At 41.5% G+C, this 288,358-nt stretch overlaps 12 protein-coding genes across 25 annotated transcripts; 10 read left to right on the top strand and 2 right to left on the bottom strand.

Moving 5' to 3' along the window:
* Positions 1–7,709: 7,709 nt before the first annotated feature.
* LOC307217451 (scavenger receptor cysteine-rich domain-containing protein DMBT1-like) lies at positions 7,710–31,780 on the top strand (the record flags this gene model as incomplete). Its single annotated transcript, XM_079978624.1, has 15 exons — positions 7,710–7,713; positions 8,563–8,713; positions 9,080–9,282; positions 10,203–10,514; positions 15,384–15,534; positions 15,791–15,984; positions 17,610–17,918; positions 18,857–18,874; positions 20,788–20,820; positions 22,743–22,902; positions 23,851–24,071; positions 25,453–25,625; positions 26,554–26,942; positions 29,266–29,543; positions 30,702–31,780. The coding sequence occupies 15 exons, from the start codon at positions 7,710–7,712 to the stop codon at positions 30,857–30,859; spliced, it is 2,754 nt and encodes a 917-aa protein (XP_079834750.1). The 3' UTR covers positions 30,860–31,780.
* Positions 31,781–35,523: 3,743 nt separating this feature from the next.
* On the top strand, positions 35,524–68,055 carry LOC307216411 (scavenger receptor cysteine-rich domain-containing protein DMBT1-like). Of its 4 annotated transcripts, XM_079976642.1 has the most exons (22): positions 35,524–35,606; positions 43,269–43,298; positions 44,519–44,666; positions 46,110–46,294; positions 47,379–47,414; positions 48,823–48,852; positions 49,448–49,474; positions 50,446–50,472; positions 51,140–51,296; positions 52,434–52,624; positions 54,995–55,075; positions 55,189–55,233; positions 57,136–57,177; positions 57,485–57,502; positions 59,157–59,295; positions 60,730–60,926; positions 61,758–61,802; positions 62,569–62,604; positions 62,889–63,067; positions 64,261–64,652; positions 65,504–65,787; positions 66,789–68,055. In XM_079976642.1, exons 1-22 carry the CDS (start codon positions 35,561–35,563, stop codon positions 66,935–66,937), a joined length of 2,484 nt encoding a protein of 827 aa, XP_079832768.1. In that variant the 5' UTR covers positions 35,524–35,560; the 3' UTR covers positions 66,938–68,055. The 4 variants fall into 4 exon arrangements, with proteins under 4 accessions (XP_079832768.1, XP_079832769.1, XP_079832770.1 ...); XM_079976643.1 differs by lacking the exon at positions 50,446–50,472; XM_079976644.1 differs by lacking the exons at positions 51,140–51,296; positions 52,434–52,624.
* A 5,097-nt stretch (positions 68,056–73,152) lies between these two features.
* On the top strand, positions 73,153–100,107 carry LOC307216409 (scavenger receptor cysteine-rich domain-containing group B protein-like). The gene is made up of 28 exons (XM_079976633.1): positions 73,153–73,242; positions 74,140–74,169; positions 74,886–74,906; positions 75,023–75,052; positions 77,866–78,177; positions 79,096–79,401; positions 80,681–80,710; positions 80,869–80,898; positions 83,531–83,560; positions 83,725–83,754; positions 83,915–83,953; positions 84,883–85,194; positions 85,721–85,744; positions 86,001–86,036; positions 87,383–87,406; positions 87,687–87,725; positions 88,292–88,603; positions 89,184–89,207; positions 89,465–89,500; positions 90,847–90,870; positions 91,151–91,189; positions 91,756–92,067; positions 92,594–92,617; positions 92,890–92,925; positions 93,629–93,807; positions 96,072–96,463; positions 97,729–98,000; positions 99,480–100,107. Exons 1-28 carry the CDS (start codon positions 73,179–73,181, stop codon positions 99,488–99,490), a joined length of 3,018 nt encoding a protein of 1,005 aa, XP_079832759.1. The 5' UTR covers positions 73,153–73,178; the 3' UTR covers positions 99,491–100,107.
* A 5,758-nt stretch (positions 100,108–105,865) lies between these two features.
* On the top strand, positions 105,866–159,343 carry DMBT1 (deleted in malignant brain tumors 1; the record flags this gene model as incomplete). Its single annotated transcript, XM_079978623.1, has 27 exons — positions 105,866–105,929; positions 107,875–108,186; positions 108,560–108,583; positions 115,878–116,189; positions 117,133–117,444; positions 118,226–118,537; positions 119,157–119,468; positions 122,037–122,345; positions 123,216–123,527; positions 135,890–135,955; positions 136,986–137,300; positions 138,548–138,568; positions 139,706–140,020; positions 141,236–141,361; positions 142,673–143,014; positions 145,777–145,812; positions 145,918–145,953; positions 147,351–147,392; positions 147,502–147,843; positions 148,756–148,791; positions 149,861–149,902; positions 150,006–150,347; positions 151,496–151,531; positions 151,750–151,791; positions 153,747–154,088; positions 158,703–158,738; positions 159,273–159,343. The coding sequence occupies 27 exons, from the start codon at positions 105,866–105,868 to the stop codon at positions 159,341–159,343; spliced, it is 4,857 nt and encodes a 1,618-aa protein (XP_079834749.1).
* Positions 159,344–160,307: 964 nt separating this feature from the next.
* LOC307217449 (scavenger receptor cysteine-rich domain-containing group B protein-like) lies at positions 160,308–165,630 on the top strand (the record flags this gene model as incomplete). Its single annotated transcript, XM_079978622.1, has 7 exons — positions 160,308–160,383; positions 160,614–160,634; positions 161,064–161,375; positions 162,772–162,798; positions 163,093–163,128; positions 164,253–164,564; positions 165,569–165,630. The coding sequence occupies exons 3-7, from the start codon at positions 161,072–161,074 to the stop codon at positions 165,628–165,630; spliced, it is 741 nt and encodes a 246-aa protein (XP_079834748.1). The 5' UTR covers positions 160,308–160,383; positions 160,614–160,634; positions 161,064–161,071.
* LOC307216445 (scavenger receptor cysteine-rich domain-containing protein DMBT1) lies at positions 165,255–170,177 on the top strand. The gene is made up of 7 exons (XM_079976767.1): positions 165,255–165,598; positions 165,767–166,078; positions 167,106–167,138; positions 167,562–167,591; positions 168,342–168,517; positions 168,902–169,278; positions 169,671–170,177. Exons 2-7 carry the CDS (start codon positions 165,868–165,870, stop codon positions 169,897–169,899), a joined length of 1,056 nt encoding a protein of 351 aa, XP_079832893.1. The 5' UTR covers positions 165,255–165,598; positions 165,767–165,867; the 3' UTR covers positions 169,900–170,177.
* Positions 170,178–171,758: 1,581 nt separating this feature from the next.
* CUZD1 (CUB and zona pellucida like domains 1) lies at positions 171,759–181,419 on the top strand. Of its 2 annotated transcripts, XM_079977219.1 has the most exons (10): positions 171,778–171,816; positions 172,213–172,436; positions 173,147–173,300; positions 174,538–174,752; positions 175,209–175,362; positions 175,917–176,137; positions 176,787–176,959; positions 178,433–178,815; positions 179,991–180,259; positions 180,902–181,419. In XM_079977219.1, exons 2-10 carry the CDS (start codon positions 172,355–172,357, stop codon positions 181,072–181,074), a joined length of 1,824 nt encoding a protein of 607 aa, XP_079833345.1. In that variant the 5' UTR covers positions 171,778–171,816; positions 172,213–172,354; the 3' UTR covers positions 181,075–181,419. The 2 variants fall into 2 exon arrangements, with proteins under 2 accessions (XP_079833346.1, XP_079833345.1); XM_079977220.1 differs by lacking the exon at positions 172,213–172,436 and having other exon boundaries at positions 171,759–171,816.
* An 867-nt stretch (positions 181,420–182,286) lies between these two features.
* LOC307216433 (ATPase PAAT) lies at positions 182,287–192,103 on the bottom strand. Its single transcript, XM_079976728.1, has 6 exons — positions 191,782–192,103; positions 188,849–189,052; positions 187,108–187,180; positions 186,260–186,466; positions 184,342–184,817; positions 182,287–182,860 (listed from the first exon to the last, which is right to left on the bottom strand). The coding sequence occupies exons 1-6, from the start codon at positions 191,973–191,975 to the stop codon at positions 182,644–182,646; spliced, it is 1,371 nt and encodes a 456-aa protein (XP_079832854.1). The 5' UTR covers positions 191,976–192,103; the 3' UTR covers positions 182,287–182,643.
* A 215-nt stretch (positions 192,104–192,318) lies between these two features.
* Positions 192,319–228,520, top strand: LOC307216413 (disintegrin and metalloproteinase domain-containing protein 9-like). Of its 3 annotated transcripts, none has more exons than XM_079976650.1 (23): positions 192,319–192,463; positions 196,921–197,055; positions 200,218–200,315; positions 201,967–202,043; positions 203,877–203,955; positions 206,090–206,166; positions 208,071–208,281; positions 209,483–209,548; positions 209,633–209,704; positions 213,732–213,904; positions 214,571–214,655; positions 216,774–216,895; positions 217,342–217,513; positions 219,151–219,240; positions 220,166–220,361; positions 220,484–220,589; positions 221,361–221,535; positions 222,842–222,922; positions 224,798–224,903; positions 225,184–225,316; positions 225,566–225,638; positions 225,906–225,958; positions 226,556–228,520. In XM_079976650.1, the coding sequence occupies exons 2-23, from the start codon at positions 196,983–196,985 to the stop codon at positions 226,647–226,649; spliced, it is 2,412 nt and encodes an 803-aa protein (XP_079832776.1). In that variant the 5' UTR covers positions 192,319–192,463; positions 196,921–196,982; the 3' UTR covers positions 226,650–228,520. The 3 variants fall into 3 exon arrangements, with proteins under 3 accessions (XP_079832776.1, XP_079832777.1, XP_079832775.1); XM_079976651.1 differs by having other exon boundaries at positions 192,338–192,426; XM_079976649.1 differs by lacking the exon at positions 192,319–192,463 and adding an exon at positions 196,464–196,779.
* A 970-nt stretch (positions 228,521–229,490) lies between these two features.
* Positions 229,491–236,889, top strand: PSTK (phosphoseryl-tRNA kinase; the record flags this gene model as incomplete). Its single annotated transcript, XM_079976763.1, has 6 exons — positions 229,491–229,712; positions 231,240–231,537; positions 233,520–233,718; positions 234,563–234,638; positions 235,568–235,661; positions 236,600–236,889. The coding sequence occupies 6 exons, from the start codon at positions 229,491–229,493 to the stop codon at positions 236,782–236,784; spliced, it is 1,074 nt and encodes a 357-aa protein (XP_079832889.1). The 3' UTR covers positions 236,785–236,889.
* Positions 236,890–239,295: 2,406 nt separating this feature from the next.
* On the bottom strand, positions 239,296–249,952 carry IKZF5 (IKAROS family zinc finger 5). Of its 8 annotated transcripts, none has more exons than XM_079976737.1 (7): positions 249,803–249,952; positions 247,284–247,346; positions 246,308–246,419; positions 245,167–245,253; positions 243,568–243,731; positions 243,218–243,400; positions 239,296–242,441 (listed from the first exon to the last, which is right to left on the bottom strand). In XM_079976737.1, exons 5-7 carry the CDS (start codon positions 243,704–243,706, stop codon positions 241,498–241,500), a joined length of 1,266 nt encoding a protein of 421 aa, XP_079832863.1. In that variant the 5' UTR covers positions 243,707–243,731; positions 245,167–245,253; positions 246,308–246,419; positions 247,284–247,346; positions 249,803–249,952; the 3' UTR covers positions 239,296–241,497. The 8 variants fall into 8 exon arrangements, with proteins under 8 accessions (XP_079832863.1, XP_079832864.1, XP_079832866.1 ...); XM_079976738.1 differs by lacking the exon at positions 249,803–249,952 and adding an exon at positions 249,566–249,786; XM_079976740.1 differs by lacking the exon at positions 249,803–249,952 and adding an exon at positions 248,271–248,794.
* Positions 249,953–250,250: 298 nt separating this feature from the next.
* ACADSB (acyl-CoA dehydrogenase short/branched chain) lies at positions 250,251–264,838 on the top strand. The gene is made up of 11 exons (XM_079977062.1): positions 250,251–250,410; positions 253,428–253,587; positions 253,999–254,099; positions 254,910–255,116; positions 256,169–256,339; positions 257,607–257,732; positions 258,229–258,321; positions 259,809–259,898; positions 260,531–260,668; positions 261,177–261,276; positions 263,249–264,838. Exons 1-11 carry the CDS (start codon positions 250,366–250,368, stop codon positions 263,317–263,319), a joined length of 1,302 nt encoding a protein of 433 aa, XP_079833188.1. The 5' UTR covers positions 250,251–250,365; the 3' UTR covers positions 263,320–264,838.
* The last annotated feature ends 23,520 nt before the right edge of the window (positions 264,839–288,358 follow it).

The raw sequence follows: 288,358 nt of genomic DNA, 5'->3' as shown, positions 1-288,358 counted from the left end.
GCCAATGGCCCATCTTGTCCAGCTTCCTGTTCTTACTTTTATTATTTATTATTTATTAACATATTAGTCGTTTGTCACCCAAAGGTATCCAAGGGACTTAAAGTAAAGAAAAATATAAAATACATAATGCCATAGGGTAAAAAGGGGGGGATAATACATTACTATTTAATACAATATAGTAGTACCTCGGGTTAAGTACTTAATTCATTCCGGAGATCTGTTCTTAACCTGAAACTGTTCTTAACCTGAGGTACCACTTTAGCTAATGGGGCCTCCTGCTGCCACCGTGCTGCTGGAGCACGATTTCTGTTCTCATCCTGAAGCAAAGTTCTTAACCTGAGGTACTATTTCTGGGTTAGTGGAGTCTGTAACCTGAAGCATATGTAACCTGAAGCGTATGTAACCTGAGGTACCACTGTATAACATTTATGGAAAAACAGCAGAACATAACAGCTGTATCAAATGGTAGCAAACAACATTAACAATACTCAAATAATAAACAAAGCCATACTTTGACCCACTAATTAGCGAATAAACAAAACCTCAACCTCCCCCTAGCCCAAAACTCATTCACATAGAACCAACAAATTTTCCCCTTTAACCTCCCCACCCAGATGTCTGGTGTCAAGGCCAGCTGTTGTAAATCAGTGGTGGGTTGGTCCAGTGTTCTCTAGGGGTGGTCCAGCACCTCTCCTCTCCCTTTAGGGGAAACAGACATGTCCCAGCTTGGGTTGGGCCTTGCCTTGTCTAAACCCATCTTCTGGTTGCCCCATAGGTTCCTGGATGCTTGGGTTACCCCATACCAGGATCCAACACTGGTCAAATTCAAAGTACATTAGGTACTTCCCAGAAGACTATTCCAACAGCAATGTCTGATTGGAATGATGATCCAATTCTTACCCATTGCCTTGCTACTCCTTACCTGTTGTATAAAGCTGTGGCCTAATTTCACTGAGCACTAGTGTGTATCATTCCTGCTGCACCCATGGGCCATAAATCTATGTTGAATACCCCTCCACTCATTGCTAAAAATTCATGGTAGTGCTTTGCCCTTTGCCCTCCTTTACTCTGGTGTGCAAATGAAGAGCTTTGCCCCACTTCAGCAAATGGTTTCCAGTCAAAGAAAATTATCCTCTCATCCATGAAGTCATTTCCTTGCCTCATATACACAAATAGGGGCTTCCATGTGTCAATGGAGTCTTCTTCTGCAGCCAACATTATGACCCAAATGCTTCACCTTTGGGTAGATAAGGAAATGTTAAAAGTAAGATATGGGATGAACAAATAAAACACGTCATAAGATTTATGGCAGAGACAGAAAAGTACATATACACAACAGTGCTGTTTACCACAAGCATTTGAGTTGGGGAGCTTTTTGTACCTGGACAGAAGTCTTGACAAGATGGATTCCACAGTGATGGTTGCTTGGGTGATGCTGTTCAGTACATTGGCTTTGCCAGGTGTCTCAGGTAATTGCTGGGCTTAATCTCAGAGTACATTAGATGTAGAAAGTTTGTTTACCTAAGTTCCACTTACAGATTTTGACAACAATTTGGGGACATATTTGCAAAGATACGAAGCATGACTATAACAGGATGATTTTGTATATGATGCCTCTTCAGTTATCCAGAAATGATCACGGTTAGAAATGAACTGATGGTCAGAGAGGCCATTGATCTGACTCCTTAAATCAGTTTTTATGAAAGAGCCAGAATAGGCTTTGAACTTTAGATGAAAGTAAAGCATGAATTATTTTTATAGCTTAAAAAAGAGAGAGCAAATGCCAGAACTCAACAAAATGTTCACTTGAGCTCATGGGAAACTAACTGTGTCAATATAGCACTTCTTAAAAAATCTTTAATAAGGTACATCTTAAATTAGTCCACCACAATATTTTAGGATTGCATTCTAAGTAATCTTTAGATACTTTACATACTGATTATTTTCATTTTTCCAAAATGTCTCTTGTATGGGCAGGTGTGGGGAACTGTGCTGGATGGTTAGGGAAGTGGCCACAGCCCCAGGCTGCTTCTCTTGAACACTCTGGCTGTACACTGTTATTGAAGGGTAGCTGCATGTGCCATGTGGCCTGTTCTGATGCCTGCATCTAGCCTGCTGCATTCAGAAGTGGTGGAGGACATTGTCCCATAGCCAGCATTGTAATAAGATTGAACTGCCAGTCTAGTCAGCTACTGTGCATGGAATAGTGGGGCCAGCATCTTGATGCCTAAGTAAGGAAAATGTCTTGTTCTGATCCTGACTCTCTTCCATCCACCCCTCCTTCACAGATGCTCCAGATGTCCTTTTTACTGAGCAGTTATGATTTGTGCTCATGAGCTTATTGAGTAGGGCCATGCAACGGGTTACTATGTTGTTTGGAGATGTACATAGCAACAACCAAGTTATCCCAGTATGCTTGGGGGCATGGGTTAATGGTGTGGACTGGAAGACTCAGGATTCGCCCCTCTAAGGAGATGTCACAGTTAAATACATATACCTGCAATGCTGTTTTCCAATTCCTTCTACTACAGGTTACACAGTCATTCCTGATACCACAACCACAACTACGACCACACCAGAAACTGCCGGTAAGAACTCACTTTGTTTTGCTTTTTCCAAGTATCATGGGATTTAAAATTTTATGTGTTTCAGGTCTAGAAAGCAGGTTGTAGCCAGTGATAATCCTGCTAAGAGTAAACTCATTGAAATAGGCCTACAGTGGTCATGTCCATTAATTGTAATGTGTTTCACTCTGAGTAGGACTAACATTGGAAACTTGACTGCCAAAATGATGGACTTTAAGTTCTGTGAGAACACAGTAAAGAGAAAACGCACACTCAGATAGGATTTGAGAGATATTCTGCCCTTAGCTTCGTTGTTCTGCATTGGGACCCTTTGGGAGGAACAGCAGGGTATAAATTTAAAATAAATACATTATTATGAAGACAGAAGCCATACAGCCAGAAGCAGCTTGAAGGACAGGGTGGATTTGCTACATGAACTTCCCTGCTGGTGGGGAACTCCTGCCAATGTGTTTTCACTGAACTGACTTCCCTACAACCTTGGACCTTCCATGGTACATCCCAGTAAGCAGTGACCCACCTGCTAAGATGCTAGTGTAGCAGCTCCATCTCACCAGGTGAGTGGTTTCTGCACACATCTGGATATTAAAACACTCCATTCTTTGTACAGAACCCAGTGTAGTGAAAGGAGAGGTTGATTTCGAGTGAAAAACTGTGATCAGGGAATGCTTTCAGCATGCCTTTCATCTCCCAACCCTTTCACACTGAGTTTTCATTTTTGAAAATGATGCTGATTGCTAATTCCCAGATATTTACAGGAAACTTAAAAAGACCCTGAAACCCAACATAAACTTTGGCCTGTATCCTATATCTTCATGACTGAAGGACTGACCCCTGGGACATCTACAATGATTTTCTCCAATCAATATTGTCATGTTTGAGGAACAGTCCTAAATGTGTGATTGCCCCAGATGAAAATAACAAATAAGAAATCTCACAATTAGCTTTGTGCCACTGCAAATCGTACACTCACACAATTAGGAGAGCGTTCTCTATGAGATTACACTGAATCATTCTTGGCCTATTGCTTTTCTTCATTTTGGTGCAGGATATCAAAGGCATGTATCCACTCTACAAATAGCTAAAATAGGTGTGTGGCGGGGAGGGAAATAAGGAACTAGGGTGTAAGTAAGCTTTTGGCCACCATTTGACCTTTTGAGTTCTGGAAAGAAAAAGAATTGGATGGAGTGTTTCCTATCTCCCAGCTTCACAGAAATGTGCATAAACAAAGGAGGTTCTTGATTTCATTAGATTAATTCCAGATGATTTTATAAAGTCCGTTTCACATGATGTTTTCTTCTGAATGCCCATGGTAAGAGCTGATGTCAATCACATCTGAAAACCTGTTAGTTTTCATGCCTTTTTCCTGGGAGAGTGAAACTGCCACCTGTTGATGCTTGCAAGTACATTCCTAAGAAATATTCTTCATACAAAATGGACACTCTAACTTAAAGATGGAATATGTGAGCAGCCTCTGAAAGAGAAGGAAGAAACAGGAACATGTGAATTTCTCTTTAAAAAGGAGTAATATTTTGATTCCTGAAAAGTTCATCTGAAAATGATAATGGAAAACTATCTAGGGGTGACATTTCCATTTCAAACAGTAACATAGTGCGGACAGAACAGGAGGCTAATAATATTTAATACCACCCAGAATGGCTGGGGCAACCCAGAATAATAATAATAATAATAATAATAATAATAATAATAATAATAATATGTATGAAAAAGTTTCCATTGCCCTTCTTGGGTTCCATGAGCACTTTATGGTCCATGGGGTCATGAAGAGTCGGACATGACTAAACAACTAAACAACAACCCTCATAAAAGGATCTTCATAACTCTAGTTTAATAATTCAAATAAAAAATCAACCTTATTTAATTCCCTGTGGGTATTGCATAAAAGAGGATGTTTTTCTGTATAGGCTGCTAAATGCCAATATATTTGTTTTTTCCCAGCATGGGCAGATGGTGAGTCTACTGTTCATATTTTTTGCAATATGGTGTTCATGTTTGTCCTAGATTTCCAATTAGATGTATTCTGTTAGCTCAGTGGTAAGAAACATGCCCTTTAGGGCAATCTTCTGGGGTTACATGCTAGTGGTGGTTTGGGCCAGAGGCAAAAGACAAGCAATATAAATTTTATCTTTGTACAGTAGGCTTTTTTTTTTACACAAACTAGAGGCAAGGTATTACGACTTATATTCGCAAAAGTTCTAGTCATATTTTTTCAATTTGTCATTAAAAATTGGTAACCAAAATGGGAACTACTCCATATCTCCTAGGGTTATATATTTTAAAACCACAGCTAATATCTATGGTAGAAAACAAAAACAAAAGAAAATTAGCACAATTTTAGTAGTGTATAATTAAAATTATTTCTTTCTTTCCCAAACAGTTAATTAAAATATGGCTTAAAATACAGTTTAAAATGCAGCCTCATTTTAGTAGCAGCCCATAAATCAAGACCACAAAGGAAGGAAACATAAGATATTCACCCGAGCCAGCTATCCATGCTGGTCCTACAGAGGCCAGCAAAAAAGCCAAGGGAAAATTTATATACCAAATCCCATATAAGGGGTCAGAGTGAGTCTAAGCCGAAGGCCAGGCGGAACAGCTCCTTTCAGGCCCTGCGGAAAGATGTCAAATCTGGCAGGGCCCTAGTCTCTTGTGGCAGAGCATTCCACCACGTCAGGGCCAGTGCTGAAAAGGCCCCAGCCCTAGTTGAAACCAGTCTAACCTCCTTGAGGCTCGGGACCTCCAAAGTGTTGTTATTTATGGACCTTAAGGTCCTCCACGGGGCATACCAAGAGAGCGGTCCCATAGGTATGAAGCCAACAACGTTATTGAGTTCTGGAAAGAACCACAGTTACCTTTGATTCCACTGTTTATATAATATGCCAGTACTAAAAGTCAAGCAACTTCTGCTCTGCTATCTCTGTCACTGTCTTCTATCTAATACTTTATGTTTGTTCTGCAACTGTATCCTCTCCTGTACCACCAACCAAACTCAAGTTTTTCAGCGCATATTATTTATGGGCATGATAAGGTTTGGAAATCTTATCAGTCCTTCTGCATTTAGTTGGCAGTCCTTGTTTACAGTGTTCAAAAAGTGTCTAGCGTAGGAAGATTAAATGGACAGTTGATATGAAAACACATTTCCTAGCCAAGAACATTGGGGCCATTACTATTTATCATGACTTTAGATTTTATTGACCTTATGTTGCCCCTCTCCCTTTTACATGGTTTGGAAACTGATAAATAAATATTTGAGAGCATAAAAGACATTGGGGAAAATCAAATCCACAATACAGGTGTAGCTTCTTTGAGAACTATGAATGGCTCTGATCCCTTTAAAGCAGCTTTGGTTATATTTTTGCCTTGTTAATACTGAAATTATATGAAATAACTTAGTGGTTACACTGTAGCTGTACAGAACTATTTAAAAACACACATGCCTAAAATGCTTACACTTATACTGTTTTGAAGAAGCTGAGTTCCGGGGTTATGAAAAATGTACACATGCACCATGGTTGGGGATATTGTACACCAGTGAGGTGTCTAGAATCTCTTTCCACGATCCTAGTAGAGTATTAGCTAAACAGCCTTTCCTCCATCAACATCTCCCAAATGGGATAAGTAGTAGGCACTGCATAGAAAAAGGGGCCCTCTTGGGCACAAAACCCCAAATGCAGGTTCTGTTGTGGTATTTCTCCAAACTAACTCCTTCATTTCTGGTCTATGCAGCTGAGTCCACATGATGCTGAGAAGGGGAACATCATGAACTGGGCCTTTTTGAAAGTCTCATGATATGTGTTTTACATGTGTATGATAGTATACTTCATGATATACTCTATGATGTGGAGTATGGGGCGTGTTTTAGCTTAGCTTCTTTTTTGCCCCTTTATGGCTGTTCAGTCATCATTTCCTTTCACTGTCTGCAGAGATCCCTGGAGCATATCAGCTACTAGGCTTCGGCTGGCTGCACCACAGTTATGTGTATAAAATACTATGTATACTGCCTTTTGCTCCTTAGAAGAAAGGCAGGATATAACTGAGAGTGAGATCCTAAGTGGGGTACATATATGAGCAGAGTAGCAGACCAATCTCCACTTATGAGCTCTCACATGCTGGCCAGGAGAAGAGGTTTCCGTTTTCCTTCCCCATGTACAGTGGTGCCTCGCAAGACGAATGCCTCGCTAGACGAAAAATGCGCAAGACGAAAGGGTTTTTCGTTCCTTGAGTTGCTTCGCAAGATGAATTTCCCTATGGGCTTGCTTCGCAAGACAAAAACGTCTTGCGGGTTTGCTTCCTTTTTCTTAAAGCCGTTAATACCCGGGGAATCCGCGCTCTGCAAGACGAAAAAAATCGCAAGACGAAGCAACTCGGGGAACGAATTAATTTGTCTTGCGAGGCACCACTGTAGATATTTGATGTTCATCTCCTTGTCCAGTTCTAATAGTGATGAAATTAGTTGTGTCAGGTCCAGGCTTGTGTGAAGGCAGCCTCTGGCCTCTGAAATGAAAGAGGGGGCCTGAATTCCAATACATCCAAGACCACCTCCAGCCTACCTCTGTGCTACTGCAGCTGAAAGAACCACAGGTGGCATCTCTACCTGTTCCTTTGCTGGCAGAGTTCTTCTCAACTAATGGGAAGCATCTCCACCCCATCCTAACTCTCTCCAGTCAGTGAATCAGGGGGTTGGGAATGGCCTGTGAATAGGTAAAACAAACAAACAAAGGTACTGTGGCATATTTGTATTTACCAGGCTGTGTACTGTTGTAGGTAGAATGGCAAAGGGGACTTTTGCCATGTTGAGGGTAGGCAAAGGGGCACGTCACATTCTACTTCCTCCTATGCTTGATTGGGTGGCAGTGGTGTAGCCCTGGAGGCTAGAGAAATGTATGTTGGTGTTATACTATATTAATTGTAGTAGTACCATTATTTTGGTTGGGTGGGTTGTAGAAATCTTTATTATGCTAACATTTCATTGATGTTAGTGGTTGCTGGCATCGGTGGTCCCACCAGATTGGTCTAGCAGTCCTCTCACTTTGAACAGATCTTCAGTAGGGCTTGTTGCGGCAATCCTCAAATCTATAACAGAGTTGACCCACTGGTGTGGGTTTCATGAGTAAGCTATCTGAAGGCTGGGAGTTCATTTATATCTTTTGAAATAAATATGATAAAAAGCAATATCACTGAGAGCCAGTGTGGTGTAGTAGTTAAGAGCAGTAGTCTCGTAATCTGGGGAACCGGGTTTGCGTCTCCGCTCCTCCACATGCAGCTGCTGGGTGACCTTGGTCCAGTCACACTTCTTTGAAGTCTCTCAGCCTCACTCACCTCACAGAGTGTTTGTTGTGGGGGAGGAAGGGAAAGGAGAATGTTAGCCGCTTTGAGACTCCTTAAAGGGAGTGAAAGGCGGGATATCAAATCCAAACGCTTCTTCTTCTTCTTCTTGTTCTGGCTCAATTAGCTTATTTATTTGTAAGAGAACTTAGCTTCTGTTCCTTCAATGTGACTTTTAAAAGTCATTGAAATGTATCTAATAACTCATTCTGAGAGTAGACCCCAGTAGTTGTTGACGGGTTAGCCGTGTTCACTTGACCCCTTGTCACTATGGCTTACCAGGAGTGGTGAGATGGCAGTGGGATGGATGTGGTGCAAGCACAGTGGCAGAGCTAATCGAGCACTACTGCCGTTGTGTTTTCTCTTCATCAACTTTGCCGTGGCCTCACTCCTTCCATCACCACAGTGATGTGAATCAATGATTCCTGACAGGAAGTCAGGAAAGCCAGGCCACTCCACCCTGCTGACCACTATTGGTAGACCCACTGAAATCAATGGACTAAAGGTATGACCCAGTTGTTCTGTTTTGAGTTCTATGTCTTAGTTGGACATAACCCAAACCCAGTGAGAAGCATCTGTAACTATATGGCAGTCTGTTCAGAAATATGATTTCACTTTTTTGTTGCACTCTTAGTGGCCTCTGTTTGTGGTGGTCATCTCTATGCGCCATCTGGGAAAATCACTAGTCCAAATTATCCTGTTGTATACCCAAATAATGCACACTGTGTTTGGGAAATCCATGCTGAAGGTTATTCCTACATAAATCTCATCTTTGAGTATCTTAAGTAAGTGGCAGTATTTTTAGGATTGTGTTGCCCTGTGTGATCTTTAAAAATGATTTTGTCTGCATGCCTGCCTTTCTGTTTGCTGTCAAATTGGCTTTGCATGTTAACAATAATCTATATGCTATTTCTGAGCTTGCCAAGTTGTGTGTGGACCCAATATTAAATCATTTACTTGTATTCTAAAGACTTGGCTCAGACCTTAAAAAAAGGCTCACTCCATAAGTGTGAATACATAACAAATAGTGTGCCAAAATTTGCTGACCTGGGTCTACAAGTCCCAATTTCATGTGGATTTTAACTTTTTGTGTTTTATAGTTACAAGTGAAATATCACCCTACTCAGTGGTTTCTAACTTTATATCCACAGACTGGAGCCACGTAATCACTGCTCTTATGATTATGTTGAAATCTATGATGGGCCAGCGTATGTAGCTCCTTTGCTAGGAAGAATTTGCATTTGGGAGCACCAATCATATATTTCTAAGTCAAATACATTGTCTGTTGTGTTTTCAAGTGACACTAGTTCTCAAAGCACTGGATTTTTGGCTATTTATTTTTCTATTCCACAAGGTAAGATCTCACCAAAGAGAACATAATTCAGGACTATGCTGCTTTACTTTAGTGCAATTTTTCAAGTCCATACCTGCAACTGAATTAAATAGGCTATGCTTGCATTGTTGTATCCCAAATTGTAATTCAGGGCCATCCTAAAAAATATTGATGTGTGCATGGGAACTCCATTATTTAATTTTCTCTCTCCCATGGTTAAACAGGGAAGAAGCAATTTAAACTACTCAATGGTTTATCTATTTGGCAGTTGACTCTTCTGCAGAGAAAGGTAGAAACAAACTTGTGGCAAGATACACAGTTCTCTCTCATGTGTTCTGTGTATATAAATTACTTGAGTCTCAGTCCAGATTTTGTACAACATTTATTAGTGGCTGCTTCTGCTTTTGTTTGTTCATTTAAGTACTTTATCTGAAGAACTTTCAATTGCCAAAGAGCAATACATTGACCAAAAATTTAATTTACCCCCCCCCCATTTTGAACTTAGCCACTAATTCTCATTTGCATATGCTGTCTTCTTCCAGAGTTACCAGAGATCAAGTTTGTTCCAAATGTTGTACAATATATATTGCAAATCTTGTTACTATGCTTTTTCTTGTATAGAAATAAACTGTTGTACACCCACATGTTATTGAATATATTATGTATAAAACTCTGGAAGAGACAAGTTCTCTCATGTGGCTACATATATTTATTTATAGGCACATGGTACATTAAAAGCACATGTTTTGCCCCAAAGAATCCTGGGAGCTCTGTAAGGAGTAAACTACATTCTCAGGATTCTCTGAGAGAAACCACATGCTTTAAATGTAAGGTATGAACACAGCCATAGAGAGGTATCTATAGGTATGTAAACTGGCTGCTGTTTAAGAAACAGGAAACAGGCTGCTCTTTACCAAGTTGTTTCCTGTTGTCTTTCGAAGACGTGTCCTTAAGACTGGTGAATGGATCATACAGCTGTGAGGGACGCGTTGAACTCTATTACAAAGGAGAATGGGGAACAGTTTGTGGTGATTACTGGGACATAGCCGATGCCCAGGTTGTGTGCTGGCAGCTTGGATGTGGAGAAGCCATTTCAGCCCCAAGAAAAGCCTATTTTGGCCAAGGCTCGGGACCTATTCTCCTTGATGATGTGAACTGTAGAGGAAATGAGTCTAACCTGTGGGACTGCCGTAGCCTAGGGTGGCATGTTCATAACTGTGGCCACAGTGAAGATGCAAGTGTCACCTGTGCAGGTATTTTCTGATCTTGTTTCTTGCATGTAGCACAAAAGCAGGATAATTGAATCATGCATGGCATGCCTCCTCTTCCCTCCTGAAATGCAACAAGCTTAAGTCCTATTTGCATCAATTGCCTATGTTGCTGAAGTGCAGAACTGCTTGCTTTGGAATTTATCCTGTTCATAATGTCGGTTCGAATTAATTGTACATAATTGTTCCAAATTTGGAATCCATCAGCGTGCCCCCAGCCTTTCTTTCAAGTCCATAATATCCAGCCACATAATCTTGCACTTAGAGAATATCATATGTTGCTAAAGCCCTGTACAACAGCACAGATATAGCACACATGAAATCCCAGATTCAAACAATGGATGTGGATCCCAGTAGATACAGGAGTCGCATCACATGGCCTCATATCACACAGCGCATTGGCCTAACCAATCAGAGGATGTGGAGCATGAAGCTATAATTTCATTTAGGAAAGTGTTTGGCTCTCACATATGTCGAGATTCATGTAATTTTGTCCAATCCCTTCATCCCACCAAGGCTTGCTATACGTCAGGAAAATTCCTGACATATCCTGGTTTGGGGGTTTAAAAATGGCGTCTGGGGGGAATTTTGCCGAATTGGAAAAATGTTTCTGTTCCCAAAAGAAGCTCAATAATTTTGGTGGTTTCCTTAAAAAAAAAAAAAATGTTCAACAATTTTAGGGTCTTCAACAACTTTGGGGGGGGGGGAATGTGTGTCAGGAATTTTACTTTTTGAAATATGGCAACCCTATCCCACATAACTTCTGGCTGCATGCTCATTTCTGGTTCTGGTTATTTCTGTATAAGACATTCCACTGTTCATTCCTGCACTTCCAATGCTTGATTTATTATCATACTAGCAGTAATGAGGAGAAGTAGGACAGTTGTGAGCTGTTGAGGCCACCTTATTGTCCTCTCCAGTTCTCTGATGGCAAGGCTCAAGCCATGCGGGGTGGAAAATCCCAGCTTCTCTGCCAATGTGTATGACTCTTGAAGCAGCTGAGGTGAGTAAAAGAGAGCTGAGGGTTTCTGCTAACTATCACAACTGGAGTAACAGCTTTGTGCATAGCCTCCAAAGTGGTGGGAATTCTGACAGCTTTATAAAGACAGGGGCTGCCAAGCTTCCATCTTGTACAAGATCTCATAACAGACCCAGCTCTCCCTCTTGTTGCATCTGAAAGGTGAGCACTGTTGTAGTTCAGTCTGTCATGCCCTCTTGCAAGCTGCAGATGTATGGGGAAGGGAATTTCGGGCAACCCCACAGTGGAAGAGCTGGATTCTCACTGGCCACCGCTGGTCTAGCAGCAAGTCTTACTTGTCATCCACCTTGAAATGGGAGTTGGCATATCTTAGCCTGTGCATTTGCTGGATTATTGCTTGGTTGTCTTTGAAGAGATAGAGGGGACAGTAATCCATAATGGACACCCTCTGTGAAAGATCATTTCTGTGCCAAATGCTGAGTAGTTACAATTGAAAGCAAGAGACAGTTGCAAGCTTAATGCTCTTTCAATCATCGTGTCTGAAACGCCCCCCTCCCAATTAATGGTTCCTCTAATGTCTTTGTTGCAGTACTATAGATAATGTTGATGATAGTCAATGCAATCAGGAAGACAATACTTACCAATATACACACCCCTTATAGAGCCATGACTAGGGGGGACTAGCCAGGTTTTTTGCCCTGGGTGAAGCCTCCGGAGGGCTGTCATTGAGGCTGTGTGTGCGTGCGCATGCATGTGTGTGTGTAAATGTGCATGGGGTGCGTGTGCCAAACTGGGTCTTTGATCCGGATGAAATAAAGCCTAGTTTCACTCCTGCTCCTTATGTGGAAAAGAACTGGAAACAGTTATTATATGACTTGTTTCTTGCCCAGACTGAGATATCATTACCGGGGGGGGGGGGAGACCTGAGTGTTTGGTGAGTGGGAATGGAGTATCTAGGGATTACCCGCTAAGCTGGGTATGTTTTCTATTGCCTTTGCATGGGTAGAGTGGTTTAGTCATGCTGGCCACATGACCCGGAAAGCTGTTTGAAAAGCGAGATGAGTGCCACAACTCCATAGTTGCCTTTGACTGGACGTTACCATCTAGGGGTCCTTTACATTTACCTTTTTTACTCAGGTGGTGCTGTGGTCTAAACCACTGAGCCTCTTGGGCTTGCCGATCAGAAGGTTGGTGGTTCGAATCCCCGCAATGAAGTGAGCTCCCGTTGCTCGGTCCCAGCTCCTCCCAACCTAGCAGTTCAAAAGCACACCAGTGCAAGTAGATAAATAGGTACCGCTGTGGCAGGAAGGTAAACAATGCGCTCTGGTTTCTGTCATGGTGTTCCGTTGTGCCAGAAGCGGCTTAGTCATGATGGCCACATGACCCAGAAGGCTGTCTGTGGACAAACACCGGCTCCCTCGGCCTGAAAGTGGAGATGAGCACCACTACCCCAAAGTCGCCTTTGACTGGACTTAACCGTCCAGGATTCCTTTGCCTTTTACCTACCTTTTTTTACTGTCTGCACAGTGTTCATTTTGGTGTGTCTTTGTGCAAAGTGCCCTTTCACCAGAGTGATCCAATCACCAAAATTCCCCCAGTGTGTTTTAAATTATCCAGGCAGGCAATGTAGTCCAAACACTGTTTTCAGTAATGGTAGGGAGGAGTGTGAAGCATTGCCATAGCCAGCAGCAGAAGTTATGCGACTGCAGAAGTCTGCAAAACACAACCCTTCTGATTGTTTTGCTATATTGTATATATCATTCTCCCGAACTCTATTCCCCCCCCCAATCTGTTTTTCTCTGATATTTGCCTCCCCCGAACAGTTTCTCTGTTCTCAACAACTCCCTCCCTCTTTCTTTCTCTGCTGAATATTATTAAATGTACATATTAGTATTAGAAAAAGATATCTTTAACTTATATGTTGTGTTTGCAAATGGATAGCATAAACTTTATACTCCAGCAGAAGGTAATTTGCAGTAAGTGCAAATTATGCTCTTTCTGTCTCTTTCTAAATGTTACCTCAGTAGTTCTCAAACTTTTTTCTCTACACCACAACTTTCAGAATAAAAATTTGCTCGGGCCACACCATTTTTTTTTATTAATAAGAAATACATTGGAAAACAAAAAGAAACAACTCCTAGCATTGCTAGGAGAACAAAGCAACTTTATAATATGATCTTCAGAAATCCAGAGAGTCTAGTCTCCTCACCAATACATAGAAACCTTTCTCTTTCCTGAGCTTTCATATTTGTTAGAGTTGAAAATCACTGTTTACAGCACTATGTCATGGAGAACTGTGAGTGCAGTTCTCCAGCATGCTGAATGGTGATCCTGGATCACAATTAGGATGGTTGTCCGTATCACTTTATGCTCTTGCTCTCATTTTGAAAAGATACTGTATTTTTCCACGTATAAGGCACCCCCATGTATAAGGCTCCACAACAGAAAAAGTAATAGCCAGTAATTAATTTTTCATTTTCATTTAAAACATAAATAAATCTGCTACAATTCCAAATAAACCAGAGATTTATTCACCAGCTCCATCTAAAAAATCAGTCCATATTGTTGTTTCAGAGATTCAGATGTTGCATCTATCATTCAAACATATGCAACCATGAACTCTTAAATCCGAGATGGGGAACTTTTGATATTCCAGATGTTATTGGACTGTGACTCCAAACACTCCTGGCCATTTGCATGCTGGCTGGTGCTGATGGGACCTGTAGTGCAGCAACATCTGGAGCTCTGCATGCTCTGGCTTGGAGTGCCCTCTTGAGGTTGCTAAGTCAGTTTAGCAAAAAAATATGGAAAGGCATTACAGTGGTACCTCAGTTTAAGAACAGTCCTGTTTATGAACGATTCGGTTTACGAACTCCACAAAACCGAAAGTAGTGTCCCGGTTTGCGAACTTTACCAGAAGTCGAACAGTGGAAGGGCACCAGCGTTGGGAGGCCTTATTAGGGAAAGCGCTCCTCGGTTTAAGAACGGTTTCAGTTTAAGAACAGACTTCCAGAACAGATTAAGTTTGTAAACCTAGGTACCACTGTATTGGGCTCTGTCAATCAGTTATGTCTTTTCTTCTCAAGCCTTTCAAAAGCCCAAGTCTCAACACAATAATTCCTCCCACCCCTAAATCTGTTGTTTTACACATCTGAGATGCATCGGGCTATGAGTTCAATTTAAAAAAAAAAAAAAAATAGGCTGATGGATGGACAAAGGTGATTTCTTAGAAATGTGAACACCTTCTGATATCTCAATCAGTTCTAATATTTTTCATGTGTGTGTGCGCGCGTGCTCATATATGTCTCTGTGTAGTTCTTTTACCTTATTACAAAGTGGCTTTTAGCAGGAGGGAAGTCTTTCTGCTACTTAAAGTAGTGACTTGGGGTTCTCTGAACATTCTGATTGCATTGCTTTGGACAGAACAGCATCATTCCTGGGAGAATTCTTGGGGGGAAAGATCACTGTTTCTATGGTCAGTCTGTGGAGACAGCAATCTTTTTGCCCAAATAATGTCCCTGAGAGTGCCACTACACTGTGACATCGTATCATTCTCAAGGGACGTTCTATCACAGAAAGGCCACATACGATCCCTTTAAATAATCCTGGGAACTGTAGTTTGTTAAGTTTGCTAGGAATTATAGCTCTGAGGGAGAGAAATGATAGTTCATATGATTCTTGGGGGATGCTTTAAATGTGCTTTAAAAGAGTGGTGTGTATACAGCTGCACAGGTAACAAGGTTTCCATGCCTCTGTAAAAGAGAGAAACCGATATCATTTACAAATGGGTTCAGGGCAGGCAGAGGCAGTTTGATTATTATGTGTGTAGCATAGATACCTTCACACTTGTGATTACATTGTCTTTTATTTCACAGGAAATTATAGTTGTGGTTCTTACCTTCCATATGGATCAGGATCATTCAGTAGTCCCTTTTATCCAGCACTTTATCCGAACAATGCAAACTGTATATGGAGAATAAATACTTGGAATGGCTCACGTATAAACCTCAGAATTGCAAGTATTGAGTAAGTACGAGGAGAACTAAATAGTGCTATAAAACTGCAGCTCATTTAAATGTGGACTTTCTGGGCTCACTTCATCATATATGTTTACTATTATAATTGGGAAGCATGACGATGAACATATCTGTATTCATGTCTGAAGACACTGAATTAATCTTGTATGGTTTGGTGGCATACTGAATCTCTGCCATAGTTAATTGATATACTAAGTTTATATGTTGAGTTGTATGTTCATGCAGGTTTCTTGTTTTTATTCCAGGGCAGAATGCCCCTTTGATTATATTGAGATCTATGATGGATATATCTACTCACGTTCCCTAGGAAGATTTTGTAATGGTTCCCAACGAACATTTTTTTCTACATCAAATGTTCTCACAGTGGTGTTTCGCAGTGACAGTATGGTAACAAATCATGGTTTTATTGCTAACTACTCTTCTGTTTATGCGGCATACGGTGAGTGTGTGTGTGTGTGTATTAAATTGAACTCAAGTTGAATGACTGGAGTAATAGCTTGTCATGCATAATGTACATATAATCCTTCCAAGAAGAGGGGATTGTGCACATTTCCTGACCAATATACATAATCCCAACAAGACTTTGAGAATGTGCAAATCTTGGCTAAATTTTGTACATTCTCTGGTCATCTACATATCTCAACGGTAGTTTGCACTTTATTTGAGCTATATGCACATTTTTCAGTCAGTATGCATTGTCCCATTTTTTTCCTCTATCTCTTGTTCAGAAGCATGTAATCTGCTCTCTTTGGGCTGCTTCTGATCCACTACCTAGTCTTCTATGCCCACAACATACCCCCCCCCACTGCTCAGCTAAACACCCAGCTGAAGAGGGGGCTTCAGATAAAGATGATTTATTATTACTCTTTATTAAATATATATCCCACCCTTCTTCCAAAGGAGCTCTTTCCCCCTTTGAAGTCCAGCCTCCTTTTAACCAGCTAAGCAGCACATGGGAGAATGCATGTAGTGAAAAATTCTACATCTTTGCTCACCCCAGAGGTGTAGCAAGGATTGTCATTGCCCTGGGCACAGTTTTTCCCAGGGTGCATTTTGCTCCTCATACCACCCTGCCAGTCCCATGCTGCTTTGCCATTGTGGGGCTGGCAAGACATCAGGAGGATGCAACAGGCATGTGCCCTTCCAATCAGACCAATTAGGCTGATTGGAAGGGTGCATGCCTGCCCTGGTGTGTCCTCCTCTCATCACCCTCCATGCTCTGCTCCCTGTTGGTGCGTCCAGATACTTCTGCCTCATCCTCCCACAATTCTGATGGAAATTCTCCCCCCTCTGGTGCCACTATTAAGCTGAAGAAAAGCCTTAATAGCAGAACTTCTACCGTTATTTAAAACCGCTACTTTCCCTCTACCTCTCTGTGTGTGTCTCTTCTTGCTTCCATACCACACCGCTGCTGTTGTGCAACCTGCCTTTACCTCACTGGAATTCCTCCAACCCTTACAGCTTCTTATTCAGCTATTTTCCTAACTATATCATTTTTTCTGCTTTTTCTTTCAAAATGCTGGCAAATTTTCTTTGAAAGGCTGGTGTCAGTTAGTGAAGCAGAACTCATTCACGACACCCACCCAACATATATTTTTCATAGCCCTTTAGCACATTCATTCTCCAGTACCTTCTTTCCAGTTGTGGTGAATGACTTGAAAGAGATGAAAATGTACAGAAAATACTAGACATACAGTCAAACCTCCGTTGTTGAACATAATCCATCCCGGAAGCCTGTTCAGCTTCTGAAATGTTCAACAACTGAGGTGCGGCTTCTGATTGGTTGCAAGAGCTTCCTGCACTCAAGCAGAAGCCGCATCGGATGTTCGGCCTCTGAAAAATGTTCAAAAACTGGAGCATTTACTTCTGGGTTTTCAGCATTTGGGAGCCAAAACGTTCCAAAATGGAGCCGTTTGGGAACTGAGGTTTGACTGTATTAGGGAATTTTATAAATCCCAGACTTTAGCAGGCTCTTGCTGAGACTCAAATTCTGCAGTATCTGTTACCAAAAATGACTGTGAATGCTCATGAATGATTCACATGCTTTTGGTGTCCCCATCCCAGATCTCCGACTTGTGAATGGACGTCATGGCTGCGAGGGCCGTGTCGAAATTGGTTCTTACAATGGAATGTGGGGAACTGTTTGCGATGATTCATGGAACCTGGTGGGCGCAGGTGTGGTGTGCAGACAACTTGGATGTGGACAGGCTGTGTTAGCCCCAGTAGCGGCATATTTCGGTGAAGGCTCTGGACCCATTCTTCTGGATGATGTTTATTGTAATGGAAATGAACGCCACCTTTGGGAATGCTCTAACAGAGGCTGGGGGTCCCACAACTGTCGTCACAATGAGGATGCTGGTGTCATCTGTTCAGGTGACTTCTGATTTTGTCATACATATTGTTTTATATTAGCATATTTTAATCAGTCTGAGCATCTAGGTTAGGCAGTATATACACTTAAAAAAAATTTTTGGATTCTCCCTAACTATAACTAATAGTAACATTGATTATTCAGGAGGAAGCCAAACTGTTGATCTCCCAAGGTGCTATCAATGAAAACAAAAGTATTGGGCTTCTACAGCAGGAAAAATAGCTGCAAACTATGATCTGCAATCTTTAATGAAACACTATTCTGACTTTTGATGTAATTCTGGTCTACTATTTCCAATGAATTACTGAGTCTTTAAAAGAGAATATAACTCTCATTTACCACTTCCAAGGAACTGGAAGTATATGTCAGGAGCCCAGGGTGCCATCCTGATAACACAGCACGCAAGTTGTAATTAGCTTGAAGATTTATTGCAACACAATTAGCTAAGCGTCCTAGTCTTACAGTTCAATTGACTCTTCTGGGGAATGCTTCCGGCTTCTGCAGAATATTCTGAACCTATGACCCTTACGTTTCTGGTTTTGTTTTCTGTCTAATACCTTTCCCATTCGTTTATTCCTGGGGCTCATGGGGTTAACTGCCTCCTCTTCCAGTGAGGAAATGCTTCCCCTTCTGCCATCCCTAGCTGAACGGAGAATTTCATGCCACATCTCTTGCCTAATCCAAGAATTGTAGGCACGTAACTCGATTTTGTTTTTTGGCTTGTTTTTAAAAGGTGAATTCTTGTTGAGCTGTTGGCAGGCAGAGGAGAAGTGACTTGATTTAGCTCTCTTCTTTTCCTTTCCCCAATGACGACTGATCAGAAATATATTTAATTATACATTTGTTCCAATGAATACTGATATCGCAAATAATTATACTGATCAAATCATTAACACATTTGGGAAACATTCTAAGGTCTCTCTACCTTTTTATTTTTCAGGTGGTCACCTTACAACAGGTAAATGATTCATTTAATAAAAATTTCCTTGTAGTGAATAACTGCAGCAAAAATTTCCTAGTAGTGAATAACTGCAGCAATATTACAAGATTAAGGGAAAAGGTAGCAGTGTTGTTGTTTAGTCGTTTAGTTGTGTCCGACTCTTTGTGACCCTATGGACCAGAGCACACCAGGCACTCCTGTCTTCCACTGCCTCCCGCAGTTTGGTCAAACTCATGTTCGTAGCTTCGAGAACACTGTCCAGCCATCTCGTCCTCTGTCGTCCCCTTCTTCTTGTGCCCTCAATCTTTCCCAACATCAGGGTCTTTTCCAGGGAGTCTTCTCTTCTCATGAGGTGGCCAAAGTATTGGAGCCTCAGCTTCACAATCTGTCCTTCCAGTGAGCACTCAGGGCTGATTTCCTGTTAGTGTATTAAAATATTTTAAAATCTTTAGTTGTCCTCAATTCACCTGGCAGAAAATCAAACAAGTACTTACAAAACTTTCAGAGGAGGGCATGGGCAGAGGGGAATTGCTCTCCTTAGCTTCTGTGTCTGACCACCATGGCTACTCCTTGATGGGAAGTGGGATTTGATGGTCAGGGGGTGGGGCTTGTCGATTTCAAAGGTGCCCCCTACCTCCCCACCCTTATCCGAGCAATGAGATCCAGCATAGGAAAGGCATTTTCCTTTCTTTTAAAATAATAATTCTTAGGCAGAGTCTGTTGTGATGTGTAGCCATCATGTATTAAAAAAGCAGGTCCCCCCCCTAGAAACTACTGTTTATTCATCATTTGAAATGTATGCTGATGGAATGAATTAATTCACAATGATTGAATTCACATATGTAATATGATAGAATGAGATGATATATCAGAGGGGGAGGCAGCATAAAGCCTATATGCCATATCTAGACAGCCAAAGGGAAAAGTATTTTTCTTCTATAGGCAAAATACATCTACATCTGCTAAATTAGCAGGTGTGGAAAATGCTTCTTCTGCCTTTTCTCACATGGGCTGCTAATAATAATTAATTTCCAATCTCTCTTTCACAGCACATAAAGATGCAGGTAGACACCAGAAAGTAGTTAGAACTGTTTGACAGTTTTGATGAATGGTGTCATGAAGTGTATCATTTATACAGTGTTATGAGCTGCTTGGTAATGTGAGGCGGGGAGATCCCTGTTCAAATTCTGCATTTCCTTTCCATTTTCTAAACAATTCATTCCATTGTCCAACCTTAGACCGAGCATTGTACTGACTTCCTTATACAGTAGCTAATTTATATTTGCCTTTCTGAAACTTAGACCCATTAGTCTCCACATCATTAATGGCATTGGCAGTGGGGGAGAAAATATTTAGACATTTCTTAATAGAACAGGTCTTTCAGTGGCAATGGATTCTAATCCTTATGAATGAGGTACTTTAGGCAGATCCCGCCACTGCTTCCAATAATGGAAAGAATGACGTTGAAGGTAAACATTCTTCCTATTTGCAAAAGCTTGAAGAGGTTTATATCTGGTCACTTTAAACAAATACAGGAGATGGAGCAATAAATTCAGGCTTCTTCTTGTGTTTTGTAAGCTGCATTTCAAATTAATTTTTAAAGCTGCAAAATGTACCCACAAGATCAGGGAGTATTAACATGAGGAGCATAAATGTAACTCAGCCTTGGCTATTTTTCTGGGACTTACTTTATGTATTTATTTATAGTTATAAAAGTATTCCTGTACTACCATATCAAGGTGGTGTTCACTGTTAAAACGTATTTTTCAAAAAATACCAAAAATGCAAATAATCATTAAACTTACAGATCAATGTAAAACCAAACAACTGCAAAGGCCTGTTGGCAGAAAACAAGAGATGCCTGAAAGTCAAAAGCTTGAGTCAATTGTTTAAATTGTTCTCTCTCTCTCCTCTTCCCTCTTGATCTTCAGAGAGACCAACTCCTCCATGGTGGCCAAGAACAAGTAAGCTCTAGATTTCTTTACTTCATTTTTTTTTTTTTACATTGCCTTTTTATGATCACTTTTACTTCAGCTTCATTAGCGGTATCTGCATTATCACATGGTCTAACACAGGCATAGGCAAACTCGGCCCTCTAGATGTTTTGGGACTACAACACCCATGATTCCTAGCTAACAGGACCAGTGGTCAGGGATGATGGGAGTTGTAGTCCCAAAACACCTGGAGGGCCAAGTTTGCCTGTGCCTGATCTAACAAAACAGGACTTGCAGAATACTCTCATGCTGTTCACTTTCAAAACAGCTATATAAAGTCATGTGGTACGGTGGCTGTTGTTTATTGCTTTGAGGAGGAGTAAAAATGAGTTAACTCAGCCTCTCTTTCAGGGTTTCTTAGCTACAAGGCTAACATAACAGTGAACTTGAAACATAAAATGAAACATATATAGGGAGAGAATAAAACCTAGTAGCCACAAATTTTAACACCTGATACAAGGTCATGTACAAAAGATCTCCCTATTTCCTTTGCACAGAGGCGGACATTTCTGCAATAATATTCCTTTGCGCATGTGGATGTCACCAGCAACAGACAGTGGGGTGGACAAGTACTGCTCAACTTACCACCAGCTGGTTGTGTTGGTGCTGCTTACTGTCAGGAGCTCATCCTACACTTGAGTAGGACCCTGGTAGAGACACATGCCTGACTGGCATGTTCCCTCCCTCCTGGTCGATCGTTCGGGAGCTTCAAAAGCTTTCTTCTGCCCAAACATCACAGCAACTGATGCCAACAGACACTGGCACACTTAGGGATTCGCAGAGTCTTGCGTGACAGACCTCAGCAACTCAGCATTTTGGCTAATCTACTTTATTTACATATAAACACACATAGAGCACTGCAACATGTCGCCCTCTCTCTCTACCATCAGACAGCAAAGAGAAAAATAACAAAGGACAATAGTCCCACTTCACAGAACACAGTAACACAAACATCCTGTCTCCGTCACTTCCCACTATGTCAAAACATACACCGTCATGTGATAGACAAAAATCCCATGACTGCAATCATGGAGCAGGAATGCTAACACTTACTGGGATGTTAGAGGAGAAGGAATGAGGTAGTGACAAGGTTGATGCAAATCCAATACAGTTTTAGTGCCAGTGAGTTTGCAGTGTGCGGACCTTGCCTCTCCCCTTCCACCTTCTAGTAAGCAGTAGTGATACAAACAACTGGAGGTCAAGTGAGTGGCACTAAGCCATCCTGCTGTCCATTACTGGGTGTATCCCTTTCACTGGATTGAGCATCCTAGTGGCCATGTGGCCATTCAGAGAGTCCGCCCTTCTCTCTTTAAGATGGCACTGCTAGATAAGTCAAAGTATAGGGTGTCTAAGTCTTCATCTTTAACACTAGGACTGAATCCACAATAAAATGCTCTACTGAACCTAAACTCAGGTTTGTGCTTTGTTTCTCTCCAAACAAACCATGAGCAGCAAGTAAGTTTTGCTCCTGGCTTACTACTCAAGGTTTTGAAGGAGGTGGTAGGTGGGAAACCATGAATCCAGGTCTGAACACAATACTAAGGTAGATCACGGCTTAGCTCCTACCAGTGCAGTTGCATCAGAAGCAGGGGAGGAGTGAAGTGGCCATGATTTTAGGAGTGTGCACAAGTGACTGCACATTCACTAATAAACCATAGCTAAGCTTTACTATGGGTTAAAGTGATGCAGTAACCAAGCAACTACTTCCGAATATTAAGCAGGGTTGAAATAAAAGTCAACTCTGATTGCAACATGTGGCTTTCTCAGTAAGGAACCTTGGGTTCTGGGTATAACAAGCAATTGATCATAGCAAGTTTATAATATTTTCTAGAATTTAACTACTTATATCCCATATGTCTGTAACAAAATGTGTTCTGTGTTTTATTTCTTAGCTCCCTCAACAGATTATTCTTGTGGTGGTTTCCTCGCACATTCATCTGGGTCATTTCAAAGTCCGTTTTTTCCATCCAACTACCCAAACAATGCCGACTGTGTATGGGAAATCCAAGTAGGAAGCAATTCTCGTGTATCACTTACTTTCCAAACACTTCAGTAAGTAAAGCTCTAACATTGCCCATAAGTCAAGGTCTCAAAATGAAACTTATTATTATTATTAATAGCAGCTTTACTAGATAAAACATTACATATAAATTCAAAAAGAGGGTGAGATTATAGCTGGGAGGCAAACAGTAGATGTCGTTGTTAGGACTATCCAGTGAGTCCATGACTGAACACCAAACCTTAGATTCTAGGCAAAAGAGCCCACAATGCATTTGCCATTTAAAGCACATGGCTTCATCCAAAGAATTCAAGAAACTGTAGTTTACCCTACACAAAGCTACAGTTTCCAGTACCCTTAACAAACTACAGTTCCCATGATCCTTTGGGGGACGCCATGTGCCTTATATGTGTCATTTAAATGTATATTGTGAATGTGATTGCTAGCATTTCTAGATCCTTCTATAGTCTAGAATCTATTATCACCCAAAACTGGCTGTCAGTTTCTTTGGTTCCCTATAAGAGTACTGTAAGAGCTTTTATACCACGACTGCAGCATATCGTATTTTAGAAAACTGAGGACAAGCTTATTTGATGAAAAAGAAAGGGGGGCAAAGATGTAAGGGTTGAACCCTGCTTGTGACGTAGCATGCTTACAGCCCTACCTTGTAAATCCAGGTGTGTTGTAGGAAAGCTCTTGTTACTTTGTGGTAACATAATAGCACCCAAATGTACTCAGATGCACTCTTTTCTTCCTACTTAACATATTCAAGGGCGTTGTGTTCCACGTCTAACTGTGATGTGCCATGGCTTAACAAATAAAATCCTGTTTGGTTTTCTATTTCTTTTGTCTGATACCTTTTGTCTAGTATCTGAGCAACTTAACACACCAAAATAAAGTCTGCTATGTGATAGTAGCTTAAAGGAATTGCAAGTGTAGAGACTAATTCATCATGATCAGTGAACATTGCTGTAAAAATCACATTCTTGTTTGCTTTCTAGACTACAATCATGTAATACACAGAGCTGCCCCTGTGATTATATCGAAATCTATGATGGAACGCTTCATAACTCTCCTTTGCTTGGGAAGATTTGCTCTGGCTATTACCAAACCTTTACATCAACCTTCAACATGTTGACGGTTAGATTTCATAGTGATCATAGTATCACAAACAGAGGGTTTTCTGCAAACTATTACACCATCCCAGCAAATCATAATACGAGTAAGTGCAATTTTGCAATACATTTTTCTTATACCAGATTGTTGTCATTCAATTTAGTTAAAAAATCACAAATTTTCTTGGTATTGTATTGGTTTTTTCTGTTGTCAGTAAAAAAACAACTCCATCTTTTTATGTTTGGAATCCATAACTTGCATTTGGCTTATATGTGTACCTAGGCACTGCTTAAGTCAGACTCTTCTTAGCTTCAGGAGCAGCAGAGGCAGATTTAGGGGAGCATGACCAGCTCACCTGCATAGGGCACCAACTTGAGAGGTTGCCACAGGAGGTGGCATAACCATGACTTAGAATGGAAGGCAAGAAGCGGTGGTGGGGGTGGGCCCACCACCAGAGTCCACCACTGGAAACACTCTTCAGGCCATTGTTATATAGCTTACAATGAACAACCACACACCAAATACTTCAACCCTCAGGCTACTTTGCTTACTTAAAAAGAAAATGTATTGATTGCATTGGGAATTAGTTCAAAGTAAATATGTTTAGGGTACAGAGTGAGAGGGGGTGAGGTTGGCACAGTGCGAATGCACTGGCAGAGCCATTCCAGTGCTACTGGAAGTTTAGGGAAGCTCTTAATGTTTAACAGACTATTGTATTTCAATATTTTGTTGGAAGCTGCCCAGAGTGGCTGGGGAAACCCAGCCAGATGGGCGGGGTATAAGTAATAAATTATTCTTATTCTTATTCCTCCTATTGGTGTATTTGCATCGTGCTGACCTTGCTGCCCCTTCAATACCTCTCTAACTCCCAATAGGCAGCAGTGATGAGATGTCTGGAGGTCAGGTGATCAGCAGAGCCCTATCGTGCTATCTGCTACTGCTGAGCAATACATGGGTAGCTTTTTGGATGAGAAAAGGGAGATCATGCTCATTTGCCAAGGAAGCCTAGGCTTCTCTCACAGCCCACAGAAGCCCAAGTACACAAAAACATTTATGGCAGTGTGTGTGTGTGTGTGTGTGTGTGTGTGTGTGTCACAATATTGATATTATGACATCACTGTGACTCCCCTCAGGATCCTTCCCCCCCCATGACATTACAGTCTGCATACACTTACTCACATTCTAAAAAATTTAGTTTTAACTGTTTTAACTGTTTTGTTACAGTCATAAGAATAAAGTGGGCACTAAAATATATATCTCTCAGATGCCAAAGGCCATGGAAAAGAGGTGTGTCTTCAGCAATATGATAGAAACTACATAATAAAAGTGGCAAATAGGAAAAATGTAAGGACGTATAGGTCAGGGAACTTTGTGTTACTCTGTACAGTGCAATAAAGATGGATGGCATTGCCTTCATAAAAGGATAATAATGTATTGTCTTGTTTTATTATAGTGCACTAATACCACACCCTTTCTCTCCTTGCTAGCTCTTCTTTGTGGACCAGAATATATGCAAGCTATAATAAGTAGAAGTTTCCTGACCTCTGCAGGCTATTCTCCATTTGATGTCCGCTTGATTGAGCCATCCTGCCCACCTATTATCACACCATATTATGTTATTTTCAACATACGGTACAATGGCTGTCAGACCAGAAGAGACGTATGGAGATTTATATTTGATTTCTATATGCATGCCTTTCTTTTCATTTCATTTCTTTTCTTTTCTTTTCTTTTCTTTTCTTTTCTTTTCTTTTCTTTTCTTTTCTTTTCTTTTTCTTGTTTAGAAAAAGCAGGGCTTCAGGAGTTCAACTGGGGCAATGCTAACAAACTGAAACATGTGGCCCAATTCATCTGTATACACAGAAACGGATTTAGGGGAGCATAACAGGTTTATTTGCACTGGGCTCCAAGCCAAGAAGGCTGTGCAGAAGGTTGCAACAATAATTTAGAATGGAAGGAGAGAGGTGTGGGGAGCACTGACTTTTGGCTGCTGAAATTTGAAAGCCCAGAGTCCATCACTTAGATCTTTGTACAACAAATAGTCACATAAGGAAATATTTTTAGTTTGATTTTTAGCATCTGAATAGCCTGGGCTATTCATGTTACATTGGCAGCATGGAAAGGAGCCAGATCACAAGATCCCTTGCTGCAAATGTAATATGAGTATGGGATGTTCAGGCACCATCAGAAACCCCAATTTGTTCTGTGTTGGGGGTTGCATGGGTCAAGGTAAAAACAGCAATATGGCATATGAGTTAGCTGTGTGTTCAGAGCAGTAAGACTTAGCAGACACACTTCAAGCTCTCACTGTGGGATAACTAAGTTGGCATTTTGAAACAACTTAATTCTGAACAACAGTTTATACAAATAATATTTGTATAGAGAATTCAGTAGCATCCCCAGTGATACCATTGGCTTAGACAAGTATTCCTACAACTTGAAGAGGCAACTTGGTGGTGGGGCTGCTTTGCGCAAAGGTAGCATTAAGACTGGCTGCAGCAAATTCTACAGTGCTATGGCAACATCCTTACCTCAGAAATGAATGTTAACCGCTGTCCCCACCCCCACCCCCCGGATGTTTCAAACAGGCAGATGCTGATACTATTATTTATTCAAACCTGATCACGGCAGCTGCTTCAGGATACATAATTAAAAGGGACAAGGATCTTCACTTCCATGTCAGCTGTAAGATGCTGAAAAACTCTTGGATAGAAACAATGTATGTCGCTGATGGTGTAGAAGAGATCAATGAAACTCGGTATGGACAATACGAAGTCAACATCACATTTTATACCTCCGACTCCTTCTTATATCCAGTCTATGACTCACCTTATGAAGTTAAGCTGAATCAGGAATTATATCTGCAAGTTACTCTTCATAACTCTGACCCAAATCTGGTGCTGTTTCTGGATACATGTAAAGCATCACCCAACTTTAATGATTTTACAACTTTGACTTATGATATCATCAAGAATGGGTAAGGATTTTTACCTTATATATTGTCTGTCTGATTAACTGTGTTAATCTTTATTGCTTTTCATTTCTAAACATATATGTGGTATAAATATTAGATCTCGTTAGGCATGCCATTTTAACCATGTTGTCACTCCAGCCAGAGGCTGCAAAGTAGTATAACAGTCAAATCATCATTGGGACCATTCAAAGGTGATATGCATCCTAATTCATGATCCATTCTGCTGGGAAGGATGGAGCAGTTAGGAGGCAGCAGAGGCATTCCTCTATGTCAGGCACCCCCCAAACACGGCCCTCTAGATGTTTTCGGACTACAGTTCCCATCATCCCTGACCACTGGTCCTGTTAGCTAGGAATGATGGGAGTTGTAGTCCCAAAACATCTGGAGGGACGAGTTTGGGGATGCCTGCTCTATGCAGAACTGCTGAGATCCACAGGCAGGGGAGCTATCCTAATGTGCTCACCAGTGACACATGGTATTGACAGCCTATTGCTGGTGTTGTTCCTGCCTGTGGTAGCAATGTAAGTCCTCAAAACAGGACAGACTGGTGGCAGGAGGTTGTGGAGCTGCTGGATCCTAATCTGGTCCAACAATTGGAGAGGGGTCTGATCTGGGCCTCTCTGCTACACCAGTCTGCAGCTGGCACAGCAAAATAAAGAACAATATCGTACCTCCCACTATCTTCCACTCTGCCCAGCTTGAATGACGGGTCTTCCAATGGCTCCACATTTAATGCATTGCAGTAATCCAACCTAGAGGTTGCCAGAACAGAGAAAACAGTAGTTAGGCTGTCCCTGTCCAGATAGGAGTGCAGCTGAGGCCACCTGAGCCTCAAGCAACAGCAAAGGATCCAGGAGTACCCACAAGTTGTGTACCCATTCCTTCTGAGGGAGTGTAATACTATGAAGAACAGGCAACATCCCATCCACCTAGTCTAGTGAACTGACCATGAACAGCACCTCCGTCTTATCTGTATTGAGCTTCAGTTTGTTGGTTCACATACAGTCCATTACCAGGGCAAGACCAGCACATCCACTGTCTCACCTGCAGATGTAAAGGAGAAGAAGAGATGTGTGTCATCAGCACATTGCTAACAACCTACTCCAAACCCACTCAGCAGTTTCATGTAGATGTTAAACAGCATAGGGGATAAAATTGAACTCTGAGGAAATTGAACCCTGCTCCAGAGGGCTGAAGATCACTCCCCAAGCATCACCCTCTGGAAACATCCATTCAAGTAGGACTGGAACCACAGCAAACCAGTGCCATTGACAGCCGCTCCAAAAGGATACTAAACTAGTATACTGATTACAGATAGGTAGCCGTGTTGGTCTGCCATAGTCAAGACAAAATAAAAAAAATTCCTTCCAGTAGCACCTTAAAGACCAACTAAGTTAGTTCTAGGTATGAGCTTTCGTGTGCATGCACACTTCTTCAGATAGTATACTATCTGAAGATGTATCAGATGTATCAACAGTTTTATAGCAAATTATTGACTAACTGAAGCTTGCATTCTTCACAAAGCCTCACTCAGGTTTGATTTGACACCTTCAAGCTTCTAAAACAGCTACATTTAAATTATATTACTATAATAATTTCCTCGAGATTAAAATGAGAAGCTCAGAATACTCTAATGCATGTGACATTTTGTGCATTAGTTCAAAATAGTACCTCTGCATGAACCAAGATGTTCCTTGTTCCTTTTAGTATCTTTTGACTCAATATATATTCAGATAATTTGGCACGTGCTGCGTATGGTTACTTTCAGGAAAGTGAAACTTAGAGCTGGTCACCTGTTTTGAAGAGCTGTTATGCAATTGACATAATAAAGGTTACAATTACAGAAGTTTTTGCTTTCCTTGGGAAAGCAAAGCCATGCAGATTAAAAGGATGGTAAAGAACAGAAAAGTGAGTTCACCATATATATTCAATACCACCTCAACAGATCATTTACTTATGTATTTTCATAGGGTTGCCATATTTCAAATTTTAAATATTTGAGCTTCTTCTCTGCTTAGCGTACTAATGAAGAACAAGTGGGGGGAAAGTTACCAGTTATGGTGAATGTTTCTGTCAATATGCTTTGTGCAGTTTCAATTCAGAGTGAGAAATCACTGACAGCTACTTCAGTTTAAGCATGGCAGTCATGCCCTTGAAATCAAGCTTATTCATATTATTGATATTATATTCAAGTGACACTTGTATGCTTTATTTCAGAACTGTTCAAAGTGCTACTTTTATTTCTTCATTGTTCTACATTAACTATATGATGCAAACTGAATACTAATTAGTGTAAACTAATTTTATTCTTTTTCTATTTGTGCAGGTGTGTTAATGATCCTACATATCAGACCTATTATTCCCCAAACAATTATGTTGTTCGGTTTTCCTTCAAAGCCTTTAGCTTCATGTATAAACATCCATCGGTTTACCTGCAGTGCAAACTGGTGGTTTGCAGAGCCTATGACTATTCTTCCCGATGTTCTCAGGGTTGTCTGAATCTGCTTAGATCTAAGAGAGATACAAGCTCCTACGAGGAAAAAATGGATGTTATCATTGGGCCAATTGAACTACAGAAGAATGGCATTAAGAATAGAAATTCTGGTAATTTTGCTTCTTTTAGAGTTCTTTAATCTGTTTTAAATACAAATCAATGCCATCCTAGAGTAGGGATAAGGAGGAATGTATTTTAAATGGATTTATGCACAGAATTTGGCAGATCCAACCTGATTTGAACACTGCATTAAGCACCCACTTATATCTGAATCACTTGTTTCTGTTTTTTAAAAGCCCAATTTATATGCATAATTATATTGAAAACTCATATATATGAATTAATATATAGTATAATGCATTCAAAAGTATCAAGTTTTATGTTGTATTATATTTCTGCAGTATCAATTCATATTAGTACATACCTATTTTATGCAGTTGTACACATAGTTGTGTGCATCTCTTAATGCGCTAGATACCTTAGGAGACGTCCTAGAGTGCATATGCATATAACAATGCACATCATATTGTGCATTATGCTGCTTATGAGATTAAGGAGTGAGACGGGAATTAGAAAATTATATATGGATAAGCATGTCATTGAGATTTTCAGAAAATCCCATCCCTCTTTTAGATCTGTTTCAGGTTGTTGAGGTTAAGGCAGAGCAATTAGTGTATCCTGTGGCTTTGAGAAAGGCAGAGCTATAGGGGTGCAGGGTATAAGCTGAAATCATCATTATTACCATCATCCTGGCTAGCTAGTATCAAAGCCCTAAAAATGCTTATAATGCATTTTAGCACTCTCCTCATCTAATAGTACTTCCTCACCTAACCTTGTTACATTAAATGCCTTCTTAATGTGGCCTCGTCCGTCAGATGCAGCATTATCATAGCTGTGCCATATGTACCCCGTACCCTCCAGCGTATGATCTACCCTCCACAGTGGACTCATAGGGTTCAGCTCCCAACAGTCATCCATGTTTCTTCTTTGGCAATCACTCAAAGCCGAGTAAGATTGTCTTCCATGAACACAGTTTTAACACTGAGTCCATAAGTGCCTGTGGAGGCCAATTCAGGATCCACATGTCCTTCCACAGTGGAGGAGAACAATAGTGTGGTCAGGAAAGTTACTGTGCATTTTTTTATTTTTTATTAAAAAATAGTGCTATGGAAGTCAATGGTCCATTGTCTTCTAGGAAACTAGAATGATGCAATTCCATGACAGTTCAAGCAGATAATGCACCACATCTTTTCTTTTTAATTTTGCAGAGGCAAAACAAGAGCTGCAAGAAAATGCGGACCCTCATCATGATTCGCATGCACCATACATTGTTGCCGCAGTCGTCTTGGCAGTCGTTGTCATGACCGTCGCAGGATTCATTTTGAAAAATAAATTGAGAAGACCAATTCCATATGAGATAATGTGAGCGCTTAAAACCTTGGGACTCAATCCAACACCAAGTCAAGCAAGCTTAAACTCATTCATTTCCATGAGTTTAGGTGCAGCTATTTGTTGATGGGATTGTGGCCTTGATGGTTGGAAAGAAGAATCTGTATTGAATGTGCATCACTTGGAAGATGCATCCTTATGAAGGGGGTCTCAATAGTCTTGTGATTTTATCTTGATTTTTGCTTTTACATGAAAATACAGAAGCAGGAAAATGTATTGGACACAATCCAGCCATATTAAACTATTGAAGGACCCACTGGTTGCACAGGAGGGGGCTTAAAAAATATGCTTAATTCTTCCATTGGTCTTTTTACTTTTTTACTAGATTTTACACATTGTTATGTATGTATGTAGATGGATTCAGGTTAGACAAGGATCTGAACTGCAACACAAAATACAAATAAAAATTAATCCCACCAAGAGTCTCATATTCAGAACTCGAGCTATTTTTATGAAATTTCTGCCAAGTTCCTTGAAGCAATATCCAATATTAGTAGTTCAGTGCTGCATTTAGTTAAGAATACCTTTTGTAAATGACATACCACATAAAGTTTTCATTCTGTCAATTTGTATAACTATCTAAAATGGCAATATTTGTTGGTAAACAAGGGCATCTCAACAGTTTCTGGTAAAGTGGATAAACCTTCTTAGGATCGTATTCAATTGTGCCCCTCCACTCCTTGAGGGCTCTTCCATCCAGCCGAGGATTCCATGAATAGAACAGCGGGTGGCAATTTTCTAACACACACACACACACACACACACACACACACACACACACACACTTTCTCATCCTGCCTGGACCACCTCTCATCCTGATCTCCTGATCCTCTGGAGTTTTGTAATATTTGAGTTTATTTACAAATGTGCAGGTTAATCATAGATGGAAGCGAAGGGAAAACACAAAGTCCACTGCCTCACACCAGGACTCTAAGAGAGAGAAACCGATATCCCATAATGTTGCTAGATTAGAGGGGTCAAACACAGCTCTACTTTTCTGTGCCTTCTTTGTATGTTTCAAAGCTGCAGTTGATTGTACTTTCCACACACAGGCACCTAGATGGCAAGATCCTTAGTGGTGGGAGCAGCAGGATATCTCCCCCCACCCACCCACCCACCCACCCACTCACCACCTTTCTAACCACTCAGAAAACTTAATGAGAAATAGTTGAACAATTCGTTCCATGGGAAACACATCATTAGACTTTTGTCACTGCTACCAGATCCAAGGTTCTGGTCCAGTAATACCTCAAGAGAACCCACAGGATAGTCCTTTTCACAGAACCCTGGCACGAAACTGGCCATCCCTCTGAAAAGTTTAACAGTATATTTGTCAACTGTGGACTTGTACTTTAGATTACGAAGATCATGTACTTTATAAAGAAATGTTAGAAAAGTAGTTCTGCTTACTATGTGTTTACCATTTGGGGAACAGAAGAGATACCTGCCACATGTTAAGGGGTGACGCAAAATGGAAGGAGAAGGAACTACCACATAACTAAGCTTGCTGATTGCTGCTAATTGCTTCCCTGGTGATCAGACTGGTTTCCCAGTGGTTCTCTACTTTGACTAGAGGTTTGTTGTTTGTAAACAGACTGAATTCCTGACACCCACCAGGTGCCAAGTTTAGGATTTGCGGTGAGCTAAAGTCTTGTACATCCTTCTTCCTCAAAGGATTACACAGCTTAAAATATGACCAGTGAAGAACTGACAAGGGGGAACATGGGGGGGAGGGAGAGAATAATGAACCATTGAAGTATTACGTACTTTAGCTTAAGCCTTTGATCAAGGGCAGAAGAGGGAAGTCCTAAATATGGTTTGGGAAAGATGCTTATAAGAAAAGAACTAAAAGCTGGGAGTGAAACGGGGCAGCATGAAGCTACTACGGTAAGTAGGGAATTATTTGATTGGTTTATTTATTATCACCGTGTGAGGATGCCATCGGACATTTCAGCCACAAGGATCAAAATGTCTTAGGCTCTCCCTAATTGCTCATCGTCTAACATTGCGTATGCCATCAAATGCCAACAGTGTCCTTCAGCTCTCTATATTGGACAAACAGGCCAAACCTTACGCCAAAGAATAAACGGACATAAATCTGACATCAGGAATCACAAGACAGAGAAACCAGTAGGAGAACACTTCAATCTCCCAGGACATTCTATACAAGATCTCAAAGTAGCTGTTCTATTACAAAGGAATTTCAGAAATAGACTGGAAAGAGAAGCTGCTGAATTGCAACTTATTACCAAACTTAAAACCATGGAGAGACCTGGTCTGAACAAAGACATTGGATTCTTATCTCATTATACATGACAAAGCCATTTTTCACCTTCTCACCCCTTGCTTTTTCCTGTAAGACCTATTGCAGTCGTTAAGAGTCGTCAACAGGCTCATCACAGCTATCTGCCAATCACCCAATCCCACCACCCTTCTGAGTAATACCCCTCCCCACCTTCTCACTATATAGAAGGGTCTGGTGACTTCTGTTTCAGTGTATCTGAAGAAGTGTGCATGCACACGAAAGCTCATACCAAGAACTAACTTAGTTGGTCTTTAAGGTGCTACTGGAAGGAATTTTTTTATTTTGTTTTGACTATGGCAGACCAACACGGCTACCTATCTGTAATTGAAACATGTAAAATGGTTGTTGCCTGTATTTGCTCCCACAACAGGCATTAATGGCAAACAAAATAGGAAGGACTTAAAAGAGGATTAAACCAATTTATGGAGGACAAGGCTATCAACAGCTACCAGTCATCTTGGCTGTGTTCTATTTCTACTGGGAATTCAAGGTGTGTGTGGGGGGGGGGGGAGAACAACTTAAATTCTGCTTGTGGAAATTTAAGGCATCTGGTTGGCTTTTGTGAGAACACAGTGCTGGATTAGACAATCCTTTGGCCTGATCCAGCAGGCTCTTTTAAGGCTCTTTTGCTTTTAAAACTGTCACAAGACTACCATTCATGTGAATCAGGAATAAAATAGTTGTTAAATTGTTCTTTGTCTGGCCCTCCCCCTCCCTAAACACTCATTAATGGAATTTTCTTGTAAACTTCCCATGTTTAGAAATGTCATGCTTCTTTGCAGAAATTGTTGTTAATAAATATCAGATAGTTTGGTTTGAGGTTTGCTTGAGTAGTTTCCCATCTCCTTCTTGCCATCTGAATTGGCAAAGCCTTGAAATGTCCTTGACCTGTTTGCAACCCCTTTTTTTCTTAACTCACCATCTGATTTTCCATTCTTGGCTGTCTCTGCTACTTTATCTTTCACAATGCCTGTTTAAATATGTACTATTGTCTTTGTAGTGCTCAGTACTTGGCTCCAGATACATTATCTTCACACCTTACCTGTTCGTTCATTTTCAGCATTCACCAGTCTTGACTTTCTTCTAGCTTGATCAAATACCCAGAGAATATGTGCAAAAATTCAAAGGCATGGCCTTGAAAATAATTAATGTGGCACAAACAAATTTACAAAAACCGTTTATATATATATAAAGTCCCCATGAATGTTCTGGCTTTAAAAAGGAGGCAGTCATAAGGAGAAACATCTTCTTGTTGAATTACCCTGCTACAGAGCTTCCCAAGCCCTGGTCCACAGACTAGCAGTGTTCTGCAAACCTTTTCCATGTTATCTGTGGCATGTCTTCAGATTTGTGGTTGAAGATGGGAGGTGGCATATCTACTGTATTAAGCATCTATATTTATTTTAATAGTGTTTTAATTGCTTTTTATTTATTGTATTGTATTATCATTTGAATTCTATTGAGTGTGATATATAATAAATAAAAGAAGCTATAAAAATGCAATTAACACTCATACAGAATCTAGCACAGCACAGTACGCATTCTACAATAGGGAGAAAAAGAACCACAGTAGTTTTAAAATGGTCCGGGGGTGGGAGGTTGGAACCACTGCCCTAGTCAGCGGCAAGAAGAAATCTGAAAAATATGTAATGAGAAAACAAATGGTTCAACTTATTTTATTCATTTATTAGATTTGTATCTTACTCTTCCTCCCAAAGGAGCTCAGGGCAGCAAACAACCAAGTAGCAGAACAACTAAAAATAGAATTATTAAAAAACAACCCAGAACTTCTGAAAGCAATTAACATCATTTTAAAACCAGCCACATTCTCTCACAGCTAATAACTGATATGAATGACTTCAAGAAACAGAAGCCCAAAGCTCAAGTTCAGCACCCAGAAGTAGCTGTGTGTTTCTCTAGATCCTGGCTGCATTTGGGCACAAATATTTCTTGTGCAACACTCTCCTTAAGAGAATCTTGCCTGCTGACATTCCCCCAAATGAAGTGACATGTAGGTGCACTCAATGGTATCTAATTCACACTCATTTTCTTCTGGAAAATACCCCCCCCCCCCTTTTTAAAAAAGGAAGAAGGAGAATGACAAGCACTAGCACTGGGCTTCATATTGAGGACTGTTTACACAACAAGTATAAAAAATGAAAGATAAGGGAAGTGGCATTGATATGCACTCGTATTGTTGGCATAGTTTAACAAACATTGTTTGGCATCGCGAAAGTCCTTCTAGAGAACTTCCTTTTCCTAGGAGCTGACGAAAAAGGGCAGATCAAATTTCAGACCCACCACACTATATATGTTCAGGTGTCTTCATCCTGAAGGTTACTACTCCTAATTCTCCTGGAATCTTAGCCCAAGATGGATCAAACTGTGATCTTCCTTTGGGTGCTACTCTCAGCATCAGGTAATGTGCTGTGTGTGTGTGTGTGTGTGTGTGTGTGTGTGTGTGTAAGAGATCTTTGCTTCACCTTTTTTTTCTGTCTTGCATATATAAAGTCGAACAGCAATGTCAATAAATAAATGCTTAAATCAGAATTGAGAAATAAAGGACAAAGTCTGTAGCTCAGTGGTAGGGAAGGCTCCAAGTTCCAACCCTGGTATCGCCATGTAGGGTTGGGAAAGTCTCTTGACTGAAACACTGGAGAGTTGCTGCCAATCAGTGTAGACAGTACTGATGTAGATGGACCAATGAATTTAACTCCGTATAAGGCAGCTTCATATACTCCTATGAAGAAACGAATTTTGACTGTTTTCATATCTGAACTGCTTCAACCTTTTAGAGCATAGTCATAGGTATCAACTTTGCTGTAGAAAATTGACTTTCATTTGCTTTGTCTTCAGATTATGGTCTGTGCATCCATCTAGAGTTAGCCACGCTTATGCACACTTTCAGGTTAGCCACACTTATGCACACTTTCAGGGAAGTAAGTGCCACTGACTTGTTTCTCAGGAAACAGGAACAGACCGCAAATCTTGTCGGGAGCAATGAGATAAGTTTGTCAAAACCAATTTATTCTACTAGTTTCAGTGGGGTGAACTTTGGCTGGATCAGTATGTTAGTGTTCGTTAGAAAATAAATTAAAAACCATTACTCTATTCATTTCACAACCTTGCCTTTGTTTGGAGGAAATTGTTGAATGATTTATTACTTTGATTACATTTGACATTCAATTCAGGGAAGTTAGATTTCAGAGAATAGTTTTGAGATGTAGACTAGGTAGATTTTCTAGGGAACTTTTTCTAACCCTCTCCACTGGAGGCTTGGAAGAAAAACAGTTTTCAAAAAGTTCCAGTTACAGATAGGTAGCCGTGTTGGTCTGCCATAGTCAAAACAAAATAAAAAAATTCCTTCCAGTAGCACCTTAAAGACCAACTAAGTTAGTTCTTGGTATGAGCTTTCGTGTGCATGCACACTTCTTCAGATACACTGAAACAGAAGTCACCAGACCCTTCTATATAGTGAGAAGGTGGGGAGGGGTATTACTCAGAATACTTCTGACATCAGGAATCACAAGACAGAGAAACCAGTAGGAGAACACTTCAATCTCCCAGGACATTCTATACAAGATCTCAAAGTAGCTGTTCTATTACAAAGGAATTTCAGAAATAGACTGGAAAGAGAAGCTGCTGAATTGCAACTTATTACCAAACTTAAAACCATGGAGAGACCTGGTCTGAACAAAGACATTGGATTCTTATCTCATTATACATGACAAAGCCATTTTTCACCTTCTCACCCCTTGCTTTTTCCTGTAAGACCTATTGCAGTCGTTAAGAGTCGTCAACAGGCTCATCACAGCTATCTGCCAATCACCCAATCCCACCACCCTTCTGAGTAATACCCCTCCCCACCTTCTCACTATATAGAAGGGTCTGGTGACTTCTGTTTCAGTGTATCTGAAGAAGTGTGCATGCACACGAAAGCTCATACCAAGAACTAACTTAGTTGGTCTTTAAGGTGCTACTGGAAGGAATTTTTTTATTTAGTTTTCAAAAAGGTCATTAAGAAGTTAAATCAACATTTTTTTTTGTTAGGAATCTTCCCAAACATATTGGGTGGTATTCAACTAAGTTTTACATATAGTAAACACACTGAAATTAATGAGCATGACTAAGTTAGGTCCATTAATTTTAAAGGATCTGCTCTGGGCAGAGGTGACAGCTTCTCCAGACTATTTAGGGGTCCTGTCATGACATCCCAACATCATGCACATGATATCGTGCAATGTTCTGATGTCACGCGTGTGGCACTGCATAGCATTCTGATGTTGTGCGACTTTATGTCACGTGCGTCCCCTCAATTGTCCAGAGAAGTTGGCCCATCCTTCTCTAAAATAAGATGGGGGAGAAAGCTAAAGTGCTTTGGCCCCAGACACTGGCACCCTTGGCTCTAGGTAAACACCACCTGGAGTCCAGAACCTCTGAGCATCAAATTTGTGCCCCTACTTATACTACCTATAGAACACTCAAGCTTGAAAGGCAGTTTTTACCTCAATGTAAAATGGATTAGATGTATTTTAGAGCGTAGCAGCTTCTTCAGCATGTGCCCAGTTGAAGTTCATGTTTTTGATGTGCTATGGGATCTCCCCTCCCGCCAATTGCCCCCAGAAGGTCGCAGCCATAGGCGCCAACTCCCTGGGGCCCTGGATGCCTAAGCACTCACAAAATTCACCATGAAGGGGCTGGGCACCCACAAAATTTGGTGCCAAGGCCATGCACGCTACATGGCACCCATGGTCCTGGGGCCAAGTTGGCACTCCTGGTCCCAGCAGATGTTGCCACAGGTTTCCTGCATGCACAGATTCAGGGTCTCCCTAATCATGGGCAATAGGATGGAAGATTCACTTCTAAAACCAGTTTAGAAGGATTGTGGAAAGTAAGCCCCTCCCACAATCAATCGAACTGATCATTAATCACATACACTATTCCCAATCCTAAGGGGGAAAGCCTCATATCTTACAGAGCCAAAATGGCACTCCAAAAATGAAAATGAAGGCTATCAATAGGTTTAAGGGAAACCGTAGATTTGCATGGAATTTACAGAAGAAAAGTGGACCAAGCATTCCACACAAGGGACGGTGTCCTCAGGGGCCAATAAATATTGACTGTTGGGGGCAGGTACAGAAAATCAAGGGATAGAGGGGAGCAATTTGATTCAGTTCACATTTAAAGGTGAACCTACCTACCATGCACTTTCTGAAACAATACACAAACTAAAACACAGCCATCCTTTGAGATCTTATTCTGTGGATAAATAATGCTTACACAAATGCATAGACTAGGATAAAGGGTGCCTAAGTAAGTGAAAATATGTAAGTGAAAATAACAGATGAAATGCATTATATTAGGGAAAACAGCTTTGCAAAAAAATGTGTACAAAGGGGCAAATGTGCATGTGTATATTAGGAGAAATTTGCACCAAAATGCCGATAAATTTTATGAGGACTTTAAAAATTACAAACTGAATTGGAAATGTGAAAAACTGAAAGGATTGGAAACATGAGGAATGGGGAGAAACCAAGATGCACAGATCTGCCCATTCCTAGGTAGGGGGAGCTGAATTAGAGTAGGGAATCTTGAACTGAGGCCACTGCACACGCCAAGATTTTTGTTGTAGGTCTCACTTATTTAAAACTCATTTTTAAGTAGTTGTTCCACTCCAGCTGGTTTGGACTATAAATTCCCTGGCTCAATAATGTTTTGTATAGTGATTAGCTGTGCTGAAATATATTTTGATGTGAGTTGCGACTATTGTTTTGTAGGCTCTCCTGGGCATCAGTCTTAAACAAGAACCACTGTGTGCCAGATCCTGCCACCCACACAAAGGGGGAAAGTTCGGAAGCCAGGAGGGAAGGTGTGGCTGGGGATGGGAAGAGAAGGTTGGCAAGGGTTGGTCAGTGCCAGAAATTTCCTCTCTCTCCCTGCCAGAAACAGCGTAGGTTGTTGCGTGACCATGACGTCTGTGGTGTGTGATGGTGTACTCAAACTGGTTTAGAGAGGAGGAATTCAATGACTTGGAAATGCTTTTCCTTTCCTACACATCACTCTTTCCTGTGTTTTTTTGTGCATTACCTATGTCATCACCCCCAGCATGGGTTGCATCCAATTTGAAAAACTTCCATTTTTTTAAAATGAACCAACCACAACTTACACATTTTATTAATTAACTAATTGGAAATGCATCATTTTTTAATATTAAGTGTCCAAGGTACTATGCTGTGTAACATTTTTGCTTGAATTGTATTTTACTCAACTCTGCCTTAAATAACTCTAGTTACTGAGTGTTGCTGTTACATTCAGGTCCTGCTTTCAGGCTTCCCACAGACAGAACAGGATACTGGACTAGCTTCATCTAGTTTCTGACTTCTGTAGTTATAGAGGTTGTCATAACTGCATTTGCATGGAAGCAAATATCTATGTCAATGCAAGGAAATCCCCCCCCCCCATTTGCCCAAATATTTCCTATTATGGAGAATATCCATTCCATGCAGCTATTTATGGCTGAGAAGGCATCAAGGGACTCTCCACCACCCCAGTTGGTTGTATTCCAGAAGCATTACTTTTGAATTCTTGAAAACCCTTGAGAGGTTTCTCTGAGCCTTCAGCCATAATTCTCAAGAGCAGTCTTCTTCAACCTGGTGCCTTCCAGACGTCATTAGCCTATAACTCCCGTCCCAAACAACATGAATAGGGCTGATGGGAGTAGGCTTCCAAAAACATCCAAAGAGCACCAGGTTGGTGAAGGCTTCTCCAAAGGGTTCAATGATGGAGGCTTGAAGATCAGCCCACCACCATTCACAGTGGGAAGAGATGCTCAGAACATCATTTCCTGCTGAAGCAGAAATCTATTGGGTCTTAGCCTTTTCAAGAGCACTCTGCCCTCTCTTACCTACTCCCTGTCCTCAAGGTGAAGTATTTTTGTGTGTTTGTTGGGGAAGAGGGAAGAGGCAACAGGCTGTGATCATCAGCATGGATGTAAGAAAAATCGAGGTGGAGGAACCAGTCCACTTCAGTCCTGCTCACTGTAATTCCACAGACCTAGGTGCGCAAATAGAGCACTGAAAGCATAAGCTGTGGGTCAGTTAAAGCACAACAGTTGAGGTCCAATTCCTTCTTCTGCACTCATCCCCCAGTTTTGAACACCCAATCCCAGACATCAGATATAGCTCTTCAATTCTGGTAATGTCTGGGTGAAAAAAAACACATATGGGACATCTCTTAATTTAATATCTATAATATCTATATTCACACACACGAGAGAGAGAAAGAGAGAGAGAGAGAGCGCACTTTATCGTGGTCCTTCGACCCAAAATACACAGTGCAACAATAGTACATATTAACAGTTATTAAGGTGTAGGATCAGCCTTGCTGGCCAACAGAGGAGCTTTAGCTGGTACATACTGATTTCTTATTTTTATTGCCTTTAAGAAGTGTAACAGTATCAAACTTATCCTCAAGGAGAACCTTGACATGAAATGGGTCAGTATTTCTAGGTTGTTCCGATAGTATTGGATTGATTAGATGCTGTGGAACCTGTTTATACAAACTACAGTTTATTAAAATATGTTCCATATATTCAGCATCCTGGGAACATGGGCACAGCCAATCTCGGTATGGGACACCAGTCAATATTCCCATCAGCACTTCAGATGGGAAAACATTTAATCTGACTTTAGAAAACAGATGGCGATAGTTAGATACAGTCAAATTCTTAAGCTTGGGAGATAACAAAAAACCCCGTAGGTATTGGAATCCTGACACAGATGGACCATGGGGCACATGTGAGCAAGATCGCAAATCACTAAAGGTGATATTCACAGTTTTGAGGGCAGTATCATACCCCAGGTGGGTAAGAAAAAGGTGGAAAGACCTATCAAAGAGGCCTTACATGCCGTGGTTTTTGACCAGGAGCCGATGTACTCCTCATTTACCAAATGAAGGAGTAGCCCGCTTCCAAAGCCATACATGAAGATTCTTAGCCAATATTTCAAAGCACTCCACCAGTGGGTAGGGAGAGAGAGGAATTACATGCTGCCAGGCTATAAACATTGTAAAAATTAGTTTAATAGCAAGGCTCAATACACTCATTGTTCTTCCCCCTGGATATTATTTACACATCTCCCAACTATTGCAGAAATAGCCTTTCATTGCTAATCATTATTTTTCATTATACTTTCCCGCAGTCATACAGAAGAAGCTTAGCCTTCTTTAATAACCTTTAAATGTATTTATATAAAACAATAAACTTCTCTATTAACCTTAACCTTTTTTAAGCTCAGCAGTAGTAGCTTTAGTAAATTCACTTATTAAATATTTCTATTTTGGTGTTCTTTAGCTTGTAGGACAAGTCTCCCCTTGTCCTACCTGGAGATGCTGGGAACTGAACCTGGGAACTTTTGCGTGGAAAGCAGATGCTCTGGCCCCAAGCTGTAGCTTAGCTGAGAAGGAATGGAGCTAGGGTTCTCATTGCCTTACATGAGGAGGGCCCCCTTAAGGGGTGCCAGGGGTGTAGGTGTGGATCAGTCTACCTGACATGATGGTTGCATTGCTATGCCACTGGGATGCTGAGCAACAGTCATAGTCATGTTTGCACATAGTCAAGACCCATGTTTATCCAAAGCCTGTGTCCCGTGTGTTCCTCTTTGACCTCTATGAAAGATACTCCCAATGGCAGGTGCAAAAGATTTGCTGTGGTGCAATTACTGTCTTCTGCAAATTATGCCTTCTACAGAGGTTTCGCTGGGGTTCTATGGAAGCATTTTGAGATTATACTAGCACCACTTCAGAACAAAAGGATTATGAAAAGGAGCTACTCTCTGTGTGGTTAAGTGGCAGTAATCGTAAATTAAATGCTATCAGATTTCCAGAAGCCAGTAAGGTTATAAAGATGATCAGAAGAATGATTCATGTTGTTTGAATTTAAGTACTAACATTCATTTCCTTAATACTAGTCAAACATTGTGAAATGCTGCTCTTAAAACAGAACTGAGTTTTGTTGAATAACGTCCCATTTCAAGAGTCTAAAAAGTAATTGTTCAAACTCCGTTCTTACACACACACACACACACACACACACACACACACACACACACCCCATTTGCAGTTTATACAGTAACATAAAAATTTGATCTGGCTGTGAGAGAAATCCTTTCCCAGCCCCAGTAGTGTAGCTAAGGGGGGGCAGGGAGGGTGGTCCACACTGGGTGGCAGGCTTACCCAAAGGGTGTCCCGGGTGTCGCACAGCCTGCAGAGTGCCCCAGCCACCACCTCCTGCTTGGCTGTGGATGGCCTGGAAAATCAGCATGGCCTGGAGCTCAGCTTATTTGCCCCACCCCATGGGCGGCTTGCCCTGCCCCTGTGGGCAGTGCATGCACCAGCCCTGGGCACCCAAGCGGCTTGCTACACCACTGCCCAGCCCTGTCAACTAGTGGCTAGCCTCTGTCTATAGCAATGTCAACCAGCAATCAAGGAAGGAGGGGGAGGGATGCAAGTTGGCAATGGTTCTTCTTTACTACTGCCAGCCGCAACAGTGCTGTGGCCTAATCCTGGAATTACAATCCAGGAGTATACTAGAAAGAGCAGGTTCCCCTCATGTATGTCACTCTGGCCCTGCCTCCAGAAGTGAGCTAGTGTTGCAGATTGGCCTCCAATGTACAACTTCCAACTTGTACAGCTACTGCTTTGAGCTCAGATGAAATGAAACTTTTAGCATACAGTGCTCTTATTCATTTGGGGTTTCTTTTTGTTTGTAAGAACACAACTTGATTGCATTTAAGACTGAAGCCCTACATATGAGACCCCTAAGATTTGTAACTGTATTCCACTATAATGGTTGCAGAAATTGGATTTGCTAGAGGAGTGTCCTTGTTCTTCTTCTTCTTCCTAGCAAAAGTGGCATATTTTTTGTCTTTGCAAGCATGGCATTCAATGAAGTCATTTTTTTCTTCTTGATGAAGAACATTTCCTGCTACATATTAAACCACATCAATTCAATGAACAATTTTGAAATTGTATTCTTGCAATGTTTTCTTGATTCTCTTTCCTCTCTCCCTTTTCTTTTAAATAGGAGTGAAATCTGCCACAACAGTAGCTAAAGGTAAGCAGCATCTCTTCTGCTACATAATATAATGTTGAATTCCAGTTCCCGGCATGCTGACAATATAGCATCACTTTCTCATGCAGAAATTTGCTAGTGGGTAGCCTGCAAACCCCTTCAGATGCTGTTGGAGGAGCCTAATTGCTGGGGCTGTGCATGCCCTATCTAGGGCCCTATCTGGCACACTGGAACCCAATCTGACCCAAGCTGATCTGGGTCCAACCCAGCCTGACCCAATATCTTGTGAATTGCCCTGTGATCTTTGGATGAAAGGCAGTATACAAATTTAAGAAATAATAATAAATAATAATGGGACGCAGGTGGCGCTGTGGGTTAAAGCCTCAGCGCCTAGGGCTTGCCGATCGAAAGGTCGGCGGTTCGAATCCCTGCGGCGGGGTGCGCTCCCGCTGCTCGGTCCCAGCACCTGCCAACCTAGCAGTTCGAAAGCACCTCCGGGTGCAAGTAGATAAATAGGGACCGCTTACCAGCGGGAAGGTAAACTGCCAGAGCAGCTTCGTCACGCTGGCCACGTGACCCGGAAGTGTCTCCGGACAGCGCTGGCCCCTGGCCTCTTAAGTGAGATGGGCGCACAACCCCAGAGTCTGTCAAGACTGGCCCGTACGGGCAGGGGTACCTTTACCTTTACCTTTACCTAATAAATAATAATAAGCTTGAAATCTTTTTTTTTGGGGGGGAGGGGACAGTTCTAACTCAAGTTAAATATTTGGCCAGAAGGGGAGAAGGAGAAGGAGAAACTGCCTCCCCCCCCCAACAGCATATTTTATTAGGGTACTAAATCAAACACATTAGATCCCCCCCCCAAATACCCATACCAAAGCATTCAGAAAAACCCTTGAATTCTTTGCATTCTGGCTTCTTGTTCTTATAAGAATGCCTACCATGAGCTGAACCGATCTATAGGCCTGTGCTGCAAAGAAAAGCTGGATTCACTGGGCTCGTAGCAGATCTAGTATTTATTCTTCTGACAATGGCAGCTCTCTGCTTAATGGTGCAAAGATCACCTGGCTTCATGACACACAACAGATGTGATGCTGAAGATGGCTGAAGAAAACAGAAGGACCACATGGAATTCAGTCCTTGTGATTCTGTCCTCAGGGTCTTGGTCAAGCTGGAAAGTTGTTACTGGGATCTGCTTTTGGAGGGGTGGGGGGAAGCAATGCTTTGACACAATACTCAGCGTTTATTTTTGTATTTGTTAGGTAGCTACAGTTGTGGCAAGACTTTCACAGATCCAACGGGGTCATTTTATCCCACATATTACACTGGTGGTGGAAACGTCGTAGAGTGTCTCTGGACAATTGTTTCATATTATAAGATTCCTATAGTGCTAACCCTTGATTATTTCAAGTAAGTCCTCCGTTGCTGAAAGCTAGTGTTTTGTACTGTCAGCATCTCGCTTGTACTTTGGCAATAGGTACCACTGAAGAGGAAATTATTTCGTCATGCTTCCTTTCCTCCTTAATCTTTTTCTTCACTTTCTGCTTCTCTTTTTCCACACTTACCCCTTTTCATGTTCTCCTGGTTCTTTCATCTTTTCTTTTTCTTTATATGTTTGCTTGTTTTGAATAACTAGAGCAAAAGCATGCAGAATTGATATAATACATAAACTGATTGATTTGACATTTTTTAAAAAATACCTTGTGTAAATCATGTATAAGGGCTTTTCACCTGAGCAGCTTGTTGATGGATTGGGTTCATCTGCAAGGTGTGAGGGAGCTGACACCACCACCCTGTTGTGGGTTACAGGTGTGCCAGTTTAATTTATTTTTCAAAAATTTTCATCATTACTAAAATCACAAAGGAATAAAAGCATGCATATCCTTAAAGCATATATGTGAAAGATTGTCTCATCCCTTATATACTCTATCACTTTGCTCTGCCAAGAAAGAAAGAAAGAAAGAAAGAAAGAAAGAAAGAAAGAAAGAACATTTTCCAGTTTCAGAGTCCATTCCAGTTGTTCTGTTATTTGCAAAGTTAGTAAAAAATGGCTGGCAATTCCATAAGTGCCAGGGAATCTGGGTCAACTATGGCCTGCATATCTCACTTGGGCTGTTGAAGCTTCTGAGTCTTCATTCACAAATTTAATAAAACCAAAGTGAGCTGAATGCAATGTGCCAGATGTTGATTGCCTTGGGAAAGGGTGAGAAATGGAAGTCTTTAAGGTGACCATGTCCTGTGGGCTCATGCATATTATATACTAAATAAATAAATGAAGTTTCCAAAATTCCCTACAAAACAGTGCTCATGACTTCTGTGGGAAAATCAATATTATGGCCACACTAGGAAGTCTAGCTGTCCAGAGCCAGCACTCATCCTAGAGTTCTGCTGCATATATTTAAAGTAGGAGAGGAATGATGTGCTGGCTCCAGGTCTGTCTCCCATTGAGACATTGTGAGATGCATTCCAAAATCTTTCCTCCAGAGCCTATTTCTTACCAACCAATGAGACATTACATTAATCAAAATGCTACAATATTTAGTGCTACAAGGCCTTTATATGTCCTACTTATCTGGGAGCAGGTCTCAAGGAACTCAAGAGTACTTGCTTCCAATTAGCCATGAATAGGATTTTGCTGTTGATGTGTTACAACAAAAAATTAACTGAACTCAAGGGGTCACAAACCGCAGGTGGGAGAGGAGACAGAGTTTTTAAAGTTAAGAATGTGAGGAGAAAATGAAATCATCAAAATCATATAAATAATAAAATCATTGACATCGTCATCTGATACTTTTGAATGCAGGAATTTCTTTGCCTTGTACAGTATGACTAATGACACTTTTTCCTCCACAGTTTGGATTGTACTAGTGAATACATTCAAATCTATGATGGAATGGTAAATCATTCAGCACTACTTGGGCAAACATGCGATGGCCCAAGTCAGGTATTCGTTTCACGTTCAGGCCTCATGAAAGTTTTACTCCACAGAGAGTCCTATCGTGCAGGCTCTGGCTTTTTTGCCTATTACGATATAACAGGTAACCCTGGAACTCATACATTTACTTTCCATGCAGCTGAATATTTTTGCTTTTCGTATGCAGGAATAGAATTTTGTAGATTGGATTAGAATTTGACATTGTGGGCGTTTGCTTCAGGATTACAATAGAGGGGCTTTAACGCAGTAAACAATAGGGTTGTGCAACAGTTCACTAGATTGGCTTGTATCTGTACTTGTAATGGGAAACAATCTACTCTGCTTCAGAGCCACTCCGTCTTTCCAGTTTGACTTCTTGTTCCGAGTCTGAATTAGACCTTTCTCCCCATTGATTATGATGGGGAATTTAAACATGGCTGAACGTTTTCCCCTTTTCCCCAGGAATGGATGACAGAGAAAACAATGCCTCTCCAGAGAGCATTAAGCCTGCCAAATTGCAGGCAGTGCAAGGCCTGGTTTTATCCCTACTACAAAGCATATGCAGGTTGGATGGGGAGCTGATCTGCGGTCTTACCCTCCACACATATGTTCAGTGTCACTGTTTTGATTATCTGGAGAAGGCCCGACTCATTCACAAACTATTTCTGCTCAACCTTTTCAGTGAAATTTTGCCTTTTTTAGTCTTCTCAGATCCAGAACTATGCTACTCGTAAAAGCTGCCCAAACCCCTATTTGTTTCCATGGTTTTTCATTTTGTTTCCTCCAGTCTTCCTTCAAATGTTCATTTTTTCTTCATAGGGAAAGCAAAAGTGCTAAATTCGCAAATAATTTTTTATTAAAAAATTCAACATTTTCACTGTATATTTTGGAAAGTTGTTTGTTTCACTATCCATTTGGATACTTCTTACAATATTATAATGGTTGTTCTGGACATCAAGAGACAAGTTGGGATACAATTGGATGCCATTTGGAATCAAGATGGTTGCCACACCATGCAAATGTATACTTATTTCAACCACTCATTTTACAATTGCTCCGATACAAGTTTAAAATATAAATGTGGTTTTGATTTTAAAAGAGCAAATATTTTTAAAATCTAGGTTGAATCTTGACATCTGCGGGACATTATAGCATTAACAATTGCTAGAATGTTGACTGTTTTATAAAATGATGTTTTTTATTTATAGATCTGGCAACCTCACCAGCTCCTGAATTAACAACAGGTAATGAAATCTGCTCACCTTTTTTTTTAATGTAGGGAATATGAAGGTCCCTGGGCATAACAGTAGGCTTGGCAGAGTAATGGTCATAGGTAGTAGTCAACTAAATTTTACTGAGAGCATATCCATTTAAATTAAGAGTCCTAACTTAGTTATGTTCATTAATTTCAGTGGGTCTACTCTGACCAAAATGTAATTAAATGATACCTCATAAATGCTCTAGCACTTGATAATGTTGAGGTAATGAGGTTTTAGCATGGAAGAGAAAATAAAGACACAAACCAAATAAGGAACTATTGGAAATTTAACATTAAGTTATTGAGAATCCTGAAATCCAAACAAGGAGAGATAATCTGTTGTAGAAAATATCAGTAATAGCAAGGGAGAGAAAATGAATTTGAGCTGGAATCAAGAAGTGAAAGAGAATTCAAAAGGTACATATTTTTTTTCAGACTTTGCTTTGCAAAGCTCTATATTGATTTGTTTTGTAATGCTTTGTTCTGCTATTTCCCTAAGTTGTGGAACTAACTGAGTACAGAACTGAGATATACCATTCCCATTTTAAATCAACACAGACTTTATTTGGTATTAGGTAAAAAGTCATTGAATATACATTATCTGAACATCACTTACCTGTCCAAACTTGGGGTGGTAAATGGGAGCATAGATAAAAACAGCATACTTTCTTGGCATGCATTTTAAAAACTAAAGGGGATGAACGTTAATGGAAATGAGTAAGTGAATGAAAGAATGAAAGTTTGTTGGAAACAGATGTATTTATTCTTGCTTTGTTGTTGTTGTAAATATTCTTTCATCATGAGGTGAAATCTAATGTTGAATCAGTGCTTTTTTCTTAAAAAAATGTTTAGGGGTACTCTCATTTTCCTACTCATATTGAAATATCGCCCCTCAATGAGGCCAAACTTAGATTCACAAAATGTTTAGGGGTATGTGTACCCCTGCGTACCCCCCCCCCCGAAAAAAACAGGGTAGGTTCATTTATTTCAGTGGAACTACTCTGAATATGACTAATGTTGGATTTCTTATCACCTTCTGATAAGAAAATGAGAGTAAACAGGAACAAAATTAGGACAAAACTTGAAAAATTGTGATATCCTGGTTTATTTTAGTATGTGTAGAGCCAAAACACTGGATCCTAAGGGCCACATATCCTCTGTTTCATTTAAGGATATTTACAGTTTTCTTCAGGACAGCAGCTAACCTTGGTCAAAAGCCCTCCTATGTTTCTCTTCAGTGTTCTAAGGTTGTTAAGGTCTAAACACACTTAAGTCTCTGTTGCTTGTCCATTTATGACAACATGCTGGGGTGGTAAAATGCTTGTTATTCAACTGAACTTTACTCCACAAATATTGATCAAGGTTGCTTTTCTTATCAAATTCTTCTCTCACAGCTCCAGGGTTGACAACCGAACCCGTGTATAGTAAGTTTCCAATCTAAATCTTTATTGTTATACTTTGTCCAAAAAGGGTATGACTTAGAGAGAAGCAAGTCTTCAACTGAATAATCAAACATTCAGTTGCAAATCTGTTGCCTTTTCTCTGTGTTCATGCAGTTAAGAATAATGAATACCCAGTGAAGAGGGCCCTCTTGAAATAGAAAACATACTTGTTATGGTGTAAAAACACTGCAATCTCTGTTAACTGAAGGGCTTTACAGGCATTTGGACTTATGTCCACCGCCTTTCTCTTCTTCAAGGGAAGGCAGAGGCAGCAGGGGTGATTTGAGAATAGCCCTCCCCTCAGGCTGTAGCAGGAGCAATGCAAAACAGGGCACCTCAGTCCTAATCTCTCTAGGCCAGCGATGGGACACCTTTGGTTCTTCACTTAAAAGTCCTTGACTTATAAATAAATTAATTACTTTTCTGTTCTTCTGTATCTCTTCACTACATTTGCATGCAAAATTCAAGTATAAGATATAATTTTAACTCTTCTGTGTAACAAGTAGTTCATTTTTAAAAATGAACATAGTAGAATGTGGATATTTAAATTTGCTGACCAATGTTCATCTTTCTTTAGCAACAACTCTTCCTCCAGAAACCACTAGTGAGTACCAACCTTTCTGCATGTAATTTTGCCACAGTGAACAGCCAAGGGAATAATGTAGTTTCGGGCAGAAGATACAGCATGGAATTAAAACGCAGTGCCTTCTTACATCCCTTATAATAATGGCATCTCAGGACCATCTGAGTACAATCGTGGTTGATGCTCTTTGGTGCTGAAAGAATGTAAAGCAGGAAGACCAACAGCAGATGGAGCCAGAGCACAGTCAGCTAGGCAGCTTCCTAGTTGTCCCCATTCTTCTCCTTGCTCAGCTGTACAAAGCTAACACTGAGACTAAGAAGGAGGAAACTGACCAGCAGTACCACCTCCTGGACTTGCACATAGGATGGTGGGCAGGCAGGCAGGGGGTGCGGCTGACAGCAGAATGAGGTTGGTGGGGCAGTGCCCCATTTGCTTTCACAAATCAGCCTCCACCACAGGAGCCTGTATGAGTGTTAGTGAGAAATGACCCAAAGGTAGATTAATATTTGTTTTGACACAAAGTAGAAACAGAATAGGCTTTAAGCCTTTCAAAAATTGCATATGCAAACACACACACAACTGAAAGCATGGTCATCTTGCACTGGGATGTAAAGTTAACATTTTTGTTCCTTGCTTTCTGATCATCGCCTTCTGAGAAATCCTATATTTCCAGCCCCCTGAAATGGGTGTTCCCAATGTGCCTAGGTGAAATTTTAGTCCTAGATGCCCGGGGTCTGAGGGAAGATCTAAAATGCAGTGCTAATGTTGCTGTAGAGGAGATTATCTCTACCATACCGTGTGCATAATGACAATTGAGCCTGGCTCTACAAAATGTTTTGTCTGTGTTCTTCAGTGCCCTTTCAGTGTGGTGGCATCCTCTTGGAACCATTTGGATATATTTTTTTTAAAATGAAAATAGTATAATGTATCATTTTTTTAAAATGAACTTAGTAGATATTTAAATTTGCTGACCAATGTTCATCTTTCTTTAGCAACAACTTTTCCTCCAGAAACCACTAGTGAGTACCTACCTTTTTCCATGTACCGGTAATTTTGCCACAGTGAACAGCAAAAGGAATAATGTAGTTTTGGGCAGAAGATGCAGCATGGAATTAAAATGCAGTGCCTTCTTACATCCTTTATAATAATGGCATCTCAGGACCATCTGAGTCAGTGTGGTGTAGTGGTTAAGAGCGGTGGACTCGTAATCTGGTGAACTGGGTTCGCATCTCCACTCCTCCGCATGCAGCTGCTGGGTGACCTTGGGCTAGTCACACTTCTCTGAAGTCTCTCAGCCCCACTCACCTCACAGTTTGTTGTGGGAGAGGAAGGGAAAGGAGAATGTTAGCAGCAGAATGAGGTTGGTGGGGCAGTGCCCCATTTGCTTTCACAAATCAGCCTCCACCGCAGGAGCCTGTATGAGTGTTAGTGAGAAATTTTTGTTCCTTGCTTTCTTTGTTCTCTGAACAAATGATCATCGCCTTCTGAGAAATCCTATATTTCCAGCCCCCTGAAATGGGTGTTCCCAATGTGCCTAGGTGAAATTTTAGTCCTAGATGCCTGGGGTTTGAGGGAAGATCTAAAATGCAGTGCTAATGTTGCTATAGAGGAGATTATCTCTACAATACCTTGCGCATAATGACAACTGAGCCTGGCTCTACAAAATGTTCTGTCTGTGTTCTTCAGCGCCCTTTCAGTGTGGTGGCATCCTCTCGGAACCATATGGATATATCTATGGCCCTGATTATCCTGGATATGGCAGGCTGATGCAGTGTGCCTGGGAAATTAAAGCTCCAATGTTTTACAATAGAATTGTTTTACAGTTTAAAACAGTTGGTTGGAAGTAAGTATTTGCATTATCGTAGTCCTTTCTGTACATTTGACTGATTAATTTCTAAATCTGTTTTTGCAACCAGTAAAATGCTCCCAAACAACATGGAGTTTTTGTGCCATCTTAAAGACTGACACATTTAAAGACAAACAGCATTTAATATTCTTTAGTCCTTAACGGCCTTTGGGCAAGACCTTTTACACAGAACCTTCATTGTTTTTTGCTGCAACAGCCTTACATGGCTTCCCCTGTGGATATGGTTAAAAATGTTTGAGTCCAAGATAATTTTTGATGTCTAGAACAATCAAGTGAGGTAGCCAGAATCACCCAGGACCAGATACGGTCGTACCTTGGAAGTCGAACGGAATCCATTCCAGAAGTCTGTTTCACTTCCAAAACATTCAAAAACCAAAGCGTGGCTTCTGATTGGAATTCATGGAAGCCCCATCGGACATTTGGCTTCCAAAAATAGTTCACAAACTGGAATAGTCACTTCTGGGTTTGCGACTAATGGGAGACAAAACATTCGGGAACTTCTAAGGTATGATTGTACATAAGAAGGCAATGGGCAAGATACAATTCAGAGTTTTTCAATCCAGTCCCATATATGTATATACGTGATATAGTTCACACAAATGCCTACAATGAGCCCCAATGAATAAGGGAATATTGAATGGAGAATAGAGGGGGAGAATGGAATGCCTCTCTCACACACATCCAGGGCTTTTAATTACTGTGAAGAATATGTATTACTTAGTATTTTTGTTTTTATAATACTTATTCTGTGACATATTATATACATTGCATTACATGTACTCAGCAACTTGAATCTAATTAGATAGTATTCATCACAGCTTGGTAACTTAAAGCTTTCTCCCAATGCCTGTCTACATCCATATAACTTAGAAAACATTGCTAAAATCTGACTGTAAATGTGAGGCTGACTCCATATTTTTTCAAATACTCAGATTTATGGAGGATGATTGAGTGTATTTCCAATATTTGGTAATCAAGTTTTTGCCAGTCTCTCAGCATAATCTAACATGCCATGTCTTGAGGAATTGCTAGTTGCGAGGAATAAAAATAGAGTTTTTACGTGGCTCCATTAATATGAATAATAAATAATAACTTCTAAATTTGCATCTACAGTATGAACTGCCGCACAGACTATATTGCTGTCTATGATGGTGGCCTGGGCACATCAAGACAACTTGGAAGAATTTGCTTGGCTACCCGTCATGTATTTATATCCGCTTCAGACACAATGACTGTTGTGTTGTACAGAAATTCCTTTAACGCAGGACCATCATTTACTGCTTATTACTATACTACGCCACAAGGTAAAATGTGATTTTTAAAGTCACCTATTAATCAACAAATATATTCAATCTGCTGCTTTCATGAAGGGATCCTTTTGCTTCTTTAAAAATTGCATAAGAATATGCAGAACCAGTGAAGGCGGTGAAGGTCCTGTGTGAGTGTCTGGAAGCGGTTGGAGGATGGATGGCGGCGAACAGATTGAGGTTGAATCCTGACAAGACAGAAGTACTGTTTTTGGGGGACAGGAGGCGGGCAGGTGTGGAGGATTCCCTGGTCCTGAATGGGGTAACTGTGCCCCTGAAGGACCAGGTGCGCAGCCTGGGAGTCATTTTGGACTCACAGCTGTCCATGGAGGCACAGGTCAAATCTGTATCCAGGGCAGCTGTTTACCAGCTCCATCTGGTACGTAGGCTGAGACCCTATCTGCCTGCAGACTGTCTCGCCAGAGTGGTACATGCTCTGGTTATCTCCCGCTTGGACTACTGCAATGCGCTCTACGTGGGGCTACCTTTGAAGGTGACCCGGAAACTACAACTAATCCAGAATGCGGCAGCTAGACTGGTGACTGGGAGCGGCCGCCGAGACCATATAACACCGGTCTTGAAAGACCTACATTGGCTCCCAGTACGTTTCCGAGCACAATTCAAAGTGTTGGTGCTGACCTTTAAAGCCCTAAATGGCCTCGGTCCAGTATACCTGAAGGAGCGTCTCCTCCCCCATCGTCCTGCCCGGACACTGAGGTCCAGCTCCGAGGGCCTTCTGGCGGTTCCCTCACTGCGAGAGGTCAAGTTACAGGGAACCAGGCAGAGGGCCTTCTCGGTGGTGGTGCCCACCCTGTGGAATGCCCTCCCATCAGATGTCAAAGCAATAAACAACTACCTGACATTCAGAAGACATCTGAAGGCAGCCCTGTTCAGGGAAGTTTTTAATATGTGACATTTTAGTGTATTTTTCATCCTTGTTGGAAGCCGCCCAGAGCCCAGAGTGGCTGGGGAAACCCAGCCAGATGGGCGGGGTACAAATAATAAATTATTATTATTATTATTATTATTATTATTATTATTATATAAAAAGAGTCCTGGCTAATAAGACTGAATATCCTCATAGCCCATCATTTTGGGAAGTCCAGAAACAGGACTTCAAACCTGTTGCCTTTACTGGGTCTGTTCACACGACGGTTTATTGTGGACCTGTGCTCACGCATGCATGTTTTGCACAGCATCTACATGGCACAGTCCTCGTCAAAATTCAGTCCCATATTATTTTCCTAATTAATCCAGATTGGGTGGGTGTGGAACTGGTAAATGGTAAATGTGATAACGCTAAATGAGTACTAAATGGTAAAAAAATATGAAACGGCATGTTGATAAGGACATCAGGGCTGGTTTGGCAGGTGACTAGGATGGCACTGGATTCTTATGGTTGGGAAGGAGCTGAATTTTCCCTAGTGTGGGTAAATGTTGCTTGAGTAAAGAAGCTTCTGCACCCTGGTCTGCCACTTTTTCAGCCCTTTTGATTTCATTTGGGCAAGTACTGGGGACACTTCTGTGGCAGTGAAGTAGAGGGATTCATCACCTGATCTCTCTCTCCAACCCCTCTTTCCACCCTTGGAGGGGGAGATCCAATGCAATTATTATTATTATTATTATTATTATTATTATTATTATTATTATTATTTATAATTCTTTATTATTATTTATACTTCGCCCATCTGGCTGGGTTTCCCCAGCCACTCTGGGCAGTTTCCAAAAAAAGATTAAAAATACATTAAACTTCCCTAACCAGGGCTGCCTTCAGATGTCTTCTAAACATCAGATAGTTGTTTATTTCCTTGACATCTGATGGGAGGGCGTTCCACAGGGTGGGCGCCACTACCAAGAAGACTCTCTGCCTGGTTCCCTGTAACTTGGCTTCTCGCAGTGAGGGAACTGCTAGAAGGCCCTCGGTGCTGGACCCCAGTGTTCGGGCCGAACGATGGGGGTGGAGACGCTCCTTCAAATATACTGGACCGATGCTGTTTAGGGCTTTAAAGGTCAACACCAACACTTTGAATTGTGCTCGGAAACGTACTGAGAGCCAATGTAGGTCTTTCAAGACCGGTGTTATGTGGTCTCGGCGGCCACTCCCAGTCACCAGTCTAGCCTTACTCCCTTACTACCAGAGGGCCTTACTGCCCCAGGGGACTATAGGCTTGAAGGACAAGAGTACATATTAGATTTATATTCCCTTCTTTTATTTGTCTTCTCATTCCCCAACAATTCACCTTTCATTCATTCCTAAGTAAATACTATATGTTAGATCATCTAATGGTCAAACAAAATTCACTACCACAAAAATGGGGTTTCAGTGTAATATAGTTCTTAATAATTTTTATTCCTTTCTTTTGCAAGAAACAACCACAGAACACATCTTGCAAGAAACAACTACAGAACACATTTTGCAAGAAACAACCACAGAACACATTGATCCTAGTAAGAAGAATCTGCTAGCTATTTAAAAGCATTAGTACAATATACAGTTTTGATTTCATTTTACTGCACCATTTTCCTCTTACTCTGTTACTTTCTTTCTCTTCATGAACTAGCTTCTGTCACCCCGGAAGCAACTACAGAAGCAACTACTACTGCTGGTAAGAGTCCTCTGACTCCCATACTAAAGTACTAAATCCTAATCCTGAGTATGTACACACAAATATCATAGAACAGGTTTCTCATGCAGAGCATCAGCTAACGAGTAACCTGAAAATTAGGTGGTGTGTATATTTTAAAGAGGGACGCAGGTGGCGCTGTGGGTTAAAGCCTCAGCGCCTAGGGCTTGCCGATCGAAAGGTCGGCGGTTCGAATCCCTGCGGCGGGGTGCGCTCCCGCTGCTCGGTCCCAGCGCCTGCCAACCTAGCAGTTCGAAAGCACCCCCGGGTGCAAGTAGATAAATAGGGACCGCTTACCAGCGGGAAGGTAAACGGCGTTTCCGTGTGCGGCTCTGGCTCTGGCCAGAGCAGCGATGTCACGCTGGCCACGTGACCCGGAAGTGTCTCCGGACAGCGCTGGCCCCCGGCCTCTTAAGTGAGATGGGCGCACAACCCCAGAGTCTGTCAAGACTGGCCCGTACGGGCAGGGGTACCTTTACCTTTACCTTTTATATTTTAAAGAGCCTGATCTGTTGATGGCAATCACAGACTGTCTGGAGAAGCAAGCACAAATCTCTTCCAGAGATTTCCTTGACTTCTATTTCATTTGTATCCCATTGTCTATGTGTTCCTCAAGTCTGGTCTTGAAACAAGCATAGTCACATCCACCTTGCTGAAACATCCTCCTTGAATATTTGCTGAAATATTCTCCTTGAATATGGGGCTAAGGTGTCATGCGAATAATTTATGTTAATGTGGTAGATGTTGGAGTCGCCTCTGCAGAGGTTATTCAGTTCCTCTTAGTACCTGACTTCTAATCATTAGATTGTGGTGACTGTTGTTGCTATGACACACTCATAGCTTAGGAACTGAAGTCTCTGCATAAGACTCAGCTGGCATGTAAGTGTAATTAGTGGAGCAACTTTTCCAACCAGAAACCACAGAACCTCTGCCAATGACAAGACTGAATCTTTCTCTCAATAGGCAGGAAGTATGAAAGATACCTAGTAGAAATTCCATTCAGAATTGGGGGAAAGAGCTCTTAGGTGTGGTTGCTAGTACATATTTGAAAGTCTGAAAGTATTAGTGATACATGTTCCATAGGTAACTGAGTCAATATTTCAAAACAAGGAAGAAACTGAACCAACTTTTGAAAAAGAGTTTGGAAAATTGAATGGAAATTTTGTGTGTGTGTGTGTGTGTGTAACTGGAAGCAATAGGTATCTTGTACTGAGCTGTATTTGAAAGCATGTCCAGTGCAAGTAGATAAATAGGTACCGCTCCGGCGGGAAGGTAAACGACGTTTCCAAGCGCTGCTCTGGTTCACCAGAAGCGGCTTAATCATGCTGGCCACATGACCCAGAAGCTGTCTGCAGACAAACACCAGCTCTTTTAGAATACAGAGTGAGATGAACGCACAAACCAGGAGTCGTCCACGACTGGACCTAATGGTCAGGGGTACCTTTGCCTTTTACTGAGCTGTATTAGGCATGGCATAGCAACCTGGATTTGGATTACATCTTTATTCCCCATTTCCTTTCTTCGAGGGACAAACTATGACCAGCTTTTTATAAATCTTCCATTTCTAGCCTGATGCAGTAGTGCTGAGGCTAGATGCTTCTTGGGTTTGGTGGTCCACTGAAAAATATCCAGTGTTAGTTACACTGAGTAGTAAACCTTCAGGCCCTTACTACAAGGATTGCCACTTGTGCCACAGATACTTTTCCCAAAGATTCTTGGAAATTTTAGCTTGTTTAGGGTGCTGAGAACTGTTAGGAGGCCCCCATTCCCCTCTCAGAGCTACAATTGTCAGAGTTTCATGGAGAGAAGGTCTGGTTGTTCAATGTTTGGCTTAATATGAACACATTCTACCACAATCTGATTGATTCTGTTCTTTCTTACTAGTTCTATCCACAACTGGAGAACCGACCACTATAGTCACACAGTGTAAGTCTGCATGTAGAAACTTCTTTTGTTACCACACCGGGAAATAAGACACACAGATTGGGTGAACTGGGCCACATTTAATTTAACACTACAAATCTGCAGAAGGGAACCAAGGTCAACCTCAGACATCTCCCTCTGCTCTCACGGAGGGAGATCTGATTATTTCTGTGGCCCACAGGACAGTTCCCCCAAGGGGAACAGGGTTGCTGGCTTCATTGGGTAAAAATACTGATGAATATTAATAGATAATAGTGACATGCCTATTTCTTACCAATGCATATCAATGTTTCTCTTTCTTTGTGAACAGCTTCTTCTACTCCTCCTGGTGAGTCCTACTTTTTTTATTCCAAGTCTGAATCTTTCTCAATAGGCATGAAGTATGAAAGATACGTAGTGGGAAATCGATTAAGAATTGGGGGGGGGGGCTCTTAGGTGTGGTTGCTTGTACATATTTGAAAGTCTGAAAGTATTAGTGATATATGTTCCAAAGGTAACTGAGTCATTATTTCAAAACAAAGAAGAAATTGAACCAACTTTTGAAAAAGAGTTTGGAAAATTGAATGGAAATTTGTGTGTGTGTGTGTGTGTGTGTGTGTGTGTGTAAGTAAGTAACTGGAAGCAATAGATATCCTTTAGTGAGCTGTATTAGGCATGGCATAGCAACCTGGCTTTTGGTTACAACTTTGTTCCCCATTTCTTTTCTTCTAGGAACAAACTACCATCAGCTTTTTAGAAATCTTCCATTTCTAGCCTGATGCAGTAGTGTTGAGGCTAGATGCTTCTTGGGATTGGTGGTCCGCTAAAATATATCCAGTGTTAGTTACACTGAGTAGTAAACCTTCAGGCCCTTACTACAAGGATTGCCACTTGTGCCACAGATACTTTCCCCAAAGATTCTTGGGAATTTTAGCTTGTTAAGGGTGTGGAGAATTGTTAGGAGGCCCTCATCGCCCTCTCAGAGCTACAGTTGTCTGAGTTTCATGGAGAGAAGGTCTGGTTGTTCAATGTTTGGCTTAATATGAACACATTCTACCACAATCTGATTGATTCTGTTCTTTCTTACTAGTTCTATCCACAACTGGAGAACCGACCACTATAGTCATAGAGCGTAAGTCGGCATGTAGAAAGTTCTTTTGTGACCACACCGGGTTGCTTGTACATATTTGAAAGTCTGAAAGTATTAGTGATATATGTTCCAAAGGTAACTGAGTCATTATTTCAAAACAAAGAAGAAATTGAACAGACTTTGAATAAAGATTTTGGAAAATTGAATGGAATGTAAGTAGAATGTAAGCCCTGCATGCTTACATGCTAAGTCTGCATGCTTGAAACATCTTTTGTAACCACATAGGGAAATAAGATACACAGACTGGGCGGAATGAGCCACATTTAATTTAACACAACAGAACTGCCGACGGGAACCAAAGTGCACAATACTATCTTCAAATAGAAAACAGGGTGAACTGACTCTGACAAGAAGAAGGGGCATCATTTCACCTTAAGGCCCATAACTTAGATGGGGTTTTACAGGTTGGCCTCAAAGGTACTTCTTATTCTATCAGTGGGTCTCACAACTCAGAAGGCAAGGCTCAGAAAAGTGCCTAAGGGTGCTCACCATACCTTAACTACCCGATAACTAATTAATTACCCTATTTAACAACAAAGTGATTTACAACCAACCAAACAGACAAGCAACTCTCACCCATGAGATGAAGTAAAACCAAGAGGAAAAAGAAATGCATTAAAAACATCCTGCCCACAAATATATTAGTAATTTAATAGGGGCAAGGATATTGGAGGCCTCCAACTTCAACCTAAAAGGGCCAATTATTTGCTTCCTAATAACAGAAGGAGAGAGTTAATGCAATCATTTTGGGGGAGGAAGGGAGGAAGAGTTTAAATTAAGCTGGATTTCATTTCAGATTTCTCTATACAAAATTCTATTTTGGCTTACATGCACAAAATATTGTGTTTTCTAGTATGTGGTGGCTCTCTTTACCTTCCAAATGGATCTATCTCTGGACCATATTATCCTGGAAACGGTGCCATTATACAGTGTATCTGGGAAATTCAAGTGAGCCCTGATAGAGAAATAGTTCTCCAGTTTTCTTATATTAGGTAAGTGTAAGGAACTGAATGTTTTTCCATTTCCTACAGGCACCTACACATGATGTTAATTCGTGGTTTTGTCATTACCTGAAGACTTTAATAGGTTATGGGTGGCTGTTCTTCTCTGTGCTTGAAAAGATAGATGTGCTGAGGTGTTTGCCTGAATTTGTAAGTACCAAACTTTGTAGGGAGGTCAGAATGTTTATGCAAGCCCTGCCCTTAACCGGGCTGTCTGCTTTGCTCCTTCCCTCTCAGCCTCCAACCTTCTCTGTGTCGTACAGGGAGGGTCTGCATAGAATTTCTACTTGCATTCACTTGAACACAAGCAGAACTCTCTGCATGAGGGACCCTGATTCTATCCAGCAAACTTAGCATGTGATAGCCATCAGATTAAATCCTGCTAACTGATCATGCGGTTCTGCCCTACACGACATGAAATCCCATACAAATTAAAAACCTTCCAAAGAAAATACATCATAAACACATTTTTATTACAAACTCTACAAGTGGTAGATATTGGCCCTTTCCTGAAAACAAAAGGGTCCACTTTTTAATGCTTTCTTAGGAAATATGAAGGACAGGCCCTTTCACTGAGGCATTGAAAGATGAGTAAAAAAGACAAGTATTTTGTGAATCTTGTCTTTAAAGCAAATTATGCTGTTCCAGCCAGAGGAGACATCATTCAATAGCAAAGTGGTTAAATTGTATGCATATATATTTGAATTCTTTGAATAAATTTGTAAATTTGAATATTTGAATTCTGGGCATTTTCAGGAGCAAGGCTGGGAAAGACCTATAGCTGTGACACTGGAAAGCCATTGCCAGGTGGAGCAGACTGTACTGGACGTAATGGGCCAGATAGGTACATAGGCATGCCACTCTTTTAGGTTGAGCTAATCTGGGATACATCTGAGAGCCTCATCAGCCACCTAGCTTATCACTCAGCTGACAATTACTGAACCATCTCCATAGTATCATAGATGTAGGGTGGGGTTCTCACAGGCAGAACCAATCATAACATTACTTTAATATGTTTGGAATTCAGGTCAGCTCCACTGAATCTATGTATTTACCTTTATATTTTGGCATATGTGTCACCAAAGAGAGAATCAAAGGGTGCTTGAATGTTCACTTGAATGTTCAATGTGGCATCTTTGCTCCTCATATGTACATGTGATTTGCAGTGTCCAAACATTGTCATTGTCATCAAAATGCCAGCTCATATCTGCCCCCTCCTGGATTTATTATTTCCAGGGAAAACCTGATAAAGAACGACAACGCTATTGTCAGTGAATCATTTGTGATAGTGACCCATTATGAAATTGAACCCCCATATATAAGCAACCTATGTAACTTTTCTTTACTTAATGTGAAAATCTGATGTATGAAATGATGGCATAATTTTATACACAAAGAGTGACTTGCTGACCTACCTTTATACAGTCTGGACTGCAATAAAGAATATATTGAGATCTTCGATGGGTACCGGTATACCTCCACTATGCTTGGAAGAATTTGCTCTGGCATCTATCTCAACTATACCTACATATCAACTTCCAACACAATGACTATTCTGCTGCACAGAGATTCATATTACTCAGGAAATGGCTTTTATGCTTCTTACTATTCTATTCCATCAAGTAAGAGTTCTCTATTTATCTAGTTCTAGGACATTTCTAGTATCTGTTGTGTTAGATTAATGTTGTTCTGGTTTGAAGATGCAATGTAAGCTGAAAATCAGCATATGTCTTGGGCAGAGATGGGGAACTTGTGGTTCTCCAGATGGTCTTAGACTCCAACTCCCATCAATCCCTGCCAGCATAGGCAAAGATCAGGGATGATGTGAGTTGTGATCTAGCAACATTGGGAGGGCCACAGGCTCCCCACCCTTTGTCTAGGATCATACCAACCCATAGGCTGATCAGATTATGGCACAGTTTCTGTGACTTATCCAGAGATGAATATGATATTTACTTTGCTTAACTTTCCTGTTTGCATGAATGATATCAGTTTGCAGTTGGATAGATCAAAGGTATTTTTCCTGTGAGGGACCAAAGTAAGATCTGAATGCACAATTTTCTGCCATGGTAAAATTTCTAGCCCCTTGACATGCACACTTTGAATAATAAGGCAATGCTTCACTGTAGCAACAACTGAAGCAGCATCTCCCCACTGATACCTTTTTTTGTTAATGCTGTAGGAGAGTATTTTATTCCACCAGGCTTTTTGTATGTTTTAAGCATCCTGATGTACTTGCATTTCACTTTAAATGCTCTCCCTTTAATTGTATGGAGATTTTTTTGCTGTATAAATAATGCGCGCGCGCGCACACACACACACACACACACACTGGTGACTTTTGTCAATGAAGAATAGCTGCCATATGTTCCTAGGTTATTGGATATATTACTGCTAGGATCTTAACATCAGTGTAATAGTACTTTTATTGTACTATTTATTTACCTAAATAGGAATAGAAACAACTACTGAACCACCTCTCAATGAATCAACAGCTGGTAAGACCTTGTTCTTTTTCTTTTATGTCATTCATTTTAAATGCTCTCCCTTTAATTGTATTCTTGTATTTCATGTGTGTGTGTGTGTGTGTGTGTGTGTGTATGCGCGCGCACACACTGGTGACCAGTCAATGAAAAATATCTGCAATATATTACTAGGTTACTGGATAGATGACTGCTCGGATCTCGATATATTCAGTGGAATATCTGTACTATTTATCTTGGTTCCTTTAATAGACTTAACATTTGAATCAAGTGCTAGTGAAGCAACAACTGATAAGATGATTTTCCTTTCCTTCTGTGTCATTTGTTAGGTAATAAGGCAAATGGTTAAACATGACACTCAAAGAAACTAGATGCTTCTTTTCACAGTTGTGTGATTTAGGCATCTCTGAGCTTGCAGAGGATTGCAAGCTCAAGATCCAGGGAAGCTGTTCTTCACCACAGATATATCTGAAACCACTTGGTTTCTGCTATTTTCTCTCTGTTGTGGAAAAGAAGCAGTAGATTTTACTCTTCAGGGAATGGCATTAGATTACACAGTAGAGGCACTCTGAAAAGAACATCTTTCATATACTTAAATCCCAACAAAACGGAGTACAAGCAACACTGTTTGTTTGTGTAATGGTCTTTGTCATGGTGGAAGGGTGTAGCAGGTGAGGGCACAGAACTCAATGTTGTGACTACAGTTTCCCAACTTTTTACCATTTAAATGCTAATTAGACACAAATTGATCTCCCTTTTGTTTTGTTTTTCATTTGTACAGCTCTTCCTACAAGTTTAGCACCAGTTCCTGCAAGAAGTAAGTTCCGATTTCTCCCTAAAACATGCATGTGAAAATTGCAGATTTTGCTGATTTGGGTTGCCTAGCTGAAAAGTCTGTGTGTTCAAAGGAAACATTGAAACTGAGTATTCCAAATACTTCAAATTTCTGAAAACGTGGTAAAGCTGTTCTATGGCAGCTTCTTTATGAACTCAAACAAGCCCCCGCTTGACTGACATATCATTCACCAAGGTTGCTCCTACTCATAAGTAAAATGTAAAAAAATTACACTATTTAATATGGTTTCTATGTGCCCCATTCAGCGCTCTCGTGTTCTGGAGAATACATGCTTGCACGCATCAGCAGGGACTATCTTGGGTTGCTGGGCTACAATGCAAGCGACGTATCTCTGAATACTTCAGACCCTTTCTGCACACCTCAGATTACTCAAGACTATGTGGTCTTCGAGATACCGTATAGTGGGTGTGGCACAGTAAGAAAGGTAAGACAATGAGTTCTTAAAAATATTGTCAGTATCCAATGCACTTGTTCTGTTTGTGCAAGGATTTTTGCATGTGCTATGGAACTTCTCCTCTATCCTCTCCCTGCACATCTCACACCGTCCTCAAATCTATTTCAGGGTTGTTGGAAACCCCAGAAGAGATTTAAGGGGTTGTGGTCAAAGGAGGGGATAAAGTTCTGCTGCACAAGCTTAAATCCTTGCAATGATGGAACTAGTTACTCAGTACCACGTTGGGTACTGCACATTATCTGTTATCTGGTTCTTATCTTTGTAACATTACCCTGCTGAAAGTATTTCACCCACCTTTTGGCTATAACATCTGAATGATCTGGCTTAGAGAGAGCCTTGGGAAATCCATGCTGCCTCTTCTCCACTCTGCCATGGAGCTAGTTTCCTCTTCTTCTTTCAACTATATTTCTAGGAAATGTCAGCGCTGCCCTTCATAGACTTTGACATCATTGAACGATGTGTTTAATTCAGACGTGAAACTACCAATTTCAGAACTTGGGTTAAATAGCAAGTATCAGCAATATGCCACACCATTTAAAGCAGACCGTATTGTGGGTAATTCCTGACATATCTGTTAATCATAGGAAATACAGGAGTGGGGAAATTGCTCCAGAAAGAGTAAGTTGTATAAGGCCGGGGGGGGGGGGGGGGTGGAGCAGGAGCATTATGTTCCTGAGATTGTCCTCTACTTTTACAAAGCCAGTAAATTAGAGGTAGCATTATGATCACGCTGGCTGGCCCTTTGAATGCTTTGCATTATGCTCAGCTTTTTCAATTCTGAGGACAAAACCCATCATGTTAATACACACACACAAACAAATAAACTCAGTTATTCTTAAAGAAACCCATAGCATTTTAAAGGTAAATGTCATAAAAGTCAGATATTCATTGGTATATTAATTTCAATAAAAAGATGTAGCAATTTTTCTGCACATTTCTGTGTTTCTCTTCTCAACTACTGAATGCATTATATACTTTTATCTTTCTTAACTTTTTCAATGAGAATACAGTAAAATTCCAGATTATATAAGGTGGTTTTTTAATGGTAATAAGTCTGAAATATCAGCACATTCTAAAGTGGTTAAGTATACTGGGTGTGTTTTATATGACAGGTCCTAATTTACACATATTATTGACATAGATCTTTCTCCCCTGTCTTTTAGCAGTCAAATAATGACACCATCACCTATTCCAACATAATCAAGACATTAGCCGCTGGTTATGTCATTACAAGAAGGAAAAACTTCCAATTTCATATTATGTGTGAAATGAACGCAATGACTGTTGTAGAGACGATGTTTGTTGCCCAAAATTCCATTGACATCACTGAAAGAAAACTTGGTAACTACAGTGTGGTGCTTTCATTCTATGAATCATCATCCTTCACCGTTTCAGTTCACAGTTTTCCATACTTCGTGTACCTCAACCAGGTTCTCTATCTCCAAGCTACTCTCAACAGTTCTGATCCGAACTTAGTACTATTTCTAGACACATGTGTAGCATCTCCATACCCTGGTGACTTCAGAACTCTGACCTACGACTTAATCAAGAATGGGTGAGTATATTTTAGATAAACATGTTTAGATATCCACTTACAAGAAGGGCTTTCCTTTTGGCTTATATGACAGCAGAGTTAATACTAACCATGCAATGCCATTCACACTCACCTGGAATAAACCATACTGAGCTCAATTGGATTTCTGCATAGGCACATATAGGATTGTACTTAAAGGTTTCTTTGTGGTATGAACAAGTGGAGTTGCTTTACTCTCAAACTGACTCTGAAATTCACTTTTTAATTCTGACATCATATTTCTTAAGAAAATCTATAAAGAGTTGCAGAGCCTACTTGCTATTACTTGTTCCTGAATATAATAATAAAAATGGTTGTTTGCTACTAACTCATTGTGTCATCAGTCAAAGAGTCTTAGACAAAAGCAGGGAAGGCAAATACTTGTTATTGCAATGGCCAGCCTGCATGCAGGACCTCTCCCCAATTGCTTCCCAGTAACTCGTATTCAGAAGCATAATGTCTTTGACAATGGAGGCAAAGCAGAGCCATCATCACTAGTACCTTGATAGTTGAATCCTCCACAAACATCTTATGGGAGTGAATACCAAAGTTTAACAATGTGCTGTGCTGTGTGAAGTACTTTCCTTTGCTCAGAATTTTCTAACTTGAAGCTTCGCCAGATGGGCCCAAGTTCTGGTATTTTGAGTGACTGCTTTCACATACACTGAGTCTATCTTCCATTTTATTCTCTGAAATCCACCATCCACTTATTGATATTTCTTCTCATCCTTCTCCAGCATGGACTTTAGTCACCAAAGATAACATACTTCAGAACTCCATAAAGGATTCATCTAAAGCAATTATGTAAACAAACTTGGTTCTTTTATTTTCAGATGTGTGCGAGACCCAACCTTCTTAAATCTGAGTGAACTCAGATTTAACTCAAGCAACAATCAAGTTCGTTTCAAGTTCAACTCTTTTAATTTTCTTTATGAACACAATCAAATTTATCTGCAATGCAAACTAGTAGTGTGTGAGGCATATGATTACTCATCCCGATGCTACCAGGGATGTTTAGCTAGAAGGAAGAGGGGCACAGATGAACTTCAGGATAAAGTGGATGTGGTTGTGGGACCAGTCAAACTGCAGAAAGAAACCACTGAAGACAAAGGACAGGGTAACTTTTATTTTTGATTCCTTTTTTTGCTGCTTTTTTCTGATGATTGCAGACCAGGATTGAAATAAATGCATGGACACATTTGCTGTGCTGGATAACTACCATTTTATTGAACATTAAACCAAATTTGCAGAGGGAAACTATAGGTGTGGGAATGAACAAATCAGGAAATCACGTAGGTATAAGACAAATCAATCCCTTGCTGGGTCAAAGGTAAACCATTTTGTTTACTCCTTACCCCAGCCACACCCTGACGGTTGGGAGGCCTGCATTCACCACCACCCCTTTGGGCCCCCAAACTCCAGGTGGATGAAGCTAGTTGACTTCAGAAGAAGTCTCTCTCCTATCTCCAAGCCCTGCAGGCCTCAGAAACAAACAGTCACCCCAAATGAAGTGTTGTTAAAATATTCTACTACTTTGTTCAAATAATATTAAAACTAATATTTATTCCCATTTTGCCTGGCAAAAGCATAGTAACATCATACAATGAAATCTCATTCTGTGTTGCTTCCACTCTTCGGGTAACATTTCCCTAATGGGCAACTTTTTGAGACTCACATGCCACTGATGCATGGAAAGATAATGTAAAGATTGGCAGAATAAAGAATTTGACTCTTACATTTGGAGCATAGGATGCTGCCTTAGACAAAGCCAGGCAATTGTCAATCTAACTCAGAGTTCTTTAGATGGACTCACAGTGACTCTCCAGGGTTTCAGACAGAGGTCTTCTCCAGCCCTACCTGAAGATGCCAGGAATTTGACCTGAGCCTTCTGCCTTCAAAGCAGTTGTTGCCATTCAAAGACGAACTTGCCCTCTAACAAAACTAATATATATACATTTAGATAAAGGTACAAAGTGTTTTCCTTGTATGTTTATATTGCTGTAACTTGCCCAGGGATCTTATGAGGAAGAACAGGTAAGAAATCTCATACATACATACATACATACATACATTATCTGAAAAATTGTTCCAAACTGTGTTTTTTTATTCTACTTACAGAACTGGCTAAGAGTGTGAATCTAGAAAAGAAAGAAGCTCCCACCCCATTTGCTGTTACTACTGTACTTTTGGCAGCCATGGTCTTTGTTCTGTCTGGCTTACTTATAAGCAGCAAACTGAGAAGGAAAAACTATCACCAAATCTACTGATACCAATGCATCAGCAAGATATACATTCAGCACTTCCTACACAAAAACAAAAACTGCATCTTTAGCATGTATTTCAGAAACTTAAATCCATAGACAGGCACATCTATAGTTGGGCACATTTACTGGTAGATTAAAACACAGCCCAGTTCAATCAAAGTACCAGGATCAAATATGTATTCTGATCAAAATCATTGCCTATATCCAGCTATTTTGACTTAATGGCATTGTGGAATTGCTCTCATTCTCCTTTCAAACATTCCCCACTATCTTCTATGGATATAGTTAAGTTCCATTGTACTTCCAAAAACCATTCTACATATAAATATTATACATGCCAACTTCATATGTCAGAGATGCATCAGGACTATATTTCAAAGGAGGATTTGTTGCGACTTCAGTTAATATTTAGGAGCTGAAAGGCAAATTGCTTAAGTTTATTGGAATCATTGGAAACAGACATAGGAAATGTGCTTCATAATACATAGCTGAAAATGCTCCAGCTATGTTGATTTTGAAATGTTAAGTTTGCGGAATCTCTGTCACAAATGTACACAAGCAGTTTGGCTTATGGCCTGATTCACTGGCCAGTTCAGTCAGAGAATTTCATGTTCAGTTCCATTTATCTTACAATTAGTTTAAATCCTAGGATGTTTTTGTTAATTACTTAAGCAAAGGATCTCACAATCCAACTTTGTCACTATTTCTGCTTCTTTTGAAAAGCAAACTACTGCTTTGACCCATTGTGCTTTGGGAGAAATTTCAGATGACCACGTTACCCTTTTATGTGGCAATTCATGCTGTCAGATTGATGCAAATAACAAGCCCATCATTTGTAGGAAGCATAAAACAGATTCAGGGTTTGTTGTTGCATTTTGCTAACTGAAGGTAAAGAGGCATTCAGAGTCCACATGGTGACTGACAGAATAATAAGAACAGAATTATAATCTCAAGCAACTCCCAAGGAAAGGGTGGCCCATAATACTGGACAGATAGTTATAGGGTTTTATGATGTATTCAGGAGTAGAAAAATCTGTTTCATCAATGTAATGCCAAATTATATAAAGTTGCATTTTGCTGCCAACTACTTTGCAATAAAATTACTACATCTTTGCAAGTTACCCATGTTCACTGTTTATTGTCTCATTAGCAACTTGGAATGGTCAAAGGAAATACATGGTTGGCACAAGGTGCCTGGGGACAGTTCACTTTTAAAGGCAAGCTCACTAATTTGCACTTTCTGATATGACACTGCCATTCTTCCAAATATGCATTTCTCTGAATTTTGCAATGCAGTTCTCCGGCTAAATAATGCATACAGAACACATATTCTAGCATGAAGTGCATACAAATGCATGTGCTATTGAAAATTTTAAAAATGTAATGTATTAGGGAAAATTCCATTGGAGAAAGTGGGTATTAGGCAAAATTTCATCCACCAATCTATAGATTTGGAGGAATTTGTGCTTAAATGCTGGTGAATTTTCAAGAGGGCATTCTTTTAAAAAAATACACCCTGACGTGGAAATGTAGAGGACTGAATTTAAGACTGGAAAAATGAGAAACTGAAACTGACAGGCTCACCCATCTCTATGTAGCTGCCTGTACTCTGTGCATTGTTCTACTCTGCCTTATGCTACATATTCTGTATTCAGCTACAAAGCATAGTATGGAATACCCCTAGAGTATGTTTCCTTTCTAAGGATTTTCACATATTTTCTCTCTCCATGATTAGTTAGATCCAGAAATGAATTCCCAACAGAACACTTTATTACCAAAGCTGAACCTGCAGCCTGTTTTCTTTTTCTTCTAATTGGTTAAGCAACAAAGACATAATAGAGGAGGAAAAACCCTTATGAAGTTAGCAAAACATAGCCACTATGGAGGCCATGTGAAACGGAAGATGCATATACAAAGACAAGCTAGTGAGTGGTAAGTCACAGAAGTATAAGAATGCAAAAACTGAAGACATTAAGTGCCCTGGCACAAAGGAGGAGTCAGAGAGTCAAGTACTGCAAACAAGAATTAGAAGTATATCCAAATAAAGTCATATTTTACAGGAATAAGGAGTCTCACATGTTGCTTGTTCATGTGTGTAACAAAGGTCCACCAGATGGCAGCAAAGTCCTCTATCTTAGCATCACTTCTCAGTACCTTGAGTAAACTTTTCTGAAACAGCTGTGTACAAGGCTTTTCTATACCAACTTCCAGTGTAATGGATGTGACTTCCTTCCAGCCCTGAGGGATGGCCAATCTAGCAGAAACCAAGAGGAATCTAATAAGGTTCCCACAGATACGAAGACAAGGCAGAGTTTCGGATTTGGATCTAGAGCATGACCAATAACCACTCCGATTTCTGCCAAAACTCACATTCAGAATGCACTAATGCGAAGGCAAGACCACCAGAGATGCCAGTAGGTTCTGGCAGTTCCACAATTCTGCCAACAAAGCCAGTTGTTCATTTGGATGTGCATAGTACTATCTATGCACTGTTTCAATGAGTTTTCTCTAATACTTGCGTGCTGAGGTCCCCAAAACACCCCTACCCCAATAACGCATACATCAAACATAATTTTTGTTTAAGGTTTTTGGCATAATTTTGGCCACAACTTTATTAAACATACACATTGTGAGTGGTTGCTTAGGCATTGGTTATGACTATCTGTCCCCCCCGCCTTGGGGGAAAGCACTGACTCCTGGATTCCAGCGAAAGCCAGTGTGGAGGAACAAGATCAGGGATAACTGGAGCTGCGACACAGACCCTCATGCTCCCAGGAGCTTACGCGGCCCGCACCCGATTCCAGGGGTTTGGACGAGAGGATGGTAAGCCCCTGAATTCCTTTAATGGAATTCCCGTGCAGCAGCAGCATTGGAGGGGCAGGCACAGCCAATCCATACCCCTCCATACCCCTCCACCAACCAATTTAACCAATGCCTAACCGCCAACCTTACAAGTTGTGACAATTTGCTACGCAGTAGGCAAAAACCAAATGGCACACACTAACCAGCCAAATAGAAAAATTCCTACCAGGCCCCCGCACCAATGCGGACGACCCCATGACACGCATAGCAAGGTCAAAGCACAAGCCCAATCAAGGGAGGGTGGGCGGGTGATCCGGTGCCCACAGCGAAAGAGAAAGAAGCTTGCTGTGGACCTTGTCTAAATAACCTCTGTTCCCACCCCCAAATTGGCAACATCAAATTTACCCCAGTAACACCAACCGCCAATCCAATCCAAGCCCCTTCAATCTATCCTGCCTGTCAACCAATGGCAACCATGGGGTGCTTTGTTCGGCCCCATCCGCAACACATGCTCTCCTTTAATGAGAACACGCTTTGCTGGAACCAAAGAAAATATTTAAGTAGACCATATGTTGTTCCAGAAGTCCTTCTCAAATTCTTCATTCAAATCTGCCCCCAAACAGCACTTAACTAGCAAAAGAGGCAACATCACATTCAACAATATAATCAATATAGGAGAAACTATCCTCCTATGCACTAGGGCATATAGGAATATATGTCTGGCAATAAATACCAAAGTGTGGGTATACTGTGATTGCATGTCTTTGTGTGGCACTGCCATGTTTTCTGAAGTCTTTCATTACTTTAGCTAACGTTTCATATTCTGTGCCTCAAAATATCTGCTGCAGAATCAAACAGAGCTGCCTTTCTGTTGCCCTTCGCAGGGCCATCTGTCCTGTGTACAATGGCACTTTGAGCTTTATTGGCAGCACAACACCAAGCCCTGCAAATAAACACCAACGTTTGAGCATATTGGGGACGACTGGGAATTTATGGTGCAATTATTCTGAAGCTAAATACTTTCCCCCTTTTTTTACTTATTTAACAGTTCATAGGGTGTGCCTTTTAACTTTACTTCACATAATGCCGCAGGCCACTATACACAAATTCACGGAAGTTTATTAGCAGGAGTTTCAATTTATAGCACTAACAATAAGCATTAAGGTCTTTGTATACAGTGATGAACTATTTATCAGAGCAAGTGCAATGTAGTCCACTTTAATAAGCTTACTATGTTCTGAAATTTAAGAACCTTGGTACATTGTGCAACCATTTGGATTCTGTGCAGCAGCAGTAACAAGATTTGCTTTGTCTTACTTTCCCTGCTGCATTCCCTACTGTGTCCTCTGCATTTTTTTGGTGCTAAGCACTGGAAAAGAGAAACAACAAAAAAAGAATATTTTCTATCAGTATGCTTCATTGTATTTTGTAAAAGAAAGCTTTTCAGAAGTATCATTTGTGCCTGACACATACCTGTAGTCTCTGAAGTGGAAAGAGTGTAGTTGTACTGCAATTTCATCTGAAAGCTGGCCATTTTTATTTATTATTAATTTTTTTTAGTTGCTCTTGCCAGGAGCAAACATCATCTTTGTATTTGGTGCTGGCCCTGGACAAAATCTAGATGGAACATACTGTAAACTGTACAAAACACCAAGGCAAAAATATTATGTCTTCTTCATCTGGATGATATTGAATCCTATTGTAAAAGATGCCACCTTGCTTTATGTATTTAACTTTCAAGTCAGGCATTTCAATGTTGAATATAGCAAAGCCCTAGGCTTCTTACAGAGTACAGAAAAGATTATAAATGCCGGTGGCTGTTTTCATTCAGGAGGGTGTCATAAACTTTGAAGGAAGTATATAATCTATTACAGAATACACATAAAATGATAAAAGTCAGATGTAATCCATTACAAAATACTGATAAGGATTATAAAAGCCAGCTGTGTGGGTGTTTAGGAGGATGTTAAAGACTTTGAAGGAAGGACGTAATCGATTACAGAATACAGAATACAAATAACACTATCAAAGCCAGGTGTAATCTATTAAATAAAGTCCTAGAGCTGTACCAGCACCTCTAGCCACTATTGGTGCCATATTCTGACCTTCTGTGATGAAAAGAAGGACTGTAGTAAAGACAGATAAGATTTGTGATGGCAGGATAGCTAGTTGTCCTTTTTAAAATGAAGGTTTTGGAGTTTTTGACAGCGATGGTCACTGTAGCTAGACTAGTCATACCAATAAATTTGAAATGTAGGGGATATAATGTAGATGACAAAACCTACTCATTATAAAAGAGATATTGAAGAATGTGTACCAGATTGATTGAAACATGGAGTCTGTTTGTCATTGAATTCTAGAAAGGTAAAGGTAAAGGGACCCCTGACCATTAGGTCCAGTCGTGGCCGACTCTGGGGTTATTGGCCGAGGGAGCCAGCGTACAGCTTCCGGGTCATGGGCCAGCATGACTAAGCCACTTCTGGTGAACCAGAGCAGCGCACGGAAACACCATTTACCTTCCCGCCAGAGGGGTACCTATTTATCTACTTGCACTTTGACATGCTTTCAAACTGCTAGGTTGGCAGGAGCTGGAACGGAGCAACAGGAGCTTACCCCGTTGTGGGGATTTGAACCGCCGACCTTCTGATCGGCAAGCCCTAGGCTCTGTGGTTTAGAACCACAGTGCCATCCGCGTCCAAATCAGAGTATACCTACCAGCAAATTAAACTCTCCACCTACTGTTATCAAATAATAATAATAATAATAATAATAATAATAATAATAATAATTTATACCCCGCCCTTCCCAGTTCGAAAACCGGGCTGAGGATGGCTAACAACAAATTCAAAACACTTAATTGCAAAAGCAGCATAAAATACAATATAAAAACATGAATAACAATAAAAATCAAAAAGCAATTTAGGGGAAATAAGCATTAGATAATCCCCAGGGCTAGCTGGCTGAATTGGTCACACTTGGGCCAGCGGGGAGGCCAGAGGAGAATTAGCTGTGGGGTCTCAGAGCGGGTAATCTTCATAAAAAGGGGAGGGGGAGGGAAGAGAAGGGAAATAAAAGATCAGACTGAATTCAAATTAAAGGCCAGGTGGAATAGCTCTGTCTTACAGGCCCAACGGAAGGAGGTTAGATATGGAATAATAAATAATAATGTATAAACAGTAGGTTCTTCCATATTAAGTCCAATTGCATTGCGACGTACAAGAACTTTCACCACATCAAAGGCCTTTTTTCATATCTCATGCCAAGGTCAATAATTTAGCTAATATTTGCATTGCATATGAGTTGACAGAAGTGATATCTTTTTGTTAAAACACTGACTGTCCTGCTATAACAAGATAAAGTATAAAATTCCATAGCACACCCTTTCACTTCTTAATCCTATATATACTGATGTTTAATCATCATAGAAGGCAATCTGGCAAAAATGAGTTCCTTCCTGATCTTTACTTGGCTGTTCCTGTTTAATGAAATATGTTTAAGTGCATCAGGTAATATGGCTTAAATTCTAAACATTCTTGCTTTTGCTCTTTCTTGTTCCTCTTCTCTATGCTGACCTTACAAATTGCTAGTTGATTATAGGAAGAATTTGGTGCAAAGGAACACATGAAGCTGACTTGAGTATTTATGACTCCTTCAAAACACATGATATTCTCAACAGAGGCATTGTCAGGGTTATCCTAAATTGGGCAAAATCCTGCCTGCTTCTGACATGATAATATCTTGATTATGTGCAGAAGATACTTGGGAGAGTATCCATGTGGACATATTTCTGATGATGAGGGACTATTAGATATAATGGTAGGGGGCACAGTCCCATACATGTCTACTATGACAAATAATGTATCACTTCCACATAAGGGTATATGTGAGGACAGTTGTATATATAAGAGCTCCTTTGAGCACACCATTGGGGATTTTGTTTTTTCAAATGCAGTATATTTTTTTGGTGGTGGGGGGATTTAATCCAGCTCACATTTAAAGTCGAACCTACTCAATTTGTCCTTATGTACTTCAATCCAGATTGTTGGGGGTTTTTTTGTGTAATATTGAACGAATTTTGTGTTTGGCATATTGTTGATTTTTGTCATTTTTAAATTTACTGCCATGCTGTGTTTCTTATATTTTTTGATGTTTTGAATGCTTGCTGTAACTTGTTTTAGGCACAGCTCATTATGGAGAAGCGGCATATAAACTCAAGCTTGTAAACTCAGTCAAGCAATATTCTAGGGCCAATTGTGCAAGGAAAATGCATATATTAGTGAAAGAGAATAAACATTAAAATGAGATGAATTTTCATGATTTTTTAAAAAAGAATAATAATTGCAAAATGATATGGTATTGTTGCTCTTAATTTTTGTTATTCCTGTATTCTTATCTTTTCATAGTATTAACCACAGAATTCCCGCAAACTACTGGTAAGGGACGCAGGTGGCGCTGTGGGTTAAAGCCTCAGCGCCTAGGGCTTGCCGATCGAAAGGTCGGCAGTTCGAATCCCTGCGGCGGGGTGCGCTCCCGCTGCTCGGTCCCAGTGCCTGCCAACCTAGCAGTTCGAAAGCATCTCCGGGTGCAAGTAGATAAATAGGGACCGCTTACCAGCGGGAAGGTAAACGGCGTTTCCGTGTGCGGCTCTGGCTCGCCAGAGCAGCGATGTCACGCTGGCCACGTGACCCGGAAGTGTCTCCGGACAGCGCTGGCCCCTGGCCTCTTAAGTGAGATGGGCGCACAACCCCAGAGTCTGTCAAGACTGGCCCGTACGGGCAGGGGTACCTTTACCTTTACCTTTACTGGTAAGGAAAATATGCTACTTATTTAAAATTCTGCTACATAATACATACTATGTATTAGATGACTTAGTATTAAAACAAAATTCACTGCTACAAAAGCTGGGATTTACAGTAATGTTGCTCTTAATTCTTGTTTTTCCTATATTCCTATCTTTTCATAATATTAACCACAGAATTCCCGCAAACTACTGGTAAGGAAAATCTGCTACTTCTTTAAAAATCTGCTACATAATACATACTATGTATTAGATGACTTAGTATTAAAACAAAATTCATTGCTACAAAAGCTGGGATTTTCAGTAATGTTGCTCTTAATTCTTGTTTTTCCTATCTTTTGCAATAAACAGCCCCAGAAGTGCAAACAACTGGTAAGGAAAATCTGCTACATATTTAAAAGCATCACTTCAAAACACCATTTTTATTTTAGTGACATTTTAATTTACTTCGCAATTTCTCTTACTCTGTTATTTTGTTCCCCTTCAAGAACTAACTTCAGAAGAGCCTACTCCAGCTGGTAAGGGGGCTTCTAATCTTCTTCATAATAAAGTGCTAAATCCTAGTCCTGAGTATGTACATGCAAATATCAAATAATAGGTTTCTCCTGGAGAGCATCTGAAAATGAGAAACCTGGAAATTAGGTGGTGTGTATGTTTTAAAGAACATGATCTGTTTGTGGCAGTCACAGTCACACTGCTTTATAGGCTATGCGCTGTACAGTTTTGATTAGCATTGATACCTCTGCATTGGTTAGTGCAGAGTCCTTTTCTGACCTAGACAAACAGGTTAAGTGTTCAAATTTGTAAAACAATTGAGGCACTTTGCTGGCATTAATTTGAAGCTGTTAACATGCTGAGGAAATTTTCCAGTTACTGTTAACATCCACAGTTCAATAAATGTCAAACCAACAGAGGTATGTCCTTGCTATAAACATTTATAAACACACTCTGTAAGAAGACTTGAGAGACAAGAGTAATGCTGAAAAGGTCATATTTATTCAAAATCTGCCAAACAATAACCAAATTATGTAACTGTGGGCAGATGGGTTGGAATTAATTTATATAAGGAAAGCATTACTCCACTCCACAGGGGCATGCAAACAACTGCATTCTGTGACTCTCTGGCCAGGAATTGGAATAAAATTCTTCCTCCTTGCTATGTGAGTCTTGGCACTGACTACTCAACATGCATACCTGGGGCCCACGGTCCAGTATTCACCAAGATTCACAGGCCAGGCCTAAAGGGCAGCCCAAGGGACTCTTGAAGTTGAAAGCTGCTGAGGAGACTCAAAATGCCCCTTCTCCCCATAATGCCTTAGAGTGCCTGCCAATGGAGTTTTAAAATTCCTTCTTACCTGCCCACACTAAATTCCAAACAGACCAAATAAGTACATACATTAGCAGCAAATCAAATAACCCTACAGGGTGGGTGAAAAAGGAGAGTTTCAAGGAGAAATCAGGTACTTACCCCCAAAATTATATTTAGCTCCCAGAAAGAGAGACTAGCAAAAAACACAACCCCACCCACACTGTAGATGGAGGGAGGGTGAGCACTGCAAAAGAGAAGAAGGAAGTGGAGGGGATGGCACAGGCTTAAATAGCAGCCTGATTATTCTGCTCCTATTGGGAACTCCTGCCTATATGATCCCCTAAATCTCATGTCTATGGGAGAGACCAATGTGTGTTTTCTTCTGAGAAGGAATGTGTGGCAAATTCATTCCCACTAAACAGCAAGGGGTGGCAATCTTTGACAAGCAAAGTTCACAGCACAAATACAAAAAGATACGATAGCATATTCCTTTGCCTTTCTTTCCGGTAACAAGAGTTCAAATCCCACAACATAGCTCTATAACCATAGTATCACATGAAATCAGACAGAATGAAAATTTGTTCCAAAGTTATTTATTTATTTATTAAATTTCTATATTGCCCTTCATCCGAGGTACACATGGAGGATTACAATATAAACCCACAAAAATACATAACATAGTAACAAACAACACAATACCTACACACACACACATTTTAAAGGCTATTGATTATTTAATTAGCCAAGGCCTGGGAAAAGAATAATATTTTGCCTGGCATCTAAAGATAGGTAATGAAGGTGCCAGGCAAGCACCTCTGGGGAGAGAATTTGACAAATGGGGAGCCATCACAGAAAAAGCCTGTTCTCATGTTGCCACTCTCCAGACCTCTTGTGGAGGAGCCACATGAAGAAGGGCCTTAGATGATGATCACAGACAAAAGTAAATGGATCTGGATAATTGTCTTGGTAGGTACTGAAATAATAGGTCCATTTGCATTGTGCTGTACAAGAACTTCCATCACAACCTATCAAAGGCCTTTTTCATGTCTCATGCCAAGGTAAATGAAGGACCACAGCAGTGTTTAATGACAACAATACTTCCTGCCAATATGTGCATTGCATTTGAATTGGCACAAGTGATTATTATCTTTTCATTACAAGAATTGAACAATACTCCATGTCTCGGTACCAGGAAATGGATTTTTAAAAAATTAGAATAACAAAGTGTACCATTACTATAAGCAATGCCTTGACAGCATAAATACCATTAGACAGTAGCCCTCTGTCCAACTATAATGAGATAAACTAAAAATATCAAATTGCATGGCACGCCCTGTCAAATTTCATTCCTATATATTCTGGTGCATGCTTAATCAACTTAGAAGGCAATCTGGCAAAAATGAGTTCCTTCCTGATCTTTACTTGGCTGTTCCTGTTTAATGAAATATGTTTAAGTGCATCAGGTAATATGGCTTAAATTCTGAACATTCTTGCTCTTGCTCTTTCTTGTTCCTCTTCTCTATGCTGACCTTACAAGTTGCTAGTTAATGATGGGAAGAATTTGGTGCAAAAGAACACATGAAGCTGACTTGAGTATTTAAGACTCCATCAAAACATAAAAACTATTCTCAATATAGATGTTGTTAGTTTCATCCTAAATTTGGGAAAATCTTACCTGCTTTTTAAAATTCTAATATATTGATGATGTGCAAGAATGAGCACACTCGTGGGTGCCTCCCTCTTTTTCTCATCCCAAGTGTGGCATTTTTGCTTATTACAATACAGCAGGTAACCTTGGAAGTCATACATTTCTTTTCCCTACAGCCAAATATCTTTGCTTTTTGATGGACTAGAATCTCAAAATCTTTGGGATTAAAATATAGGGGCCTAATGCAGTCAAATCTGTCTTATGGAATGAAATTTCCATGCAGTATTACTGAGTGCTCATTGTGTTGACCAGTTTTCCAATGTAGTGTTTCATTGTCTTGTTTATATAATATTTATTTTTTGCATATTCCAAAGAACATTCCTTGCGATTAGTTAATGGAAGAAACAGATGTGAAGGTCGCCTTGAAGTATATCATAATGGCAACTGGGGAACAGTCTGTGATGATATTTGGAACCTGAATCATGCACGTGTGGTCTGCAGAGAGCTTGGATGTGGACCAGCTCTGTCAGCACCAGGAAGTGCCCGTTTTGGTCCAGGCTCAGGCAACATCCTACTGGACGATGTACAGTGCACAGGAAGTGAATCTTCCCTACTTCAGTGTTCTCACAGAGGTTGGGGGACACACAACTGTGGTCATTCTGAAGATGCCAGTGTCATTTGCTCAGGTATTACTTAATAACTCTAGCTGTCCTTATGAAAGGAATTCAGTTTTGGAATCTGTCTGGATTTCTGTAAGGAAATGGGTGTTGCAAAACAACCCCCCCCCCCATCAAAATAGTACCTTTGAATTATTTAAAACAATCCAAAATGCAAAAATAGTCCCTAGTCTGCTGCATTGGCAAGATTCTCCCCATTCCAAGACATTTAATGCAATAGAAAAGCTCTTGGTAGCTGCCTTCACAAAGTCCAAAAAGTTATTGCACCCTGTCTTCTGCCTTGCCCTGGAATCTTCTGTGAATTGCGCTTGCCAAAGGGAGTTGAAACCCTCTGGGGTTCCAGTGGCACACTGCTGGCAGCACTAAGTGGTTTTTTAAAGAGTGTGTATGCTCTGTTTGTTGCTTTAACTTCCCACAAAGTTTCAGTGAGAACCAAGGCTTCTTGCACTCAAGTTCCAGGAATCAAAAAGCCTCTGCTCAGTTGGTCAGTAGAAGGAATGGGAAACAGAGAATTGCAGGTGTAGGATATTACCAGGCTACGTCCCTCAACTTCCTGGCTTTCCCGAAAAATTTGGGCGGGGGGAGGAAGTATTTAAAGCAGGGGTAGCTAAAATACAGCCTTCTAGGTGTTGTTAAACTACAGTTCCCATCATCCCTGGCTACTGACCATGCTGGCTGGGGCTCATAGGGGTTGGAGTCCAACAGTGTCGAGAGCTGCCAGTAAGTCATCTCTAATTCAAAGCAACTATCCCCAGTGCCATCTAACAGAACAATGTACAATATGCACTGTTAATGTCTATTGAGTCTTTATTTTCTTTCACTGTGCAATTGGGTTGATCTTAATGGTGGGAAAAGGAAATAATCAACATATTTTTGATTTGTTTGACAATAAGAAATACCTTTCTAAATATTTAAATATTTCCATAGCCTTGAGATTGGTTAATGGAGGCAACAGATGTGAAGGTCGCCTTGAGGTATATCATAATGGCAACTGGGGAACAGTCTGTGATGACATTTGGAATCTCAACCATGCACACGTCGTCTGCAGAGAGCTTGGATGTGGACCAGCTCAGTCAGCACCAGGAAATGCCCATTTTGGTCCAGGCTCAGGCAACATCCTCCTGGACAATGTGCAGTGCACAGGAAGCGAATCTTCCCTGCTTCAGTGTTCTCACAGAGGTTGGGGAACACATGACTGTGGTCATCATGAAGATGCCAGTGTCATTTGCTCAGGTACTCCTAGGCTGGGATAATATAGCTCACTAATACAACCAAGGGAATCGGGTGGGTCCTGAGAATACAAATCTCAGTCTGTGATTACAGCCACCTTGTAATGTGAAGTCAGTTGAGGGGGGTGCTTGCTTTGGCCTCTGCTTGTCTTCAAAGTGACATGTTCACTGTGAGAAGGCTATGGCTGAGTGGCACACCACATGTTTGCATGCAAAGGTCCCATGTTTGGTGCACAGCATCTCCAGGTGGTGCTGGGAGGGATTACATCTGAAGAACCAGGGAGCTGCTGCAGAAAGTGGCATTGGGTCTTTTCGCAAGGCTTTTTACTGTGGACTTGGTACTGCTCATGCATTCGAGTTTTGCACAGCATCCGCATGGCATAGTCTACATCAAAATGCAGCCACTCCCATATTATCTTCTCATTTAATCTGGATTGACTGGATCTTGGAGTGTTTAAATGTAGAAATAGGAAAAGTGTATTAAATGGGGGGAGGGAATGGAATGACATTTTGATGAGGAGATTGGAACTGATATAGTTGCCTCCCCAGTTTGGGGGCATGTTAGTGACTGGAAATGCATTGAATCCTTCAGGATGGAAACGCGTTGGATCCTCCCTAACATGGGTAAATGTTACAGATAGGTAGCCGTGTTGGTCTGCCATAGTCAAGACAAAATAAAAAAATTCCTTCCAGTAGCACCTTAAAGACCAACTAAGTTAGTTCTAGGTATGAGCTTTCGTGTGCATGCACACTTCTTCAGATACACTGAAGAAGTGTGTATCTGAAGAAGTGTGCATGCACACGAAAGCTCATACCTAGAACTAACTTAGTTGGTCTTTAAGGTGCTACTGGAAGGAATTTTTTTATTTTGTCATAGGTAAATGTGGTATAGATGGGAACTTTTTTCATCTTCGTCTGAAACCCTTTGCTCCATATTGATAGGACAAGATGCTTGGCACTGAGGAGGAGGCACTGATTGTCCTCTTCAAGGCTGGACAGCTCTTTCCACCCTTGGTGAGAAAGATCCAGTGCTTCCTATGGCCCCGGGGACACCATCCCAGGGACCATAGATACGATTGAAGGACATATTGTTTTTATATTCACTTAGTTTATTCCCTCCCCCCCTCATTTTCAACAATTCACCATTCATTTACAAGTAAATGCTGTATACTTGTAAGATCATTTGGTATTAAAACAAAATTCACTGCCAGTGCTACCTCCCCCCCCCCATGGGTTTAATTGTAATGCTGCTCTGAATCCTTTTTGTTTCTTTCTTTTCAAAGCATTAACCACAGAATTCCCGCAAACCAGCGGTAAGGAAAATCTGCTACTTCTTTAAAAATCTGCTACATAATACATACTATGTATTAGATGACTTAGTATTAAAACAAAATTCACTGCTACAAAAGCTGGGATTTACAGTAATGTTGCTCTTAATTCTTGTTTTTCCTATATTCCTATCTTTTCATAGTATTAACCACAGAATTCCCGCAAACTACCGGTAAGGAAAATCTGCTACTTCTTTAAAAATCTGCTACATAATACATACTATGTATTAGATGACTTAGTATTAAAACAAAATTCATTGCTACAAAAGCTGGGATTTTCAGTAATGTTGCTCTTAATTCTTGTTTTTCCTATCTTTTGCAATAAACAGCTCCAGAAGTGCAAACAACTGGTAAGGAAAATCTGCTACATATTTAAAAGCATCACTTCAAAACACCATTTTTATTTTAGTGACATTTTAATTTACTTCGCAATTTCTCTTACTCTGTTATTTTGTTCCCCTTCAAGAACTAACTTCAGAAGAGCCTACTCCAGCTGGTAAGGGGGCTTCTAATCTTCTTCATAATAAAGTGCTAAATCCTAGTCCTGAGTATGTACAACTGGTAAGGAAAATCTGCTACATATTTAAAAGCATCACTTCAAAACACTATTTTTATTTTAGTGACATTTTAATTTACTTCGCAATTTCTCTTACTCTGTTATTTTGTTCCCCTTCAAGAACTAACTTCAGAAGAGCCTACTCCAGCTGGTAAGGGGGCTTCTAATCTTCTTCATAATAAAGTGCTAAATCCTAGTCCTGAGTATGTACATGCAAATATCAAAGAATAGGTTTCTCCTGGAGAGAATCTGAAAATGAGAAACCTGGAAATTAGGTGGTATGTATGTTTTAAAGAACATGATCTGTTTGTGGCAGTCATTGACTGCCTCCATCAGGAGAATTATGCACAAATCTCCTCCAGAGATTTCCTTGACTTCCATTTTATTTTTATCCCATTGTTTATAACTCTGTTCCTCAAGTCTTGTCTTGAGACTAGCGTGGTTGCTTGTTGGTAGACAAGGAGATAATTATGGCTATAATCTTTACCTTGGTAGCTTTACCAAGGTAACCTGGATTCACTGGGCTTATGGGTCTAGTCCTTATTCCTCTACTGATGGCAGCTCATTGCTTGTGGTACATGGATCATTTGGCTGAAATGACTGTTTCGCAAGACAAGCAAACCTGATATTTCTGGTGGCTGAAGGAAAAAGAAGGACCACAAGAAACTCAGTCCTTATAAGCACCCGGGTCAAGGTGAAGATAGAGAATTGTTACCAGGACTGCTTTTTTTTGGGGGGGGGGGACTGAGATAATCAGTGTTTAATTGTATATTTACTAGGAATCCATGGATGCGGCAATACTTTCTCAAATCCATCTCAGTCATTTTCTGGCCCGTATTACAATGGTGATGGAAGCATCAGACAGTGTCTCTGGACAATCCATTCCTATGATTCTAGCCCTATAGTGCTAACTCTTGACTATTTGAAGTAAGTACTGATACTGCAAACTTTGGGATGGGATGGGACCCAGGAGCTCTTGCTTGAAATAAGATGGTTTTGTCCTCTTTTATCTTCACAGTTTAGACTGTACTCATGAATATGTTCATGTCTATGATGGAAATATTTATCAATCAGCACTACTTGGGAATATATGCAGTGGCTGGAGCTGGGTATTCACTTCCTATACAGGCACTATGACAGTTCTGCTCCACAGACAGTCCTATCGTGCAGGCTCTGGCTTTTTTGCCTATTACAGTACAGCAGGTAATCTTGGAACTCATACATTTCTTTTCCCTACAGCCAAATATCTTTGATTTTTGTTGGACACTTTTGGCATCTGAGATTTTGTTTTGGGAATAAAATATAGGGGCCTAATGCAGCCAAAGTCCTCCTAATGGAGCAAAATTTCGGAAGAGTTAGATCATTCACCCAACTCTCATGGGCCAGTGTGGGTTGGGAAAAGAGCTATTTATTAAAATAAAATAAAATAAAAGTACTGCCCATAAGATTTATGTTGTATATGCATCTGTATCACTAGGATCAAGTCAGTCTGTTGTGGACCCATTTTGTGTCTTTCCCATAAGATTTGTTATTTGGGCCCAAATCAGCTCTGTTAAATCAGAATTTCTGTTTTCCCCACATTGGCTATACTGCCCCACCCCTTCACAGAATTGCTTGGCGTTTGTAGGCTAATGAGCCCCTCAAGAGTGTTGTAAGCCTGCCAAATTGCAGGCAGATCCCTCCAGAGGGTTTTGTGCATTACAGCCACCTTGTAATGTGAAGTCAGTTGAGGGGGGTGCCTGCTGTGACCTCTGCTTGTCTTCAGAGTGCCATGTTCACTGTGGGAAGGCCATGGTTGAGTGGCACAGCACATGTTTGCATGCAAAGGTCTCAAGTTTTGTGCACAGCATCTCCTGGTGGTGCTGGGAGCGATTACATCTGAAGAACCAGGGAGCTGCTGCAGAAAGTGGCATTGGGTCTTTTCGCAAGGCTGTTTACTGTGGACTTGGTACTGCTCATGCATTCGAGTTTTGCACAGCATCCGCATGGCATAGTCTACATCAAAATGCAGCCACTCCCATATTATCTTCTCATTTAATCTGGATTGACTGGATCTTGGAGTGTTTAAATGTAGAAATAGGAAAAGTGTATTAAATGGGGGGGTGGGGAATACGGAATGACATTTTGATGAGGAAATTGGAACTGATATAGTTACCTCCCCAGTTTGGGGGCATGTTAAGTGACTGGAAACGCAAATGGGTTTAATTGTAATGCTGATCTGAATCCTTTTTGTTTGTTTCTTTTCAAAGCATTAACCACAGAATTCCCGCAAACTACCGGTAAGGAAACTCTGCTACATATTTCCTAATCTGCTACATAATACATAATATGTATTAGATGATTTAGTATTAAAACAAAATTCACAGCTACCAAGCTGGGATTTTCAGTAATGTTGCTCTTAATTCTTGTTTTTCCTATCTTTTGCAATAAACAGCTCCAGAAGCATTAACCACAGAATTCCCGCAATCTACTGGTAAGGAAAATCTGCTACTTCTTTAAAAATCTGCTACATAATACATACTATGTATTAGATGACTTAGTATCTAAGATGTCAACCTCATGCCTTCACTTTTAGATGGCCCAGAACTTAAATGCCAAAAGATCTAACTTTTGTCATGTGTTTGTTTCTGCAGAAGAAGCTCCTACAAGTGAAACAGCAGTTTCACCCAGAGGTAATTTCAGTGTTCGCCGTAAGATAGGCCTGTGAAAATTGGGGAGAATGAGCAAGAAAATTGGAGTCAAATCAAATGTTTAAAAGTTCCTTTAAGAAAGGAACCAGCTTAAGTTTAAGTTCAGCATGACCCAAAAGGAACTCGTTCCGGTTCACGTTGCTTCCTTTACAAAACACACGTCTTCGGTCCACTGCAGTTCACAGCTCCATTCAAGGTCATGGAAAGTATGCTTGGCAAGTTCAAGCAGAGAACTTTTTGTTTTGCCAGGAATAATGTAACATTAACTTTTCTTTTTGGGAGGGGAGTATATTTTGCAGAATTGCAAGGAATCCCCTAACATACAATGCATTTGTTTTTTCAAGGCAATATAGAACTGGGGAGATATGTTAAGTTTCATTAGTTATGAATGCAAAAGGCCTCCACAGCAACTACTCTCCTGAAGGAGTGTCTCCACCCCCATCGTTCTGCCCGGATGCTGAGGTCCAGCGCCGAGGGCCTTCTGGCGGTTCCCTCATTGCGAGAAGCAAAGCTACAGGGAACCAGGCAGAGGGCCTTCTCGGTAGTGGTGCCTGCCCTGTGGAACGCCCTCCCATCAGATGTCAAAGTGATAAATAACTACCTGACATTCAGAAGACATCTTAAGGCAGCCCTGTTCAGGGAAGTTTTTAATCTGTGATATTTTAGTGTATTTTTGGTTTCTATGGAAGCCGCCCAGAGTGGCTGGGGAAACCCAGCCAGATGGGCGGGGTACAAATAATAAATTATTATTATTATTATTATTATTATTATTATTATTATTATTGATGAGCTGCACAAAGTCAACATGTTGAAATCCTGATGCCAGTAGAGTCTGATGCTTAGGTTAGGGATGGGGAGAACCTGAGTTTACAAGTCTTGCCTATGTAAGAATGATATTTTATCGTTCTAAGATGCTCCCATGAGACTGGTCGGGGGGAACAACATGTGTGAAGGACGCGTGGAACTCTACTACAGAGGAAGCTGGGGGACAGTCTGTGATGATGGCTGGGACTTAAATGACGCACAGGTTGTCTGCAGAAAGCTTGGATGTGGATTGGCTTTGTCAGCACGAGGAAGTGCCCATTTTGGCCATGGCTCTGGCCAGATTCTCCTGGATGATGTAAACTGCAGAGGGAATGAACCTTCTCTGGAGCTGTGCTCCCATCGGGGCTGGGGAAGCCACGATTGTGGTCATCATGAAGACGCTGGTGTCATCTGCTCAGGTAACTTTCCGATCCTTTGTATTTAGTCTTCTAATATATTTCTAACAGTGGAGATCTCATTGCAGGAAGCCGAATGAATGGTGAAATGGTATAAAGTCTATTGGGTAAATTCCGTGGCCACACTTCTGCTTCCTATTGGCATTATTACCTATTTTTTTTATTAAAAAGCCTTAAAGGGGCATCTGTGCAATATTCTCCACTCCTCCCAAGATGGAGGTGCATTCTGTAGAAAGAGGCAAATAACTTGTTGTGGTGACATCCCTTCAGTTTCAACAGGAAAGAAGGCATGAGTGTCAGTTGCTCTGGTCAAGGAAAGATCCTATGTTGCCATGCGGATGGAAGGAGGCAGGATTCATTGCAGTGCCTTTATTCTTACAGAGAATCAGCACTGGAAATCTGTTCTGCTGGACTGTAACAAAATAGATGCAGAATATCTACCAGCAGATGTCACTATTTTATGTACATCAAGGGTCTTTTTCTTAATATTTATGCTGGCTGAATATTTTTATTATTTGTTTATCCACAGCTTCTGGACGACCTAATACAACAGGTACATTTTATTTCTTATTTGTCTGATTCTCTCAGCATTTGAGGGCACCTTTTTATTGATGCTCCTTCTTCCAAATCATGGCTTCCATTTTTATCTTTGTTTATAACCAAACCTAATGTTAAGCTTACCATGTATGATGAAAATATTGCCCTTCTCAGAATTGGTGGGGCAAATTCAACCTCATGCCTACACTTTTAGATTATGCAGAATTCAAATGTGTATATATCTCACTTTAGTCATGCTTTTGTTTCTGCAGCTCTTCCTACAAGTCCCACAGAAGTTATATCCAGAAGTAAGTTCAAAGTTCTCCATAAGATATACTTCTGAAAATCAGGGAGAATGAGTAAGAAACTTGGAATCAAATCAAAGCCTTGAAAGTTTGTTTTAAAAGGAACTAGTTCAGTTCAAGTTTACCTCTTTTAGCCGTTTAGTTCATGTTCAGTTCACGGTTCAGTTCTAGTACATCCCAAATATCCTTTCCAGTTTGTTATCAGCATTCAGAATGTTATAACTTGTTCCTGTATAATATCTACATAAGAAGACTTCAGTATAATCCTTATGTTTGGAAGCCAAAAGAATATATAGAATTAAAAAAAGACAAATAAAAGAATTAACCTAAAGATGAACTAAAAATCGCTGAATGTTCTACCCCAAAAATGAACTTAATCACATTCAGTTCAGCCTGCAATTATAGGAACTGCTTTCAGGTGTAGTTCAAAGATTTTTGAATTCTGTGAATTTCGTGAACTAGATCATTCCAAACACTGGGTCAAATGCAGTCTACCTAACTAGTCTGAATAAAATGTCTGACGCTTACGGAGTTGTAATTGTGTTTAAGATAAACCTTCTTTCACAGGTACAGCATGGACACAGGTAAGGAACTCACAGGCAACCCTTCTTCTGTACAAAGTGCCTCAGGAGGAGGGGATGTGCAAAGAGGAAGGGGTGGAAGGGAAAGGAAGGGAACACTTCAGCCTTCACAGCCCAATTGCTTTTCTTCTGAAATTTTCCACTCCTTTACGGTGTTCGAGACTCAGGGATACCTTTCAACAGTTGCTGTAAAACCAAGTGGATGGAAAAATCATCTAAAGGAGGGGAACAACTGGCAGAGGATAGTTTGAGCATTCTGCTCAGTTCTGTCCCTTCTCTGATGCAATTAAACACTCCTGAGAGCACTTTCTAAGAGAGATTGAGTCAGCAGGGGCTTTGGATGCAGCTTCTGCTTCCTATTGGCATTATTACATATATATTTTTTATTTAAAAGCCTTAAAGGAGAATCTGTGCAATATTCTCCACTCCTCCCAAGATGGAGGTGCATTCTATAGAAAGAGGCAAATAACTTGTTGTGGTGCCATCCCTCCAGTTTCAAGAGGAAAGCAAGGCATGGGCGTCAGTTGCTCTGGTCAAGGAAAGATCCTATGTTGCCATGCGGATGGAAGGAGGCAGGATTAATTACAGTGCCTTTATTCTTACAGAGAACCAGCACTGCGTGCGGTTATTCTAGGTATCTGTTCTGTTGGATTGTAACAAAATAGATGCAGAATATCAACCAGTAGATGTCACTATTTTATGTACATCAAGGGACTTTTTCTTAATATTTATGCTAGCTGAATATTTTTATTATTTGTTTATCCACAGCTTCCGTAGGACCTCATACACCAGGTACCTTTTATTTCTTATTTGCCTAATTCCTTCAACATTTAAGGAAAAGTTTTTTTAAGATGTAGATTCTTCCAGATCACAGCTTCCATTTTTATCTTTGGAAATGAACAACCTGCTGTGCTAAACAGGCTCATTGGACCATGTATGGTTTTAATACTGACCTGCTCGTCATTGGTTTGGCCCAAGTGACGGTACAGAAGTCAACCTCATGCCTACAGTTTTAGATGGTGCAGAATTTAAATGCCAAAAGATCTCACTTTTGTCATGTTTGTTTCTGCAGAAGACGTTCCTACAAATGAACCAACAGTTTCACCAAGAGGTAATTTCAGTGTTCGCCACAAGATAGGCCTGTGAAAATTGGGGAGAATGAGCAAGAACATTGGAGTCAAATCAAAGGCTTGAAAGTTCCTTTAAGAAAGGAACCAGCTTAAGTTTAAGTTCAGCATGACCCAAAAGGAACTCGTTCCAGTTCACGTTGCTTCCTTTACAAAACACACGTCTTCGGTCCACTGCAGTTCACAGCTCCATTCAAGGTCATGGAAAGTATGCTTGGCAAGTTCAAGCAGAGAACTTTTTGTTCTGACAGGAATAATGTAACATTAACATTTCTTTTTGGGAGGGGAGTATACTTTGCGCAATTGCAAGGAATCCCCTAACATACAACACATTTGTTTTTTTCAAGGCAATATAGAAGTGGGGAGATATGTTAAGTTTTATTAGTTATGAATGCAAAAGGCCTCCACAGCAACTACTCTCTTGATGAGCTGCACAAAGTCAACATGTTGAAATCCTGATGGCAGTAGAGTCTGATGCTTAGGTTAGGGATGGGGAGAACCTGAGTTTACAAGTCTTGCCTATGTAAGAATGATATTTTATCGTTCTAAGATGCTCCCATGAGACTGGTCGGGGGGAACAACATGTGTGAAGGACGCGTGGAACTCTACTACAGAGGAAGCTGGGGGACAGTCTGTGATGATGGCTGGGACTTAAATGACGCACAGGTTGTCTGCAGAAAGCTTGGATGTGGATTGGCTTTGTCAGCACCAGGAAGTGCCCATTTTGGCCATGGCTCTGGCCAGATTCTCCTGGATGATGTAAACTGCAGAGGGAATGAACCTTCTCTGGAGCTGTGCTCCCATCGGGGCTGGGGAAGCCACGATTGTGGTCATCATGAAGACGCTGGTGTCATCTGCTCAGGTAACTTTCCGATCCTTTGTATTTAGTCTTCTAATATATTTCTAACAGTGGAGATCTCATTGCAGGAAGCCGAATGAATGGTGAAATGGTATAAAGTCTATTGGGTAAATTCCGTGGCCACTCCTGAGAGCACTTTCTAAGAGAGATTGAATCAGCAGGGGCTTTGGATGCAGCTTCTGCTTCCTATTGGCATTATTACATATATATTTTTTATTTAAAAGCCTTAAAGGAGAATCTGTGCAATATTCTCCACTCCTCCCAAGATGGAGGTGCATTCTATAGAAAGAGGCAAATAACTTGTTGTGGTGACATCCCTCCAGTTTCAACAGGAAAGCAAGGCATGAGTGTCAGTTGCTCTGGTCAAGGAAAGATCCTATGTTGCCATGCGGATGGAAGGAGGCAGGATTCATTGCAGTGCCTTTATTCTTACAGAGAATCAGCACTGGAAATCTGTTCTGCTGCATTGTTACAAAATAGATGCAGAATATCTATCAGCAGATGTCACTATTTTATGTACATCAAGGGTCTTTTTCTTAATATTTATGCTGGCTGAATATTTTTATTATTTGTTTATCCACAGCTTCCGGACGACCTAATACAACAGGTACATTTTATTTCTTATTTGTTTGATTCTTTCAGCATTGGAGGGCACCTTTTTATTGATGCTCCTTCTTCTAAATCATGGCTTCCATTTTTATCTTTGTTTATAACCAAAGCCTAATGTTAAACTTACCATGTATGATGAAAATATTGCCCTTCTCAGAATTGGTGGGGCAAATTCAACCTCATGCCTACACTTTTAGATTATGCAGAATTCAAATGTGTATATATCTCACTTTAGTCATGCTTTTGTTTCTGCAGCTCTTCCTACAAGTCCCACAGAAGTTATATCCAGAAGTAAGTTCAAAGTTCTCCATAAGATATACTTCTGAAAATCAGGGAGAATGAGTAAGAAACTTGGAATCAAATCAAAGCCTTGAAAGTTTGTTTTAAAAGGAACTAGTTCAGTTCAAGTTTACCTCTTTTAGCCGTTTAGTTCATGTTCAGTTCACGGTTCAGTTCTAGTACATCCCAAATATCCTTTCCAGTTTGTTATCAGCATTCAGAATGTTATAACTTGTTCCTGTATAATATCTACATAAGAAGACTTCAGTATAATCCTTATGTTTGGAAGCCAAAAGAATATATAGAATTAAAAAAAGACAAATAAAAGAATTAACCTAAAGATGAACTTAAAATCGCTGAATGTTCTTCCCCAAAAATGAACTTAATCACATTCAGTTCAGCCTGCAATTATAGGAACTGCTTTCAGGTGTAGTTCAAAGATTTTTGAATTCTGTGAATTTCATGAACTAGATCATTCCAAACACTGGGTCAAATGCAGTCTACCTAACTAGTCTGAATAAAATGTCTGACGCTTACGGAGTTGTAATTGTGTTTAAGATAAACCTTCTTTCACAGGTACAGCATGGACACAGGTAAGGAACTCACAGGCAACCCTTCTTCTGTACAAAGTGCCTCAGGAGGAGGGGATGTGCAAAGAGGAAGGGGTGGAAGGGAAAGGAAGGGAACACTTCAGCCTTCACAGCCCAATTGCTTTTCTTCTGAAATTTTCCACTCCTTTACGGTGTTCGAGACTCAGGGATACCTTTCAACAGTTGCTGTAAAACCAAGTGGATGGAAAAATCATCTAAAGGAGGGGAACAACTGGCAGAGGATAGTTTGAGCATTCTGCTCAGTTCTGTCCCTTCTCTGATGCAATTAAACACTCCTGAGAGCACTTTCTAAGAGAGATTGAGTCAGCAGGGGCTTTGGATGCAGCTTCTGCTTCCTATTGGCATTATTACATATATATTTTTTATTTAAAAGCCTTAAAGGAGAATCTGTGCAATATTCTCCACTCCTCCCAAGATGGAGGTGCATTCTATAGAAAGAGGCAAATAACTTGTTGTGGTGCCATCCCTCCAGTTTCAAGAGGAAAGCAAGGCATGGGCGTCAGTTGCTCTGGTCAAGGAAAGATCCTATGTTGCCATGCGGATGGAAGGAGGCAGGATTAATTACAGTGCCTTTATTCTTACAGAGAACCAGCACTGCGTGCGGTTATTCTGGGTATCTGTTCTGTTGGATTGTAACAAAATAGATGCAGAATATCAACCAGTAGATGTCACCATTTTATGTACATCAAGGGACTTTTTCTTAATATTTATGCTAGCTGAATATTTTTATTATTTGTTTATCCACAGCTTCCGTAGGACCTCATACACCAGGTACCTTTTATTTCTTATTTGCCTAATTCCTTCAACATTTAAGGAAAAGTTTTTTTAAGATGTAGATTCTTCCAGATCACAGCTTCCATTTTTATCTTTGGAAATGAACAACCTGCTGTGCTAAACAGGCTCATTGGACCATGTATGGTTTTAATACTGACCTGCTCGTCATTGGTTTGGCCCAGGTGACGGTACAGAAGTCAACCTCATGCCTACAGTTTTAGATGGTGCAGAATTTAAATGCCAAAATATCTCACTTTTGTCATGTTTGTTTCTGCAGAAGACGTTCCTACAAATGAACCAACAGTTTCACCAAGAGGTAATTTCAGTGTTCGCCACAAGATAGGCCTGTGAAAATTGGGGAGAATGAGCAAGAACATTGGAGTCAAATCAAAGGCTTGAAAGTTCCTTTAAGAAAGGAACCAGCTTAAGTTTAAGTTCAGCATGACCCAAAAGGAACTCGTTCCAGTTCACGTTGCTTCCTTTACAAAACACACGTCTTCGGAACACTGCAGTTCACAGCTCCATTCAAGGTCATGGAAAGTATGCTTGGCAAGTTCAAGCAGAGAACTTTTTGTTCTGACAGGAATAATGTAACATTAACATTTCTTTTTGGGAGGGGAGTATACTTTGCGCAATTGCAAGGAATCCCCTAACATACAACACATTTGTTTTTTTCAAGGCAATATAGAAGTGGGGAGATATGTTAAGTTTTATTAGTTATGAATGCAAAAGGCCTCCACAGCAACTACTCTCTTGATGAGCTGCACAAAGTCAACATGTTGAAATCCTGATGGCAGTAGAGTCTGATGCTTAGGTTAGGGATGGGGAGAACCTGAGTTTACAAGTCTTGCCTATGTAAGAATGATATTTTATCGTTCTAAGATGCTCCCATGAGACTGGTCGGGGGGAACAACATGTGTGAAGGACGCGTGGAACTCTACTACAGAGGAAGCTGGGGGACAGTCTGTGATGATGGCTGGGACTTAAATGACGCACAGGTTGTCTGCAGAAAGCTTGGATGTGGATTGGCATTGTCAGCACCAGGAAGTGCCCATTTTGGCCATGGCTCTGGCCAGATTCTCCTGGATGATGTAAACTGCAGAGGGAATGAACCTTCTCTGGAGCTGTGCTCCCATCGGGGCGGGGGAAGCCACGATTGTGGTCATCATGAAGACGCTGGTGTCATCTGCTCAGGTAACTTTCCGATCCTTTGTATTTAGTCTTCTAATATATTTCTAACAGTGGAGATCTCATTGCAGGAAGCCGAATGAATGGTGAAATGGTATAAAGTCTATTGGGTAAATTCCGTGGCCACACTTCTGCTTCCTATTGGCATTATTACCTATTTTTTTATTAAAAAGCCTTAAAGGGGCATCTGTGCAATATTCTCCACTCCTCCCAAGATGGAGGTGCATTCTGTAGAAAGAGGCAAATAACTTGTTGTGGTGACATCCCTCCAGTTTCAACAGGAAAGCAAGGCATGAGTGTCAGTTGCTCTGGTCAAGGAAAGATCCTATGTTGCCATGCGGATGGAAGGAGGCAGGATTCATTGCAGTGCCTTTATTCTTACAGAGAATCAGCACTGGAAATCTGTTCTGCTGGAATGTAACAAAATAGATGCAGAATATCTACCAGCAGATGTCACTATTTTATGTACATCAAGGGTCTTTTTCTTAATATTTATGCTGGCTGAATATTTTTATTATTTGTTTATCCACAGGTTCCGGAGGACATCATACAACAGGTACATTTTATTTCTTATTTGTTTGATTCTTTCAGCATTGGAGGGCACCTTTTTATTGATGCTCCTTCTTCCAAATCATGGCTTCCATTTTTATCTTTGTTTATAAACAAAACCTAATGTTAAACTGACCATGTATAATGAAAATATTGCCCTTCTCAGAATTGGTGGGGCAAACGTGATGGCACAGAAGTCAACCTCATGCCTACACTTTTCGATTGTGCAGAATTTAAATGCGTATAGATTTCACTTTAGTCATGCTTTTGTTTCTGCAGCTCTTCCTACAAGTCCCACAGAAGTTAAAGCCAGAAGTAAGTTCAAAGTTCTCCATAAGATATACTCATTCGGGGAGAATGAGTAAGAACCTTGGAATAATAAAAAAAAGCCTTAAAACTTAATCACATTCAGTTCAGCCTGCAATTATAGGAACTGCTTTCAGCTGTAGTGCAAAGATTTTGATTTCTTTGAATTTCGTAAACTAGTTCATTCCAAGCACTGAGTCAAATGCAGTCTAGCTAACTAGTCTGAATAAAATGTCTGACGCTTACAGAGATGTAATTGTGTTTAAGATAAATCTTCTGTCACAGGTACAGTGTGGGCATAGGTAAGGAAGTCACAGGCAACTCTTCTTCTTTGCAAAGTGCCTCAGGAGGAGGTGATGTGCAAAGAGGATGGGGTGGAAGGGAAGGGAACCTTTCAACAGTGGCTGTGAAACCAAGTAGATGGGGAAATTATCTAAAGGAGAAGGAACAAGTGACAGAGGAAAGTTTGAGCATTCTGCTCAGTTTTGTCCCCTCTCTGATGCAATTAAACACTCCTGAGAGCACTTTCAAAGGGAGATTAAGTGCAGCTGCAAAATGGCATATTGGGGTTGGGGGGTTGGATTGAACTGGAACTCCATGCAAGACACTTGTGAGAAGAGGCTGGCCCCATGCAAAATTGAGCAATTACATTTAACAAAAGTGTGTTTGTGTTTTACACAATTCACTGCTGTTTCTATGTGCTATCGTTTAGCCCTTTCATGTTCTGGAGAATACATGGTTGCACGCATCAGCAAAGCGTATCTCCGGTTGCTGGGTTATAATGAATGGAGCCTGTACCTGAATTCTTCAGACTCTTTCTGCGCACCTCAGATTACACAGTACTATGTGGTCTTCAATATACCATTCAGTGGGTGTGGCACAATAAGACAGGTAAGAAAAAAAGCTTTAAAAACCAAATCTACACTCTGCCATTATCTGTTTTTTTTTAAATTCTTTTTTATTGAATTTCCTTTACAACCAACAAGAATATCAAAACCCATACATAGAGAGCGAAAAAATTAAAAAGGCACCAAAGATAAAGAAAAGACAAAACAAAAAAGACAGAAAAACAAAAACACATGACAAAAACCATTTCGAACATACAAGCTGACTTCCTTCCCTGCTGGATTCGGTTTTCTTAATTAAAAAACTCCGTTTTCTGCAGCTGGTATTGTTACTGGATTGTACATCGTAAGTTTTATAACAGACCTGCTATAGTTGTTAAGTTTCTATGATTTCCTTCTATATATGCCATAAATTTATTCCAGTCGCCAATAAACTTTGTATTTTTTTGGTTTCTAATTTTTTGTGTCATTTTTGCTAATTCAACATTTTTGCTAATTCAAATAATTTAGATTGCCACTCCCTCACCGTTGGAATATTTGTACTTTTCCAATTTTGTGCAATTAGTATTCTGGCCGCTGCTGTCGAATATTGAAACAAGGTTTTGTCTTCTTTTCTGATTTCATCCCCAATAATTCCTAATAGAAAGGCTTCTGGTCTTTTAGGAAAGGTGTATTTAAATATTTTTTTTAACTCATTATAAATTAAGTCCCAAAATTTCTTCACTTCCTCACACGTCCACCACATATGAAGGAAGTTACCCTCTTTTATTCTACATTTCCAGCAGGCCTTGTTTCCTGTTTTGTACATCTTTCCTAATTTTACTGGCGTTATATACCACCTATATATCATCTTTTCTAAATTTTCTCTAATTGCAACACTCGCCATAAATTTTATCCCATTATTCCATAATTTTGACCATTTTTCATATTCTATATTATATCCCAGGTCCATCGCCCATTTTATCATAACATCCTTAACTTCCTCATCTTTAGTGTCCCATTCCAATAATATGTCATACATTTTAGATAGTAACTTAATTTTGCTTTCAATTATTTCTATTTGAAATTTGGATTTCTTTTCATTTATTCCTACTTTTTTATCTTCCGTCCATCTTGCATTTATTTGATGATATTGTAGCCAGCCTGTTAGTTTTCCTTTCAGATCTTCATATGGTCTTAATATCCAGCCGCCTTCAGATCTTATCAGTAGGTCCTCGTAAGTCAATCTTTGCCCTTCCATATTTGTTTTTTTAATTATTAGGATATCTGTTGGTGACAACCACCACGGTGTTTTCCATTCTAGAATTTTTTTGTTTTTCTCCCAAACTTCATATAATGGTCCTCTAATAATATGGCTTGAAAACCCTTTGTGTACCTTTTCTTTGTTTGACCGTAAGTATCTATGTAAGCTTTGTAAACTTGCTGTTTTAAAGATGGGGAAAGTATTCTATCTTTTGGTCCAGCAAACACTAACATTAAGGGAACCTTTAGGAAATCCACACTGCTTCTTTTCTACCCTGCCATGAATCCAGATTCCTCCTCTTTCTTTTACTATGTTTAGAAGAAATATCAGAATTGACCTTGAGCCATGTGATCACTACTTAATGTTAGTCTTAACTGGGATTTGAGACTAGAATTCCAGATTAGTTTCGGAGCCTAGGATAAAGAGAAAATGCCAGCAATTTGCAATGCCATTTAAAGCAGACGGTATTGCAGGTAAATTCTGACATTTCTCTTAATCATAGAAAAAGCAGGAGTGGGGAATTTGCTCCAGAAAGAGAAAGTGATGTGAGGAGGAAAGAAGCATATGTTCCTGAAATTGTCTCCCAAATTTAGTAAGCCAGCTAATTCTGGCCCTTTGAATATTTTGCATTTTAAAAAGTATATATGTATAGTCCATTTTTTTTGTGTCTCCAATTTCTTCTCTTTTGAGCACAAAACTCATAGTTTAAAAGAAAGAAAAAAGAATTTAAAAACTCTTAAAGAAATCCAACACGTTGAAAGTCAGGTGTCATCTCAACATGAATTACCTTTAAAAAAAAGAAAAGAAGAAATGTTGTAATATTTTTGCCTGTTTCTACATATGTGTTTCTAGTCTCAGCTTCTTAAAGTATCTTACATTTCTTATTTTTCTCCTACCTTTTCCAAAAAAATTAAAATAAAATTTCTGAACATACAAGGTGACTTTCATAATTGTATGTCTGGAATGTCAGGACATTTTAAAGTGATTAAGTACAGAGGGTGTTTTATATATGGTGGTTACTGATTTATGCGTACTGTTGACATATCTCGTTTCCCCCTGTCCTTTAGCAGGCAAATAATGACACCATCATCTATTCCAACATAATCAAGACATCAGCTTCTGGTTATATCATTACAAGAAATAGTAACTTTCAGTTTCACGTCATGTGTGAAATGAACAAGACTGCTATTGTAGAGACAATTTTTGTTGCTCGTAATTCGACTGACATTACTGAACTAGGACATGGCAGTTACAATGTGACACTTGCCTTCTTTGATTCATGGTCTTTCAACTATCAAGTTCGCTCTTCTCCATACTTTGTGTCACTCAATCAAGCGCTCTACCTCCAAGCTACTCTCCACAGTTCTGATCCAAACTTAGTACTATTTCTAGATACGTGTGAAGCATCTCCAAACTCTGGTGACTTCACAACTCTGACCTATGACTTATGGAGGAGTGGGTGAGTATGTTTTAGATAAAAATGTTTAGATACAAACTTAGAAGAAACACTTGCCTTTTGGCTTATAAAGCAGCAGATTTAAGGCTAAACATGCACTCTTATTCACATTATGTAGAGTAAACCATACAGAGCTCAAATGGATCTTTGAGTAGGCACACATAGGAATGCACTTAAATGCTTATTTTTGTTATGGGCAAGAGGAGTTGCTATTCTCTCAAACTTGAACATTAGCACACATTTTAATTCTGACATAATACTTCTTAAGAAAATCTAGAAAGAACCCACTATGCTACCTACAAATATTTGCTACTGAATGGAATAATAAAGATGGATGTTTGCTGCTATTTTGTGTCATCATCCAAATTTTCTCATACAAATGCAAGGCAAAAGTATACTTTGAACTGGACTGAGCAAAGTGTTTTTTGTTGTTGTTGTTTTTTGCATACACATGATGTCCCTGCTAGATGTCTTTTTTGGTTGAGACTAACTTCCTAATTCTATGAAAGAAAATTAAACTATATCCATTTAGAACATTCAAAAATCTGTTCTGACTGACAGCCATAATCCCACTGTGGTCCTCCAGACACTGTACCACTTCCACTGCATTCTCCAACTGGGCTTGTGGAGTTGCCCCTACCCATTTAGAACATAAGAATATATGATAAGCCCTGCTGGATCAGACCAAAGGTCCATCTAGTCTAGTATCTTTTTCTCCAGTGGTCAACCAGATGCCTTTGAGAAGAGTGCACACAGGGCCTGATTGTCACAGCACTCTCTCCACGTGAGATTCCCTGCAACTCTCATTCAGAAACTTCACTGCCTTTAACAGTGGAGGTCAAAGGACAGCCATCAGTGCTCATAGTTACTGATAGCCCAAACCTCCATGAATTCGTTTAATCCCCATCCAAGTTGGTGGTCATCATCAGCATCTTGTGGGAGTGACTTCCAAAGTTTAACTATTAGCTGTGCTGTGTGAAGAAGCACTTTCCCTTGTCTTGATTTCCCCCCAACATTCATCTTCATTGGGTGGTCCTGAGTTCTAGTATCTTGAGAGACTGCTTTCATATACACTGAATTTGTCTTCTATTTTGCTTTCTGAAATCCACCTCCCACTTACTGAAGTTTCTTCCCATTCTTCCCCAACATGGTTCTTCATCTCCAGAGATAACATGCTTCAGAACTCCAGAAATGACTCCTATTAGTATTCTAAGTAAAGGATTCCTCTAAAGTCATTATCTAAACAAACCTGGTTCTTTTATTTTCAGATGTCCACGAGACTCTACCTTCAGATATCTGGGAAATCCAAGGAAAAATGAAGTTCGTTTCATGTTCAGCTCCTTTAAGTTTCTTAACTATCACAATGAAGTTTATTTGCGGTGCAAACTAGTAGTGTGTAAGGCATATGATTACTCATCCCGATGCTACCAAGGATGTTTAACTAGAAAGAAGAGGGATGCAGATGAACTTCAGGAGAAGGTTGATGTGGTTGTAGGACCAATCAAGCTTCAAAAAGAAGCTAAGGAAGACAAAAAGCAGGGTAACTTTTACTTATGATTCCTTTTCTTGTTACAGTGGTGATTCTAAAAATATATTCTGAAGTAGCACAAATTATACAATTTTTTGCTATTTTGCTAAACTGTATTTAAACCAATATTCCGATTTTGCTTGGCAAAAGCATAGTAACATCACACAATAAAACCTCATTCTACATGGCTTCCCCTGTTAAGGTCACGTTCCCTAATGGGCAACTTTCTTGGAGTTCTATGCCAGGAGTGACTAGAGAGTCAGATGCAAAAGTGGACAGTGAAGAATTTGACTCTTATATTTATGCAGTATGTTACATTACAGCCCCATAAAAGTCAGATGTTTCTATACAGATGCACAGACAGTAGTGGCCCATGTGACAACATAGGTTGCGCATCGCTGCTCTCCAGGTTCCAAATCCAGCATGCTGCTGGCACTTACCGGGGGGAGGGGGAGAGAAGGGGTGCGACAAGGTGCGAGGACCTTGGAGCTGTGACACTGTGCAGTGCAGCAGAGCCAATTTGACACTCTTGCTATTGTGTGCCTGCCCAGCACTGGAATCCCCATACCTTGCACTTCCAGGCAATCAATATGTATTGTTGCAGTTCAAGGACACAATACAGCCAGGCATCAACAGCAGAGAAGCATGCAGAGTAGAGTCCATGAAAGTTGTGACCTGGGAAGGCCCTAGATCTTTAAGAGGGCTGAAATTGGAAGTCTAAATCCTTTGGAAGAAGCTATAACATACTGGTCTATACAACTCTGGACTTTATTGATCTTCTGGATCCTTAGATTAATGTTTGTATGTGGTCCAAGATTTCATTTTAACTATTACCTCAGATGCAAATACAATGGGTGTGGGAAATATGTCTCCCAGTGTTATATTGTCCCTTAAATAATGGGGTCTAAATTCAGTTCAATTGAAGTAAACTAGATATTGCAAATTACAGCTCTTAAACATTCAGATAAGTTACATGCACCTTCATCAACTGATGACTTGCAGATTAGTAGTTGAAATGTATTGTTTTGAGAAAAATTATGTCTGAGATAATAGGTACAATGAGAACTCCATAGTTCCCTCTGAGAGAAGTGAATCACACCTGAGCAAGATCATTTTATCTTAAGGACATAGGAAGTTGTCATATTTAAAGTCAGTCAGTTGGTCAGTCTAGCTCAGAGTTCCTTAGAGCGACAGGCAGTCACATTTCAGGGTTTTAGATAGAGCTCTTCTCTAGCCCTACTGGGAGAAAGCAGAAACTGAACCTGGTACCTTCTTGCCTTCAAAGCAGTTGTTGTCATCCCATGATGAACATGCAGGGGCAAAGTTGTCCTTAAACTAGGTCTTTGAAGGACATTCCTTACAAAAATAACAGACATATATGTTGATAATTGTATAGAATGTTTTACTGGGATCATTTGGTGAAGGGCAGATCAGAAATCTGATGAATAATTGGATTAACAAGTTGTTCTAAACTATGTTTCTCATTTACAGAACTGGCTTAGAGTGCAAGTCTAGAAAAGGATAAAGATGGCATCCTACTTACTGTTACTACTGTACTTTTGGCAGCCATGTTCTCCATCTGGCTTTCTTATAAGCAGCAAACTGAAACCAACTGATTCCAATGCATCACCAATGTAAAAATTAAGCACACAAAAATGCTCTGTTTCTAGCCTGTATTTCTAAAAGTAATGTTTCTTCTAAGAAAGTGGTTTGTAATCCAACAAACCTACAGACAGACACATTTACATTTTAGCACAAGCAAGAACTCAGTTAAGTCCAAATATTGGGATTTAATATTCATACTGATCAAGAACATTAGTTATACCCAGCTGCTTTTACTTAATGTCATTGCGGAAAGGATCTCATTCTCCTGTTAATTCCCTCCCCTTCTATTGTCTATGGTTATATCATTTAAATCAAAGTCCCAGACCCTATGTATACCAGTTATGATAATAACCTTTCTACGCATAAACATTACAGTTGGAAACTTTATGTGTCAGATGTGAATAGTGACTATATTTTATGAAGGATTTGTCAGAGTCTTTAATGAAAATTTATGCCAAATTATATGAAATTTATTGTGCTTCCAACTACTTTCCAATAAAATCCCTGCAAGTTGCCAGTGTGCATTTTTCTTCATTGCCTCACAAGCAAACATAAATTTATTTGTATGGTTCAAAGGAAATACATGATTGGCATGTATTTTGCAATGCAGAATTTTGCAATGCAGTTCTCCAGTCCAGTAATGTGTGCACTAGCGTGAAGTTGGAAATGGCCTTGGGAAAATGTCCATATCAGGCAAAATTTCATCCACAAATGTGTACAGTAGGAGCAATTTGCACTAAAATGTTGGTGACTTTGTTGTTTTAAAAATTGCAAACTGGTATAGAAATGTAGTAAACTGAACTGAAGACTTGAAAAAAATAGGAAATTGTTATTATTATTAGTAGTAATAAAGCTCCCAACAGAATAACAGAATATAAAAACACGATAAAACTTCAAACATTACAAACTTCCCTAAACAGATGTCTTCTAAAGTCACCTAGTTGTTTATTTCCTTGACATCTGATGGGAGGGCATTCCACAGAGTGGGCGCCACTACCGAGAAGGCCCTCTGCCTGGTTCCCTGTAGCTTCACTTCTCACAGTGAGGGAACCACCAGAAGGCCCTCGGAGCTGGACCTCAGTGTCCAGGCAGAACGATGGGGGTGGAGACGCTTCTTCAGGTATACTGGACCAAGGCCGTTTAGGGCTTTAAAGGTCAGCACCAACACTTTGAATTGTGCTCAGAAACGTACTGGGAGCCAATGTAGGTCTTTCAGGACCGGTGTTATATGGTCTCAGGGTCCACTTCCCCACTACCACTAAACAGGTGCCTGTTCTCAATGCATTGCTCCAGTATCCTCCCTTGTGCTATGTTTGTCTTACTCAGTTCCAAACCACACATACTTCTATACTTCCTCCAGCTAATTCCATACCAGTAGAAAACATGAATTCATGTTCTTCGAGGTATGTCATTACTACAGAAAAGTGTGGCCAATAATTTCCTGATAGTTCACCCTTGCATTACCATACTTTCATACACATCCAATGCACTTTTCAAGCACATGACATTTTCATGCATGCACACATTGTTCACTGCTACACTGCATCATAGGATGCGTTGTAGTGCACATATTGATACTCACAACCTAATTGCACGACGAGGCCCAGGTGCACCTCCCAGGAATAATAAAAACACATTGACACAGAATTTTAGTTGAAAGGTTAATGGGCAAAATTTAGGCCACAACTTTATTGATTACAGAAATGTAAGTGGTATTGGCTTAGGCATTGGCAATAACTATAACTGACTCCTGCCCACCTTTCAGGAAGTCAGAAAAGGTAAACGACCAACAGAGGGAGGTCTGTCGATGGCGACCAACTGAAGCTCACCCCGGGGTTCCTGTTGGGTCCTGGCATGGCCCTAGCCCCTCAAGCGGAGTTTGGACAAGATCCAGACCCACGGATTCCTCTAACGGAATACCCTTCTACCTGGAGGGGCAGGTGATGGCCTCCCCTCCCCCACATCATAATAAGCCAATGCCCAACTGCCACACAAGCCCCACGAAGAAGCGTGTCTCTGGTGCACTGTTTGGCGGCACAAAGCCAGATGAAGCCCTGACAAAGGCCCCCACAATCATGCCACCACTCTCTAATAGGCCAACAGGCCGGTGGCGTGATCGCAGGGCCAGTGCGGGCTTGGGATCATCCCCCTCTTCTCTCCATGGCTGTAGGGGAGGTGCCCTGGGCCTATACGCAGTGGCAGAGCTTCATACTCCGGCACTGGGGGGCAGAGAGCAGGTGGGGGCGGGGCTGGCACGTGTACTGGGGGCGGGGCGCCCGGCGCGGGTGGGGGAACAGCTGCGATGGCTCCCTAATGGGATTGCGCTGTCGACGGTGGTGCGCTCCGCCCGCACTCCTCTTCCTCCATCAGTGCCTGCGTGCAACACAGACCCTCGAATAGGAGGATCCGATTTGGGATGCGGGTGGTGCTGTGGGTTAAGCTACAGAGCCTAGGACTTGCCGATCAGAAGGTTGGCAGTTCGAATCCCCGTGATGGGGTGAGCTCCCATTGCTCGGTCCCTGCTCCTGCCAACCTAGCAGTTCAAAAGCACGTCAAAGTGCAAGTAGATAAATAGGTACCACTCCAGCGGGAAGGTAAACGGTGTTTCCGTGTGCTGCTCTGGTTCACCAGAAATGGCTTAGTCATGCTGGCCACATGACCTGGAAACTGTACGCTGGCTCCCTCGGCCAATAAAGTGAGATGAGTGCCACAACCCCAGAGTCGGTCACAACTGGACCTAATGGTCAGGGGTCCCTTTACCTTTACTATTGAATGTGATTACATGATCAGAATAAGAATACAAGTTGTTGTTGTTGTTTCCTTTGACCACACCAGAGCTCCAACACTAGCCATTTACAAACTTCTTGGAAGCTGAATAGAGGTAGCCAGCCCCTGTTGTCCATCACCAGCCACTTGTGATCAGAAATATAGTACATCTGGCTAGATATACTTCATTCTTAACTATTATGGTTTAGAGAGATTATCCAATCATCTTTTTGTCTAACTTTTTTTCTGTCATTCTGGGACTGTCATTTTGGGAAGTGCAGAAACAAATGGAGTTTTTAGATCAGATGTTTATAAGCCCAAAGCCAAACACTGCTTTAGATTCGCATTAATAGCTAGCATCTCCAGGTAAGCCTAAAAAGGACTCCTGCGTGAAACTGTCGAAAACCACTGCCAGTCAAGAGTACACAACTACAGAGCTGGGTGAACCAGTGGACTTGGTCTAAAGCAGCTTTGGCTGTTTCTAATAAGCCATATTATGAGTATGATCATCTCCCTTGCTCTATAGAATCTGTCCCATTTGATTACTAGTGATCTGACCATCTAAGCTGCCATGCACCATGAAAATGTATACAAATGTGCCTAGAAAAGATGTTTGACAACATCTTAGGAGAATGCAAGGTTATTGCACTAGTACTGCATCAATCACACGCTTGCCTAGACTGACTGCAGCATTTGAGGAAAACTGGCGGGGGAGCCTTATGGCATCTCTTCTTCCCACACGTCCCTACGAATCTGGAAAAGTAGAACTGATACCTCGTTTTCTTATGTTTTGCTCCTTTTATTGTGATATTTTGTAAGATTTTTACTGAGCTCTTTTCACAGAGATTCTCAGGACGATATGGTGCATTTTGTGCTTTTAAAAAATTCTTTTTAAATCAGAATGCATCCACATTTTCCAGTGTGGCTAAATATTGTGTTGCTGCATGTAAAGCTCATCAGGGACTGATTTTGGCAGAGTTATAATTTTGTTTTCTATGCCTGGTGTTTTATGATACAATACAGTCCCTACTAATTTTTTTAAAAAAAGCTCTGCATCACTTAGTACTGAGTCCTTTCCTGCCCTAGATAAATGGGTTCAGCGTTCAAATTTGTAAAAGAACAATTGAGGCACTTTGTTGGCATGAATTTGAACTCTGTAACCACACTGAAGACAATTTCCAAATATTGTTATTGTCCCCAGTTCAATAGCTGTCAAAGCAACTCAGATATGTCCTTACTATTAACATAATTTTGACAAGCAAAGTTCACAACGCAAACACAAGAAAATACTCCAGTACATTCTTTTGACTTTTCTTCCTGGGAACAGAAGTTCAAATTCCACAGCATAGCTTTATGCTTCTATATGCAACACAAAATTTTGTTACACATAATTCTGGTGGGAACAAATAATTTCAATGTGATCCTTTTCAACATGAAAATGTCAATCAATCCATTTTAAATTCCTTTCAAGTTTTGGAAATTGATATAATCTGCGGCCTGAAGCAACTTTGACAATGACAGAAACAAACCTAAGCATCCTTTCTCTTCCACACACCTTGTTTTCTTCAGTACCTATAGGGTGGTATTCTACGAACTCATCCTGTCAGTGTGAGTGCAATGGGATTTTCCCTGAGCCTTCCCCAAATCTGTTCCAGAGGACTGGAGGAACCCCTAGAATAGATTTCAGGAACACATGGGGAAAGAAGAAGGGGGCTAATTGTGCTAACAGCAATCCTTATGTTGATGGAACCCTGTCTTAGGGCTGAATTGGATACAACCCTTTATATTCATCAATGGCAAGTGATCAACTCATAGAATAGTCTTGACCATTTTTTATTATTAGTTGATTCCATTCATTCTGATGTGTTACCCAATTTCACTGTATTTTCAGGATCTTCTACTGCACTGTTTAGAAGTCCCCGACCATGTGTACATATGCAGTAGTACCTTGGTTTAAGAACATCTTAGTTTATGAACAACTTGGATTAAGAACGCTGCAAACTAGGAAGTAGGTGTTTTGGTTTGTGAATTTTGCCTTGGTTTAAGAACATGTTCTGCTTCCTGTTGAGTGCGTTCCATTTGTAAATTGAGTCCCCCATTGCTATGGGAAAGTACGCCTTGGTTTAAAAATGCTTTGGTTTAAGAATGGACTTCCGGAACAGATTAAGTTCGTAAACCAAGGTACCACTGTACCTGCAATTTGGACTAACACTTCATGTACCTGATGATAATATATTAGTCTTGAAGCTGCCACAAGACTCTTTGTTTGTTTTGGGAACTGAATTATATAGTAATTCTACTCATTCCACTTTACTTTATATATATCCCTCTGAATTTTGCTTATTTTTTCTTATGTAATTATCCAGATTCCCTGTGTGCCTTTTATGCCTTGTTCTGTCCCCAGTAAGCACAAGACACTTTTGCCCAGTGGCTCTGTGTTCCATAGATTGCAGCAAAGTATTGGGCAAGATTTTGCCCAATATATTGTTTGTGTGGTGGGCTCATGGGGGAAAAACTGCCCCATGAGCTCTTGCAAAGGGGAAGGAAAAGCCTGTATAAGGCTGCTTCTCCTGGAGCTCAGGGCCATTTTGGCTTGAGAAAAGACACCTGCTTCTTGGGAGAAAAGCAATGACAAACCTAGACAGCATCTTAAAAAGCAGAGACATCACCTTGCCAACAAAGGTCCGTATAGTTAAATCCATGGTTTTCCCAGTAGTGATGTATGGAAGTGAGAGCTGGACCATGGCTAAAGAAATGATGTTTTTGAATTATGGTGCTGGAGGAGACTCTTGAGAGTCCCATGGACTGCAAGAAGATCAAACCTATCCATTCTTAAGGAAATCAGCCCTGAATGCGAAGGCAGGAGTGCCTGGCGTGCTCTGGTCCATGGGGTCACGAAGAGTCGGACACGACTAAACGACTAAACAACAATAACAAAATGGGTTACATAATGTGCCTGCCTGGGCAAGTCCTTTCATGTATATAGCAACAGTAATTAGAGTGTGTTTAAGAGCAAATTAAACTCTCCACTAACCAATACCAATGAACCAAAGGATATGGAATTCTACACAATAATGTATGAACCATAGGTATTGTAATAGTAGATGCAGTTGCACTGTGCTGTACAATAACTCCCATCAGTCTATCAAAGGCATTTTTCGTGTCTCGTGCCAACATCAATAAGGGACCACAGCAAGGTTTCATGAAAGCAATACATTCTGCCAATATTCGCATTGCATTTGACCCAAGTGATTATTATATTTTTGTTATCAGAATTGAACAAAGCATTCTACATCTCTGGACCAGGAAACTAATTTTTAAAAACTTAGAACAACAAAGTGTACCATTACTGTAAGCAATCCCTTACCAGCATAAAACCACCTAAACTACTTCCTCTAACAAGAGATAAAGTAAATATATCAAATTGCATGGCACACCCCCTTTCAGATCTTATTTCTATATATTCTGGTGCATGTCTAATCAGCTTAGAAACCAATTTGGCGAAAATGGATTCCTTGGTGCTCTTTACTTTGTTGTTACTGTTGCCTGGAAGATGTCTAAGTGCATCAGGTAATATGTCTTAAATTATCAACATTCTTTCTCTTTTCTTTTTCTTGTTCTCCCTCTCTGTAAGACCTTACAAACTGCCAGTGAATGATGGGAAGAGCTTGTTGCAAGGGAACACATAAAGATGACATGGGTATTTATGGCTCCATCAAAACGCATAAGATGCTTTCAATTTTGGCATTGTGGGGGTCATTCTGGATTTGTCAAAATCCTGCCTGTTTCTGAAATATTAATAAGTTGGGGAGATACTTAGGAAATCCAACAAGGAAAGGTGGAATTAGGAATTGAAAACAAACAAGTGCAGGATATTTCTTATGATATAATGGCTGGCAACATTATTCCTTGCATGTTTACTATGATCAAAGGTAAACGGCATTTCCATGCACTCTGGTTTCTGTCACGGTGTTCCATTGTGCCAGAAGCGGTTTAGTCATGCTGGTCGCATGACCTGGAAAGCTGCCTGTGGACAAACACCGGCTCCCTCAGCCTGAAGCGAGATGAGTGCCACGCCCAATAGTTGCCTTTGACTGGACTTAACCATCCAGGGATCCTTTACCTTTACCTTTTACTATGATCAAAGAAGTCTAATTTCCAGATAAGTGTATATACAAATGCAGCTGTATATACAAGCGCTACTTTTAGTACACCATTGGAAATATTGGCTTTAGGGGCGCAATGGGGAATAAACTCAATTCAGTTCATATTTTATGGTGAACCTACCTAATTTGGGCTTTCTGAAATGATATGCAAACTAAAACACAGCTTTCCTTCAAAATGTGTACTTTTCTAAAAAAATCAATGAAGAAATGTTTATGAAAATGCATATACTAAGGTAAATTAAGCACAAAATGCATATATTAGTGGGAATAACATAGATAAATGCATTCTAGTAAGAAAAATGCAGATAGAGGAATCTATTTGAATACTCATGCTAGATAAACATTCTTTCTTGTTGTCATTTTTCATCACCGGCTTCCACAGGATCTGATATGCCAGGTACAATTTATTTTTTATTTATCAAATCCACACAGACATTTCAAACAAACTTATGGGGCAACCCATGATTAACATTTCACTTTGGTTATTTAGAATATATATATTGAAATACAATAAGGATGTCTTAGGAAAGATACTTGAGGAAAACTATTGATTTTTATTGACAGATTTTTCCATATTGTATAATTTTGTAAGCGGTTTAGAGTAAAAGAAATTTTTGCTTCCAGAGGACCTGGTATTCCTGGTACATTTTATTTTTTATTTCCACAATTCTTTTAATGTTTAAAGAAGGCATTATTAAAAGTCATATTCTTTTATTAATCATGGCTTCTTATTGCATTTTTGAGCATGTACAGAGCCAGTTTTAAACATATTGGATACTGTATAATATTTTTTATTATTTGTTATATACCGTGTGTATGTCTTTGGGCACAATCACAATGATAATGATCTCTTTTGAAAGACAATATGGATTTCTTAGGTTTGCCTTCTTTAATGTAGAAATTAATAGAGAAACATTGGGAAACGGAATAAATTGCATTGTGAATATGTATGTCTATGTATTTATGGACATAACTCTGTGTTTGTATAATTTATAACTAAATAACTGGGTGTTTTTAAATCATCCACACCTTCTATAGGATCAGATATGTATACCAGGTACATTTTATTTCTTATTTACCAAATTATTTGAATAATTTTTCTGTTATATGCTTGGATATGTACAAAACACTGTGCTCAGCAGAATGCTCTGAAATTCTAAATATTTAAAATGTATCTTCCCAGAAATTATCATGATTTATTCAATTTGGTTTCTGACCATGAAACATACCTTAAGAAACTAATGTTTGTTTTAATGTGTGTACTTTGATGCCTTTACAACTGGGAGGGGGACCGAGTGTTGAGAGCAGAAAATATTGCTTCTAGAAGGATGTTGTTGTATTGTTCAAAGATGCTTTCTTGAGACTGGTCAATGGAACCAACAGATGTGAAGGCCGGCTTGAAGTCTACCACCAAGGAAACTGGGGGACAGTCTGTGATGATGATTGGGACATAAATGATGCACACGTTGTCTGCAGACAGCTTGGATGTGGATTGGCTCTATCGGCAAGAGGAAGTGCCTATTTTGGCCAAGGCACTGGCAATGTTCTCCTGGATGATGTGAGGTGCAGAGGGAATGAAACTTCTCTTGAGCAGTGCTCCCACAGAGGATGGAAAATCCATAACTGTGTCCATGTAGAAGATGCTGGCGTGATCTGCTCAGGTACTCCTTTATTGTGTGTGCTTCATTAGACGTTTCTGTTCTTTCTAATCCTGCAAGTCTACTTAATTTCTGAACAACTGATAGTCAAAGTTAGTTACTGTTTCCTGATAGCATATTACAGGTAGTCTAGATTAAAAGGTTGTGTCAGTCTGTGAAATTCTCTTTACTTATATCTGACTGAAATATGCTCAGGTTAAATAGAGAGAGATCAGATACATGTTATTCATTTTATTTTTGGTAGGTTAGTCCAGGAAGAATGTCCTTTTTTCATTCCAGGCAGGGGCCTCCTTGCTACATGCATGAAAACTTCAATCAGAGTTCTATTTTGTTTTAAATGAAACAATGTAAAATGTATCATATTTATTATTTACAGGTGATAGAGAACCGGAAAAACTTGGTAAGTTTAATTGTTTATTAATTCATTAGAACTACATGGAAACTACACTTCAGATGAAATGCCAATAGCAAGCTTGTTGAAATCCTAATATTAGTAGAGTTGAACACTTACACCAGGAACCTGTGGCCTTCCACATATTGCCGGACTTCAGTGCTCAACAGCCCCTGCCAGCAAAGCCAATGGTCAGGGATGATGGGAGATGTAGTCCAACAACATCTGGAGGGCTACAGGTTCCCTATCCATGACTAACAGCAACCTTGGTTTCAGCCATCTGGTGAATGCAAATATCAACACAACACACATTTAAATGAATCTGTTTCCTGAATTCTCATTTATTGACTGTCCATATCCACACCATGCCTTTAAATTCCTTCCAACCTTCATAGGATTTCCTAGGAAATCATGACTGTTAAAGTTCCATAAATGTGCTTTAAATGTTTGGTGTGGATGTAGCCTAGAGAGCCAAATTCTTGTTCATGAACTTGGTTTTGTGAAGCATCACAAGATCTGCTTCTTGGATATAAATGTGTTTTACCTGCGAAAGTTCATTACAGCAATGTGACACTGTGTCAAGCTGTAGCACTGTGTGCAGACAAGGTATGGCAGTGCATGAGAAGAGCAGCAATTGGACTAATTTATGTCACCCTAAAACATCCATGAAGACAATGAAATTTAATCCAACACAGTTCATCACTGAGAATTCTCATTCTCATTCTGTGCTTCCAATTCATTTAAATTGGTTATGAAGATCAATCTGAGATCCAGCATGATTATTCTGAGCTACAACAGTGAGGTTATATGATGCTTGTGATTTGAGGACCCAATCCCTGCTTGGTGGAATAAAGACACATGGACACAGTGTATAAGGTTAATGGGCAAGAAAAGGCCATTATTGATTACAGCATGTGAGAAGGTATTGGCTTAGGCATTGGACCACAGAAGATTTGACTCCACCCACTCAGAGAGGGGTGAGTCTAATGAGGGGTTAACCACCAGTCAGTGGAGGCTGTTGATGCTAATACAACTATAAGCTCTCCCCTGATGGCCACACCTTGCCCTTCCACACACCAACAACACATTCCAATGCCTAACCGCAAAATACCAGGGAAGTTGTGACGATTGCTACGAGGTAGGCGAAAAAAACCAAAAGGCCGGTGCCAATTTGCCAGTTGGAAAAAATCCCTACCAGGCCCCCTGGGCAACTTGGGCGACCGACCATAGGTCCATAGCAAGGTCAAGAGAAAGCTAAGCCCTAAAGGGAGTGGTGGGTGGGTGACTCGAGGCGAAAAAGTGAGCGCAATGGGCAGAATGACTGGCACAGCTGCATTTGAGCAGCAAACCACGCCCCCACCAAGCCCCCCGGTTGGGTGCTCAACAGGGGGCGTGACGCCCCAGCCATGTGAGTGGGGCAGGGGGCAGAACGCCCCCTGCATGACACGGGAATCATCTCCCGCTCACAACACCTCCCCTCCGGAAGGAGGAGAGGCCTTTCATAATCCACTCTAATAAATCCATGAACTTCCATTCCTGATGCAATACAATAAATATATTTTGGAGACAGTATGAACCTGGAGGGTAGACACTTGCATTCTCAAATCAGCTCTTTTGGTCCTCCAGGTGCTATCTACTTGAATAGACTAAGATTCAATCTTTCTCTCTCCTAAAATGCGTATCAGTCGATCTCCTTTTTGACACTGTGCAAAATATTGAAGTAGGTCTTTTCAGGGCAGGATGCAGTCCATGGACCATGACTTAACCACCACTGCTTTAGTTTATATCTTCCTAGAGATAGGAAGGGCCTTGTTTATTAGAGTCTTATTATGCAATCTAATCTCTTTTCTCCTCGTGAAATTCTTGAGAACAGAAACTGATTTCTAAGTGGATACTCTTTTTATTGTTCAAAGACGGGTCCTTGAGACTGGTCAATGGAACCAACAGATGTGAAGGTTGCCTTGAAGTATACCACAGAGGAAACTGGGGGACAGTCTGTGATTATGGTTGGGACATAAATGATGCACACGTTGTTTGCAGACAAATTGGATGTGGATGGGCTCTGTCAGCTACAAAAGGCACCCATTTTGGCCAAGGCTCTGGCAATATTCTCTTCGGTGGTGTGCAGTGTGGAGGATACGAAACTTCTTTTGGGTATTGCCCCCATCACAATTTGGAAATTCATAATTGTGGCCATCAGGATATTGCTGGAGTCATTTGCACAGGTGCACTTTTCTTCTTTCCTTTTTTAATTTGGATCATTTTATTCCTAAATGACTGTTTAATTGCTGAATGACTGGTGATCAGTTGTAAAGGAATAAGTGTTTCTCACATCCACATTGTTTAGCATGTGAGGTTTAGATTAGTGTATCAATTGGCCATTTAATGTTTCTTACATACATCTAAGTGTAGTCTCTTTTATTCTGTCTATCAAAACATTATCAGTTGCTTAGCATCCCAAGTTTGGATAGGTTATTTTTTATTATTTTAGAAATGTGGAGCCAACTGACAATTCCCAGGTAAGATCCACCCTCTGTTGTGTGGGCAGGGTGGTCCCTCCCCCTACCTGGCCAATCCCCAGGTAACGCCCCCCCCCAAGCGGGATTGGGCAATTGGCTGAGGTAGGCGGAGACCTCCAGGTATCCAGCCTGGGGAGGGCGAAGCCAACCGGTACTGCCAGGATCACATGGGATCCAGGGGGCTGTGCGCAACCACGCAAAAGGCACCCCCCATATGATGTGAGGAGCATTCATTATAAAATAATAATGAATTCCATAACCACCACTCTTCTCATAAACTGCCCCATTGCATTGTGTTGAAATCTTACTCCTGAACACTCAGTTGTTATGAGGAACATACTTTGAAGGGGGCTGGAAAAAAATCCACTGTTACACTAATCACCAGTTGGGTTGTTCTGGAACTTAGTATGTCTCTTTTTATTTCAAAGATACAAGCTTGCAATCAGCTAGTCAATTTGTCTGACACCTCAAGATATAGCACCCATTCAATGAGTATAAGCAGAAGCAGAATTATAGGATATACTCTATTTCCATGTGCAAACTGAGTTGAGACAAGATATTCACCTATCTAAAACAATTTGATAGCTAGGGTGTATGATGCGTTTGACCAAACTGCGGGGGGCAGTGGAAGACAGGAGTGCCTGGCTTGCTCTGGTCCATGGGGTCACGAAGAGTCGGACACGACTAAACAACAACAACAGGGTTATGATATTTCATAGTATCCACAGAATATATATCTGTATATCTATTCTCTCCAACACCTAACTTCTTCAAAATTAAGTAGGATGTTAATTCTGAAAATTTAACAATGATCGCTAATACGAGTTGTCTGCAAATTTAGGAGCTGTACAAAAGAGACGGTTTTAACCAATTCAAATCAATAGGAACTAATCTAACTATGACTAATTTAAGTTCTCTTCATTTTGCATTCCAAGTAAGATAGGTAAGTCTGGAATCCAACCCACTATGTGCAACACACCCTTCTGAAAATGTAAATTAATATAGTACCTGTAAGTTAACTGTAAATTAATAGTTTAGTTTATATCTATATTTTCCCAGAGAGTTTTATGATTCTTTAGGGCCAGGATAAGAAATATTTTTCTCCTTGAGATCAGAAAGCATAGCATCTAAAACAAAGTTAATTTATTGTTCAAAGATGCTGTATTGAGACTGGTCAATGGAACCAACAGATGTGAAGGCCGTCTTGAAGTATACCACAGAGGAAGTTGGGGGACAGTCTGTGATGATGGTTGGGACATAAATGATGCACACGTGGTCTGCGGACAAGCTCTGTGTGGCAGGGCTCTATTAGCTACAACAAACGCCCGTTATGGCCAAGGCTCTGGCAATATTCTCCTGGATGATGTGCAGTGCAGAGGAAATGAAACTTCTCTTGATCAGTGCTCCCACAGAGGATGGAAAATCCATAACTGTGTCCATGTAGAAGATGCTGGTGTCATCTGCACAGGTGTACTCTTCTTTTTTCCTTTTTAAAAAGATGGTTTTATGCATATATGTATGTTTAATGTCTGAATGACTGGAGATCAGTTGTAAAGGAATCAATGCTTCTTTCTAATTTTAGCATTTATGATTCAGATGAGAGCAATATTTTCATTTTTTTTTCTTGCTTATATCTAAATGAAATATCCTCAGGTTAAGTGACAGGTGTCCATAGGAACATAGGAAGCTGCCTTATACCAAGTCAGACCATTGGTCCACCTAGCTCATTATGGTCTATGCTGACTTGCAGTGGCAACCCAAGGTTTCTGACAGTGGACTTGCCCTGACCTACCTGGAGATGCTGGATATTGAAATAGATTTTTCTGCAAGCAAGGCAGATGCTCTACCACTGAACTGCAGCCATTCCCCACACAGCGATGTCATGGATGAAATCCATGTATCAGCAAATTTGCAGTTTCTTCTAATGTCCCAGAACTAAGTTATTTTTCTGTTGGGAGCATGTCCATATCTGAAAGGTTTCCTGCACTGATCATCAGGGAGGGAAGGGTGATGAGAACTAAATACACTCCACTTTCCCCTCCCCTTCAGTTTACTTGCAGAGGACTATGTGCTTAAAGCTAAGGTTGTGATTCGAGAACCCGATCCCAGCTTGGGGGAATAAAGACACGTGGACACAGTGTATATAAGATTAATGGGCAAGAAAAGGCCACAACTTTACTGATTACAGCATGTGAGAAGGTATTGGCTTAGGCATTGGACCAGGAAGATTTGACTCCACCCACTTGGAGAGGGGTGAGTCTGCAGAGGGGTTAACCACCAGTCGGGGGAGCCTGTTGATGCTAATACAACTATAAGCTCTCCCCTGATGTCACCGAGGGTCGTGCCATAGCCCCCCACCACACAGGCATTGGACAGGATCCACGACCGCCGGATTCCTTTAATGGAATACCCAAAATTGAAGGGGTAGGCGATGGCCACACCTTGCCCTTCCACACAGCAACAACACATTCCAATGCCTAACCGCCAAATACCAAGAAAGTTGTGACGATTGCTACGAGGTAGGCGAAAAAAACCAAAAGGCCGGTGCCAATTTGCCAGTTGGAAAAAATTCCTACCAGGCCCCCTGGGCAACCTGGGCAACCAACCATAGGTCCATAGCCAGGTCATGAGAAGAGCTAAGCCTAAAAGGGAGTGGTGGGCGGGTGACACGAGGCGAAAGGTGACCAAATGGGCAGGATGGCTGGTGCGGCTGCATTTCAGCAGCAAACCACGCCCCCACCAAGCCCCCTGGTTGGATGCCCGGCCGGGGGCGTGGCGCGCTAGCCATGTGAATGGGGCAGGGGGCAAAACGCCCCCTGCGTGACGCGGGAATCGTCTCCCGCTCACAACATCTCTCCTCCAGAAGGCCTTGTTGGTTAGAGATGAAGAATCATGTGTTTTGACTGATCTGGATTAGGGCATTTAATATCTATATCATCTATATCTCTATCTCTATCTCTATCTCTGTCTATGTCTATATCTATATCTATATCTATATCTATATCTATATCTATATCTATATCTATATCTATATCTATATATAACAGTGTATCATGTTTGTTATTTGCAGGCAATAAAGAACCAAGAAGACCATGTAAGTTCACATTCTTGATAACTTTATTAGTTCAACATACCTTGATCCAGCAAAGGAAATAATTATCAATCCTCATGTTGTGATTAAGTCTGCACCAGTTTGATTTTCTCATAGGGTAGGAGATTCAATGTCTTTGTTCTATTGATTTGTGCTTTTATCTTGTATTTTTATCTTGTGCACCGGCCTGAGATGTTTGTATGAAGGGTGGTATATAAATTTAATAAATAATAATAATTCAATCTAACCTTAAAGGCCAATTTAGAATAATAGAATTGTAGAGTTGGAAGGGGTCTTTAGGATCATCAGATCCAACCCCCTGCAGTGCAGAATTATGCAGCTGTCCCATATGGGGATCAAACCCACAGCCTTGGCATTATCAGCACCAAGTGCCAACCAACTAAGCTATCCAGGCTGACTTAATTAATTTGTACTTTTCAAAACACTACACAAACCAAAACAACCATCCTTTTATATTCAAGCTTCTCCAAATCGTGGAGTGCAATTTTCCAACCAAGTACTTTGTACAAAAATGCATATACTTAGATAAGTGTGTGCATAGAAATGCCTATATTAGCAATCACACACACAGCATATAGAAATGTGTTATTTTAGGGGAAGTTGCTTTGCAACAATGTGTGCATTAGGAAAGGTTTAATACAAGCATGCATATTAGAAATTTGCAGTAAAATAGTGAATTTTCCTAAGAACTTTCCTTTTTTTCCATTGCAAACTGATGTGGAAATGTGGAGAACGATAAATATTAGGAAAATATTGGTGGATGGGGAAGTGAATATGGTAAAGATGGCACATGAAAATGGATTTGTGGGCATCTACCACATCACCCACATATTCCACCTGTTTGTGGAGGGTGCCCTGGGTTTAGGTGACATGTTTCCTCCTTCCTTCGCTACCCATGATCTCCTCAAAACCTGCAGAAGGGTTGCTGGGCATTTTTACCACAATGTGAAGGGCAATAGGCCATTATGGAAGAAGCAAGCAGGGTTGGGGATGTGGACATTGCCTCCCAGATTGTGGTTGTCCTCAAGCTGTTCCTGGAGGCCAATGAGACCAAATCAGATTGCAGGGAAGATTTCATTGAACTGATATGGATCATGCATATTCTAATAGTATCCTCAGCAACCAAAGTAATGTAGCAAATCCTTAAATAACAACAGCTGTAAAAATTACTTAATTATTGGTTGTGTGTGTGTGTGTATAAAATCAATGCTAAAAGGAAATGACTTTTTATCATTTTTCACAGCTACCAGACGTCTTCAACTGAGTAGTAAGTTTTATTTCTTGTTCGTAGGGATCAGCAAGAAATTCATTTAATGTTGGGATCCATGTATTTTCTCCAAACAGTTTGAAATATATAGAAATAAAACATCTCATAATTTTGAATGTTAGTATAAAATTATATTAGGGTGATGGACATAATCCCTTAGATACCTCATGCAGTTTGTGTAATTCATGATTCCTCCAGCAACTTTGTTTGGAAATGGTTTTATAAAATCCTTTTGAAATTTGAGGTTAAGTCCAAGTAACAGCAATGCGGGAAGGAGCTGGGTCACAAAGTAATTTCATACTATCAGATTCCAAAAGGAATATGTGTTTAATGTCCATGGCTTTGAACAGTTTCGCAACGCAAAATTTAGTCTTCAGATTGAAAAATTTTCTCTCTCCCCCAAAGGACCTCTCTTACGATTGGTTAATGGAAGCAACAGGTGTGAAGGTCGCCTTGAAGTATATCACGATAGAACCTGGGGGACTGTCTGTGATGATCTTTGGAGCATGAATGATGCACATGTGGTCTGCAGAGATCTTGGATGTGGACCAGCTCTGTCAGCACCAGGAAGTGCCCGTTTTGGTCCAGGCTCGGGCAGCATCCTCCTGGACAATGTGGAGTGCTCAGGAAGCGAAGCTTCCCTGCTTCAGTGTTCTCATGCAGGTTGGGGCACACATAACTGTGGTCATGGTGAAGATGCCAGTGTCATCTGCTCAGGTATTCCTAGGCTGGGCTAATCTAGCTTCCCAATAGATCAAATGCAGTTTTCCAATCTTTGTAGACTCCTTTGGGAAACATATAGTAGAATTATTAAAGAAAATATCCACCACAATCTCCAGTTTTAATTAAAATTTGAATTAGGTGGTCTATTATTAATAAAAGTTTATTTCCTTCAAAGTGCATGTTTGGTGAGGTATACAAAGTTTCAGATGTTGGACCAATCTGAACAGCGCATTTAAAGTAGTATCATATCACTTTGAGCATTCAAAAGTGCGCCCCCATTTTGGGCCCCCTTACAAAGCTATAATTCCCTGAGTTACCTGAGAAAGGGAGATTGACTTTTGAACCAGCATAGAATTGTAGTTCTGTTAATATATATATATATATATATATATATATATATATATATATATATAGATGAATGATTTCATACTGCCCAAGGTTTTCACACCAAAAACCAGGGTGTGCTTCTTCCAGGAAGTGCTCCCAGGTGAGTCATGTGACCCACACCTTACTCTCACCCTGGGGGAAAATTGTTTTTTCTGGGCGGGAGCACAGTGCAAGAGCGCAGAGCCCAAAATGGCTACCGCAATCTTGTGTGGAAAAAATGAGATGTCCCTTTTGGCTGCGGCACTTAACAGGTATTTGATTGCCTAACATTGAAGTTTAAGACCAGAGTATACTTGGCCCTGGGACATAGTATTTGTGTAATTTATGTAATTTATGATTCCTCCAGCAACATTGTTCAAAAATGGACTTAAGAAATTCACCTTGAAATTTAAAGGAAAGTCCAGGTAATGGAATTGCTAGAAGAAGCCGAGTCACCAAGCATTTTAATATCATCAAAACCAGTTGTGTTTAGTGTCCATTGGATTGACCAGTTTTCCGACGCAGAGTTTGTCTTGTTTATATAACATTTATTTTTTTGTATGTCCCAAAGAACATTCCTTGAGGTTAGTTAATGGAAGCAACAGGTGTGAAGGTCGCCTTGAAGTATATCATGACAGAAGCTGGGGGACTGTCTGTGATGATATTTGGAGCCTGAATCATGCACACGTTGTCTGCAGTGAAATTGGTTGTGGACCAGCTCTTTCGGCATACTTTGGTGCACACTTTGGTGAAGGCTCAGGCCACATCCACCTGGACAATGTGGAGTGCACAGGAAGGGAATCTTCCTTGCTTCGTTGTTCTCATACAGGTTGGGGAACACATAACTGTAACCATCGTGAAGATGCCAGTGTCATCTGCTCAGGTATTCTAGACTGGGCTAGTCTAGCCAATAGATCAAAAGCAGTTTTTCAATCTTTGTAAACTTATTTTGGAAACATATAATGGAATTATTAAAGAAAATATCCACCACAATTTCCAGTTTTAATTAATCATGAATTAGTCTGTCTTTAATAAAATTTAATTTCCTTCATAGTTTGTGTTTGGTACGGTATAAAACATTTAAGATGTAGGGTCCATCTGCACTGTACATTTAAAGCACTATAATACCACCACTTGTTGCATTCCTGGCTCATATATATATATATATATATATATATATATATATATATATATCCTGGGAACTGTAGTGCTGAGACCACTAGTGTCCTCAGAAAGTGATGATTCCCTGAGTTACCTGAGAAGGTAGAGTGATTATTAAACCAGCATGGAATTGTAGCTTTGTTAATATACATAGAAATGAATGATTTCTGAACATTGAAGTTTAATATAAGAATGTGCTTGGTCATGGGACATAACCACTTAGATACCTAATGCATTTTAATATCATCAAAACCCAAGATGCAATTGTGTCTAATTCATGATTCCTCCAGCAACATTGTTCAGAAATGGACCTATGAAATTCACTTAGAAATTTAAGGGAAGTACAGAAAACAGAATTGCTAAAGCAGCTGAGTCACCAAGCATTTTCATATCACTAGATCTCAAGATGCAGTTGTGCTAAGTGCCCATTGTGTTGACCAGTTTTCCAATGCAGTGTTTCATTGTCTTGTTTATATAATATTTATTTTTTGCATATTCCAAAGAACATCCCTTGCGATTAGTTAATGGAAGAAACAGGTGTGAAGGTCGCCTTGAAGTATATCATGATAGAGCCTGGGGGACTGTCTGCGATGATATTTGGAGCATGAATGATGCACATGTGGTCTGCAGAGAGCTTGGATGTGGACCAGCTCTGTCAGCACCAGGAAATGCTCGCTTTGGTCAAGGCTCAGGCAACATCCTCCTGGACAATGTGGAGTGCACAGGAAATGAATCTTCCCTGCTTCACTGTTCTCACAGAGGTTGGGGAACACATGACTGTGGTCATCAGGAAGATGCCAGTGTCATCTGCTCAGGTACTCCTAGGCTAGGCTAATCTATCTTGCTAATGCAATCAAGGGAGTAGGGTGGGTCCTGAGAATACAAATCAAGGTAAAGAGGCACACATTCACCACTTGCTGAAACCTGAATATTGACGGTGACAGGCACACCTCTGTAAGGAAGGAATTCCCCAACACAGAGGCTACTAGAGGCAGTGGCCTCTTTTGAGCAACCAGCACCCCAAGATTTTGAGGGTAGTGGAACTACCAAGAGGCTCCATCTGGCAATCTTAACACCTGGTTGAGTCTGTAGGGAAGGAGGTGTTGTCTCAGGTTTTGTGGCCAGACTCTTTTAGGATTTTAAAAATTAATGTGAACACCTTCAGTTGGGCCTGGAAACAAACTGGAAGCCAATGCAGCTTTTTAGAACAGAGTTCTAAAGGTAACCCCAAAAAAGGAACCTGGATGGTGCAATTGATTGACATTTCTGAGTGCTCTTCACGGGCTTCCTCATGGAGAATACATTGTAATATTCTAATCTGGAAGCTACCAAAGGATAGAGTGCAGTCATCAAATCATCCCTGTCTCTTGACCGGTTTTGCAATGTCGAGTTTTAATTTCTTGTTTTAAAAAGGGTTTTTTATATTTCCCAAAGAAACGCCCTTGCGATTGGTTGATGGAAGTACCAAGTGTGAAGGTCGTCTTGAAGTATATCACAACAGAACCTGGGGGACTGTCTGTGATGATATTTGGAACCTGAATCATGCACATGTGGTCTGCAGAGAGCTTGGATGTGGACCAGCTCAGTCAGCACCAGGAAGTGCCCGTTTTGGTCAAGGCTCAGGCAACATCCTCTTGGACAATGTACAGTGCAAAGGAAATGAAACTTCCCTGCTTCATTGTTCTCACGCAGGCTGGGGCACACATAACTGTGGTCATCATGAAGATGCCAGTGTCATTTGCTCAGGTATTACTTAAGAATTCTAGCCGTCATTATTAAAGAAATTCAGTCTCTAAATCTGTATAGATTTCTCTGGGAAAATGGGTGTTGCAAAGCAAAAAACCCATCGAAATAGTACCTTTGAAATATTTAAAACAATCCAAAATGGAAAAATACTCCTTAGCCTGCTGCATTAGCAAAATTCTACCCGTTCCAAGACATTTAATCCAAAAGAAAAGCTCTTGGTAGCTGCCTTCACAAAGATCAAAAAGTTGTCACACTCAGTCTTCTGCCTGGGCCTGGAATCTTCTGTGAAGTGGGCTTGCCAAAGGTAGTTGAAACCCTCTGGGGTTCCAGTGGCACACTGCTGGCAGCACACTAAGTGGTTTTTAAAGAGTGTGTGTGCTCTCTGTGTTGCTTTCACTTCCCACGAAGTTTCAGTGGGAAGGTCGGCCCTCTTCCCAGAGGGGAGGGGTTGCAAGCAGGCTTCGCCTTCCCGCGCTCGGTATGGGGCTTGTCTAGCCCCCCTGCGTCACAGGGAGTCCCCAGCCTCTGTCATGCCCACAGTCAGCCAATTCGGCTGGCTGGGGGGGGGGGCGTGGTTTGCTGCATTTAAGTGGCTGTGGGACTGTGGCTCCTTCTGTTTGCTTCCTGCTTGCACGGATCAGTTTGGCAGTTAAACATTGGAAAATGCGTTGTGTGTTGGAGGGGAGGTTGTAGTGATCACCTAACCCCCCCCCCTTTGAAGTGTATTCCATTAAAGGAATCTGGGGGTTGTGGTTCCTGTCCGAAGCCCAGGTGGTGGCTAGGGCCATGAGTAGACCGTCCAGTGACTCTAGGGGGAGCTTCCAGGTGATTTGCATCAACAGGCTCCCCCTACAGGTTGTTAAGCTTGTGAGACTCCCTGCAGGGCAGGCAGGAGTCAAATATAGTTGATTCGGATCCAGTACCTAAGCCAGTACCACTCACATTCTGTAACCAATAAAGCTGTGGCCTTTTTTATTTTTTTATATTTTTTTTATAATACTTTTTATTAGTTTTCCAATTTTAAAATAAAACAATAACAACAACATAAAAACATCCACCAAAACAAACAAACACACAAATATAAATTCTTAACCTCAATTTCATAAGCCTCCTTTCTCGGACTTCCCCATACCTCTTCCATAAGCCTCTTTTCTCGGACTTCCCCATACCTTCCCCTTTTTGCATCTTTTTTTTTTTTTTTTACAATTATTCAACAACCCTTTTAGCCAATTAAATATAAATTCATTCTCCTTTTCAATTTCACCCTAAATCAAACAAAATGTACCGCTGTAATTCTACATCTTCCTCTCCCTTAGCATTTTAGCACTCCTCAATTTTATAATAACTCTTAAGATATATTTTAAACTTCTTCCAATCTTCTTCCACAGTCTCTTTCTCTTGGTCGCGGATTCTGCCAGTCATTTCTGCCAGTCCCATAAAGTCATTCACTTTCGCCTGCCATTCCTCCAGCGTGGGTAGCTCTTGTGTCTTCCAATACTTTGCTAGGAGAATCCTTGCTGCCGTAGTAGCGTACAAAAAGAAATTCTTATCTTTCTTCGACACCAGCTGGCCGACCATACCCAAGAGAAATGCCTCTGGTTTCTTGTGAAAGGTGCACTTAAGCACTTTCTTAATCTCATTATAAATCATTTCCCAGAAGGCCTTAATCTTTGGGCAGGTCCACCAAAGGTGGAAGAAGGTACCTTCAGTCTCTTTACATTTCCAACATTTGTTATTGGGCAAATGATAAATCTTCGCAAGCTTGACTGGGGTCATGTACCACCTGTAAATCATTTTCATAATGTTTTCTCGTAGGGCATTACATGCCGTGAATTTAATACCTGTGGTCCATAACTGCTCCCAGTCAGCAAACATAAGGTCATGACCTATGTCCTGTGCCCATCTAACCATAGCTGGCTCCACTGTCTCATCTATTGTATTCCACTTCAACAGCAAGTTATACATTCTTAAGCTGTGGCCTTTTTTAGCCCATTAACCTAAAATACTGGTTTCCACGTGTCTTCTTTCTTCAATAATGCGGGGAGCGGGGCCTCGACTTGCAACCAAGGCTTCTTGCACTCCAGTTCCAGGAATCAAAAAGCCTCTGCTCAGTTGGTCAGTAGAAGGAATGGGAAACAGAGAATTAAAGGTGTGGGATATTACCAGGCTATGCCCCTCAACTTTCCTGGCTTTCCTGAAAAATTCATGAAAAAAGAAGTAAGTATTTAAAGCAGGGGTGGCTAAAATATAGCCTTCTAGGTGTTGTTAAACTACAGTTCCCATCATCCCTGGCTACTGACCATGCTGGCTGGGGCTCATAGGGGTTGGAGTCCAACAGTGTCGAGAGCCGCCAGTAAGTCATCTCTAATTCAAAGTATCGTAACTATCACCGATGCCATCTAATAGAACAATGTACAATATTCACTGTTAATGCTCATTGAGTCTTTATTTACTTTCACTGTACAATTGGGTTAATCTTATTGGTGGGAAAAGGAAATAATCAACATATTTTTGACTTGTTTGACAATAATAAATACCTTTTTAAATATTTAAATATTTCCAATTTAGCTACCTTGAGATTAGTTAATGGAGGCAACAGATGTGAAGGTCGCCTTGAGGTATATCATAATGGCAGCTGGGGAACAGTCTGTGATGATCTTTGGAGCATGAATGATGCACATGTGGTCTGCAGAGAGCTTGGATGTGGACCAGCTCAGTCAGCACCAGGAAGTGCCCGTTTTGGTCCAGGCTCAGGCAACATCCTCCTGGACGATGTGGAGTGCACAGGAAGCGAATCTTCCCTGCTACAGTGTTCTCACAGAGGTTGGGGAACGCATAACTGTGGTCATCATGAAGATGCCAGTGTCATTTGCTCAGGTACTCCTAGGCTGGGTTATCTAGCCAATAGATCAAAAGCAGTTTTGTAAACTCCTTTGGGAAACATATACAGTGGTACCTTGGGTTACATACGCTTCAGGTTACATACGCTTCAGGTTAAGGATTCCGCTAACCCAGAAATTGTACCTCGGGTTAAGAACTTTGCTTCAGGATAAGAACAGAAATTGTGCTCCGGTGGTGTGGGGGCAGCAGGAGGCCCCATTAGCTAAAGTGGTGCTTCAGGTTAAGAACAGTTTCAGGTTAAGAACAGACCTCCGGAACGAATTAAGTACTTAACCCGAGGTACCACTGTAGTAGAATTTTTAAAGAAAATATCCACCATAATCTCCAGTTTTAATTGCAAATGAATTAGTCTATTACTAACAAATATTAATTTCCTTCATTCTTTGCATTTAGTATGATATGCAAAGTTTGAAAGATAGGCCCCATCTGCACTGTACATTTAAAGCAATATAATGCCACTTTGAACATCCATGGCTCCCCCCCCCCCCCGGCGAAGTGTAGTTTTCATGGGTGCTGAGAGTTATTAGGAGACCCCTATTCTCCTTACAGAGGTACAGAGTGCCCTGGGAAGGGAAGTGAGTTTTAAACCACTCTCAAATTGCAGCTCTGTGGAGTCATCTATCCATGACAATGGACTCACAATAAACTCCCAATCAACCAAATATTACCAATTCAGTCTTTGGCAAATACCAGGTCAAGTATATGCCTAGCAACATGTTCCACAGTTTAATGTTTCACACCAATAATATCAGGTTAAATAAACGTTTTATGTGTCCTGATTGGTTAATGATTCATGGTATCGTTTTTAAAACAAACAAACAAATCTGTATTTTGTATCTCCCAAAGAACATTCCTTGCGATTAGTTAATGGAAGAAACAGATGTGAAGGTCGTCTTGAAGTTTATCATAATGGCAACTGGGGGACTGTCTGTGATGATCTTTGGAGCATGAATGATGCACATGTGGTCTGCAGAGAGCTTGGATGTGGACCAGCTCAGTCAGCACCAGGAAGTGCCCGTTTTGGTCCAGGCTCGGGCAACATCCTCCTGGACAATGTGGAGTGCACAGGAGGTGAATCTTCCCTGCTTCACTGTTCTCACAGAGGTTGGGGAACCCATGACTGTGGTCACCAGGAAGATGCCAGTGTCATCTGCTCAGGTATTTTTACTACTACAACTATTACTATTATTATTATTATTATTATTATTATTATTATTATTATTACTATACCGCCCTATACCCGGTGGTCTCAGGGCAAGTCCCAGAATAAAACTAAAATATAAAACCACAAAATACACAATCAAAATAAAAACAACCCCCCAGAAAAAAAACATTTTTAAAGGGTATAGGATTTCAATCAAATCAACCAAAGGCCTGGTTAAAAAGGAACATTTTTGCCAGGCGCCTAAAGCCATATAATGAAAGTGTATTCCTTGAGTACTTTGTCCTTGTAAAGGTGATTTAATTTTTTAATCTTTGTAGATTGCTATGGGAAAGTTAATACAAACATTTAAAATCAACTAGCTACTGCAAATTTTTCTTTTAATTAAGAGACTTTGATTGGACCAATGATAGTAGAGGAATGAGCATGTCACCAATTTCCCTGTCCTGTTCCTTGATCTAAATCACCTATCGTAAAACTGCTGTTAGCCTGCAAGGGGCGGGAGAATACATGTACTGGGTGGTATTTGTATATATGTGTGTAAATGTGTGTACATGCGCATTCTCTCTCTCTCTCTCTCTCTTTTTTTCTCACACAAACATACGTGTGTGTGTGTGTGTGTGTGTGTGTGTGTGTCTTATGAGTGCCAGCATGTCCCCTTGGCTTGGTTTCCTTGGACTTCAGGTCACTGGAGGTAGATTATGTTTTCCGTGAACATGAGGTCCTCAGGATTAATTCACTCACATATTGACTCCTCTGTTGGGTTTCCAGAGGAGAGGGGCTTCCTAACACCATAGAACTTGATCCAGTGCAGAAAGTAAAAATAGGCTTCTGTGTCCCTTTTTCAGTTCCAGTCTCCAAGACTGACTGCCCTTTGTTTGCTTTCACACTGACAAACCTTGCTTATGCTGCCTCCAGGCATAATTTCCTCTTGAATGCATATCAGGAAAATGGGGAGGACTTGGAGTCCAAAGCCTACCTCGCTCTATTCCTGACTCTCCCAAAAACACCCTCTTTTTGCATTCTCCAACACCAGAGCACCACCAGCAGACCTTTCTGCCACTGCTCTAGAGAGTCAGTCATAGGAGGATCTCCCTGTCCAAAGGTCAACCTCTCCACCAGTAGAAAGTGAGTCAGACAAAATCCTATGGCCCCTGGGATACTGTCCTCAGTGCAGCAGCCTCAATATTTTAACATTATAAATTTAAACTGTTAAGATAGTTTATGTGAAAATCCTGAGATTTTCACATCCTTTGTCTAAACAAAATCTGTCTAGACAAAATCTTCTGAATTTGTCCAGAAAATCTGCTGTTTCACACCTGTTTTAGTCATTCATGGCATTATTTGTTTATTCTTTTCTTCAGGACGGACTTCATAATTCCCATTTGAAAATTAAGATGTGAGCACACTGGTACTTTTGATACACCTATTGCCTCTGGTTGATCTTGCAGACCGCCACTTCAGAATGCCAAAATTAATTGATTCATGGGCGACTTTAATCAGGTTTCTATCAGCTCTGAGCATACTGATTGTGCAATTATTAGCCTTTAAATAAAAGCATTTCATAAATATATGTTTCAGTTCTCTGTAGTATTGGGAGACTCTCCATTTCATATTCACAACTGGTGTGCAACAAGAACGTACTGCTATAGGTCCTGCTGGGTGTTGTTGTTTCTGTCACACTTTTCACTGTGCACACTGGTTTGCAATGTTCATCTCACAACAACCACTTGAGATGAGCTAGACTGAGAGACTGATTTGGCCAAAAATTGCTACTGAGCCTTTTTAGCTGGGCAGGAACCATTGCCCTCAAACCATAGGACCCTACACAAGTTCAGTGTAATGGGAAGGGCTCCAGCCAGAACACTTAAACATTGCTCTGTCCAAGGTGCTGATATGACTCTGCCTTACCTGATTGAGACCATAAGTGGCTCAGTCACAGACCACTTACCCCATGAGCCTCTAACTTGGCCTTTTATACAATGCAACTCTTTTAAAATGATTTCATCCTTCATGTGCCTGGATATTCTCCCTTTTATTTTTACTGCATTGTGTCCAATATGAGGCATGCAGGAAAAGGGGGAATCAGCCATTGGTGTCCATTCTGCTGAGACACAGACACTGCTGGGTTGCAATGTTTATAGTAGTAGTAGTAGTAGTAGTAGTAGTAATTTATTGTTATTTATACCCCACCCATCTGGCTGGGTTTCCGCAGCCACTCTGGGCAGCTTCCAACAAAATAATAAAATTACAATAATCCGTCAAACATTAAAAGCTTCCCTAAACAGGGCTGCCTTCAGATGTCTTCTAAAAGTCTGGTAGTTGTTGTTCTCTCTGGCATTTGGTGGGAGGGCGTTCCACAGGACAGGCGCCACTACTGAGAAGGCCGTCTGCCTGGTTCCCTGTAACTTGGCTTCTCGCAGTGAGGGAACCACCAGAAGGCCCTCGGCGCTGGACCTCAGTGTCCGGGCAGAATGATGGGGGTGGAGATGCTCCTTCAGGTATACTGAACCAAGGCCGTTTAGGGCTTTAAAGGTCAGCACCAACACTTTGAATTGTGCTCAGAAACATACTGGGAGTCAATGTAGGTCTTTTAAGACCAGTGTTATGTGGTCTCACAGTGTTATGAAGCACTCACCCTTCTGTTTTTCTACTGAATCATGGGTAGCTAACATGGCCCCCTCCAGATGTTGTGGACTGCAATTCCCATCAGCCCCTACCAGCATGGCCAAGGAGCAGAGCCAATGATACTGAATCAGTGAAGACCATGCATTCTTATCTATGACCTAAAATAAATTATTGGTGCACTGGGAGTTAACATAGATGACCTTAAGATTTCAGCCCTATATTCACTTACATGGGAGTAAGTTCCATTGAACTCAGTGAGTCTTACTTCTCTTCTGGGTATACATATATAGGATTGTGGAGATTTTCTAATAGGAACAAACTGTGTAGCAACCTACTGCTCTTCCAGCTAACAAAGCATCATCCCTATGTACTCAGTAGCTCACATTTATACATTTGTTGTTGTTGTTTAGTCGTTTAGTCGTGTCCGACTCTTCGTGACCCCATGGACCAGAGCATGCCAGGCACTCCTGTCTTCCACTGCCTCCCGCAGTTTGGTCAAACTCATGCTGGTAGCTTCAAGAACACTGTCCAACCATCTCGTCGTCTGTCGTCCCCTTCTCCTTGTGCCCTCAATCTTTCCCAGCATCAGGGTCTTTTCCAGGGAGTCTTCTCTTCTCATGAGGTGGCCAAAGTATTGGAGCCTCAGCTTCAGGATCTGTCCTTCCAGTCTGCACTCAGGGCTGATTTCCCCAAGAATGGATAGGTTTGATCTTCTTGCAATCCATGGGACTCTCAAGAGTCTCCTCCAGCACCATAATTCAAAAGCATCAATTCTTCGGCGATCAGCCTTCTTTATGGTCTACACATTTATACATAGCACTAGAAAATTACTAAGTGCTTTGGAAAAGAAATCAAATTCTTCATACAACATGGCTTACAGATAAGATACCCCTAATTTCATTTCCACACACTGATGGCCCAGCACTAAGCCATTCTTAAAATATGAATAAGGGGAGGAAAAGGAAATAAGATTTCTAATTTTCTGGATTTCTTAGGGCCCCTGTGTAAATAGTTTTTCTATAGCTGAACAATGCCACCTTGTGGACATTTAAACAAATGAGAGCAACAGGAGACAAGACTAGTCTTGTATTAAAGGTAAAGGTACCCCTGCCCGTACGGGCCAGTCTTGACAGACTCTGGGGTTGTGCGCCCATCTCACTTAAGAGGCCAGGGGCCAGCGCTGTCCGGAGACACTTCCGGGTCACATGGCCAGCGTGACATCGCTGCTCTGGCCAGAGCCAGAGCCGCACACGGAAACGCCGTTTACCTTCCCGCTGGTAAGCGGTCCCTATTTATCTACATGCACCCGGAGGTGCTTTCGAACTGCTAGGTTGGCAGGCGCTGGGACCGAGCAGCGGGAGCACACCCCGCCGCAGGGATTCGAACTGCCGACCTTTCGATCGGCAAGCCCTAGGCGCTGAGGCTTTAACCCACAGCGCCACATCTTAACTCTTGTTGTCAAGCCCCTGTACTGGTGCTTGTATGGTGGGAAAAGGGATCCATACACACACTATCTTACAGGTAAAACAAAAGAAACAACTAACACTCTACATATCCAGGAAGAATCTAATCAATACAGTTCCATCTTCCATTTTCTAGATTTAAAAAAAACCCCTAACTCTGTGTTGACTTGTTTCCTCTCATGCCTGGTTATGCTCCCAAACCAGAATATATTGAAGATCAAGATATGTTTCAAGCATCAATTTGCATGCACCAGCTGTGGAAGTGTGAATGTTTCATGGTTATGTTTACTTGGAAAGTGGCCCCAGCAAGGCGGGTAGGAGAGAGTGAGAGAGACAGACAGACAGATAGAGAGAAAGAGAGACAGGAAGACAGAGAGACTGGGGAGACCAGGACGACAGGGGACGGATAGGGACAGTTTGAACCTTTCCTCCCTGCTGTGGTCCCAAGGACAATCACCCCTCACCAAGCTGCTGTTGGCATTGGGATGGAAGCTTCCATTTGGCCTACAGTCCTAATGCTTCACAAGCTCCTCCAGGACCGCTTTTTACAGAACATCTGGTTTGGTCTTTCAAGTAACAATTGTAATGACAATGTGCATAGCTCACTGGATTTTCCATAAGCGAGACTATTGTGTTTTACTTCAACATATGACTTCCTTTCTGTGAGGAATCAGATGCTTGTACTTTAAAAAGATGTAGCTGCTGTATCATAATCTTCCCTTCTATCAATATTCCCCAGCCAGTTCACATAGCAGAAATATAGAATACAAATAATACAACTGAGCAATGCAGCCAAGCAATTAAATTAACCTATGTTCTAGCTCTTAAGGGACCACTGAATTTGAATCAGCAATACCAGAGGAGAACTCATATTTGCACTGTACTTTCTTCTGGAAGACTTACCTTTGAGCTATTTAAGTGTGAATGGTTTTCTTTAAACAAACAAACATACAAATACTAATAATAAAACAGATGGAATAAAACATAAATGCCAACCACCACCACCCTCACTTGGACTGGCAACTCTTGAATTCAACAGTTATGGTATTTGGGGAAAACATGGAGTCCTTTGGTAGCTGGGCAATGCCTTGGGCCAGGTTCTGGATGAGAAGTCACTCCGTGACTTTAGAAATTCCTCTAAAATGGGATAGGCAACCTCTAGTCTCAGGCCAATCTTGTCTTGTCAGCAGATCCATTTTGAGTCAGCAGGCATTTTCCCTAAGCCACCGGCACCTGCCAATCAGCTGATATCACTGGGTGATTAAAGTGGGTGAGGTTCAGTCATGCTGAGTGCTGCTTTACCATCACATTCCTTGTGGGGAATACACTGGCAAATGTGATTCCTGTATAGAGCAGGCCTAAAACCACTACTCATTATCTTGTGAAACTTACAGCACAGACCTATCTATACATGTCTACTCAAAAATAAGTCCCACTGAGTAGCTACAGGGTCAGAGCCTTAATCTCTTGGGGTGAAAGAGAGATGTGTGGTGTCTTATCTTTTGAAGCTGAATTGAGCCTTAATCTGCTAAATAAAATAAGGCAACAAACTACCCAGTTAAGACAGATAATCAGAAGTTATCTCTCACTTGGGTAGATCAGCTTCCTTCTACGCATGGGAAAATAAATATATTGTGTAACACGTTTCATACACAATAAACTAGAATGCTCAGCAGAATTGAGTACAGCAAACAAATTATAGCCTAAAGATTAAATTACCCACATTGGGTAACATCACTGCAAGGAAACCTCTCCATAGCTATGCATGCTTGAACTTTTCTAGCCTAGGTGCTCAGAGATAAAGGCAAAAAACATAATACTTTAATGTTTCAACCACACACGGTGGCTTACACTTCAAGATCTTACTATTAAAGGTAAAGGGACCCCTAACCATTAGGTCCAGTCATGGCCGACTCTGGGGTTGCGGTGCTCATCTCGCTTTATTGGCCAAGGGAGCCGGCATACAGCTTCTGGGTCATGTGGCCAGCATGACTAAGCCGCTTCTGGTGAACCAGAGCAGCACACGGAAATGCCGTTTACCTTCCCGCCGGAGGTACCTATTTATCTACTTGCACTTCACGCTTTCGAACTGCTAGGTTGGCAGGAGCAGGGACCTCACCCCATCATGGGGATTCGAACTACCGACCTTCTGATCAGCAAGCCCGAGGCTCTGTGGTTTAACCCACAGCACCACCCGCGTCCCATCTTACTATTACTCAGTGTGAAATAGCAGCATGTGACACATTCAGTTTCTCTCATCTTTTACCCTAAGATCTGTTCTTACAGAAGCGAGGGCTGCTGCTTAACATTGCTTCTCCATGGTGGCTGCTTCACGCGGGGCCTGCAACTGTGAGGAAGGGCTTCCCAAGTGGACTAGATGCTATTTTTAAGTGTATCTTCCCATAAAAATCAATGGAGAATTTCAGGATTCCAATGCAGGTGGGACTGGGTGCTCCTCTTCCTAACTCCAATGATCCCAAGGAGGAGAAAGCATGCTTAGTGGGGACAAAATGCTGAGTGATTGCTGTGGAACTCAGGATTCAGAGGGTTAGTGGATCCACATTCCACATTTCAACAGTTTGTTGCAGGGTCTCAGAGAGATTGTGTGTGATACTGACACAGTCGTATCTTAGATCCCGAATGCCTTGTGAGTCGAACGTTTTGGCCCCCAAAAACCGCAACCCCAGAAGTGAGTGTTCCGGTTTGCGAATGTTCTCTGGAACCCAAATGTCCGGTGAGGCTTTCGCAACTTTCAATTGGCTGTAGGAGCTTTCTGCAGCCAATCGGAAGCCACGCCTTGGTTTCTGAATATTTTGGAAGTCAAACAAACTTCCAAAATGGATTCCGTCCAACTTCCAAGGTACCGCTGTACTTTTAGACCTGCAAAAACCAGGCTACTTTGCCATTACTTGCTACAAAAGGGAGAAAAAGCCATTCATGCAATTGCTCATGGTGTGTCTGATGTCTGGCCCTACTTTGGCCCTGAAACAAAAAGAGCTCACCCTCCATTGTGTACAGTTAAATACCCAGGGAATAAATTCTTGATGACCTTCCAGGATTTTCTTCCTGCTTCCTTATGCAAGGTCTATGGGGACATTTCCTGATCCTTCCTAGCCCAACAGAGCAGGGTTAACAATAAAGGCCAAACCTCTTCACCTCTTCTTGAAGTGCTGGAAAAACCTCAGTGTGGGGCAGGGTTTCCTCCTCATGCTCTTTTGAGTGGGAACTTTGCCAGCAGATTTTTTTTTTTTTAATAATTTTTATTAACTGGCCAATCACATCAAATTAAATCACATCATACAAATTCCGAATTACAAAGCCAATTTTTTAAATTTTGTTGGGGGAACCCATACTTCAAGATCCAAAGGGGAATTCAGATCATCTTCTTATTACTGCGTTAATGTCCAAATCAGTCCCAATCAGTCCAAACAAAGTTCATAATTCTATCCAGTCTTATCTTGGTGTTGCCACATCATATCTTGTTCGTATAATTTCTCTTTTTCCTTTACGATCTCTTCTGTTAGTCTCCTTAAGCCGATAGCAAGTGTAATAATCCTGTGTGGATTTCCCGTTCCTTCACTAAGTCCAGATGGTTTCCATATATCTCCTTCGTAGATAACATCACTTTATCCATCGTAAATTTTGGCATTTGTCGCTCTTAAGTCTCACCGAGGAGTTGATTCACGATATGTAAACAACTCTATTTCTCTCTTTCTCCTCCCAGACCCAAGAGCTCCCACAATGCCTCACAAAATGGCGAACGGCATTTTTTCCTGACTGCGTCACTCCAAAACTCTTAGCTTTCCAGCTTCATCTTGAAACATTGCTTTGGATCGAAAGTTTATCTCCACACAGCCTTAAATCCACAGCTTAAGTCCTTAATTTCTGACTCATTAGGGGAGGGGGATTCTTGTTAAATCACATAAAAAGGTAGAGGCAGGTTTTTCCCCCCCTCCCCCCTCAGTCAGTACCTATCTTGACGTTCTTCTCGTATTTTATTGTTGTCTTGTTATCAGAGATCTCTTCTGTCAGCAGTATTTACTCCCCTTTTTCCTTGATGTATGTGCAATTAATCATGTCCAAATTATTTCTTTTAAAGATCATTGCAACCAGCGGCGCGAATCGGGGACGGCGTCGAGGAGTGCCGAAAATCCCACAGGAGGGCTTTGTGCCTAGTGCCCCCACCCCCACAAATTCGGGGGTGGTATAGGGCACAGCAGGCAAGGGCCGTCCCCCCCATAATCCTGGGGGGGTTAAGGAGGCTAATTACCCCCATCATAGCCTCCAAATTACCTCGTGTGGGTCGGAGAGATGTTATTGTCAGCCATCTTCCGATGCGCCACCTAGTGGCCCCCCCTATTGTATCACTTTTAAACATTCATCAGAATTATGCACTTCTTTAAATTTGACTGGAAATTCATAGAAACTCAGCATCATAAATGGGAGACTTTTTACCACATTCCTTTCTCAGAAAAAGAGGGAGAAAGAGCTCAGTTGCACAGCTGATCCAGATATGTCTGGTACCTGCAGATGGACATGGTTTGGGAAAAACACCCCAGATTATAGGGTAGGATAATACTTCAGGTTGTCCTATTCTTACCAGGTGAAGTTTGCAATCCAAACACTAAAAGGCAAGGAAGTGCCTACTGGCAATTGTATTCCCATTCATATATATGGCACGTGTTTAATTTCAAGCACTGAAAGGAAGTCTTGAAAGACAGAAAGAACAGGTAGTTCCCAGGATTTCCTACACTGAGCAACACACACGCACACAGAGAGAGCTGATTCCTGCCAATCAACTAAACTTTAACAAGCCACCTTTGTTTCATAGGTAGGCTTGACTGATACTTTTAAAACAGATGTTATTGCAGGAAACATTTTAACAATCATTCCATGTCCACAAAGGTCAGCCTTGATGTCACCTGCACTTCTTCCTCCTTTTGCTTATTTAAATTAAATCTGTCTATCATATCTGGATTAATGACTAAGCACCTTTGTGGTTTTTTTACCCTCAGTTTCAGGCCTCTGCAAGAAGCCAAATTGCCCAGTATTTATTGTTCTTTGGATTTGCAATTTTCTTTATGATGTCAATATCTTGTTCCTTACACCAGAGCAGCTTGGTTGTGATGCACTGTGGACAACATACCTGCTCATGTCATTGTGCTCATAAGAGAATAGAAGGAAGGAAGTGCAGAGACGGGAGTGGGGGATTAGGCCCTAGTTCCCAAATTTAATGCATTCACCAATTGTATCTGCAAATAATCCAAATATTTATGTTCTACAATGTGTGGTAGTCAGACAAGTTAGTGTAGACCCATTCAAATTAATGGACAGGAGTAAATTAGGTCCATTAATTTCAGTAGGTCTACTCTGAGGAAAACGTGGTAGAATACCACCCATATATTGAATGCACATTTATTTATTGTTATATTTATAGTCTGTCTTTTCTCCTCCCTGGAACCCAGAATGACTTACATAATCTTTGTCCTCCATTTTATCCTCACAACAACCCTGTGAGGTAGGTTAGGCTGAGAGTCAGTGACTGACCCAGCAGTTTCATGGCCAAGCAGGGTCTAAAACCTGGATTTCTTGTGTCTCAGTCCAACACTCAACCACTACATCACAGTGACCCCACTCATGGCTTCCCACAAAGAATCTTGGGAAATTCTTTAAAGGTTAATGTGGTATAAGAGTGTTTTAAATGGATGTGACCAAAGTCTGAAGGCATGTTGCTAGCAAAGCTTGAAATCTTAGGCTAAGTTTCAATTTAACTTCATCATAGAGAATGACTGTCCTTCACAGGGACTGAGACTTAAGGGGCTGATTCCTGCATTCACTGAACATGATTTAATACATTTTTTTGCCTGGGCCAAGGTACAAGATGCTTCTCCCACCTCTCATTCCACTTACAAATGGTGACCAGGCTGGCAGTGGAAACTTACTTCAGCACTGGCAAAAGAACAGCAGGTTGACGTAGACTGGGAACATTATGTGGGAGATAAGGGGCTTTAATCCTTTGCTATCCACTGTGGCCCTGATTTGGTGCTGTTTATCAAGAGGGAGAAAGATGAGGCATTGGGGAAGTTGGGGAGGTGCAGGCAAGCAGTGAGGGGGCTGGATTGGTTCTGCTGGTGCACCTGCACCATGCCGACCTCCTCGCCACCTTGACCCTTTCCATAAAGGTCAGCAACACACCTGTTGAGAACTAGCCTTGCAGCTCCACTCTACTGGGTGAGCCATTTTCTCCTCTGATCTAGGTCGGAGGTCTACACCTGCTATTTACTTTTCAAAAAGCTATTCAGAAAATTGCTAGAGGCATGAATGGTGCCTTATCCAATTTGGCCCAGCAATCTCTAGCAGAGCAATTGATGTTCTGCTTGTGAAATGAGGCTTTCCTCCCTTGTCCTTCACACTGCAGTTCTCTGCGCTCCCCCAAGCCATGTAAGAGGGCCTCCGGAATGGCATTGCATGTGAAGCAATATGGTAGCAGCTGGGGGGGAGGATTAATGCAGATCTATTAGGTCACCACCCTTTCTGAATATGGACTTGCTTTCCACGCATTCTAGGGCACTTGGGGACCAGGCGTTTATCTCTTCCAACAAAATCAAAAGGGGGAAGCTAGCATGAGGCCAAATAACTTTTAATGTATATGACCAATCCATTTTGAAATAGAAATGGGGTTTTGAAATAATTCTTAGCATTTATTCAGCACTTCCCAACCTCAGCGTCCCCCCTTACATCTCAGGAATCTTCATACTACCACATAAAGTATGTCAGCATTCTTATTCTAGATTGCAGATTGGGGAGGTGCGAAGTTGAAAGAACGGCAGCTCACCTGTGACCATGTAGTCACAACTTTTCCAATGCCTTAAGGGGTGAGGCACACCTTGAAGCTGGAATTTCCCAGCTCACAAGCTTATCTGCTCAAGATCAGCTTTTCTTTCTATTATTGAGCAAGACTTGGCAAATGAAGCTTGCAGTCACTAACACCTGTTTTTTGTGGATTAGTTCCAAACAAAACTTGATTTATCTTATCAGAATTTCTTGTAGTTTGCTCAGTAGTATGGCCCCTCCAGGCCTCAAGATTCCCCCCCCCCATGTCACACACTCTCACCAGCCCTACTCTGAGTTTTCCTTGAGTGGTTTACTTAGCTTGACTGCGTCTTTGCGCTTTGCACTGTATGGCTTCTTATTGGGTGTATAAATATCTGCCGGGTGGGAGTTGTGTGTATAGAAGCATCTGGTTTTTGTGTGCTTAGAATGCAGCCTCCTATGCAAGGCTTAGCGTCACAACTGCTGTTTCACCTGCTATTGCCACATCCACTACCACTAGCCACGTCCATTTTTCCTCCGGCAATTGCCTTCCACTGGTGTGTGGCCCCCAGAAGATGAAATAATGTGGCCCTTGGGCTGGAAAAGGTTTCCTACCTCTGGTTTAGAGCCAAACGCTTTCTTTGACATTAAAATGTGTACCTATTCTGTAGAGAATGTTAGGAGGAAAAGGGGAGAAATTATATTCAATTTGAATGGGCAAACCAACTAATTTGCACTTTCTGGAACAATATGGGGACCAAAAAGCAGCCATTCTTTGAAACATGGTCCTGTTCCAACTCTGCAATGCAGTTCTGCCTCCCAAAGAAACATGGGCTCTTCTGTGGTTTTGTTAGTTTTAATTATTGTTTTAACTGAAGTGTATTTCTGTAGCTGTTGTTTATTTTATAATATTCTGAAAACTGCTCTGAGATCAGTATAAGTGATGAAGGGTGGTCTACAAATCTAAATAGATAAATAAAGTAAGGCAGAGGAAATGCAATTCATAGTTGTCATACAAGCAAGGTTTGCTGAAATTCCTTCATCTACACAATTATTAATGTTAAAAGGAGCCTTTCTCTTTTCTCACCTGAGCACTCTATCTCTACATCTAGGATAACATGCTGGTATTTGGAAAGCAGATTAAACAACACCATTACCTCTGGGGGGAAACACTAGTATTTCCTGGAGCAGTTAAATCAGATGGCATTATATGTGATTTATTAAGTGTTGGACACTGATGTTCCCACTGGCTTCTCCAAAGCAATAATAATCAGTAGCTGTCTATTTCCAGGGATATGGATTGTGAAATGAAAATATCCCGGACTTCCGTGACATAGATCTGGGAGTTCAAGAAGAAAGATCAAATTGCAAGCCACATGCTTTCCGGAGCAGATTAGAATGCTTATAAATTCTGAAATTCACCATTTCTTTATTTTAGCAGAAACCCACCTGAAACATGGGTGCCCAGATACGCTTATTTTGGATGGTGTTGATACCTTCTGCTCTCCTACATGAATCAGGTACTGTGCTTATATTGCCTTGGGCTTGGGGATGGGTTGCTTCTCCGCTTAAATCCCAGCAAAAGTGGGCCGGCATGAAACTGGTAGGCAGCTGAGCCTATTCAACTGTGCAGGAAACCACTCAGCAATTAAGTCTACTAAAACTATGATTAAATTTTATCTCTTGGTTCCATGGGCATACAGGAACAAAAGGATAGAACTCCAAGGATGAAAAGTTCAATGATATGTATTATAAAAACTGAGTATTCAGGCAAACTGGGTTGTACTCAGACTTACCCTCAACTGGCAGTAACAATTCCAAAGCAGAATTCTGCCCAAGATGCTTCCACCAATGGAAAGAAGAAGGGAGTTATTTTTTGCCAATTCCTCCTTCCTCCTGCAGCCGTACTGTTCCAGAGGTTCCTCCAGCCCTCCAGATTTTGGGAAGAAATTATGAAGAAGGAATGGGGGGGGGGGAGTCTCCTCATCTGTTTCACCACTGTGATTTTTCCACCTGATCAAAATCCTTCTGTGAACAGACGAAAGCTGCAGGAGGCCAAATTTATGTGTCTTAACTATTAGGAGTGTGTCCCACCTTCTCAAGTTCACTGGTGATTCCCAAGAGCAAATTACACATTGCCCATGAATGTGCATAAAAGCCTTAGCAGTGTGTTGATGTTTAAAGAAAGGCTATTTTAAAGGGTGGCAGTTGTGAGTCGAGAAATAGATTTGGTCAGATGAATATGCATCAAGGAGTAGTTGATGATCAGGCTGTACATTGGTGGAGGGAGGTAGAATCTGTCCTTTTAGATTGTTAATGAAGTTCACAAAATAGCTTCTGTAGAATTCTGTCTACAGATTTATGTGGGTAAAATAAATTCTCCCAAGAATTAAGACATCATAAAACTTGTATGTATCCACCATTTCCTGCACTGCTCCCAAACACTCAATAAACTTGCAGACTTTATGTTTCCTTATAATACAGAACATTATAGAGCTGGTATACTTGAATTTAACTTAACAACCATTTTGGGTTTTTTGTTTTACAAAGGTGCTCAGCAGTTGCGTTTAGTGAATGGATGGAACAAGTGTGTTGGGAGAGTTGAAGTCAACTACGAAGGAATTTGGGGGACTGTTTGCGATGACAACTTTGATAAGAAAAATGCACATGTAGTGTGCAGACAACTTGATTGTGGAGAGGCAACCACAGTGTATGGATGGTCTTATTTTGGCCGAGGAGCTGGACCCATACTCCTGGACGATGTGAACTGTACAGGAAGTGAACTCTACCTCTGGGACTGTCCTCATGCTACATGGTTGGTAAATGACTGTGGGCACAATGAAGACATCAGTGTCGTCTGCTCAGGTAACATCTCTCTGTACACTATGTAGGGTTTTTCAGTTGCAAACAAACTTCAAACACATCAAAGAATGATGTTACAAGTAGGGATGGGGAAGAAATTAGATTCAATTCGAATGGGGAAACCAAGTAATTCACATTTTCTGAAACAATATGCGAACCAAAAAGCAGCTCTTTTATGAAACTTGTGCTTCTTCAACTTTGGAATACTGTTCTGTCACCAAGAAATATGTAAAAACAAAAAATATACCGGGCAAAGTGTGCATAAAAATGCATATATTAGCTAAAATAACATCCAAACAACCATTATATTTTGAGAAAATGCCTTGAAAAATGTGTATATCAAGTAAAACTGCATACAACAATGTATAGATTAGGAGAAATTCACACTAAATTGCCGGTGGATTTTCATGAGAATATATATATATATATGCTGATGTGGAAAAGTGGAGAATTGAACTTATTATTGGAAAAATGAGGGACTGAAAAATGATGAATTTGCCCATCCCTGGTTGCAAGTTGAGTGTTTCAGACAAACCACTTACTATAGGCACAACACAATTTCCATTTATTCAGGTGGTCTGGGAGTAATACAATTTGAACAATCAGAGAGTTAAATAATTGGGAATGCAATTTGAATAGGGTTATGTTGCATACAGAACAAATGACTGTGGACAATTAGAATATTTGGATGACTGCTTGAGAATCAAAGAGCATAGCTTTCAATGCACAAGCAGATTAAGCATGACTAGTACTAAACTTTTTTACTGTTATGGAAGCTGAGATATCCCAAGGAAGCAGATATTTTGATGGAATAGGGCACAGAAAAACGAATTCATCTGGAACTGAGCTATGACAGACTTGTAATCTCTAATGACACTGACTATTCAATAAGGGTGGGGAGTTGCAAGCAAGAGACAGCAGAAAGCTATTAAAAGGTTAACTCTATGTCTTGATAGTTATATAATTCAGTTAACCTAAGTATCAATGACACATGTGTTTATTCCAGTTTTGTAATAAGAATGAATAAAAAATTCAACAATACAATACACAGCAATGCACAACTACATGACACTAATCACAACCCCATGGGATCATGTTCATCAATGCAACATGAGAGTACAAAAGGTATCAGGGCAGCATGCTTAACTAGAAGGATTTTCATTAAAATCACATATTAACAGCACTGTGATTTTTACACAGATACAGTTCAGTAACCATAAAAATAACCATTTCTGTCTCTTTTTTTACAGATGCTGGCGATCAACCAACAGGTGAGTCTGTTTATTTGTGGCATAGGCAAAAGTATTCACCAGATTGTTGGATGTTCCTTTCTAGGTTGCAACCAGCGGGATTTCAATTACATCCTGGGAAGGGACAGGGGGAATTTGTGACCTTCCATTAATTGTTGGATGACAGCTCTCATTATCGCTGGCCACTGACTATGCTGGCTAGGGCTTATGTTAGCTGGATTCATCCTTGCTCTAGGGGGTGGTAGTGATAATATCATTCATGCCTGGTGTCATTCATGCCATACAGTTCTTTTTTATTATTTGCTTCTTGCAAGTCTTCTTTCACTTGGAAGTGAAAGAAGAAAACATCCACTCCTACCACACTTCACTTTCCCATGATGAGCTCTTGTTATGCCTTGGCTGTGAAGAGTGAGAATATCCCTAAAGGAGTAGGGCTATTCTGCTCTCCATGGTAGTGGTAGCAATCTGCTTTGTTTCTGCTTGTTGGCGTAAGCTGCATTTTCCCCTGTTACTTTGTCCTGTCTTTTGTCATCCTGCCCACAATGCACAGTGCTAAATGACCTGCTCCCATCGTCAGAGTAATTCCTTTTCTTCCATGCCTTTCACCGTAACCTCTTTAGCAAAAGCATTTCCTGCTCCTTTTGCTTCTCTTTTTCAACTTCTCCATTTCTGCATGACTTTTCTCTCCCTACTCTCTTTCTTTCTCTAACCTTTCTCCCTACTTTTTCATCTGATGCAGATTATAAGCCCTCCAAGAACAGTGTCTCTTTTGTGTTCTGTACCTGAAGAGTATGCCAAACTGTGTGGTATTTGTGAAGCTGCAATGGCTTTGATCCAAGCGTGTCCTTCCTCATGCAGAGGGCATGTGATGATCACAGAAGGGCCATTTTACATCTTGTGCTCGAGTACTGTGGGAGGAAAGTGAAACAAAACCCTAAATTGCATAATCTCTTGGCTATAGAATCTCCCTGTTATAGCACTGTGCAAACCATACCCATCTCCGCCACACCTGGAGTGGCATCAGGTTTGAAATTGGCTACTATGGATTTCCCTGTTGGAAATTTGGGGATGCAAATAATCCTAGCAGGTTTCCTTTTTGTGCCAAATACCTCCGTCTGATTCACAGTTCAACATTCCTGCTCTTTGTGTCTTCAACAGGTTACTTGCCTGTCCAGTTGGCCAGCGGAAGCTCAAGCTGTGAAGGCCGCGTTGAAGTGCTTTCTGACGGCCAATGGGGAACAGTGTGTGATGACACCTGGAATCTAAGAGCTGCAACTGTTGTATGCCAGCAACTTGGTTGCGGTGAAGCCGTCTCAGCTCTGGGAGGTGCTCCTTTTGGCCAAGGCACAGGAGATATTGTTCTGGATAATGTGGATTGCAATGGAAATGAGACAAGTCTGGGAGAATGCTACCATCAAGGATTATATAATAATAACTGCAATCACAGTGAAGATGCAGGTGTTATTTGTTCAGGTAAATGTGGTCTGTGAGAGCCCAGATGATCTCAGCATGGATCAGGTCTGGAACATATAAAGTAAACACAGGGATGAAAATACCTCTGAGCATGCACAGTGTGTTTTCCCGTTACTACTAAATAACCAAAGAAAGATAGTTCTCAAACTTTGAGAACTAAAAAGTCATGCTTTTAGGTCCAAAGGACTGATCTAGGCAAGCTAGGGCTCCCAACACCTTTTCCCCTTACAATTTAAGCACTAAAGCCACAGCATTGAACTTCTTGGAACAGTCCATACAAGCTCTCTGCACATGACTGAGGGTTGGGGGTTGTCTTTCATTTTATTTTTGCACTGTTGAATGCACTACACACATGACATCTAAACAGTTCTTTAATGAAACGTGCCATCATTTTCCACACCACTATAACGCTTGGTGATGGGAGTTGAATAGTTGCATTTAACATGGTGATTTGCCATTCATCACATGAATGGTACACTCCATGCTAACAAAAGTGGCTCTCAACACAGGGCGCTTCTTTGAATTAGCATAACGGTAGTGAAAGTATGACAGCAGTACAATGGGGGGGGCGCTGTACAAAAAGGTCTGACATTTAAAAAAGAAATATTACAAAAATACTTTGCAAGAGCCAATGAGCCTCATGGCAGCATGCAAGTCCTTCCATGCATGCCCACGGCTTCTTGGAGAATATTTATTTTCCTCCTATGGCTGTTTCAAATTTATAGATAGGCTTGTCAGGTAGTAGGAGATGCTGCTTTTCAGATGGAAAGAAGTCTTGAGAAACTACATGAAGTACTACATGTTCCAAGTTTCCAGGACTGCCCTTTGAGTCCTTGTTAAATGTCCAGTTAATTTAGTAAGTTATTCCATTTATATCCAACGTGTGCTCCAAAGAGCTTGAGATGCCACACATTCTTCTCCCCACCCCACCCTCTTTTTCCACCATGTGAGGTAGGTTAGACTGAAAGACTGGTCCAAGATTACCCAATGAGCTCCATAACTTAGTGGGGATTTTATTGTGGGTCTCCCCAGTCCTAGTCTATCCACTCCACAAAGTTGGCATCACTCAAGGACATGGAAACTGTGAGAAGAATCTGTTCTTTCCATCCTGGAACTGCACCAAAAATGCTATCTTTGTGCATAGACTCAATCCAAAAATTATCACTTCTGGACTTTATCTTTATGAAACTCAAAATTATTTTCGTCTCTTGACAGCTCACACGTATTCTACAACACCAGAAGGAACCACTGCAACATTGTTGACAACAGAAGGAACCACCCAAGCAATAAGCACAACTGAGGAAACGGTTACTCCTGAGATGCCAACCACAACTCAAGGAGGTACACAACAGTCTGAGAAAATTAGTCTTTCCTCTGTGCATGGTACTGTGTGGCTTAACTCAATTATTTAAATTTAATAGATAGACAAAATCAGAGAAAGACAAAAAGCACAATTAGGGCATATTCAATCAGGGTGGGTATCTATTGTGCATTTGCAACTACATAGGGACTGAATCTCTTTATTGATCTCTGCTAATCACAATGGAAGGTGAGAATATTAACGAGTTCAAGTAACAAGCAAGTCACACATTACAGATCAGCACATTCCCCACATGTTAACCATGTGATTTTGCTGTGAACCCAGAAAGATATGAGGTAACTAATGCCTTTATTTTTGCTCAGCATCATGCAGAGCCCTGCATCTGATGAATGGTGTGTTTGCCAGCTCTGCAACGTGTGATGCGATGCCAAGTTGTGCAACTAGTTTTGCTGGAAGCTGCTGTCTGCAAACAGTTAATATGTCTGCTACAAAACTGGTTTATGGTTTGGTTTTGCACATGTGCTGACCAACAAAACAGACCCAGAGATTTACAGCTCCTCTTGGGATATATGTGGTCAACCTTATATGTAGAAGTGACATGAGAATCATTGCATGCCATAAAATACATGCACAAAATTTCCCTACTACCATTGTTCTGTATACTGCTCTGCTTCTTGATACAATCTACATTTGATTAGAAGAGAAGGGAGGATTTTCTAGAAGTTGTAAATTTTATTTTTGGTATCAGAATGGTGACCATAGAACAACCCCATACATACATTGTGCCACAAGAGTGAAAATTTCAAAACTCTTCAGGAACCTTGAATTCAGGTGAACAGATGTACAATCTGATGGAAGGAGAACATATTGTAAACTTTCCTGAGCTCGTGCATTTAGAAGGGGTATAAACACCCAATAAATAAATTATCACAATGCAGCTTCAAGTATATTGGAATCAGCCACAGAAATGTCTGCTTTCCAACTATGTGTTTAATGGTTACTCTTTTTATTTTGCTGCAATAGCTCCCTCTGTTGTCACTGAAGTTCCTAGCACTTCGGGTAATTCTTTCCTTGTTCTTTCCCCCCTTTTTGAATCCATTAAATGAACCTAGATTAGTAAAGACTCCCATCACAAGGTAAAGTGTCTACAAAAGGATTTGGCATCCTCAGAGTAGGCTGAAAATTACTGAGCCCCATCAGTCACAAAAAGGTGGTGGTGGTGTTAACGATTGATTGTTTCTCTCTCTTTTTTTACATTTGTATACAATTGTCAAGGTTACATATTATTAAATGAGAAACAGTCTTGTCACATTCTTCATCACCTTTTGCAGAGACTTCGCCATCAGGAACATCAGCAAATCCTTTCTCCCTAAGACTGGTGAATGGAGAGAACAGCTGTCAGGGTCGTGTTGAAGTCCATCATAATGGGGAGTGGGGGACCGTCTGTGATGATGAATGGGACATTAATGATGCTCGCATTGTCTGCAAAGAAGTTGGTTGTGGAGAAGTCATTTCAGCTCCAACTAATGCCTACTTTGATCAAGGCTCCGGCAACATCCTTCTGGATGCTGTACAGTGCAGTGGGAATGAATCTTCTCTTAAGGACTGCCCCCATAAGGGATGGGGGGTCCATGACTGCAAACATAAGGAAGATGCCAGCGTCATCTGTTCAGGTACCTCAAACTATTTTCCATATGTGTTAATTTTTGCAGCATAGCTTCTCGATCTGCATTGGCAAATACAGTGATACCTCGGTTTTCGAACGTAATCCGTTCCGGAAGACCATTCGAGTTCCTAAACGTTTGAAAACCGAAGCATTTACTTCCAGAAGCATTTACTTATGGAAAACTCAGTATGGAAGTCACATGGCACGTTCAACTTCCGAAAAGTGTTCGGAAACCGAAGCCTTTACTTCTGGGTTTACAGCGTTCAAAAACCGAAACGTTCATCAATGAAGAAATTCAAAAACCGTGGTACCACTGTATAGTAGTGATTCAATCTTTTCTATATATTTGGTAACCTCATGTAAATACAATGGCTTGTATTGTAAGAACATGATTAGGCTCTTTTTATATTGGAAACTCCTCCATCCACTACAGAGAATCTTATTTCATCTGGGAAACAGTGCTGAAGCTTTCCAGTGCTTGCCCTTCATCCAGTATTATCCCTTTATCTGAAGACTGCACACCCTTTGAACTAATTTTAATAATAAACCCAGAGGTTTATTCCTTTGGATATAAGACCCTTCGGATCTTGAAATATGGGTCCCCCCAACAAAATTTAAAATTCGGCTTTGTAATTCGGAATTTATGTGATGTGATTTAATTTGATTTGATTGGTCGGTTAATAAAAATTATTTTTTTAAAAAATAATAAACCCAGAGGACAGAATCCAAAGGCCAATGTGTGGGTGCCTAAGTGCAGTCTTGGAGTGCCTTTAGAAGGCTTTGTGAGAGGACAGAAGCTACATCTATGGCTCTTTGGATTACACACACTGCTAGCACCAGAACAGCCTGCAGAATAGCCCTTGGTTCCTTATTTCATACCATTATGTTATTTGTGATACCATTTGATTGGCAGGTGGACAGCCCTGCCCAGCTGTCAGATTTGTCCTTGCAAAATGGTTCCCAATCCCTGGGGTTGCCATGGGGTTGGAAAAGGTACTGATAGTAGACCGATTCAGTTGGAGTTTTACTGAATACTGCCTTGTATGTGTGTGTGTGTTTTGGAATGAGTTAGTGGTTTAGAAATACTGTTATAATTACAAATAATTAAAATTTCCTTTATTACTGCCTTTAAACCCATAATTAGCAGCTATCACTACAGATTATATCAGCAACTCATATGATTTCAAAATGGGTCATACAAAGTAGTACCTTCCTTGGCATGACCATTACTACTACTTACTACTTATCAAACCTTTATTAGGCATTATGCAGGTAAAACCATAAAAGGAAAATAACATATAAAAGCCTTGAGATATATATAAAAAGGCAGGAGTTGGCTACATACAAATATAAATATATACATATAGAATCAGTGGTTTTCCTTGTTAACCTGCTCCTTGGAGGACTGCTGCCAAAAACTCGGCTACCCCCGCCGTTACCCTTTGGTCAGCGTCGGATAGGTAGAGTCCCACACATTCAGCTTGCTGGGGTTCCAGACCACCCGAAAGGGGGGACAGCACGCGTTGACGGAGCGTACTGTACAATGGGCAATGAAAGAGGATATGCTCTACAGTGTCCGGGACATTCATAGAACATCTGCAGAATCTCTTGCTTCTGGGAATGTTTTGATATCTTCCCCAGACAAATGCTGAGGGAAAAACATTCAAACGGGCCAGCATAAAAGCCCTACGTTGGGCTGGGATTATTAATTTAGAGACGTAATTGGCTCTGCAATCTAAGATATTTAAATCGTAGAATCTGGGGGAGCAAATTTTGTTTACAGCTGCCATAATATTTTGTCTCTCAACATCCTTTAGTCTAGTTAGGATATTATGGAGAATATATTGCTCATTAGAATTGTACAGGAGCTCCAGCTCGATGCCTAAAGATTCAATTTTTTTTTCAAGGTGCTGATACCATCTTGATTTATAAGGGTCTTTGAGCAAATCAGCGAGCAGACTTGATGGAGGGCAGCGAAAATGGCAGCGTAACCAATACTTTATTGAGGTGGACCATGCCCAGTATTCCATTGTGTGTATGCCTATTTCTGCACACATTGTTTCATATTTGATCATAAGAGGGAGTCCAAGAATACGTCTCAAAAAGCTGGAGTGAATCTTTTTTATATCACTGTTATATGCTTGGACCCATAGCGGGATACCATAGAATATCTGGGATTGCCCAGCTGTCAGATTTGTCCTTGCAAAATGGTTCCCAATCCCTGGGGTTGCCATGGGGTTGGAAAAGGAGAGTGGGAATAGCAACAGGGAGTTGAAGAGCAGAGCAGAGAAGAGCAGGCAGGGGTGCATCTCCAAGTAAATAAATGGCAAATAGGAGGTATTCAGAGGTATTCTGCATCTGAAAATATAGGCTCTATCAGGTTAAGATGGGTAGCAGGTACTGATAGTAGACCGATTCAGTTGGAGTTTTACTGAATACTGCCTTGTATGTGTGTGTGTGTTTTGGAATGAGTTAGTGGTTTAGAAATACTGTTATAATTACAAATAATTAAAATTTCCTTTATTACTGCCTTTAAACCCATAATTAGCAGCTATCACTACAGATTATATCAGCAACTCATATGATTTCAAAATGGGTCATACAAAGTAGTACCTTCCTTGGCATGACCATTAAATGAACAGAGATTCCACTGTTGTGAGGAATCATGGGGTTATTTATGGCTACTAATCCTGATAGCTTTATTCTACCTCCACTGCTTTCCTCCTTTTTAATTTTTAGAACATCTAACCTGTTCTTTCTAATTTTTAGAACCTCTAACCACCACAGAAGTACCCACCACACCTGGTAACTATGGGTTTCTTGATTCTAGTGTTTAAATGGAATTTCTTTTATGCTGTGCTTTCTCCTTTCAAATTTTTGGAGCTTCTAACACATTCTTTCCAATTTTAGAACCTATAACCTCTACAGTAGAACCCATCACATCTGGTATGTATTTACTTTATCTTGCTTTTTTAAATATAAATAAAGCTGCCTGGTAACCCAGTTACTCTCAGCATCCAGAAGCATCATAGCCAGACACTGGCGAGACCTGTCAGGAGTAAGCATGGACCAATGGTACCAAATAGTATGGGAAACAGCCTTACTAGAAAAATTAACCAATAAACTAAAACTGACATGGGGACAAATAGAAGAAGACATCTTTACCCCGGTTTGGCTCCCCTTCATCACATACACAGCCCAACAAGACAGGGGGGAAAATCCACCAACAACATACAAATCAATATGGCTAACCTGACCCAAAACACCCACCCACCCCACTCACACATGAAAACAAAGATCACCACAGACAATCACAAATGAACAACCACACCCTGGGCCACCCCAACCTCTTTCACCACCAAAGGAACACAAGTGAATAGCAAAGAACCTGTAAAAGCGGCGCTGACACAAAACCACACATATACTAAGTAAAATAGAAACATCGCAACCCGACCCCACCCCCACTCTTCTTTCCCCTCTCCACCTCTCTCCCCCTTTTCTTCCTAATGTCTCAACAAACAAAACTGATCTGTAAAAAATGTTACTTGGGGGGAAAAAGAGTGAGAGAGAGAGAGATTGCACATACTTTTGTAAACCAAGAAAATAAAAAGACATTAAAAAAAAAAAAGCTGCCTGGCCATGAGCCTTGACCTTTTGCATTCTTCCTTCCACTATATAGGCAAATTCTGAATTTGCAGCAAACCATGGTTTTACATTATGTTAAAATCCAGCAAACTGTGGCTGGGGTAAAACATAAGCTGCATTCACAAGACAGTGCGTTCCACTTCCTGACATTTCCCTATCGGTTGATTTTCAAATTATAGTTGAGTTTTTGCAGAATACACTTCCAGAAATCTAGGAGACTATATCAGGTGTTTAGTGCTCATTTCCTTGTTAATTGCTTCCGGGGGGGGGGGGGGGACATTATCCCAGAAAAATTCAAAAGTAAGGTAACCAAATTTGAGGCAGTATATCAGCATATAGTTCTTTCCTGCCATTTTCATGGGTATATCATGGAGGAATTAAAGTAGGAATGTGCAGAAATTACATAATTTTTTGTACATCTGAATGCACCCATGATATGCAATCAAATAAGGTTTGCAAACCAAAAACATATTGGATTTTCTGAGTTCTGATGAAACCACAGAAACATGACTTCATTTGATCTATGACAGGTGGCAAGATAAATCATAATCATGTTATATCTGGAGACAACGCAGTGATCTATTTATAACACAAGGGTTGAATGTGTATAGGCCAGTTTGCAGTTACAAGCAGCCCTGATACAATATGAAGACAAGGTGTATAATATTTGGTATTAGATATGTTTCTTTTTTAATTAGGAACTTCACCACCTCAGTCTACTGTACAGAGTATCACAACAGGTAAGGACTGATACTGGGTTTTAGGTTTTGGTTTTTTTAATGCAATTGTCAGTATTATTTATAACTGAAGAAAGAGTAGTGTTGTTACGTTCTTCATCATCTTCTGCAGCAAATTCTCCTTTGGAAACATCTGCAAGTCCTTTCTCCCTAAGACTGGTGAATGGAGAGAACAGCTGTCAGGGTCGCCTTGAAGTCCACCATGATGGGACCTGGGGAACTGTCTGTGATGACGATTGGGACTTGAAGGATGCTCAGGTTGTGTGCCAACAACTTGGTTGCGGAGAAGCCACTGCAGCCCCGCTAAGTGCCCACTTTGACCAAGGCTCTGGCAGCATCCTCCTGAATGCTGTACAATGCAAAGGAAATGAATCTTCTTTTGAGGACTGTTCTCATAATGGATGGGGAGTCCATGATTGCAAACATAAGGAAGATGCCAGTGTTATCTGCACAGGTATATCCAGTTATTTTGTTTTTTTTACTATACTGTAAGGACCCTATTTCTTTCCTCTCGCTTCCATTCACTTCTGGGAATCTTCTTTCATCGGATAAATGATGGTGGAGTGCAGGGGTTTTTTGTGTGTTTTTTCATCGTATTGTGCATTTATGTGCAGACTGCACACCCACGGAACTGATTTCAGAAATAAATGTGTGGGCTAGAGTGTAAAGACACACATAAAGTCACATCCTGGGATGCCATTAGAATATCCTGTGAAGTGTCAAAAAGTCTATAGCTTTGTCTCCACATAGTTCTTGTAACTCAGTAACTCTAGTAACTTCTGTAGTACACTGAATCTGATGGTGTAACTCCATTAAGGTAATAAGGCTAATAGTCATTGATAGATCAATTCACATGAAATTTGTTATATACACTCTCCTGATCAATACCTGTCTGCAGCAGTGCACATCCTGCAGCAGAATGTATTCTGAGTCTATTCTAGGTGGTGGTGAAAGAATCCATCTGGTCTATCCTAAATCTACTGCTTATCTCTTTCATCAGATGCACTGATGTTCTCAAGTAGTGAGGAATTAGACCGGGATCATAGTGTGGAGTGAAAGGGGCTTGCCATGATTTGCTTGGAGAGGGGGAGAGAGAGATAAGTCATAAGTTTAAGGGCAGGTTCCATATTTTGAAAGACAAAACCTGAAATATTAGGAACCTGAATTTGCAAGTCAAGATGGTGGTTCCTTTGCACAATACGTGACATAAGGTAGGACTTAGACGAATCAGGTTCTAAACATTAAATCTCTCTGACATCTACTTCGTGGGGTTCCATCACTAAGAAGCACATAGCTATGAGTTTACTTTTTCTAATGTTTGCATGTACTTTCTTTTTATGCTGTGCTTTCTTATTTCCATTTATAGGCCCCATAACCACCACAGAAATACCCATTACATCAGGTATGTATTAACCTGGCTGTGTGTGTGTGTGTGTGTGTGTGTGTCTGTGTGTGTGTGTGTATGAGAGAAAGAGAGAGAGACAGAGAGAGATTTAATCCATGCTACCATTCTTGGTATAATGCTGCTCATATTATACTCAGTGTTGGACAGAAAGGAGAGTCCAATTGGGTGTCCTAACAGCAGCATATATTGCAATTTCCCTTCTTCCACCCATTCCTTCTTTCATTGGTCTGGCTACCCTATATCTATACCATCCTTTATCTCTCTGGCTATTTATTTGTATACCTGTCGATACAGGGCAATATACAAATTTAATTCATTCAGTCATTAACAATACTATTTAGCATATTATTTTAAAGAGAAGGAGATTTGCAGTTCATCCCTCTTCTCTGGGGAAAATAGCATGTTTTAACTTCTGCCCTTGGTTTTCACATTCATGGAGCAGCAATAGGAAGAGTTTGCACTTCCATAGAATGAATTAATTTGAAAAGAAAGCTGTTGGGAACTTCAAACACACTTTTATCAGGCATCTTTATTTTTATTTATTTATTAAAATTTATATACTGCTTGATTATAAAATGTCTCAAAGTTGTTAACAAAAAATATAAAACAATAAAGTAATTGTGCTTTTTTAAATGAATTACAATAATTTGAAAACATTCCAAGAATTAAAATCAACAGTAAACAGATTAAAATGCTCATCAATACTAAATAGCTCACTTGGGTGGTCTAAAGAAAAAAAATTTTAGCTGACGCCAAAAATAAGAGCCAATAATTTACATTCAAACCAAGTTTACAAAACAATAACAAATGTACTTTCTGAGTTGTATTGAAACAAAAAACTGAGACATGATTTTTTTTGTTCATTCTATGTGAGGGGACATGATAAAATATGAACATCTTATATCTGAAGGCAACACACTTGAAGTTAAAGGTCTATAGGCCAATACACAGTTACAAGAAACCCTGAAAAGTCAGATTTGAAAAACTTAATTAGATATTTAAAAGTGGTATGATATAAGACAAGGTTTAAAATATTTGGCATTATATCTGTTTCTTTTTAAATTAGGAACTCCACCACCTCCATCTACTGAACAGAGTGTTACAACAGGCAAGTAGCAATGCTGGGTTTTAGTGGAAATAAATGCAGTTGTCAGTATTATATGTAACTGGAGAAAGAATAGTGTTGTTACGTTCTTCATCGACTTTTGCAGCAAATTCTCCTTTGGAAACATCAGCAAGTCCTTTCTCCCTAAGACTGGTGAACGGAGAGAACAGCTGCCAGGGTCGCCTTGAAGTCTACCATGATGGGACCTGGGGAACTGTCTGTGATGATGATTGGGACTTGAAAGATGCTCAGGTTGTGTGCCAACAACTTGGTTGCGGAGAAGCCACTGCAGCCCCGCTAAGTGCCCACTTTGACCAAGGCTCTGGCAGTATTCTCCTGAATGCAGTACATTGCAAAGGGAATGAATCTTCTTTTGAGGACTGTTCTCATAATGGATGGGGAGTCCATGACTGCAAACATAAGGAAGATGCCAGTGTTATCTGCTCAGGTACATCCAGTTATACTCTGTATATGCTTATTTCTAAAGCATATCTTCTACATCTGCATTAAACACATTGAAGTTATTGTGTCTACACTGTAATAGCATGGTTTACTTTTTATGCTCTCTTTGGTGCACTTCTGAGAATCTTCTTTCATGTTTACAAAAGGTTGCTGTAGTTTTTCTGTGCAAGTTTCTTTTTATGCAATGCATATGAGGTCTGCACACCCATTGAACTAATGTCAATAATAAACGTATAGGCTAGAATCGAAAGAGAGATATGAGCATACTCAAGCACATGAGATCACAAGTCTTTGAGCACTTATTAGAATATTCTGCAAGGGGATAGAAATTCTTATTTGGCATCATAAAATGCTGGTAACTAGTATTCAGTGACACACTGGATTTTATAGGGTTGGCATCCTGTGGCAGAAAGTCACCTGAGCTCATTTCAGATGGTGGGAATAAGTAATGTATCTGGTCTTTCCTGAATGTGCTGCTTATCACATTCACTAAATGATCTGATGTCCCAGTATACTGAGGAATTATACTGGGACCATAATGTGTGAAAGGGGTTCGCTTTCTGTCATTTCTTCAGTATGGTAATATGGCACAAAGCAACGGTTTACCTTATGGGTGATGAAAGGAACATAAACATACACATAGTTTAAGTGCAGGGTCCATCTTTTTTATAACAACAACAACAGGAAGTATAAAATTTGGAAGCTAAATCTGCAAGTAAAAATGGTTCCTTAGCTCAGTCTGGGATTCAATCTAGGACCTGAGCAATATGAGTTCTAAACATCAACTTACTCCGATAGCTTCCTCCAGAGGTGCCATCATTTACCACAAATGTCTCATACCCAAAACTTCTCTTGGTGGTTGGGGAAACTCCCCTAACAGATTTAGGGGGTGGACAGTGGGAGGGGAAGAAGAAAGTTCCATTGCACAAGCAGAAGTTTTTCCACTTGTGGTAGGAGTTATGTAGTGCTTCGTTGAGTACAACCCCAAATACAAATGAAGTTCTAAACATTAAATTTATCTAATAACTGCTGGCTTAGGTGCCATAATTAAGAACCATAAGATTATGCATTTCTCTCTTCTGGTGTTCAAACAGTCTTTCTTTTTATATTGTTCTTCCTTCTTTCCTTTTTTAGGACCTCTAACTACCACAGAAACACCCATTACATCTGGTATGTATTTACTTGAATTTATCTTGTTTTTAAGCAACAAATTTGCACTCTCTGCTGCCATTCCTTTGTATAATTCTGCTGGACTGACCCTCAGCATGGGGCAGAAAGGAGAGAACAGTTGGGTGTCATTAAAACATTAATTAGATTATTTAAAAGTGATATGATATGCAGACAAGGTTTATGATATTTGGTATTGTATCTGTTTCTTTTTAAATTAGGAACTCCACCACCACAATCTACAGAACAGAGTGTTACAACTGGTAAGTATGGATATGAGCTTTTAGTTTTGGGTGTTGCTGTTTTTTTACAATTGTCAATATTACCACCGGGGCCTGGTAGGGACCCCAAGATCTCCTGCAATGCTTTTGCAAAGTTTTTTGCAGATAAAATCGCTCAGATTCAGAAGGAAGTAGACTCCACAGTGGGAGCAGGGCCAGGGCGGGAGAGTGCTAGAGTTCTGTCTGGTCTTGTTATATGGGATCAATTCCAATCTGTTACCTCCGAGGATGTGGACAGGCTGCTTGGACGAGTGAAACCGACCACCTGTCTTCTTGATCCTTGCCCATCCTGGCTGATAAAAGCGAGCCGGGAAGGGCTGGGCGATGGGCTTTGCGGGGTGGTGAATGCCTCCCTCTGTGAGGGAGCCTTCCCAGACCCGCTGAAAGAGGCGGTCATTAAACCGCTTCTTAAAAAAACATCTTTAGACCCGGCCAATTTGGCCAACTATCGCCCAGTCTCAAATCTTCCATTCTTGGGCAAGGTGATTGAGCGGGTGGTTGCTGAACAACTCCAAGCACGCCTGGAGGAAACGGACCATTTGGATCCCTTCCAATCGGGATTCAGGCCTCACCATGGGACTGAAACTGCCTTGGTCGCGCTGGTTGATGATCTCCGGCGGGCTAGGGACAAAGGTGAGAGCTGTTTCCTAGTTCTGCTGGATCTCTCAGCGGCCTTTGACACCATCGACCATAACATCCTTCTGGACCGTCTAGAGGGGCTGGGAGCTGGGGGCACTGTTATACAGTGGTTCCGCTCCTTCCTCCTGGGCCGTGTTCAGAAAGTGGTGGTGGGGGATGAGTGTTCAGACCCTTGGGCCCTCACTTGTGGGGTACCTCAGGGTTCCGTCCTCTCCCCCATGCTTTTTAACATCTATATGAAGCCGCTGGGAGAGATCATCAGGGGGGTTGGACTGGGTGTTCATCAGTATGCAGATGACACCCAGCTCTACCTCTCCTTTAAATCAGAACCAGTGAAGGCGGTGAAGGTCCTGTGTGAGTGCCTGGAGGCGGTTGGAGGTTGGATGGCGGCTAACAGATTGAGGTTGAATCCTGACAAGACAGAAGTACTGTTTTTGGGGGACAGGAGGCGGGCAGGTGTGGAGGATTCCCTGGTCCTGAATGGGGTAACTGTGCCCCTGAAGGACCAGGTGCGCAGCCTGGGAGTCATTTTGGACTCACAGCTGTCCATGGAGGCGCAGGTTAACTCTGTGTCCAGGGCAGCTGTCTACCAGCTCCACCTGGTACGCAGGCTAAGACCCTACCTTCCCGCGGACTGTCCTCGCCAGAGTGGTGCATGCTCTGGTTATCTCACGCTTGGACTACTGCAACGCGCTCTACGTGGGGCTACCTTTGAAGGTGACCCGGAAACTGCAATTAATCCAGAATGCGGCAGCTAGACTGGTGACTGGGAGTGGCCGCCGGGACCACATAACACCGGTTCTGAGAGATCTGCACTGGCTCCCAGTACGTTTCCGAGCACGATTCAAAGTGTTGGTGCTGACCTTTAAAGCCCTAAACGGCCTCGGTCCTGTATACCTGAAGGAGCATCTCCACCCCCATCGTTCAGCCCGGACACTGAGATCCAGCGCCGAGGGCCTTCTGGCGGTTCCCTCATTGCGAGAAGTGAGGCTACAGGGAACCAGGCAGAGGGCCTTCTCGGTAGTGGCGCCCGACCTGTGGAACGCCCTCCCATCAGATGTCAAAGAGATAAAGAATTATCTGACATTCAGAAGACATCTTAAGGCAGCCCTGTTCAGGGAAGTTGTTTAATATGTAATGCTGTATTGTTTTTAACACTGATTGGGAGCCGCCCAGAGTGGCTGGGGAAACTCAGCCAGATGGGCGGGGTATAAATAATAAATTATTATTATTATTATTATTATTATATATAACTGAACTAAGAATAGTCTTGTAACATTCTTCATCACCTTTTGCAGAGATTTCACCATCAGAAACATCAGCAAGCCCTTTCTCCCTAAGACTGGTGAATGGAGAGAACAGCTGCCAGGGTCGTGTTGAAGTCCACCATGATGGGAGTTGGGGAACAATCTGTGATGACGGTTGGGACCTGAAGGATGCTCAGGTTGTGTGCCAACAACTTGGTTGCGGAGAAGCCACTGCAGCTCTCACAAATGCCCACTTTGGCCAAGGCTCTGGCAGCATCCTCCTGAATGAAGTACATTGCAAAGGGAATGAATCTTCTTTTGAGTACTGCTCCCATAATGGATGGGGAGTTCATGACTGCAAACATAAGGAAGATGCCAGCGTTATCTGCTCAGGTACCTCAATTTATTTTCTGTATACACATACACTTCTTGTCTAGATCTGTATTTGCAAACATAATAGTTACTCTGTCTATATATAAAGGACATGATTTGACTTTCCCCCCCACCCCCCACCCTGAAGTATCATCTATTGACTTCAGTGAATCTTATTTCATCTAATAAGCGATGCGGAAGTTTTTCTGACAATTCTTTGCATCTGGTTACGCATGTATTTAAAGACTGCACACACATCAAACTAATAATAATAATAATAATAATAATAATTAATAAATAAATAAATAAATAAATAAATAAATAAATAAATAAATGTATAGGCTGCAATCTAAAGAGATATATGGGCATGCTCAAGCTGGGATCATAGTGCTATATGAAAGGGCCTGCCATCTCTGTAATAAAAATCATGGCACAAAGCAAAATTTGCCCGGGGGAGGGGAAGGAACATGCACATAGGTTTGCAGGCCAATGCGCAGTGTAGCTGCAGGTAGTATAATGACAGAGTTGGAAGTGATCCCAAAAGTCATCTAGTCCAAGCCCCAACCCCACACACTGTGGTGCTGTACTGGGCCGCAACCATCGCACACCCCAAAAGGTGGGTTACATCTCTCTGGTAGCTGCTCACTGAGCTTTTACCATAACTAAAAACCATACAGCTATGAGATTCAGTCTTCTGGTATTTAAATAAGCTTTCTCTTTATGCTATTCTTTCTTCTTTCTATTTTTAGGACCCCTCACCACCACAAAAATACCCATTACATCAGGTATGTATGTACTAGATTTGTTGTTGTTTAGTCATTTAGTCGTGTCTGACTCTTCGTGACCCCATGGACCAGAGCATGCCAGGCACTCCTGTCTTCCACTGCCTCCCGCAGTTTGGTCAGACTCATGCTGGTAGCTTTGAGAACACTGTCCAACCATCTCGTCCTCTGTCTTCCCCTTCTCCTTGTGCCTTCCATCTTTCCCAACATCAGGGTCTTTTTCAGGGAGTCTTCTCTTCTCATGTGGTGGCCAAAGTATTGGAGTCTCAGCTTCAGGATCTGTCCTTCCAGTGAGCACTCAGTACTAGATTTAGCTTGCCTTTAAAAAGAAAACGGATTTCCACTCTATGCTGCCATTTTTTGCCATAATTCTGCTGGAATAGCCCTCAGTGTACTGTAGAAGTGATGGACCAATCAGATGTCATAACTTTCCTTTGGCTCTCTCCACTGGCGATTCTGTCTCTCTCTCTCTCTCTCTCTCTCTCTCTCTCTGTGTGTGTGTGTGTGTGTGTGTGTAAATATTCAATGTATCTCCCTTATTGTCAGTTAAAATAATAAGAGGAATCTGCACTGCCTTAGGATAAATTAATTTCATGGAAAATTCAAAGACACTGGAAGGTCTGCCATATATGGTTTGTAAAGATTTATGAAATTTGTGTTGCTCTTCAAATACACACAGACTGTGCTGAGATATAGGCTGAGATATAAGGTGGTAAATATAGACCATATATTTAAATATCATTTTGCCTGAAAGAATCCTGGGAGCTGTAATATACTGCTCACAGAGCTATAATTCCCAGCACCCTTAACAAAAAATACTTCCAAGGATACTTGTGGTGTGTGTGTTCTTTAAATGTATGTTCTTCTTTTTTTAAAATGATATTTATTGAGATTTCCAAATTAAAACATATAAACACAAACAACAATACAAACATACACAAATACAATACTATAAACATGTATAATTTCAAATCTTATTTCTTAAACCTAATTTCCTCGACCTCCTCACACCTCCCCCTTCTGTATTCTAATTCCATTTGTCTAATCAGCAATTCCATTCCCTTATTTCCCATTATTTTTTGTATTATAATTTCATTATTATCCACTCAACAAGTTCTTATCTTATTTCTTAACCTTAACTTAGTAATTTTATTAAATCAGGCTATTATTTTCCTTTTCTTCTTTCTTTCATTCCTCCATTTATTTTTAGAGCCTTATATCTATTTAATTGAAAAAAAAACCCCAATTTTAACTTAATCTTGGACCTTTTTCCTAAAGTCGACCCAAATTTCCCTTCCACGATTTTTCCACATTCCATAAAAATTGCAAAAAAAAGGAATAAGCATATAAACAAGATCTAAACAGATTATATTTTAACACCCTTTGGATACCCAAATCCCACCCTCCCTTTCCCGGTTTTGATCCCCAAACCAACGTCCATCAGTGCGTCCATTTCTCAGCCTGGATCCCAAACCCCTGAGGCTTTTAACCCTCTCTCGGTTTCTCTCTGCCGGTCTTTTTGACAGTCCTTTATTTTCAACACCAACTCTTGAAGAAGCTCTGTCCCATTAATGTCCATTTTTCTTCCAAGCAGGCCTCTGTATTTAAAAGTGGAGCTCAAATTTTGTTTCTTAAATCTTTTAAATCTATATGTCCCAAAAGCTCCAATTTCCATCTTAATCAAATTTATGCTATCAGGCCTCTGGTCCAGCTTTTCTTCTGCAACATTGTAGCTTCACCTTCAATTTCTAGCAAGTCCTCATGTGTCTCTCGGAGTTTATCAAACTTCATTTCCCCAGCTGCAGCAGCTTCTGTTACAACTTCAAGGGCTTTTGGTTCAGAAACAAAGACTTGTGTCGAATCTCTTCCTGTTCCCATAAGATTGTTTTCTGTATCATTCAATGCTGTTGCCCTTGTTGTCAACATATCACTCTGATCCTGGAGCTTTCGAAGGAGATAAAAAGTCCTATTCAGCTCAGCGAGTATTTTTCCACTTACAGCCATTTCTTGCAATATCTCAAGAATCCCTCTAGGGGGATTCTGTTTACTTAGTGTCTTTCCAATTTCAATCCAATAGACCAAATGTAACTTGTTTTCCTTTGCTCCCGACTATTTGTGTCCAATTTAAAGAAAATCTAGCCAGCAGAGTCACCAAAAACAATGTTTCCTTTTATTTCCCAGCTTTGACAGCTAGTTTGACAGCTGTCAAAGTCCGTATCTTTTTAACTAAAGCAAGGGTGAAGTTACAGGTGTACAGGGGAGTTTGCACTTACAAACAATTCCGAAGCGCTAGGGTCCAAAACTTTAACTACATATTTAAAAGTGATATGATATGGAGACAAGGTTTATAATATTTGGTATTGCATCTGGTTTCTTTTTAATTTAGGAACTCCACCTCCACAATCTACAGAACAGAGGGTAACAACTGGTGAGTATTAATGTGGAGTTTTAGCATTTTTCCACAAATGTTATTATTATATATTACTGAATGGGAAATAGTCTTGTAAAATTCTTCATCAACTTTTGCAGAGAATGCACCATCAGGAACATCAGCAAGCCCTTTCTCCCTAAGACTGGTGAATGGAGAGAACAGCTGTCAGGGTCGTGTTGAAGTCTATCATAATGGGGAGTGGGGGACCGTCTGTGATGATGAATGGGACATTAATGATGCTCGCATTGTCTGCAAAGAAGTTGGTTGTGGAGAAGTCATTTCAGCTCCAACAAGTGCCCAATTTGATCAAGGCTCCGGCAGCATCCTTCTGGATGCTGTACAGTGCAGTGGGAATGAATCTTCTCTTAAGGACTGCCCCCATAAGGGATGGGGGGTCCATGACTGCAAGCATAAGGAAGATGCCAGCGTCATCTGTTCAGGTACCTCAAACTATTTTCCATATGTGCTAACGTCTAGATCTGCATTTGCAAATCTTTTGTCTCTATTGTAAATCCATGAATCAACTTCCTCTTTTCTCTCCTTTTAATTAGAATTTCTTCCATCCAGTGCAGGGAATCATTTTTTCATATGATAAGTCGCATAGGAATTATTCCCGTGCATTTGTTTTGTTTGTTTTTGCATCTGCTTATGCATTTGTACACTGCACATCGATTGAACTAATTTCAATAATAAATATATAGTTTAAAAGCTAAAGAGACATGCAGAAATGCTTAAATGTATGAGGTCAGAGGACTTCAAGGACTTGAAGAACTTGCAAGTAGCCAGAAACTCAAACCCTTTGGATCCTATCAACTTTTAACGAATAGTATTGAGGAACATAATGGATTTGATGATAGCTAATATACACGGACAAACCAATTCACTTGGAATTCATTTAATTTAGATTTCTCCATTAGAGATATAGTCAATAGCTGTCAGAAGAACTTCTAATTTCATCCCAGGTGATGAGGAGAATATTTGCTTTGGATCTATTATAAGTCTATTTTTCACTTTCATTACATGGTCTGGTATTCCAGAATAGTGAGGAATAGGTGTGGAGCCATAGTACTGAGTGAAATGGGCATAATTCTTGTCATTTTCCCAGTGTACAGTAAAGCACAAAGCAAAGATTTGTCATGTAATGAAAATGGACACATACCCATACATTTTGGTGAAGGTTCCACAAGAGGAAATAAGAAAACTAGAAACTAAATTAGCAAGTTAAAATGCAGGCTCCCTCACTCAATCAGTTTAGCACTTATAGTAGAGTGAACAATGCAGATAAGGTTCTAAACATTAAATTTCTCTAATATCTGCTTGATGAGGTGCCATAATTAAGAACGAAATCCAGTAATAATTAGTTCCTCCTTTCTGGTGTTTAAATGGGCATTATTTTTATGCTGTGCTTCTTTCTATTTCCAGGACCCCTTACCACCACAGAAATACCCATTACATCTGGTATGTATTTTTTGACTTTATCATGTTTTATAAAAAAAGGGGGGAGGACAAACCAACAGATTAGTTTTCCCTGCTGCGATTGTTTGACATAATTCTTCTGGAATGGCTCTTAGCATAGGGCAGAGAGGAGAGAGCTTGAGTGTGATAGCAGTAACACCTTTTGCAGTTTCCCCCCATTCACCCTGGTTGCCCAATGGCCAACCTCCCTTAAGCTGTCTCCTGCAGCTGTTTAGTATATAAAGAGAAATAGATTCAGGGCACAGCTCTCTTCAGAGAAAATAACATGGTGTACATTATACCCCTGGTTTTCATGTATCATGGGGCAGCAATATTACATGTTGCATGTTACATCTGGAGGCAACACAGTAACATATTTATAACACAGAGAAGAGGTTAAAGATATATAGGCCAGTTTGCAAACAATCCTGAGGAGCAAATTTATAAAACCTTCCTTAGATATTTAAACCAAATGGCATTATATGTGGACAAGATTTAATATATTTAAGTATTGCATCTGGTTTCTTTTTAATTTAGGAACTCCACCTCCACAATCTACAGAACAGAGGGTGACAACTGGTGAGTTGTCTATTTTCCATATGTGCTAACGTCTAGATCTGCATTTGCAAATCTTTTGTCTCTATTGTAAATCCATGAATCAACTTCCTCTTTTCTCTCCTTTTAATTAGAATTTCTTCCATCCAGTGCAGGGAATCATTTTTTCATATGATAAGTCGCATAGGAATTATTCCCGTGCATTTGTTTTGTTTGTTTTTAATTAAATTAGGTAAATCTTTTCCCAGTCATATAATAATTCATCATTTTAAGTGAATAAGCATAGAAACTGTAGTAAATATATAATATTAGAGGGTCTTCATGCTTGGTAAATAATAGTGCCTTCCAAAGTATTTTTACCTAAAAGTAAAGCTGAATCCAGACACATCAAAAAAATGTTTCAGGAAAACGCATTGTAAACCTCATAATGGGAAATTGCCGAAAAACAGAATTCTACAGCACCATCTGGTGTCACAGTGTTATAATGCATTTAAAGCACATTTTTAAAAAGCACAAAAACGTAATGCAGCTGTCCTAAGTCTTTTTCAATTCACTATCAAGCATGTTCAGGATTGCACTGTAAACCTATATAACCACTTAGCAGAGAGTATGACTGTACACCCTATACATTTAAAGCACATTCAGAGCTCATTCTTTCTCTCAAAGAATTCTGGACTATAATTTCTTAAGAGTTACTGGGAATTGTAACTCTGTGTGGGGTGAACTATAGTGCCTAGAATTGCCAGATGGAAAGAATATACTTTAAAGGTATAGTGTATAACTACATCCCACTGAACTCTTATATAGGATTACTCCATAAAGCATTTTTTTTTTTTTTTTGCTATAAGCTAACATTGTATTGAATATATAAGGTGTGTTTTTCTTGTATCCTTTTTTCCCCTTTTCCTTTTGTTTGAAATAATTAGCCATCTGAACTACTGAATAGATGGTTTTCTATTTCAAATATTAGCTGTAGGGATAAAAAAACTGAGGAAGCATATGACCTGGGTAACTGTTTTCTTTCAACTAGCATTGACACCTCTGAGTACCACTCCTGCACCTCGGCCTAGCACCAAGGCGTCCACTACTTCTGGTAAGCCTTCAGCTAGAAATTTAATCTCAGCATAATTCAGTTTAATAACAGTGCAATCCTACACCTATCCACTCAGAAGTAAGTCCTCCTGAATTCAAGGGGGCTCACTATAGGCAGATGGGTATAGGACTGCAGCCTTAGTAGTTTTCAGTCCTGCTATTGGAAATAATTTCTTCAAAGAACGTAGTATTTGATTTGGTCCTTTCCCCCTCTTCTTTTGCTGTTTCTAGCTAACCATCCTGCTTTGCCAGGTACGTTTTTCTCATCTTGTATGCATTTGTGAAACTTTTAAAAAAATAGTTTTAATACATCAGACGGACGACCTGGTTATCTTGTTTACATTTGGCGGTGCCTGATTTTGTAACGCAGCAGTGGCCAACCTGGACCTTCCAGATTTCCTTGGACTGACAGGTCAAGCATGATCAGTACCATAGACTGGGTTAGGGAATCTATGGGCTGTTGTCAAAAAAACCAGCCTTGCAAAAAAAACTACTCCTTCATCTGATATAAGTTGTTTCCTCTTCTCCAAGACATAATATTAAATCTGGATATACAGTATTGTAGAATAAGTTTATTATGAAGGAATTGGTAAATAAGTAAATGCAGATTATATATGTCTATTACATAGAGTTTGATCTGCCAGTGGGAGGCAACTAATGCTTCTCTTTTGTCTTTCTAAGATGGCACCATGAGACTAGTCAATGGAAGGAACAGATGTGAGGGACAGGTTGAAGTACTTCACAATGGAATTTGGGGGACAGTCTGCGACGATGAGTGGGACTTAAGCGACGCAAGTGTTGTGTGCAGGCAGCAGAAATGTGGGCCCCCTCGCTCAGCAACAGCTAATGCTATGTTTGGTGAAGGCTCAGGGCCAATTCTTATGGATGATGTCAGGTGCACTGGGAATGAAATCAGCTTGGGACACTGCTCCCACAGAGGCTGGGGATTGCACAATTGTCTCCATAGAGAAGATGCTGGTGTCATTTGCTCAGGTACTCTTTGATTGCAGCATGATAGAATATTATTAATAATAATCATCTATTTATGTCCCACCCATCTGGCTGGGTTTTCCCAGCCACTCTGGGTGGCTTCCAACAAAAGTTGTTTTTCTCTTTGACATCTGGTGGGAGGGTGTTCCATATGGCGGGCACCACTACCGAGAAGGCCCTCTGCCTGGTTCCCTGTAACTTGGCTTCTCGCAGCGAGGGAACCGCCAGAAGGTCCTTAGTGCTGGACATCAGTGTCCAGGCGGAACGATGAGGGTGGAGACGCTCCTTCAGGTATACTGAACCGAGGCCGTTTAGGGCTTCAAAGCCTTTGCCAACCAACCTCCACATATCTTGGGTTACAACTTCTGTTAGCCCCAGCCAGCATGTTCAATGGTTAGGTATGGTAGTAATTATAATCCAAAACATCTGGTCAGCACCTGGTTAGTGAAAATGTATATAAAATTTCAGTCCAATATCCACTTATTTGGGAGTAAGTCTAATTGAAGTTCATGGGGCTTATATCTGAGTAGGTATGTATAGGATTGTGCTGAAAGTGACTGATGTCGGGGGATTACCTTTGTTTCATGTGTTGTCTGCCTTTGCTGGCTTCATGCAAGAAAGCAATTGTAAAGAACATTCCCTATTCTAATATCTAATTTATTGTGATCAATATTTCAAATGATGTTTCGTGGGTTTCTCCAGAACACACACCGGGCAGAGAAAACTGACTTGGTCCATTGGAAAACTTTCAAAATACACAGCAGGGCACACTCTTTGTTAGGGCCACGACCCAAAATGCCACAAATTGCAAAATCTTCATAATAATAATAATCAACACTGATGTTATGCCATACAGGCCTGGCATGATGTCCAAGCCAGTAGGCTAAGGCTTTGTGACTAAGAACCAAAACAAAAGAACCAAAGCACTCACAGTAGTCACTTTCTTATAAAGAGCAGAGCTGGCCCACCTATTAGGTGATGTGAAGCAACTGCTTCCACCAGTGGAAGAGAAAAAGGCGGTACCCAGCTCACAACACCACTTCTGCCAGAACATTCCCCTGTTGCCAGGCTTTGGCGAGAGGGAGGTTTTCTGCTGTGCAGTATTGCTGCTTCTCTTCCCTGCCACTGGGGCAGAGAAGATGAGTGCCAGGGCCTTGTGGAAAGTTTCTTGATCTCATCTAGTGGGGTGGGGGTTCTGGTGGTGGAAGTGGGGGGCTGGCAGAGCAGGACAATAGGTGGGCAAGAGGCGGCACATTCTGGTTTTGCCTCAGGTGGCAAAACATGACTGGCTGTCACTGATAAGAAGTATATTCTGTTACGTTTTATGTTCTATGTACAATTTTGATTTCACTGAAGTTATATTTACTCTGCTATTCCACTTTTTCTCTTTCTTTTCAAGTACCAACTGTGAACACTCCTACTCCAAGTAAGGGACATTTCATCTTCTCTATAATATAATCCTAAATTCTAGTTTTTAGTATACAGATTCAAACTGGCATTTAAATCTATTAAATGCATCTATATTTCTGTATGTATAAGTCTGTTTTAACCATTGATTCCTTCTGTACTAAACGGAGTAACTTTTACTGCATACTAAACTACATAACTTACTCTATTTTTACTACAGTAAAAATTACTTTAGGAAAACTGTGTTCCTCACAATATTTCTCTTACTTTCTCTTTTTTTTTCTTCTCCATCTTTTGTGGGGGGGTTTTCAAGGACCTGCAATTAGCAAGGAAACTACACTTTCAAACGGTAAGAGATACCTCAGCTTCCTCATGATATATCACACTAAATGTTAGCTTTGGCTATGCAGGCTTTGTAGAATAGGTATTTTCGTGGATGAATTGACTAATGCACAGCCCACAAATGCAAAATGATTTATTAATGTATAAATGCCATCTCTCACATGCACCATCCGTACCCCTAATGTCACCTTGCCACCTCTTTGGAAATAAAGGTGCTGGCAGCTGCACACAATTCACTCAACGGTGCTTTTCTCAATGATGCTACCACCCATCCCTACAGTTGCTAGGGATTGATGACCCTCTAAAAGCCAGGTCCGTCCCAGTTCTGCTTGGAGATGGAATTAAGTCTGTCCCATCCCATTCCTGCGCAGATTTTAAAGGGACATTCTGAAAAATCAGAAATATGAAAGTTAAAAAAAAAAGATGAATAAAACAAAAGTTATTTGCAAGGTGGTCCATGAGCTGCAGCGCTGCCTCTGTCTATTTAACTATGTTTTTCCTTGACTTTTTAAAAAAGTTCCAGAACCAGTTATCTAGCTGCCCACAACCTGGAGTGTCTAGCGCATGGTGCTCCTTACCGCCACACTGTTTGAATGCAACAGAGCAAGTTTCTCTGGGGGCAACAGAACTTGATGACATTCTGTCACCCTCAGAGGGGATTGTATGGGTGAAATATGGATTCCTCCAGTTTTTACTCTAACCTATCGCCAGAATGCCTCTGGTTACCATGTTAATAAATATGTCAGTGGTTTGTGCAGTCAATTCAACTGGCACTTCTCTGCTGATCTCCCTCACCCCAAACCAGTGCTTTTTTTTCTATTAAAAAAAAATAATCTTTAGGGGTACTCTCATTTTGACTCAAGAAAATCACCATTTTATAGTTCAAATAGGGGAAAATAAATGGAGAAAAGTACAAAGATTCACGAAATGTTTAGGGGGTATATGTACCCCTGCATCCCCCAGAAAAAAGCACTGCCCCCAACTCACCCCAAAAAAACTGTAAAGCAAAATTAAATGGGATGGTTATGTCAGTTCAGATGGGCAACAAACATTTGCTCTGTATGCTGATATTGTGACTGGGCCTCTTTATCTACCAGTAGTGAACCCATGTTTCTCTCTTCTTTTTCTAAGGAGCATCTGTGAAACTAGTCAATGGAAGACACAGATGTGAAGGACGGATTGAAGTGTTTCACAATGGAAGGTGGGGGACGGTCTGCGATGATGCGTGGGACTTAACTGATGCAAGTGTCGTATGCAGGCAGCTTGGATGTGGGCCTGTTATCGCAGCACCAGGACAGGCTCGATTTGGTCCTGGTCCAGGCACAATCCTCCTGGATGATGTCTCCTGCACTGGGAATGAATGGCACTTGGGCCAGTGCTCTCACAGAGGCTGGGGGGTACATAATTGCCTCCGCAGTGAAGATGCTAGTGTCATCTGCGCAGGTATTTTCCAATTGCAGGTTGATAGTTCCATTAAAAATTAATGGACATAGACCAGGCTTCCTCAGCCTCGGCCCTCCAGATGTTTTTGGCCTACAACTCCCATGATCCCTAGCTAGCAGGACCAGTGGTCAGGGATGATGGGAATTGTAGTCCCAAAACATCTGGAGGGCCGAGGTTGAGCAAGCCTGACACAGACCAATTGTGGGGAACCTTTGGCCCTCCAGATGTTCCTGAACTACAACTCCCATAAGCCCCAGCAATCATGGCAAGTAGCCAGGGATAGTATGAGTTGTAGTTCAGCAACATCAGAAGAGCCAGAGGTGCAAAGATGGGTCTAGAGGAGCCGACGTGCTCTGAGCATGTCTGCAGTGGGGCAGCTTGCCAAACATGCTCAGGCTATAACCCTGAGCTGAAACTCTGAGCCATTACTGTTCCAAATAACCAGGACAGCCTGGGTTTGTTCACCAAGCTGACTTGTTCCAAACATGTGTACAGCACTGGGAAGGGGGCAATGACTATTTAAGACCATTTAGATTGAAAGTACACTGTTTTAATAATAACCAAAATTGAATATAGTACAAAATAATTCTTGAGGAATTATATTATCTGCATAATATTGAACAGATATGTAAAATGCTGTTGGTTGGGTAACACGTACAATCACTGGTTTGATAGACACTTAAATGCAGTTACAGTGCTTCCCACTTGTAGTCACCCATTTACCGTTTTATTTGTGTAAAAAAAAAAACTTAAAAGAGATATTGTTCACATCATGCCACTAAAGTTGGTAACTAAAACATCGCCCTAATTGAAGCAGAAATTGGATTGCTATTTTCCACTTTCTTCACCCTTCTTAATACAAGAACCACCCATGACATTCATCTAATCTACTTTTCTTGATAAGGAGTGTCTACTGCTACATTTTAAACCACATTAGTCCTATTTACAATGTTGATACCAGCAACAGTATATTCTACTTACTCCTCTTCTTCTTTCTTTTCAAGAACCGGTCCAGACCACTCCTGCTCCAACAGGTAAGAGGCTCCTCACCTTCTCTATAATATAATCCTAAATCTTTCTTCTAAACATGAAGATATTATGGACTAGGCTTCCCATGGAGGAATTGTCCAATGAGCCGCACATGTGGCAAAATTTATATAGAGCTAACCATTGCAAACAATCCTTCTCTTTTGTCTTTCTAGAAGGAGCTGTGAAACTAGTCAATGGAAGACATGCATGTGAAGGGCGGGTTGAAATCTTTCACAACGGAAGATGGGGGACAGTCTGTGACGATTTGTGGGGCATGACCCATGCACAAGTTGTGTGCAGGAAGCTTGGTTGTGGAGACGCTGTCTCGGCACTAGGAAAGGCGCAGTTTGGTGAAGGCTCAGGCCCAATTCTTATGGATGATGTCCGCTGCACTGGGAATGAAGACAGCTTGAGTCAGTGCACCCACAGAGGCTGGGGAATACATAATTGTGTTCATAGGGAAGATGCTGCTGTCATGTGCTCAGGTAAACTTGGGTTTCTGGATAATGGATAACAATAAGATCTGTTAATGCCTAAGTGACTGGTATCCAACAAACAAATTGTCTTAAAGGTTGGTTTGAACATTCCCTTTCCTAATATGTGACACCTTGAGATCAATGTCTCAAAATACATTTTAAAAGTTGTTATCTGCAATAATGGTTACAGAGGCATCTGAATACTTGATTTGGTCTCTGTCAATCTATTTTTGCATAGCCTTTAGCTGCAGTAGATGCTGAGGGGTGGGGAATAGCAATGAAATGTTGGCAAATTACTACACAGTCTGCCTTGAACCCCCTCAGTAGGCCCTTCAGTATGGTGGACGACACTTTCCCATTGCCAGTGTTGAAGTAAGATTTGACTGTTAATCTAGTGGGATTCCATACACAGAATGTGGGAAGACACCATCTTGTCATTTGCTCAAAGCAGTGATGGGGGAGCTGGATCCCCACCTCCTGTAGGCCATGTTAACAGATGAGTGAAGCCTTTCACATGTCAATCAACTGATGCTACATGATGCCAGGTGACTCACCTTGAAAGGAAGAATCGGGAGTGCACTTGTCCTCCCATCCTTTGCAAGCGTATCTTGGATTTAAAAAGTGCTGAACTCTACCAGCGGCTGGAAAGGGGAGAATCTTATTCCTTTTCTGTTTGATTCTGTTTGATTCTGTGGATTTATCTGTTCCACACCTGACATCACTTGATGTCAGGTGATTGATAGGTAGCCATAGTTTGGACCAAACCACTCTGCAAGCCAAATGAGGAACCTAGAGGACCTTATCTCAAGGACGTAATGCTTTCCTTGTATTTCAGGTGAGCATTATGAGTCATGAGGTTTCGTGATTTCATAATATCCTACCTCTGTGGACATTGTAGAGTGGGTTTCTCAGGTAGGAATTGGCCAATGAGCAGCATAAAAAAAAAGCAGGTGGTGCATAACTTTTAATATGTTGAAAATATGTATGCAACTTTAAAAAATGAGTGATTTCATTTCAATCCTTTTTTATATAACAGCAAAGGCTGCCCCCCAAGCCACCACTACAGCAGGTAATTAATATTTTTGTGATATACAAATAATTCAGACATGCATGTTTTTAGAGTTGAAAATATGTGCTGTCTCACAATATCAGGAATGCCTGGTATTTGTCAAGAAACCGCTGCCTACACTGGCCTTTTTGACCATGGAATAACTCTTGTATTGGAGAGCCATTTAGGTACCACTCCTAAAATATATTGCACTAAAACAATGTCATAAACCAACAGTCTTTATATGTTATCTTCTATTATCAGGGAGATAAATAACTATACAACTTTTAGAAGACATCTGAAGGCAGCCCTGTGTCGGGAGGTTTTTAATGTCTGGTGTTTTATTATGTTTTTATATGTGTTGGAAACCGACAAGATGGGTGGGGTCTAAATATCATCATCATCATCATCATTATCATCAACAACATCTTTGTTTTTTCATAGCTCCTGTGGATGATACAACTACAGATCCTGGTAATGTTAAAAATGATATCGTTGCTTTTTAATTAATGTATTATAAAACATTTCACTAAGACATTTTGTGGGCCTTTGGCAAAATAAGAATATTTTGGACCATGGTGTTTCCTCCTTCAGTGACAAAAATGCTACCCACTCAAAAACCTCCTGTTTTGAACATTTCTGGAATCCATGTATAGTTCTTACCTAAGGCCTCAAAATTAGCCTTCTCATTCTTCTCCATTCCTTGTTGCTTGAGGCCATGGTGAAGTATGAAAAGGGAAGGTGGTTCTACTTGTTGACTGAAATAATCTTTACAAGAACATATAGCCGGGAAGAGAGATGGATAAGAATTCTGTTCGATCCTCCTTTTTAAGCAACCTGACCTAACCAGCACCTGCTGGACTAATGCACAGTTTGGAACCTAATGGTCCTTCAGATGTTGCTCTTCTCTATATTTTACAATATGGCTCACAGCTCAAAAAAAGCTAAACAAATATATAAGAATTGCATATATCAAAATATCAAGGTCCTCTGGGTGAAATAAAACCGAATTATCTAAAAACAATCCAATAAAGCACTATAATTGAAAAAACAATATAAAGTGACCATAGGCTACAACAGAAAGGAATTAGTGGAAATCTAATGTACTGTGAGAATGTTTCTTTTAACCAATGGGCATATGTGCATGTACACAACATTACATTATTATTTTCTTTGCTTATAGTACCCAACAATACTTCTTTTTTTCCCCCTTCCCCTGTCCAGTAACACTTACATGTTTGCCCGAATACATGAAGGCAGTTATTGGCAGAGAATACCTTACTTCAAAAGGCTGCTCTGAGTGCAATCTGTACTTGAGTGACCAAGCCTGCAAACCTGAGATTACAAGAGACGAATTTATATTCTATATACCATATGATGGTTGCGGGACAAGACGGGAGGTAAGGAAGTGTATATCTGATCGTAAGACATATCAGTATAATTTGATAGCTTTTCTTTGGAGAACTTTTAGGATATGAGTTTCAAAAAATAAAACAGTTGTCAAATTATACCCCCTGGGGCCTCTTTGCATTCAAATTATCATATATTGGCTTTGTAAGCCATGTATGAACAAGGCTCGTGGAAATGCATACAATCCATTCACTCCTCTTTTCATGAATGACCTAACTAATAAGTCTTCCATTAACTGTAGTTTCCTGTTTAATCTGAACCAGGAAACTATGCTTTGTTGAATAGCTCCTGGTTTGTTTTTGCTCTGGTTTCATTTGCTACAGTATATTTAAACTTGCTGTCCATGTGTTTTGTCTAATCTAATGCTTTAACAGAACAATGGAGAGGTTAGCAGTTTCTCCAATACTGTCAGCAGCCGTGGAACTGGTGTAAATCCTCAGTTTATCTTCATCTGCAAAATGGAGCCAAGAGCCATGAAGGAACTGACGCACAACATAGATGAAATGGAATCCACGGAAGAAGGCCGAAAGCAAAGTGGATTATTCCATATGAAATTTTTATTTTATGACTCACCTTCCTTCGCACACCAAGTAGTTTCCATGCCCTACTTTATGAAGATGAACCAGAACAAAAACTTCGAAGTCGAAATCTCTAACTGTAATCGGAGGCAAATATTCTTCGTAGACACCTGTGTGGCTTCGCCTAGCCCTCATGACTTCACAACTACAACACATACTCTAATACAGAACGGGTAAGGGGGAGAATAAGCTGACAAACATTTCTGCATACTTTGGACAGGGTCAATTATTAGAAAACACACACGGCGGGGGAACCCTGTGTCAAACTTTCACTTCAGCTGGCTCTATCCTGCCAGGACTCTAAGCTCTTTACAGCCATCCTTTTATTATTTTGTCTCTGTAGATTCTACCTTGTTCATCTTTCCACTTTCCTTCCCTAAATTTCTCAGTGCAGTTCTATGGTGTACAAAAATGCACATATTGGGGTCAAGTATGAATATAAATGCGTGTATTCCTGGAAAATAGCATACAGAAATGCATTATATTATGGAATACGGCTTTGCAACAATGTGTCTATTGGGCAAAATTGCAATTGCTTATCATTCCTTCTCCATTTTTTTTTCAGGTGTGTTAAAGATTATACCTATACAGGTTCTTATAGACAGAGGGTCACCCGCTTCAGCTTTAAACCCAACTTCAAATGGTCAACAGTTTATCTACAGTGCAAAATTGTGGTGTGCAATGCATATGACTCTAGATCTCGATGTTACCAAGGCTGCATGCCCAGGCGTAAGAGAGAAATAAGCTCTGGTCAAGAACACGTGCAAGTTATTGGGCCATTTAACCTTCATTAAGCAGTGTCACCTAGCAATGCCTACCAAGGTCAATGAGGATACTTGCATAATGACTCTGTTTGTGGCATTATCTTGAAGTAATTCATCACTGTAGACAGTTCCATAGAGAAGCTGGCACTTCAGATGCCAGAATACATGCTTTGATCTGCCTTTGTAACTCCGATCATCTGGTATCTTTGTAGTCAATATGAAAGATCTGTAAAACCTTTGGCTTGAAGTCATCACAATTAGTTGGCTCACTGACTTAGCAAAACAAATAAAGCTAGCTGTCAAAAAAAACCCATGTTTCTGTGTATCTAATCATAAAGTAAAGGGACCCCTGACCATTAGGTCCAGTCGTGACCAACTCTGGGGTTGTGGCACTCATCTTGCTTTATTGGCCGGCGTACAGCTTCCAGGTCATGTGGCCAGCATGACTAAGCCACTTCTGGTGAACCAGAGCAGCTCACAGAAACACTGTTTACCTTCCCACCGGAGCGGTACCTATTTATCTACTTGCACTTTGACATGCTTTTGAACTGCTAGGTTGACAGGAGCAAGGACCAAGCAATGGGAGCTCACTCCATCACGGGGATTCGAACTGCCAACCTTCTGATTAGCAAATCCTAGGATCTGTGGTTTAACCCACAGCGCCACCCGCATCCCGTATCTAATCATATGGAGACCATAATTCACACATTCAGGCCACCTGGGCAACCCCATTGAAAGCAGGCAACCTTTCATCCAAGGTTACTGAGCATTTGGTTGTGGACCAGATCCAGGTGCTCTTGGAGGAAACTGATCAAAGGTCAAAGACAGTTACGGTCAAAGGTCAAAGACACTGCTGCTGGAGGTATACAGGTGGCACATGGTATAAACAGTATTAAAGAATATATGCACGTACATAGTCATATGAGCAGTAGCAAAAATGAACATATTTAGGCTGCATTGGTGGATGAGCTGAATGCCCATTTTACCAGGGCATTGCTTATGTTTACACAGCTGCATTAGCTTTCTAATCAGAAAACACATGGCATCATTCCACCTTGAAAATTTGCCTTGAATATCTGTACAAGTGTACATATGCACACACCAGTATGCGCACACACATATACTATCTAATGCAATGTGCCTCAGGCTTTGGATAGCATCACATCTGTGACTCTGGCAGGCTCATTGGCTGCTATCATGGAAAACCTGTAACAAGGACCTTTGTCGTCATAGCACAGAACTCTTCCCCTTGATATTCTCCTGCATTCCTCTAGTCTTAAATTTAAAAAGAACTTCTCTCTCTTATTTACTTAAGTCATTCCTATATCATTTTATATATAATTTTGAAAGAATGTCGAAGCAGTTTTCAGCCTAAATTAAAGCAGCAAACATAACACTGCAAGGTATCAAAATAAAATAATACCAGTAAAGGTCAAGTATAAAATGCGCATCTAAAGTGGCATATTTAAAAGAAAAATAGAGCATTCTCTTAGAAGAAGATTGTGGATAAATATCATATACAACAAACACAAAATTGCATAATTCCTAATAAAATAAAATAATGATGATAGAAGCTGCAGCACACTTCCCTGCCCAGTAACCTCTCCCAAATACATTGTCCTTATCCTGGTCTTACTATCATGCATTCCCACCAGCCGTACAGATATCTAATCCCCGTTCAACCAGTTATTAAACAGCAATGTTTAGCCTACAAAAACACACTAAGCCTAATTGACAACCCACTCATTCACCCACCTTCATCTACGGCAACATGGGCTGCACGCATGCCATGCCTTTCAAGGACATTCCCAGCACATTCTTTCCCCCAAAGGATTCTGGGCAATGTAGTTTATCCCTCACAGAGCTACAGCTCCCAGCAACTCTTAACAAACTATGGTGCCCAGAATTCTTGGAGGGGCCAAATTGTGCTTTGAATGTGCATGGAAGGTATAATGTGTATGCAGCTATAGTGACATACAGCAACATAGCCATTCCTTCCCCACCTCTCACCAAAGAAGGGCTGCACTCTAGGTCAGTTCTGTCGCAATGAGTGACGTTGAGCAACTGCAAAACATGCAAAAACTGAAAGAATGTTTAGGGGCTAACCTGGAGGGGTATATTTGTTTTGGGCTGACCATGTGCTCAGAGGGCCCCTTCCCATAACTGTTAAATTGTGCCTTCCCTCCTGAACCTCTATTTTACAACTGGCTCTTGTTGGTGGACCTTCAAGGTCTTTGGTTTTTACGTTTTCATTTTCACAGAAGATAACACAACACAAGCCTGCCCACCCCTGCTTATCTAGCACACCTAGCATGTCATGTAACACCTGTGGCCTTCTCACAGGTATCTCCGGTCGCAGCTCAAAGCACCAGTAAGATCTGCAAAGATTATGCAAGTTATTATCGAACCATGTGGGCCAGAATGATTATGAAATAAGCAGAGATATAAAAAGGGCCAGGAAAAGTGACCACCTGTCTTCAGCAAAATGGAAGCTTTCAGGCAATGCATTTTCTTGGCACTTTTATTTGGTTCGACTCTTGCTGAGAATAAGCTGACCGAAATCCAAGGTATGGAAGTTTCAAAAACTTTTTTTAAAAAATTGATTTAAAGCCATGCACTATTAAGATGCAACTGCTTCTAAATCACAATGTTTGCTTTAAATGTTAAACAAAGTCTGCAGTTTTAGAACCTGAATCCTGTTGATTTCACTGGGCATGATTTAAGAATGAGAATCATTTTCTCACTTTCTCTGAATTGTTTCCAGATGTTATTTGGGAACAATGTTTGGCGACCAAATATCTAACTGTTTACATTGCATATATATATATATATATATATATATATATATATATATATATATAACTAAGTACAGTATTTTATTTCGGGTAGGTAAAAGCAACAACAACACCCTGTGATAGTCACTTTAAATTTTCACGCTTGGTTTGGCATTTCCACATTTTGCAAAGCATTTAAAAAATCCAAATTGCTACTTTAGGAAATTAAACAGTGATGCTCAGGAACAGGGAAAGCAGCTTAAATTATATTTGGCTGCAACAGTTGATAAGGATTTTGTCTACAGCTGGAAGAACAACTGTTGTGGTGCTCTAATTCAAAGCATATTGTAATGCATGCAATAAAATGATTAAATGGCTGTTTTGAGAGGTCTATGAGATCTATATTTATCATTACTAGTGATTGATCATTAGATGTTTTAGGCCAAGGTCTTCCACAAAATCCTGCTGAGATTAACCAATGGTTTCTGATTTTCTAAAAATAGCAAAAAGTGCATGCGGTGGTATACTGAACAATAACTATAAAGCACTGCCGCTTACACTCAAGGCAAATGAAAACTGTATCTGGCAAATACAGAGAGATGTTAATACAACTGTGCATGTGAATGAAACAATCCGACTCATCTTCTCTTCCTATGAGTGAGTATTCTTTAAATGGGTTCTGAACAGTACAGCTGAAAAACACATATTTGGGGTTAATTTTCAAGTACTTTCAGATTGATTGAAGAACAGCTAAAGTACACTGATAAGACTGAATTTTAGAAGGTTGTACCAACAGCTAGTTTTTCTTTTCTTTTTTAAAAAAAATAGTTTATTTGCCACAGCATATATTTCAAACATACTCATAATCTTAAAAACCATAAAATAACATTTCATGTGCTCCAATCTCATTAAAAGGAAGGAATACATTATATCTACAACAATTTGAAAGGTTAAAATGTATACTTTAAGTATTCCAAACTAGGTTACAGCTATTTCCACATGCCACAAAGGTGCTTTTGATTCAAGGAAGTATTAATCCCCTTGCAGCCCTTATTGGCATTTGCATCTAAAATTGTTTAATTTCTCAGGCATTATTTTATTTTTATTATTTATTGAATTTGTGTAGCACCCTACACCCGCAGGTCTCATAGGTAAACTATAGAAAGGAGGGATAGCAAGAGAAAGAGAAACATTGCACTATATTCACAGGGAATGATAGCCAATGGCAGGTTCTTATTTTGAACTAACATTTAAGCCGTGTGTTTGTGTGTGACTCTAATGCTAGTCTTTTTACCTTTACTTTTAGTCTTTGTGTATCTTTGTGATTTTCAAATAGCTGCCTTCCACGGCAGAAAGTGAACCACTTATGGAACTGGACTTTCCAAAACGGCTTCTTGTTGTTAATTCACAACAAACAAACAAACAAACAAACACTTTTGTTCATTTAGAATTCCAAAGCTGCAATCCTGTATTCAATGTAGCGTTAAGCAAATTGTTCCATCAGTGGATTTCCACTTTTGCAATGGCACGTCCCCTCCCTGGATGGAAATCTGTTCACTTGACCCTCCAGAACTGATCTGGGGATGGCACAGCGCATACTCAGAAGAAGGAGAGGGAAGGAAACCTATTTGTGCTAGTACTAATACTTGCACTAGTGCAAAAACGTAACTCAATACCGTCCATTTTTAAAACTGTTTTTAAATTTGCGAAGTGCCCAGTGAAAATGATAAATTTGGTGTTTTATACGTGCCAAAAATAAATGAACACGTTTACCCAAGACTAAGCCCTATTGAGCATAAGGGGGTGTACTTCTGAATCGACGGAAGTAATACAAGTTAAGCTGGATCCTCTGATATATTTATTAACTAATGGTGTCTTTCCCCTGCTGCTCCAGATTCAATCCATCATCTACATGTGACAGAGAAAATATTGAAGTATATGATGGCCCTTCAACGGATGCCCCTCTCTTGGGACAAGTGTGCAAAACCCACATATCTGTTCCCATCTTCCACTCATCTTCTGGCTCCTTAACATTTCACATATCAACAGACTCCACAGAATTTATACGGACCATATTTGCATTTTATTACTTCATCTCACCAGATTCACGTGAGTCATCCCTCATAAGTGACAATAAGGGGGGGAATTCTTTAAAAAAATAAATGAATCACCTTGCCTAGCTAGTCAGTATTTAACAAGCCTTCTATTATCATTGCCCTTCCTGTGTATTCCACTCTCACATGCCACTTTAAGTTGCCACAAGAATCCAGACCTTGTCATGCTTGCTGTAAAAGACTTAACAAGGCAACCCTCCAGAATTTGTACTTTCTAAGTGAACTATATTTTTATAGACATTTGTCACATACACTTCAAGCATGTCAAAGGCCGAGGCGGCGCATGATGATTTGCCAATGAGCCAATGAAGAATGTCCATTTAGCAGCTGTAATGCTAAATATCTGTGGGTCATAGCTATTCAGGAGAATGGCCTGCTTCTGGTTAATTCTTCATTTTGTTTTGTACAATATTAGTATGATAAATATAACTGGTGACTGTTTATTTCACAGCCGAAATTGAAAACTGCGGGGGTCTCCTTACTGGCCCAGTTGGATCATTCGTCAGCCCCAATTACCCCAAGCCACATCCAGAATTTGCATATTGCGTGTGGCACATTCAAACAGAAGAAAATTCCAAGATAAATTTAACTTTCAATGACATTTTGCAAGTATACTTTCATATTTCATATCATCTTACCTTATTGGGGATGAAATTGTATAGATCAAGGAGCAAAACACGCAAAAATCAAGTATTCATTTGGCCTAACACAAGGCCCTTGCATGAGCCTATGCAGCTCTTTGGATCCCAGCTAAAACGTTGAGTTTTGTGTGGTATCCTTATGCATCGTCATGATGTTATATAGCCCTGCCCCTGCTCATCATGAAAATGTAATGACATACTGTACCACTGGAGGGCGGAGACCATGTCATCAACAACCAGTGTGGTGTAGTGGTTAGAGCACCAGACCCAGGTTCAAATCCCACTCATCCGGAAGGCTCATGGGCTAGTCACTACCATTTAGTCTACCCTATCCTACAGGGTAAAACAGGATAAGAACCATTCTGGGCTTCTTTTGGAAAACAGTTAGGATATTTAAAAAATAATAATAAGTTAAGGTGTATTACCTGGAAGTCACTGAAGGACCACATAGATGAAAATAAAAATAGCTGCTGCTGCTGCTACCATCAGTTATCTGACATTTTTCTTTATGTCTGTAGTCTAGAACTAGATGACAAATGCAGATTTGATTTCCTCGCCATCTATGATGGTGCAACAACGGACTCTGGCTTAATCGAACAAGTGTGTGGGCGCAAATCCGCTGCATTTCAGTCTTCTTCCAATGCGATGACCGTTGCATTGTCTACAGACTATGCCAATTCATACAAGGGCTTTTCTGCTCACTACACAAGTGAACCAATACCAACACCAGAGCCCAACAGTAAGTCTCATTTCGCTAGAATGATTCCTGACTGTTTTATATGTGTATATAGAGAAACTAAATATTCATTATATGGAAGACATGCCAGTCTTTTAATTAAAGTGGTATGTACAAATAAGCAGAGAGGAATATGATCTATAGCATCTTCTCTAGTCTCTGAAACAGGGCAGGCAGTCTGGTCAAATTTGCCTTTTTCATATGCTCTGGGATTGAAATTCTGCAAAGCCATGTGACAGTTAGGGATGACTGCTCCTTCCATAGCCCGTTGCACAATTATGATCCATGCTCTGGTAACACCTAGAATGGACTACTGCAATGTGTTGGGCAAGAGGCTGCTTTTGAAGACTGTTCAGAAAATATATTTCATACAAAATGCCTGTGTTAAGCTGCTGATTTGAACTGATTAGAGGGGGGCATACCCCACTAGTTATTGAAAGAACTTCATTAGGCCAATAAAAGCAATTACTTATCCTCTGCAAAGAATGAACTTTGACACTGCATTGTAGTCCTTGCAGTGTGAATTTTGTTGCCCGTGCAAAAGGAGGCAGTGCTAGAGCCCACAAAGAATAACTAGGACATTACCACAGCAGAGACAGTTCTGTATGAATTGTATTTTATTCTTTGCTTTCCTCCCTCCTTATATTGTCAGAATCCATCAGTTGTTCTTCAGACATGATGACAGTTATTCTCAGCAAATCTTATTTGGATGCACTTGGCTATGATGAAAATGACTTGACGCTAAATGACCCGTCTTGCAGACCAGTTGCGTTAAACCCAGTGACATTTTCTTTTCCACTCAACAGCTGCGGAACAGTTAAAACGGTAAAAATAACCAAAACAAAACAGTCAAACCATACTGCTGTGAACCGTTCCTTTGAGCTCGCATTATGCCAAACCATCTTGTTTCCTGTCTGGCTTGCCTGCTGACAGTCTAGCTTACAAGGACTGGACCCAAGTCTGTCCTGTTCCAGCCCATTCTCATCTATCTACACAAAAACAGCCAGAGGCACTTAAGCCTGAGCTACCCAGACAAATTTTGAACTTATCTTAACATTTTTTCTCCACTTGGTTGGGATTGCCTGGGAAAAATCAGCACCATCAGAATCAGAGAGGTGGATAATAAGGAAGTATATCATGAAGGACACCACAGAAGTATCTCAGAAACATAAATGTCACAGAACAAACCAGGCTAAGATTTGCTCCTTTCTTTTCATTGGTATATGTAGGATTCTGCTGGAATATCTTCAGTAAGATTCACTGAAATGAATGGTACTTAAGGTTCACATCCCTGTGCTTATGATCCCAATATTAGACATTTAAAACAGCAATCCTATACACACTTGCATAATAGGAGTAAGTCCCAGGGAATTCAGAGGAGCTTGTTTCTGAATAGCCATGCATTACGAAATGAGCTCCATGGACTGGACAGAGGGCAGTCCAATCCACCACTCGTTTCCTCAGAAGTAAATGTCCCCTAGGACATACGTCCTTTTTCTTTTCTAGGACTGTGGGTTGCATTCCTTATAATGAGAAATGCACACCAGAGCATAAAAGGTAAAGATAAAGGGACCCCTGGCCATTAGGTCCAGTCGTGGCCGACTCTGGGGTTGCGGCGCTCATCTTGCTTTATTGGCCGAGGGAGCCGGCCTACAGCTTCATGGTCATGTGGCCAGCATGACTAAGCCGCTTCTGGTGAACCAGAGCAGTGCACAGAAACACCGTTTACCTTCCCTCCGGAGCGGTACCTATTGATCTACTTGCACTTTGACGTGCTTTCGAACTGCTAGGTTGGCAGGAGCAGGGACCAAGCAACGGGAGCTCACCCCGTCACAGGGATTTGAACCGCCTACCTTCTGATTGGCAAGTCCTAGGCTCTGTGGTTTAGACCACAGCGCCACCCGCGTCCCACACCAGAGCATAGAAAGCATAAAAAGTGAATTAACAGATTATCAATACTGTGGCAAGTGCTGGTGTGTCTCCTCTCCTCTTCTCTCCTCCATCTCCCTATCTTATGCTGATCCCAAAACATAGAATACAGATTAGCTACTGCATACAGACATTTGGATCTGTCTTCCAATGGAGAAACTGCTAAATACCTAAGAGGCTGAACTCAAAAGGCTGGGCCATTCTGTAATCATTTAAAGATGTGCCTGACTAACGCTAGCATGTGATGACTTTGTTGTAGTTTTTATATTCCAAAACTTGAGCCAAGACCCACTGCGTGCTCTTCTTCACTGCAATATCCTTTCTTCCCCAAAAGGAAAGTGGGTAATGTTTTGTTTCTGTCTTACACAGGGAGAAAACCACACGATCACTTACACCAACAGCATCACTGCTTCCCCAAATGGCAATGTGATTACCCGTCACAAACAGGTTGACCTCATTGTGAGGTGTATAATGGAAAACAATTCAACTGTAGAAGTCATGTATGAAACAAAAAATGTAGAAAATGATGATGAAAGTGCTTTAGGGAGATTCAATCTCAGCATGGCCTTCTATGATTCTGATTCTTTCTCCCAAATGCTTGATTCACCATACTTTGTGGACTTGAACCAAACACTCTATGCACAAGTCAGTCTGCATTCCAGTGACGGCAATCTGTTAGTGTTTGTGGATACCTGCGCTGCGTCACCAAACCTTGATTCTACATCACCAAAATATGAATTGGTCAAAAGCGGGTGAGTGCCGTTCAGTATGGGTGGATTCAAATGTGAAGAAGTGACACAATTTCCACCCTTAAAGAAAACTAAGGGATAGTGGAGATTGTAAGTTGGCAGTGGAAGAGTTTGATGAACAGTTTGATGAACAGAGGAGATAAGTGGGGAGGTTTTGGCCATAGGGAGCAGCATGTCAGAAGGCTTGGAGAATGTGGGTGGGACAAGAAAACAAATGGGGCTAATTTGAGACTAAAGGAGCCTGCATAGCGGTGGACCAATGAGAAAAGAACGGAAATACGGTGTTGTGGTGTGTGTGCGCAAAACTGTACGTTTTTGAAGTATCACAAAAACTGTAGGGTAAAATGAGACTCAAGTATCAGAAGCACATATATTTATGTAGTTTATCATGGCTAAAATACAGTCCAGAAGACTGAGACTCAGGGAACAGGAAGTGTGGTGAAGGAAAGTGTTTGTAAACATTTGCGGAATGTACTCCTTAGTGAGGGACATCCGTTGCTGCCGTGATTAACTTTTAGGGAAATTTCTATAGTTTTCCTGTTTACCTAGGTTTTGGACCCTTGCAACCTTGAAATCATTAGTTTGAGAGTAGGTGAGTGCTTTTAGTAGTTTTAAACTGTTTTAGTATATTGTTTTAAACTCTTTTTAAAGAAGTTTCAGTTGTATTAGTATCACTGCGTATGCCATTCTGGGCTCCTTTGGAAGACGGTGCGGAGTATAAATCTAATAATTAATAATAGCAATAATAAAATTATCTACCAATAGGTGGGGAGTATTCTATTACGGTCTGTGTTCTTATAGCTAATATCTTTATACTTCCCAATACTGATGCTATGATGATGGTGGTGGTGAATAATTCAAGTTACTATTACCCACCCTTAACCTTAAGGTCCCAGGCAGGAAAAAACAATTCAAAATACAATGATTAAAACAGATACAATTGTAAAAAATAAATAAAAATGCAGGCCACTAGGCCAAACCTCTGTTCAATTAGCTATTTCTGTAAGGCCGATGGCAAGGTGGTCCTGTGTCAGATTCACAGAGTAATTTGTTTTCCACATTTTCTTCACTTAAAACATTAGTTCACCAACTTCCTATCTGGTAAACATCTAATATTACTGCAAACAGGATCAAGCGGCTGCTGATCATTATAAAGTGATGTGGACATTCTATTGCAGATGCGCAGAAGATGACACTTACGTGGCTTATCCAGTCCTTGAACATTATGGGAGATTCCGGTTCAATTCCTTCAGGTTCCTACGCTATCAGCCATCTGTTTACCTCCGGTGCAAAGTTTTGATTTGTGACAGCAAGGCTCCTGATTCTCGCTGCACCAAAGGTTGTCACCCTCGACATAAGAGAGAGCTTTCTTCCTACACATGGAAAGGGGAGGCTGCAGTGGGACCGATCCTCCTGAAGAGAGATCTCAGCTCTATGGATCGCTCAGGTGTGTATATTGCAAGAAGAAGACTGCCTTCTGGTGCTTCTTTGGGTGATCTTATATACACAGATATCCCTGTTCTTAAAACACTATCAGTAAAAGAAACGATGGGGAGCCCATGGCTCTCCACAAGTTTTTGGGAGTCCAACTCTCTTCATCCCATTGGCGATGTGGGTTGGAGCTGAAGGGGTTTAGATCCAACAGCACCTAGACAACCAAAGGTCCCCCAACACTGATTTATTTACTCATTTGTTATTGTGAGCCTTTATGTGCCATTCTTCAGCTGAAAAGCACCCCATGCTGGCTAATATGCAACCAGTTATATAAAACAAGACAGTCCCTGCTTGCATGGTTACAATGTAAAAGGCATGACACAAAAGGGAAACTGGAAGGGAAGAGGGACATGGAAAATGAGCATTTATAACAGCCCTGATGAAGAGTGCATCGCCATCAAATTGCAGGAAAGCAGTGTCCTTCGTCCTCAACAATCTCTCACTCGATCTAGCAAATGAATGAAAGTGAAAGGGATATTTTCCCAATGATTATACAGGTGTGTGGGTGGGTGTGTACATATACATGCTGGTATAGAGGTAATAAATTTTTGAACTACATTTTACTCTCCATTTGTTTTCTGCTTTTTACATTCAGATTCTTCTATGCAAGTTCATCCAGAGGAAAGCCAGAATACACCATCCAAGAGCCTGTATACCCTTACGTTTGTTGTGTTGGCTGCAAATGCTGTCCTCCTGGCTGGTCTGGCAGTGAAGCATTTATTCACTCGAGAACCAGAATACAGATACCAGAAGTTGCAGAGCCCTTAACAGAGCACTCCTGTTCCCTGCTTCAGTCTGAACCCTAAGTTTATGTAGACATACTGGAAGATTTATGTTTTCATCAATCTTACCTTTAAAATGTGATGTATGGAAAAGGGAGGAGAGATTAAGTATAGCCTATAAAAACGTCACAGACATGTTGTCCACCACTGGGTTTCAGGGAAATTAAACTTATTTGGGAAAGATAAATGGGTGAGAAACTGCAAAATATACTTTTGACTAGAACTTTAAGGTATGTTATCTCAAGGAAGTTTCACAGATTCTCCTCTCCTCTGCATCCACCTGCACACCTCCACAGAGAGCTTCTCTGGGAGTCAGAAGGGGATGGGGTGTTAGGGAGTGGGGGAGAACTGCCCCAAATCAGACATTAATCTTCAGCTTACTTGCCATAAAGACATTTCATTGCAGGAAAATCTCAGGTTCCTTCACCCCCCCCCCCCCTCTGCAGCCACATGTGCCCCATCCCATTTTGTTCAGAAGGAGGTTTTGGAGTGGCTTTTCAGGGGTGTGCAAGAGGCTATAGGGGAGGAGGGGATGGGAGATATTTTTCCTTCACTTCTTAGGATCCATGATTTCAACTTGGGCATTTACGCAGATGTACAAGCACTCAAGCTATCTGTTTCTACTTGTTTTTCTAAGCAGAATGTGAATTAATGTGACAAAAACACAAAAGAACCAAGCACCTTATACTGTTAGAAATTGTGCTGGTTCCTGTTGCAAGACCAGAGAAATTCATATCACCTTATGTGCAATTCTAATTCTGGAACAGTGTGCTTAAACATGTATGGCATATTGCAGCACCAGCCAAAGGGATGAGTGAATGGTGGATAAGAAATGGAACAGACCTTAGAAGAACCATCTAGGAATCGGTGTGGCAGAGAAGCCAAGATAAAACACCCACCCCTACATTGAACACATCTGCACTTCTCCGAAAATAAGGCTCTTTATATATGTAAATAAATGAATACAGGCAACCCCCAATTTGCAGGGGGGTTGTGTTCCAGGTCATCGTGCATGACAGCGGAGGACACGTAAGCCTGCTCCACCCTGTTATGCCCACACACCCCGTTTTGGTCCCTTCCAGGTCACTGCAATGTACGCAGGTGCAGTCGTGTGTCAATTGGAAGTGTGTAAATTGGGCATTGACTGAAAACGGAATTGATTTAATTCTTGTCTACAGTAGGACATAAGACACCACAGTTAAACCTGTAAACTACTTTATTTGGAGAACTTTTCTTTAGTTCAATGAAAGAGGGGCAAACACCCAAAAACAGTTACTTTTTTGAAATGTTTATGAATAAATAAGTCCTAAGTAAATATAGAAAAGATCTCTGAACCGAAAAAAATATTGGGTTGTTGGGTTGTTGTTTTTTGCAAGTTACAGATATACAAACACTAACATTAGTGTACAATACTTGGGGAAATTACAATAACAGGTACAAATACTGAGGTCTCAAGTATTTACAAGCTTATACACATAGTTTTGAAAAGCTTGCAAAATAAATAGTTGCCCTTGGAAAACACTTACATTGAAGCCTCCCATGTCCCAAAGACTGCTTACCTCTTCCCACCTGAGCATTCTTCAGAATCATGTTCTTTTGAAACATTATTGGAATTCTGAACCAAATCAAACAGCGCAGCAACTTTATGATCTAGATGTTCCTGAAGTTTCTGCATACGCAGATCAATATGGTCCATCAATCTCTTCTCCATCAGTTCCATGTTTCTGGCGATGACCTTTTCCATGTGCAGAAAAACAGGCTGCTGTTCCAAGCTGCAGTAAATGGACACACAAGAAATAATTTACACCAGCCCAAAATATAACTGACTGTGCATATTAACTACATGAAATTAAAATGCCTCAACAGAAGGCAAGGCACTGAGTCAGTGTGTTTCTGGACTATGTTACTGAACACCTAATATGATTTAATTCTGAACTGTACAGTTAACAACGCAAACTTAGAAATTATAACTATTCATCTTTTCACTCTAAGTATAGGGTTGCCATATTTTGAAGAGCAAAAAAGAGGAGACATTTGCCATCTTCTACTTTTAACTACAAATCACCTATGACAACTCTCATTTTAAATACCCCTACTAAATATAGGCTATATAAGCTGTGATATATTGCTAGTGGCAATGTTCTTAACTTTCAACAAACACCCTTTAGATGCCAATGTGTGTCACCCTAGTTGGAAGTACGCTGTCTCTACTGTCTCTGGGAGCCCTCTTTGCTCTTTTTGCTGAGTTTCTACCTGAAAGGCCTACTCTGACAGCACAACAACTACAGCAGCTCCACACATTATGGAGTAAACAGCCTGAATAAATGTGGACCGTACTATACAGACTCCACTCAGGATGTGCTTAAAATCAAAACTGTGTCCCTTGAATTAGTTGACTAGCACAGCAGGGCAACAGGTTTTTCCCCTCTACCTACTGGGCTAGTTTACTAGATGCACACAGCTTTAGTTGGCATCCAAATTATGACATGCACCCTCAACCCCCAGAAGTCTTTAGTGTCACAGTCCTTAATTTCAGTGCCTCAGTCATCTTCTGCCTTGTTCTGTGTTAGGGGTAGAGGCGTCCTACCTGCGCACCTCAGACAAAGAGAGCCGTACAATAAAAACCACCCTCTCTTCACATCCACACACCCCTGGTTCCCTTTCTAAGCCCCTGGAGCAAAGATAAAAGATTCCTACAGAGCATTGGTTCACTGCAATGGTGAGCATTGGTGGGCGGGATGCCCTGCCAAACCCTCCCCTCCCCTCCCCTCCCCTCCCCTCCCCTCCCCTCCCCTCCCCTCCCCTCTCCTCTCCTCTCCTCTCCCCTCCCCTCCCCTCCTCTCCCCTCCCCTCCTCTCCCCTCCTCTCCCCTCCTCTCCCTCAACCCCAAAAGCAAAGCCTCCAAGGAATGGTCTACTCAGAGGCAAGTCCCACTGAATTGGGGCTTACTCCCAGGAAAGTGTGGAGTTGGAACTGCAACCCTCCAACGCAATGCCTTTAAAGGACATAATATCCCCCCCAGATGAAGGGGGAAACCGGAACTCCCAGGTTTAGGAGAGTCCCCTCCAGCTCAGCTACTCCTGTCTCGTCAATGGGACTCCTGAACTAATAATCCCCACAGTATTCAGTACTACCCGCTTTTATTTACTGGTGACCTGGATCCCAACTGCCCCCTCCCTCCCTCCCTCCCTCTGGCCACTAGGGAAATTACCAAAGTAAAAGCAGTTTGCGAAGTTCCACAGTCAGGACTCACCCAAAAGTCTGAATCCCATCCTCCTCAGATGCGGATTTGTTCTCACAGTGCTTATTCCTTTCATCTATTCGTAACCGATTTACTTGACCGCATACCGTTTGAAGGAGTGGAAGCAGCAGCATGGAGTTGTGTGCGTTTGAGTTTTCACTTCCTTGCTCTTGCAAAAAGGATGAGACCAAACCTTTGAAGTCATTCTGAGAAAGTACAGAGCTGGGCTGCGGAGCCTGAAGTCCTGGAGTTTCACATACATTTTCTGCATTAGGAATCTGTTTGTTCATATCGGCGTGCCTCTTTAATTCTTCTATAGCCATTCCAGCTGCTGCATGAGCTCTTGGAAGAGATGGCCCATTGGGCAAGTGGTCTAATCTTCCAAAATCAACTACCTTTTTCAATCCATCAATGGTATGATTGTTTTCAAACCCAAATCCGTTTTTCCCAAAGACATTTTGTAACTTGCCTCCAAATGGAAGACCATTCTAATAGAAATAGAATGTTAACAACTTAAATGTGAAGCCCAAACAAACCAATACATGCAGCCCTATCCATCAGACATCGCTTTGGACTTGTTCATTTTGAACAGGCAACGTGAGGTTGGGGACTACTTCTCTTGCCATTTTATCACCCTCTCAGCCTGGAAGAGCATTTGTTCTTTTCTGATCACATATCTACCACTTTCTGCTCCCGAATTGCACCCCGCTCTCCTTGTTGGTTCCTGTTCATCTTGGGTACCAATTAATATTGCTTACAGAAATGTATAGTGAATATGATTTTGTATACAACACAACAATTGGAATGGGGAGACAACCAACTACATTAGGAGCTTCTACTGTAGTACAATAAATGAAGAACAAAATTGCCTGGAAATGTGGGCAATCAGAGCAAAGGAAGAGGGCAGCAGACAGAGGAAACTATATAAGGTGCAACTGAACATAGCATGAAAAGGCATCCACTCATGCAAAAGGTTTTTTTCCTTCCTTGTTCCCCTGTGCACTACCAAACTCTGCTCCAGAAGGCTGGGGGACATTTCAGAGTGGATTTTGGGGGTGTATGGGGGACCGGAGGAGGTGAAAGAGAAACCAGAAGACCCATTGCACAAGTGCATTTCTATCATACAATCAAGCTACCACAACTGGATATCCATAGTATTTTCACTCTTCTTCTCTTCACTACCTACTTGCCAAAGGATCGTAGAGGTGCTTTAAAGGACTGCCTATCTCTTATTAACATCACAGTGATAAAATCCATTAGGGTGCAATCCAACCCCCACCCCCACACAGTGAAGAGGCTTTGCAGAGCAGCCACCACATCCATGTCCCTGCTGCTCATGGCAGAGATGGGAGAAGGTGGGACAGGACAAGTCTGATGCTTTTGTATGACAGCAGCGGGATCTTGGCCCAACACAATCCTACCCCATCCTCATCCTAGGAATGCATCCTTTAGGGGCTTTCCACTGCTTCCTGCCAGTGGCCCTCCCACCCACATGTTCTGGGGGGGAGAGAGGTTGGTGCCAACTGAATGCCCCTTGCATCACTTCATTGGCGGCAGCTGGTGGGAGGTGGACAGAGCTGGGAGAGCTGGGCATAGACAGGCACCTTGCCTAACCCCACATCTCCTCTCCCCAGTCCAGCATAAGGAGTTTGCTCTGTTCGTCTGGCAGGTTACATAAGGGCTGCCTATGTTGTTGTCTATTCTAGCTTAGCTCTACAGCTGAAATCTAGAAGGCAAATCTTGCCCTCGCTCCAGGCAATGGGAATATCAGCCCTTATTGGCTGAAATCCCACTAAGTGCATTCATACGATTTGTCTCAGAACACAAATGCCATACATCCCTCACAGAGAACCCATGTCCGTTCTCCACCTCATTCACCACTGACAATGGTCATTTCATATATAGCTTCGAATAAAGGATAATAACTTACCTTCTGTTGAAATACAACCATATCCAGGAGTTGCTGAGCCCCAGGTGATAATTTGGATCCCATGGATTCCACTATTGTTTGCACTTTGCCCAAGTCTATTCCTGATCCTAGCGCAGCAATGTCTGGCACAGGGTTCATACAGACCGGCTTGACTTGCACTATGATTTTACTGATGAGGACCCTTTGTTTTTCAGGGATGGACAGCAGCTGGACGGTGGAGGGGGGAAGGATACAGACAGAAGTGAACTGATGAAATAGTTAAATAGTCACTCATCTCTACAAAATATTATGGATTATAAGCAGTAAACTTGGTCTAGAAAAAAGAACTTTTTGAAAGGTGATTATTATGGAGTTGCTGTCTAGGGAGCACCATGATGCAGGGCTGTTTTCTTCTTTTGGCAGGCCAGGGGTAGGTCACCTCTTCCCCCAGTGGTCCCCCTCTTCATCTCACAGATAAATTGATGGCTGGGATATTGTTGCAGAACTGGCCTGGCCTAGGTGGGTCTTTCCCCCTCTCAATTCTCTCCCAGAAATTTCCACAGTAAAGTAAGAATCTCAGTGTGCTTCCTGCTACAGGCTCCTTGTTTAAGGCCCAGCATCAGCTCAAATTGATTACTGGTCCCTTTGTCAATGCAAGGCATCCAGGAGATTCCTGATCACATCAGTTGCCAACACTAGGTCTGACTGTAGATACAAGACTCTTATTGCTCTTTGAAAGGAATCATATTTCCTCCTTTTATTTCAGTACTCAGAACAGAAAACAGAACATGGCACTGTGTTGGTGCTGCCTTTTTGAATAAATAAGATTGATAACCACAATTTAAGAAATAATTTCTGTAACTTCCTACCTTAATCTTACAAGAGGCTGCGGAGCACTCCAATTTAAGTGACTTTTGGTATAATGAAACCTGGTCATTTTTGCTAGAAAATAAAAAAAATACAAGCTGTGGAAATTCTGTATAACAACATGAAGTTTTATGCAACAGCTTTTCACAAGAAGCACAACACAGATTAGCCTACTGTTGTTTTTCAAGGTACTGCTTACACTGATGCCCAGGAAAAGAAAAGAAAATAATGACTGAACATCTCAACAACTTTGATATATTTTGAGTGGTTTGATGGGTCCAAATATGATTTAAACATAGTATAAAAATGTATGTATCAAGACTATGATCCGGAGAACCACATATACAAGTGTGGCTTCCATGGATGCATGAATTGGGTCCTTTCAGTGGCATCCCCTCGCCCCATATGCAATCATGCTGGTCCAGAGGGCGTCTTGACACTTAGGGTAAGGCAGAGGTGTAGGGGGGGTCCATGGGGGCCGTGGCCCCAGATGCAATTTGTGAGGGGGCACAGACAGGCGCCCCCAAAGCAGGCTCCTTCATCGGAGCCTGGCTCCGAGCAAGAAGGAGCTGTGCCTTGGCCGCAGCGCTCATGTCTGGGCACAGCTCCGCCCCTGGTCAGACCTAACCTGGGGTAGGAGAGCAGGAGAGTGGGCAGCAACAATGCCACCTACCCTCCTTGACCGCAGCAGCTCTGCCGTCGGGTCAGGCCTGACCCGGTGGTGAAGAGCAGGAGGAGAGTTGGTGGCAGCTTCCCCGCCCCCTCGGAATGTGACGCCCAGGAGGGTGCCCTCCAGCCCCCGGCCCCGTTGGGGGCGCACGCCACACACACACCTGGGCAATGTGGGCATATGCTCCACTGCTGGGGTAAGGAGGCCACTATGAGCCATAGGGGCACAAGCATAATAAAGGCTCTGGTCCCAATGTCATTCCCATATAAACTTCTTGAAACGCATGTAGTTGGAGGATCAGCTTCGTCCAGTACACCTACAGTTTTACCTATCAATAGCCTTTTCTTTCTTTTGTGGCATGAGGCTGGTTGCCCTATCCACAGAGGGTCTCATTGCTAACCTCTCACCCTCTATCCTCCTCCCTTCAGTGAGTCAAATGCAAACACTTTTTCTTCGGGGGAAAAACTTATTTTAACAGTAGCTCCCAACCAGCATCCTAAATGTTGCTTTGCATTTCAATGCACTAGCAGAAAGCAGTCTGCATGGCAATATCAATGCATAAGTTGGTAAAAAACAAAGTAGAAACAATAAAATTTGGTTATGCAGTGTGACAACATGCTTTATCTAATATCCAAATCTTCCATCTCATACTGGGTCTTTTTCTTTTAAATGACAACTCTCTCATTTGCTTTAAAACTTGGGTGGAGAACCTGTGGCCCTCCAGAGGTTACTAGACTATAACTCCTATAATCAATGACCGTTGGTCATGTTGGCTGGGGCTGGTGGGAGTTGGGAGTCCAACACCAGTTTCCCCATCCATTCTTTAAAATAGACTTCCTATACATCCACGGTTCCTTGAAATGCCATGCCTGAGTTTTCAAAAAAATGCAATTTTAAAAATGATTCTCTTGTAAGAAATGAGTATGCTAGCCTTATGATGCATTGGAGCTGCCTACAGGTGATCAGGTAGAAAAGCTTTTTGTGACGTGGAATGCATATAGTTCTTTCCTTTCAGTGTGCCACATAAAACTAACATGTTGGCAACCTGAAGAAAAAAGGAGAAAACAACTGACCTGTCATGTTGGCCAGTAAAGACTTTCGCTCCTCTCCCAGTTCCACAGTACTCGTCACCAACATAGACTTCCATGTTCCGGGCCTCACTGACAATGCCAAGACCAATAATTTCTTCTGAACCGTGGGGGTCACAGTGCAAGTAGAGTAAGCATGGAGTGACGTTGTCATTGTGTAATCGTCCTTCAAGAACCACAACATTCTCACTAGAAGGTGGGAAAGTCCATCTAGAATTATACATTTAGCCAAAGCACTGACAGTTCCAATTACTAAACAGTAAAGTTTTGTTAATGACAAACTGCTCATAACAGTGTGTGTGTGTTTTAAAATACTCCTCTTACAAGTGTTAGTTGGTGAATAGTGTTGCATTTTAAATTGAGATCAGAACCTGTGTGTGCCAACTGCACTGTGCAAATGAACTCCACTGGGACTTACAGAAATAATAATAATAATAATAATAATTTATTATTTGTACCCCGCCCATCTGGCTGGGTTTCCCCAGCCACTCTGGGCGGCTTCCAACAAAGATGAAAAATACACTAAAATGCCACATATTAAAAACTTCCCTGAACAGGGCTGCCTTCAGATGTCTTCTGAATGTCAGGTAGTTGTTTATCGCTTTGACATCTGATGGGAGGGCATTCCACAGGGTGGGCGCCACTACCGAGAAGGCCCTCTGCCTGGTTCCCTGTAACTTGGCCTCTCGCAGTGAGGGAACCGCCAGAAGGCCCTCAGAGCTGGACCTCAGTGTCCGGGCAGAACGATGGGGGAGGAGACGCTCCTTCAGATATACTGGACCGAGGCCATTTAGGGCTTTAAAGGTCAGCACCAACACTTTGAATTGTGCTTGGAAATGTACTGGGAGCCAATGTAGGTCTTTCCAGACCGGTGTTATATGGTCTCGGCGGCCGCTCCCAGTCACCAGTCTAGCTACCGCAAGACTTGCTTCTGAATGAATGTGCACAGGATTGCACAGTAAGTTATAATCACCAATATAGCTTAAACTCTGCATCTGTATAATAAATGAGAGAATAGTGATATACCTCACAGGACTGGATCTACCCCTGTTGTTGCCACATTGTTCAAATACGGTTTTTTACATGTCTGAATGATAGGATACTAGAGTATCTGACCATTGTTGGCTTGGTGAAACTACTGTTTTAGATCAGTTAATGAGATTCTTTGGAAAATGAGGACTTGAATACAGATCTAAGTTCAACACTGTAGCTGCTGCAATTCATTAGTGCTACCATTAATAGGCACGGTTTTAAAAAAGAATGATTTTGGTAACCATTGCAGAGAGATGAAGAGAGCAGTACCTTTAAGAAAAATCTATTTCTGAGAAAACTGTTAAAAGACGCAGGAGTTCTCTGCCTAGCTGTGCTAGCCGGTTGCAGCAAAAACAAATAAAGGCCTTGTGAGCACTTTTTTAAAAAAGGTTTTATGTCACACTTATCTTTGAGCAAACCCCACTGAGTGAAATAATACTTACTTTGGTGCATGTACACAATCACACTGCCATTGTAAAATAAGCTTTTGTACTTGGATCCACGAAAGCTTGTACCACAACTTTGGCCATCTGCCCAAAAGTAAGGCCCACTGTTTACTCAGTGGTTTACTCAGGTTTGGAGCCTATAAACGTTATACAAGACACTGCCTTATTCAGAGCACTGGTCCCATCAAACCCAGTACTGTCCACTGAACCCCTAGTGGATTAGTTCAGTGCTGGGAGAACCTCTTCCCTCTGCAGCCCCTGGCGGTGTTCTCAGTGGAGAGCAGGCTACTACCCTGATTTGGAATCCTAGCTGCTAAACCAAAATAACAGGAGCTACCATGTGTAAATTGGGACCCCTGCTTTAGGTAGTGGAGGGTCACTGCAAGGTTGCCAGAATGAAAAAACGGAGCTGAGACTTCAGAACCTAACTTATAAAAGGGACTTGTTCTAGAGCTGTGGTTTCCAATGTGGGGTACACACCCCACAGGAGTGCAATTTGATTTTTAGGGGGGGGAGGGACAATTCAAGAATGAGTTAGACCAAATTAATGGCCTTTTAAGCTTCCTCCACGTGAATAGTTCACTTTTTGAATAATAAGAATTATACGTCATGGGGGGGGGGGGCACCAGGATTTTCGAGATGCTTAGGTAGGGCACGGCCAAAAAAAGGTTGTGAACCACTGTTCTAGAGCGAGTAAGAAAGCTACCCCAGAGGGGGAAGGGTGGGTTGAAAAAGTGGAATGAGGACAAGAGCGTATTCTTGCCAGGCTGCTGCTACACTCACTGGTCTTCCAATTGATCCAAATTGGATCGCAGCAGACGCCAAGTGCAACCGTGCAAACTATATGGCCAAAGATTTAAGAAGCGGGTCCCCCCTGTGGCGTAGCGTGGGGGTGCAGGGGGGCTGGCCGCAACATCTGGGGGGGGGGCGCTCGCACTCGCAGCTCTCTGCCCCTACTACAATCCACGGGTTAGGGCGCGCAAATTACTTGCCTTGCCCCGGGTGCTGATAACCCACGCTACGCCACTGGGTCCCCCGAGTGCAATGTGTTTGGGTTCAATGTGGGAAAAGTTGACAGCGGCGGGTCTGCACTTGGAGGGCAGGAGCTCTCCAAGGTTTCCAAGGCAGGGATCGACGCCGGGAACTGATGTGCCTGGGATCCATTTCGTGCAAAAACACACACACACACACACACCTACACCCTGCCCGCTGAGTCACGACGCGGAAGCCCCTGTGGTTGTTTGATGCTTGTTCAGCATTTGGCGGTCATTCTGGGGGTTGGGGGGTGTCTGGAAGAGGGGCAGCCCCCCGACAAGCCCCTCGAGGCCACGTCTCGGCTGCCCCTCCTTCTCACGGCTCCCGGGGCTCCAGGAAGGCCCGCGACCTGGGGCTTGTGTATTCCCCGCCCCCCGGCACCCCGGTCTCGGGCGTCTTCCTCACCCGTTCAGCGGGGGTCCCAGGGGCTCGCAGACGTCGGCTTCCCCCTCCGGGACGAGGCGCAGGACTCCCGCCAGGTCCGCCCGGCACTCCCAGGAGCAGGCGGCCGACAGGCGGCCGGCGGGCGCAAAGGGGCCTCCAGCGGCGGGAGCTTTTGCGAGGCCAGCTACCGCCGCCAGGCTGCTGCCGCTCGCCATGGCAAGCAGGAAGCCCCCCGGCCTCTGGGCGCCGAGAGGATGCTACGCGGCGGGACCATACGCGGGCAGCGGGGAAGAAGAAGGGCGGTGGGAGGGGGCGGTTCTCGAGGGGGGAACTCAGCTTCCCAAGATCGCGCGGCTCGCCGGACGGTTCTTCACCGCAGGAACTTCCGCCCTTCCGCAGCTTCAACCGTAGACGTATTAGCATATGATAGGATGAAACCTGGCCATAGAGACAAGCTGAAGTTTGGCTGTCCGCAGCCTGTATTCCTGGGTTTCTTTCGACGTCGCGTCTCCCTCTGGTTTGAGTGGTGAAACGGGGAGAGCCGCTCACGAGAGACCACGGAGGAAGCCGTTCCAGGGATTTGGCCGTATCCTGCCCCGCTCACTCCACGCGCACCCCCCGCCCCAGTAGAAGCAGAGACAGAAGTTCATTCTCGTTGAAACCCAGGTCTTCTTGTGTGAGGGGCGGGGGAAATGCCATTCGTGTATTTTGTTCTGTTTTTGTTTTGTTTTTTAAGATTCGGCTTTTCAGCTCTCAGCAAACTCTGCTCGCGCTAGGAAGAGGGAAATAAACTGTCCCGGATTACCCACTCCGTATTGCACGTGGGGTCTCAGAAAAGGTGCCTTGCGACAACCCTACGACGCAGATCAGACAGTGTCGTTAGCCTCCCCCCTTGCAAATTGGGGGGTGGGTGGGCAAGGCTGCAATGTGATGCGGTGCATTCCCAAAATGCAACGTGCTTTTGTGTGTGTGTGTGCATATATAGAGAAAAATGCATTTGGGTAGTCCTGTAGCGTAGTCCACTGTATCATACAATATATCCATGCTATTGTAAACTGGAGGGGCGAATTACAGCTACACAGAAGCACCTCCATGTTGTAGATGGGCTTCTGTATTATGATACAAGCTATATATTATGACACTTGCTATAAACTTAATAACAAACACAACCAAAATTTCCAGCTGAAAGCCCCACTTTTGTCTTCAGTGTATTAAATGACACCCCACTCTCACTTGGATCTCAACTGTAGCCCCAAAAGCAAAGGCATAACTTCCCCAGGGTCCCATATCTTGAACCAAGAAAGATCGTCCTCATAGCATCTCCCCTCCTGGCTATATCTAGGTGACAGAGGAAACAACTTGGATCAAGCCTCACTCTTGGCAGATGTTCTCATTGCTGTTGTCATCATCACTAAAGGGTGCATGATAGCTTTCATGTCCCAAAAGTAGACCCAAGGCACTGGCTGTTGATCTTTAGACCCCACAAAAGCTTGTATAACTAGATAGTGGCTTACAAAAGCACTCTAATAAAATATTTTTTTCAAAAAAAAAGTATCACCTGCTTGATCTTTAGTTGTAGAATATATTATCACTGGTGCAGGTTTGCAATACTGTACAATACAAACACTAGCATGAATGGAAAAAGCAGGACATTTATATAGGAATGGGATATAATGATGTTTTAAGTGAACTTCACTAATACTGTGGCTGTGTACACACACCTTTATAGCACATTCCCCCCCCCAAAAAAAGCAGTTTACTCCCTGCAGAGTTACAGTTCCCAGCAACTCTTAACAAACTTCAGTCTGCATAATTTTTTGATGGGGAAAATGTGCTTTGAACGTGCTTTAAACAGTATAGTGTGTAGACAGCATGAGGATGCAGTCTTACATACACTTATTCCTGGGAATAAGTTCCATGGTTCTCAGTGGGACAAATCTGACTAGACATGCATAGGGTTACACTGGAGCAGAGCAATTAATTGAAACCCCATTTATGCCTACCTGGTGGGCTGGGGTTAAGTGGAGGTGCTCCTCTGCTTGGCTCTCCCGATTGAACCACCTTCCTGCTGCATGTGCAGGCAGGAGGCCCACCGGTGTATCCCTGCCAGCAGGAAGCCCTTGAAGCGGGGTGTTCAGAGGGTAGAGAAAGGGTAAGGCAGAGCCAGCCCAGGTTTTGCTAGATCCTGAGTTGGTCTCACAGATGTTGATTGCCCTTCCCACCCCGTAACACCATTGCTACTGTAAGTGTGCAGGTTGTGGATGTGGATCTGGTGGTGGCTACACTACTCCACAGCACCCTGCAGGTATGGAGGTTCCGAGTTCGGCTTACAGCCTAAAATACTTTATATCATCACCACATCATTATGTTGAAAAGAGACTATTATACATAGCAACGGAGATCCCGTATGGAAACACACATCTAATTTCAGCAAAGGCAAATCTACCTAAATTGCCGCCTGTGTCTCTCCTCCCTCCCCACTAAAAAGAAAAAGGCAGTGCTCATGATATACAGACATGTTGTGTTCCCTCTTAACACCGTGGTTGCTCCCAGACATAGACAATTTAATGCTATCCTATCGTTGCTGTTCTGTTTTAAATCGGGTGTGGAATAGCAACACTACTTCCAAACTTCTAGCATTCTACGAAGTGAACAGTCTGCCACTCCCCGACCCCAATGTGAAACCTGTCTGCCCTTATTTTACAAAACGGTCATAAGATCAAAAACAAATATTTCCTGCCTGCTTGTGGTTAGCAAAAGGAGAAGCAGAACTGTTCAGTTGCATGTCTCCACTGGTCTCTACAGAATTTTGCTGATGCCAGTTTCCAATGTGGAAACTGGTTTTTAAATATTACTATTATGAGCTGGAGCAAAAGTATATTTCATATGCAATCCTAGGTGGGTTTTGCAAAGTTGTTGCTGCCATGTTGGACTCCCGATAAGGCTGATGAGCATTTTGCTAGCTTTCATGAGTGCTGCAAAGTGGCAAGAGCCTTTTTTCAGTTAGGTATTTCTGGTAAACTCTATGGCCCACCTTCCTAAAACTGCCTATAGTGAGGGAGCTCTCACCGTTCACTTTTTAGTCTGATTTGATGGCTTTCTAGACTTCTCCAAGAAAAGAAAGATGCTGGGGATTAGAATTCAGAAGTGTCCACTGCAGTGGGTAGCTTGGCTGCCCAGCAGGTTGCCGTCGTGGCAGCGCTGGGTGCCCAGGAAGTGATGGCAAAAGTCTGGCTGCAGGAGGTGAGAGAAGTAGGGGTGCCATATGATCCTTGCTGCACTCCCTGCAGCCTGAAATAGGGTTAGGTCAAGGGAGAGGTTTCTTGCTGGGATCTGTTTATGGATTTCTCTGTACAGTTGCCACAGTCCTAATGCCTCAAGTGGATCCTTTTTCGGTAAGAAAATGCATTTACAGTTGTGTGTCTCCGCACACTTCTTAGGCAACGATAAAAAAGAAAAAGAAAACCCAAGGTGCGCCCACAGCTATCTGATGGATTCCCTGTCAGTCCTGTACTTAATCAGCAATAGAGAATCAACAAATTAGACGGTGGGGACATACTCAAAAGGGAACGCCTACTGGTATGAATGAGAAAGACTTAAGTCGCTCCTATACAAAGTCAAATACGTGTGGATGTGGACTAAGGTAAAGGTAAAGGTACCCCTGCCCATACGGGCCAGTCTTGACAGACTCTGGGGTTGTGCGCTCATCTCACTTAAGAGGCCAGGGGCCAGCGCTGTCCGGAGACACTTCCGGGTCACGTGGCCAGCGTGACATCGCTGCTCTGGCGAGCCAGAGTCACACACGGAAACGCCGTTTACCTTCCCGCTGGTAAGCGGTCCCTATTTATCTACTTGCACCCGGAGGTGCTTTCGAACTGCTAGGTTGGCAGGCGCTGGGACCGAGCAGCGGGAGCGCACCCCGCCGCAGGGATTCGAACCGCCGACCTTTCGATCGGCAAGTCCTAGGCGCTGAGGCTTTAACCCACAGCGCCACCTGCGTCCCTTGGATGTGGACTACTTTGGTCTAATTCGAATGGGAGGGAGTTGAATTAACAGCTAAATAATGTTTGAATGTGGACAGGCCTTTTTTTCCTGTAGAGGGTTGTGTTACTTCAGAGGAAATCTGTCAGCCCCCACTGCATCTGAGAGCATTTCTCTCTTACCCCTTTTTACTTTCCCCCCTGTAAATCTCTTTTTCTTTATTTCCCTGACATCTCTTGATCTCTTCTTCCTTGCATAGTGGACTTACCAGGAGAGATTGTTCATGTCAGAGGTCCGAAGTTGCAGAGGGCTTTTGAATTAAGAAAAAGTCTACGTAAAATGTAGCCTAGGGCCATGGATTGACCACCATTGTTTCGGGGGGGGATCTTAGTGATTGTCCCTCAATCTGACTGCCCCCCCCCATTCTTCAAGGCAGGGACTAGACCGCTCTGTGGGACCTGCTTCTCTGGTGACACATCACTGCGCCAGGTTGGGAATTATAAACAAACACAAAACATACAAATGTGTTGATAAAAAAACTCAGTTCATCACTGCCAAGTATTTCTACATTGTAGGTACATCACTTTCCACCTTCAGAGTTGCTTTTGAAAGGAATTTTAATATATTTTTAAGGCTGGGTGGGGACCCACTTGCAAATGAAATCATTCTGGTGCAGTTCCTGGTCAGCTGAGTACACGGCTGCAACTTTTTATTTACTCATCTCATAATAAAACTAAATCTGCTGGACGTGGATTTTTGGTCTTTTGTTTCAACATCTCCACCCCACCCACCAGTGTCTGCGCTACAATTCTGAAATAATACACTGTCTAGGATGTCTTAATGGCTCTTTTCCGCTCGCTATCCTATATTTGCTGCAGTCACAAGTGACATGTTCCAGGCTAAAAGGCGGATGTTTTTCACTTTAGTTGTGAAAAAAAGCCCTAGGGCTTTGTAAAATAGTTTTAGAGGAATCTAGTTTTGTCATCTTTACAGTGAAGTGGACAGGGTGCATTTCTCCAGTTACACGGCCTGTAAATGGTAAGTTGACAAACCAGTTTTCTGCAGTGTTGGCTCAGAGAGTCACTTCCCCTTTCCTTGGAAGTGTTATCTGAATTCTTGTGTTACTATGTCAGTCGCCTGCCGTCCTGAGATTCAGTTCTGTTGCTTTATGGCCATTAGGTGAAATTGCTGGGGCATTCCAGGCTGGAGCACCTTAGCCAGCAAAGCTGGAGGAAGAAACCATGTCAGAATGTTGCCTGTATTATTTAATCTTGCTAGGACTAACCAGCATTGGAAAACCAGTGCTAACAATGGGTAAGTTCTGCTTTGTTTTCTGTCTGTTTTAAAAGCAATTAGAAGTTTACATTGGCAGCTTGATGCCCAAATCAGTACTTGGAGGGGTGGTTTAGGCTGTGATCTTTAGCATTCGTATAGGGACAAATGTTTATTATGTGCTTCAAAAACAAAAAAAAGCCCATTTCAGATCAGGGTTTTAAGAATGCTTCCTTTCTCTCAGAAGAAGTTGTGAATCAGGCAGCTAGAATCTCTTGATGCAGTTCCTGAAATGGAACCAGTCATAGCCTAAAAGGAGCATATTAGGCAAAAGATTCAGTGGTTTAAGCTCCTTATTTATATAACTATGTGGCAAAAGTTTACTTTTCACGCCCACTTCAATCTTTACCAAACAGTGTGGATGCTGAGTCCTAGGATGGAACAGAGTATTGGTCCTGATCAATTTTTGGTAATACGTATGTATTGATTTGTAAGTTTAAATCCAAATGCAGGTTTTATATATACCAACCTAGAAATCTTTATGCCAAAACAAGGAAAGTGAAGTAAACTATAACCCAAATAAACCAGAGCTGGTTAGAAAATTGCGGAAATTAAGCACCGTCAAATCATCAATTATGTTGAAGAAGCAAGGAGTATACAAAGTCGCATCAAAGAGTTGACATCCCATTGTTCAGAAAAGAAATTGGGGTGGGGGGGTGGGGTGGCATTTGCAATAGGAATATATGGTGTGCTGCTGTAATGTAAGATAGGTATGAAAGATCACATGATGAAGGACTTATCTTTAAATAATGTGGCGTTTTGGAAATGTTTCAAACTGACATGAGGATCTGTTTTGAAAAATCATTATGCAGAAGAGGGTGTGTGTGCATAAATTAAAGTAGCCTGTGTTCTTTAAAAACTGTTTTTGCTATATTAGCATTCAGCTGTTAATTAGTAGCATGTTTGTTTGTTTTTAAATGAACCTGGTGCATTTCAGTGTGCAAAAGGAAGCTGGTGCATAGTGGGGAGGGAGACTCCTTACATGAGCAGAATTACAGGTAACAAAGACAAGTTGTATGTCAGATATGGGGTTTTTAGGGAAGGAAACTCTTTCGTATTTCAAAGACCATTTCTAGAAGATGTGAAGCTTGGTTTGTTTTTAAAAAAGCTGTTTACTCAGTGAGAACCTTTCTATAAACACTGATTAACAGGCTTTATACAGCACCATAGAGGGACAGAATTCTTCCAAGCAAGTTTGCCTGATATTTAAGTAAGAACAGACACCAGTGAGTCAGGCCTGCAATTCATACATTTAATTTATAGCTGCTTCAGTAGCTCAGTGGGTAGAGCCTGAGACTCTTAATCTCAGGGTTGTGGGTTTGAGCCCCATGTTAGGCCAAAAGATTCCTGCCTTGCAGGGGCATTGAACTAGATGACCCTTGTGGGCCTTTCCAACTTGTGTTGATAGTTCATCCAGTATGTGAAATATGTGAAACAGTTAATTTTGTATCACTGAGGTAGTTTAAAGGTATGTACAGTGGTACCTTGGGTTACAGACACTTCAGGTTAAAGACGCCACTAACCCAGAAATAGTACTTCAGGTTAAGAACTTTGCTTCAGGATGAGAACAGAAATCGCGCAGCAGTGGCGCGGCAGCAGCGGGAGGCCCCATTAGCTAGAGTGGTGCTTCAGGTTAATAGCAGTTTCAGGTTAAGAATGTACCTCCAGAGCGAATTAAGTTCTTAACCTGAGGTACCACTGTACTGTTTTGTATAAAGATAGATAGATAATTTATTATGGTCGGAGACCAGCTTATAGAACACACTTGGGGGTACAGTCACAGAAGGAAAATAAACAATTAAAACAATGTACAATAATAAATTTAAAAACAAAGTACAACAATAAACTACCGCAAGGAGCTGACCAAGAGTATAAATATATTTTTTACCAAGAATCGGCCCTATCATTAGGTATAAAGAGGTAGCTGCTTCAGGCGGCTGAAGTGGAAGGCTGAGCCATGCGTGCCTCACACAGGCCTGTGCAAAGCTTGTCTGAAGCCCAGGGTAGATGAAAGGCACAGGGTGTTCTTGGCATGACAGCATAAGACCGTCAGGCCCCTGGCAGAGTCTCCTGTCTGGCTTAGCCCTCCAAGGCTCAAAGTACCTGGCTGCCCACCACCACACGGGCCTGGCCAAACAGACTACCCAGCACCTCCCAGGCAAATTTGGAGCCCTCAGGTGCTGTAGAAGACACAACCTATCAACAGTTTTGAAGTAAGATACAGCTACCAGTCTGGGCAGCTTCTGCTCATGGAGGGGTGGGGACACATATATCCATATTTCTTAGACAGCAAAATGTCTTGGGCTCACCCTGTTTGTAATAATAGACAAAGCAAGTAAGGGGTGCCTGAGAATGTTGATAAAATATAGGTATTTATCACCCCATTTTTGCACAAAGGCATTTTAAGGAGTCAGAAATAAAAAATTGTTGAGAGAACTCTCAGTTCCATGGAATCTAGTATTGGGCAGTCTCTGGATAACCTGTTCAACAGGTGTCTTCTTTGTTTTTAGATGGTCATAAAAATTTTTTGACCAATGGCATATTGCCAACTGTTTGCTCACTTGCTCATTCCATTCCTTTTTTTTTTATTGTAAACCTTCTTTAGACTATAGGATTAGATCCAATTATGTCTGCTCGCTTGTGGAAAACAAACTCCACTCATGCAACAAGACTCCCAGTTTCTCTCCTCCAGTTTCAGTCTGTTCTGGAGGGTGCCCCAACCCTCTGGAGCAGATTTTGAGGGCACAGAGGCTGAGGGCTGTAGAGAGGAGGGGAGGGTGGAGAAGTACCATTGTGTTAGTGGACTCCTGCTTCTGCTACTTTCTGCTACCTTTTGCAGGCTTTGAGGAATTAGTTTGTTTTTAACATTTAATTTTTGCGTGGATCCTGCATAAACCATAAAGGCTAGAAATTGTCTAAAATTAAAGAGAGATAAAAAGATTTATTGGACTTGGCAGGGCCAAGCTTGAAGAAAATCTGCTGACCTTGTAAGTATGCTAAGGTTTTGTGGGTCCCAACCTTGTTTTCTATAATCCTTTTACAGGATGAGTTCAGATCCTTTGGGGCATTATAAAATAAATCTTCTTGTGACATTATCAGGCTGGTCTCTCCACACAAACTGAAAAACTCTAACTTTGTTTTTAGGAGGGTATGCTCATCAGATCTCTAGGCATTCCACATATGAGATTGTAATTCCTCAAAGATTGACTGACAGGGTGAAGCGCTGGACGCATTCTCATAAGGTTTGTTTTTCCTTCAATTTTTGTCCCCCTTTAGTGTTCTTCATATGGTGTCCTACTTGTCCAAAGCAAATAAAAAAGCAAAAGCAGCCATGTTTGTCCATAAGAAAAAATCCATAGCTGTGCAATACCATTATTAGGACCAAACTAAACTTCACAGGGTTGTACCACTTTTTTGAGTTATCTGAAACTCTTTATCAAACTAGAAGTTAGACAAAGCAGGGGGTGATAGGATAAGGAAGTATTCAAAAAGTACAAAAATTAGGCTAGATGTTGTCTTCTTCTAGACTCAGCCCCCAAATGGAGACAGCAGGTTGAATAAGGCCCCCCAGGAAAGGGCTGGAACTGGATTACCAGTCCTATCTTAATTTCTTCATTATCCCAGAATCCTAGGTGTATCATCTGATATCTATAGCACCTGGCAGGGACTAGGGTTGTGTACACATTACATGCTTAAAACCCAGCTATGTTATTCTTCTTCTTCAGATCAAAGCATCGAAACACAGTATTTCATTTTAAAAATACAGGATAGATGAATTGTGGCTGAAGTCATATGTACACATATGTACACTCTGCTTCCCAGACAACTGCCCTGAATGCAGAGAAAACAGGTGTACGTACACAGCCTTATTCAGCCCCTGTTGCGGTCTCCATCTTGGAACTGAGTTTGCTTCCAAATGGCTGGTTTCCTGAGCGTTCCTCATGATTTGTTTGCACAAAGTTTGGGAGAAGGTTATACGATGTCTGGTGTTTATTGAGCCTTCCTTCAGATTTGTTTGAAAGGGGGTTCTTCCATAATGTTTATAAACAAGATAAGCATGTTTGACTTCAGGTCCCAATCTATGTCCCACCACATTAGCAGAGCAAAGGATAAGGCGAAAGGAGAGCTGTGCCAGCATAATACAATTCCCCGGCATAAATGGATCCAGGGAGGGATCATAGTTCAGTGGTAGAACACATACAAATACAAATGCTTTGCTTGCAGAAGATCCCAGGTTTAATCCCCTGGGAAAGACTCCTGATTGAAAGCCTGGAGGGCCATTGACAGTCACTATCAACAATACTGAGGGAGATGAGTCAATGGTCTAGCTTGGGATAAGGCAGCTTCCCATGTTTCTGTTTTGTTGGATACTGAGAAGCACTCCAACATGTATTAATAAGGCAACTATGCCTTTTGCCAAATGCAGTGCTCTGGTCATGATCAGTGGCCCGAAGGAGTGCGATGTCATTCCTGAAGGCTGAGCTGTACTGTATCCTGGTAGGTTTACAAAGCAAGCTACGACTATAATTTTAGCTGACAGGCAGCACACAGTGTTGAATGTGCTTGTGCTGTGCTCTTCGAATAGGCTGTTACTATAGCTGTGTCAGCAGTAGAAGCCACATTGTGCACCAGCTGCAGCTCGTGTAACCCCCCCCCCAAATAAATAAATAAATAAATGCAGAGGATCTATTATAATGGGTAAATATAAAGAACTAATTGGTAGGAATTAATGCTAGAGTGTGCAATGACCTGCTAGACTGAATTCTGCAGATTTGTTGCCTGTTTAGAAAACTGAGCAAAGCTGTAGCAACTTGTTTTTGATAAGAGGCACTGCTGGTTTTATGAAGATTAAAAGAACTGCGTATTATGTTTTGCATGTGATTTATTTTTCAGGAGCATTTAGATAATCAGTTGTCTTATTTGATCCAAACTGGAAATGGAACACATATCCTGAAATTAAAGAAAAATAAGTATGTTTTACGTATACCATTCCAAGGCCTTTTCATGTTTTATTTTAGTTGATATAATATTTGCAATGAAATCTCATTGGGACGAGTACTGTTGAATGGCAGACTACAAGGGAAGGGATTTTTTTATAGCTTGTTTTAAAATGTGTATTTGTGTACAAATTATCAGGAATGAGAGGCAAGGTGTAGCAGCTGAGAATTTTTTTTATATATTTGTACATGGCTCTTTCATTTGTATACTTAATATATACTTTTCTTTTGGAAAATATTAAACAATCCATCTGTGGTGAACTTAGCTGTTAGACCCAATATGGACCCATGCAGCAGGATCCATGTAGTATGGTGCTCTCTGTGCATGCAAGCAGACTTTTCAGCTTCCTCCTTCCAGAAACAGCCTTCAGTGCCTTTGATGTGCCTCTCCAGTGGCCTCATAGCATCCTATGAGGAATGAGAGGCTGTACCAGAAAGGGAGAAATTTCGCTTTCTTCTGGGTGCATGCGGAAGTACGGTACACATGGGTACAGGTGTCTCTAGATCCTGGCCTAATTTTTTAACGCAGGCTATCTTGGGATGCGGGTGGCACTGTGGTCTAAACCACAGGGCCTAGGGCTTGCCGATCAGAAGGTCAGTGGTTCGAATCTCCATGATGGGGTGAGCTCCCGTTGCTCGGTCTCTGCTCCTGCCAACCTAGCAGTTTGAAAGCACATCAAAGTGCAAGTAGATCAATAGGTCCCGCTCCAGCGGGAAGATAAACAGCATTTCCGTGCGCTGCTCTGGTTCACCAGAAGCGGCTTAGTCATGCTGGCCACATGACCCGGAAGCTGTCTGTGGACAAACGTCAGCTCCCTCAGCCAGTAAAGCGAGATGAGCGCCGCAACCCCAGAGTCGTCTGCAACTGGACCTAATGGTCAGGGGTCCCTTTACCTTTACCTTGGGATGCAACAGAGAAATTTTGGGATGGGAGCAGTGAAGGGTGTGTTGTGACTGAACTTCATTTGAATCCAGCTGAATTGGCAACCTGAGCCTCAAGTCATAGCAAAGGAATCCAGGAATACCCCTAAACTACATACCCTCTCCATTAGGCTATGTGTCATAAAGAGTGACGTGGGGAAATTGTTGGGATCATTTCAGGATCTCTAAGAAAGAGATCTAAGCAAAACAATATATATATTTAAAAAAAATATTATTATAAGTATCAGTATTTACCCTCCCTTTACTCTAAGGTCCCAGGGTGGGTTACAACAATTAAAACACAATGTTAAAAACAGTTCAGAACAGTTCAGAACCGCAGAAATAAAGTGAGTCCTAAAATTATTCATCTCAAGTGTAAAACGCCAGGGTAGATGAGGTTCTTGCCAAACCACATCCTGATAAATGTGGAGCAGGTAACTCTGGAACAGGTAACTGCAACATATCAACAGGCTGGAATGGCAACACAACAAAGAGTTAGCGAATCAAATAGTTGCCCACAAGGCAATAAGCACAGCAATCTTATGAACCAGGTCTTCAGTATCAGAAAGGCGCCGTTCCTGGAAAAGCTTAAAATTATCACCAGTCAATACTAATAGTGGTCAGAGTGGAGTGTGGCTGTGTAAACACGCCAGTTTATTTGTTTTATTTCACTATATTTATGCACCACTTGATTGTAATGAAACCTCAAAGCGGTTTAAAACCCACGCTCACATATTTTCCTTCTTGTCCACATGATGTTGTCCTCATCCAAGGGGCAGCCTGTACTACCCCACATTAAATTCAGATTTTCCTGATCTGCAGATAATGCAGTAAGGAAAAGAAAACCAACATAAAATCACATGCAATGTATTTTTATGCTTTCAGAAACCTTATTGGTGAGAATTTTATACTATATACCTACAGAAAAGATGGCAAATTGGAGACTACTCCCTTCAAAGCTAAGGTACAGTAATGGTGGAAGACCCCCTCCATAATGAAGAGACCCCTTTTAGCAACAACTGATTCACTAGGCTGCTATAGATTAATAACTGGCTGATTTCAATGAGGATGCAAGTGATGTAATCCCATCTGAAGCAGCTATAGTGCCCCAGGACGTTGTCTCACACTCCTGATACCTTTATCTTTCTTGGCCACCTCAAGAAAGGTATTTTTATAGCTAAACAAAAAGAAAAAGGTATGTGTGAGAGAGAGATAGAGAGACAACTCCCTGGGGGCACTATTCAACTGTGTCTTACTCAGAATGTAACTTAGCCATGTCTAGTAATTTCAACAGTCTATGCAGAGTAAAAACTTAGGGTTCATCGAGACATGCCCTTGCCTCGCCACTCCTCCCCCCACCCCGGAAAACCTCATCTTTACCACTGAATCACAGCAACCATCCATCAGCTTTTCTCCAGATTGGCAATTGCTCTGATTTATTAATAAAGAGCCTAGGGCTTGCCGACCAGAAGGTTGGCAGTTCAAATCCCCGTGACGGGGTGAGCTCCCATTGCTCTGTCCCTGCTCCTGCCAACCTAGCAGTTCGAAAGCACGTCAAAGTGCAAGTAGATAAATAGGTACCGCTCCGGCGAGAAGGTAAACGGCATTTCCGTGCGCTGCTCTGGTTCACCAGAAGCGGCTTAGTCATGCTGGCCAGTAAAGTGAGATGAGCACTGCAACTCCAGAGTCGTCTGCGACTGGACATAACGGTCAGGGGTCCCTTTACTTTTATTACTAAAGAGCAGGTTTTCTGGTGGAAAGCAGTGGAGCAAGGGCAAAACTGCTTAGACCCGTTCCTAAAAATGCAGGAGAAGCAGAAAACTGCTTGGACGGTGCTTTCTAGGCATTGGTCAAGAGCCAGTCTGGATGAGCCCTTTGTTAAAGAAGAAGAAGAAGAGGAGTTTGGATTTGATATCCCGCTTTATCACTACCCTAAGGAGTCTCAACGCGGCTAACATTCTCCTTTCCCTTCCTCCCCCACAACAAACACTCTGTGAGGTGAGTGAGGCTGAGAGACTTCAGAGAAGTGTGACTGGCCCAAGGTCACTCAGCAGCTGCATGTGGAGGAGCAGGGAAACGAACCCTGTTCACCAGATTATGAGTCCACCGCTCTTAACCACTACACCACACTGTCTCTCTTGAATTTGGTTTAAATTGCTCTAAACTGCTATAAGATGGTTGGTTAAAAATGCCTCATGTACCTGGAACAGCCTTCCTCAACCTGATTCTCTCCAAATGTTATTGTTGTTTTGAGGCTGGCAGGCTGCAGGGCACCAGTTTGGGAAAACATGGCTTAGAAACTGTAATATTACGGGCCAGAATAAGAGAGAATAGAGAGAGGTTGGATCAACTCACTTCCAAAGGGGAGTGGGAGGTTATAGACCTGCCCTTGCATTGTGTTCTGCTAAACACAGTCCTTGCTATGGTTTGGACCAATTTTTTCTTCTTCTTTATTTGGCAATCACTCGTAGTCGAGTAAGATTGTCTTCCATGAATATGGTCTTAACAGTGTGTCCGTGACTGTGGAGGCTAATTCTGGATCCACACGTCCTTCCACAGTGGGACATAGGTTTCTGGGCGGGAGTTGATCACAATGAGGATTTGCCAAACATGCCTTCCTCTTAGCATGTTTCTCCCGTTCTCCCTGAGCTCGTGCTTCTTCAGAGTAAATAGTAGTAATAATAATTTATTTAAACTCCGCCCATCTGGCTGGGTTTCCCCAGCCACTCTGGGCAGCTTCCAACAAAAGATTAAAAATACATCAAAATATCATTCATAAAAACTTCCCTAAACTTCCCTGCCTTCAGATGACGTTTTTGGTAGAGGCTATCCTCCAACTGGAGCACTTGCTGGCCAGTGTTTCTAAATTATCTATGCTTATACTGCATTTTTTAAAAAATTGCATTGAGAGCATCTTTAAACCTATTTTGTTTCCCACTGGCATTTCAGTTGCATCAGAATCCAGAAAACTACATAGTGTGTGTGTGTGTGTGTGTGTATGTGCCAATTTGAGTAAACATAGCATAGTTGTGTACACCAAATTACAGGTTGCGTCTGTTGTTTGCATAAGAAAAACACTATTAATTGTTTGGTTTCAGGCCCACTGTTATTACCGTGGAGTTGTTGAAGGGGTTGAGGACTCTCTGCTTGCTCTCAGTACCTGTGATGGCCTTAGGTACTACCTTTTCATTCTAACTTCATTTTGAGGCAAATACGTTTTAATCTGTTTGACATTTTATTTTAGAATCAATGGGAGTCTAAGCGCTTGCTTTTGCTACATATTCCAGACACAATCGAGATCTATTGCCTATTTCTTGCCCCTGCAAAGCACTTCTTGAGAAATCAGTTTCATTCTGGGGGGGGGGGGGGCGGGGAGCTTATTGCAAATTGATTCTCCATTGGCTCACAGTACAGCTGTTTGAAAACAAATGGAAGTGGTCCTTGTTGGTTTCTGCTCTCTTCACTGTGCAGCGAAGTGCTTGTCACGAGGCAATGTTTACATTCCAGTCAGAGTTGCTGTTGGAGTTTCTCACAGGAAAGGAGACTGGATGTGATGTACACTGGTTTCCTGTTTTTCACTGTTCACACTGTGTTTCTCTCTGTGCTCCAGAGGAGAGGATGCTTTCTCTGCTCCGGCAGAGGCAAGATGTTTTTCTGTAATCTACCAGCTTTGAAATGTAAATAAAGCAATATAGAGTATGTGCACGTATTCCTCATCATTCCGCTGTGCACGGGACACTGCAAACACAACAGTCCTTGCAATGCAGGGGTGTAACCCCACCTGCCCAATGTTGTGTTGATTGATATAAGAAAAAAATTGCTCCTTTCCCCTTATGGGGTACCCAAGAGCCCATATAGAGTCCTTTTGTGGGTTCTATCGGTATGAGAAAATAACAGAGACCAACCAGAGAATATTGAGAAGCAAAGCAGCTACTAAGCCTGATCTTTATTACCGTAACTGTTGCAACAGGGTGCTCCCCCACACGCAGGAGAGAGGAGGAGGACCCAGAACAAAGGTGTGCCCGCCCTTATATAGACATTTTAAATTGCCCACCCTGGAGTCCGAGACCACCCCCCAGAAACATCATACATACATCACAGAAGGGGTGTAGACCAAGACCACCCCTCAGATACATCATACATACATCACAGAAAAGGTGGTCCAGAACAGAAATCTGAGTGTGTTGTTTATCTCCTGTCTGGCAAGTTACCTGATTGCAGGTATCTGGGTTTTGGCCATTCTTTTGTTACAATAACTACTTAATTCCTGAATCTAGGTCACAGGCCACAGGCTCACACCCTGTTCATATCTTGAATGTGCCCTTAAGACAGGATTTGTGAGGAAAGAGACAATGGGGAGGTTTCCCACTTTGACCTTGCAGAGAAATATTTGAGGTCAATTTGTTCAGGACCTTTTCTATGGGGTTTCAGACATGTGGTTTATATATACAGTTATGGACATTTATTTCATATATATATATGACCTTAAAATTCTTATAACAGGGTGAATATCAAGATCACAGTCAACCTTCTTATAGAATCATAGAATTGCGGAGTTGGAAGGAATCACAAGGGACATCTAGTCCAACTCCCTGCAATGCAAAATGTGGGGCTTGAACCCACAACCCTGAGATTAAGAGTCTCATGCTCTACCGACTGAGCTATCCCAGCAGGGTGATTCATTCATTCACCTGGGACCTGTGCAGGGAAGAAAAGGCACGGATAACCTGATCATGGTTTTCAAATGTGCATCAAGGAAACATACCCCCATTCTTGTAGATGTCAGGATCTAGAATCAGTCTAGATTGAATGCAACCTGTTGAATATGAGCATCAATGATCCTGGTTTAAGGGGGAGGGGAATTACACTTTTGTGCTACTAATGGGTTACGGTGTAGGCAGCCTAGACAGTTAACTTGACTAGCCTTTCGAGAAACTTAACACCTTTTATATATTGTTGTAATAAATGCTATTGCTACGAATGGTTTAGCAGTAGTTAACTTAGGCTGAATTGTTATCGATGTGGGTGGGGGTGAGCAGGACACGGCCAGGTAACTTTTCTTGCTTTCTGTGGTTTCAGGGGAATGCTCCATATTGGCGGCAAGCGATATGGCTTGGAACCAGTCAATGGATCAGATCGATTTGAGCACTTCTTCTATGCATTAGAAAACTCTCCCCATGAGCCCTTTTCATGTGGTGTGCCAAATGATGACCACGAGCAGAGCACAAAGACTTTTCTCAAATACACAAATATCTCACACAGTCCCGTCAATTCGGACAAAATTCTAAGGGTAAAAAGCATTTGTACATTGTTTTTCAAAAACAGTCCACCTTGTCTAAACTTTTTATTCCAGCTTTTAGCAACAATCCTTTCTGGTTTTTAACTGACACTGGTGGTTAATTTCCAACAAATCTCTCTGTGATACTTTATTTCCATAGTTAAAATATTCCCATAAAAAGGGGGCAAGGATGAAATAGAAAAGGATATTTTCATACTAATTTCAGTTTTACTCAGATAATTTGCATTGCTCCATACCCCAGGTGAGTCAAATTATTGTGGTGTTGTTAAGATATATGGTTTTATTTACACACACACACACACACACACAGAGAGAGAGAGAGAGAGAGAGAGAGAGAGAGAGAGAGAGAGAGAGCATGGGATGGAAGGGCTTACAGCACTGCGCTCCAATAGATCTTCCTTCCCCATTGGTTTCCAGGGAACCCCTAAGTCCAGTTTAGGCTCAGCACAGAGCAAGGCATGTTTCACTTGCTCACACAATCTACTTAGTTCATGGGTAGGCAAACTAAGGCCCGGGGGCCGGATCCAGCCCAATCGCCTTCTAAATCTGGCCCACAGACGGTCCAGGAATCAGCCTGTTTTTACATGAGTAGAACATGTGCTTTTATTTAAAATACATCTCTGGGTTATTTGTGGGGCATAGGAATTTTTTCCAAAATATAGTCTGACCCACCACATGGTCTGAGGGACAAAGCCCCCTGCTGAAAAAGCTGACCCCTACTATAGTTCTTATACCTAGAATCATGTGACATCCAGCTAGATGAGATGAGTGGGGAAAATGACTAGCATCTCTTAGTTGTAGCTATTGCTGCCTTGCTTATTCTTTGAGATCTTGATTTTAGGGCACTTAATTGAGCAGCCAAAGCCAAAGCCGTTACCTTAGCAAAGGAACTGGTTTGGCAGGTTCCACAGCCTCTTCTACTAGATTCTAACCCTTACTGGATACAAGATCACAGGATGAGATCCAAGGACATAATCTAGACTGACCCCCCCCCCAACTTACAATGGTGCGTTAGAAAAATGATAGAATGCCAGTTCAGCCAACGAATTGGCCTTTTCCTTAGATGCCTGGCACCTCCTAAAACATTTTATTTACTTTATATAGTTAGCTTATCTATTTAAAGTACTTTAAAATAAAAAAATGCAGTGTGGAAATATATGTAATGTCATGTGGTCTGTTTTCCTTGTTACAGAGAAGGCGAGCCGTTCTGCCAGAGAAGAGATATGTCGAACTATATATGGTTGTTGATAAAAATAGGGTAATTTCTCTCTCAACCCAATGCATTTTGCCAAAGTATTTGAATTTTTTGCTCTAGAACATCTTATATTTTGAATTGTTTCAGTACTTGTGGAAGAAATCTGATGCTGAAGCTGTACAAAAGGAAACAGTAGAACTGGCTAATTATGTTGATGGGGTAAGTCATCACAGAGACATTCATCAGACTGTGCTTTATGACACTATTTTGCAGAAAATGTCAAAACACAACAGTAATATTTTCTTCAGCAACTGGATTATATCAAATCAGTAAGTGTGCAAAGGCTAATTGCATGGCCTGCCTTAGCAGAATCAGGCTCTTCTTATGTTCAGATGTGTAATTGTTTTGTTTATTGCCAGGCTTTGCATACAAAACTGTAAGATTTAGGTTTGTGATCCTTCAGAATATTTAAGAGAGCCTGAAAATACTGGGCGCATGTATGAAAATGAATCCAGTCAAGACATCTCTTGGAAAAATTATTTGAAGAAGAATCAGAATTTGGGAAAATAATTCTAGGGAAGAACAATAAATTATTATCTAATACCTATAGCATTTTATCGGAATGGGAGACAAAGGACGAGTTGGCGAAGGAGGCAATGATTCATTGGGCATCTGATTTTGGATACAGTATAGAACTATCAGCCTGGGAAAAACTATGGAACAACATGATAAAATTTTCAGCATGTTATACAATTAGAGAAAACATCCAAAAAATGATTTTCAGATGGTAATTAATGCCTAGTAAACTGGTTAAGATGTATAAAAGAGGATTCAACTTATGCTGGAAATGTTTAGGCAAGGAGGGCATGTTAATCCATGTGTGGTGGCAATGCAAACTTGCAAAAAATAATAATCCGGGGAATGATTTATGAAGAACTAAAGAAGATGCTCCAATGCTCCTTCCCGAAGAAACCAGAAGCATTCTTGTTAGCTATAATAGGACAGCATATTCCAGATAAAGTTTAAAAACCTCTTCCTTTACACAACAGCAGCAGCAAGGTTAAAGGTAAGGGGACCCCTGACCGTTAGGTCCAGTTGTGGCCGACTCTGGGGTTGCGGCGCTCATCTCGCTTTATTGGCCGAGGGAGCCGGCATACAGCTTCCGGGTCATGTGGCCAGCATGACTAAGCCGCTTCTTAGTCTGGTGAACCAGAGTAGCGCATGGAAACGCTGTTTACTTTCCTGCCTTGACGTGCTTTCGAACTGCTAGGTTGGCAGGAGCAGGGACTGAGCAACGGGAGCTTACCCTGTGGGGATTCGAACCGCCAACCTTCTGGTCGGCAAGTCCTAGACTCACCCGCGTCCCTAGCAGCAAGGTTAAAGGTAAAGGCACCCCTGCCCGTACGGGCCAGTCTTGACAGACTCTGGGGTTGTGCGCCCATCTCACTTAAGAGGCCAGGGGCCAGCGCTGTCCGGAGACACTTCCGGGTCACGTGGCCAGCGTGACATCGCTGCTCTGGCCAGAGCCAGAGCCAGAGCCGCACACGGAAACGCCGTTTACCTTCCCACTGGTAAGCGGTCCCTATTTATCTACTTGCACCCGGAGGTGCTTTCGAACTGCTAGGTTGGCAGGCGCTGGGACCGAGCAGTGGGAGCGCACCCCGCCGCAGGGATTCGAACCACCGACCTTTCGATCGGCAAGCCCTAGGCGCTGAGGCTTTAACCCACAGCACCACCTGCGTCCCTACAGCAGCAAGGTTACTATATGCTAAAATGTGAGAGGAGAGGGAAATCATGACAAAGGACCAGTGGTTGCTTAAACTAACAGAATATGTCAAAGTAGCCTCTACGACGGCCAAAATAAGAAATACAAATAGGAAAACAGTGGTAAGCGAGTGGGAACAACTAGAAGGGTATCTAAAACAAAGTGGTATAAATAGAAATTTGCAAGTAGGGATGAACATATGAACAAGTAAACAAAACAAAAAGTGAAGCACAGAGGAGGAAAAGAGTAGAAAACTCAGAGTTGCAGCAAACCAAAGAGACTGAAATAGGTTGTCAAGGAAAGATAGGTTGGGAAATCCATACGAGATGAGATAGGAGAAAATGTATGTAATTGAAATAAATATAACTGATTGTAACTGAAAAATGCATATACAAATATTTTTTTAAAAAAGAAAGAAAATGAATCCAGTCAAGATATCTCTGGGAAAAAAATATTTTATTCTGGTGACCTCCAATTAAAAAATTATGTAGTTGTACCTCGGAAGTCGAACAGAAACTTTTTCCAAAAGTCCTTTTGACTTCCAAAACATTCGACTTCCAAAGTGCGGCTTCTGATTGGCTGCAGGAAACTCCTGCAGCCAATCGGAAGCCCTATCGGGTGTTTGGCTTCCAAAAGAACATTCGAAAACTGGAACACTCACTTGGCAAACCAGGGGAGCTTTTGAAGAACAGGTACTCATTCAGGAAATCATGAAGTTCCCATTTGAAGAGTCATCAGTCCTGATACTGGCCAAGTATCTGTAATCCCACTGTTAAAAACCAAGGATTTCATTATTACTTCCTTGCAGTCAACGGTGTGTTGGTTTGTGTGTCCTCCTAATTTAAGAGAGAGAGAGAGCTTTGAGATTGGAAAATGCTTCACAGGGCATCTAACGTGAAGACAGATTTTCAATAGTGCTGATAGAGATAAACAGCTATGCTCCCATGGCCTGGGGCTAATGGAGAGCTTTTCTCATTATCTTCCTGAGTGTTGTTTGTACATGGAAGCAGGTTTAAGAGCAGCTGGTCTTAAGCAACTTTACTCTGAAATAGATCCCACTGTGCTCCTGAAGGCTACCTAAGTTTGCTGGAGATTTGCAGCTTGTGTCCTTTCTTGCGCGCTCTCTCACTCTCTGTGTGCATGTCTTTCTCCAGCAACACAAAAGCACTACAGATTTACCTAACAGCAAGGGCGTCTTACCCAAAGTGGCTAGTGGCACGGTGTGCCAGGGCGTCAAGTTCTGGAGGGCGCCAGGAAGAGGCGGAGGCTGGACGCAGCACCTCCCGTCATCAGCTCGCCGCCCTCGCCCCCCTCCACCATGCCACGCTGAAGCAGCGCTGCATCCGGAGCCTCCGTCTGCCATGGCCACCGTGGCACCAAGTGGTCAGCTGAGCTGGGAGGCGCCGCAGCCAGCCTCCGCCTCTTCCCCACTGGAGGAACTGCCCTCCAGCCACTGCCCACCTCCTCCAGCTCCGCTGGCAGCACTGTCCTCCCTAAAAAACTCTGGGAAATGGGGGGGGGCCTCGCCGGAGGGAGCTTTGCACCACGACGCCGGATATGCTTTAGATGGCCCTGCCTAACAGTAAAATTACTCTTGAAATTAGGGATATAACTAGTGATAAAATTATTGCCAGAGCCCACTTCTTTGGTGTTCTTAAAAAAAAATTAGACAGCATTATGAGCGCCACAACCCCAGAGTCGTCCGCAACTGGACCTAACAGTCAGGGGTACCTTTACCTTTTTACTTACACCATAGCAGTGTAAAATGGAATTATATCAGGTGGAGAGCTCTGCCAACTGGCTTAATGCCCTGTTAACTCTAGTTAGACAGGACTGCCCAGTAACCTCCCACCACCACAGCTCCCTACATCTTGAAAGGCATTGCGGAGCCATGTTTCACTACTGTTTCAGCAGTGTCAGTTGCTACTCCTGTCCCTTTGCATTGAGTATGTTGTGGATTTTTTAAATATCTCAAACCCCACAGTTGTTCATAGGCTCCTTGTGACTTAGAAATATTAGCACCACCACCCTGCAACCTGGTGTGGTTTTTAAGAGCCCATGAAGCCAGTTTTGGCAATCACTGTACTTTAGGTCATTTGTGAATGTGTGCTTGTTACACTAAATTCCATTACACTCCTGAAGAGTCCTGTTCCCCAACACAGATACAATTCTCATTGGGAGCAATGGCCTTTGGTGAAATGCTTAAAGGTTGGGTGACTGTGGGATGTGAATCATATGCAGAGCTTGTTTAGATGTACATCTGTATGCATGATGGGGAGCACAATTCATCAAAAAATGTGTTGTCTTTACTGTGTTGAATGCATAACTACTGGAAGCGGATGAAGCAGAGGTGGCTCCTCTACCTTCCTTGTAGCATGACCTTCCTTTGGGGGTAGAGGTGGACAAACACCAAGGATTTGGGGGAACAATACCTAATCAAATTCTTATATCTTCATAATAATGACAATTTTGTATGTGCAGATGTTCAGTCCTTTAAATATACAAGTTGTCCTAATTGGGCTAGAAATATGGACTCAAGGAAACCCTATAGATGTGGATAGTGGTTCAGCTGGAGATGTGCTGGGCAAATTCGCATCCTGGAGGGAGACAAATCTCCTGAAGAGATCACGAAATGATGTCAGCCACCTCATCATGTAAGGTTTTCCCCTCTCTACATAAACCTATCTGTGATTACCGACTGGGACCCTGAACTCTTGCGATTCTGCTGCCCAAGGGAACAACTCAGTTTAGGAAAATGTCACCAACTGAACTTAACCTGCATGCTTCATATGCTTTGTCCGGTCACATGTGTTGGTTTTCCCCTTCAGAGTGTGCAATTTTAAGTTCTGGGAATTTGGCAGAAGATGTGGGTTGAGTGCCTTGTGTGTGTTCTTGTTTTTTTTAACTTGGGAACTGGCCGCTATTTAAAGAGAGGTTGTGGTTCATGGATTAATCCAAGGTGGAGAGGGAATAGGGCTGAGAACAAAAGTGACTGGCTTGATAGTTGTGTTTCTCCCAGCCCTGCAAGGAAATCCCAGAAACCTTTGAACCTTTGACCTTTCTCATGCTTTGCCACTGAACCATAACCCTTCCGCATACCTGGGCTTTATACGTTCCTGAAGTTTTAGCAGAAAGAACTTTAACAAACAGGTCTTGACCTTATTCCTGCAAGCATGAGGACTCAGCATGTTTTTTTTTCTGATGTGAAAGTTGAAATTCTTGTATGTTCTGTTAGATTCCATATTAGATGTCACAGATCGCACTGCACAGCCCAGAACATATTTGAAACGCATTACATTCATTCTTTTCCTGCATTGCAGAGGGAGAAGTGCATTTGGTGCAACGGTTGGAATGGCTTTTGTTGGCACAGTCTGTAGTCCGAATCACGGAGGGTCAATCAGCACAGTAAGTACACTATATTCTCTCAGTTGTGGACATGTTGGCCTATTAAGTAGAAAATGCTTGCACCTGCCGTGCCAAGTCCAGCCAATTCAACAGGACCTTAAGATTTGTCATGAGGCTGCTCGTTATATTTATCAATTATTTTATTTAAATACATACACATACTGCTTGACAGTAACAGAATCTCAAACTGGTTTACAAAAAAATTGTTTTTCAGATATGTAATGAAGGGCTCTACAAAGCAAGATGTCTTAGCAAAGTGTCCTAGCAAAGGCATACCTACATCTACATTGTATACATTTAGTCCAGTTCTTGATTATGGCAGAGCTTCAGTCAATTTTTGCCTTGATTATATGTTTAGACATGCAGTCAACAGCAAAACAAAATAACCACTATTAAAAAGGATTATAGTGAGCAGAGCGATAATTTCTGGTATAGCTATTGGCAGTGCGATGGGAAGGAGAATCTAATTTTGTACTATGATAACTCAAATTCTATTTCAATTAAAAATGAAAATTAAATAGAGCAGAAAATTAAAGAGAGCCAGTGTGGTGTAGTGGTTAAGAGCGGTAGTCTCGTAATCTGGGGAACCAGGTTCGCGTCTCCGCTCCTCCACATGCAGCTGCTGGGTGACCTTGAGCCAGTCACACTTCTTTGAAGTCTCTCAGCCCCACTCACCTCACAGAGTGTTTGTTGTGGGGGAGGAAGGGAAAGGAGAATGTTAGCCGCTTTGAGACTCCTTAAAGGGAGTGAAAGGCGGGATATCAAATCCAAACTCTTCTTCTTCTTCTATATGTTTTCTTATTTTTAAAATCAATCCAACCTCTTGTACAGGTTTCTGTGATTTTATAAGGCATGATTATACTTTTGAAGCATATTCCATGGATTGCACAGTGCAGTTCTCAACATCTCTACTTGGAAACAAACTCCATTGAGTTCAACGGGACTTGCTGCCAATAAGTGTCTATAGAATCAATGCTTAAGAGCTGTGCTTTAAAATAAAATAAAAAGGACAGTGTTAAAAATGGAAGCTAAGAGTGTTGCAGAAAGTACTAGATGCTAGATTCCATGCTTGCTGGTATCACTGAGGGCCGATCAACATGAGCTGGACAAATCCTAACTTGAAGTAGAACACTATGCATTTAATTATGAGTTGATAAAAGATTGTAGAACATAGACTTCTATAATATGAGTAATAATTATAGGGCAGACGTTTACTATAGTATTCTTTTTATAATGCTCTATTTGAAGTATTCATGATGTGTTAAATAGAATCGACCACTCCCCATCCCCATGGAACAGGATACAGTAGGGGGCAGATAATTGATTTTTGCCTAGACAGCAACATATCTTGAGTTGGCTCTCCCTGTACTACTCTGCTAAGTCTCTCATATGATTGTGGCTATGGGTGTTATTTAACTAAACATTAGCACTAGCACAAGGGGATTTTATACAGTCTCCCTCTGCATGACCCCATGCCATCCCCATTTCTGCTCCAGAGGGTTAGAGAAAACCCCAGAACAGATTTAGTGGGCAGGAGACAGTGCAAACATTCCCTTGCACAAGGAAAAATACTTGCACAGGTGGAACATTCTCCATAGAGCTAGGCTGAATACAACCATAGATGTGTATTCATATTTCCTTGTTCTCTTTAAGCAAATGGAGTGAAGAAAAGAGAACTTTCCTGCCTTTACTATGATGGATTGTGGGGAAATGGGCTGCTAATCTGTTAAACAGTAATGGGATGCAAAATTTACTATGTAATAGTATACATTGTTTGGAAGCCTTTGAAATATTAAGCAGTTTAGAAATGCTTTTTAAGTAAATAAATATGATATGGTATATGATATATGATATAAACCATGTTCTCCCAAGATCCTGAATTAACTTCCAGCTAGGGGATTTTCTTGATTAACCAGAAGTGTTGCTCCTGGTAGTAGATAGATCCCTAGGGAATTCTCAGTCTAAATTTTAATGTCAGAAGGAGAGCATGGGAAGAGAGAATAGAGAAATGAGGTATCTGTGTATGGTTTCCCCCCTGTTCATATAGGCAAGGAGGAACTGTTGCTCCAGAGGTTCTATCACTTCACATAATGCTAACACTGTCAATGTCTTTGCCAGTTTAACCATGACGCTGTGATAGCTCACGCTACAGTTGTTGCACATGAGCTAGGACACAATTTGGGTATGAATCATGATGACGGAAGATGTCCAGGTCAATACATTATGCACAGTTCAGATAAGTAAGAGCTCTTATTTGTTTTATTATAGCAACTTGTATTATTTATTTTTAATCTGTAGATTGGGGGTCTATCTGCCAATCTTCTGTTGGTGCTTAAGATCCATCAAAGGCCACATCTGCGCTATACACGTAAAGCAGTACCAAACCACTTTAAACAGTCATGTCTTCCCCTCAAAGAATCCAGGGAGCTGTGATTTGCTGAGACTTCTATTCCCTTCACAGGGCTATGATTTTCAGAGTGATTTAACAGTCAATCCCTCTTCTCAGGTGGGCCTTATGGGTGGCCCAGCTCTGTTCCTTTCCTTCTTTTGCAAAAAGCGCAGTTTTCATTCCTTAAAATGGGAAGTAGATGGCATTGATAAGACGATGATTTCTAGCGACAAAATGCACTACTTCATAGTCTGGACAAATAGATATGCAAAACACAGGCAATTTTGTGCTTTCTAGTGGATCCAAGAACTTCAGCAGCTGCAGCGCCAATGATTTTGAGGACCTCATCTTGAGAGGCAGAGGAGCCTGTCTTCGAAATCCTCCCAAGCCAAGTGATATTTATACAGAGCCCGCCTGTGGCAACAACATTGTGGATAAAAATGAAGAATGTGATTGTGGCACACCAGAAGTAGGTGTTTCTTGAATTAATATTATTTAGATATAGCATTTGGTGCATTAATTTGTTCCTCCCACTACCCCCACCCTGTATTTGGTGTAGTGCAACAGCGAGTTAGTGAATTTTTTTGTCCAGTGCTACTCCAGACTGAGTCAAAGAACAGGGCAGGGGAAGAGGAGGTTTTTGTATCTTGTTTGACCACTCTGTCACCCTGACAGATGTGGAGGTTGCCACTGCTCTAGGCAACGTGCACCATTTCTGTCTCCTTTCTCCCTCACACTTGCTCTGTTAGGCATGGATAGAGGAAAGGGTTATGAGAACAAAGAGAACTCCATGTGTAACAAAAGGTAAATACTTAATAATCACGTTAAGAAGGAAGGGATCATGAAACGGGAAGTTTTACTGCCATTTATAACACTGAACAGGGTGGCGGTGGTGCAGATGATGCTCATAGGTACCAACTGAGACTTTAATCTTGTATCATCAGTACTGTAGTTTGTAGTAGAAGAAACTGCTAAATTTGTCAAACGAGTTTATTTATTCATAGTTGACTGGCCATAGCTGGTCAGTGCATTTGCATGTATAAAGAGTTGCTGAAGAATATATGTGTTTTCAGTGAGACAATGGGTGTAACGCTTCTTCAGGAGGGAACAGGGTTTCTACACCTCCCTTATCTAGATGGAGGTAATTTAGGGTTGCCATATTTTGAAGAGCAAAAAGGAGGACACATTTGCCAACTTCCACTTTTAACTACAAATCACTATGATGACTCTCACTCTCATTTTAAATACTCCTACTATGTATTGCCACTATATTGCTAGTGGCAATGTTCTCAACTTTCAACAAACACCCTTCAGATGTCAATGTGTGTCACCATAGTTGGCAGTAAGCTGGCCCTGCTGTCTACTCTCACGACACGTCAGTAGCAGCTCCACACATCAGGCAGTAAACAGCCTGAATAAATGTGGACTGTGCTATACAGACTCCACTCAGGATGTGCTCAAAAGTCAAACTGTTGACTTCAATTAGTTGACTAGTACAGCAGGGCAACAGGTTTTCCCCCCCCCTACCTACTGGGCTAGTTTACTCGATGCACACAGCTTTAGTTAGCATCCAAATTATGACATGCATTCTCCAGCCCGGAAATCTTTAGTATCACAGTCTTTAATTTTAGTGCCTCAGTCATCTTCTGCCTTGTTCTGTGTAAGGGGTAGAGGCGTCCTGAGACAAAGAGAGCTGTACAAGTAAAAACCACCCTCTCTTCACATCCACACACCCCTAATTCCCTTTCTAAGCCCCTGAAGCAAAGATAAAAGATTCCTGCAGAGCACTGGTTCACTGCAATGGAAACTGGTGGGGGGAAATGCCCAGCCAAATTCTCTTCTCTGCCCACCCTCCCAAGCAATAAACTAAAACACGCATAGCGTGATTCTGACCAGATCTACACAGAGGCAAGTCCTAGTGAATTAATGGTACTTTCTACCTGAAAAATGGGGGGTTAGAATTGTAGCCCTCCAAATCAAAGCCTCTAAAAAGAACAGAAGACACGTGTGTCGCCCCCCACTTGAAGGGGACTCTCTAAGGAGGGATTCAGTTGCTTTTGACAATTTAGCACTCAAGTGTCCAACTGAAGTCTTTTTTCTTAACAGGAGTGCACCAACCCTTGTTGCGATGCTGCCACGTGCAAACTAAAAGCTGGATCAGAGTGTGCTGAAGGATTGTGCTGTGAGAAGTGTCAAGTAAGCTAGATTACCCTTTCTGTACGTGTGCAGCACAATGCTATGCATATTTACCCAGAAGCAAGCCCACTGAAGGGCGAGGAGCAGCCATGAGGTGTTAGAGAACAAAGTTGTGTGTGTCACCCTGCATGTCCTGCTCCCCCTAAGCTAGCTTAGGTGTGGCGAAGGATGCTGACCCATAACCAGTGCTGAAGCAAAACTGAGCTACTGGTTCAGTGAGAAATGTAAGAAGGCACTGATTTCTGTTCCGCCTTGTACTTATCCTATGCAGTGCTGTTTCCATTCCACTGCAGTTCGGCTTCTGACAAAAACAATGCTATTCGTTTCAGTGTCCTCTAGGGAGAAATTTTACAGAATTCATTTGTAATCATTACGTTACTCTACAATGCAAAGGAAACAATGCAAATGGAAGACATGGAGGTAATAAATTACATACCATTTGCACATTGAAAACAACACCAATGGCGAATACCGATTGCATCCTGCATCAATTTCTGTTCCAGATATAGGATGAATAAGCAAACACCTGCAATTTCTGCTTGCATTTCTTGCAGAATTCGCCAACATCCCTGGTTTCAGAACATGGAATTGGGGGTGGGAAGTGTTCGGAGAGCTCTATCTTGTTCTTCCCCTGGGGCAGCAAAATTTACTGAGCTGGCCCTGCTTCTTGCCTTTTTTTTTTTTTTGCCACGGTTGGAACAACCGCACCTTCTGCCATATTTCCTTCAGTATAGCTAGCAACCCTATCAACTTACCCTTTTATTGAAGCTGAGTACTAGGAATTGTTCCTGCCTCTTCTCCCTTTTTACAAGCTTCTGTCACAGGCATTTTTACTCCTCTTTCTCCTGTGTCAGTTCCACGTATTGTTATGGCATTTTTGTTATGGTTACCAAGCAAACAAAATAAATAAAATTCTGTTTTCTAGTTCAAGGTTGCAGGAGTGCAGTGCAGGCCAAAAATGAATGCCTGTGATCTCCCTGAGTATTGCAATGGAACATATCCCAACTGCCCAGATGATGTGTATATCATGGATGGCTACCCATGCAACAATATGAAAGACTATTGCTATGCTGGAATTTGTCAGAATTATGATTCTCAGTGTGAATCCCTCTTTGGAAAGGGTAGGTTTTAAACGGTTTATAGCCCGTGTAACACAACTGATATTAAGTTAGCAGAAACAGCTATGTTACACATTAAGAAAACGGACTATTTTTTGACAAATACGGTTCTGTTGTTTTTATAGGAGCAAAGAAAGGGCCAAATGCTTGTTTTGAAACAGCCAATAGTAATGGAGACAGGCTCGGCAACTGTGGAATGTCAAAAGGAGAGTTTGTTAAATGTTCTCAAGCGTAAGTACTCAGGAAGTCATATTTATACTCTGTTGCTTCATGGAAGCTGAAACCCTGATGGAGGATAGGCAATGGTTTCATAAACCATGGTTTATGAAACTGTAGCCAAGCACCAGAGGCGGTTTGAGGTGGATTGACTGGTGCAGTCACACTGGGTGCCACGCTGCAGAGGGTGACAAAATAATGCTTTTAGAATGGAGTGCAAGAGGCAGGGGTGCCGAATTTTAGCATCACACAGGGCCCAAAGTTCACCACTGATGCTTATCTTTCACACTTCCCCATTTACCGTCATGCATTGGTTTTGACACAGATTCTAGTTGGCATCGAGCCATTATGTTTAAAGCAGGGGACCCCAACTTAATGCTGGTTAACAAATCGGAATACAACCCTGGTTTATTATCCTCATTAGTTAAATGATATTAAGCCAGAGTCCCCCAGTTTGGATATAACAGGGAACTCTGGATTAATGCAGGACTGAATCTTAAGAGCAGCTGGCACACAATGGGAAGGAGAAACACATGGCCACAGCGCTTTCCCACAGCTTCATAAACCATGCAGGATAGCTGCTCTGAAGCTGATACATGCGGTCCAGACTTTACGCTGTTAAACTGCTAATATGGATCATCTAGTTTGTACAAACATGTGATTGGTGGCATTTGAAAAACTGGAGCAAACAGATGTATGTTTGTATAAACATTAAAAGATGGGGGGTATTTTGATATTTACTCTGGTGTTCCCTACTTTCATTTTTGTATTTCATTTTTATTGCAGCAATAGCCTATGTGGCAAAATTCACTGCACATCTGTCAGTCAACAGAATCTTCCATCCCAGATATACAGCCAGATTCAAAATGGCATTAGGTGTGTGACTACTGATTTTGCTCTGGGATCAGATGTTCCCGATCCAGCTTTGGTTAACAGAGGCACAGCTTGTGCAGAAGGAAAGGTAAGAGAGTGTCCTTCACATCACCAACTCCCTGCTCAATGATATAGCTGCAAACAGGATTCAGTTACAGTCCGAGTTATGTCTATAGTTCCAAAACTGCCTTTTTGTATTGTTTGTATGGCCAACCATTTTTTTCTAACCCTATCTCCTGACAAGCAGCCATTCCACAGTTGCAGCTATTCACTTCCTACCTGCCAAACAGCTTTAGAAGGCACAGATGCCATGCCCGGGAACAAAAAGCCGATTTGTATCTCATGGAAACCTTATAATAAACCATCCACAGAAACCTGGTTCCTTAATTGTGTGCTTCAAGTTTCAGATGTACAGTGGTACCTCAGGTTACAGATGCTTCAGGTTACAGACTCTGCTAACCCAGAAATAGTACCTCAGGTTAAGAACTTTGCTTCAGGATGAGAACAGAAATTGTGCATTGGTGGTGTGGCAGCAGCAGGAAGCCCCGTTAGCTAAAGTGGTACCTCAGGTTAAGAACGGTGTCAGGTTAAGAATGGACCTCCAGAACGAATTAAGTTCTTAACCCGAGGTACCACTGTAATTTTAAGCCATTGTTAAAGAGTTATATGCACAGGCTGCAGCAAGCCTCATGCTGGCACCCAGCCTCCTTCCCTCTCTAGCACACACCAGAGGATGAGATTTGAAGCATCCACTTCCATTTTTAAACTTACTAGAGTTCCCCACTGTGCCCAAACTCTGGTTAGTTAAAACACTAGCTACCCAAGCAAATCAGAATCATAAACCGTGATGTGATTCCAGCTTGCTTGAACTAACTAGAGTTTAAAGTATCCAGAGTTCCTCACATTCCGACACAAGGGTGTGGCGCAGTGGTTACGGTGCTGGACCAAGACCTGGGAGACAAGGGTTCAAATCCCCGTTCAACTATGAAGCTCGCAGGGGGACCTTGGGCCAGTTGTTGCCTCTCAGCTTAACCTACCTCACAGGGTTGCTGTGGGGATTAAATGAGGAGAGGAAGATGCATGTATACCACCTTGAGCTCCTTGAAGAGTAAAGAGGTGGGATAAAATGCAGCAAATAAATAAATAGTTGAATGTGAAATCTTTTGCTCTCCTTTCCTTGGTTGCAAAAGAGTTGTTCAGAGGAAGGAGGGATGGTGTGAGCCCAAGGCTTATTGTGGTTCATGCAGGTAATTCTAAGCTATGGTTTAGTGTTACATCCAAACTTATGATTTAGCGTGAAGTCTGAGCCTGCCCGTTGTTTCTGCATTACACTTTGGTATTTTTAAAGACATACTTTCCAACTTTAAAGCTTGCGTTCCTTTTTCTTTTTTCAGGCCTGTGTTGATTTCAAGTGTGTCAATGCAAGCCTGCTTGGCTACAATTGTGATGTAAAGAAAACATGCAATGACCGTGCAGTAAGTAAGAAAATGATGATCCTATTATTCCAGTGGTAGAGCAGAAAAAATATTCCAATATTCTGGCTATAAAAGCAGTTCAGCTATTGAGAAGATTTGCTTGCAGTCTTTATTGCCACCAGAAGCAATTGCTGTAAAGGAGTGGGCAGCATGTGGTTTGAATAGCTATTTCCTGCACCTTGCCATCAATTTTGTGAAGCCCTTTTAATATGGCTTTCAGACCAGTTTCAAAATCAGGATTCACCCACTATACAGAATCGTAATTCTGAACCTGTTTTGGTGGTATGCTCCGTTCCCATATATTTGCACAGTAACACCAAACATGCCACCCTGAGCTCCTTTGGGAGAAAGGTGTGATTTGTTGTTGTTTAGTCGTTTAGTCGTGTCCGACTCTTCGTGACCCCATGGACCAGAGAACGCCAGGCACTCCTGTCCTCCACTGCCCCCCGCAGCTTGGTCAGACTCATGCTGGTAACCTCGAAAACACTATCCAACCATCTCGTCCTCTGTCGCCCCCTTCTCCTTGTGCCCTCCATCTTTCCCAACATCAGGGTCTTCTCCAGGGAGTCTTCTCTTCTCATGAGGTGGCCAAAGTACTGGAGCCTCAGCTTCACAATCTGTCCTTCCAGTGAGCACTCAGGGCTGATTTCCTTCAGAATGGAGAGGTTTGATCTTCTTGCAGTCCATGGGACTCTCAAGAGTCTCCTCCAGCACCATAATTCAAAAGCATCAATTCTTCGGCGATCAGCCTTCTTTATGGTCCAGCTCTCACTTCCATACATCACTACTGGGAAAACCATAGCTTTAACTATACGGACCTTTGTTGGCAAGGTGATGTCTCTACTTCTCAAGATGCTGTCTAGGCCTGTCATTGCCCTTCTCCCAAGAAGCAGGCGTCTTTTAATTTCGTGGCTGCTGTCACCATCCGCAGTGATTATGGAGCCCAAGAAAGTAAAATCTCTCACTGCCTCCATTTCTTCCCCTTCTATTTGCCAGGAGGTGATGGGACCAGTAGCCATGATCTTCGTTTTTTTGATGTTGAGCTTCAGACCATATTTTGCACTCTCCTCTTTCACCCTCAATAAAAGGTTCTTTAATTCCTCCTCACTTTCTGCCATCAAGGTTGTGTCATCTGCATATCTGAGGTTGTTGATATTTCTTCCGGCAATCTTAATTCCGTCTAGGGATTCATCCAGCCCAGCCTTTCGCATGATGAATTCTGCATATAAGTTAAATAAGCAGGGAGACAAAATGCAGCCTTGTCGTACTCCTTTCCCAATTTTGAACCAGTCAGTTGTTCCATATCCAGTTCTAACTGTAGCTTCTTGTCCCACATAGAGATTTCTCAGGAGACAGAAAAGGTGTGATATAAATTTAGTAAAATAAGAAAACAGTTTGTTTTTTATTTAACAAAATTTATATACAACTTGATTGTAGCAAAATCTCTAAGCAGCTTACAAGAAATATTAAAATGATTAGCAGCAACAATTAGAAACATTTAAAAACTATTAAAATATTTGGCAGCCCACCTGTTTTGTACGTGGGAACTATCATGCATGCTGCTGGTTTCAGCAGACACAATCTGGAGCCAGACAATGTTAGCATCATGGAACATATTTAGAAATGGCATATCACTAAATCAGGCCCATGTTCTTTATTCCATAGCATACGTATCTGTTGTTTGCTCTGGTTGTACTCATTGCTTTTTTTCTTCCGAAGTCAAGGAAAGCTGTTCATCATAGCATTTCCTCAAGGAAGGCAGAACATAATGGTGCCTAATGCAGGGGTGGAAAACCCTCTGTTTGTTCCTAGACTTCTGCTCCCATCATCCCCAGCCTAATTCTTCACCTCTTTTTTGGTCCTTCTTTCCTGTAGGTATGTAACAACAAAGGCAATTGTCACTGTGATCCTGGATGGGCACCTCCTTATTGTGACAAATCTGGATACGGTGGTAGCATAGACAGTGGCCCAACTCACATAGGTAAGAATGAGCTAGAGCAGGGTTTCCCAGACTCGGCCCTCCAGCTGTTTTGGTTTACAATTCCCACCATCCCTGACCATTAGTCCTGCTAACTAGGGATTATGGGAGTTGTAGTCCAAAAACAGCTGGAGACCTAAATTTTGGAATCCCTGAGCCATAGGGATTAGGCTGGGTATGAAGAAGGTGGTGCTAGATGTGGAACCTTCTCTTCTGCTGCACCATGACATTAATCCTAAATTAAAAGCAAAACAAGTAATTTTCATTGCCTTTTCTCCTTTAGATACATCACTTCGTGATGGCCTGCTGGTGTTTTTTCTGCTTGTGTTACCTCTGCTAATTATAGTAGCGGTTGCAATTGTCAAGAGGGATGCAATTAAAAGACGTATTTTCAGAGGACGGAGAAGACGCCAAAGGTATGAAAAGAATAAGCTCGGTTTTTAAAAACCAGAAATGTGTGCCGCATCTGTGACAAGGTTAAGACAGGCAGTGTTAAAACAATGAACAGCAGCAAAATACTGTATCTAAAATAATGAAAATCAGTTGTGGCCCCAGGGCTTCAGATTGCCTTCTCCCAGAAGATGGTGTGTACCAGAACCAAACTGAATATTTAATGGAGAAAGACATGTATTATTTTAACCAACCTGTTTACATTATGTTTTAAGGGCTGAAAATGCACGGCAAGCAAGACAAAGCAGCACTCCAGGTGGACCAAAGCCACCAGTAAATAATAGGCGGGTAAGAATATTTATTTTTTTCATTGCAATGTCCTCTTTGAAGTTACTGCTGATGAATGAAGTTTGGGCTACTGTTTCGGCTCTCCACAGGCGCTGTGAATTTGACAATGATTTTCCAATCAGAAATGCAATTCTGCAGAAGGTTAGATCAGTTACATTAAAACCGTGCATGGCATTTTGCTAGAATGAAAAGATGCATTAAGCTTCAATGCTGTGGTAAGAACCATGAATTCTCCTTACTTACTATACATTTCTTTTCCCTCTGCAGCCTACAACGTCAAATTCTGGAATCTTTACGATATCACACTTTCCTGCTCCAAGGTTTGCGCTTTTAAATCTCTTCAGCATAATTTTACAGGCATCTGTGCCTACAATCAGGGCAAACATTTAAACTCAGCAAATACTGGAGATTCAGCAGCATTTGAACTGCCTACTGAATCCCTTCTCAGAGAGCCAATATCCAGGGAAAGGTTCCTTTAATCCCGGTTCCCTGGTGGGAATATCAGCAAGGGCTTCAGCAGTATTTTGCCCATAAACATTTCTCCTGTTCACCTCTATTTACCTGTGGCTTCACTTGTGCAAAGAGTGCGCAGTTGATGTGCAAGAGGTGGTAACCAACCGTGGTTTGTTCCAGAATGTTATTGGAGTACAGTTCCCTTCATCCCTAAGCATTGGCTATGCTGGCTGGGGCTGATGGGAGTTGTGGTCAAAACAAGGGTACCTTGCTGGCTACCCATGGCATAAAGGGGTAGAACTCTGGCAGAGTAGCTGTCATTCATACAGAGGATTTTGTCGAAATAAGTAAGTAAGGAGGGAGGGAGGTAGAAGTATTCATTATGTTTCTAGAATCTCTATTGACCAGCCTCTGAAATATGCCACCAAATACACACTACTAATACTGCATTTTATCTCCTTTAGGCCACCCATACAAGCAAACCTTGGGCCACATCCATCAAGACCTCCTTTACGACCACCAATCCCACCCAGACCTGTTTACGCAACTCCATCCTGAGAAATTCTCAAGAGGGTTAGATGGACACATTAAACATATGAGAGGGTAGCAGAAATGTGCCAGTGCTAAACCTGTTACATATTTTTGAAAGTATTATTTTTTATTGATATACAAGTGAAGACCTCATTTTAATTTCTAAAAAAACTGTTGAAACGGTAACAAAAGAATATGGGAATTTTTTTTCCTGAATCTCTAGATAGACTAAGGCTGCCTTAATCATTAGATCAGTGATTCCCTACATTTTTTTTCTGAAGACCTCTTGAAAATTGCTGAGGGTACTGATGGCCCATTGAATGATTATTTTTTTGCCTGTTGTAACGATGGTAATGTGCTGTGCTAGATGCTGTATGAATTTTAAATTGTATTTTTATTGCTTCTTCTATTGTATTTTATGGTATTATTCTATTACAATACACTAAAATACAATATAAGAAATTAAAGAAGCAATAAAAATGCATCTAAAATCAGTATTATCATTTAATACCAACACACGGACCACATAAACTAAGTCTGTAGACCACTGGTGGTCCATGAACCAGTCTCAGAACTCATGTATTAGACAGCAGAATACTGTTTGTGTTGTGTCACATTAGCCATCAGGACATATACATAAATACACCCCTCTCAACACAGGGCCAAACTGATGCAATGCTAAATGTGCAATTAGAAATCATTTTAGGTTTCCAAATTTTGATATCTTTTTTTTTTAAAAGGATGCACAAGGGTTGATTTACCACTGGGATTGCAGCACACAAGAAATGGAGGTCTTGATTAAAATAGCTTGCACACAACACACACCTAAGGCACAGCTGCTAGCCTTAGAAAAAAGGTCTCATTGGCGACAAAGGCAGCTTTCACCCTAAAGCAGGCTTCCTCAAACTTGGCCCTCCAGATGTTTTTGGTCTACAACTCCCATGATCCCTAGCTAGCAGGACCAGTGGTCAGGGATAATGGGAATTGTAGTCTCAAAACATCCGGAGGGCCAAGTTTGAGGACGCCTGCCCTAAAGCTATTTTCATAGCTGAGGAAAGAGAGGTGAAACCTATCCTCCGCTATACTGCAATCCTGATGGAAATCACTCCCCTACTCGCCCATTTTATATTTAAAACATGACACGAGTTCTAGATGCTGCATCTAGCTTTGCCCACAGCTTTTCTGTGAATAAAATTCAGCTGCTTTAAACATAAAACAAACTGTGAATGAAAAACAGTGAAGGGGGAAAAAACACTTTCTGAGTAATTTGCACCCAATTCACTAAGGGCGCGGCATATGCATGGAATTGTGAGTGCAGAACCAAAGGAAGTGCATGGAGATAGAACTGATACTGAAAGTTGGGTCAGGGGCAGGATTTTACAGACCCTGAGTGCTAATTACATGGTTGGCAAAGTGGACATTAATTTGTTTGAGAATAGGGGCTGACTCCAGTTGTTTGTCCTCAACTGGTATTGCCCAAGTTCACAGTTGTTAAGTTCCAAAATACTGTAAATGGATATTTTTCAATATGCCTTTTTGCACTAAAGTAGGCAAAGTACACCTAAATTAATGGTCTGGTCTTCCATTTCTATATTCCAAACCTGTGGCAGGGGGCATAATTATGCATCCTCCTTATTTAATTTTAATATATAGGAATTTAGATCTTGGTTACAATATTGTAGCAACAGCTCACACTGTCAAAATCATACCTAATCACACCCATTCCACAGTGTTTTTGTTTTGGAAGTGAATGAATGTACAATCCGATTGCTGTGAATGCTATATTGTTAGAAACAGTAAATTATTTGTACGGGTATTTATTTGAATATAAGATTTTGCTGGCTCAAAAAAAAAATATCTAAGTGATGTATATAAAGCAATAAAATGATTAGCAATAGCAGTAGCATTTTAAAATGAGTAATACGCAATGAAATTATGCCCAGATAGGCTTGCTGAAAGTTTTAGCAGACATTTAAAACACTTTAATGAAGATGTCTGCCAAATCATAGAGTTGGAAGGGACTACAAGGATCATCTATTCCACCCCCTGTAATGCAGGAATCTTTTGCCCAACATGGGGTTTTAACCCCCACAGTTCAGCTGTAAGGTTTGCTTACAGGTTCGAAAATGCCAACAGAAATCCAACTTCTAACAATACTTTTCAACTACTACTTTTTCTAATACCTATAACCATTTTATATACTTTTCAACTACTACTTTTTCTAATACCTATAACCATTTTATATGCAATTTTGCACAAATCGCTATTAAATACCGGCAGGAAAATGCCGGTACTTTACACAGTTGTATTTCAAAGGCAATCTCCGTGAACTATTTTGTAAGAAATAAAATACTTTGCTATTTAATTGGCACGTGTGTTTTTTTTCTTGCAAGTTGGTAATATTTAAAAGCAATAACTCTTTGAAAAATCATTAGAAATGTAATTTATTTTCATACAATAGATCGATATGCCTGCTCTATCAATACCGTTTAGCAGTTTTCATTAAAAGCAACTTACAGCGCAACCAACAATCAGAACCAACTTGCCTTGTCCTCTATTGCATGTGGCCACCCTAAACTGCTGCCCAATCACTGCAAGCGACAAAGGGGTGCCGGGGCTCCCCGCTTGTCTCCTACGTGCAACGGCCGCTTTTGCCCCTCTAGAGCCCAGCGTCGAAAGCAACCCGGAGGTCCGGTGCGCGGAAGTAGGAGGAAGCCCAGTCTCTTTAGAACTCCCTGCGCCGAAGTCCCTCCCCAGCGCGCCTGCGCAGTGCTACCGCGCGGAGTCAACTGCGCAAGCGCAGAACTGTGAGCCGTCGGTCCCTTCCATTCACGGGAGTTTTAACGCTCTGCACGAGCGCGGGGCCTCATGGTGGAAGAGCTACGGCGCGCCGGAGGCCACCAGCTGGGGCTGTGCTTGCTTTGCGGTTTACCTGCCGCGGGCAAAACGACGACGGCGCAGGCCCTGAGCCGGGTCCTGAGGGAGCGCAAAGGGTGGCGCTGCGTCCCCCTCGCTTACGACGACCTCATCCCTCCGGAAGCGTTCGACCAATCAAAGGAGAGCTCGGGACAGCGCGAGCAGCAGCCGTTGGTCAGTAGCCTCCGCCCCCTGCTCCTTATTGGCCAATGTGGTCTTGCGATTCTGATTGGCCAGGAAAATGTCTTCGCTTGCCCGCGGGATCTTTCAGTGGTAGCCCAGGTGGGCAGAAGGATGCGCCCCAGCTTTATTTTCCTACCGCTGTCATTGCCAAGGATCCTTTTACTTCTGACGCCTCGCAGCTGAATCCAGCCAGGAGATCTGGTGCTTTAGGGTCAGCTGCGGGGTTTGCCTTGAGTAGGCGCTCACCAAGTTTGCTAAAATAGTAAAAAATTAAAAAATCTGGGTATTGAGGGAGCCTATTGGCTTGTCCTTTATTAAAGTAATCTGCTGTGGCATGGCAGCGATAAATGACAAAAGTTATCATTTTAAATTGGCTGTGATTCGCTCCAGCTGCCGGCAGAAGGTTTGGCGTATTTCAACTTGCATCAAGAAAAGTGAGCTCGTTTTTAAAGCATCTATATATATTTTAGTAACATGAAGTTAAGCAAGACTTGTCTGCATATTTTTAAAAAGCATCTTGTTTCCTATTATTTTATGCTGAAAGTTCCGTTTCTGAATCTTAACGTTTTGCTGTTTTGATCCTCCTGTACGGACTGATAAACCAGCATAGTGTTATGTCTTGTTTTACAGTATTTCAGTATGCTGGTTGCTGGTTCAGGGCCCTTTGGGCTGAAAGGCAATACATAAATAAACAAGTGGTGGTGGTATTTTGCAAAGCAGTCAGTTCAGTATGGGCATTTGTTGATAACACAAGCTGTTTAGAAGATGTGAAATTACTTAATATTCATTTGCAGAAACAACCAAGAGTTTTTTATTACCTTAAAGACAAATTTGTTGCAAAATAAGCCCTTCTTGAACATTCCTGTGGCTTCAGTGAAGTCCATGAAATTTACACTGCAATAGGACTGCAATCCTAACTCCTCTTACCTGGGAGAATTCAGTACGACTTCCTTCTGAGTAGGCATGGTTAGGGTTGTGCTATAAATCTGTTGGCCTTTAAGGCACCAAAAGAAAAAGAAAGATAAAAGGCTAAATTACCTTTTGTGATTGAATAAGTGTACTACTTGATCTGTTGTTGATTTGTGGTAGTATATAAAAACTTAATAGTGTGTAATTATTACTATTTCATTTTCACATGGTTACCCTGCTGGAGTTACTACTTACATGCATTGTAGAGGGGTTTGCATGTTTGTTGCAAGAGAAACAACAGTTTTGTGGTAATTACACTAATAGTTGGGGAAGACTGGTAGCAGCATATTTTATTAAACTGGGATTTTGCAGCACAATGCCTGTAAGGAGGGAAGAGTTTTGGTTAAAATGGCATGGGTGGGCCATGCAGATAATTATAGGCATGACTGATGCTAAGAAAGAATAGCAAATCATCTAAAATATCAAGAGGACAAATGCTGTTCATTTAACACTGCAGCCAATAGCAAAACCTTCGTTACTGTTAATGTTTCCAGTTTTTATCCAATATCTTGAACTCTAACCATGAATAATTGTCTTTTTACTTTATAGATGTCACACTGGAGATTATACCGTCATGAATTATTGATGTATCTTGAACATTTCCTTCAAAATTTTATTAAAGGATGCCATTATTCTCCTCCTCCAAACAGAACTGAAACAACATGGAAAAGGTTTGCCTGCTATCTGAAAGAACAAGAATTAATATATCCAAGAACAGGAACTGAAGACTCTGCATCTTGTCAATATTTAATAGATTTTATCCCTCTCAGACCAATATATTTTATTTTAGATGATAACTTTTACTATCGGAGTATGAGATATGAAGTGTACCAGTTGGCTCGCCAGTGTAAGTTTGATATTATATTTTAAGGTAGCGGCTCAGCCTTATGACTCAGCAGTGCAAACCATGATTTGGGATGTTATGGCTAAAAGGGATTCCTACCCTTGTTGAGCAAAGCAAAGCTCTCTTGTTGTATCTTAGGGATTCCTGCTACATAGAACACCTAAACTATGATAGCATTCCAGGCAGCAACTTGTCATATAGAACTGGCCATTTCTGCATTGGTAGTGAAGCTGGGATTGTACTCCTTGCAGATGTCGGTTTCCTTCCACCTGACATCCTATACATTTTGTGGTTCAGACAGATAAACTGCTTTGGCTGCCATGACCAGTGCCAGGAACGAGACATGGAGAATAGAACCAAGCCAATTTGTCTGGAACTTTCAATTGTTTTCTGGACTATTGCCTCCTGAACAGGGTAGCTGGTTTAGAAACTGGAGGCCCTGAATAGCAATGGCTTAGTTCCTAACTGAGTAGCTAATTTCAGAAAGTGGTCCTGGATAATGAGAGCTTGGGTTCTTGGTACATTTATTTTATATCATTCCATAGGGCTTCATCTTCCCCCCGCCCCTTTTAATATTTAGATCAATCACTGCAAGGGCATCCAGTGTTTTGGAGTTGGGAGTTCTTTCCTTAATATCTGATTCTGATGAGCGTTGAACTGGTGTCTGGGCTCAGTAATGGACTGGATTACTGAGGTACTGTTGGTGGGTAGTTTGTGTGGGAAGGTGGTGCTCAGTAGTTCTAGATGTAGCTGCCATCTCCTTGAAGGATCGAGTTTGCATCTTGAGGTGCTCGTTGTCCCCAGCTTTGTCACCGGAAGAACAAGAGTTTGTCTGTGTGGCACAGAGTGCCTTCCACAAGCTGAGGCTGGTACACCTGCTTCTGGACATGTACAGCAGTCCACGTTCTGGTAACTTCCGGAATAGATTACTGCAATGGAAGGCAGTTTGGAAATTGCAGGTTAGTTCAAAACATAGCTGCCGGGCTGCTAACTCGTACCAGAAGTTGGGATCACATTTCAATAGTGTTTGAATAACTTCACTGGCTTCTGGTCTGTTTCCAGAGTGATAATTTTTACCTAGAAAGCCCTAATGGCTTGGGGCTAGGATACTTGGAGGATTACCTGCCACCATATCAGCCACCTGGACAATAACATCTTGCTGCTGCTGCCGCTGCCGCCGCCTTTTCTGTTACAGTGCCCTCTTGTGGAAAACTCTCATCAGGCAGTTTTGCCTGGTCCCTATGTCATTTTTTCAGGGAATCCCATTTTAATTTAATTTATTTAGCAGTTTTGTTCCCTCTGATGTTATTTTTATGCTACTTGTGTTATGCTTTTTAGTGTTCTTCTTCATTTTTACATATTATGGCATTTATGTCCCACCTCCGCATCCTAAGTGATCTTGGATCAGACACAATAACCAGTGAAAACCAAAAGTAAAATATCATTACATACAATTATTACCATTCCATCTGCTTAATACAACCAGGTTCCCACATGTACATGTACTTCAGAAGGTCTGGCAGAAGAGGAAGTTCAGCTCGTTCTAAAATAAAGATAAAGTGGGTGCCAGTCAAAGCTCTGAAAGGAAATTTTTAGTCATTTTAGTCACCAGGCCTCCCCAAACAATTACCGGGTCTGGGCAGGACTATATGAGGAGAGGTGTTCCTTCAGATACCTAGCTCCTAAGCCATTTCAGGGCTTTATATACTAGAACCAAAACCTTGAACTATTGGCCTTGGTGGCAAATAGGCAACCAAAACAGGTCTTTGAGAATCTGTGTTACATAGTCTTGTGCAAGCTCTATTTATAATGAATACTAAACTCTGAAATACTTAGGATCCCACATCCTTACTTCATGGTGATACAGAAGACGACCTTATTTTGTGCAAAGTTCTTGTGTTTGTGTTATGCCTACACTTTTCAGAAACCATGGTGAGATTAAAATGACCCTCCTATCATCCAGGAATATTTTTATATTTGTCTAGATACACTGGGCTTCTGTCAGTTGTTCCTAGATTGTCAGGCTGATGTTTGTTTAGAGAGAAACAGTCGGAGAAAACAACCATTACCTGAAGAAACCATCCATGCAATGGTGCAGAAAATGGAAGTTCCAAATCCAGAGAAATACGCCTGGGAGCAGAACAGCCTCGTTCTGAAGACTACAGAATGTTCAGTAGAAGATAAGTATGTAGTCACATGAAAGCAGTTATTTACATTGAATTAAATGGAGGCTTCACAGACATCTGTGGGCCTAGCAGCGTGTAGAACTCTGGAGTTGTGCAGCGCTTCTCTATTCATTGATATTTGCCTTGGAATAGCTTTGTTGCAGGGCACCTAGCTGCAGAAAGGGACATAGCTCAGTGATAATACACGTGCTGAGCATGTAGAAGGTCCCTAGTTTAATCCCCAGCATCTCCAGGCAGGGCTGTCTGAAACTCTGGAGAACTGCTGCCTTTCAGTGTAGACAAAAGCTGAAGTAGATCGGCCAATGGTCTGACTCAATGCAAGGCAACATCCTGTGTGACGAATGGATGTTGTTAATGTTACAGTTGTATAAGGGATTGTTATTTTGACTGGATTGCAATTGAGATGAATAAAATTTTGGAACACAGAACTATGAAGTAAATCACCAAACCATCAATTCTAGCAAGTGGGAGGCCACCTAAATTATATAATTCGGCATCTGGATGGTTGGGATTAGTAATTGTATTATAATTTGGCAATGTTATAATGAGGCTGCCATTGGATTATTCTAACTGAAAACTAATAAAAATTATTTTATATATAAAAATAGAGAATCAGAAAACAAAAGAAACCCTTGCCAATCTACTGCGGCTCACCCTGAGATCCAAGATTACATCCCAATTTACGCTTTGCTCACTCTTTTCTCTGCTGTCCAACCTCATTGATTTCAGCAAAATTCTTGCCTTGGACACTTCTGTGATGCCAGGGTCCCATCCTTAGGCGAGTGCTTACATTGCATGTGCATAGTCTTTCTTTAACATGTTTGTTTTCTTGACTTTTTCAGTCTTCAAGTGCTTGATTTGCTATCTACTGCTCTGGAAAATCCAGTGAAACCCCTGGAAGAGAATACAGAAGTAAAGGTAATATGGAACTATTATATTGGTAATAAAATAGACATTTGATGCCTGGCACTTCTGCTGATAATAATCCACCAGTGGAGAATTGTCCACTTTGGAGGAGAATGTTTCCTACACAGGAAATCTAAGACTCACTTTCTGCTCATAAAGGAGTTTGTGCTGTAAAGACAATTGGTGGAATTTAGTGTTGTGCCATTAGAAACACTCCATCTGCACAAGCACATCAGCTTTCCAGATGGAATAATTCCCCCTGTCACACACAGTTCTGGGGGTTCACACAGTTTTGGGGGTTCACCCCCCCAGCCAATGGGGTATAGGGGAAGGCTCACGGCACAAGTGGAAGTCATTATGCAGGGCTTCCTATAGTGGGGTTCATTAGATGAATCCCACCCAATGGTAGTCCTAACTCAGAGTAAACCCACTGAAGTTCATAATCATGTCTAACTTAACTTTATTCATTTCAATTGGTCTACTCTGAATGGGACAACTTGGTGGCTGTAACTGAGAGAACTACCAGAACCATCAGGTCCCATTGTCAACAATAGATGGCAAAGGAAATGAGTGCTAGCTTCTGTAGCAGACAAGAGGGAAGTCTGCCTTTTTTCACCTCATTTCACTGAATCAAAGTGTCTTCACATGTCTTATGGTTGTAAGCTTTCTTGTGTCACAGCATTTCTGAAAAGTGGAGAATGTTCAGTAGAGGTTCTTATGGCAAACTTTGAGTGCTCTGTACCGAAATTCCCTCTGTGTAGTTTCACACTTGTCTGAAAGTGAAAAAATTGTTGGAAGCTTCAACTCTCCTCCCTTTATGCAAGGGAAGGTACACAAAGCTCACCCCAGTTAGTGCATGTGCTCATGATGCCCAAATTTACCCTTTGAAGATATATAAGAGCCCAGTTCTAAAAACATTTTTTCTGGTTGATTGCGGCTAGGAAATGGATCGTGCTATTTGTGCAGCCAGTGTTCTTCATCAAGCAGACCAGGCTGTCAGGCGAGCTGTCTCTCAGACCATGAAGACTGCTAAAGGTATGCTTATTTGCAAAAGGTTGCTTAACTTGCTTTAAAGGTAAAGGTAAAGGTACCCCTGCCCGTACGGGCCATTCTTGACAGACTCTGGGGTTGTGCGCCCATCTCACTTAAGAGGCCAGGGGCCAGCGCTGTCCGGAGACACTTCCGGGTCACGTGGCCAGCGTGACATCGCTGCTCTGGCCAGAGCCAGAGCCGCACACGGAAACGCCGTATACCTTCCCGCTGGTAAGCGGTCCCTATTTATCTACTTGCACCCGGAGGTGCTTTCGAACTGCTAGGTTGGCAGGCGCTGGGACCGAACAGCGGGAGCGCACCCCGCCGCAGGAATTCGAACCACCGACCTTTCGATCGGCAAGCCCTAGGCGCTGAGGCTTTAACCCACAGCGCCACCTGCTTTGCATGCACTTAAATTAGAAAGGCACAGTGCAACAAAACCATACATGTCCAGCGGTTTATGACTACTATTTAAAGACACTGTTTATGCACAAAGGTGCTATACATGCTAGTTGTCCTCTATTTCTGAAGATTCCTCTTTTGGAGATCCCACTCCTGAGGAGGTAAGTCTCTATATTCATTTTCAAAAGAATAGTGGCTTTGCTTAAACCTCTTAAACTTTTGATCTTCCTTCCCCTTTAAAATAATAATAATTTTATTACTTATATCCCACCCATGTGGCTGGGTCTCCTCAGCCACTCTGGGCAGCTCCCAACAGAATACTAAAAACACAATAAAGCATCAAACATTATAAACTTTCCTAAACAGGGCTGCCTTCAGTTGTCTTCTAAAAGTCAGATAGTTGTTTATTTAATTGATATCTGATGGGAGGGTGTTCCACAGGGTGGGTGCCACTACGGAGAAGCCCCTCTGCCTGGTTTAAGATAAATTTAATATAACAGTAGGTAAATCACCATGTGCTGTACATTTTGTTTCCCTAGATAATAACCTTACCCCAAAGGAGATGAAGAGCTTGGCAGATGAACTAAATATGCTGAAAGTGGAATTTTTGGAAGATTTGAGGCACAGAGAAAATGAGAAAAATAACCAATTGAATATAAATGTAACCTCTTTATTCAGCCAACAGGCAGATGGCATTGTTAAGAAATATTTAAGTGAGAAGTAGTAGCATTTTTTTTTATATTCAGTGAAGGGGGATATAACACTGTGGCCTGTGGGTTCGGCAAGAATACTAGATATTGCTGAGATTTGGCATCTGATGTCTCAGTGGGGGAAAAACTGGGCCAATTCCCTCACTCTCTCTGTTCGGACTGACTGCCAAAAATACCAGTTGTACCAAGAAGCTTCAGGATCCATAGGGAGAAGAAAGATAGTGAGATTTACCCTCTGAAATATTTTACTCTTTGCTATAATTTGAAATATGTCTGCAGCCAGGATCATTGACTCATACATATGACCCAGATGTTGTTAAACTTCAAAGTCCCACCAGCCCCTACTAGCATGGCTGAAGGTCTAATGGACGATGGTAGTTGTAGTCCAACAACTGGAGGGCAAGGGGCATAGTGGGCAAACAATGGCTGGATCTAGACACATTAAAGAAGCATTCCAGTTAAAAGCGTTGTAAATTTAAACAGGGAAAACAAGTACTGTAGAGAAAAACAGGACTCTACAGTGCCATCTGTTGGCACAGTGTTATATCGCATATACAACGCATATACCGTATTTTTCACTCTATTGGGCGCACTTTTCCCCCTCCACTCCTATGGAGTGAATGCAGGCTCCTTGGCTTCAGCGATAGCAACGCTAAGCCTCCGAAGCGCAGAGGGAGCACTTTGTGTTCCAGAGGCTTTGCGTTGCTTTCACTGAAGCCTGGAGAGCAAGAGGCGTCGGTGCGCAACGACCCCTCTCGCTCTCCAGGCTTCAGGGATAGCTGCACGCAGCTCCTCCGGCAGGGAGAGGCTGCACGTGGCTATGGCTTCTTTAGCCCCGTGCAGCTTCTCCCGGGAGGGAGAGGTTGCGTGGGGCTAAAGAGGAAGCCAAAGCAGCCAGCGGGATCCATCCCGCTGGCTGCCTTGACTTGTGACATAGCCGCGAGCAACCCCACCGGCAGGGAGAGGTTGCGCGCATCCTGTACGCTGCTCTTTGGGGCTGGGGGGGAAGTAAGATTTTTTTCCTTGATTTCCCCCCCTAAAAACGGTGTGCCCTATGGTCCGGTGCACCCTATGGAGCGAAAAATACAGTAAATCACTTTTTCTTTATCATTTTGGCTGAGTTCTGTGTGTAGCTTTAGCACTGTTATAAAATACTGTACATTAAAGACCATCAGAATCAAAAGCATTGTGCCTTTCCATATTTGTTCCATCTAGTGCTTCCCAGACTGCTGTTTCATTTTTATTTATAAAGGGTATGCATATAGTACTTCTGGCTATATATTCCACATTTTGTGAATTGTTTCCATCAAAGGTACAGTGGTACCTTGGAAGTCGAATGTAATCCGTTCCAGAAGTCTGACTTCCAAAACGTTCGGAAACGAAGGCGCAACTTCCAACTGGCTGTAGGAAGCTGCTGTAGCCAATTGGAAGCCGCATCAGAGTTTTGGGTTCCAAAGAATGTTTGTAAACCGGAACACTCACTCCCAGGTTTGCGGCTCCTTATAACATTAAGGCTTTGTTTTGCTTTAATTAATAGTTCCTATTGAAATTTTTCTTATTTGGGGCCTGAATATGGGGAAAGAGACAGTGGAAAATGTTGTTTAGAAATTAATTTTGATGCTGCAGCATAGAATGAGGCTAATACGCTTTTTCAAAACACCAATCCCGGATGTTTTGTTACTGAAATGAGCTGCTCTGTATCAGTGGTAAAGCCAGAGTCTGCAACATCCCATCCTTATGCCTTATTTAGTGGAAGCAGTAAAGGCTCTATTGTACTTAGTATACCTTGTACTAACATTCTTGAGCATTTTGGCATTGTAGATCCCAATGGTAAGTGACATCATCTGTGAGCATCTGCTTTTAGTCCCAGCTCATTTCTTGTTGGTTTAAGTCTGTTGTCTGCTGCAGCTCAGGTGTCACTACTAGCTCTTTGGCTGAAAGGTCTCTAAAAAACAGTAGTGCACAGGGTTTCCATTTCCACTGCCCACCGCAACAGTGGCCTCGTGTTTTCAAAAGCTGCCATGACCTGAAGCAATTGCTCAGGTTATCTACATGTTTCCAAGCCTCACCTTTTGACTATCTGCCTGACTTTAAGGAGTACAGGAACTCTACAAAAATTGAAGCCATGACCCTGACCATAGCCCTTTATTGCTCAATTCTATTTTGTATTTCTAGTACACAGTAATATTCAGAGTTTTCCAACACACTGTACTGAAAAAAGTAGAGATGTCCCCAATAAAGCTTCTCCTTCCCCCACTTATTCAACTTGACCTTATTTGATGGCCACTTCTTGCCCTATCTTTTCCCCATACCTATGCTGTCAGTCGGCCTCTTTGTCATCCTTCTCAGCATGGCTGCCCTTTCATGGTCAGCTAAGACCAGCTGATCTGGTTTTGGCCAGGGAAGACATGAACAGGCTGGGAGTGGAGTTGCCACCAGCTGTTGTCCATTGCTCTACAACAGCTCATTCAATCAGATCATTTATAGACATTTCATAAAGATGACCCAGCTAGGATATACGTGAGGATTTTTACAAGCAGCCTTTATTTAGCTGTGTTAGTCCATTCAACATACCCAGCACTGTAATTAAAACATACATAGTATATTTTAGGTTCTCTGCTGTCATAGCATGCAATCCCAATCAAACAAGACTAATGATAAGTTTGTCACTGACTTCCTGAGTGCAACATATATGGCACTAGAGTTGCAAGACTAATTTGGTGCTATGCCATTTTAGAGGGGCAGAAGGCAATTCCAAGAATATTCTGGCGAAATACTTCTATACGTCGGAATGCAAACATTGAGTACAGTTACAGAAATGTATTAAGACACTGAACATTAACTTTGAGAAAGATACCTAAGAGAATGTCAGGAACTGAAATTAAGGTCTTAAATATAGCTGCTTGAGAGGGCTTTTCCTCTGAAAAATGATTCTAAACTTAACGAGACAAAAAATTACAACAAGGTAAGTTTTTTAGTCTGCTTTAAGTACAATGCCAGCAGCCTCTCCTGCTCAAACTATGTGCTGTTTACCTCAGTAAATACTGTGTATCCTCCACCTTATTATAGTTTAGGACCTTTGTGGTGCCATGTGGCTACAGGAGGGGGGGGAGGATGACAACCCAACTGCTCAAGTAGACTTTGGCGTAAGATTTCTTACATCTTACGAGATAGGATCCTACTGATAAGGTTTTTCTTTTGCACTGACCAGTGATGACTTAACTGACTCAAAAGGACTTTTCTAATCTGTGCTCCTATTTTGGCTATCAGAAGAATGCTCCTCTACCAAAAGAGCTGAAGATGGAGAGGAGTATACTTGACCATTATTCACACAAAGGCACGTACTTTGGGATGCGAAACCAATAAAAGCACACTGTCGTAAGTTTGTATGTGCATGTGCATATTTACTTCTTATGCAAGTGACAGCAGTATAAAGTCCTCTCTTTCCCTTAAAATAAAATAACGAAGATATACAATAAAAGTGCATGTTAAAGTGTTTTCCCCTGTATATTAAGGATTCATGTGCTGTAAGCTAGCACCATAGTTTTTGCTAGCATAGTTTGTTTAAAGTGCCTATTCACTTATCTAGATCAAGGCAGAAACAGTTGACTGCTATGTCTTAGAGTTTTTATCCACTGTAATTAGTCAGTGATTCCTCGTATAAACTTTTTGCTTTGTCAAGTCCAGAACTATAACAAAAAACCTAGTATGGAATGTTTTCTTTCGACTGCTGTTTACCTGGACAAGGACGCTCTTTTCAAGAAGTACATTCATCATTCACAGATAAAATGACCCATGTGAAATCTGAATGGATTATCATATTCTCATAACCTCCTTGCCACTTCATTTTCAGGTAAAAATATTACTACCAGAAGGTAAAGACAAAACAACTTACAATTAAACATTTAAATGGTAATGAAGTTCTTTGCAATGCAATGCAAGCTAAGTATGAATATTATTTTAACACATTACCCATTTCCTTCCAATGTTTTCTTTCTGCACACAGTTTTCAAAATTACAGACATTTAATACTAGGCACTGGTTCCTTGTATTCCTTTAAAAGGGGGTCAGCAGTAATGGAAAGTGGATGTCTTTGTTCCCTATTTCACATTTTTACTCTTCTAGTTTTCCACATCATGACTCACTATTACCACAGGAGCTTTATTAAAAGCCTCACAGCAATTAAACTTTTCCTAGATTTAAGTTTTGTTGCAGACATCAACTTTATCTTTGTTTACTCTTTACACAATATTTTATAGCAGTTTACGGGATGGTCAGTTTATACACAGTTGCATATAGCTTCTACACTGAAAATATCTGAGTACATTATGTATGACGGAATTAAACTAAAGGCTACTCCAGTAGCTCAGCTTAATGTTAAGTATTTGTTAAGTACTTGGACACAAGTGTTGATCAACAAGATCCACATTATATTAGGTCAGTATATATTGTGTTGCACTGATTATCCATTAATAGTAATAATAATAATAATTGCACTACAAACCTCATTCTTATTTTAGGAACCATGTAAAGAATGCCGCCATGGTAAACAAGCACGTCCCTAGCAAATCATGAAAGCGTGTAAAGGTAATTGCCTTTGATGTTAAATCTGCTTAACTGAATTCCTCCAAAAGGGCACGCAACCTTTCCGGTAGCAACGAAGAGACAGACAGCAATGTGTTTAAACAAACACAGATAAATGAATGCATGGTATAACTTATATTCAATCAATGCTGGTTATGTTGGCCTCTGGCAAAATGGCAAGCAAAGTCATACTTGTTTTTACATTTGCAACCACATATGTTGCACTGGAAAGGGTTCTCAAAGCCATGACATCCCATGTGGATCGTATAAAGAATATTGTCAGCAAAATACATATCACAGTGCTGGCAGTGATGCAGAAGCTGAGGATCCTGAACTGGAAGAGTTGGTGCTGGAGTACTTGGCTGACTATTACTTATGCTCGGGGTGCTGGCATGAGCACTGTGGTCACTGCTGGGACCTGCGACTGGACTGTAGTTTCTTTGAGAATGTGCAGGGCGAGGATCAGGACTTGTAGGGGATGAACTCTGAGGAATACTGGTTGACACTGCTGGAACGGCTGCTGGCGCGGCAGGCTGATGCATCATAAAAGGCTTTTCATCTTGACACGGTACAACATCAGGAGAGGGTGGGTTTTGGTTTTCAGGGGGCAGGCTAGACAGCTGTCCTGCTAAAGTAGATAGCTGGTTTAAAGGGTTATCTACCATAAGGTCTTGTGGATCTCTTGGTAACCCACCAGTCTCTGTTGGCTTTGTCATACTTTCATATGCTTCAGTCTGAATGTTTGGGATTTCATGAGTAAAGTCGTTAAGGTAGTCCGGCTTCTGAACCACCATGGAAGGTGGACTCAAGTTTATTAGCGCCCTTCGACCATACCCCAAGTTACTGGTCTTCTTCTGCAAGACACCCCACATCTTCTTGCTACTAAGAGAAGGCCTCGTACCTTTTATAGGCACCATTTTATGTTTGCGCCTACGGTGGTGAGACAGGTTGCTTCTGTCACTACAGCGGAATGAGCACAATTCACATTTGTAAGGTTTTTCACCTGTATGCGATCGCATATGAGCTTCCAAGTGACGTTCGTATGCTGATGCAAAGGGGCATAAGTGGCATCTGTGTGGTTTCTCACCTGAAAGAATACAAGATTTTATTGTTGCTTTGATACCATGTGTTTTGCAAGAAACAAAATGGAGAGAAAAAACTAGTTGAGGAAACAGAGCACTACAATATCTAAAGCAACCATTTAAAATTCTTAATAATAATTAAAAAAATAAATGTTTATTTATACCCCGCCTTTCCCAGTTCAGAAAACCGGGCTCAGGGCAGCTAACAACAAATTTAAAACACTTAATTGATGCAACAAAAACAGCATAAAATACAGTATAAAACGTGAATAGCAATAAAGTCAGAATTCAAAAATCAATTTACGGGGGAAATCCATCCAATAAACATTAGATGATCACTAGGGCTAGCTGGCTAAATTAGTCCTATTTGGGCCAGCGAGGAAACCAGGGCAGAATTAGCTGTGACAAACAACAGTCAAATGAAAGAGATGAGTTTTATGGTTCATGTCTTAGGACCAGTAAATGCTGGAAGATACATAGGGTAAGTTGAACAAGTAAAAGAATCAGCAACATCGCAAGTGTAAGCAGTATCTAGAGCTGAAAAAACCATTTCCCTAGACAGTCACACAGGTTATTTCATATAGTCTGGTTTTCCTACATTTAGCTGAAAACTGAATTTTAAGAATCAAGTTTGCTTACTGGAAAAATAGAAGGGGAAAGATCATTAACAGATAGATACAAATCTCCTGACTGGAAAACACATGTTTAACACAGTAAGAAAGCTTGCGTAGGTACATATACCACCAGCAGAGAGATACAAAATCTGCAGACTCGGTCATACCTGTGTGAATTCTGATATGTTCTATGAGACGTGCTGTTCCTTTGCTGGCATAGTTACAATACCGACATTTCAATTTCCCATCAAAAGTTCTTTCAAACCCATCTACTAACACTCCAGAGTTTTCATCCAGTGAGACTTCGACTGAAGGATGATCTAGTCCATTTTGATCACCTTCTGTCCCCGCTGTAAAAAGAGAAGGGAAACCCCAATAAGTTTCTTCCTTTATCTTGTACTTAGTTTGAATACTATTAACAGGCAATTGGGAGACAGGTGGAAGGAAGCTCCCCTCTACAATAACCAGCCTTTTGTTTAAATAAAGTGAAAGCTGAATTGTACCATGGTGAACCTACCTCCCTGAAGAGTCTCTGCTTCTTTGTCCCCACTAACAGAGCCTGAAATCATGTTCACATGGTGAGTCTGCTGAGTCAGATATTCCTGAAAATCTTTTACAAAATCCAAAGGTTCTGGTTTCTTTTCACCCATATTCATACTACAACTTCACAATCCTGTGGGCCTAAAATAAAAAACCAACTTAAGATTCAAACAAAAACCGCACAATATTGGAAATCATTACTGATTTCTCACTTGAAGAGCAGCATGTTAGCCTTGCAAGTACCCCATGAGGTAGGCTAGGATGGTAGATGGTGACTTGAAAAAGGCAGCCATCAAAGCAGAATCAGGAAACAATTAGGGCTCCCCATATCAAGTTTCACTGTGTGAAGATGTCTAACATTTAACAAAAGCCCAAGTCCTATACTGTTCATATCAACAAACCTACTCATGCTACATCAAGGCCTTCAGAAAACAGAAAGTAGGTTTCCAGGAGGCAGTTATCCATTATCAAGAGTTTAAACTTTTGTGGTTCAAAAAGATAAAAACAAAGCACAGAACTCCTGCTTGCGGGCTTCCCATTGACATCTGGTTGGCCAACATAGGAGACAGGATATTGAACTAGATAGGCCCTTTGTCTCACCCAGCAAGGCTCATTTTATATTGTTAAGGAACCATCTTGGCAACTAGAATTTGGTGTTTTGCAACACAAGGGCAAGGGAAAGAAGGTAGCCTGTGGAACTGTGAAATCTACAAATACTCAAAGAACTGATGAGTGGAAACCTCAGTAAGACACCTCTCATTTCAAAGGTTCCGCTTTTGTATCTCCACTCCATGTAAATTTTTCTCTTGGTCTGCTGATGAAAATGCAGGTTCTGTTTTGACTCACTAGATTTTACTCTGCTTCTTCCCCCCAAAGGAATGTTCAGAGAAGCTTATACGTAATATAACCTAAACATATATATCCAGTACAACAAAATGACAAACACGTAACAGCAAGGGGGGGAATCACTACCCCTTAACCCACACTTGTGGAGGGGATTAGGGTTCTGCAGGGATGCCCACCTACTGCCACCAATTTGCCCCCCTCAACAAATAAGCATCAAAAGCTACCCTTCCCCTGCTACCCTGGTGGGCACGAGCAATAAAACATTGAATATAGCAGTGGCTGCACCATTCCCCAGATGGAATTTAGATCGCTCTGCTCACTAGTTTAATATTATATCCATGTTTCTTTGATTTATATATGATAATCACAGTCTAGCAAATTCCTAGTTCCCACACCCAGTCTTTCACTTGGCTATATTTTTTTTAAGGAATAAAGTAAAATGACTATAAAATCCATTTGATATGTAATCTTAAGCAGCCAATGATTTTGTGCAATTTGTGGTGTCTTTTATCACTACACAAGATTTAATATCATATTACTAAAAATTCATGTTAGACTTCCATTGGCCTCTACCAAATATCTCCGTAATTCCATTTTATTGGTGTGCTGTAAGAAAAGAGATGCATACAACCTACTGCTGCAAAATGATTAGATGTGGATAAAAACTTTTAAAGGCAAGTTCTAAGAAATGCAGCCTTCTCTCAAAAAAATCATTATAGACATGTCATACCTGAATTTTTTCCTTTTATGTAGAAAACATTTTGAACTCTTCTTCAGGATATTAGATAAGTAATAAAGCACACATGTCCCACTTTCCCTTTCAACAAAAAAGGGGGAAAACATTCAACCATTTATTAACTAATTTATGAAAGCTTCAGGAATGGTAGACCAAAATCATATATAAAACTGACAGAAGCATTTCAGTTACTCATTTTACAGACTTTGTTTTGAAAACAACCTTTTCACCCCAATCTTAAATCCCTTTTACTGTGTCCTGTTAAGGCTTTACCAGTGGTATATATAATCACATTTGAAAATCATTTTTTTCTCTGAAGGCTGACAGCATACAAAACATTTCTACACACACTGGTTCACATCACAGTAAGGCAGCTAGTCACCTGGAAGTCTTAAAAACTTAAAATATATTTGAACAGGCATACTTGTTCAGCCTTGCCAGGAAAAATATATTTAGTTTGTAAAATTTTGCAGTAAACACCAGGCAAGCAATGAAAATACACATATTACATTGCTGGATTAGATGAAAAGACCTATCTATTCAAGTATTCTGTTTCAAATTATGGTCAAATTAATACACTGAAATTACTTGTGGGGAAGGGAGGGGAGGAATGACAAAGGTAGATTTTCAGACTCTTGAAGTGTGAGTCTTATTGACAGTTACCCAGGTTTAGCAACAGTATTTGTTTTCAATATTCCTCAAAAATATCCACAGTACACTGAAGCTTAATAAGAATGTAATTAGAACTAGTCGTCTTCTAAGCCTCCTTCTTCTCAGACAGCCTACTCTACCCCATCTTCTCTCAGTAATAATAAATAATAATAATAATAATAATAATAATTTATTTGTACCCCTGCCACTGGGCAGCTTCCAACATATATAAAAACAAAATAAAACACTAAACATTAAAAAGCTTCCCTATACAGTGCTGCCTTCAGAAATAGTAATACTACCAGGATTCCCACTTGCACCCATAGCTTCCTTATTCCGACTTAGCTTCGCACTGCATATTCCAACAACCTCCTCGTTACTTCCCTCCAGACAAAAAACCGAAGCATAGCTCATTACAGTTTACTGACACATGAAGATACATAACTTTTAAGAGATCATTAAAATGTGTGTGCAGCAGTTTTACCTTAATCCTCCAAATCAACTTCAAATCAGTGAAACAGACATCAAAAATCCACTCTTGAAATATATGTTCCATCATATATGAAATACACTTCTCTGATTAATGCCTTTCTAGTCTACAAGAAAATGAGATTAGGGCACACATCGGTTTTAAAAAGCATTTCCAGCAGTTAAGTCTTCAAGGCTGCTTACAAACATTTCTGTTGCCAGTCTCCAGGGTGAGAGGGCTTGTCCATCTTCTATTCCAGACTTTCCCAAACTTGGGTCTCCAGTTGTTCTTAGACTACCACCATCATCCCCAGCTAGCAGGACCAGTGGTTAGGGATGATGGAAATTGTCCAAAAACAGCTGGAGACCCATGTTTGGGAAACCCTGTTCTAGTCTACTACAGACTAGCTCACCCAATGCCCAATGCCCACAACAGGGAGCCAGATGGCATTGGCAATGTCTGCCTCAAAGTCTCAGGGGCGGCAGCAGAGCAGAGAACACACCAACCCCATAAACATCCATGTCCAAAGGCTACTAGGAGCAGAGCTCCTAGTAGAGATGTGATCATTTTCATGGTTTACAAGTTGTGTAGTGCTGCCATGGCCTTTTCTTGCTGTTTTTTAAGTGGGGAACAATATGGTTTAGCAGATGACCAAGACAATAACCTTAATAGGCTTTATGCAGCCATATCTTTCTAGGACAGACTGATGTTGTGCTCATGATTGCTTGTGGTCTTCACATAGACACCTGTTGTGAGAACAGAATGCTAGACTAGATAGGCCTTCAGTCTGATCCAACAGTGCTGTTCTTGGGTTATTTATTTATTATTTATTTCATAAAACTTATTCATGCTTTATCGGTTGAAAAACCATCAAAGCTGTTTACAAAAAAAAAAGCAATAAAAGTATCACTAGGTTAGTGCTGAGCAAGATCTAGTGTCATTCTCAGCGACAGTTGCTTCAAATTTTCCTTTATACAATAGTTTTGCCTACCTTCTTTCTGTAGTCATCAGCTTCATATAGATTTAAGTTAACTTGGGTTCCATTAGTTGAACACTGCAGAATAAAAAAGACATAATTTTGCATACTCAATATTGTTTTTAAAGCAATCTCAAGGGAAATCAAAATGTGAAGTTCCGCATTTTCAAACTGAGTTAGTTAAATTAGATGCCATTGCCTTAAAATAACGAAGCCTGATAATGGTGTTGCTTTAGTGTTGAAAATACGCACAGAGTACATTATACCTAAGGAAAGCCATAAAACCTTAGTTTTATAACTCACATTTCATGCTTAAGTAATATAATTCCCATACTAAAATCCTTACCAAGTTAATGCTAAAAACTTATCTTCTGTAAAATACAGCATCTACATGAATAAACCTAGGCAATAGTTTTCCTATGTAAAAAGGATATGCTTTTCTTTTCCTAGCTGACACTGCTGTACAAAGCCCTATTTAGGATATTCACAATGAATTATAGATGCAGGAAACAATCCAAATGCTGGATTGCCTGAATGCTAAAGTTTTTTATGCTGTTTTTACATATCTGAAACAGGTGGTTGAGCTGTTTATGTACATGCCACATTTGTCTGCTCTGTGCAGGACAGACATGTGACGCTCACATATAAGAAATCTAAGGAAGGAAGAAAAATTTGAGACTTTTCTCAAGTCTGCTCACATAACACCTTAACATTTTCACAGTTCCACATTGTCCAAAAGAGAGTGATTTTTGCCAAACATAAAAGTTAACATGACAAAACCTGTATGCAAAATCTATACATTAAAATGTGCAAGAGGCAGAACATGAGTGCTATAAGGAGAAAGATCAACATTTCAGCCACCAGAAAGCCTTGAATGACCATGCATTTGTTGTCTTATTCTCACTTGCCAACTTTCACCCCGAAGGCAACAGCAAAAATGAGCTGGCTACATACTCTACAGCAGACTTAGCCATATTATTCAGCTAAAATGTTTCACTGTACCTCTGCTCCCACTGGCACTGGAGAACATATTATATATAGCCAACGGTGACACAAACCATAGGAAGAACTTGAAAATGCAGGAAGTAACTTTACAGAGCTTGCTCTTTCACCAGCAGCAAAGCTATACTGTATTAACCACACTGCGGGAGCAATAATTTCCATCCAGTATATTGTCACTTTTGCCCTTTCTGGCAACACTTAACCCATCTCCCCACCCTTGCAGATCAGAGCAGCGAGGCTTGAAGGGATGCAGAGCTGAAGAACTCTCAGCAATTTTGTCCAATGCTGCAAATCAGCGGCCTAGAGTACTACGATACAAATACAGTATGATCCAATCTTGTTGGAAGATACCACTTCATCTTCTCATCTCTTAATACTTGCTCCCAATTACTTTGCCAATTTAATCCTCAACATTATGGCTCATATAATTACTCTAAAGAATTAACCAAGGAGACAGTAAGAGGGAATTAATGTTTGGAAGGCAGTTGGAATAGAACTCAGATTTTTCATTCCACAGAACTCCATGCACACAGCCTATGGCACACCACCCTCCCAGCCCTCCATCTCTTCAATCCCATGCAAAGACCTCCCAACTTGCAGCTTTTACCTACCCCTCTCATCTCCAAGCAGTTCAAGTCAGACATTTCCCACTCCGTGTCGCTTATTGAGTGTCACTTCTAGACCCTGGGTGGCTCGGGTAGTGCTAAAAGAGCACCCAACAGTATCAGCTAGCATCCTTCGAGGATGTATGTTTTAGGAGCAAAAAGAGCTGTCGGCTCAGGAACAGTTCAGCGAGCCACTTTTTGCCTCTGGACACCCCCCCTTCCAAGTGTGCACTGTTTCTAGACGGCCGGCCGCCAGAGTGGTGAGATGCAACGCAGGAGAGGTGTGCCTCTCTTAACAGCTGTGTGGGGAAGAGGCAATTTCATCCTCCCTCGCTGGGCAAGGGCGGCCAGGAGGGGAAAGGCAGGACTGGGTGTTCCTGTTCCAGCCGCCCCTTAATAGTTGCGCAGAGATGGAGATGTCCACAGAGGCAGCTTGTCATGCAAGCGGCACCTGCTGGAACAAACCCCCTCTTCTGCACAACTGTAGGATGCATGAGGAGCCCAGGCATCTTCTTCTTCTTGCATCTTCTTGCTTTCCTTAGGGCAAGATGAGCTGCCAGCGACTCCCGGGCAAAGCGCAGGCTCCCTGCGGCCACCTCTCCTCCCGCGACCCTGACAGAGAGCCAAACTCCAAGCCTCCCTTTGGGGGCTGCTGCTGGGGGGCAGCTTCCCACAGCCCACCGGACCCACCTCCTGGGCAGCGCGCAGCCTTTTCCCCGACCGCACCGGAGCGCCGCTCCCGACATGCTGCCTCCCCGACCGACCCTCGGCGAAGTGGGCTTCGCCGGCGCCACTCCTCCTGCGCTCCCAACTTCGGCAGGCAGGCAGAGCGCGGCACCAGCGGGGAAGGAGCACGACGAGGTCTCCTCCTGCTCCGCCCGGGCGGAGGGAGCCCCCCGGATGCTGCTTGTCCCGCCGCCGCCTCACCTCCGCCGCACTTGCCAGCCGCAGGTGGACCCGACTCCCGCCGTCACCGCTGCCGCCGCCGCCGCCTCCATGTTTGTTGTGTCTCCCGGAGCCCAGGCGTAACCTTCCCCCTTTCGAAATCCCGCGAGAGCTCCGCCAGCTCCGCCAACAGGCGCGGCCGGCGCGCGCCGTTCTCAAAGAGAGGCGTGGGAAGCAGCGCGCTCTCGCTCTCCAAAGCGGGTGGTTTGCTTGTTTTTATTTTGAGATCTGTAGAACTTCGGTATCCAGTCGCATACCATCGGGCTCCCGCCTTTAATGTGCGGGGGCGAGAACGACGGGGATGCGCAAACGCCTGTAAAAAAACAAAGCGACGCTGCTCCTTATCGGGGGCGGGGAGTTGGGGAACGAGAGTCGTTGCGCTTCTAAACACTCCCGCCCCTCAGGAGGAGGGTTCCATTGGGAACCAGAAGTGCGTTGCGCGGCAGGCTTTCCGTAAAGGTGGGCAGAAGTTCCCTCTTTGGGTTCCTCCAGCGAGTTCGGTGTCCGCTCGGCCTTCGCGGAGAGAAGCTGCGGCGGCAGAAGGGATGGCGGCGGCAGGGGCTCTGTCTTCGCTCAGGCGCTGCGGGAAGGTAAATGTCGCCGTTGTTTTCCAGGGGCTCGGGGCTGTTTTCAGATCCAGGACGCAGGTGGCAGGTGGAGGCTGCAAGTGGGCGGGTGGATCGGCTGCTTTGCAAGCAGATGGTCGCAGGTTAGAATCCCGGCATCTCGAGTCAAAAAGAGTCGGGAAGCTAGTGCGAGAAGAGGAGCGTAGTCCAGATGTGCAAGGTAGTCTGCCCCTGATAAGAGGGAGAGTCCTCACCTGTACAGGTGAGCTGTGTCCAAGCACAGATCCAGCCACGGAGAAAGCTTCCCTTGTTGAATTTCAGGAGGATGCACGGGAAAAGGTGGTTAAACTCTACTTGGACAAGAGGGCGTGGGTGCATACGGTCTCCATGCGTTTTGGGATTAGGAGGCACAGTTGCCAGATCGGAGAACGGGATTTTCAGATGCTGCTGAGTTCTGGCACCTCTCACTCTCTCTTTAGAAATGGAGAAAGGGTGTGTTTGTGCGCAGAGGAGCCATGAGGTGATCTCTCCTTCATCCCACACCCCTTTTCACTCTGTGGAGTAGGCTAAATTTCCATACCCTTTGTTGAGATGTGCCAGTAATAATAATAAGCCTAACGCAACAGTTCTAAACATCAGGGTTTCAGCTCCACAGAACACTGACCTCTGAATGAAAATGCATATAACTCTGCTGCAAAGCTGGGTGTAAGCATGGTCCTTTCAGTGATCATCAGGGCAGCACTATGAGATAGAAGTGTAGAATAAGCAGGATGCCCCCCAGTAGGTGCATCAAGCCTGGCTTACCACCTTCTGAAGAAAATTAATGCACATTGCCAACTAAAGAGGGAACTACTATAAAGCTACTAAGTCCAGCACTACTAGCTGTTCAAGATTGACTTAGGAAATAAAACTTCATTCATGTAGGTCCTTTATTGTAGGAATGAACAAGAGAACTTGGTAGCCCCATATTTCAGTATTTTTGAAAAGAGAGCTGTAAAATACTTCAGTAGTGTTTTCTCCTAACTTACTTCATAAGAAATGGTAGACTGTCATTCTAATCTCTTAAAATCATTACATGTCTGTTACAAATGTAGACACATTGGTAATTTTAGTTGGTGTCTGTTCACAAAAGATTGGATCCAGAAGAGGTCAAGCAGAACTCCACTGTCCATAAGACTAGTTAACCTATTGCAACATGAGCTTTCAATAAGACTGCTAAAACAGGGATAGAAAAAGAGCAAGTCCATTAGTCCAACAATTTGTCACCAATCGCTAAGGTTTTTCACTAGTGATTGCCTCAGCCATCTGTATATTGTATACTGTAAAGAAAAGTGTGGCGATTCATCTTGTTCATTACCCAGAACAGGGATGAACCAGCTTTTTAACATTAAGAGTTTGTGCCTTTAACAGTAGGGAGGGTTTTTTAAATTTATATTTACAGTAATAGCTTCTGATGCTACTGTGCTCTGAAAAGCTATGTATGCTAAAATCCCCATCTATGCAACTGTTACATTAGGTACCTTAATGTAGAAAGGCTGGCCTTCCCTATTGTAGAAAACTATAATTCTTTCAAACATAGTAGTCATCTACTGAGTTTGGTGTGAGATTCTGCAGTACAGAAGTACGTATTGTTTTTTGGTATTTACTTATTTTATGTGTGCCAACCCCTTTCAAGGCCCTAACCCTAGAATGTGAACTTTCTACATAATTCAGGAGTTATTTGCAAATGTTCCTGTATATTGCCCATTGTAAATTTTATAGTGGAAGATAGCATAACAGGGAGTTGCCTCTTTTTATAAAGTGAGAGCAATCTTGGCCTACTTGCCTGTCAGCAAGAATTTGTTTAATGTGAAGGTGGGTTGACTTGCAACTTAAAACCCAATCCTGTGTACTTAGCCCATATCTAAGCCTACCGAAACAGGTTTGCATGTATAAGCAAGCCACAGTTAAACTAAACAAACCATTTGCATTGAATCTAAATGTGTCCAATATGTTTAAATCTGCATAGGACCTAACAACATAAATCAGGCCACTAGGTTCCAGTACTAAACAATTTTTTATATTGTAGTTATTGTAGTTTTATATACCGTAGCACCATCACTCTGCATGTCACTTTACAGAGCACCTAAACAAAAATCTATGTAGATTCTTTATAATCTAGTTTTTTCAAAAAGGCTGAAGTTACCTTAACAAAATGGAAATTACCTTTCAGTCTGTTCTGCCTGAAATTAAGTTTGGTTTGTTTCAATGTTAAATTTAAGCACATATGCTGTAAGATATAAGCAAGTCAAAGGATTGTTGCACGATAATCCTAAACAGATTTCTGTTGAAAGGTGTCTCTCCTAAGTGTTCTTAACATTGGGGGGGGGGGGGTCTTACTTGTGTTCTCAGCAACAAAGCCAGAGAAATAAGATTGCTTAAAACAAAGAATGAAAATCAGAATTTACAGTCTTGGACTATGCAAATGTTGTTTCACCATATAAGATCTTGAAGTTGTTCATGTGCATGTTCATCAGTTGATTACTAAAGCAAATCAAATGATAACCTGTGTGTGTGACTCAAAACATCTAACATGATCAACAGAGACAACTTCCACAACACCTGTAGCAACCACCACATAAGTCAAGGGCATGCTGTATTGCAGGGGTAGCCAACATGGTGCAGTCCAGATACCTTATTGCACATTCCCATCACCCCTGACTGTGGCTTTGGTAGTTGGGGCTGATGGGAATTGGAACCCCCAACTTCGGGAGGGCACTATTCCTGATATAGGGCTGACTTTCATCCTGTTTATATTCTGAAGTATCTTGTAGGACACTTTTGTTCACTTGGGAGCAGTTTCTTTCCCCAGTACCCCAAATTATAATATCCACCCTTGCTCACAACCCAAGTCTAGTGATGATGTCCTCATTAGTCACTTTGGTCTGAGTCTGCCCTTGCTCCCTGAGATTTCATGGAAATATCTTATTTGTAGTTTCAGGCTAAGATTATTTTCTCTAGTGGTATTGTTCTCTCCTTCTTAAAATATGTTTTGTCCACAGCTGAGATGGAATATGCCTCCATACATAAACTTTTGCATGAGGCAACCCAGTTTCTTTAAATCTTCCAAATCTGAGGCTTTACCAAACCTACCCAGTGAGGGAGTAACTTGTGCTCCACTTCAGACATTTACAGAAGAGGAGATCATGATCAAAGAAATGGGTAATGTGTTTGAATTCTATCTCTATGGGCAAAGTCTGCCATCACTAAATCAATTATTTTCTACATGGCATGCGATTTATAATAATGCACTGAAGAGAACAAATCACTTCTGTAAGCAAGAAATTCCCCACCCCCACCCCATAAATTGTTAGCTCATTTTCAAAAATTGATGTTTTGAAGAATTAAATGTCGGTTTAAGTCTATGTACACAATTCTCTGTTACATTCTAGGCAGAGGGGATAAATACTGTTTTCCCCACTATATGGTAAACTTCAATCAAAATACCTAAATCTAACTGTAGCTACTAGTGCTATCTTACCTACATTTGTGAATTTTATATCTGTTAAATTTCTGGCTTCACTGCAACTTAAGACTAACAATGAGATTCTTTATATCTTTTCTTCCTTATAGTGAAAAAGTTTGCTCATGAGCGAGTGCTACCATTGGTACAGAAAATGGATGCTGATGCAAAAATGGACGATTCTATTGTACAAGGGCTATTTGAACAAGGGGTTTGTACATATTTTGGTGTTTTTAATGCAGTATGTAGCTTCTTCCCTTTGCACACTGAGTACTGTACGTATACATTTATAACACAATAAGCAAAAGGATGAATGATATAATTGAAAGATGGTCACAGGGCTGACTGCTAGCTTTCATTCTGTTTTTCTGTAAATATTTGTAGCTTTTCTTCTTCTTAGCAGATAGAAAATTTATGCAGTTGTTTCATTGGAGGTAGATTTAAGGGGAAAACATTTGGTGACTAAGGTTACTTCCTGACCCCACTTACATGGGAGCAAGCCCAAATGAATTCATAAGGAGTTGCTTTTGAGTGGACATGGCTAGGATTGCACTTTGGGCATTTTGATTACTCTTTGGTTAAATAAGAGGCACAAGTAACAATAATGTTTTAGTATTATGCCACTCTGATTCTAAAATTTGCTGTTTCAGGAGTACAACAGCACAAACAAATCTGTAGGATCACAGTATTGGATCTCAAACTTGAGTGTGCTGATAGCCAAATCTTGTGAACATTTCCTTAGAGTTCAGTGGGAGGCTGTGATTATAGGAGGGTACACATGAAAATTCCTTTCGGCATTAATGAGTGGTATTCAACTAAATTTTACTCAGAGTAGACCCATTGAAATTAATTGAAATGAGTCATGTTCTTTAAAAATCATTGGGCCTTTTCTGGGTGAAACTTAGTAGAATACCACCCAATAGCTCTTTTTTCTAGCAAAGATTATGGAAGTTGAGTAGAAATCAGAATTCATAAGGTTTCTCCACCCACTCCTAACAATAGCTTGTTCTTTCTTTTTCAGCTGATGGGTATTGATCTTGATCCCAAATATGGAGGAACTGGATTTTCCTTTTTTTCCACTATTCTGGTGGTTGAGGAGTTGGCCAAGGTTGATCCATCAGTATCGCTTATGTGTGAACTCCAGAATACCTTAACCAATAAATTGTTTACAACGTATGGCACAGAAGAACAAAAGCAAACCTATTTGCCTAGACTGGCAAAAGACATGGTAGGTGAAGTATATTGGCACATAAGTTAAATATGCATTTGCAGAATTTCCACCTTAAGGAACGAACTGCAGAAACCTATGTAGATTTATTTAGAAGTAAGTTCCACCAATTTATTGAAGCTTTCTCTCAAGTAAGCGTGCATAGGACTGCAGCCTAAGAGCTCCATCCACAGCCTAGCCCTAGTTATACTAAACCAGTTGAGTTTAGGCATATTTGTGTCTCATTGACTCCTGTGAGTCTTCGGTTGGGTAAAAGAGATGTTTACAGCCAAATCATTCAAAGTTTTTGGAGTTAATTTTCATCACCCTTAAAGAGGGCACTAAACTGGCCTGTGGCAGAGCTTTTTGTATATTTCTCATTGCCAATCCACATCATAACAGTGTTCCTGTTATTGCAGCAGCTGTTCCCCCTTTCCTCCATAGCACTGCTGTACAACAGTAGATGTGTGATGTTGTTCAGGATGAATGAGAATGTGGCATTCTGGGAAACTGTTTGCTCTGATTGAAACAATAAGTAGTGTGGTGTAGTGGTTAAGAGCGGTAGATTCGTAATCTGGGGAACCGGGTTCGCGTCTCCGCTCCTCCACATGCAGCTGCTGAGTGACCTTGAGCCAGTCACACTTCTCTGAAGTCTCTCAGCCCCACTCACCTCACAGAGTGTTTGTTGTGGGGGAGGAAGGGAAAGGAGAATGTTAGCTGCTTTGAGACTCCTTCGGGTAGTGATAAAGTGGGATGTCAAATCCAAACAACAACAACAACAACAACTCCTCCTCCTCCTCCTCCTCCTCTTCTTCTTCTTTTTCTTCTTCTTCTTCTTTGTTTTCCAACCAGTGCCATCCAAGAAAGCGTTGAGTGTTTTTTCAGTTGGAGTGGTGCGAAAATGTTTGAGAGACTATATTGTGTAAATACTTGGATTTACTTGTCTTGTGGATTAAATATGCCACTGGTTGAAAAATAATCCTTTCTTACTTGATTACCTTGCTGTACCTATGTTCTCAAAATGTTTGCAGAGTGAATATATCTAGTGACTTGACTTTATTTTAAAATGATAGATAGGCAGCTTCTGCCTCTCGGAGCCTGGTTCTGGCAGCGATGCGTTTTCCTTGAAGACTCGTGCTGAAAAGAAGGGGGACTACTATATCATCAGTGGGTCAAAGATGTGGATTAGCTTTGCTGAGCATGCAGGAGTGTTTTTGGTGATGGCAAATGCCAACCCTTCCGCAGTAAGTAGCTAAAACAGTTATCGCTTGATCTTACTAATTAATTACAAGGTATAAACTAGACTTGTACCTTGCTTATACTGGCAGTCTTCCTTTTTCTTCCTGTATCCTCAATTTATGGAATTTCTGCTGCTGCTTTGGAAATTTGCTAAAAACAGCAGAAGAGCAGAGTTAGGAACCTTGATCTCTCTTTCTCTCTCTTTGCCCCCCAATCCCTCCTGCCTGCCCTGGTGTTTTTCTTATCCTATTTGCATCTGAGAAGCCCTGTCTGGAGTATCCATACTAGTGAGTAAAAAGGTAAAGGTGCGAGTGGCCCTATGGTCTAAACCACTGAGCCTCTTGGGCAGTCAGGATGCAGTCAGACAAAGAAAAGTGTTGTACAGTTTTGCACTGTTCATGATTAGGCACTGTATTGCACAACCAGCAATCCAGAACATTTATTTATATACAGTGGTACCTTGGTACTCGAACAGCTTGGCTCCAGGACAAATTGGCTCCCGAACGCCGCAAACCCAGAAGTAAGTGTTCTAGTTTGCGAACGTTTTTCGGATGCTGAACGTCTGACGCGGCTTCTGCTTGAGTCCCGGAAGTTCCTGCAGCCAATCAGAAACTGCGCCTTGTTTTTTGAACAGTTTCGAGAGTCAAACGGACTCCTGGAACGGATTACGTTCGACAACCAAGGTACCACTGCAGCCAGTTTCACAGTTAAAAGTGTTTACAATAAAAACAAATCCATGTATAAAACTCAATCTGTAAATAGAAATAATTTCAGATCTAATACAGACACAGATTGGGATAAAGATCTTCACTTAAATGGCATATTGAAAAGGAAATACTGGGTAGCCTTGGCAGGAATCCAACCCTAAGCTAGGATGGATGAATTCTGGTTTCTCGCAGCTTCTCGTTTTTCCAATATTAAGTTGGGTTCTCCACAGTTCTACATGTTTCCTAATTCTTTTTTAAAGGTACACACAAACATTTGCTAGTATTTTATTTCATTACACCCTTTTTTGTATGGAACGCTGCCTAATATAATGAGTTTTGTGTTCTTTTTTTTTACTGATATATGCATTTTCCATGCAACCTTAACCTTACATTATTTGGTTGGAAAACTGCCCTGCAAAAACCGGAGAAGTGCAGATTTCAAAGGATTGCTGCATTTTCAGAATGTGTGAATTAGGTATATCTGCTTTTAATGTGAACTGAATTGAATTTCTACCCCATCCTTATTATCAGCACAGTTAATTTTCCGTGTGTCTTTCCTTCCTAGGGCTATAAAGGAATTACCTGTTTCATAGTAGACCGTAATACAGAGGGCCTACACGTAGGAAAGAAGGAGGATAAACTGGGAATCAGAGCCACATCTACATGTCCTGTAACATTTGAAAATGTGAAGGTGCAGTAGTCCTTTTAAAGCTGTGGAATTTGGCTAAGTTGTTGCAATACTGTAGCTCAATACAAGCAGCTCAGTGGGATGCAGTTGCATAAATTAGCATGAGTTTGGAAGATGAATGGTGCAATACTCACAGGAGGTTGGCTTAAAAAAAAAAAACATTTAGAAATATAGCAAATTTAGATTTGAATCACAGACGAACACAATCTGCTGATTTATGATTGATCCAAATTTACTACCATACAGTAGTTTGCTTTTTTATGTTCCTCATAACTGAATGTAAAATACACGTTTGGCTCTGCAGTTGTATGAAAGCAGCGTAGTGAGGTTGCTGGTTTCAAAGTCGTATTGTGGTTTGTTGCTTTGTCTGTGTGTGTTTTTGTAAACCTCCTTGGGAAGCATTTATGTTCGAAAGGTGGCCTATATTTTTTAAATAAATAAATGTGGAGATGGAAGTAAAGGGCTACTAGCAATTAATTGATTTTGCTTAATTCCTCAGGTTCCTGTGACCAACGTGCTTGGGCAGGTTGGGCAGGGCTATAAGTATGCCATTGGAATGCTCAATACGGGAAGAATAGGAATAGCTGCACAGGTAAGTATGGCTATAATTACTTAGGTCCAGTGCAGATGTAATGCAGAGTGTATACAGTTTTGACTGCCCCCCACCAGTCCTGATCTCAAAAAGGATGTTGCAGAATTGTAACAAAAGGCCTTTTAAGTGTCATCAAGTTACAATTACCTGAATCAGGAGAGCCACCACTGTCCAGACACTGTGGCTGAAGGTGTGTATACTTAAAACCTATTACTCCCTCCCCCATTATATGATTTGCAGCAGGGCTGGGCCCTTCAGAATGTGGAAGAGAACGTGGGGTCACACGCTTCCCCTTCACCCAGCTGTAATCATGTGAGGGGATGAAAGCCTGAGTATGGCTAAAGAGTCTTCCGCAACTGTTGTTAAAGAGATTAGGAGCTGGCTGCTGGATTGCATAATTCCCTACCTACACGCTCCCAGTCTTTCCTTTCTCTTGGAGAAATACAGTGGTACCTCAGGTTACAGACACTTCAGGTTACAGACTCCGCTAACCCAGAAATAGTACCTCGGGTTAAGAACTTTGCTTCAGGATGAGAACAGAAATCGCGCGGCGGAAGCAGCGGGAGGCCTCATTAGCTAAAGTGGTGCTTCAGGTTAAGAACAGTTTCAGGCTAAGAATGGACCTCCAGAACGAATTAAGTACGTAACCCGAGGTACCACTGTAAAGTGCATCACATCACGGCTTAACATTCTTTAAGCACATAGGCTCGGACCCAACAATTATTGGGCATGCCCAATGGGATGTTTTGCCTTTTTTTCTTTGAACAAGAGGTTTCCATGAGATATCGCAAGCTGGTTTTGAATAGCCCCTTGGGTTTCAGAAATGCTTTGTAATGAGGGCTGCTCTTCTATGTGTCCTTGGGCACATGGAAGTACTTGTATAGTTCTTTGAATTTTAGCCACAGTGACTAGGTTTCAGTCTCCTTTAGAAGTCTCCCTTCGCCACTCACACCAAGAGTATCTTGACTAAATACTTTGTTCCAACATCTTGAAGAGAGATGTCATGAGCAAAAACCCAGGTTCCCTTCCTCTCCCCGCCCCCATTAAAAACCTGGTTTTAATGTAGAATTTAATCAGCATATTATGGAAAAAAACCACCCTGAGCTATTAAGTTTAGGAGAACAGTATTAATAAGTAAGTAACCTTATCAAGGCATTACACATTAATGTTGTTAGATTATCACTTTCCATATTAAGCAGTGAAATGGACTGCTGGCGACTGACTAGGTATTACTATGCTGTGTGATGGGGCATTGAAAATTAAATGAGTAAAATGAAAGTGACGGTGAGAAGCTCTTAGAAATACCCGACTTCTAGATTCTTTCACTGCCTTTTGGCTCTCCAATCCTGCAGTTGTCTTATGGGCCCCTAACAACCAAACTCACTTCTGGCAATTGTCACAAAGCTTGTCTTGCCCTTTTAAAGAGGACTGTGACATTTTTCCAACCACATTAGTAACATTTGCTTTTTGTTGTTGTTCATTCACAGATGTTGGGATTAGCACAAGGATGTTTTGACCACACCATCCCATATACAAAGGAGAGGTCCCAATTTGGAAAAAGCACATTTGATTTTCAGGTAACGATGAGTGCATTCTGTAAAATGGGTCTAAACACAAAAAGAAGTGCTTATCACAGCTGATATTTTGTAGGCCACAGTATTATAACTTCTTAACCACTGCCACGTTTTGTTTGAAGGATTACCTGTCAGTAGTAAATGTGAAGAAAACATTTTAAGTAGTAATACCCTTCTGACTATCGGTGTGGCAGAACTTTCTATAACTTGAGTGAGAACTCGTTCAGCTATGAATTTTTACACAGTTCTACCATGGTGCAGTTATATCTTGCATCATGGTAGAATTGTTTAAAAGTTCATTTGTAATTTGTCATTCAAGCTACACTTTGGTTAACTACTGTAATATTTGCATTATTATATTTCACTGTAGTTGCCATAGGATGTGTTTATAAAACGGTAATTATAGTAATGATTTCCCCTTGCTTTTTTGGTTGTTTTTGGCTTGGTCTTTTGGCACTTTAGACTTCATTCCTTACTTGGAAATGAATACAGTTCTATTTACACTTGAGTAAACAAATAATTGCTATATCGGTCACTCATAGGATCAGGAACTGAGCATTATATCTGGCAGCTGGGGAAGGGAGGATGATTTTCTCTTGCAAGTTTAGTTTTACATGGAACTTGTTTCTTTCAAGGGAATGCAACATCAGATTGCGCAAGTGGCTGTACAGATAGAAGCTGCAAGATTGTTAACCTACAATGCAGCTCGACTTGCAGAAAGCGGAAGACCATTCATAAAAGAGTCAAGCATGGCCAAGTATTATGCAGCAGAGGTAAGCTGTATTTGAGGTTCTTTTTTGCCTTTTCTTTTTAAATGAAACATAACTGAACTGTGGCTTTATATTATTACAGGTAGCTTATCATGAGACATCCTGAAGCAATTTGCAATAAAAGCATATATGGAACGATTCCTTATCAATACAATTAAAACATTTGCCTATATAAAACAACCATATACACAATTTAGAACAATATATATATATATATATATATATATATATATATATATATTGCTTGATTGTAATGCACCCTCAAAGTGGCTTACTGAAAGAATGAAACAAGAAAATCACCCATTAAAAATAGCATTTTAAACATTTTAAAAATGATTAAAATCAGCATTAAGCCAAATACCGGATTAAAACATTCTACATGTCTGAATAGGCTTGACAAACAGAGTACAGTGAAGGCACCAACCTGATATCAGTATTCTCACGGTGAGGATAGTAGAGTATTGATTTGAATTGAGCAAAAGTCACAGCATGCTTCATGTGTTTTTTGCAGGTTGCTACTCTAACAACAAGTAAATGTATTGAATGGATGGGCGGAGTTGGCTTCACAAAAGATTATCCTATTGAGAAATATTACAGGGATTGCAAGATCGGTAAGTAGCAGTTTCTTAGAGATCATCTGCTGAAAATGAAAACGTAGCATTTTTATCCAGTTTAAGTTTGAATGATCAGAAAGTTGTCAACAAAACGCATTTGCCGTTCTCCATCTCCTGATATGGATACTGAGTGGCAAGTCTATAAGAATCTGGAAGTCTGATTGTTTGTCAAGTTTTGATCTACAATCTTAGCCACACCAGGTTCCTGACCCTCTTCAATGTCCCAACTACCTGCAGGCAAAGAGATTAGATACCTTAGTTTGTTCATTACCCAGAATGTAGATCTGATAGTCTCTTCGCATACAGCTGCATAGGCAAATCCATGCTACCTGCCCCACCATGCGGCTATATTATTCGCTTCCAATCCTTAGCTGCTCAGAATTGCATGAGTGAAAAGCAGGCCCCATGCCTCTGGATGTGGAAGATATAGGGACTAATTTCTGTTAGGAAATGCATTGTGCTTTCTTCAGCAAAATTATGACCAGCCCTATCTATGTTAGACTGTACAAATCTGTGTGGATATCACAGTCTCATCAGTCACTGATCTGCAGCCTGCCATAATGGACTGTCTCCACTAAAATATGTACAAGAGGATATGAAAGTGATACCTACTTTACACATACAAGTTATAGGGTGGAATCAAACATTCGTGAGTAGACTTCTACTTGCACAACAGGACTTCTTATTACTCCCTCCTGCAGCCTCCACGTGCCTCCCAAATCTGAATTGGAGGGACCCCCAGTCCCTCAGAGCAATTGTGTGGGAGGCTGCAGAAAAAGGGGAGAGGAAGCAAAAGTCCTGTTCTGCAAATGGAAGCACACAGTCACCTCTGGAGTCAACCCATAACTTTTGTGAGCTTGCCCTTTCATCTTCCTTTGTAATAAAACCACACCACATTCAAAGTTTCTACTAAATTGTTTAACATACTGCACTGATCACAACAAAAAATACTCCAGCGGTAGAACTTGAGGCTGCATTATCAGATCTTTTTCACTCTGCCTCTATTACATACCTTTGCCTCATATCTAATGTTTACCATAACTTGCTTAAATCACTGTTTGCGTGGACAGGCGGAGTCCCCAGATCCCGAGTGGTCCCCCCCGTCATGTGGAATAACTACTCTAGACAACGTGCTATGGGATTAAATTGGCCACAACTTTATTAAATTTCAAATGTGGGTAGACCTTGGCTCAGGCATTGGGCGTTCTCCCTCCCTAGTCCCCAGCCGGGGACCTAGGGAGCATCAGGGTTATCCAGTGTGGGGGGGGGGGGATGGGCCGGCTCTGGAGAACATATGTTCAAGCAGAGATAGCCGCCCCCATTACGCCGCCGCAGGGGAGAGCAATGACGACCTTTCGGCGTACGGCCAAAGCCTCCCTTCAAAAACCCCTTTAACGGGGAACCCTGGTATCGCCACCGCAAAGAGGAAGATGGACTAAAGGATTCCGCCCAAGGCCTGATACCGCCAAAGTTGTGACGTTTTGCTACGGGAAAGGCGAAACCTGCCAATGCAGGGAAATTCCTTTCCGGCCTTTCAACAGCGACCTTATCGTAGCAGCGCCCGCATACCTGTGGAGACAGGTTAACCTGCAAAACCTATGAAGAAAAGTTAACCTGCAAAAGAAGACATTAACTGAGGGTGGGTAGGGTGGGAGAAGCTCTGGAGCCAAGTGAGGATTAACAATTAAGATCCACCCTCTATTGTGTGGGCAGGTAATGCCTCCCCTTACCTGGCCTGGTTTCCCTGGCAACGCTTCCCCCAGGTGGGATTGGGCAACTCACTGGGGTAGGCGGGGACCTCCAGGTATCCCACCTGAGGGAAGGCAAAGCCTATGCTGATGGGGCCACTCCAGATCCAGGGCTGCACGCGTCCACGCAAAAGGCGCCCCCCGTTTTAAGTGGGGAGCGGTCATTATCGCTGTTTATATTATTGATTCATTTATTCCCCCACCCTGATGGTTTGTTTCAGGTACCATATATGAAGGAACTTCAAATATCCAGCTGAACACAATCGCAAAATGCATTGCTCAAGAATACTGAGAATACAGAAAATCAAGAGATTTAATTACCGCTACAGTACTGGTGTGAATCAATTTCTAAGACAAAATTAGAAAAATTGTGGTAATTTTAAATATGTACAAGACTGCAGCATAAGTGACTAGACTGTTACACTTCAGTAATGTACCATAGTAACTAATTTTCCCAACTATAATGATACATGCCGTTAAAATCAACCTTCTTTTGTATCTACACGTTGGGGTTTGTAGAACTGATAACTTCAGTTGATTCTGGGCTATCAAGGCTTCTCTGCTTTATCATGTGGGCTCTTTGAACTTTTGCACCTGCTTATGAAGATCCAACACACAACTATATAAACTGTGAAAAAGAACTAAGTATCCAAGAAATCTCTGAAATTCTATTCACACAAGTGTGATGGCCCTGATCACATGGGAGCTGTAATGAAGTTACACTAAAAATACCCTACAACCCATACATGTTTGTGAACTACACAAGTACCAATGGTCGGTGCTTGAAAACATGTCCTAAACATGATAATAATGGACAAAATAGCCCACCTCTTTGATTGATTCGCAACACTGTACTTGGGGAGTTGGAACAGACTTGTCCTATGGTTGTTAAAATGGAGATGAAGGAACTAACTGATACAGGGCCTTTCCTATAGGATGGTTAAAAGTCGGTACTTCATGCTTTATTCTGGACATCCTGTAAAAATGCATGCAGGTCTCAGAGCCAGCAATAAGTAAGACGTTTGCTTCTGAATAGTCCTGTTAATTTTGGCTATTGCAATGTGCCCAGGCATATGTTCATTTCCATGGCACTACTCTGTCATTAATACTATAGAGGGTATGGCCAGGAAGAATGCTTGAAGGTATTTTACATAGAACTGCTTCACTGGAACATAAAAAGGTAATATAAGATTCTGGTGTCTGTGGCACTACAGTATCATGAAATATTGTGCAGGGTTGCAAGTGATTAAGTGAGAAAGCAGTGCTGGTTCCACTAAAGCCAATGGGGTTTTTAACAGCTTCCTTTAAGCCCCTTTGTCTTTGTTGGCTTTTAGACTGCAATTTTTAATTTTTGTGCCAAAGTCATATACATGTAAAATGTGATCACCTTGTTTCCACACCTCATTGGGTGAAACTGTTGCAGATAAGAGTACCCAACCAAGGTGATCTTGCATTCTTTTTATATGTGCCGTATTTGAAACTTGAATACAGTGGTACCTCGGTTTAAGAACAGTCCGGATTAAGAACGATTTGGTTTACAAACTCTGCAGATCCGGAATGTCCCAGTTTGAGAACTTTACCTCGGTCTAAGAATGGAATCTGAACGGTGGAAGGGCACTGGCGCCGGGAGGACTCATTAGGGAAAGCACGTCTCAGTTTAAGAATGGTTTCGGTTTAAGAACGGACTTCCAAAATGGATTAAGTTTGTAAACCAAGGTACCACTGTACACACACACGTTTCTTTCCATTCTATTAGTGGAAGAAAATGCCCATTTGAAAAGCACCCTCATAATAAATATTGCTGTTACTAATATTAGTTCATCCATCAGATTGGGTCGAGGGCAAGCAGTTGGTTGTGTATGTGGAGAAGAAACATTGCTGAGTCCAAGCGACGGAGCGCAGCTTGAGCTGCAAAAATGCTGAGGCTAAATTGTAGATCATGCGTGGGGACGTTAAGGCAAATGCATTTCCTTGTATGCTCAGATCTTGTGATAGCTGCTGGGTTTAATCAGAAGTAGTGCTGGAACAGAATAAGCAGTGTTCTGAAGGTGGGGAGAGGAGGGGAGGGTGAGGAAGCCTACTTTGTTGTTAGGTAACGCACACATTTTGGAAGAAGCACAACACATTAAAAGGCAACCCCCCCCCCAAAAAAAAGGGAAGAAACCAGAAATCCAGCAGGCACGTTGAATTTCTTGTTGTTTCAGCCATCTTAGAAGAGGCATATCCTCTGTGTGACAGAAGATGTGATCTCTCTTCGATGATTCATTTATTTCCCACCTTTCTTTTCTTATGGAACCCAAGGCGGAGGCCGTGTGGTTTCCAGGCACCAGCCAAGCCCAGACCTACTTGGCTTCAACAAGGTGGTGGCCTCATGTGCCTTCACTCCGCAGCCTGGGAGTGCTGCCTGTATTCTTTTTTTAAATGAATGCTTGTATTAAAAAATAATTGCAAAGATCTGCAAGTTTAATAGAGCCATCTTTTAAATTTATTAAAATGTTTCAGATGGAGTAATCTGATTGACAAAACATTGCAGCCCCAGTAATAAGTGGTAGCATTACTCTTTAAGCTGGCAGTAATTGGCTATAACATTTCTATGACAAGGTCCCCACTGTGCCTTCAATCAATCTAGCTGTATTAAAAAATATGGAAAGCTTGTCTTTGTTACATTTGAACTACCTTTGTGGGTTAAGAATAAGTATAGCCATATAGTCCAGTTATACAATGTACAAAGCTGCTCATGAAAACTGTCCAGCTACTTGATTCAATATACTTTGCTATATACCTGTTACAGGACCTGCATTCACCTCTTTCTTTTCTTGAGGGGCTCTGGGTATTTTAACATCTGCATGTCAGTCAGAGACTCAGCAGGCACAACTTTCCTCATAACAACTCATGCCTGGGAAAGCTTTCTTTAAATTCTAGCTAGGCGGCAGCTTTTAAAAAGCAGAAATCCACTTTCAGCAGGGGGAGGGGGGATGTTACAACCCTAACTTGAAATGGCTTTTGCATTAAGCATCTAGCATACAAGTTTTTATCACTTTGAACTGTGTGTTTATTATATCTGCTTTGGGCTGTATGCAGCTGATTGGAATCCGATTCCTTCTAAACCAAACATTAAGGAAAATCCTTGGTGAGTATTTCAAGTTAAAGGTACAGTTTGTATAAAGAGCATCTAAGGTGAAGTATTTTTGTACAGCACGCTTACTGCGTGCATTGTTACAAATATTTTTGTATGTCTTCTACCATGATTGTACACCCCACAAAGTGGCTATAAAAGTGATTAAACGCAAATGCATCTACTAAGTGAAAGTGGAATAAAACTGTAAAATAAGATTGTGGTTGATGAATGCCATACACGTAACACCCTCTTCTCAATCAACAAAGCCTATGACAATGTCTTCTGACTGTGGTGTGTGCTGTCTATCCATCTACCCTACAACTACATTCTATGGAGATAGTACTTGAAGAATGATCTTGTGTGGCACAAGTAAGGCCTAGATGCCTTCCTCACTGTCTCTCTCACTCTTCTTTTTTCTCTGGCACACATTGCTATCTCTTGCTTTCCTATTTTTTTCATAGGCTGACATTGGAAGGTTTTTGCAAATGCAAGCACAATTTATACAAGATTGCTTTCTGCCCCTGGACAAGAACACACATATGGGATTCTCTTAGTTTCTTCTCTGCTCACTCTTTCTTTCTTTGGCATCAAGGTACCCTTAAAGGCACCCCAAAAGCTTTTAAAAAAAATAAAAATAAAAATATTCTACTCTCTGTCACAGTCAAGAAAAAGGATTATGAGTAATGTTAACACAAGAGACCAAATGTTTTCATACTAAACCAACTGAACAGCAAGGATACATTTGTGATCTTGGTTCAGAGTGAGAAGCTAAGCAGTAATAATGGAAATGGACTTGGCTATGGCATTTAGATGGTTCTGTAAGTCCTGTTTATTCACAAATAATGCTGACTCTTCTCAGGTGCATGTGTGATTATAACAAAGTAAATCCATTAGGATTGTTCTTTCGGCAGTTTTGTCATTTTGGACTTGCTGGTTCCAGGTTGGTTTCAAAATTGGGTGGCAAATTGCCTCTAGCAACTTACGTGGAATAAAATATTTTCAGATGCAGACATTTTCCTCACCTCTGACCCTAAAGTTGTCTATTTATGGGGCAGGGGAGGCAAATTGCATTGGCAACCTATTTGAATGTAGCATTCCCACGTTTTCCCCTCATGGGATGGTTTGTAAAAGGTATTGCATAAGCATGAATGATGTACTGGGGTCAATCTTGACTTTAGTTCTGAGTGTGATTGCTTACCTTTCCCCCCTCTTAAGCCAGCCACTAGAGGGACATCCATCTACCAGTAAACAGGCTGAACATACCCAAATCTATACAGTAGAGGGCATAGGAGCTCTTCCATACAGGCCAATATTTTTAAAATAAAAAAATGCCTAAATCACTGTCACATCAAAGATACTGGAGGGAGAAAGATGTGGAAAAGTATGCCAAAAAAGCCTGCTAGTGTAGAAATAATTAAATGTATTTTTTCTTCCAGGGTTGGGAAGGGGAGAGACAAAGTGTGCTCCCCGCCTCCACCTCTCACATAGGAAGCTGGTTTAAACTGAGTTGGTCCATTACTCTGTCTATCTCAGTACTTCCTTTCCTTCCCAGCCCTACCTGCAGGTGCCAGTGATTATATCTGTGTGCAAAGCATGTGCTCAACAGACCACTAAGCGGAACCTTGTATAAGGCAATTGCATAAACTTACAAATTTTCTGAAGACCATCTGGTCCAACTTGCTTTCACCCAGAAGCAAAGTCTTCTGTTATCAATTATTCCTATAAGGTTAATTCATGTCTAGTTGACTTAGCAGTAGATGTAGGCTTATCTGCTCTTGGTGGTAACAAATCCTGTTAACTGAATAGCCATCTCTTCAAAAACGTGATTTGTTAATAAATGGAAAATACAATAAAAGAGTAGACTACAGGCAGGTTGGATGGATTGTGGTCCCCACATCTCACTCCTGGAGGTCAAATTTTAAGGAAGTAGGGAAGGAAGGAAGATGCAAATTCACTTGTCAGGAGCAGAATAAACCTCATTTAAATACATTAAATACATTTCATTTTGCTAGCTCTTGGAGAATAGGGTGACCCCTGAAAGTACAGAAGACTTTTGACTGTAACTATTCAGTATATAGGGTTGCATGTAGACACGCCTTGAAAAGAAATCCAATCCAGTAGAAGCTTTCAGTGAAAAAAGGAGAGAAGGTAATTTTCACCAGTTTTATATGCACACAAACACTAACCCACATCACTTCCCTTTTTGTTTCAGAAGATCCTCCAACTCTCTTTTTAGGGAGGTGCCACGCATAGAAAGAAGGATGGAAATAAATCACTTCTCTCCTTGCAGGAGAGTGTCCCACGAATAGAATTAGATCCATCCTACAGTCAAACCAGATATGGGTCATTTACCGTATTTTTCGCCCCATAGGACGCACATAGTTTTTTCGGGGGGGGGGGAGATAAAGAAAAAAAATTATTTCCCCCCCAGGCGTGGGGCTGGCGCGGGGGAAGCCCGAGCTTCCCCCAGCCTCCAGAACACGCTGCTGCCTGCAAGCCTTGCGAGCCGGGCGGGACCTCCCGCCGGGCGCGGGAGGCTTGCGGACACCTTCCCGAAGCACGGGGCGTTCTCCGGAGGGCACCCCATGCTTCGGGATGCAGGCTGCCGCCCCAAGCCTCGCGAGCCGGGTGGGACCTCCCGCCAGGCGCGGGAGGCTTGCGGATAGCTTCCTGAAGCCTGGAGAGCAAGAGGGGTCAGTGTGCACCGATGCCTTTCGCTCTCCAGGCTTCAGCAAAATCCTGCATTCGCCCCATAGGACACACACACATTTCCCCTTCATTTTTGGAGGGGAAAATGTGTGTCCTATAGGGTGAAAAATACGGTATATATTTTTATCCCACCTCTTTAACATCAGCTAGAACAAAAGAGTGATTCAGAACACAACTGATGATGGGCTCACCTACATTTCCTGATTGTACTGCTACCATTAATTGTTTTTTTAATCTATGAAGCCTTTAAAAAGAAAGGTTAAAATATACATATCAACTGTTTTGATAAAGAGCTAGATTCAATACTTTCCTGCCAAACAAGTGACTTAGCATTTTAACTTGATTTATCTTGCAGCTGTATCATTGCATGCCCTATAATTGGTCCTTTCCCTTTCTATCTATCTATCTATCTATCTATCTATCTATCTATTTTCCACCTATTGTTTGCTTGCTTTCTTTTTTAAAAAATCATTTCATTTTTGCACTAAAGCACTACTGTAGGAATAAAACAAAAATAATAAAGCAAACACAATTCACATTTGGAGAGGGCCAGATCTTGCTATGGCTGGGACTGTGATGTGGACTGTCCATGTTTGCCTTTGCAAGGGGGGGAAATATTCTAATGGGGAATATAGCACTTACCTAAAGAGCTATGCAGAACTTCAGTGATAGACCCCACTTTAACAGCTGCCTGCATTTGGACATCAAAACAGAACTCAAGGGTACTATTGTGAAATCAGAAGGTAGTTGGGTGAGGTGCTGAGAACCGGCTTGGCCCTGGGACTGTGGGTGCCTGGGGCCACACACACCACATGCACATATGCATCTGACATCAGCATGCCCTGCAGCATGTGTGCGTGATGTCAGCACACCCTGCAGTGTCAGGTGCTCATGTCAGCAGGTGTGCTGATGTCACATGTGCCAGCCCCCATGACATGTATGGCCCTGACTCAAAAAAATGTGGGTGCTCGGCCCCTTCATGGAGAACATTGGAGCACCCAGGGCCCCCCTCACCTGGCTCCTATGACTCTCCTTGAAACTCCAGCCCACCTACCCTGAATTACCATTCCATGCCCTCCAACATTCCTCAGATGAAAAGAGGGATATTTCTCACTCGCCCACAACGGACCCTCCTCAACCCTCCCCATTCCCTCCCCTCCAAGCATTTTCTACCAGAAGAAGGGCGAATGCCACCACCACGATACCAACAGGACACATTCCTTCCACTGTCCTGAGAAAAGCCCTTAATTCTGATTTTATTTTATTCTTTGTTAGATTTACAAAAAAGAAAAACACATTTCAATAAGAAGGGGGAAAGATTAGACATGGACATAAAAAGTATTTTTTTAAAATAAAATAAAATAAAATAAAATAAAATAAAATAAAATAAAATAAAATAAAATAAAATAAAATAAAATAAAATAAAATAAAATAAAATAAAATAAAATAAAATAAAATAAAATAAAATAAAATAAAATATTCTTTGCACTCAGCTCCCTCTTTAATCTCAGGGTGGCCCTGCCATCTGCCTGCCCCATCATGTGGGGCTGGGCCTCGGCTGTGGCAGCTTCTCCTCACCTACAAGCTGCCCAAAGGAGGAAACCAGTAACAGCAGCCATGGAGAGGCAACAGGATGCTCTCACTGTTGTTGCTCAGGACAAGCGCCGGCTCATCCTCCACCCCAGGTTCAGTGGCAGCAGCACTGGCAGGGGAAATAGGAACATTCTAGGATCAAATTAGAAGCCGGGATGGCTTTCATAATTCTGGGACTGTCCCTGGAATATCGGGACACTTGGAGGGCATGCCATTTTCAGGTGTCCCTGAAGAAGAGAGACTGGCTATCAGACGCCTAATGTGCCCTCAAGTTGCATTGAAGAGAACCGTGTCCCATGAAGAAGCAGCTTCATCAGATGCTCCCCTCTGACAACTATCTTGCTGCTTAGGTCTACATGGGCTTGACCGAGCAAAGCCCTTGTAACATGGCATCCTTTCAACACACAACAAATTTAGGAACTGTTGTAACATCTCCAGCACCACTGCAAAGTTCAAACCACGGGTCTATGAGGGAAACTATTGCCCTCCAGATGTCACTAGACTCCAATTCCCATCACTCCTGGCCTTGCTGGCTAGTGTTGATGGGCGCTTGAATCCAATGACATCTGGAAGGCTGCAGGATCCACACCGATTGTCAATGCGTGCTTTGAAACTCACAGGGGAGAAAGATGTGTCTACAAGGCAATTTGGAGCAGAGAAATGGCTGAAGGACAAGTAAAACAAAAAACAAAAACCCTCTTCTACTACTTCACTACTTGAAAACTCCCCCTTGCTATTTTTTTGTTTTTGTTTAATGGCGCTCAGCTCCATTAAACAAGTTTATGGAGTTAGCCACCAAGTAAGTATCCTTTAATCCTCTTCCAATCTGTGCATATTGTGCCCATTTTTGTCTATATGCTCTGGGACAGCCATATGGCCCCACACCCTGAGTTACCTTTGGGGTAGAAAGGAAGCATCAAGTCTTCCATGTTTATCTGAGTCCAGTCTTCCATTACTGTTCTAGAACATTTCCTTTCCAGAGCTAAATTTCTCAGGGCTATTGCTTCATATTCAGGATAGAGTTAATTAATACAGACTAAGGCCTAATTCTGCAGTGCTTCTGGTTTTCCCCTCCTCTCTCTTTTAAAAGGTACCCCATAATAATTTCTGAACAGATAGTGAAAGCCTTGCCTGTCTTCTAAACTGGTTGATTTATGTGCTGTTTGCGGTTTTTGAGAACACAAAACAATTAATTTATGTGTGAAAAGAACAGTGAATTAATCCTACTGAGCCCTGGAGCCTTTAAAGACCTGCATCATATGTTGAGCTCGTTTAAAACTTGCATAAGAAATTAATGTAGACTCAAGCCCTTTCATTTGAAAAGTGCGGCTATAGTAGATGTCCCTGAGATATCTGCAGGATCATTATTCAGAAAGGTTAAGGGGACTTTATTATTATTTTTTGCCATATTCAGTATGTATTTTGCAGTAACAGCTCAACATGGTGCATTTCAACTTATAAAGAGAGGTTTTTTTGTGTTTTTTTAAAGAAAGACAGAAAGAAAAAAGGAAGAAAGAAATGGGAGAGCTTTTTATTCACCTTCCACTTAATTTCCTTGCTGCCATGCCAGTCCTGGCTTAATGAATGTAATTGCTACCTTTGATGAAAATACTATTATCAAGATCACACATTACATTGGAAAACAGTTTTTCTTTAAACACAGCTACTGAGGTCTCTAATTATGCATGTAACAAGTGGCTCGCCAACAAAAGGCGATGTTGTCTACAATTGCTAGGAATTGGAGCAAGGCAAATTTGAACAAAGGACAGATTAGATGTGCTCCAAGCACTACAAAGCCCATTCCCCTGATTAATTTCCTGCAAAAACTAAAACAATTCTCTCTTTAAAAAGAAACTAACCCTCAGCTTAAAAATGATCCATATGCCGTTTTGTCAATCTATAGGATGATAATGGTGGCAGATTTTAGTCCATCTAATAGTTAATAATTTAAAAGAGGAAAGCTCTTTTATAAACTTCTCTTTTCATATGTAAATAAGCACTACAAGCTCTTCAGGACTACCGAACAAAGAAAACCTGACTTCTCTGTAGAAATCAGTAGTGAGGGAGCACCTTCACTATCTCAAAATCTGTATTTCTGTGCATGAAATCCAATTATTTTATCAATTTATTCTCAAATATATATTTCCTACAAAGACATCAATGTGCATAGAGTACTTTCTAAAATTATTCTACTGGTCTCTCAAGAGTGTCACATTTCAAAAGTAAACCTCTTTTAGCGTAACTTTGGAAAGCATATTGATTCATTCTATTTCTCAGTTAGGATTAGAGAAAACCAAAATCTGAAGTTGTTATTCATTTTTTTAAAAAAATTATCCTGTAGTGATGCAAAGGAAAGGAAAGATGCCACACTGCAAAGTAGTCGGTGCAACTAGCAGTAAGTAACAGGTTAAGTGCATTGACCAAGCTAATTTTGTTATTGTCATTAAACTATGTGTTTTAAAACTGCCAATCAGAGAGCCAACATGCTGGGGCTAATGGCGGTTGTAGCCTGTCCAGCAACATTCAGAAGGCACCATGACAGTTACCCCTGAGGTAGTGCTTTGACTGTTGGACTTTGACTAGAAAGAGTCCCAAGTTAAAATCACCATTCAGCCATGAAACCCAGTGGGTGATTTTGGGGCCAGTCGCTATCTTTGAGGACCTGATGACACATGACATTAATGATCTTAGCAAACAGGAAAAATATAAGAAGCTGCCTTATCCATTGGCCCATCAGTGGCAATGGCTTTCTAAGCCTTCAGCAGGGTTCTCTTCCAGATGTTTGTGGAGATGGCGGTGATTGAACCAACATACTTCCATTACGATGCAGCACAAATCCAGGATGCCATCATCTGGATCCGCAAGTTATGTGATCCACGCAAGATCGCGGTCTCCCCAAAAGTGCTTTTTTCTAGCTTAAACTTCCCCTCACTGTGCCCTGTGTTCTTGTAGACAAGTGCTGCCCCCATCCAGTGTTAAGCTATGAGATTTAATCATATTGTTTGTTAAATGTAGTTAACTGTTTCTTTGGATGAATTAAGTACTCATCCAAAGAAATTGTCTTCTGAAACAGCACAAAATAGGCCCCACTCCACATAGGATGAACTCACAATAGCCAGCAAATAGCCTTGGCATCAGTGCTATCCAAATACTCAGGAGCATAACAATATTTTCACTCAGCACCAGAAGGATGACAAAGTTGGCACTAGGCACACTTCCCTGGGGAGCAATTGACCAGGGGGTTTGGGTGGCCTGTTTTTTCAGTGACACCCTCCAAAATATCTTAGAGGGGACACCCAGAGAAGAGCCTCAGATGTAATGTTGGCAGAGTGTAGATATACTGTATTTGTATGGGTAGAGATGGTCCACAGTGTTTCATACAAGGCTTCACAGGTCAAAACCAGCCGTTCGAATTTGGCTCAGAAACAAACTGGCAGCTGGTGCAAGCTAGCATTCTATGGAGAAATGGTAAGATATGACTAAAATACAGTGGTACCTCGGGTTACAAACGCTTCAGGTTACAGACTCCACTAACCCAGAAATAGTACCTCGGGTTAAGAACTTTGCTTCAGGATGAGAACAGAAATCGTGTGGCGGCAGCGGGAGGCCCCATTAGCTAAAGTGGTATCTCAGGTTAAGAACAGTTTCAGGTTAAGAACGGACCTCCAGAACGAATTAAGGTCTTAACCCGAGGTCCCACTGTATATAAAGACACACAGTTCTGAGAGAGACTGTATACACAAATTCATGTGCTCATGTATTTATTTTTACCTTTTGCCTAGAAATGTCTCCAGATTAGACACTGCATGTATTTTTCCATATTTCTGCTGTAGCATTTCCATGGATATTCCCAGATTTATCCCCAATTCAGCATTTGCTCATAATATTCCCCAAGGTGTGTGTGGTGCAGTGCAGGTGGCTTTTCATTTTCCTTGTCCTCTCTTTTACGTCTGATTTCTCAACTGCTGAATGCAGTCACTCAGCCAGAACTTCTTTTGCTCAGCCATACACAATAACTATCCTAACCCCAGGGCAAGAGAGAAGAAGACAATGAGGGAAGGTGAGAGGAAGCATTCAGAGTGAAAGCGGGAGAAAACGGCTCTGATGGCATCATCAAGGTCTGACAGGATGGTGCAATTTTAAAGCACTGCCCTCAGCTAGTCTGGGATCAAAGCTGCTCAGATACTGTTTCATAGTCAGTGGCCCTTTTAGACAACCAGCCTTTGGGGGAGGAAGACAAAAGAGATCTATGCTTTTAAAGAATGGAGGGCAGGGCAGGGCAGTGAATGTTATGCCCTTAGCTGCAGTTAAAAAGCTGTTAAGATGTCAGAGCGTAGAAGCATCTGCGCCATTTACAAATGGGCATTGTTAATGAGATGATAAGAAGATTCTCTTCACATTGTGAGACTTCACAATGCAAAGCCATTGTGCTCTGCCTCACCTAGAAATGCAGAGAATCCATAACTGTCAACCGTCCCTTATTTGGCGGGAAACTCCCTTATCCCAGCGCCGTGTCCCACTGCTGTCCCTTATTGATGAAGTCCCTTAAATTTCCTGGGTTTCAAAGGAAGCAGCTCCTCTCCCTCCCTCCCTGCCGGTCAGGGAGGAGGGAGGCTCCAACTGTGTTGCTTGGCTGCGTTGCTAACCCAATAAGGAGTCTAAGAACCACTGGGGGGGGTGGAGCTTGCATGCCTTGTGCCGATCAAATCGGCTGCATTGCCTGGGGACTCGCCTTTGCTCAGCACTTCCCAGTGGAGAGGTGATGGTGATTTTCCTTGCTGCATCCCCTTTGCTGGGTTGCTGCGCTGTGGGAACCACCGCTTGAGGCTTCGTTTGGCTGCTGGCTGGCGTTCTGCCTTTGGCTCGGAGGGGCTCAGAAGTTGAACATACCTGTGCCTGGAAAATCCCTTATTTTGGCTGCTGGTCCCTTATTTACAAATGTGTAAACAGAATGTGCTTCAGTGGCTTTCTTAATCAAAAACATGCCATTGCAAAGAGTCAATACTCAACTATAAAAAGACCAAATTGAGTGAATAGTGTGGAATGTGTGTGTGTGTGTGTGTGTGTGTGTGTGTATATATATATATGTTTGTAATTGGTTTTATACATGTAAACTGCTTATAGCACTTCATCTGAAATCCAGGATATGAATTCATTGCTTACCTAAGATGAGAGGGAAAGGTAGAAGAGCATTACAAAATGGGTTGACACAACCTGTCTTAGCAGTTTCCTTTTTCAGATTTATCTTTCTCCTCTTATAGTTATCACATATCACTTCTAAAGGCCTTTCCAGTTTATACTGCAGCAAATGCACAGCTGTTCCTTGTGTGTAGTATGAGAACCAGGTACCCTTCCTTAGGAAAGCACCTCTGTTTCAGAAATCTATTTTCTTTTTCTTTTGTAGTATTCAAACCATGATGCATCATTGCTGGAGTCCAGATAATACAACCAATTCAATGGAGCACTATCTAGAAAGCAGATAAATAAATGTGATGATGATGATGATGATGATGATGATGATGATAAGCATCATCACCATTATCTGTATACCACCCTTCATCTGAAGATCACAGGGTGGTTCACAACATAAAAATACAAAACAAGAACAGAAAATACATAACTAAACCAACCAACAAACCAGTAACACGCCCCTCCCACAAACACAATTCAAAGTCCGTAAGTTGTTTAATCAGCCAAAGGCCTGGTTTATAGAGAAATGCTTTCACCTGGTGCCTAATGCCTGTGAAATTCATGGCAAGTGACACAAATCTTTCCAGTGCTCATATTCTAACACTATCAACCTGCAAAGACAGGCTTCATACTGCAAGTGACTGATTAGCTTCAAAGTAAAAACCATGTTCTGATTTTTGCTGCACATATAACTACATATATATGCCGCAGCAAATCCATAGATTTTTGCTTTGAGAGTTAAGCTGGACTTGCTGTTAAGTGACACTAAGTATGCCATGGAATGAACCATTCAGTTCCAGTGTGAACTGGGGAGAGGGGATAACCATAGCTCATTAATGGTTATTCGGCTTGGGTCAGAGAACATGTGATGCCAGATGGCCTCAGACCAATGGGTAGCTGACCCTCCACTTAAAAAAACCTTTTCAAATACTTATGCTGATGAACATAGAACACAGAAAACTGCCTTATACTGAATCAGACCATTGGTTCATTTAATCCAATAGTGGCTACAAAGACTTGTGCTCTAAAGGGTTTCAGATAAGAAGACCTTCTTCCTCAACATAACCTGGAGATGCTTAGGACTGAACCTGGGGCCAGCTGCATGGAAGAATGTTCGACTACTGAGCCACATCCCTTTCCAAACAAGCTGCTATTCTTTCTCCAACATTACCTGCTGGAGAAATAATGGAGAAGATGGTCATTTTTCATCACACCTTTCAGGATGCAAAAATTTCAGAAGCTTACCAGGTTCACTGTCTTACAATTACCAGGGAGAATTGTTAAGCGGAAATGTGTTTGATGTGTAGGACGAGGTAAGTTTGAATATACAAGCATAGACTAAGGAGAAGATACTAGTCATGTAATGTCAACACATTTTGTAATGTTCCACCACCCTTTCACCCCTCCTCCTTCTCTAATCAATGAATTCACGCCATGAATTTCAAGCTAAGTGCCTCTATTCCCAAGTATTCTCCACAATGTAGGGTTTTTATAGTTGAGTATTGACCTGCTCCTTCACAACGGCATGTCTTTGATTAATTCTGAGTACATGAAAGCCACTGAAGGACCTTCTGTTTTTATGATCAACAAATACTTCAAAATCATTACAACTCTGCTGTCTCCTTAGCTTTCAACTGTGTGGCAAAGTAGGCCAACATCTACAACTACAGAGCAATGGAAGTAGTGGGAACAAGCCTGCTTGGTTAAATTATGACACAGACTCGGATGTTGCTCCATGTCTCCAGACTCATCACTGTTGGTAAAGGTAAAACTCAAAAACATGATACCATAGTGTTAATTGTAACAGTGTGCACACCTTTCTACTTAACTACTTCATGGATGGGAGACCTCAGGCCTGGGGACCAAATAGTGTCCTCTGGGCCTCTCCATCTGGACCTCAGGACTCTCTCCAAGCCCTCCCCAGACACAACCTTCTCCTCAGGCCATACCCCTCACCAGCTTTGCTTGGCATCTTCCTTGAGTGTTTATGCTTGTCTATAATGTGTCTTTGGCCTCTGTTAATACAGATTGCTTACCTGGACAGAGGACAGAGAGGTGTTTGAAGAAACAAGCCTGCTGTAATTTTTTTTTTAAATTATCTTTAGTTTCTCCACCCACTTTTGCTTCTGGCTACGGCCACCAGTGACATCCCTCCAACCCTGAGAAGGATGCCTAAAATGAATTCTGGTCCTCACGCTAAAAAAAAAAACACCTCCTCATCAGTGTATTGTTCATATATTTGCAAAACGATGGTGGTGTTAGATGGCCGATTCAAAGCTCTGTGTTTGGGATAATAATGAACCCTTTCAATAATCGTAAATACAGATTGTGGCAAGGAAACCAGTATCCCAACAATGAAATGATGTGCTTCTTACTAAACTTCAAAGCAGACTGGATTAGCTCTGTATGCCTTTGCTTGCAGGTATTGATTGTTTATTTCACAGTCCTCGGTGGGGGGGGGGGAGAGATGTATTATAAGGAAGCAAAGAAAAAGTAGATCAGGTTTAAACCCTTATCACTAAAATGAGCCTCCTTCTGCATTCAAAAAGAGGCCCCCCTAACCAGACATCGTAATAGGAACGGCTCCAGTTCTCTGTGTCATAAATTTGAGTGTGTAGAAAGAAGACTTATTGGTGAATTTAGCAGTATTTTTCGTCGAAGTGGCAGTTGCTAACCATTACACCAGTATTTATTTGATTCTTAAAGAGCACAAAAGCATGGACTACAAATAAAGAAGATGGAGTAATAGCTTTTGACTGGGCCACTAGCTTTAAACTTGAAATGAAGTGTCCAGTTTTGAGTTACTGTGTCCAAATGCCATTTGTACAGTTTGAAAAGTGGGGGCATTTTTCCAGCTTGTCACTGTTAGCTGTAGTTCATTCCCATGAATGATATCACTGAAGGAGCACGTTGCCGCTGCTATAAGTACTTCACTCATGACTGGAATGTATTAAATGTATTAATCTGTGCCTCCGAGTGTAATTTAGGGAAGCCCTACGTTTGACACATTCTTGTACATCCTTGTTTTATCGCCCTATCCTGCAGGTAACCATGGCTCAAGAGCAAAGTGACTGAATGAAGTTAAAATTGTGTGTCACAAACTATCATATGCACTTGTGTTGCTTATTTCACTGTCAGAATTATAGATATTAGATTAAATACGTCTGGGGCTCAGTTTTTATGTCACGACTGCCAATATTAAGATCCATGCTAGGAAGCTCAGCATTCTAATGATTCTTATACAACTTGGGATCAAACAACATCACACACACACACACACACACACAATATCTTGAATAATCAAACAGTGTCACCGTAACAGGAAATAAAGTCCCCAGCTATACCACCCAAAGATAAAACACAAGGCTTAGGTTGTCTCACCAAATATTTGTCAAACCTATTTGAAGCTGCCTGCATAAAAAATGTAATTTTTTCCCCAGCAAGGTTGGCTCTTATGTCAACCTACTGAACTCATAAAGCATTTATAGCCACCTTTTAACCATTATCTCCCATAAATCTGAACTCAGCTCCCCCCAGAAATGTATTATTTTGAAATTAATGTGACTTTTACTACAATTCCTAAGGTGCTACAGAGATATATTTTGTCAGCATATATTTTTTGCCTGTAATTAAGTAGTAGGTCTAGTGTCACTTATCCATGTTTTTTTTTTTTTTTTGGCGGGGCATACCCAGGAGCTTATACCAACAACTTACTCTGGTATAGTCTCACTGATGTCTATAGGATTACCCCAGGATATGTAGCTTGTTGGGCGTCCATATCCACAAACCAGTTGTGATTCAGTCAGCTTGCCTACCAGAATATCATATATTATTCCACCAAGTGATCCATCATTATCCTACAGGGCCTACATGGGACCTGATCTGTTGATCTACAGAAACACCATGTGGGCAAGCTTTGAATGTTGTCAAGAGGTGAGGCTAGATAAGAAAAATATAAAAACATAAAATCTGCCTTGGGTTAGGGGAAAGTTCCAATTCTACTTGTTGAGTTGAAGTTTTCAGTAACCTGCTTTAGGCAAGAAAATCTGGGCAAAATATCCTATCAGCTGGTCTACTTAGAACAGGGATGGGGAACGTGTGACCCTTTAGATTGCCACTACAACTGCTATCCTTAGCCATTGGCTGCCTTGACTGAGAACTGCTGTCTGACTGTATCTGAAGGGCCACAGGTTCCCCACCCAACTGTGTTCAATGTGAAAGGAGTCCTAGTTCAGCAACACCAGGAAGGTTACAGGGACCCCACCCTTGTACATCATCCTCTGGGAAGCTTGCACAAGCCCCTTTTAAAACTATGAGAGTTTTAATGGAAATTTAAACTGATTGTAGCTTTGTAAATAAGCCCACAAAGGTCACTGGTATCTGTGAGGAAGGAGGGTAACTGCATCAGCTCCCCTCCTGTGTGGATTCTAACTGCCCTCAAGTCAGCTGTCTGAGGGAAGAACCGTGTGGCAGGAACTGCTCTGTCATCCTGGCCTGGACATTGTCACCAGCTCTGCTGCTGAATCAGATCTGGGGGGGGGGGGGGGGAGGTCCTTCGGGGGGGGGGGGGAGAGAAGACTGCTCTTCATCAAGGGCAGAACAGCCAAAACTGCCCCTGAAATTGGCGCAGCTTTAGGAGCTTGCATTCCCTTCCTCCCTCCCATTCCTTTTTCCTCATGTGTGGTGTCTTTGTAGATTGTGAGCCTGAGGGTGGAGAGTCAGTCCATATCTATGCTGAGCACCAAAGAGGGGGCTTCCCCCTTCTTGTATCCTCTTTGGTTTCTATGCTGAGCAGAGAGGAGGGATGGAGTACTCTATCAGCCTGTTCCCTGCATGCAAGTCCTTGTTGCCCAGGCTAATGCTTAAATATAAAGATGCCTTCAAGTGTCAAATAACCAATCCTCTCTGCAACTTGCCTACAGTAAAAGAATGCCTCCACGTAAGAATTGGATGCTGAAGAGTTGATCTCACAGCAGCCCCAGTCACCTCTTGGCAGTGGTGGAAGTGAAACAAATATTTTGCATGAGCTATTGTATTAGAGTTTATTTCAGTAAAAATAAAAAAACCAACATCTATTATAGTCATATCTGAAATTTCGTGGTAAGCTTGGTAGAGAAAGTGGCAGTTTGAAAAATGTAGAGTTGGCTCCTGTGAACTTCCACAAGAATGGGCAGCCCACAATGTCAGTTCCTATTAAACACAGCTATATGGATGCATGGGTACCCGGTAATGCACACTATGAGACAAAGGAACATCATCATCTTTGGGTTGATATAGTCAGTGCCGCCATTCGCATCTGTGCAATGCTACGTGTGCTTGCTCAATGATGTTTTTCTCGAAAGTAAGAGGAACAGAGTCGTGGTGTATATAAGCAAAATTTAAAATAAAAATAAAAATCAAGAATTATTTAAGACACAAAGATTTTCACTAATGCAATGGGAATTCCCTCCCTTCTCCCCCCCATGCACATCCCATGCCTTCTCCAGATCTGCTTTAGAGGGTTAGGAGAACACCCAGTAGATTATGGATGTGTGCAGGGGGTGGAGAGGGGGAGAGGGCTCCACCGCAAAAGGAAAACCCTTTGTGCTGATAGAACCCTAACCTTACTGTTATCTTAATTACACCCCCTGTTCTGAAATTCAAATTCAAATGCCAAGGGATACTGTCAGGAACGAGCCAGCTCCTAGTGAAGGTTTGCAGCCAACTGCAAAGAGCAGCCAGGAACAGAGAGGTTTAGATGTTAGTCAGGCAGGGAAGAGCCAGCAGCCGCAGATGTTGGCTCTTCCTGACCTTGATGGGCAAGCTGATAAGGCAGTAGCTGAGAGCAGGCTGGAACACAGCCAAAGATCTCAGGAAGTTCCAACAGGCACGCACAGACACAGGGACAATCTCTTGGAAAAGGAAGAGGCTGGAGCTGATCCAATAAGTCTGAAGAGTCAGCGAATGGGAGGGGTGTTAGACAGGAAACAAAACAAGAGACATAAGGTGTGAAAGTACAATATCTTCTGCAGAAACCGGAAGGAATCTTCAGAAGGGTCATCTTGAGTAATGATGCCGGAGGCTTTGTTAGAGTTGTCTGGAGCTAGCTGTCTGTTTTTGCAATAAATCCTCCTTTTTAATTACCTACGCTTACTGTGTTATCAAGCTGGGAACCTGGACTCCTGACAGATACAGTGTGAAATTTTGTAACATCATGCTTCTTTTAATTAAAGAAACCCAGAAGATATTAAAAAGTGGAGACACAATCAGAACTCCCATCCCATACAGAAGGTGAGGAGCCCACCCACAAGGAGAATAGGAAGCTGGAGGCAGGGGGAATTGGTTGACAGCAGAAGGAAAACTCCAAAAAGGAGCCTTCCCTGGAGTGCAGGGAAGTCCATCCTCCCTGCTACTGTTTTGCCCAACCATCACCCCATTCATACAGCTTCCCTCAGCTACAGAGCCACACATCTGATGGATCTCTGGCAAGGCTGAGGAAGGAATGCCCTATAACAGCCAATCTCATTCTTCTTCCCCAAGTCACAGTTTCAGCACTGGCTTTCTCTCCTCTGTCTTCCTTCTCTGTGGTGGGGCTCCAAATCATGGCCATAGAATTGTTGGTTGTTTGCTTGCTTGCTTGCTTTAAAGCTGATGTCTGGGGGAAGCCCAGAGGTGTCAGGGTTGTTTGTGGATCCTAGCCTGATCCTGTAGAGAACTTAAATGAATCTTGCCAAATTTCATCGAATACGGCAACCAGAGTTTTCTTGCACTTTTTCCCAAAGTACAATTGCTGCTCCTTTCTAAGCTACTAGAGTACACCTTTCCCCCTCTAATACTCTGGATTTCTTCTTCTTCTTTATTGACCTCTATGTCTTTACTTGTACACATTTCAAAATAAGCATCTATAGCAATATGTGGTGTGTGTGTGCTTGTGTGTTTCTAAATCCTGCAGGGCTGATGAGACTTCAATATGAAAGCCTGGCAATTCATAAATGTAGAAAGCTGCAACGCTCCACCTGCAGGCATCGTTAGCTGGCAATGATGGGGATGATAGAAGTGATGGGAACAGTGACTGAACTCTGACCTTATCGATCGGAGCCACCTCTAACCAGCTGAGTTGCTCCGGCCCAGTCAGCTGAAAAGGAATTTAAAGGGTAGTCATCTTCCCTGTTCAACTCGCCTGTCATTAATAATGTTTTCATCCATGACAGTGATAAACACACGGTACTTGAAGAGAGTTTATTAAGGTCAGTCTATAAATAAAAATTAAAATTTTTAAAAAATGGGTTTACACAGATGAACAGATGGATGGATAAAGTGATTGGGAAAACAATAAATATGAAAATGGACAGATGGATAAAGTATCTGGCAGCATTCTTTCAAAAAAAAGAAAGAAAACCACTCCCCGTGCCTCAAATAACTGGCAGCATCAGACAATACCCTTCTGTCCCCTAAAAAAGAAATAGATTTAATGAAGCTGCTTCAGAACTTATAGGCTTTGTGGATCTATCGCCTGACTAATATTTTGTCATTTAATGCCAATTCTCTGATCTGATAAAAAGGATTGCAGCCATTTTTCTATGTCAGGTATATAACTGAGCGCTACTAAAATTTAAATGTCTCATCTGTCCTTAGATTAAATACTGAAGACCTTAAAACCTGTGAGTTTTACTTCATATAAGATACAATCAAATATAGTGACTACTTCTAGTTCAGCACCTCAGAAGGGACCCAAAAATAAATAAATGCATTTTTAGCAGAATACGAAGTCTATTGGGGGACGAGATGGTTGGACAGTGTTCTCGAAGCTACTAAAATGAGTTTGATGAAACTGCAGGAGGCAGTGGAAGACAGGAGTGCCTGGCGTGCTCTGGTCCATGGCGTCACAAAGAGTCGGACACAGCTAAATGACTAAACAACAACAAAGTCTATTGGGGGTGGGGAGAGAACCCAGTGCCTATTACTTAAGCTCCAAAATCAAGATGCCATTTAAACCATAGAGCTTTTTCCTCTCTCCGTTACTTGGAATGCAGGTCAATTCCACCTGTCCCAACCTCTACTTAATTCCAAATGAATGTGCTTCAGATGTCATGTGATAAAATTTCTCCAAAAATATTGTAGCAATCTGCAAATTAAATGGCGATTTGGAAGTCTCTTGAAACAGCTGAAGACTTAGGCTCACTGGCGGAGGAAGAGGAGTGTGGGGGGAGTGCACCACCCCCCGGCAGTGCAATTCCAGTGGGGTGCCATTGCAGCTGCTGCCCCGCCTGCACTGGGTGCCACACCCCTGCAGGCGGCGCGTCACACCCCCAGGATACGCACCAGCCCCCCCCGCCTGCTCTCTGCCCCCCGGTGCTTGAGCATGAAGCTCCGTCACTGCTTAGGCTTCCATAAATACCACTGGAATCACTGGAACCAAGGAGCTGAACTGTGCTCTCAACAGCCCAATCCTATGCACGTTTACTCAGAAGTGAGACACACCATGTTTAATGGGGCTTACTTCCAAGTAAGTGAGCATAAGCTTGCAATCTAAGGCACATTGTACGTACACAAAACTATCACTGGGTTGTCCCCCCAGGAAGTGAATTATCTCTTTAGATGACTGGGGGTAGTGTAGGGCACAAGACACAAAGCACTGCCACTTATTCCACAGCAGGGGCAATGACCTCATCTCTATTGATGATGTCATCTCCTGGGCCTCTGCATGCCAAGGAAATAAGCTTTTCTGAAAGATAAACACCAAACAGGCTAAGTAGGAAGAGGGGAGACTGTATCAGCATGCATTGCTAAAGGTAAAAGTTCCCAGTGGAAACGCAGGCCAAAGGGGCATGCTTGAATGAAGCTTGAATGAAGGAGCGCAGCAGGATTCAGTTTCCCTGGATTGTGTCCCACCTCCAAGCCTAGCCACCCAATCACAACAACATGCTGCAGCTACAGAAAATGCCTTCCACATGTTGGTGTCCATCCACATCTGCCTGTGGTGAGATGGCTGTGTGGATCAGCAAACATGTGCAGGGGTTTGATTTGGGCATACTCCGTGGGTAACACTCCTAAGTAGATTAGAAGAGCCTAGCCAGATCAGTCAGAGGCCTGGCTGGTCCAGCACCCTGTTCTCACAGTGTTCAATCAGATGCCTTTGGGAAGTCTACAAGCAGGGCTCAAGCACAAAAGCACTCTGCCCAGCTGTGATTTCCAGCAATTGGTGCACAGAGCCCTACTGCCTCTGATAGCAAAGGTAGAACACAGGCCTCACTCAAAGAGCAATATTTGCAGCAGCATGTCTAAAACCTAACACACTTGTGACTGTGTGCTGGGAACCAACACAAGCAGGTTTGTCTGCACGGCTGAGGTGGTTGAGAGAAGAGATCCACAACGACAGCTTGGCCCATTATTGTTTCCTTTTAAACACTAGTTATGGCTTTCTTCTGCTGTGACTTGTGACAACGCTTTGATTAAGCCAGAAAGGGTCTGTCTGTATTGCAATGCCCTTGTTATGTGCATAGTTCTGGGGTGTCTGCGAATGTTGTACAGCTCCTACCTTCCAGCTGTCAAAAACATTAAATTCACACCATATATTCTATCGTAAAAACAGAGTTAAGAGGGCGAACCCTTTTTTTCCTAGACAAACTTTTGAGAACACATTGGCTCATTTGACAGAGTATAGAGCAGAACGCTGTCATTTTCTGCTCAGGGTGCCTCTTTTAAGTATTCCTTCTTGCTGTTGCTCCTTGGCAGTTCTTTGCTGAGACATGACTTGTAGACTTGTTCATTCATCAGCTGAAGCTGACGGGTGCAGGAGGGCGGAGGAATGTAGCAAACAATGTATTTACATCATACTGAACAATAGATTTTGTACTTCGATAGCACAATCAGAAGAGGTTTAAGAGACACTGCAGTTAATGGGACTGAAGTGCTTAAGTCCCATTGACTTTAAAAGTAATAATAATTGGGAGTAGTCTTCCAAATGCTGTTGTTGTAATATGAGGTGGGGTGGTGGTAATAAATCAGATGGTGTTGTCATTTCAACAAACACTCGCATTGGGGCAGAATCACAACTGACATGGCAGTGTCCAAATCAGGATTCCAAGTGGCTGGTAAGGGATTGGCTCTGCCAACTGAGACTCTAGCATGCTTTTGCTTGGGGGGAAGGTTACCACACTAGTATCATCTATTGCTTAGGATCAGTGACATGAGACACTAAGTGTTACAAGTCCTTCTCCTGCACCCCTTTGAACTAGCCCCTCCTGGCACTAGACAAAAAATGCTGCTCCCCCACCCACCTGCCAGCATATGTGCTTGTTTTGTTTTAGGTAGAGATACAGGGATAATTGGTTGAGATTTGGCTTCCCCACAGGCCACAGCATGTCAGCACATGTCTTGTTTGTTTGTTTGTTTGTTTGTTTGTTTGTTAACCAAAAAGGCTTTCCCTCATTCTTGACAAATTTCCATCCTGTCACAAACTATGCAGTAGAAGTAATAATAATAATAATAATAATAATAATAATAATAATAATAATTTACTTAGACCAGGCACAGGCAAACTCTGGCCCTCCAGATGTTTGGGACTACAATTCCCATCATCCCTAGCTAACAGGACCAGTGGTCAGTGATGATGGGAACTGTAGTCTCAAACATCTGGAGGGCCAGAGTTTGCCTATGTCTGATTTAGACCCCGCCCATCTGGCTGGGTTTCCCCAGCCACTCTGGGTGGCTTCCAACAAAGATTAAAAATACATTAAAACCTCAGTCATTAAAAACTTCCCTGAACAGGGCTGCCTTCAGATGTCTTCTAAACATTAGATAGTTGTTTATCTCTTTGACATCTGATGGGAGGGCGTTCCACAGGGCGGGCGCCACTACCGAGAAGGCCCTCTGCCTGGTTCCCTGTAACTTGGCTTCTCACAGTGAGGGAACCACCAGAAGGCCCTCGGAGCTGGACCTCAGTGTCCAGGCTGAACAGTGGGAGTGGAGATGCTCCTTCAGGTATAAGAGTGTGCAAGTGATTCTTTTGACAGGATGAATGTGCAAGTTATCTCCTCTCTCCAATTTGAAAATGCATTCGTTTTCATCTCTGAAAGCCCCCTTCATGTCACTTTTCCTTGGTTGAAATCCCCCTCCTTTTGTATTTCCTTAGATGGATAAATACTCACATCTGTCTTTGATGTCCCCTTTTTGCCACCTCAGACATCCTTGTAAGTTCCTTTAAATCAAGAGGCATCTGCTCATGTGTTCAGGATTGTCCCTTAGATGGCCATTAAGGGTGCTTGTGTGGTACTTGGGAAGAAGAGGGTATAAGTAAATTCAAGAAAGACCTTCCTTCAACCCACCCAAGAAATATACAGTTTTAGAAATTTGTTTCTTTGGAGACTTGTATAAAGAAAGTCACATTTCAGGAGCGGTGCCCTGTGAACAATAAAATATTGTCACTCTGCAGTGACTGCTGATGAGAAATATTGGTATCATAAAGTAAGATGAAATCTTTAGTTTTAGTTTCAAACAGCTGTATTTCCCCAAAGAACCCTTCAAAAATATTAAGGGGAACATTGTTGAAAGTCTCAGCGTGAATTTCAATGAGATTTAGGCTCCAATCCCCAAAGTATTTTTTGCTGACAGGAGCCCTCTGAGAATTAGCTGTGTTTGGCTCATAAGTCTTCTTCTGTAAATAGCTCCAAGTTTCTCTCTCTCCCAGGGATGCCTTATATAGATATAACGGAGTCAGTATTTGGGTGGTGTGAGTATGTTTGGGACCAGGTAACCTATTAACAGCACCATCTTATGCTCCAAAGTAAGCCCTAATGGGTTCAGTGGGATTCAGCCCTTGGGAAGTGTGCATAGGATTGCATTTTGGGTATCCCAATCCAAGCATCTCTATGTAATACATTTCTGGATTTTCCAGGCTGCAGACATACATGATATTGGGATACTCTTTACTAGGATACAGACTAGGACACAGCCTGTGGATGTTCAGAAGAATCACTATTGAGTCAAAATTACTACCCACCTTTCACAAGAGCTCAAATTAGAGCCATATGCAATTCAGTTTGCATTTAAAGGGGAATCAACCTAATACCCACTTTCTGAAAACACTAAAACACAGCCATTTTTCAAAATTCGCATTTTCTGAATTCTGCAGTGCCGTCCTTCAGCCAAGTAAAGTGTACAAAAATGCATACACTAAGGCAAAGTGTGCAATAAAAAAATATGCACAATCGTTCAAATGCCACACAAAAATGCCATGGATTGGGGGAGATTGCTTAGAAAATTTACGTAAATTAGGCAAAATTGCCATTAAAAATGCATATATTGGGAGGATATTGCACTAAAACACTGATGAATCGTGAACTCGTGTAGAAAGGCAGAGAACTGAACTTAAGATTGGGAAAATAAGAAGCTGAGAAAAAGCAGAATTGACTGATTCACCCATACCTACTATCAAGAGATGCTTTTGTGTGCACCGTTGCATGTGAGTAGGTGCACCTGTGCACACAAAGGGAGTGGGGAGCTGAGGGAGCAGGACAAGTGCTCCTCACCATCCTGCACTTTCCCATGCATACCTTCTATGCATGCACATCAAAAGGGTGCAGCCAGTGGCACACACACTGTTGGGGACAAAGGCAGCAGCACACTTTCACTGCCCCCTTCTATGCATGCAGAAACCATGAAGCAGAGGAGGCTTGCTCACACATTACACAGGTACAAGCAGTCTCTACATATGTTCAGGAGTGTGAAGAGTTTACACCTG

This window comes from Podarcis cretensis, assembly GCF_951804945.1.
Source record: "Podarcis cretensis genome assembly, chromosome: 5".
NCBI lineage: Eukaryota > Metazoa > Chordata > Lepidosauria > Squamata > Lacertidae > Podarcis > Podarcis cretensis.
The sequence above is the reverse complement of the archived record's forward strand: the minus strand, read 5'-3'. Positions and strand labels throughout refer to the sequence as shown.

Excerpts from the sequence above, each read along its gene's own strand:
- LOC307216411 (XM_079976642.1), top strand. The coding sequence starts at position 35,561 with ATGGATCAAACTGTGATCTTCCTTTGGGTGCTACTCTCAGCATCAG. Across the intron at positions 35,607-43,268 it reads GGTGCTACTCTCAGCATCAG|GAGTGAAATCTGCCACAACA; the intron begins GTAATGTGCTGT and ends TCTTTTAAATAG. Across the intron at positions 44,667-46,109 it reads CTAACCCTTGATTATTTCAA|TTTGGATTGTACTAGTGAAT; the intron begins GTAAGTCCTCCG and ends TTTCCTCCACAG.
- LOC307216409 (XM_079976633.1), top strand. The coding sequence starts at position 73,179 with ATGAGTTCCTTCCTGATCTTTACTTGGCTGTTCCTGTTTAATGAAATA. Across the intron at positions 87,726-88,291 it reads ACCAACAGTTTCACCAAGAG|ATGCTCCCATGAGACTGGTC; the intron begins GTAATTTCAGTG and ends TATCGTTCTAAG. Across the intron at positions 93,808-96,071 it reads GGTGTGGCACAATAAGACAG|CAGGCAAATAATGACACCAT; the intron begins GTAAGAAAAAAA and ends CCTGTCCTTTAG.
- LOC307216445 (XM_079976767.1), top strand. The coding sequence starts at position 165,868 with ATGACCCATGCACAAGTTGTGTGCAGGAAGCTTGGTTGTGGAGACGCT. Across the intron at positions 167,592-168,341 it reads TGATACAACTACAGATCCTG|TAACACTTACATGTTTGCCC; the intron begins GTAATGTTAAAA and ends TCCCCTGTCCAG. Across the intron at positions 169,279-169,670 it reads CATACTCTAATACAGAACGG|GTGTGTTAAAGATTATACCT; the intron begins GTAAGGGGGAGA and ends TTTTTTTTTCAG.
- CUZD1 (XM_079977219.1), top strand. The coding sequence starts at position 172,355 with ATGGAAGCTTTCAGGCAATGCATTTTCTTGGCACTTTTATTTGGTTCG. Across the intron at positions 174,753-175,208 it reads CTTCATCTCACCAGATTCAC|CCGAAATTGAAAACTGCGGG; the intron begins GTGAGTCATCCC and ends TTTATTTCACAG. Across the intron at positions 176,138-176,786 it reads ACCAACACCAGAGCCCAACA|AATCCATCAGTTGTTCTTCA; the intron begins GTAAGTCTCATT and ends TTATATTGTCAG.
- LOC307216433 (XM_079976728.1), bottom strand. The coding sequence starts at position 191,975 with ATGGCGAGCGGCAGCAGCCTGGCGGCGGTAGCTGGCCTCGCAAAAGCT. Across the intron at positions 187,181-188,848 it reads TTTACTGGCCAACATGACAG|CAAAAATGACCAGGTTTCAT; the intron begins GTCAGTTGTTTT and ends TTTATTTTCTAG. Across the intron at positions 186,467-187,107 it reads CAGCCTCTTGTAAGATTAAG|CTGCTGTCCATCCCTGAAAA; the intron begins GTAGGAAGTTAC and ends TCCACCGTCCAG.
- LOC307216413 (XM_079976650.1), top strand. The coding sequence starts at position 196,983 with ATGTCAGAATGTTGCCTGTATTATTTAATCTTGCTAGGACTAACCAGC. Across the intron at positions 208,282-209,482 it reads ATTCGGACAAAATTCTAAGG|AGAAGGCGAGCCGTTCTGCC; the intron begins GTAAAAAGCATT and ends TCCTTGTTACAG. Across the intron at positions 217,514-219,150 it reads GTGATTGTGGCACACCAGAA|GAGTGCACCAACCCTTGTTG; the intron begins GTAGGTGTTTCT and ends TTTTCTTAACAG.
- IKZF5 (XM_079976737.1), bottom strand. The coding sequence starts at position 243,706 with ATGAATATGGGTGAAAAGAAACCAGAACCTTTGGATTTTGTAAAAGAT. Across the intron at positions 243,401-243,567 it reads AGCAGAGACTCTTCAGGGAG|CGGGGACAGAAGGTGATCAA; the intron begins GTAGGTTCACCA and ends CTCTTTTTACAG. Across the intron at positions 242,442-243,217 it reads ACATATCAGAATTCACACAG|GTGAGAAACCACACAGATGC; the intron begins GTATGACCGAGT and ends GTATTCTTTCAG.
- ACADSB (XM_079977062.1), top strand. The coding sequence starts at position 250,366 with ATGGCGGCGGCAGGGGCTCTGTCTTCGCTCAGGCGCTGCGGGAAG. Across the intron at positions 260,669-261,176 it reads CCAAGTATTATGCAGCAGAG|GTTGCTACTCTAACAACAAG; the intron begins GTAAGCTGTATT and ends TGTTTTTTGCAG. Across the intron at positions 261,277-263,248 it reads TTACAGGGATTGCAAGATCG|GTACCATATATGAAGGAACT; the intron begins GTAAGTAGCAGT and ends GGTTTGTTTCAG.